Genomic DNA, 288,358 nt, shown 5'->3' with positions numbered 1-288,358 from the left:
TAGGTACCAGAAAAAGAGGGGAGTAAAATCCTCTCCCTTCCTGCCCTTTGGGCACATGGACCAATACTTTTCTGTCCAACAAGCTTAGAATCTCAACTTCCAGGGCCTGTTGTTGGATTGGGGAGTTGAGATATGTTATAATAACCGAGTTATGGGGGACATGATGGAACTCTATCTTTAGCCCATTTCTAACAATGTCCAGGACCCAAGAACTGGCTGTGATTTTTTCCCCATTCTCGGAGGAAAAATTTTAGTCTTCCTCCTATTGGAGGGACTAGCCCTTTAGTTTCTGTCTCTACGGAAGGAGGATCCCTTAAATACCTCTGCCGGATGGCCGTCTCCTAAACGCCCTTCTATAAAATGGGAGAGAGGGGTTAGGGAAGCCCTTTTTCCTTTCTTTCGCCTTGGTGAGGATCTCATTAAGGTTTTCCCAAACAGAAACTCACCCTCACAAGGGATGGCACAAAGCTTTGCCTTGGATTGGGTATCGCCTCTCCAGTTTTTAAGCCATAGACTACGCCTGGCGTTATTAAGTAAGCCTGCTGTCCTGGCTGCCAAGCGTAATGAGTCAGCAGAAGCGTCTGCTATAAACGCAGCCGCACCAGCAGCTCGTAATCTGTCTCTGGAGGCCTTTTGGTCTATTTGCTGGTCTAGTTGATCAATCCAGACCAGCATAGAATGGGACGTGCAAGTGCTGGCTATTGACAGCTTAAATGTGCCTGTAGCTGCCTCCCATGCCCTTTTCAGTGAGGCATCGGCCTTACGGTCGAGTGGATCTTTTAGTACGTCTGCGTCCTCTACCGGGAAGGCTGATTGTTTTGAGGTAGAGGCGTCCGCAGCGTCCACTTTCGGGACTTTAGACCACGTTACCAACTCCTCGTCACTGAAGGGGTACCTTCTCTTTGAGGCCGAGGGAGATAACCTTTCTGGTCCTGTTTCTCCCATTCTTTCTTAACCAGGGCTTTTATGGCTGGTATAACAGGGAAGGCTCTCCTCTTCCTATCGGTTAGTCCTGCAAACATTATTTCTTGCGTTGTTTGCGGCTCCCTTGTGTCTGTGCACCCCATGGTGTTTTCCACGGACTTAACTAAGTTGTCCATGTTCTCTAAGTGGAAGCACGAATGCCCCTCCATATCTGAGGAGGATGACAATGTGGATGCGTAAGAGCTATCAGAGATCACAGCCTCGTCAGAGTCTGAGCTGGCCACAGTCTGTTTCTTAGTCTTAGTATGTGTAGGTGTACTACTAGACTGGGTTAGGGCCCGTAACTTCTGTGGCTGACGCAGATGCCTGTTTCGCAGACTCATTAATGCATTTTTTACATAGCCTTTTTTTTTTTTAAGCCTGAGGAGGAGACGTAGCGAAGAGGAGAAGAGGGAGAGAGGTATTTGTCAGCTTGATAGGCAGAGAGTCGTCCACTCACCCAGAGAAGCTGTAGGTACCGGATCAGGAGGCTTGTTGGCGTGGCTTCTGTCTGAGGAATCTCTGCCAGAGTGGTCCTTGGATGCCACCGTGTCACCTGCCGGGGGATGCGTGCTCTGTCCTGGGGAAGACATGCTTGCACGCTGAACCCTCTGCTGCAGGGTTTTTTTTTGCTCCACCATTTTGCCGGCACCTCCCCCCCCGTGAGCGCCTCCTCAGGGTAGGCGTGGCTAATTTGCACATGTTCGGCCTGGTATACAGCCGCCGAGCTGCGCCACTGAATATCGTCCCTTTTTTTTTCTTCCTTGCAGCATCTGTGGGGAGGGGGCGGGGAGCGCTTTACATGCTTATGCACGGTCTCACGATGCTCCTGAGACCACGCGTGCACCCTGCCGCTGGAGATTCTCCTGTGACCCAGAAGTTCCCCCTTATCACTTCCGGTATCGGCGCTGCATGTGCGCCGTCCCTCTGGGACTGAAGCCATGGGAAACGGAGGCTGCATCTGTTCCCTCCGGTTCCGCGCTCCCACACAGACCGGGACGGCCATCTCCGGACCCCGGTGGCGTGTGTATATGCAGGAGAACCCCGGGCGGCCTCACCCGGACCCGTTGTTTCTGCCATCGCTGCTGCGGCTGCTCAGACGAGGAGGGAGCCAGATTTCTGCACTCCCCTGTCGCTGCTTCTGGATCGGAACCCCTGCCGTTCCCACAGAGACTGCACAGGCGGTTCCTTGGCCCAGGTATGTCTGTAGAGGAACCCTACTGTTTCCCACAGGAACAAGAAACCAACTGAGGAGGAGAGGCGGACTGCCCTCTTATCTCTGTAGGTTTCCTGTTCCTATGGGCGGATCCCTCTCTCCAGTGGGTGCTGTCGTGGCAAAGGGTAAAAGTTAGAATATAGTAACAAAGGAAACTTTCTCTCGATAGTTGAGCTTTTGTCAAAATATGACCCAGTACTACAAGAATTGCTTGAGCGTCCGCAAGGGACTGTGAAATACCTCAGTCCTAAAATTCAGAATGAGCTTATTAATCTATTAGCCTTACAAATCAAAGATGAAATTGTAGTTGAGTTTCAAAATTCCTTGTTTTTTTCATTGATCCTAGATACCACCCAGGATATAGCTAAAATTGATCATATGAGTGAAGTTTACCGGTATGTCAAAATAGTTAATGATGAAGAGGGGAAACCTATTGAAATCAAAATATGTGAAACTTTTGTATCCTTTAGAGAGAAAAAAGATCAGTCAGCGCAAGGTCTTGCAGAAGAAATAATACCTTCATTGAAAGAGAAAAACACCAAGGTTACTTACCAGTAGCCGTTTTTTCCGGAGCCCATGACGGCACACATGAGAGAGGGGATCCGCCCAGTCAGGACAGGAACCCTACTGAAGATAAAAGGGCGGTACCTCTCCCTCGCTTCAGTTGGTTTACAGAGCATGAGAGGCCCCCGGGTTAGTACACATGGTAAAACTATCACCACATTATATCTAACTAAAAAAACACCCAAACTATAGTGCACACCAAAGGAGTGAAAGGGGGGGAATATACAGGTGCCGTCATGGGCTCCGGAAAAACCGGCTACCGGTAAGTAACCTTGGTGTTTTCCCGTCTCCCATGACGGCACACATGAGAGACTTTGTAGAATAAGACACCTTGCAGCACCCTTCTACCAAAGGTTAGGTCAGTAGAGGAAGACAGATCAACTCGGTAGTGCTTAAAAAAGGTGGAAGGTGAGGACCAAGTAGCGGCTTTACAAATTTGTTCAATTGATACCTCAGCCTTCTCTGCCCAGGAGGTAGCCACGGCTCTGGTGGAGTGAGCCTTGATGCCTTCTGGAACCGGAGCGCCACTTGCGGAGTAGGATAACATAATGGCCTCCCTGATCCATCTGGCAATGGTACTCTTAGCTACCCCGTTCCCTTTTCTACTACCCTGAAAGGCTACAAAAAGGGACTAATCTTTACTGACATATATTGTAATATGGCTCTTCTTACATCTAATGTATGGAACTTTTGCTCCCCAGGGTTTCTAGGATTGTTACAGAACGATGGCAAGGAGATCTCCTGAGTCCTATGAAACTTTTGGACTACCTTGGGGAGATAGGCCGGGTCTGGTCTTAGAACCACTCGGTCATCCAAGATCTGTGTATATGGAGGACATATAGACAGAGTTTGAAGGTCGCTGACTCTTCGGGCTGATGTTAAGGCTACCAGTAAGACAGTTTTAAGTGTAAGTAGCTTTGGTGACAGTTCTAGTAGTGGTTCAAAGGGGTCTTTGGTTAAGGCCTCTAAGACTAGGTTGAGGTCCCAGGGTGGTATCTTTGGGATAATGACCGGCCTTGACCTGCCACAGGACTTTATTTTTCGGGACACCCACCTATTGGCTGCTAAGTTGCAGTTATATAGGGCCACCAAAGCTGAGACTTGAACTTTGAGTGTGTTAGTGGCTAAACCCAGTTGTAGCCCCGACTGTAAGAACTCTAGGATAGGTCCCACTGGCACTACATCCCCCAAGGGTTCCCCCAGGAAGTCTAGGAACTTTTTCCACGTTCTACCGTAGATTTGGAATGTTATAGGTTTCCTACGTTTCAACAGGGTGGAGACTAACCCTGGAGAGAATCCCTGGCGACTCAGTAGCGCCCTCTCAAATTCCAGGCTGCTAGATGGAAGCCCTTCACCTGAGAGTGGACCACTGGTCCCTGGGAGAGCAGGTCTTGGAATCTCCGGTAGTATCCATGGATCTGTCACTGACATAAGCCTCAGAAGGGAGAACCAAGACCTTCTCGGCCAAAACGGAGCTATAAGAATTATTCTCGCTAGATCCTCCCTGATTTTCCTGACCACTACTGGGATCATTGTTATCGGGGGTAATGCGTAGGCCAGGATGAACTTCCAGGGTATTTGTAGGGCATCTACCGCGAAGGGGTTTTCCCTTGGGTTTAGTGAGCAGAACTTCCTGACCTTCCGGTTGTGTGCGGTAGCGAACAGGTCTATTTCTGGTTTGCCCCAGGCCTGAACTATTTGTTGGAAGACTTGGGGGTTTAGGGACCATTCCCCTTGTCTTAGGTGCCTGCGACTCAGGAAGTCTGCCTGTATATTTTCTGCCCCCTTTATGTGCAGTGCTGTGATGGATAACAGATGTTCTGCTAGCTGGAAGAGTAGATCTGATATTTGCATAAGGCCCCGAGATCTCGTTCCCCCCTGGTGATTGATGTAGGCTACTACTGCTTGATTGTCCGTCATGACCCGGGTGTGGCGGCCCCGAAGTAAGGGAAGGATATGTTTCACGGCTTTTTCCACTGCCCATAGTTCTTTTACATTTGAGCCGTGATCCCTTTCTAGCGAGGACCAGGTCCCCTGTATTGAGTGGGATCTCAGGTGTGCTTCCCATCCTGTGGCACTCGCGTCTGTTGTAATGATGTCTTCGACTGGTTTTTGCCACGGGACACCGGCTGTTAGATTCTTTTCTACAGTCCACCAGAGCAGGGAATCTCTCTTACAGCCACTGAGAGACATAGTTTGCCTTCTAAATGCCCTTTTAATTGTTTCTGTGCTGACAGAACTTCCCACTGTAGTTGCCTTAAGTGGTACTGCGCCCATGCTACTGCAGGTATGCATGATGTCAACGAGCCTAAAAGGGACATTGCGTTCCTCAGTGTCATATTTGGCCTTTGTATTGCTGTGCGAGCTAGGCCCCTTATCTTGTTATCTTGGTCACTTTGCTCTCTGGTAGGAGGCAGCGTTGTTGCTCGGAGTCCAATATCAACCCAAGGAAGGATTGCTCTTTTACTGGGGTTATCCTTGACTTGGGGATGTTTACTATCCATCCTAGTCCTACTAGAATTGCTATCACTTCCTTCACTTGATGTGTGCAGTGAGACTCCGACCTCCCTGTTACCAGAAAGTCGTCTAGGTATGGGACAATCACTATGTCCCTGGAACGCAGAAAAGACATTACTTCGGCTATCACTTTGGTGAATACTCTGGGGGCTGTAGACAGGCCAAATGGAAGGGCTGCGTACTGGTAGTGTTTCACCTGCCCCTGGACATAGAGCGCTACTCTCAAATATTTTTGATACTCCCGATGAATTGGGATGTGATAATAGGCATCTTTTAAGTCTATCAGTGCCATGAGGCAATGCTGGAACAGAATCTTTGTGGCCGTGTTGATTGACTCCATTCTGAAGGAGCAATTGTCTACCCACTGATTGAGTCCTCAGGTTGACAATGGTTCTCCAAGAGCCGTCTGGTTTTTGTATTAAGAAGAGGGGGGAGTAGAACCCCCTTCCTTCTTCTTGCAGTGGGACTTCCCGTAGGACTTGTTTTTTCACTAGTCCCAAGACTTCCGTCTCCAGGGCCAGCTGTTGCTCTTGGGCTTTCCTTCTGGGTGTCATTATGAAGGTATGCCTGGGAGGATGGATGAATTTTATTTTTAAGCCGTCCTTGATTATATTTAGGACCCATGTACTGGGGGAGATATTTGCCCAGGCGGAAAGGAAGAGAGAAAGCCTACCTCCGGCCCAATGTCATGGGGGAGATTTTTTGGAGGAAGTGGAGGGCCCTTTAAACATATAGCCCGATCCTCTTCTTTCTTTAAAGTCCCAGCTTTTTCTATCTCCCGGGGGACGACCCCTGTTAAATCGCCTCCTCCGAAAGGGCTGCTTTTTAGGTTCTCCCGGAAATCGGGGAAAGCTTTTCTTCCTATCCCCCGCATGTTCCAAAATCTCTTCTAGTTTTTTCCCGAAGAGGAATTGGCCATTGCATGGAATGGAACATAACCTATGCTTTGATAGTAAATATCCGGGACACCCTTTAAGCCACAGGGCTCGTCTTGCCGCGTTTGACAGGCTTGCTGCCCTAGCTGTCAATCTTGCGGAGTCTGCAGAGGAATCTGCTAGGAAAGCCGCTGCTCCGAGCACCAGTGTCAAATTAGCCAGAATTTCGTCCCTAGGAACTCTATCCTTGATCTGGTCCTCTATTTGTTGCAGCCAGACCATGAGGGCACGAGCGGTACAGGTACCAGCTATCGCTGGTTTCAATCCACCTGCTGAAGCTTCCCAGATGTGCTTCAGGAAACCGTCTGCTTTTTTGTCAAGCGGGTCTTTCAACACGCCAGAGTCTTCTAATGGTAGGGATACCTTTTTTGAGGATCTGGCTATGGCCCCATCAATTTTTGGGACTTTTTCCCAGGCTTCTGAATCCTTCTGCTCAAAAGGCTACCTCCTCTTTGATGCGGAAGGTAAGCCCCCTGACCGCTCCGGTTTTTTCAATTCCCTGTCAATTAGCGCTTTTCTTTTATCATTTTATCATTTGTGCAATTGTATACTGGGCAGTCACCCCCTCCAGGAATGGGTATGTGGAGAGTGGCTGTTAATCTGGTATTTTGCACCTGTGTTGCTAACATCTTGCTTTATGGGCTGGCTGCACCCTGCAGTGCATTTGTTCTAGACCTGGGCAGGTAAGTGTTGCTGCCTTTTTGCTTGTTGTTATAAATTAATTTTTGAAGACCTGAGTCTTCTTCAGTGGCTTTGCCATTTACAGGGAAGGTACGTTTTCGTTTTTCCTCCAGTCCTCCAAACATTACATCCTCTAATGATTTGGGAGCTTTTTTCCTCTTTAAGGCCCATTGTAGCCCTAATCGCTCTGACCAGTTTTTCCACATCCTCTGTTGGGAAACATGGTCGGCCGCCTATATCGCTGTCCGAGGAGGATTCTGAGGACTGAGTAGAGGAAGAGGAGGTGGAGGGGGACAAGGATATATCCCGCCCCTTCTGCGTTGGCGAGGCCTCTGAATCAGAGCTTCTTCTACGATCTCTTTTATCTTTCTTTTTAAGGGCTGCCTTTAGGGAACCTTTCACCTCCTGTTGAATTAACTGTTTAAGGCTAGTAACCAAATCAGGGGTCTCCTCCTGTATAGTTTTATTTATACAGTCAGCGCAGAGGTCTTTCTGACACTGATCTGCCAGCGGGTGTTTACATAGGGCGCATTCTCTATTTTTGGTTTTGCTGCTGGCCTTCCTCGACCCCTAGTGATCAAACAGAGAAAATGGAACCCTGTTACCATAAGGGTGACATTCACGTAGACCACTCACCACCGCTGTCAATCAGGGGTACCGATCTCGGAGGCTCCTCAGATGCACTTGTGACGTTCCTCCTGGACGTCTCAGAGTCATGCCGGTCGCGTTTACGACTGCCGCTTCCACCACTCGAGCGACTGCTCCTGGTATGTTGGCGGCTCGGCCTGGCATCTGGCGAGAGGTCTTGCTGCTGACGCTGCTCGTCTTGCCCCACTTCCATCATGAAGTCTTGGGCACGAGTGTGTCTTCTGTGGTCACCCCCCTTTTGTAAAGGGGATCCACTGCCCTCTCCGCCTCCTCCGGTTACCCCACAGCCCCTCCCCCCCGCCATGCCGCCGGGATCTCCTTTCGCCGGCCGGCGTTATTTGCTATGGGCGCCGCCATCTTGGATTGCCGGCGCCGCCTCCCGACATTACGCAGGCACGCCCCCTCCCAGCGTGCCCTGCGTGTGACATCAGGGGAGCGCGACCCAGAAGTGGCCGTTCCCTGATGCTCCTGGATGCGGCAGAGGGGGAGAGGGCGGCGCGGCAGCCATGGCAGAGCCCCAGGACCCCAGGCCATGCTGCTCCTGTGCCCGCTCGGATGCTGAGCCCCCGGGGGACCCGCGGACGGCGCTTCCCTCCCCCGACGCACAGGACCCTGCCTGTTCTTCCATGCCGGCACGAGAGAGGGGCAGGTACATGTCTTCAGTACACGGGTCCCTGTCAGGACAGGAAACCCAACTGAAGCGAGGGAGAGGTACCGCCCTTTTATCTTCAGTAGGGTTCCTGTCCTGACTGGGCGAATCCCCTCTCTCATGTGTGCCGTCATGGGAGACGGGAAAACTTGGATTTGGCCAAATGTCGGGGACAAGGCTATGAAAGTGCTGCAGTCATGAGTGGGGTATACAATGGAGTGCAGCAGCATATTAAAGAAAAAGCCCCACACGCATACTTTGTGCACTGCTCATAACCTTAATTTAGTGTTGAAGGATGCTGTGGAAGAGAACTGAGTGGTGAGCCAGTTTTTTGAAACAATTCAAAGTGTATATTGCTTTTTTGGTAATAGTATTGTTCACTGGCAAGATTTGAAATCAGTGTACTGCATCAAAGCTCAGCCCGATTCACTGAATTCGAAATAGAAAGTAACACTGAAAACTCTTAAGGGCCTGTCACACTAAGAGATATCGCTAGCAATATCGCTATAACTAGTGACATTATAGTGATATTGCTAGCGATATCGCTGTGTCTGATACTTACCTACGACTGGCTCCCCCGCTGGTTATCGCTGATCGCGCGAGAACGTTCAGGACTGTTTCTCGTCGTCAGCTTCCTGCGGCGCTTCCTGCTGTGACGACGAGCGACGCGTGGAGCGGGGCGGGAGGACGCAGGATCGCCTGGTGTGACAGGTAAGTAGCGATCCCCGTCCCCAGCGATGTCGCTAATGAGATCTGCCTGTGTGGCAGCTCACTAGCGACCACTTAGCGATGTACCAGCGATCCTGACAACGTCATATCGCTGGTCGGGATCGCTGGTACATCACTAAGTGTGACAGTACCTTTAATCCAACTCGTTGGTCTCGCAGACATGATGCAGTGTATGCACTGAAACAGGTTTTGTTACGTGATGAAAAGTCTTACTCGCATAACTTTGACTTCCAAAAAAAAGCAAGGAAAGAAATGAAGCACAGCAGCTAAAGAACAAACTTGAAAGTACTGATTTTGTATTACTTTTGGTTGTGCAGTGTGAAGTCTTAGAGACTCTCAACCTCATATCGAAATCCTTACAATCTGAAACCATGGATGTTATGATGAATCATAACATCCATGAATCCATGAATCATAACATCCATAACATCCAAAACCAGGGGAAGAGTCTTGAGGAGATCATTTGCATATTCCCAGTGCCTTCTGGGATAAGTGAAGAGTCTCCGCGAGCTCAACGATCACTGGGTTTTGGTGGTTGCAGCTGAAAAGAGGAAATCGGAAAACCAGGGGAAATTTGGCTCATCTTTCATCGTTTTTAAGAAATCTCAAGATGGAAGAGGCCAGGAGCCATTTGGTGAGCTGCATTTCTTGCTACATGTTCACAGATTTACCAGTGGAAAAGCCAAACTTCACATGCCACAAATGCAAGCTTGTGTCCCTGTTGGAGGAAAAGTTGCAAAATCTCGAAGAGAGGTTAGCTACGTTGAAGATCATTAAGGAAGGTGAAGAGTTCTTGGACAGAGCAGAATTATCTCTTCATGTTACAGAAAGAGAAGAAATTCGAAGTGCACCTGAAGAAACAGAGGAATGGAGACATGTGACCCAGAGAAGCAGGAGGATCAGGAGGCAGTCAGCACCCATACTGCTCAGAAACCAGTACCAGGCTCTCACGCAGGAAAACGATGAAGAAATACATCAGGATAAGACTTTGCCAACAAACAACAACCTTGTACGCCCTCAGAGTCCTCCTGGATGGAGAAAGAAAAATGTTGTGAAGAAGAAACGGAGAGTGGTGGTCATGGGGGATTCCCTGCTGAGAGGAACAGAGGCCGCTATCTGCAGACCGGATATAACTACAAGAGAAATGTGCTGTCTTCCAGGTGCAAAAATTAAAGATGTGTCTGACAGGATATCAGGACTCTTCAGACCTACAGATGACTACCCATTCCTGCTACTACATGTGGGGACAAATGACACCGCAAGAAACGACCTGGAAATCATCTGCAGAGACTTTGAAGACTTAGGCAAGAAAGTGAAAGAACTGGGAGCGCAGGTGGTCTTCTCTTCCATCCTCCCAGTGGATGGCCATGGAACAAGGAGGTGGAATAAGATTCTGCAGGTGAACAACTGGCTACGTCGATGGTGCCGTCAGCAACGATTTGGATTTCTGGATCACGGAGTGAACTACTTATACGATGGACTACTTGCTAGAGATGGGGTGCACCTTACGAAGACTGGAAAGCATGTATTTGGAAGTCGCCTTGCTACACTTGTAAGGAGAGCTTTAAACTAGAACAACATGGGAAGGGAAGCAAAAGACCAGAAAAAGCCATACACCTGACAAATGCTATTGAGAACTCTGCTATTAGAAGTGGAAAGGAAGAACAAAGACGAAAGAATCTAATTAATAAAAATATTGGAGAAAGAGAAACCAATCACAAACTAAAATGTTTCTATACTAATGCACAAAGCATGGGCAACAAACAAGGAGAATTGGAACTACTAACACAGGAAAAGAAATATGATGTAATTGGAATCACTGAAACTTGGTGGGACAATACACATGATTGGAATACAAGACTAGAAGGATACAACTTATTTGCAAGAAACAGACTTGATAAACGAGGAGGGGGTGTCGCATTGTATGTTCGAAACGCGTATATCTGCACAGAGATTGAAGCTTCAGAGACTGGGAGTTCTGTGGAAACTGTTTGGGTAAGAATACAAGGACAGAACAATGGAAAGGACACCATTGTAGGCATTTACTACAGGCCGCCTGTGCAAGCCGAAGATATAGATGAACTCTTTATGCATCAGATGGCCAAGTTCTCCAAAAAATATGACATAGTTGTCATGGGAGATTTCAACTATCCAGACATTTGTTGGGAATCTCTCTCAGGCAAAACTAACAGGTCAAGGAAATTCTTATCCTCTCTTGCTGACAACTTTATCTTCCAAAAGGTAAGGGAGAAAACAAGGGGAACTGCTACCTTGGATCTAATCCTTATAAACAGGGAGGAAATGGTTGAGGAGGTAAAAGTGGCTGGGACCCTAGGAGGTAGCGACCATGCTATTTTAGAATTTTGGATAACTAGAGGTGGAAGACCTGTGAAGACTCAGACGTCAAGGTTAGATTTCAGAAAGGCAGATTTTAAGGGATTCAGAAAGAGAATTGGAGGGATCCAATGGCTGGATATCCTTAAAGACAAAAATGTCCAGGAAGGATGGGAAATCTTGAAAAATGAAATGAAATTCTCAAAGCACAGTTGTTAACAATTCCGAAAAGAGGGAAGAATAGGAAGCATTTAAGGAAACCAGGATGGATGAACACAGAACTTAAGCACATGCTAAAAAGGAAGAAAAAAATGTTTATAAAATGGAAAGAGGGAGGCATATCTAAAGAAGAATATAATGCTGTCTGCAGAACCTGCAGGGCACAAATCAGATTATCTAAAGCTGAAAATGAACTGAGGCTTGCAAGAGATGTCAAAAGCAATAATAAAGGATTTTGGGGATATGTCAAAAGTAAAAGAAAAGTCAAAGATGCTATAGGATTTTTACAGGATGAAAATGATGAAATGGTAAGACAGGATGTTGAGAAGGCTGAACTTTTAAATTCCTATTTTGCATCTGTTTTCTTTCAGAAAGGAAATGCAACATCAACTGTTATTCACTGTCCTATTAAGGGAATAGAAGAATCCAGGATATCTATAAACAGAAAGATAGTGAGGAAACACTTAGCTAACCTAAATGAATTCAAGTCTCCAGGTCCAGATGAATTACACCCCAGAGTACTGAAGGAGATAGCAGAAGAAATTTTTGAACCCCTCTCCATAATCTTTGAAAATTCTTGGAGAACAGGAGAAGTGCCAGAAGACTGGAGAAGAGCAAATGTTGTTCCTATCTTCAAAAAGGGGAAGAAGGTGGACCCAGGCAACTATAGGCCGGTGAGTCTGACTTCTATACCAGGAAAGATCTTTGAACAAATTATTAAACAACATGTATGTCGATACCTGGATAAGAATGAAGTGATTAAACAGAGTCAGCATGGGTTTCTAACTAATAAGTCATGTCAGACTAACTTAATTTCCTTCTATGACGGTATCACTGATTGGGTGGATCAAGGAAATGCTGTAGATATAGTATATCTTGACTTCAGCAAAGCATTTGACAAAGTCTCTCATACAATCCTTATTGAAAAAATGACTAAGTATGGAATGGACAAGGCAACTGTTAGGTGGATTCATAACTGGCTTAGTGATCGGACCCAAAGAGTGGTCGTAAATGGCTGCACATCCAGTTGGAAGAATGTCTCAAGTGGGGTACCACAGGGCTCTGTCCTGGGCCCTGTATTGTTCAACATCTTTATCAACGATTTAGATGAAGGAATTGAGGGTAAACTGATTAAATTTGCTGATGACACAAAGCTAGGAGGGATAGCTAATACTAGAGAAGAGAGAGGATTCAAAAAGATTTAAATAAACTGGAGAAGTGGGCAGCAACTAACAGAATGGTTTTTAACAGGGAGAAATGCAAAGTACTACATCTGGGCAATAAAAATGAAAAAAGCATATATAGAATGGGAGGAATAGGGCTAAGTGACAGCACATGTGAAAAAGACTTGGGTATACTAATAGATCACAGACTGAATATGAGTCAACAGTGTGATGCAGCAGCAAAAAAGGCAAATGCAATTCTAGGATGTATTAACAGAAGCATACAGTCTAGATCACGTGAAGTCATTATTTCCCTCTACTCCTCTTTGGTCAGACCTCATCTGGAATATTGTGTCCAGTTTTGGGCACCACATTTTAAAAAAGACATCAACAAACTGGAGCAAGTTCAGAAAAGAGCGACCAGAATGGTGACCGGTCTGCAAACCCTGTCTTATGAGGAAAGGTTGCAGGATTTGGGAATGTTTAGTTTGCAAAAGAGAAGACTGAGAGGAGACTTAATAGCTGTCTACAAATATCTAAAGGGCTGTCACTTTGTAGAAGGATCAACTTTATTCTCATTTGCACAAGGAAAGACTAGAAGCAATGGGATGAAACTGAATGGGAAGAGACACAGATTAGATATTAGAAAAAACTTTTTGACAGTTAGAGTGATCAATGAGTGGAACAGGCTGCCACGAGAAGTGGTGAGTTCTCCTTCAATGGAAGTCTTCAAACAGAGGCTGGACAGACATCTGACTGGGATGATTTAGCGAATCCTGCTTTGAGCAGGGGGTTGGACCAGATGGCCCAGGAGGTCCCTTCCAACTCTACGATTCTATGATTCTATGATTCTATGAATCACCGAAGGAGGAAAAAACAAAATACTAGCTAAGTCCAGAAAAACCAGAGAGGTTGGCAGCTATCGGATTGCAGACCCCTGAACCTATCCACAACAACTAGCAGTAGCCGTGGGGGGTTCCTACGGTGCCCTAGACCTCTCGATCACAGCCGGAGAACTACATAGCCTAAAGACAGAAAGGGGAAAAACTAAACTGCCCCAGAGCAGACCCCAAAGCAATAGGCAGCCCCCAACATATAATGACGGTGAAGCAAGATGAAAACATTAACACAGATCGAAAGATAGGTTGAGCAAATGATGGGGCCCAAGCAAACTAAAATAGGACAGGATAGGAAAGCTGCTGTCTGCCATCCGCAAAAACCCTATCCAAAAAGTGCCAACCGACTGATAGGAAAAACAGGCCCTGAAGTCGCTAGGCTTCAAAAGACTAAATCAGCACTCAGGTATATTCTGAAGACAGAGCAAAAGATCAACAGATCAGAGACAAAAATGGAATTCAGCTCACCCCCGGCCGGGGATGGCAGAACTCCCAAAAAACAAGGCAAAACAAAAACAAAACTGAAGTGTACAAAGCAGAGCAGAAAAACTTAGCTTTGAGACGCAGGAATCAGACTGGTCTCCAAGAATCCAGCAGGATCACCAGCAAGGCAGAAGGGCGTTGACTGCCTTATATCCAGTCCTCAATTCCAACCACCCAGTCATCATCTAGCTGCCCAGGTGTTTGGTAATCAGCCTCACTACCTTCCTTCACCAGAGGAGGGAGTACATCAGACCTCAACGGTGAAGGGAAAAATGAACTCACAACAGTACCTCCCCCTTGAGGAGGGGTCACCGAACCCTCATCCATGCCAACAGGGCGATCCGGGTGAGTCCGATGAAAGGCACGCACCAATCTTTCGGCATGAATATCAGAGGCAGAGACCCAGGAATTATCCTCCTGACCATAACCCTTCCACTTAACCAAATACTGGAGTCTCCGTCTAGCCAGACGGGAATCCAGTATCTTCTCTACCTCATATTACATGTTACCTTCAACCAATACAGGGTCAGGAGATGCCACCACAGGAACTACTGGTTCAACAAACCTCTTCAACAAGGACTTATGAAACACATTATGAATTTTAAATGTGAAAGGAAGAGCCAACCGAAAAGAGACCGGATTAATAATCTCCAAAATCTTGTAAGGTCCAATAAATCTAGCCTTAAACTTAGGAGAAGCCACCTTCATAGCGATATTTTTTGATGACAACCAAACCATATCACCCACCTTAAACTGGTGACCCACGGTCCTACGCCGGTTGGAAAACCGCTGGGCCTTTTCCTGGGAGAGAGACAACTTATCCACTACTTGGTCCCAGATCTGGTGCATTCTCTCCACCAAAGTGTCAACACCTGGGCAGGCAGAAGGCTCCACCTGCCCTGAAGAAAATCGAGGGTGAAACCCAAAGTTACAAAAAAAAGGTGACATCAAAGTGGCGGAACTAGCTCTGTTATTTAAAGCAAATTCGGCCAAGGGCAAAAATGAAACCCAATCATCCTGATCAGCAGAAATAAAACATCTCAAATACGACTCCAAAGTCTGGTTTGTTCTCTCCGTCTGCCCATTGGTCTGAGGGTGAAACGCAGAGGAGAAGGACAACTGAATTCCCAGCTTGGAATAAAAGGCTTTCCTGAATCTGCAATCAAACCACCTGTTGCAAAAACAAGGGCACCAACTCAGAGGAAGATGGCAACTTAGGGAGTGGTACAAGATGGACCATCTTAGAGTATCTATCACAAATCACCCAAATAACAGTCAGTCATTCTCTGAGAGACAGGCATATCAGAGATAAAATCCATTAAATATGGGTCCATGGCCTCCTGGGCACCGGCAAAGGCATCAACAAGCCACTAGAGCGAGAACAAGGTTTAGACTGGGAGCAAGTCCCACAGGACTGCACAAAATTCCTGACATCATGAGACAAGGCGGGCCACCAAAAAGACCGACTCACCAGATCTCTAGTACCAAAAATACCTGGATGACCAGCCAATGCAGAGCAATGAACTTCAGACATCACTCTCTTCCTCCACTGGTCAGGAACATACAATTTTCCAATGGGACAACGCTCAGGTTTGTCCTCCTGAAACTCTTCCAGAGCACGTCTCAAATCGGGCGAGATGGCAGAAAGAACTACCCCTTCGCCTAAGATGGTAGCAGGCTTAGTCACAACAGGAGAATCAGCAAGTAAACTCCTAGAGAGGGCGTCTGCCTTGACATTCTTAGTGCCCGGAAGAAAAGAGACCACAAAATCAAAACGTGTGAAAAACAAGGCCCACCTAGCCTGTCTAGGATTCAAGTGCTTGGCCGACTCCAGGTAAATCAAATTCTTGTGGTCAGTAAGGACCGCTCCTCAAATGCCCATTTCATGGCCAACAGTTCCCGATTCCTCACATCATAGTTACGTTCGGATGAGGAGAACTTTCGGGAAAAGAAAGCACAAGGATTCATTTTAGATGTCACAGGATCTTTTTGGGACAACACCGCTCCTGCACCAATCTCAGAAGCGTCCACCTCCACCTGAAACGGGAGTGAGACATCAGGTTGCCGCAAAACCGGAGCAGAAGTGAATCTTCGCTTCAGCTCCTGAAAGGAAGAAACAGCCTCCGGAGACCAATTCAGCACATCAGCACCCTTCCTGGTCAAATCAGTCAATGGCTTGGCAATGCCAGAAAAATTAGCTATAAATTTCTGATAAAAATTAGCAAAAGCCAAAAACTTCTGGAGGGCCTTCAAAGAAGTGGGCTGAACCCAATCATAAATGGCCTGTACCTTGGCCGGGTCCATTTCAATAGTTGACGGAGACAAAATAAATCCCAAAAATGAAATCCTCTGTACCCCAAAAAGGCATTTCGATCCCTTGACATACAGGGAATTCTCCCTCAAAATCCGGAACACAGTCCGAACATGTTCCACATGAGAGTCCCAATTCTTGGAAAAGATCAAAATATCATCCAGATAGATAATCAAAAATTTATCCACAAAGTCTCAGAATATATCGTTCATGAAGCACTGGAAGACAGAAGGGGCATTAGTGAGCCCAAAAGGCATCACCAGGTACTCAAAATGTCCCTCCGGAGTATTAAACGCCGTCTTCCATTCATCCCCATGCTTAATGTGAATAAGATTATACGCCCCCCTGAGGTCAAGCTTGGTAAACCAGCAAGCACCTTTAACTCTGGAGAATAGATCAGAAATCAGGGGTAACGGATACTGATATTTAACAGTAATTTTGTTGAGGGCACGGTAGTCAATTCAAGGCCTTAATGAACCATCCTTTTTAGCCACGAAAAAAAACCCAGCACCTAAGGGTGAAGAGGATGATCTAGTATGACCCTTCTCCAACGCCTCCTTAACATAGGATCGCATAGCCTCGTGCTCGGGTACAGATAAATTGAAGAGCCAATCCTTAGGAAATTTACACCCTGGGCTCAGTTCAATTGCACAGTCATAACTCCTATGAGGAGGCAAAGACGCAGACTCATTCTCACTAAATACATCATAAAAGTCAGCCAAATAGTCAGGAACATCATGCGACTGGGGAGAGGTGGAGAAAACAGGAGCATCACTAAGGGCACACCGACATCCCCAGCTCACCACAGACAAAGATTTCCAATCCAGAACTGGATTATGGATTTGCAACCAGGGAAACCCCAGAACGATGGTATCATGCAAATTATGCAACACCAAAACTCTACAATTTTCTTGATGGTCTGGGGCGACCCGCATTACCACCTGGGTCCAAAACTGAGGTTTATTCTTCGCCAAAGGAGTAGCACCAATACCCCTCAAAGGGATAGGCGTCCGCAGAGGTGTCATAGGAAATCCACAACGTTTAGCAAAATCCAAGTCCATCAGGTTCAGAGCTGCTCCCGAATCCACAAAAGCCTTGGCGGAAAATGTGGACAGGGAGCAGATCAGAGTAATTGCCAGAAGAAACTTAGGTTGAACACCACCCACAGAAAACGTGTGTGCACAACGTTTCTCTCGTTTAGGGCAGGCAGAAATAATATGCGAGGCATCTCCACAAAAAAAACACAGCTTATTACGCCTTCTGAACTCCTGACGTTGCGCCCTAGGCAAAACTCTATCACATTGCATAGGTTCAGACATTTGTTCAACAGGTGGCAACATCTCTCGTGTAGTTTTGCATTCATGTAAACGCAGATCCACCTGTATGGCTAATGACATAGAATCGTCAAGACCAGAGGGAGCAGGAAATCCCACCATAGTATCCTTTACAGTTTCTGACAAACCCTTCCGAAAGAGGGCTGCCAAGGCACCATCATTCCAGGTAGTAAGGACCGCCCACTTTCGGAATTTTTGACAGTACAACTCTGCCGAATCCCGATCCTGGCTTAATGCCAACAGGGTCTTTTCAGCCTGATCAATAGCATTAGGTTCATCATACAACAACCCCAAGGCTTGAAAAAATGTGTTCACATTATTCAGAATAGGATCATCAGGTTTCAAAGAAAACGCCCAATCCTGGGGATCGCCGCGCAGCAAAGAGATGACAATTTTAACCTGCTGCGCGGAGTTCCCCGACGAGTTAGGCTTCAAGGCAAAAAATAATTTACAATTATTCTTGAAATTCAAGAATTTAGACCGATCCCCAAAAAACACATCAGGAGTAGGAATCTTTGGTTCAGCAGCATGTGAATGAGCAAGATAGGCGGAAATTCCCCGCACTTCAGCAGCGAGCTGCTCCACACGATCAGACAATTGCTTCATCTCCATTGAGAGAAAAATTCCCCCTACGGCCTCAGAGATAGAGGAAAAAATATGCACAAAAAAAAATTGACACTTTTTTTTTCCCTTCCTACAATTCTCTCCTGCTATTGAGTACCCTAGGATCTGCGATATGGCTGGTGATTCTGTTATGATGAGTCACCGAAGGAGGAAAAAACAAAATACTAGCTAAGTCCAGAAAAACCAGAGAGGTTGGCAGCTATCGGATTGCAGACCCCTGAACCTATCCACAACAACTAGCAGTAGCCGTGGGGGGTTCCTACGGTGCCCTAGACCCCTCGATCACAGCTGGAGAACTACATAGCCTAAAGACAGAAAGGGGAAAAACTAAACTGCCCCAGAGCAGACCCCAAAGCAATAGGCAGCCCCCAACATATAATGACGGTGAAGCAAGATGAAAACACTAACACAGATCGAAAGATAGGTTGAGAAAATGATGGGGCCCAAGCTAACTAAAATAGGACAGGATAGGAAAGCTGCTGTCTGCCATCCGCAAAAACCCTATCCAAAAAGTGCCAACCGACTGATAGGAAAAACAGGCCCTGAAGTCGCTAGGCTTCAAAAGACTAAATCAGCACTCAGGTATATTCTGAAGACAGAGCAAAAGATCAACAGATCACAGACAAAAATGGAATTCAGCTCACCCCCGGCCAGGGATGGCAGAACTCCCAAGAAACAAGGCAAAACAAAAACAAAACTGAAGTGTACAGAGCAGAGCAGAAAAACTTAGCTTTGAGATGCAGGAATCAGACTGGTCTCCAAGAATCCAGCAGGATCACCAGCAAGGCAGAAGGGTGTTGACTGCCTTATATCCAGTCCTCAATTCCAGCCACCCAGTCATCATCTAGCTGCCCAGGTGTTTGGTAATCAGCCTCACTACCTTCCTTCACCAGAGGAGGGAGTTCATCAGACCTCAACGGTGAAGGGAAAAATGAACTCACAACACATGGACCTCTTGTCAGCATATGAGTTATTGGGTAATGCATTGTTAAAGATATCCCAAATGCGAGAAGTTCCAAGCACTTGTTTCTGAAGCATCAGATGTGTGTAGTCGATGGGGGAATAAAAAAAAATGAATTTCACCAGAACAGAGTAAGGAAAGTGAAGAAACACTTTGAGTTGTGTGAAGAAAAGAGATTAGCAGACCCAAAAACTTGTTTCCGAGTTACTGTGTTCTACCCAATGGCAGACACACTTTGTACTCAACTTCTTCGCTGCTTTGAAGGGATGAAAGCTTTTCTTGACTCTTATGAAGTAATACAACCTGATTTTTTGGCAAGTGCAAGTGAAATATTCACAAAAAAGCTGTTTTGTTAATAAGTTTGCAGATGATGTAACTGCAGCCTTTCCTTCACAGTTATGTTCAGTAAAAAATTTGTTTCAAAAGCAACGGGAAAATAAAAAAAAAAAAGAAAAGTGTTAAGGAATTTGCTGATTTCCTAATAGTCAAGCATTCTTCACTTTCATCAAGCTATCCAGACGTTTTCACAGCGTGCATGATGTATTTGCCTGTTCCTGTGACTGTGTCTAAGGCCTCTTTCACACTTCAGTTTTTTACAATCAGTCACAATCCGCCAGGTTTTGAAAAAAAAGGATCCACAATTTTCTTTTGAGATCCGTTTTTTTCCCCATTGACTTCCATTATTGGCAGATTGTGACGGATTGGCGTCCGTTGCATCCTTTTTTTTGCGGATCCGCCAAAAGTTGCTGTCCGTCACCATCCTCAAAGATTTCAAAACGGAGCTTGCAACGTTTTTTTCTCTGGCGGATCCTCCAAACACTGATTTAACCCGAAATTCTTTCTGTGTGCCGGACAAAAATCCCCTCTCCCCCTCTCTCTCCTTTTCCAGGCTGCGATTCCTTTAAAATTCTTCATTTGTCGGATCCGTCAAAAAAACGGACGGGTGGCATCCGTTGTCATCAGTACTAAAACGGATCCGCCATCTGTCCTTTTGGCGGATTTTGACTGATGCAAAAAACTGAAGTGTGAAAGAGGCCTAAGGCTGAATGATCCTTCTCTAAGCTTAAACTCAAAAAACTTAAGTACTATGGCTCAAGAAAGACTCTGCAGCTTAGCTTTACTTTCAATTGAGAATGTCAAAGTTGATCTGTTGAGCTCGATCAAAGTAATTGATGAATTCGCTTCTCTGAAAGTTAGGAAACAAATGTTTAAGTAGCTGTTTAAAACAGAACAAATTGGTTATGTTTATCCCCTTCACCCCCAAGGGTGGTTTGCACGTTCATGACCGGGCCAATTTTTACAATTCTGACCACTGTACCTTTGAGGTCATAACTCTGGAACGCTTCCATGGATCCCGGTGATTCTGACATTCTTTTCTCGTGACATATTGTACTTCATGTTAGTGGTAAAATTTCATTCAAATAACTTGCGTTTATTTGTGTGAAAAACAGAAATTTGGCGAAATTTTCGCAATTTTCCAACTTTGAATTTTTATGCCCTTAAATCACAGAGATATGGCACCCAAAAAACTTGATAACTAACATTTCCCACATGTTTACTTTACATCAGCACAATTTTGGAACCAAAATTTTTTTTTGTTAGGAAGTTATAAGGGTTAAAAGTTGACCAGCGATCTCATTTTTACAACACCATTTTATTTTTACAGACCACATCACATTTGAAGCCACTTTGAGGGGTCTATGATAGAAAATACCCAAAAGTGACACCATTCTAAAAACTGCACCACTTAAGGTACTCAAAACCACATTCAAGAAGTTTATTAACCCTTTAGGTGCGTCACAGGAATTTTTTTGAATATTTAAAAAAAAAATGAACATCTAACTTTTTTTCACGAAAAAAGTACTTCAGGTTCAATTTTTTTTATTTTACCAAGGGTAACAGGAGAAATTGGACTGCAAAAGTTATTGTGCAATTTGTCCTGAGTACGCTGATACCTGATATGTGGGGGGGAACGACTGTTTCGGCGCATGGCAGAGCTCAGAATGGAAGGAGCGCCATTTGACTTTTTCAATGCAAAATTGTCTGGAATTCAGATCGGACGCCATGTCACGTTTGGAGAGTCCCTGATGTACCTAAACAGTGGAAACCCCCTACAAGTGACCCCATTTTGGAAACTAGACCCCCCAAGGAACTTATCTAGATATGTGGTGAGAACTTTGAACCGACAAGGGCTTTACAGAAGTTTATAACGTACAGCAGTACAATTAAAAAAATCATATTTTTTCAACAAAAACCACCATGGTTACTTACCGGTAGCCGGTTTTTCCGGAACCCATGACAGCACCACATGAGAGAGGGATCCGCCCCGCCAGGACAGGAACCTACTGAAATATAAGGGGCGGCACCTCTCCCCCGCTTCAGTTGGATTACAGAGCATTGAGAGGACTTCCCGGTTAGTTACATGTTTATCCAACACCACATCACACAAATACACCCGACTATTGTGCACACCCATACGGTGAAAAAAAGGGGGGGAATATACGGGTGCTGTCATGGGTTCCGGAAAAACCGGCTACCGGTAAGTAACCATGGTGGTTTTCCCTTCACCCATGACAGCACCACATGAGAGATTTTTGGAGACTTCGAAACACCTTAGGGAGGGACCACCGCTTGCAGCACCCTTCTACCAAAGGTCAAGTCAGCCGAGGAGGATAGATTTAATCTATAGTGCTTAAAAAAGGTTGAGGGTGAGGCCCAGGTAGTGGCCTTACAAATTTTCTCAATTGATACCTCTGCCTTTTCAGCCCAGGAGGTCGCCACGGCTCTGGTGGAATGAGCCTTGATGCCATCAGGAATCGGAACACCACTAGCTGAGTAGGCTACACTAATGGCCTCCCTAATCCATCTGGCAATAGTCCCTTTCGATACTCCATAACCCTTCCTGACACCCTGGAAGGCTACAAATAGGGACTGGGACCTCCTCCACTGGCTGGTTACTGATATATACTCTAAGAGGGCTCTTTTCACATCTAGATTATGGAATTTCTCCTCTCCTGGGTTTTTCGGATTTTCACAGAAGGAGGGGAGGACGATTTCCTGGCTACGGTGAAAATCCGACACTACTTTCGGTAAATAAGCAGGGTCTGTTTTTAGGACAATTCTGTCCTGGTATACCTGGGTATATGGTGGACCAACTGATAGGGCCTGCAGGTCACTTACATCGGCACGTAGGGTAAGGGCCACTAGAATAATGGTTTTTAGGGTAAGATATTTCACTGATAGTTGTTGTACTGGTTCAAATGGTTCCTTTGTGAGAGCTTCTAACACAAGGTTTAAATCCCAGGGAGCCATTTTTTGCGATGGGACTTGTCTAGACCTGTGGCAGGATTTAATAAATCTAGCTATCCATCTGTTTGCCGCTATGTTACAATTATATAGAGCGCCTAGCGCTGAAACTTGTACTTTGAGTGTATTTACCGCTAGGCCTAGCTGTAGACCTGCCTGTAAGAACTCTAAGATAGTCTTGATCGGGGGTTCTTGGTCTAATGGTTTCCCCAGAAACTGCAGAAACTTATTCCATATTCTACCGTATATATTAGTTGTTACTGGCTTCCTACTTTTCATCAGTGTAGCCACCAACCCAGGGGAGAATCCTCTATTACTTAAAAGTGACCTTTCAAATTCCACGCCGTCAGATGGAACCCCTTGACTTGCGAGTGGAATACCGGACCCTGAGCTAGCAGGTCTGGAATCTCTGGCAGTACCCACGGATCTGAGAGGGACATTATCTGTAGTAGTGAGAACCATGGCCTTTTTGACCAGAACGGGGCTATTAAGATCACTCTGGCCTGATCTTCCCTTATCTTTTTCACTACTACTGGGATTAGAGCTACCGGAGGAAAGGCATAACTTAGCTTGAAATCCCACGGAATTTGCAAAGCGTCCACTGCCCATGGCTCTTCCTTTGGGTTCAGTGAACAGAATCTTTTTACCTGCCTGTTGCTTCTGTTGGCAAAGAGGTCTATTATTGGCTCTCCCCAAAGATGTACTATCTTTTGGAACACTACCCGATTCAGGGTCCATTCCCCCTGTTTTAGTGTGTTGCGGCTTAGGAAATCGGCTTGTGTGTTTTCTACCCTTCTGATGTGTAGGGCTGATAGGGAGTGTAGGTGTCTCTCTGCCCTGTGAAAGATCTCGTTGGTTTCGAGCATTAGGGAGCGTGACCTTGTCCCTCCCTGGTGGTTGATGTAGGCTACTGTTGTGCTGTTGTCCGACATAATCCGGACATTGCGGCCTTCTAGAGTGGGCATGAATATCCTTAGGGCTCTGTTTACTGCCCGTAGCTCTCTTAGGTTGGAGGATGCGTTTTGCTCTAGGTGTCCCCAGGGTCCCTGGGCTACCTGTCCCCTTAGGTGCGCTCCCCACCCCGAGGAGCTTGCGTCTGTCATTATCACGTCGGACACTGGCTTCTGCCACGATGTCCCTGTTAGTAGGTTTGCTCTGTCTAGCCACCATCTGAGAGAGCCTTTGGTTTTTACGGAAAGTTCCAGCCTTCCTTCTAAACAGCCTTTTAGCGACTTCTGTGCTGATAGAACCTCTGCTTGTAGTTGACGGGTATGAAATTGTGCCCATCTGACCGCTGGGATACAGGCTGTCAGAGTGCCTAACAAGGACATTGCCCCTCTCAGGGTCGTGTGAGGTTGATCTATTGTTGCTAAGATCATATCCCTTACCTTTTCCACCTTGGCGTCTGGTAAGAGACAAATTTGTTGATTTGAGTCCAAGATGAAACCTAAGAACATTTGCCTTTGTAAGGGTTGTAGCCTTGACTTCTTGACATTCACCATCCAGCCGAGATTCCGTAGGGTATCTATCACCCTTTCTACTTGCTCTGTGCAGTGACGTTCTGAGTTGCCCACAATTAGAAAATCGTCTAGGTAGGGTATTATAATTGTGTTGTGGATGCGGAGGAATGCTGTCATCTCTGCAACTACTTTTGTAAACACCCTCGGTGCTATGGATATGCCGAATGGAAGGGCTCTGAACTGAAAATGTTTGAGGTTGCCCCGAATGTAGAGCGCTACCCTTAAGTATTTTTGGTATTCTGAATGGATCGGGATGTGGTAGTAAGCATCCTTTAGATCGACTACCGCCATGAAACAGTTGTGGTGTAACAGCCTTATAGCTGAAGTCACTGACTCCATTTTGAAGGTTTGGTTCTGTATCCAACGGTTGAGGCCTCTCAGGTTTATAATCGTCCTGAACGAATGATCCGGTTTTTTTATTAGAAAGAGGGGCGAGTAGAAACCCCTTCTTTCCTGTCCTCTTGGGACCTCGATCAGGACATGTTTGTCCAGCAGGCTTAGGATCTCTGCCTCTAAGGCCAACTGTTCTTCTACCCCTCTCCTGACGGGGGTCACCACAAACGATGCTCTTGGCTGTTGAAAAAAGGGGAATTTTAAACCTTCCTTTATGATGTTTAAAATCCAAGTATTGGAAGATATATTTTCCCAGGCCTGACCAAACAGCATCAGTCTCCCCCCTACGGGGATGCCGGCGTCATTGAGGGGACTTTTTTGCGGATGAAGCGGCTCCCCCGAACATGAATCCAGACTCTTTCTTCCTCTTGTCTTCCCATCTTTTCCGATCTCCCGGAGGCCGGCCTCTATTGAATTTCCCCCTCCGAAAGGGCGGTCTTCTTTGATCTCCCTGAAACCTAGGGAAGCCCTTCTTCTTATCACCCGCTTTTTCTAGGATTTCGTCCAGATTTTTTCCAAAGAGAAATTGTCCATCACATGGAAGGGAGCATAATTTGGCTTTTGATTGTAGATCTCCCGGACACCCTTTAAGCCATAATGCACGCCTTGCAGCATTTGATAGTCCCGCTGCTCTCGCCGTCAACCTCATGGAATCGGCCGAGGTGTCGGCTAAAAAGGCGGCTGCTCCGTGTAGCAGATACATGTCTCCTAAAATTTTCTCCCTAGACATCTTGGAAGCAATTTTTTCTTCTAGCTGCTGTAGCCAGATCATTAAAGACCTGGCTGTGCAGGTACCGGCTATCGCAGGTTTTAGTCCCCCGCTGTTGCTTCCCAAGCATGCCTTAGGTAGGAGTCTGCTTTCTTATCTAGTGGATCTCTTAGTACTCCTGAGTCTTCTAGGGGCAGGGCCGACCTTTTGGATGACCTGGATACCGCCGCATCGATTTTTGGGACCTTGTCCCATATTTCCGTATCCTTAGGGTCAAAGGGATATCTCCTTTTTGAGGAAGGAAGGAAGGCTACCTGATTTTTCAGGCTTCTTCCACTCCCTTTCGATGAGCGCCTGGACTTTCATTAACTGGAAAGGTGCGTTTCTTCTTTTCCTGTAACCCACCAAACATTACATCTTCTAGGGATTTGGTCACTTTTTCCTCCTGAAGGCCCATAGTTGACCTAATGGCTTTAAGGAGACTATCAGTATCCTCAACCGGAAAACACGGTCTACCCCCAGTGTCACTATCCGAGGAGGAAGAGGACATGCGCTCAACCTGATATTCGGACGAGGAGGAGTCTGATGAAGAACTTGGGGAGTTTCTTCTACTTTTTTTCTTTTTCTTTAATAATTTAAGTGAACCTTCCACCTCTGATTTTATGACAGATCTGAGGTGAGTTGCTAGGCTCGGCACTTCCTCCGCCACTGTTTGCTGTATACAGCTAGCGCAAAGGTTTTTTTGCCAATCTTTCGCTAGGGGGTTCTGGCATATTGCACACTCCCTATTATTTCTTTTGCTCCCTGCTTTTTTGCCTTTCACCTAAGGAAGCAAATAACACACAAAAAGGACCCTATTAATAATGGTCTAACATTCACGAAGATCCACTCACCACCCACAAAAACGGGTACCGGGCTGGAAGGCTGCGCTGGAGCATGTGGTCTGTGTTCTCTCGATCTCGAGGAATCATTTGATCTGTGGCTCGGACGGCTGCTGCTCTTACGGCTCGAACGGCTACCGTGCTTCCATGCCGAGGTCTGGGACGGGGGTAGAGACAGTGGGGACGGTGAGCGTTCCTGTTGTGACCCCATTGTAACAGCCCGGCCGTTCTGCTCCTTGCCTCCTTTAAATAGGCCCCGGTGAGCGATCCCTTTGACCCTCACCCCTGCGACCGCCGGCCATTTTTTTTTTTTTCTCCTTTTGTGGCCGGCGCCGCACTAGGCACCATGTCCGTCGCGTCCGTGACGTCAGCCGGCGCATACCCAAGCTGCACCGCGCCGCTGAAGTCAGGCGCCGGAAGTCACGCCCGGCTTCCCCTGTCCCAGGGAGAAGGAGCGAGCGAGCGGGCGCACGCGCGCAGGGGGAGGGAGGCACGGGGGAGCGCCCCGAATGGAGGCCGCCTTACCGCACCCGCACGAACCCAGGGCCTGCTGGAGGAACCCCAGGGACTGCGCTTCCAGGCACCGACGGCCAGCACTGCAGGTAAGCTGACCTGCTCTTCCCACGCTGGGACGGCCCTGGGTCCATGTCTTCATCCATGGCAGGCACTGCCGCTGTCAGCCTGGGATCCCGCTCCAGGACAGGAACCCAACTGAAGCAGGGGAGAGGTGCCGCCCCTTATATTTCAGTAGGTTCCTGTCCTGGCGGGGCGGATCCCTCTCTCATGTGGTGCTGTCATGGGTGAAGGGAAAATGATCTTTTCACCCCAATTTTTATTTTCCCAAGGGTAACAGGACCCTAAAAGTTATTGTCCAATTTGTCCTGAGTACGCTGATACCCCTCATGTGGGGGTAAACCACTATTTGGGCACATGGCAGAGCTCGGAAGGGAAGCAGCGCCATTTGACTGGAATTGAGATCGGACACCATGTCGCGATTGGAAAACCCCTGATGTACCAAAACAGTGGAAACCCCCCACAAATGACACCATTTTGGAAACTAGACCCCCTAAGGAACTTAGCTAGATGTGTGGTGAGAACTTTGAACCCCCCAGTGCTTCACAGAAGTTTATAACGCCCGGGCATGAAGATAAAAAATTCATATTTTTTCCACAAACATGATCTTTTAGTCACCATTTTTTTTTATTTTCCCAAGGGTACAAGGAGAAATTAAACCCCAAAAGTTGTTGTCCAATTTGTCCTGAGTATGCCGATACCCCATATGTGGGAGAAAACTACTGTATGGGCACACGTCGGGGCTCGGAAGGGAAGTAGTGACGTTTTGGAATGCAGACTTTGATGGAATGGTCTGCGGGTGTCATGTTGCCTTTGGAGAGCCCCTAGTGTACCTAAACAGTGGAAACCCCCCACAAATGACACCATTTTGGAAACTAGACCCCCTAAGGAACTTATCTACATGCGTGGTGAGCACTTTGAACCTCCAAGTGCTTCACAGAATTTTATAGCGCTCAGACGTGAAAATAAAAAAAAAAATCATTTTTTCCACAAAAATGATATTTTGCCCCCAATTTTTTATTTTCCTAAGGGTAACAGGAGAAATTGGACCCCAAAAATTGTTTTGCAATTTGTCCTGAGTAGGCTGATACCCTACATGTGGGGGTAAAACACTGTTTGGGCGCATGGCAGAGCTTGGAAGGGAAGGAGCACCATTTGACTTTTTCAACTCAGAATTGGCTGGAATTGAAATCAGACGCCATGTTGCATTTGGAGAGCCCCTGATGTGCCCAAACAGTGGAAACCCCCGATTCTAACTCCAACCCAAACCCCAACACCCCCAACCCTAATCTCAGCCGTAACGGAAAAATGGAAATAAAATAAAGTGTATTATTTTTCCCCCTAACAAAGGGGGTGATAACAGGGGGTTTGATTTACTATTTATGGCGGTTTTTATGTTTGGCGGCTGTTGCACGCTAAAAGACGCTTTTTATTGTAAAAATAGTTTTTGCATCACCACATATTGAGAGCTATAATTTTGATCCACCGAGTCACGTGAGGTCTTATTTTTTGCGGGACGAGTTGATGTTTTTATTGGTACCATTTTTGGTCACGTCACATTTTTTGATAGTTTTATTCTGATTTTTGGGACGCAGAAAGAAGAACCAGTGTTTCATGAATTTCTTTTGGGGGGGGTGCGTTTACACCGTTCCGCGTGTGGTAAAATTGATAAAGTGGTTTTATTCTTCGGGTCAGTACGGTTAGAGCGATACCTTATTTAGGTCTTTTTTTGTGTTTTGTCGGTTTTATGCATTGAAAACCATTTTAGATAAAAAAAATGGTTTTTGCATCGCTTTATTCTGCGAGCTATAACTTTATTTTTTTGCTGATGCTGTGTGGCAGCTCGTTTTTTTGCGGGACAAGATGACGTTTTCAGCGGTACCATGGATATTTATATGCGTCTTTTTGATCACGCGTTATTACACTTTGTTTGGCGGTAGTTATTTTTTGCTTCGTTTATTTTTGTTTAAGGGGTTCGCTACAGATGTGGTGATACCTAATGTGTACTTTTTTTTATTTATTTTTTATTTTCAAAATGGATTGGGGGGAATATTTTTGTAATTTGGCGATTTTTTTTAAATTTTAAACACTTTTATTTTTTTTTACTTTATTAAATAGTCCCAGTTGGACATCACTGTTCTGTGACAGATCGCTGATCTGTCACATCACAGATTACTGTGACAGATCAGCGATCTGTCACAGGCAGTGCACAAGGCTTCCTCATGCCTGTGCTTTGCAGGCACTGAGGAAGCAGCTTCCTGCAGGCCCCTGTCGCCATCTTGGATTTGGGGGCCTGCAGGAAAGGAGCCCCTGCAGCAGCGCTGCACATTGTGCTGCCGTGGGGGGCTCAGGGAAGCACGGAGGGAGCCCCCTCCCTGACGATGCTTCCCTTTAACCCCTGCTACACCGCGATCATGTTTGATCGCGGTGTGCAAGGGGTTAACGTGTCGGGGCGGTCTGTAACTGCCCCTGACACATTGTGCCAGCTGTGATAATCAGCTGACACCCAGCCGCGATTAGCGGCGCTCACCACGTGGGCGCCGCTGATTGCGGTAGACTTACTATCCCATCCATGGGCATAGGGGCCCAGGTCCCATGGACGGGATAGTACGTTGGATGTCAGGAAGGGGTTAAGGAATGTTTAAGTGAACAAAGCTTAAATATATACTGTTTAAAACTTTAATAAACAGTTATTTGAAAATGCAATATTTGGAATTTTTCACCTTATTTTCCAAACATTCACTGAATTTAACTTCTAAAACTTGCATCATAAACAAAATCTATTAAAGGTCTTGCGGATCATGGTGAAGCCTGTGTGTTGTATACAACAGTGTAGCAGGCTTCACCATGTTCCACACAACCTCTAGTATTTGAAATGTTGAGGGGCCCCACTATGAAGTTTTGCCCCGGGGCCCCGAAGTGTAGTTACAGCACTGCTTTGTCCCACCAACTGATTATGTATGGGGCCAGGGTGGATGTGTAGGGAGAAACTGAGCCCAGTGTTAATCTAATGCATCTGGGCAATGTGGGACTTAATTTGAGAACATGCAGGTCTCAGTGCTTTCTGCTGGTTGATAAATGTGGTGAATCTTTAGACAGTAGTACACCTACTAGTTTGCCAGTTTTGCACAAAATATTGCCCCCCACCATACCTGTTAGATTAGAATGCAGTTTTTTTTATTTTTGCAGAAACATAGTACATGCAACATTGGTGCAGTAGGGAGTGAGTGCACAGTGCGGAATAATCTGCAGATTTTTCCATGTGGATTTGCAGGTAGAGTGACCTGTGGCTTTGCCTGTGGTTTGATACCTGGACAATGGAACAGGTGTCAAACCGCTGCAGAATCTGCAGAAAGATTTGACATGCTGCGGATTTAAAACTGCAGCAAATCCGTGTGGAAAAATCTGCAGCATGTGCACTGCAGTTTTAGAAGCCCATTGATTTGCATTGTACTGTACAATGACTGCGGATCTGCTGTGGAGCCGCAGGGCCAAATCTGCTGCAGATCTACAGCAGAATCTGCAACGTGTGCACATACCCTTACAGTTCTTAGTAAGATGGATGACTGCTTTATTTTAACACACCATTTATAAATATCATGCTTAGTTTCTTTTAAAAAATTTTATTGGCAGATTCAGGAATATTGCAGCAAGTCCTGTTCAGACATTACATAGTGCTTGAAGTGGATTGGACCTTAGAAGGTAACAGTTACAGCCACATGTTTGCCAAAAGTTGCTTTTATATGTTTAATGGAAGTCCAGAAACTAGTTACCACTTGCCATCCTTCAGAAAGTAAGTGTTCACACCACCCGACCATTTAAGAGGGGGCTACTTTCCCCACTCAAGGAACGTCCAAGGACATTTTGAATAAAGAGGCGAAGAGATGGACGATCAGGAAACCAGTTCACCGAGTGTTCTGTTCTGAGAGGTGTGTAGGTCTTCAAATGCCTAAAGAGGAAAAAAAAAAAAATAAATATAAAAAAAAAAAAAAGATTTAAGTGCATGGTTGTACAAGACAAGAGCTCCATATGCCACACATTTATTGCATGTACTCTTTGCAGTCTTGGGGACAATGGTTTAACAAGTTTATCCCTCCCTGAAGGAATACTACATCTCACCTGTATGTGTAAGCTACAGTAGCTACTGCCAGAGCAACCAATAGTACACCGACTGTAACAGCAATCCCACTCACTGAAGAGGCTGCACCTATACAGATACACATTTGGTAGTTTAGTATATATAGCAAATGTTTTGTTGCTACAAGACAGTTTCAGCAGAATTTAGCCAGATTTTATAGTTGGACACTATGGATCTGTTTGCAGGGGGCCTAGTACTATAATTAGTTTAGTTACATGTAAAGGGGGTTTTACACTAAGCGATATCGCTAGCAATATCGCTAAAACGTCACTGGTTTTGTGACGTTATAGCGATATTGCTAGCGATATCGCTATGTGTGATACTTACCAGCGACCGGCTCCCCCGCTGATCGCGCGAGAATGTCCAGCTCCATTTCTCGTCGGGCGCTTCCTGCTGAGACTTCCTGCTGTGACGGCGAGCGACGCTGGACGCGGGCGGGAGGACGCAGGATCGCTGTGTGTGAATGGTAAGTATCGTGCGCTGCGTTGCTGCTGCATCGCTGTGAGATCTTTCTGTATGAAAGCTCACTAGCGATCATTTAGCGATGCACCAGCGATCCTGACCGGGTCGGATCGCTGGTGCATTGCTAAATGTAAAAGGGCCTTAAGATATAAGCTATTCTGGCACAAGGTCATAAACTCACCTGATGACACACTAACTTGTGCACTGGCAACAGCTAAGCTGACATCATCGGTCAAGGACACATTTACACAGTAGACTCCGGTATCATTGAAGACTTGACGCAATACTAGCTGGCATTCAGATGAGGGCTCCACTGGGTTACATACAGTCTCTTGTGGATTCTCACAGTTCAGGTCAGAAATGACAGTACAAGCTTCTCTTGGTACACTAAGAAATACACAAATGAGTATAGGACAGGTAAACACACTGAGGAAACTAAAGTGGTCTCTGTATTGGGAGGGAAGAGCATAAACATGGTAATTCACTCAACTAGAGCTGATTATCCTTAATTTGGCACAAAGAATTTAAGGCCATGAGCTTTACACCCCTGCCCTTTTGATAGTTTGCCAAATGGAAACCTTATGAGGGGCTTTTGCTACCCATAGCTTTTGTATTGTACTCTTGAAAATGAGAAATTCCAGGTTGTAAGTGGAAACAAATCAAGATTATGAAATGCAGAATAGGAAGTCACTCCAGGACTGAAGCTTTACTGACACAAGAGCTAGTGTGGAGTCTGAGGACCATCACACCCATGGAAACAGGACATTCAATACTAACATCTGTGGAGCAAGGTGAGAAGATGTGCAGCTGATTGTAGAGTTTTGTAAGCATTTCAGGTGCCAAATTTGCAACCTTTAATGAGGGAATGACTTCACATGCAGAACTGGGAAGGAACTATATTGTTATTTTTACCTTCAACTCTGTACAAAGTATCTGTTGCCAGACATGATAACTGTTGCTTGGCAATGAACACCAAGTCAGCAGATGCCAAGTCCAGGACATCTATACATTGCCACATGAAATATGAGGCATTGACGTGTGTGCCTGTCCTTGCTGGATGCAGAGTGTGGACACTCAGGGAAAGATGGGTGACATCTTTGGGTATGTTTCCATGTGGCGTATTTGCTGTGGATTGGACACTGTACAGCTGCAGCATCCAGGAGTTACAGCATAGTGAAGGGGGTTTTATGAAACCCCATATCCACTATGCATATACAGTTGCAGGTGGCAAGCTTGCCTATATGCACATGCAGTGTGACTTTCTAGACCTCAGCATGTCTATTTGTCTTGGAGGGACACTCGAGTCTCTGCAAGATAAGTAGCACTGTTCTATGTATAGGATGCAGCAATTCTGCATGTGTTCAATGAACAAATGCAGAATCACTGCATGTACAGAAGGGGCAGTGCTTTGGGCAGGTATCCGCTGCGTTGAAAGCGCTGACAATCTGGAATGTGGAGACAAACAATGATCAAGTCACAAGGGCATCTTTGTACATTACATATTCTGAGTTCTGCTACAATAATTTGAAGACAAGCCAATAAAGTCTTTGTAATTATGGTGACATTTTCCTTGTAGTATTGCATCTGGTAAGAAGTCCATAATCATACATAAAGTCTGAATTTAATAGAACCAGACTGCATAACAAGGGGTCTAGAGTGAAAGATTACAGACAAGCTTGGTGCAGCATTCTGAAAGGTAACCACCAATATATGCAGTTACTGTCATTACCTTCCCTGGCAAGTAACCATGAGATCCACGGCATTCTCAAGCCCAGCGGCCACAATTGGCTCCACTTGCACAATCTGTACACTTTCAATACCAGCTGCAAATGTAAAGTTTAAAAGCCATTAGTTGGATTTGCTGAGAACATGTCTCAGTGGGTATAACTAGCATCAGAAAGGCTAATAGGGGGGGGGGGGGTCCACTTAAGTACTAGGTTTCCCTTTTTTGTAAAAGTGACATACCTAGCACTGCTGTATGGGTTCCCGTTATCCATACCTTTACTGCTTCTGCCATTTGGTGGTGGGGACTCCTTTTGTTACACAACCATATGAATTCCAACTAAATCCCTGTATGCCTCCCATTATACTAGTTACTTACAGACAATTTCCAGGTCACTAGCAAATGTTCCATATCTATACATTAGGCACCCAACATTTGGCCCCTCAGGAGCCTGCCGCTTGGCAAGCAATATGACTTCTCCGTTAGCTTCAGTGACTTGTACAGCTTCACTGGATGCAGCCAGATCAGTTACTGAAAAACAAATAGCATACTTGTCAGGTGCAGGCAATAAGACACAGTAAGGAGTATCTAAGCAATATTGCTAGAGGAAAGCCAGCTGTATGGAACAAGTCTTCCATTTGTTAGAGTGGAAAGGTAAAGGCAAGTACACAGGATCCAGTACTTTGTCATGTAGTAACAGATGCAATATACTGAGATAGAGTGCCATTATACATAACCACCAAGATGTATACATTGCGGCATGCGTTATGGCCATAGAAGCTCATGGTAGCCACGCCAAGAACTCTGCAGTAAATTTACCTTCAGCTGCTGCTATTGCAGAGGAACCTTCGTTTGTGGCACTTGGTGCAGCACTTTCCACAATGTCCTCAGCAAGCTGTGTTCCAGTTTCTGCAGCCTCTGTTGGCATGACTCCTGTTGCAGCTGCTGCATTACTTGCAATGACTTCCAGGGTAGTTGGCATGACCTCAGGCAAAGCTTCTGTTACAGTGTCTTCACCATTGACTACAGGAACTTGTGAAGTTTCAGCTTCAAGGATTGCATTTGGTACAGTTGCTTGATCTGTTCCCGATTCTACAGATGCAGGATCTATGGCCACCTCATTGTTAACAGAAGTCTCAATTACAGACAGATCAGCTTCATCAAGAGATAGCGTGGAGTTAATTGGAACCAATACTGTTGTGCCACTGGGAACCACTGCAAAAAGAAAAAAGTTATAGCCATATACATCTAGAGTATGAAATGACTTCTTCCCTAATAGCATTTAGGCATAAGTTGAGTAAAGGTAAATTAATCCGACTCCCTTAAAAATTGTCAATAAGGGTTTATGCATGTTGCTTTTTTGTATTGCATCTCTAAAATTATGGCAAACAGACCCAAGTACTATGCACATACTGAAATTTTACAATTTTTTGCTTATTACAGTGGTCACGGTGCTGCAAGTACATACCGGTCTGTTGTCCACCATTTGTTGTAGCTTCAGTTGTGGGTTCTGCTGGTTGAGTTGTGATAGCCTCCTGGGCAGTTGTCACCACAGGAGCAGCACTGCCACATGGAGAGATTGGAATAGCAGCCTGAACAACAACTTTTGCCTTGAATAGACCAGGTGAAACATATGTATGAGTAACGCCTGTGTTCCGAGTTATAAGTGTACCACTCTCATCTCCAAAATCCCAGGAGAAAGATATGTCAGATGTCTCAAGATAGTTGCTTGGGTCATGAACTGCTACAGAGAAGGACACTGCTCTGTTCTGGATGAAGCGCTTGTCCTCCTGGTCCAGATCAAGTACTTGCGATATGGTAACGGAGACTGGTATCTGATCTATAATAGACAAGAATTATGTCTAAACAAGTCACCAGGATAACTTAGGTTATCTGTACATAGTGGTCCTTGTTAAAAGGCATTCACCAGTTGAGAAGATAGATGAGAACTTGTTAATGTACTTAAGCATGCTGTAATAATGATTTATGTTCTAGAGCATAAAGGCCCCGTCACACAGCAAGATTGCTGAATTAGTGATGCAACAGCAATCTCACCAGCGATATCGCTGTGTGACAACAGCGACTGACACCCCCCACTAGGTATTGCCGATTGTGCTCTAATGTCCTGGGCCATTTTCTCATTGTGGATCTCCCGCTGGCCAGCACACATCGCTGCGTGTGGCAGCAGGAGAGCAACGATCAGCGAGCTCCCAGCACTGTAAGCAGACGCTGGGAGCTTGTATTCAAGGTAAATATTGGGCAACTAAGCAATGCACTTGCTTAGTTACCCGATATTTACCTTGGATACCAGCATCCTCGCTGATACTGATCGCTGGTGAAATCTGCCTGTTTGGCAGCTCACCAGCTATTGGGATCGCTGGTGCATAGTTTAGTGGGGCCTTAAGAGATGAATGAAGTTTATACAGAAAAGCCATTTCATACCAGTGATTGCAAACTGGGAGGATGTACTGCCAATGGGGATGAATTTCTGTCTCCCTCGATAATGGTATACAACAACATCCATTGTGTATGAGCCAAGTTGAATGCCGTCTGTCTCTACAGTTAGATTGGAAGAAGGACCATCTACCACTTGCCAGTACTTGCCTAGAAGAAAATTGTAACCATGTCATCTCTTCACTACAAAAAAAAAAAAAAAAATAAGATAAAATAAAAAAAAAAAAAGTTTAAGAAACCCACCCCAAGCTTGCCAGACATAAACGAATTTGCTGCGTTTCTTCTCTGCTTCACGTGGGAAGGGACGTCCATCGGGAAAGGTACATTTAGAACCTTCTGCTGACTCATCAGGGTATACTGGTTCACCTGCCGACACCCAGGTACCTACGTAAAAGATTAGAGACTAGTTTCTGCCAAAGAAAGCCCTTCAATCCAGTACAGGATTTTCTCAGCACCAAGTTTAACTTGAGGGCCACTTACTGTTGTCTGTGTAGTTTTGGCTCCATACAACCTGTCCATTAGGCAATATAGTCTGATTGGTGGGAAAATTCAGCTGTATAGAGAATGTAGTTTTAGCACCAGTCAATGTTGGGGCGTCATTTTGGATAGTAAAGGTCACCTGGCCTCCTGTGAAGCAGAAGATGGCAAGAACACTTGTATATAAATACTTCTATAAGCAGTATGCATTATACAAATGCTGATCCTCCTCAACAGTAACATGGCTACATTCAGTTTTGTTTTTATTTTGAGGCTGGAAAATCCAGCTAGATTTAAGATTAATTCACTTCAAGAACTGCTCCTCACAGAATTTCACAGCCTTTTGGGTATAAGGTTTAATGTGGTTTCCAACTCCAAATAGGGACTTGTCACCTTTTAACATGGCAAGGTTATCAACAAGCCTCAAAGTAGGGTGATGGAGCAATATTTAATTTGCCATATGAAAAGCAGTGTTGAATGGGAGCGCAAGAACATAGAATATCCTTTATTTGCACCTTGTACAAGACCAGTTTTCTGACCTGTCCAACAATCTCTTTTCTGGGCTTCACTTCCTTTCCAGACAGGGTACATCTGGCTGTTCCACGATTTGAATGGCAGACGTTTCTTACTTTGCACCTCTAAAGCATTCTGTTGGATCCTGTTTCGAGATCCTATAAAACAAGAGAAAAAATTGCCAATGAAGAAGTTTGTTTTAGATTTACATTTTAATATAGTGCTTGGTAGGGAACTTAACAATGTGACAGGAAGTCAAGAGTCACATGAGATAGGGGATTAAGCTGCATTTTTGATGTAGTGGTTCCTCTGCCGTCTGCTTAAGAATGTGTATAGTCAGACTTTTTGGCTTAGAAAGCCCCTTTGTACCAACCCAACATGTGATGCGTGATCTGGAGTCGTGCTGAGGGGCTCTAGGCAAAGTAGGTCACATGCAAGATTCCAAGGAGGATTGAGTTTCCATGTGACTCTCAGCTGAGGTGTCCAACCTGAGGCTTTATGGGACCATGGTTATTTGTCCAGCAATACTATGTGATAAGCCGTCGGTGTACACATTTATACTGGAGGCAAGAGAACCTTCATGAGAACTCCAGTAGCAGAGATACAAGGTTGTTTTAAGCTAGTTATCCTGATGCTCAGCGCTTCAAAAAAAAAAAAAAAAAAAAAAATCCACATTTTAATTATAGTATACATAGTACAACCCCTACCCACCCTTCAGGTTAAAAGCAGGCAGTGAGATACTGCAGAGGTTCCAAGTGTCTGTACACCCCTTTAGCGTGGTCCAGGATTTGATAAATTACCTCTCAGAAAATGAGTCACTTGACCATAAGCCATGTCTAGTATTACAATTCAACCCCATTTAAGTGGATGGAGCCAAACAACGTACAACTCATGGCCATGGGTGGTGTCATGTCTTAAAGACTCCTCTTCCTAATCCTGAGTATCCCCTTCAGCGCTTTAAACAAGTTTCCATATTTCAGATATGACAGGTAGCCTAGGCCAAATGACCCTCCAGAAACAATGGAAGCTACAGACCTCATCACAGGTCACCACAGATATTCCCCCCACCCCCAAAAAATCTGACTTGGCTTTGAGATCAGGGTTAGGAATGGCATATTCCTGACCTTCATGGAGTTATTCTACCTCAATCTAACCAGGGTCCATTCATATTGCAGGAGGGAGATTTACAATTAGAAGCGAGATGACACATTATGGGAGGTTCTTTACATGTACATAGTACACACCAGACAAATATAATTTTTTTATTTTTTTAATAAAATTGTTTACCCTTTGCCTCATTCTGCCATCATGAAAACAAGTTGACTGCAGGGGTTGGTTTTCTTTTTAATGCCATTTATTGTCTGGTGAAAGGGACCCAAGAACATGATTCAGAGCTAGTATAAAATGATACCAAATCTCCATTTATTTATTTATTTTTTTTTAATTTAAGTTGAGGTGTGAGTAGAACTTGATGGACCCTTCTCAATGAGGACAACTGAAGTTTTAATCTTGTGTGCCTTGTTGTAAGGCAGCCCTCGTACAAACAAAGAAAATAAAAAAATTCACATCTACACATGTGAGCTCAGCAGTAGTCATGAGCTACTGCAAAGAAAGCAGTAGAGAGCCAATATGGAATCAGGTGGAGATGTAAAATGCTGACATTTGTCTCTGGCATGCCAGTGTACAGCAGACTAAAAGAAACCCTTTAAGTGTCATCTATAATTACAGCCCTTTAAGATGCTTCTCTTAGGTACATAGAACATTATGACATGCAAAACTGCGAGGTGCCTTGGCCAGAGGAGACGTCTTAGGCCTGTTTCACACTTCCGTTTTTGACCATCAGTCAAAATCTGCCGTTTTAAAAAAAAAAAAAATCCGCCATTTATTGGCGGATCAAGTTTCTCCCCATTGAGATGCATTAGCGGCAGATCTTGACGGATGGCCATCCGTTTTTTTGCGGATCCACCAAATTTTGTGTCCGCCGACATGCCCGGACAATGCAGCTTTTTTTGCTGCAGGATCCGCATTTTAGAGTGTGCATGCCTGGAGGAAGGAGGTCAGCCGGCAATTTAACCCTGAAATAGTTTCTGGCAGATGGAAAAAAATGTTTGCTCTCTCCTCCCCGGGCTACGGTTCTTTTAAAATTCTTCATTCATCGGATCCATCAAGAAAAACGGTCCGGTGGCATACGTTCAAATCACTTTAGCAACGGATCCGCTTTCCACCATTGGCGGATTTTGACTGAAACAAAAAACTGAAGTGTGATACAGGCCTTAGGGGGATTTATAACAACGGTTTTGAAATATGGGAATCTTACCAGAGAGGACAGTCAGGCTACACTGGTGCCACTTGTGATTAATCCATCCCCAACTACTTACCTTATGTTCCCATGATAGACCCTTCAGAGGTCTTGTTCTAACAGTGTGAACAGAAGCTCTAACACTTTATTTTCTTTGCAGTCAAGTGAAACTGAAATTTTAAATCTTTAGGCTTCCGCACACCATATAATCTGTTTCACTTTTCTTGATAGTTGAGAATGATGGATTTAGTGTGAACCGCAGGTAAATAGATACAGGTGTAGAGCACAACAGACACGTTGTGGATATAGCAAACCTGCTTCAAACACTTAATGGGTGGGAAGGGGACTTTTTTGGCACCCTGTTAAGTTAAGGCATTACTACTTTAGCCACATAGTGTCCTTAAAAGGTTAAAACACATCAGAATAAAGGATAGCCAGTCTGTGTACTCACTGTTCTGCGCCTCTATCCCAGCACACAGCAGCCACAGGACAGACAGCTGCCAGATCACCCTCATCTCTGCTGTTGCCTTGATCCTCTAAGTCTCCAGCACAATGGAAGAGGAAAGTCAGGGAAACTTACTATAAAATACCCAACAAGTGGTCATTAGCATAGTCATACCTCCCCCTGTGACTTTACATGGATTAATACATTCCAGTTCATCTCACAAGCCTGCCTGCCCACAGAGGACAGACATTAGACCTCAGGCAAGGTATTTCATGTGATCGCCATCATAATCTATATATAAAAATAAGAACTTGAGAATCTGCCCAATTACAGCAACAGCAGAGGGGAAACAGTAGCTACAGTTTGCCCATTCAGTATCTTAGATGAAGTACATACAACATGACCTGGCAACACAGATTGCCAAGAACTGGGATGTAGTATGAAAGCTTAGCCAGGTCATACAAGCCTGTTCACACCAGTCACTTGGTGTACAGTCCATGCAGCTTGGAAGACAGAAATACTATATATTAACATGCTAATCCAGTCATCAACCAAAGTTTGGAAGAAGGTGTGCCATCCAGAAGGCTTCCACAGCTAGTCCAACTCCACATAGTCTTACCCTTATCCCAAACAAAACCAGCCACTCCAACCACCACCAAACCAGACACATCACTACACCACCATTACCTGCTCCTCACAACCACTCATCTCAGGCCATAAGGATCTTCTATGTGTTTCGCATTTATATCTAAACCCCTTAAGCTCAGCTGGCTTCACCTGCTCATTTACACCTCATTAACCTGACTTCTAATGAAAGACTTTTGCCCTGATTGGAGGTCATGTGATCCTTTGATGCCTCTGAACTGTGACAAGCTGCCTGGATAATCTCTATGATACATTCTTTTTTCTCTTTCAGAAAAGTTACGAAAACTAAAATACAAAGCATGCCTATGTGGCAATTAGCCACAAGGAGATCTCAGGCCCTCCAGGGGTCTATATGCACAAGATGCACCTCTATGTCACATGTAGGGGGGATTTTTCATTCCCTCTCCATCAGTTTTCTGGCTTCTAAAAGTCACAACACTTTTCACAGGTTCTAATAGTACAAAAATCTGCACGTTTCAGCTCTTTTGTGAAAAAAACTAGAACTTTTGTTTAGGCCTCTTTCACCCAGCCGTGTTTCCAGTACGTGTACTATCCACTTTTTTTCTAAATAACACACGTACCCATTATAACCTTTGGTGCTATGCACATGTTCATTTTTTTACATGCACTTTGCGTCCGTGCAAAATTCACTTAGACATATCTGCTTTTTACTGGCAGCATGGATGACAAGGGTCCGTGAAAAACACGTGCAGTGCCCGGATGGCATCCATGTACTGACCATGCTTAACATTGCAAAGTATAGGAGAAGCTTTGCCATTTATTTTTTATTTATCCATACAAGAAAAACACTGATGTCACACATTAACCCCTTAACCCCAGGCCATTTACGTTTTTTGCTCCCCTCTTCCCAGAGCCATAACCTTTTTATTTTACCATGTCATGCTGTAGAAAACGGAAAAAAAATCCAAGTGCGGTGAAATTGCAAAAAAAAAAGTGCTTTTTTTTTTTTTTTTTTTTTTTTTTTTTTACCATGTTCACGAAATGCTAAAACTGACCTGCCATTATGATTCTCCAGGTCATTACAAGTTCATAGACACCAAACATGTCTAGTTTCTTTTTTATTTAAGTGGTGGAAAAAAAAATCCAAAGTTTGGTGTAAAAAAAAAGCGCCATTTTCCGAGACCCGTAGCGTCTGCATTTTTTTTGATTTGGGGCTGAGTGAGGGCTTATATTTTGTGCACTGAGCTGACGTTTTTATTGATGCTATTTTGGTGTATATACAATCTTTTGATCACCCGTTATTGCATTTTATTGCAATCTACACAAAAAAATTCGGACTTACATATCAAAAGAGGTATAGCAATTATATAATGTATAGAAAATGTAAGAAAACTGCTAACAGCAATAATACAGGGTGGGCCATTTATATGGATACACCTAAATAAAATGGGAATGGTTGGTGATATCAACTTCCTGTTTGTGGCACATCAGTATATGGGAGGGAGGAAACTTTTCAAGATGGGTGGTGAGCGTGGCGGCCATTTTGAAGTTGGCCATTTTGGATCCAATTTTATTTTTTCCAATGAGAAGAGGGTCATGTGACAAATAAAACTTATTGAGAATTTCACAAGAAAAACATTAGTATGCTTGGTTTTAACGTAACTTTATTCTTTCATGAGTTATTTACAAGTTTATGACCACTTTTAAAATGTGTTCAAAGTGCTGCCCGTTGTGTTGGTTTGTCAATGCAACCCTTCTTCTCCCACTCTTGACACACTGATAGCATAAAGAATAAAGTTAAGTTAAAACCAAGCATGCTATTGTTTTTCTTGTGAAATTCTCAATAAGTTTGATGTGTCACATGACCCTCTTCCCATTGAAAAAAAATAAAGTTGGATCCAAAATGGCCGACTTCAAAATGGCTGCCATGGTCACCACCCATCTTGAAAAGTTTCCCCCCTCCCATATACTAATGTGCCACAAACAGGAAGTTGATATCACCAACCATTCCCATTTTATTTAGGTGTATCCATATAAATGGCCCACCCCGTAGATCAAAGAGACTGGATAACCCTTAATAAGGGATTTAAAATATATGAAAACTAATTAGGTAAGTAAATAATCATTAAATATCTCCCATATAGCCATAATCACTAAAGTACGTATAAAGTGACAAAGTGCAAGTGCAAATCACATAATAATACATAGCAACTATATAGTTGCACTAGTGGCAAGAAATCAATCAAAAATGCACAAGCATCAAATGATCAGGTATCATACCTAAGATTTAAAGTTGGCATGCTAGCAGTGGAGCAGGATAGTGCTTCCCCCTCACCCCAATGCATGTTTCGCTGTCGCTTCTTTTTTTTTTTGTGTAGATTCTGATGTGAAGTATTGGGTATTACTTTCGTGGGTATACATTTGATGAATTAATTTTATTGCAATGTAGCGGCAACCAAAAAACGTAATTCTGGTGTTTAGGCTTTTTTTCTCGTTACGCCGTTTAGCGATCGGGTTAATTCCTCTTTTATATTGATAGATCGGGTGAGTCTGAAGGCGGCGATATCAAATATGTGTATTTCAGCTCGTCCAGTTCACATTTAGGGACAGCACAAGATACTTCACAAGACACAACAGTTTCTGTCCCTGTGCTGTCCCTCACTTCTTCAGGAATATCGCAGGGTCGCACCGGTGTCCCCGGTATCGCAGCATTCTGTCTGACCAGTCCGACTAACTGTAGAAGTTCCTGGTCCATTTCACCCCAGACACACAGGCGTCTTTCTAAGTTGCTGACTGCTTCTCTGGCAAATGTTACTCCTAGGCCCTGGACAAGCTGGGCTCCTTTACTTGAACATAATGTTACGGGGCTCAACTGCCCTGTCCGGGCTCCCAGGCCCTACGACTCAAAACCAGGAAGCTTACTATCTTTTCCCAGCTGGCCCCTCCTATCTTAACTATTTCCTATTCTATTCTATGCAGGGGAGGCGCAACAAGCGCAACAAAACTTGGGGTAAATGGAAAAAAAAAATCAATGTTTCAACCATGACCCGCACCGGCCACAATACACCCGACTTTGTGGTGCTCCAGGGCCCCTTTCCCACAGGGACATGGAACAGTCTCATTCTCCATTTCTTTAGGTGCAACAAGCACAACTTTCCCTTTAAAGTTCAGGCATCACGCTTCCTTTGCCGCTGTATCCCACATCAGGCTCCATGCCTGTGTTCCAGATGATGACAACTCTGCACCCACAGGTGTCATGCATTGTAATGACAGAGCAGGGACAGAACTGGGCCGTACAGTGTCCAGAGAACAGAGGGCCGACTGGGCCTGTTCCGGTCCCCATAAAGTTCCAGGTCATCCTCCTGACATAAAGTGAGGGCTATCCTCTTTAAAGAAGGATACCCAATCTCCTTCCCTCAGGGGCCTTCCGTACGTAACTGAGGTGGCAGCCATGGTCGGTGCCCGTATAGACCAGCTGCCCCCTGGTGCGATATCCGGCTATAGCGCCCCCTCCTGGTCGGCGCAGCTTCGCCCAGATTTCCTTTTCCTGCTGTTATTTCCATTCTATGACCCCCGCAATCCAGGTGGCCTGCCGGACGGTGCGCCACTGGGCATGGGCCTACGTTCTGGGGTTTGGAACCAGAGCTCACTCACCAACTGTTCCGGCACCCCGTGATGGCTCCACGACCGTCGGATCCCTCTGCCACGGCAGCTGCGCACTCCAGAGCAGGCTTCTCCATTTCCCGCACGGGCTCCTCCGGGGCCGACTCTCATTCCGTTTCATCAGTCCTTTCCAGTTCCTGACGACGGTGTTCTATCTCCGGCAGCCGCACATTCTCCTCAGTAGGTCCGGGCAATCGGTCGGTCCAAAATTCATCAGCGACTCCCCTTAGCCTTCCGGGTCGAGTCTTTTCTTCCTCCTGCTGCCATCTCCACTAGATGTGGCCTACGCCACCGCAGGATCATGTGCAAGAGTGGTCCATCGCTGCCGCTGCTGTGTCTTGCAATGGCACTGCGCAGCGGCACAGGGGGTCTTCTTCTGTTTCTCTGAGGTCTGTTGCAAGGGGTGAGGTCTTCTTCTCCTTCATCATGCCCACCATGGGTGGGCACTAATCACTGGGGCATGCATCCACAGTTTAGGCCGCCGACTCTACCAGCCATTTTCAATACAGGACGCCCACGCGGGGTGGGTTTAAAGTTGTCTTCCTTCTTTGTGTCATTGTACGCCAAGTGTAATGGGGACCAGGGAAGTAGTTGTGGCTGATGGTGGTTGCTCTGTAACATCCTGATCTTCCGCTACATACATACAATGTCTCAATGGTAGCGTACCATTTCGTCCACTTTCCTGTCCGTCTGGATCCTCTCTGGTCCACTGTGGGTTTCTTCCTTGGAGTTTCACATAAATAGAAACAAAGTCAAATTGCAGCTTAAAACAAGCGTTTTTACTTGATTCCTTTCTCAACTCGTCCAGTTCACATTTAGTGTAACGCTCACTCCCTGACTAATGGTCGTGAGCCAGGGGGGTTGTGGCCCCACTGTGCTACAAACCAGACTACCCTGGAAGGGGTGTGACTAAGACAGCTGCCTTGGTTTTCACTGGAGCCTCTGATGATGAGCTCAGGCTTATGTGACAGGCAGCTGCCAGGTGCCACTCCAGGGTGGTGCATGGCTGTAGCTGCTGATCGCACTTGGGGAGATGGTACAGGCGACAGGCACGAGTAGCAGACAGGCAGGTGAGCATGGTGGGCACGGCTGAGACACTGGCAGGCGGGCACGGCTGAGACACTGGCAGGCGGGCACGGCTGAGACACTGGCAGGCGGGCATAGCTGAGACAGTGGCAGGCGGGCATGCCTGAGACACTGGCAGGCGAGCACGGCTGAAACACTGGCAGGTGGGCACAGCTGAGGCACTGACAGGTGGGCACGGCTGAGACACTGGCAGGCGGGCATAGCTGAGACAGTGGCAGGCGGGCATGCCTGAGACACTGGCAGGCGAGCACGGCTGAGACACTGGCAGGTGGGCACATCTGAGACACAGAGACAGGGATCAACTGGAAAGGCACAGGGACACGGGCAGAAAGGAGTGGTGTATGGAATAGGTAGGGTCCTGTTCACACAGTGGGTGCAGGTACTAGTTCTGAAAGGAAGGAGTGGTGTATGGAGGAACAGGTTTGGACCTGTTCACACACGAAGGGGAGAGCTGCAAGGCTGCAGAGAAGAGCTGCAGAGCAGCAAGAGGTTCTGCAGCAGCAGAACCAGAACAAAGCAGAACCACAAGAGTACGGAGCACAGGCAGAGCCACAAGAGTACAGAGCAGGCAGAGCCGCAAGAGTGCGGAGTACAGGCAGAGCTGCAAGAGTATGGAGCAGGCAGAGACGCAAGAGTGCGAGGCACAGGCAGAGCCGCAAGAGTGCGGAGCACAAGCAGAGCCGCAAGAGTGTGGAGCACAAGCAGACAGAGAGGACACAAGGAAAGACACAGCAAGGAAAGGAGTCACAGACAAGGAGCAAGGAGACTGAAGGACAGAGGCAGGACAGAGTTCAGACAAGGTAACGGTGCGAGACAAGGTACAGGGCCAAGGACACAGGGACCAGGATATACTGCCTCCTGGTGGGCAGAGAGGATAGCTACGAGACAAGGCAGGGAGCAATAGCACAGGGACGAGGATATTCTGCCTCCTGGAGCGTGGACGGAGAGGTACAAGGCAAGGTAGGAACAAAGACACAGAGACTAGGATATTCTGCCTCCTAGAGGGTGGACAGACAGGTACAAGGTAAAGCTAGGAATCAAGACTCCAGAGAAGGCGAAACACAGAACAGGACCTGGTCACTCAGTAGCAAGACACTAACTAATTTAAGACATTTACACAGTCAAGTTCCACTGGATGGAGCTGCCCTAAATACTAGAGGGCTCTTGGTAATTGGTCAGGGACACATTAGACAGGTGCACCCTAATTCCATAAGAACCAGAGAGTTCTGGTGTCGCCCCCAATGCACACAACCAGGAAGCATGCAGAGAGCAGGCAGGAAGCAAGAGGTACACAACATGGAGCTGGCAGCAGACAGAAGTCACAGCATGGCCTGGAGCAGTGAGTAAGTTGGTGTGTGGGGGATGGGAGGCCATGCAATGATGCCAGCAGGGTTGTTACAGTGCCCCCCCCTTTACGCCCCCTCTTCTTCAAGCCCGCCAGAATGACTTGTAGAAGAAGGATAGGAGCACACACAGTCTGAGCCATCATGACATCTCTTAGGTAGAATGAGGTGGGTGTGACATCAAAGATCCCAGACCACCAAGTCTCTTTGTGCCCAGTGAGGTCAGCTCCCAACACAGAGGGTACAAGGACTTGGATCTCTTCCTCCTGATTAGCTGAAAGCAGGGACTTGGAAGCTTCAGATTTGACTTCTACATCAGCTGGCCCCTTGAAAACTGAAGACACCCTCACTGGGTCCAAGTTCAGTCCATTATCCCGAGAAAACTGGGGCTGCTCCTTTGGATCAGAGGGAAGCACCACCACCTGGGTATCTTCACCAACTGGCCACATGGAAGCTGAGGGTACCCACATAGGATCCATCTTCTGCCCGTTGTCTTAAGAAAATTGGACCTCTTCCTCCGGGTTGGTGAAAAACAGAGATACAAAGGCTTCTGCTCCAACTTCTTCATCCACCTGCCACATGGAATCTGATGGCATTCTCACAAGATCCATCTTCTGCCCATGGTCTAGAGAAAAATTTTCAAGTGACAGGGATGTTCCTGGGAACTGGTCACAGGTATAGTCACAGGAGGTATGTGGAGAGGGTGTCACTGCTTCCTTTTTCCTCAGTGGCGTCAGCACACCATGACTTAATAACCAGCAGATCAGGTGGAGAAGGTGACAACACTGTGGATTGACCATGCAATATTGGGACTAGATACCTCTGGTGACAAGGTAGCTCCAAATGCAGCACTACGCTGGGTCTTTGGACCGATATGGGCAGTAGAGTACCCGGCTCAGAACGACCGATGGGCAAACTGGTCAGCGAGTGGAAAACAAACTTCTCCGTGTATAACGCTCCGATTAGGAGCTGTAGTTGTCTCTTCAACACTGCACTGTTTATAAGTAGAGCTCGGCCATCACCAAACACCCTCACTAGATTCTGGAGCTGTGGAACAGGAACCACACACAGACTCCGTGTAGCTTGCAGCTTGAATACTGTACATCTGCAGGGCTGAAGTTCCCACAAGGCACCGGAACAGTCACAGACTTTAGTGGAGAAGGTACTCTCACCAAGGGCAGTCTCTCATACTTGCCCATGGTTCTAGAGTCTTAGATCCTTTGGGCAGAGGCCGTCCGGGTGTTCCTCACAACTGCAGCAATACAGTATGCCCTTCTTATGACTGGTTTTAGGCTGCTGCTTTGCCAGTCCACTCTTATCAGTCTTCTTGTGTTCTACTCGAGTAGCTGCTTTAACAGGTAGAGGAACAGGAGGGATTCGGACGGTCGTGGTCTGACGTGGTGGCTTCCTCACTGGTTTCACTCGTCTGGAGCGCCTCTCGGATCTGGAAAGGGAAGACTTAATAGGAGTAGCTGGACTAGGTACATCAAAGGCTTTACAGAAGGCCACCAGGGAGGCCTCTAGGTCCGTGATGATACAATCCCCTCCTTCCCAGAGGGGAGTAATCCATATCAAAGCATCTGTGATGACTCCTGGAGTGGACCCTCTGGGTCGTGGCACCAACCCTCCCAAGGTGAGCTGACCTAGTGAGGACTGTTGTGAACTCAATTTCTGGTCTGCCTCTGGTTTCTGGTGAGGGAGATGGTTGTGCTGACCGAGGAGTTGTGAGTTCTCGTTCCGGGCTCCTTCTGGTGGTGGCAGACTGGATTTAAGACAGCCGACTCCCTATTCCCATGCTGGTGATTTTTTCCTGCCTCCTGAGGTCTTAGTTTCCAGCTCAGTTCTTGCCATCTCAAGCTAAGTTGTTTTTGCTAATGTTCACATTTGATTATTCAGTTTTTTGTGTGGTCAGCCAGCCCCGGCTGGGGCTGTGCTGAATTTCCACTCTTATGTCACTGTATGTGCCAGTTTGCTTTTTGTCCCTTATTAGATTGGCCTCTTTTTGCTCTGTTCTCAGAATATGAAAGAGTGCTGATATAGTGGGTGAAGTCTAGTGACTTCAGGGTATTTTTTGCTATCAGAAGTGTTGGACATTTTTGCAGTGTTTTTTGGCGTGATTGCAGACAGTATCTTTCCTTTCCTGTCCTTTCTAGCTAGTGTAGGCCCCATCGTTTGCTCAGCCTATTTTCCTACCTGTGTTTGTGCTTTCTTCTTATCTCACTGTCAATATATGTGTGGGGGCTGTCTATTCCTTTGGGGTCTGCTCAGGGGCAGTTTTAGATTTCCCTTTTTCTTGCTTTAGGCTTATTTAGTCGTCCGGCTGTGACGAGGCATCTAGAATCATCATAGGTACACTCCACGGCTTCTGTTAGTTGTGTGGTTAGGATCAGGGGTCTGCAATCCGCGTAGTTACCAACCTCTCTGGTTTTCTGTGACTTGGCTTGGTCTTGTTTTCCTCCTTCGTGACCCATTCATAACAGAATCACCAGCCATACCACAGATTCTAAGGTACTCAAAAGCGGGGAAAAATTGTTAAAAAAAAAGTGTCAGAATTTTTTTTTTATATGTATTTTTTCGCAAATCAGCAATAGAGAAATAACATAAAACATAACTTTTAATAATAAATGTAAAAGCTACCAAAGATAGTAGTGCAAGTAAATCACTAGATCAAATGCCACAGATCATAATGGGGATAACTGTATAAGTCTCTGTAACAGATTACTACCAATATATACATGTGGCTATTCCAAGTCCAAAAATTTGAAGAGATTGGACCAAAAAGGTACTTGGACTAAATCAATGAAAAAAAGGCCAAGTAAAAAATGAACAGTTTCCTTATCAGAGGAACTAAAAAGACCTCTACCCTGTAAAGGTTATCAAGGAATATGCCTATTCATGTATATAACAAAGACATCAAAATAATAAGGCCATCAACATAATGTGAAAAGGAAAGATCTCACCACATGAAGATGGATTTTTTCCTCTTTTTCTCTGGGGCCGTAGGAGGATTTTTTCTCTAATGAAGATTAAGCAATTGTCTGATCGTGTGGAGCAACTCACTGCTGAAATGCGGGGAATTTCCACCTATCTCGCTCAGTCACATGCTGTTGAACCAAAGATCCCTACTCCTTACGTGTTTTCTGGGGATCGGTCTAAATTTTTTAATTTTAAGAATAATTGTAAATTATTTCTTGCCTTGAAGCCTAACTCATCAGGGAGCTCTGTGCAGCAGGTTAAAATTGTCATCTCCTTGCTGCGCGGCGATCCTCAGGATTGGGCTTTTTCTCTGACACCTGAAAATCCTATTCTGACTAATGTGGATGCATTTTTTCAAGCCTTGGGGTTGTTTTATGATGAACCTAATGCTATTGATCAAGCTGAGAAAACCCTATTGGCATTGAACCAGGGTCAGGATTCTACAGAGTTTTACTGTCAAAAATTCCAAAAGTGGGCAGTCCTTACTACATGGAATGAAGGTGCATTGGCAGCTCTCTTTCGGAAGGGTTTATCAGAGACCGTAAAAGATATGATGGTGGGATTTCCTGTTCCCTCTGGTCTTGATGATTCTATGTCATTAGCTATTCAAGTTGATCGGCGTTTACGTGAACGTAAAACTACATGAGAGGCGTTGCCATCTTTTGAACAAACGTCTGAACCTATGCAAAGTGATAGGGTTTTGTCTAGGGCGCAATGTCAGGAGTTTAGAAGGCGTAATAAGCTGTGTTTTTTCTGTGGAGACGCCTCTCATACTATTTCTGTTTGCCCTAAACGAGAGAAACGATTTGCACACACATTTGCTGTGGGCCGTGTGCAACCTTAGTTTCTTTAGGCAATTACTCTAATCTGCTCCTTATCCACATTTTCCTCTAAGACTTTTGTACATTCAGGAGCAGCTGATGGATTTGGACTTTGCTAAACGTTGTGGTTTTCCTATGATACCTCTGCGGACGCCTATTCCTTTGAGGGGTATTGATGCTACTCCTTTGGCGGAGAATAAACCTCAGTTTTGGACCCAGGTGATACTGCGAGTTGCCCCAGACCGCCAAGAAAATTGTAAATTTTTGGTGCTGCACAATTTGCATGATACTATTGTTCTGGGTTTTCCCTGGTTGCAAACTCATAATCCAGTTTTGGATTGGAAATCTGTGTCTGTGGTGAGTTGGGGTTGTCAGTGTGTTCTTAGGGACACTCCTGTTTTCTCCACCTCTCCTCAGTCTCATGATATTCCTGATTATTTGGCTGATTTTTCTGATGTATTTAGTGAGAGTAAGTCTGCGTCTTTGCCTCCTCAAAGGAGTTATGACTGTGCAATTGAGTTGATGCCTGGGTGTAAATTTCCCAAGGGTCGGCTTTTCAACTTATCAGCACGCGAACATGATGCTATGCGATCCTATATTAAGGAGTCGTTGGAGAAGGGTCATATTAGACCATCCTCTTCACCCTTAGGTGCTGGGGGTTTTTTTGTGGCCAAAAAAGATGGTTCATTAAGACCTTGTATTGACTATCGTTCCCTTAACAAGATGACGGTTAAATATCAGTACCCGCTACCTCTGATGTCTGATCTATTCTCCAGAGTTAAAAGTGCCTGCTGGTTTACTAAACTTGACCTCAAGGGGGCATATAATCTTATTCGCATCAAGCACGGGGATGAATGGAAGACGGCGTTTAATACTCCGGAGGGACATTTTGAGTACCTGGTGATGCCTTTTGGGCTCACTAATGACCCTTCTGTCTTCCAATCCTTTATGAATGATATTTTCCGGGACTTTGTGAATAAGTTTTTGATCATCTATCTGGATGATATTTTGATCTTTTCCAGTGATTGGAATTCTCATGTGGAACATGTCCGGACTGTGTTCCGGATTTTGAGGGAGAATTCCCTGTTAGTTAAGGGATCGAAATGCCTCTTTGGTTTACAGAGGATTTCATTTTTGGGATTTATTTTGTCTCTGTCGACTATTGAAATGGAACCAGCCAAGGTATAGGCCATTTATGATTGGGTTCAGCCCACTTCTTTGAAGGCTCTCCAGAAGTTTTTGGGTTTTGCTAATTTCTATCGTAAATTTATAGGTAATTTTTCTGGTATTGTAAAACCACTGACTGATCTGACCAAGAAGGGCGCTGATGTGCTGAATTGGTCTCCAGAGGCTGTCTCGGCATTTCAGGAGCTTAAGCGGAGATTCACTTCTGCTCTGGTTTTACGGCAACCTGATGTGTCACTTCCATTTCAGGTGGAGGTAGATGCTTCTGAGATTGGTGCAGGAGCTGTTTTGTCACAAAAAGATCCTGTGACTTCTAAAATGAATCCCTGTGCCTTCTTTTCTCGAAAGTTCTCCCCATCTGAACGCAACTATGATGTGAGGAATCGGGAATTGTTGGCCATGAATTTGGCATTTGAAGAGTGGAGACATTGGTTGGAGGGAGCTAGACATCAAGTTGTGGTCCTCACCGACCACAAGAATTTGATTTATCTGGAGTCGGCCAAATGCTTGAATCCTAGACAGGCTAGGTGGGCCTTGTTTTTCACGCGTTTTAATTTTAATTTTTCTTCCTGGCACTTAGAATGTTAAGGCAGACGCCCTTTCTAGGAGTTTCTTTGCTGATTCTCTTATTGTGACCAAGCCTACTACCATCCTAGGTGAGGGGGTAGTTCTTTCTGCCATTTCGCCCGATTTGAGACGCGCCCTGGAGGAATTTCAGGAGGATAAACCTGAGCGTTGTCCTATGGGAAAATTGTATGTTCCTGACCAGTGGAGGAAGAGAGTGATGTCTGAAGTTCATTGCTCCGCATTGGCTGGTCATCCAGGTATTTTTGGTACCAGAGATTTGGTGAGTCGGTCTTTTGGGTGGCCTGCCTTATCTCGTGATGTCAGGAATTTTGTGCAGTCCTGTGGGACTTGTTCTCAGTCTAAACCCCGTTCTCGTTCTAGTGGGTTGTTGATGCCCCTGCCGGTGCCAAGAGACCATGGACCCATATCTCAATGGATTTTATTTCTCATCTTCCTGTCTCTCAGAGAATGACTGTTATCTGGGTGATTTGTGATAGATTTTCTAAGATGGTCCATCTTGTACCACTCCCAAAGTTGCCGTCTTCCTCAGAGTTGGTACCCTTGTTTTTACAACAGGTGGTTCGGTTGCATGGGATTCCTGAGAACATTGTGTCAGACAGATGAGTCCAGTTTGTTTCCAGATTCTGGAAAGCCTTTTGTTCCAATCTGGGAATTCAGTTATCTTTCTCCTCTGCGTTTCATCCTCAGACCAATGGGCAGACTGAGAGAACAAACCAGACTTTGGAGTCCTATTTAAGATGTTTTATATCTGCTGATCAGGATGACTGGGTCTCATTTTTACCCTTCAATCATAGAATCATAGAATCGTAGAGTTGGAAGGGACCTCCTGGGCCATCTGGTCCAACCCCCTGCTCAAAGCAGGATTCGCTAAATCATCCCAGTCAGATGTCTGTCCAGCCTCTATTTGAAGACTTCCATTGAAGGAGTACTCACCACTTCTCGTGGCAGCTTGTTCCACTCATTGATCACTCTAACTGTCAAAAAGTTTTTTCTAATATCTAATCTGTGTCTCCTCCCATTCAGTTTCATCCCATTGCTTCTAGTCTTTCCTTGTGCGAATGAGAATAAAGTTGATCCTTCTACAATGTGACAGCCCTTTAGATATTTGTAGACAGCTATTAAGTCTCCTCTCAGTCTTCTCTTTTGCAAACTAAACATTCCCAAATCCTGCAACCTTTCCTCATAAGACAGGGTTTGCAGACCGGTCACCATTCTGGTCGCTCTTTTCTGAACTTGCTCCAGTTTGTTGATGTCTTTTTTAAAATGTGGTGCCCAAAACTGGACACAATATTCCAGATGAGGTCTGACCAAAGAGGAGTAGAGGGAAATAATGACTTCACGTGATCTAGACTGTATGCTTCTGTTAATACATCCTAGAATTGCATTTGCCTTTTTTGCTGCTGCATCACACTGTTGACTCATATTCAGTCTGTGATCTATTAGTATGCCCAAGTCTTTTTCACATGTGCTGTTGCTTAACCCTATTCCTCCCATTCTGTATATGCTTTTTTCATTTTTATTGCCCAGATGTAGTACTTTGCATTTTTCCCTGTTAAAAACCATTCTGTTTGTTGCTGCCCACTTCTCCAGTTTATTTATATCTTTTTGAATCCTCTCTCTCTCTTCTCTAGTATTAGCTATCCCTCCTAGCTTTGTGTCATCAGCAAATTTAATCAGTTTACCCTCAATTCCTTCATCTAAATCGTTGATAAAGATGTTGAACAATACAGGGCCCAGGACAGAGCCCTGTGGTACCCCACTTGAGACATTCTTCCAACTGGATGTGCAGCCATTTACGACCACTCTTTGGGTCCGATCACTAAGCCAATTATGAATCCACCTAACAGTTGCCTTGTCCATTGCATACTTAGACATTTTTTCAATAAGGATTGTATGAGATACTTTGTCAAATGCTTTGCTGAAGTCAAGATATACTATATCTACAGCATTTCCTTGATCCACCCAATCAGTGATTCCATCATAGAAGGAAATTAAGCTAGTCTGACATGACTTATTATTTACAAACCCATGCTGACTCTGTTTAATCACTTCATTCTTATCCAGGTACTGACATACATGTTGTTTAATAATTTGTTCAAAGATCTTTCCTGGTATAGAAGTCAGACTCACCGGCCTATAGTTGCCTGGGTCCACCTTCTTCCCCTTTTTGAAGATAGGAACAACATTTGCTCTTCTCCAGTCTTCTGGGACTTCTCCTGTTCTCCAAGAATTTTCAAAGATTATGGAGAGGGGTTCAGAAATTTCTTCTGCTATCTCCTTCAGTACTCTGGGGTGTAATTCATCTGGACCTGGTGACTTGAATTCATTTAGGTTAGCTAAGTGTTTCCTCACTATCTTTCTGGTTATAGATATCCTGGGTTCTTCTATTCCCTTAATAGGACAGTGAAGAACAGTTGATGTTACATTTCCTTTCTGAGAGAAAACAGATGCAAAATAGGAATTTAAAAGTTCGGCCTTCTCAACATCCTGTCTTACCATTTCATCATTTTCATCCTGTAAAAATCCTATAGCATCTTTGACTTTTCTTTTACTTTTGACATATCCCCAAAATCCTTTATTATTGCTTTTGACATCTCTTGCAAGCCTCAATTCATTGTCAGCTTTAGATAATCTGATTTGTTCCCTGCAGGTTCTGCAGACAGCATTATATTCTTCTTTAGATATGCCTCCCTCTTTCCATTTTATAAACATTTTTTTCTTCCTTTTTAGCATGTGCTTAAGTTCTGTGTTCATCCATCCTGGCCTCCTTAAATGCTTCCTATTCTTCCCTCTTTTTGGAATTGTTAACAATTGTGCTTTGAGAATTTCATTTTTCAAGATTTCCCATCCTTCCTGGACATTTTTGTCTTTAAGGATATCCAGCCATTGGATCCCTCCAGTTCTCTTTCTGAATCCCTTAAAATCTGCCTTTCTGAAATCTAACCTTGACGTCTGAGTCTTCACATGTCTTCTTCCTCTAGTTATCCAAAATTCTAAAATAGCATGGTCGCTACCTCCTAGGGTCCCAGCCACTTTTACCTCCTCAACCATTTCCTCCCTGTTTGTAAGGATTAGATCCAAGGTAGCAGTTCCCCTTGTTTTCTCCCCTACCTTTTGGAAGATAAAGTTGTCAGCAAGAGAGGATAAGAATTTCCTTGACCTGTTAGTTTTGCCTGAGAGAGATTCCCAACAAATGTCTGGATAGTTGAAATCTCCCATGACAACTATGTCATATTTTTTGGAGAACTTGGCCATTTGATGCATAAAGAGTTCATCCATATCTTCAGCTTGCACAGGCGGCCTGTAGTAAATGCCTACAATGGTGTCCTTTCCATTGTTCTGTCCTTGTATTCTTACCCAAACAGTTTCCACAGAACTCCCAGTCTCTGAAGCTTCAATCTCTGTGCAGATATACGCGTTTCTAACATACAATGCGACACCTCCTCCTCGTTTATCAAGTCTGTTTCTTGAAAATAAGTTGTATCCTTCTAGTCTTGTATTCCAATCATGTGTATTGTCCCACCAAGTTTCAGTGATTCCAATGACATCATATTTCTTTTCCTGTGTTAGTAGTTCCAATTCTCCTTGTTTGTTGCCCATGCTTTGTGCATTAGTATAGAAACATTTTAGTTTGTGATTGGTTTCTCTTTCTCCAATATTTTTATTATTTAGATTCTTTTGTCTTTGTTCTTCCTTTCCACTTCTAATAGCAGAGTTCTCAATAGCATTTTTCAGATGTATGACTTTTTCTGGTCTTTTGCTTCCCTTCCCATGTTGTTCTAGTATAAAGCTCCCCTTACAAGTGTAGCAAGGCGACTTCCAAATACATGTTTTCCAGTCTTCGTAAGGTGCACCCCATCTCTAGCAAGTAGTCCATCGTAAAAGTAATTCACTCCGTGATCCATAAATCCAAATCGTTGCTGACGGCACCATCGACGTAGCCAGTTGTTCACCTGCAGAATCTTATTCCACCTCCTTGTTCCATGGCCATCCACTGGGAGGATAGAAGAGAAGACCACCTGCGCTCCCAGTTCTTTCACTTTCTTGCCTAAGTCTTCAAAGTCTCTGCAGATGGTTTCCAGGTCGTTTCTTGCAGTGTCATTTGTCCCCACATGTAGTAGCAGGAATGGGTAGTCATCTGTAGGTCTGAGGAGTCCTGATATCCTGTCAGTCACATCTTTAATTTTTGCACCTGGAAGACAGCACATTTCTCTTGAAGTTATATCCGGTCTGCAGATAGCAGCCTCTGTTCCTCTCAACAGGGAATCCCCCATGACCACCACTCTCCGTTTCTTCTTCACAACATTTTTCTTTCTCCATCCAGGAGGACTCTGAAGGCGTACAAGGTTGCTGTTTGTGGGCAAAGTCTTATCCTGATGTATTTCTTCATCGCTCTCCTGCGTGAGAGCCTGGTATTGGTTTCTGAGCAGTATGGGTGCTGACTGCCTCCTGATCCTCCTGCTTCTCTGGGTCTCATGTCTCCATTCCTCTGTTTCTTCAGGTGTACTTCGAATTTCTTCTCTTCCTGTAACATGAAGAGATAATTCTGCTCTGTCTAAGAACTCTTCACCTTCCTTAATGGTCTTCAACGTAGCTAACCTCTCTTCGAGATTTTGCAACTTTTCCTCCAACAGGGACACAAGCTTGCATTTGTGGCATGAGAAGTTTGGCTTTTCCACTGGTAAGTCTGTGAACATGTAGCAAGAAATGCAGCTCACCAAATGGCTCCTGGCCTCTTCCATATTGAGATTTCTTAAAAACGATGAAAGATGAGCCAAAATTCGGCGCGCGGCCAAATTCGCGCTAAACAATAGAGCTAGTTCTGCCACTTTGATATCGCCCTTTTTCTGTAACTTTGGGTTTCATCCTCGATTTTTCTTCAGGGCAAGTGGAGTCTTCGGCCTGCCCAGGTGTGGACACTGTGGCAGAGAGAATGCAGCAGATTTGGGACCAAGTGGTGGATAAGTTGTCACTCTCTCAGGAAAAGGCCCAGCGGTTTTCCAACCGGCATAGGACCATTGGTCCCCGGTTTAAAGTGGGTGATATGGTTTGGTTGTCGTCAAAGAATATCTGTTGTGAGTTCATTTTCCCCTTCAATACTGAGGCCCGAGGAACTCCCTCTTCTGGTAAAGAAAGGTAGTGAGCCTGATTATCAAACACCTGAGGCTGATGATGATGACTGGCTGAGTGGAGTTACTGACTGGATATAAGGCTGCCGACGCCCTTCTGCCCTGCGGGTGATTTCTCTGTGGGATCCTTGGAGACCAGTCTGAATTCCTGCTCCTCTAAAGCTAAGTTTGCTGCTCGGCTTTTTGCATTTGCACTTTGACTTTGTTTGCTTTGTTTTTCTGGATTTCTGCCATTCCCTGCTGGGGTGTGCTGAATTCCTTTAGCTCTGTCTTCTGAAAATACCTGAGTGCTGATTTAGTTTTTGAAACCTAGCTGCTTCAGGGTCTTTTTCATATCAGCTTGTTGGCTTATGTCTTTGATAGGGTTTTGGCAGATTGCAGACAGCAGCCTTCCTGTCCTTTCCTATCTAGGTAGTTTTGGCCCTGGCTTTGCTCAGTCTATCTTTCTGTCTGTGTTAGTGTTTTCATCTTGCTTCACCGTCATTATATGTTGGGGGCTGCCTATTGCTTTGGGGTCTGCTCTGGGGCAGTTTAGATTTCCCCTTTCTTTCTTTAGGCCTATTTAATTCTCCGGCTGTGTTCGAGGGGTCTAGGGCATCGTAGGAACCCCCCACGGCTACTGCTACTTGTGTTGATAGGTTCAGGGGTCTGCAATCTGATAGTTGCCAACTTCTCTGGTTTTCTGGATTTAGCTTGTATTTCTGTTTTTGCCTCCTACGGTGACTCAATCATAACAGAATCACCCGCCATACCGTAGATCCTAGGGTACTCAATAGCAGGAAAGAATTGTAAAAAAAAAAAAAAGTGTGTATATTTTTTCCTCTATATCTCTGAGGCCGTAGGGGGAATTTTTTTTTCTCTCAATGGAGATAAAGCAATTGTCTGATCGTGTGGAGCAGCTCGCTGCGGAAGTGCGGGGAATTTCCGCCTACCTTGCTCATTCACATGCTGCTGAACCAAAGATTCCTACACCTGATGTATTTTTTGGGGATCGGTCTAAATTTTTGAATTTCAAAAATAATTGTAAATTTTTTGCCTTGAAGCCTAACTCGTCAGGGAGCTCCGTGCAGCAGGTTAAAATTGTCATCTCTTTGCTGCGTGGCGATCCCCAGGATTGGGCGTTTTCTTTGAAACCCGATGATCCTATTCTGACTAATGTGAACGCATTTTTTCAGGCCTTGGGGTTGTTGTATGACGAACCTAATGCCAATGATCAGGCTGAAAAGACCCTGCTGGCATTGAACCAGGGTCGTGATTCTGCAGAATTGTACTGTCAAAAATTCCGAAAGTGGATAGTACTTACTACCTGGAATGATAATGCCTTGGCTGCTCTCTTTCGGAAGGGGTTGTCAGAAGCCGTAAAAGATACTATGGTGGGATTTCCTGTTCCCTCTGGTCTTGACGATTCTATGTCATTAGCCATTCAGGTTGATCGGCGTTTGCGCGAACGCAAAGCTGCACGAGAGGTGTTGCCACCTGTTGAACAAATGTCTGAACCTATGCAATGTGATAGAGTTTTTTCCAGAGAGCAGCGTCAGGAGTTCAGAAGGCGTAATAAGTTGTGTTTTTTCTGTGGAGATGCCTCGCATATTATTTCTGTCTGTCCTAAACGAGAGAAACGCTTTGCACACACGTTTTCTGTTGGGGGTGTTCAAGCTAAGTTTCTTCTGGCTATTACTCTGATCTGCTCCCTGTCCACATTTTCCGCCAAGGCTTTTGTGGATTCGGGAGCAGCCCTTAACCTAATGGACTTGGATTTTGCTAAACGTTGTGGATTTCCGATGACACCTCTGCAGACGCCTATCCCTTTGAGGGGGATTGATGCTACTCCTTTGGCTAAAAATAAACCTCAGTTTTGGACCCAGGTGGTAATGCGGGTCGCCCCAGACCATCAAGAAAATTGCAGATTTTTGGTGTTGCATAATCTGCATGATACTATTGTTCTGGGGTTTCCCTGGTTACAAATTCATAATCCAGTTTTGGATTGGAAATCTGTGTCTGTGGTGAGTTGGGGTTGTCGGTGTGCCTTTAGTGAGGCTCCGGTGTTTTCCACCTTTCCTCAGTCGCATGATGTTCCTGATTATTTGGCGGACTTTTATGATGTATTTAGTGAGAATGAGTCTGCGTCTCTGCCTCCTCATAGGAGTTATGACTGTGCAATTGAACTGAGCCCGGGGTGTAAATTTCCCAAGGGTCGGCTCTTCAATTTATCTGTACCCGAGCACGAGGCTATGCGATCCTATATTAAGGAGGCGTTGGAGAAGGGTCATATTAGACCATCCTCGTCACCTTTAGGTGCCGTTTTTTTTTTGTAGCCAAAAAGGATGGATCATTAAGACCTTGTATTGATTATCGTGCCCTCAACAAAATTACTGTTAAATATCAGAATCCGTTACCCCTGATTTCTGATCTATTCTCCAGAGTTAAAGGTGCTTGCTGGTTTACCAAGCTTGACCTCAGGGGGGCGTATAATCTTATTCGCATTAAGCATGGGGATGAATGGAAGATGGCGTTTAATACTCCGGAGGGACATTTTGAGTACCTGGTGATGCCTTTTGGGCTCACTAATGCCCCTTCTGTCTTCCAGTGCTTCCTGAACGATATTTTCGGAGATTTTGTCCATAAATTTTTGATCTATCTGGATGATATTTTGATCTTCTCCAAGGATTGGGATTCTCATGTGGAACATATTCGGACTGTGTTCCGGATCTTGAGGGAGAATTCCCTGTATGTCAAAGGATCTAAATGCCATTTTGGAGTACAGATGATTTCTTTTTTGGGATTTATTTTGTCCCCATCAACTATTGAAATGGACCCGGCCAAGGTACAGGCCATTTACGATTGGGTTCAGCCCACTTCTTTGAAGGCCCTCCAGAAGTTTTTGGGTTTTGCTAATTTTTATCGGAAATTTATAGCAAAATTTTCTAGTATTGCCAAGCCATTGACTGATTTTACTAAGAAGGGTGCTGATGTGTTAAATTGGTCTCCGGAGGCTGTTTCTTCCTTTCAGGAGCTGAAGCGAAGATTCACCTCCTCCCCGGTTTTGCGGCAACCTGATGTCTCACTTCCATTCCAGGTAGAGGTGGATGCTTCTGAGATTGGTGCAGGAGCTGTTTTGTCCCAAAAGGATCCTGTAACATCTAAAATGAATCCCTGTGCTTTCTTTTCCCGAAAGTTCTCTCCATCTGAACGTAACTATGATGTGGGGAATAGGGAACTGTTGGCCATGAAATGGGCATTTGAGGAGTGGAGACATTGGTTGGAGGGAGCTAAGCATCAAGTCGTGGTCCTCACTGACCACAAGAATTTGATTTACCTAGAGTCGGCTAAGCGCTTGAACCTTAGACAGGCTAGGTGGGCCTTGTTTTTTTACACGTTTTGATTTTGTGGTTTCTTTTCTTCCTGGAACGAAGAATGTCAAGGCAGACGCCCTCTCTAGGAGCTTCTTTGCTGATTCTCCTGTGGTGACCAAGCCTGCTACCATCTTAGGCGAAGGGGTAGTTCTTTCTGCCATCTCGCCCGATTTGAGACGTGCTCCGGAAGAGTTCCAGGAGGACAAACCTGAGCGTTGTCCCAGTGGAAAGTTGTATGCTCCTGACCAATGGAAGAAGAGAGTGATGTCTGAAGTTCATTGCTCTGCTTTGGCTGGTCATCCAGGTATTTTTGGTACTAGAGATCTGGTGAGTCGGTTTTTTTGGTGGCCCGCCTTGTCTCGTGATGTCAGGAATTTTGTGCAGTCCTGTGGGACGTGCTCCCTGTCTAAATCGTGTTCCCGCTCTAGTGGGTTGTTGATGCCTTTGCCTGTCCCCAAGAGGCCATGGACCCATATTTCAATGGATTTCATCTCTGATATGCCTGTCTCTCAAAGGATGACTGTTATTTGGGTGATTTGTGATAGGTTCTCTAAGATGGTTCATCTTGTACCTCTCCCTAAGTTGCCGTCTTCCTCTGAGTTGGTGCCCCTGTTTTTACAACAGGTGGTTCGTTTGCACGGGATTCCTGAGAACATTGTATCTGACAGAGGAGTCCAGTTTGTGTCTAGATTTTGGAGAATTTTCTGTTCCAGGCTGGGAATTCAGTTGTCCTTCTCCTCTGCTTTTCACCCTCAGACTAATGGGCAGACAGAGAGAACAAACCAGACCTTGGAGTCATATTTGAGATGTTTTATTTCTGCTGATCAGGATGATTGGGTTTCATTTTTGCCCTTGGCCGAATTTGCTTTAAATAATAGAGCTAGTTCTGCCACCTTGATGTCACCTTTTTTTTGTAACTTTGGGTTTCATCCTCGATTTTCTTCAGGGCAGGTGGAGCCCTCTGCCTGCCCAGGTGTTGACACTGTGGTGGAGAGAATGCACCAGATCTGGGACCAAGTGGTGGATAAGTAGTCTCTCTCCCAGGAAAAGGCCCAGCGGTTTTCCAACCGACATAGGACCATTGGTCCCCAGTTTAAGGTTGGTGATATGGTGTGGTTATCATCAAAAAATATTGCTATGAAGGTGGCTTCTCCTAAGTTTAAGCCTAGATTTATTGGACCTTATAAGATTGTGGAGATTATTAATCCGGTCTCTTTTCGTTTGGCTCTTCCTGTCACATTTAAAATCCATAATGTGTTCCATAAATCTTTGTTGAAGGGGTTTGTTGAACCTGTTGTTCCGGGGGTGGCACCTCCAGACCCTGTATTGGTTGAAGGTAACATGGAATATGAGGTAGAGAAAGTACTGGATTCCCGTCTGGCTAGACGGAGACTCCAGTATTTGGTTAAGTGGAAGGGTTATGGTCAGGAGGATAATTCCTGGGTCTCTGCCTCTGATATTCATGCCAAAAGATTGGTGCGTGCCTTTCATCGGGCTCACCCTGATCGCCCTGGTGGCGTGGTTGAGGGTTCGGTGACCCCTCCTCAAGGGGGAGGTACTGTTGTGAGTTCATTTTCCCCTTCAATACTGATGCCCGAGGAACTCCCTCTTCTGGTAAAGAAAGGTAGTGAGCCTGATTATCAAACACCTGAGGCTGATGATGATGACTGGCTGAGTGGAGTTACTGACTGGATATAAGGCTGCCGACGCCCTTCTGCCCTGCGGGTGATTTCTCTGTGGGATCCTTGGAGACCAGTCTGAATTCCTGCTCCTCTAAAGCTAAGTTTGCTGCTCGGCTTTTTGCATTTGCGCTTTGACTTTGTTTGCTTTGTTTTTCTGGATTTCTGCCATTCCCTGCTGGGGTGTGCTGAATTCCTTTAGCTCTGTCTTCTGAAAATACCTGAGTGCTGATTTAGTTTTTGAAGCCTAGCTGCTTCAGGGTCTTTTTCATATCAGCTTGTTGACTTATGTCTTTGATATGGTTTTGGCAGATTGCAGACAGCAGCCTTCCTGTCCCTTCCTATCTAGGTAGTTTTGGCCCCGGCTTTGCTCAGTCTATCTTTCTGTCTGTGTTAGTGTTTTCATCTTGCTTCACCGTCATTATATGTTGGGGGCTGCCTATTGCTTTGGGGTCTGCTCTGGGGCAGTTTAGATTTCCCCTTTCTTTCTTTAGGCCTATTTAATTCTCCGGCTGTGTTCGAGGGGTCTAGGGCATCGTAGGAACCCCCCACGGCTACTGCTAGTTGTGTTGATAGGTTCAGGGGTCTGCAATCTAATAGTTGCCAACTTCTCTGGTTTTCTGGACTTAGCTTGTATTTCTGTTTTTGCCTCCTACGGTGACTCAATCATAACAAATATCTCTATGAAGGTTGCGTCCCAAAGTTCAAGCCAAGATTTATTGGACCTTATAAGATCTTGGAGATTCTTAATCCTGTTTCTTTTCGATTGGCTCTTCCAGTTACATTTAAGATCCATAACGTATTTCACAAATCTCTGTTGAAGAGGTTTGTTGAGCCAGTAGTTCCTGTGGCGGCGCCTCCTGACCCTGTATTGGTTGAAGGCAATGTGGAATATGAGGTAGAGAAAATATTGGATTCTCGTTTGGTTAGACGGAGATGCCAGTATTTGGTCAAATGGAAGGGTTATGGCCAGGCGGATAATTCTTGGGTCTCTGCCTCTGACATTCATGCCATTAGATTGGTTCGTGCTTTTCACCGGGCCCATCCTGATTGGCCTGGTGGCGTGGATGAGAGTTCGGTCACCTCTCCTCAAGGGGGGGTACTGTTGTGAACTCATTTTCTGGTCTGTCTCTGGTTTCTGGTGAGGGAGCTGGTTGTGCTGACAGAGGAGTTGTGAGTTCTCTTTCCGGGCTCCCTCTGGTGGTGGCAGGAGGTAGTGGAGCTGATCTAATTAACAGAGACCTGCCACCTGATAATGAGGAAGAGGAGTGGACATCTGGAGTCTCAGACTGGATTTAAGACAGCTGACTCCCTATTCCCATGCTGGTGATTTTTTCCTGCCTCCTGAGGTCTTAGTTTCCAGCTCAGTTCCTGCCATCTCAAGCTAAGTTGTCTTTGCTAATGTTCACATTTGATTTGGTTTGGTCTATTCAGTTTTTTGTGTGGTCAGCCAGCCCCGGCTGGGGCTGTGCTGAATTTCCACTCTTATGTCACTGTATGTGCCAGTTTGCTTTTCGTCCCTTATTAGATTGGCCACTTTTTGCTCTGTTCTCAGAATATGCCAGAGAGCTGATATAGTGGGTGAAGTCTAGTGACTTCAGGGTATTTTTTGCTATCAGAAGTGTTGGACATTTTTGCAGTGTTTTTTGGCGTGATTGCAGACAGTATCTTTCCTTTCCTGTCCTTTCTAGCAAGTGTGGGCCCCATCGTTTGCTCAGCCTATTTTCCTACCTGTGTTTGTGCTTTCTTCTTATCTCACTGTCAATATATGTGTGGGGGCTGTCTATTCCTTTGGGGTCTGCTCAGGGGCAGTTTTAGATTTCCCTTTTTCTTGCTTTAGGCTTATTTAGTCGTCCGGCTGTGACGAGGCATCTAGAATCATCATAGGTACACTCCACGGCTTCTGTTAGTTGTGTGGTTAGGATCAGGGGTCTGCAATCCGCGTAGTTACCAACCTCTCTGGTTTTCTGTGACTTGGCTTGGTCTTGTTTTCCTCCTTCGTGACCCATTCATAACAGAATCACCAGCCATACCACAGATTCTAAGAAAAGCGGGGAAAAATTGTTAAAAAAAAGTGTCAGAATTTTTTTTTTATATGTATTTTTTCGCAAATCAGCAATAGAGAAATAACATAAAACATAACTTTTAATAATAAATGTAAAAGCTACCAAAGATAGTAGTGCAAGTAAATCACTATATCAAATGCCACAGATCATAATGGGGGTAACTGTATAAGTCTCTGTAACAGATTACTACCAATATATACATGTGGCTATTCCAAGTCCAAAAATTTGAAGAGATTGGACCAAAAAGGTACTTGGACTAAATCAATGAAAAAAAGGCCAAGTAAAAAATGAACAGTTTCCTTATCAGAGGAACTAAAAAGACCTCTACCCTGTAAAGGTTATCAAGGAATATGCCTATTCATGTATATAACAAAGCCTATTTTCCTACCTGTGTTTATGCTTTCATCTTGTCTCACCGTCAATACATGTGCGGGGGCTGTCTATTCCTTTGGGGTCTGCTCTGGGGCAGTTTTAGATTTCCCCTTTTCTTGCTTTAGGCTTATTTAGTCCTCCAGCTGTGACAAGGCATCTAGAATCATCGTAGGTACGCTCCACGGCTGCTGCTAGTTGTGTGGTTAGGATCAGGGGTCTGCAATCCGCGTAGTCACCAACCTCTCTGGTTTTCTGTGACTTGGCTTGGTCTTGTTTTCCTCCTTGGTGACCCATTCACAACAGAGGACCACCCCCTATACAGTGAGTGTCAGGGGCAAGCCCAAGTGGGTAAGGTACCATGACTGCTGGCACCAGGTGGCCGGCTCACAGGAGACACGGGTGAGTGTGTCTAGCACATGGAATGTGCAGAGTACAAGAGTGTGCAAATCGTGGACACAGGGACACACAGGTTATAGGACAATACAGGATGAGTATACGGGAGCACAGAGAGTACAGGACAATACAAGGCGTGTACACGGGAATGCACTATATGCAGGATAGTGCAAGGCGGGTACCCGAGAGCACGTATGGTGTACACAGACAAACACGCCCGGGTGCGAGCAAAGCAGGGCGCATGCAAAGGAGCACCCCTGAGTACAGAGTTAGACAGAGCATGTTCAGAGAGCACTCCAGAGTGCAAGTTTAGACAGAGTATATGCAGAGCTTGTGCAGTGAAGCACGATAGAACACAGAGCAGAGTGTATGCACGGAGCATGTGCTGGGAAGCATGGCAAGGCAGAGTACAGGAACAGAGCACAAGGCAGAGATCAGGAACAGAGCACAAGGCAGAGCACAGGAACAGAGCACAAGGCAGAGGACCCGAATACAGCGCACAGCCAGGCAAGGAACAAGCAGACCAAGCCAGGAAGCACAACAATAATCAGGCACCTCCCATAAGAAGAGGTCGCCTGAAATAGGGAAGGAGCACAGGGACTTCTGGGTCAGGTCCTCCAGGACCATAGAGAGGACAAGACTGCAGCTAGAAGCGAGAAGAGCGCATATGCGCACTAGCAATGTTGTGTAGCCATGGAACTAAGTACGAGAGGTGCGCGTGCGCACCCAACGGGAACCCTGGAGCAGCCGCGGTGCCGGAAGTGGTGATGCCAGGTGCGGGGTCCTGCCTCCAGGTGAGAGCGGTGTGACAGCATCTTCGGCCAGGTAGGACAAGATTTATCTCACCTTGACCCAGTCAGAGGGGAAACAGGCTGCATTCCCCTGGATGTCGCGAAAGCACTGCTCTAGGAACCCTTGGCACTCTTTAGGATTCCCATAGAACGTAGGCGGGTCTGCTGGGTTGAGCTTATCATAAGCCAGGAGTTGATTGTAGATAGCATTAGAGACTATGATGGGGTCTGGTGTCTCAACAATCTGAACTACCCTGGGTGGAACAAATTCTTCCGGTTGCTCATACACGCAAAGAAAAAGTTCATCATGCTCTGCGAGCGGAAGGACATGGGATACAGCAGTGACCATGGCCTGTGCAAACTATCATGCTCACGCCCTGACTGGTGGGCATGAGCCAGGGGGGTTCTGGCCCCACTGTGCCACAAACCAGACTACCCTGAAAGGGGCGTGACTAAGACAGCTGCCTTGGTTTTCACGGAGCCTCTGATGGTGAGATCAGGCTTGTGCGGCAGGCAGCTGCCAGGTGCCACTCCAGGGTGGAGTCTGGCTGTGGCTGCTGATCCCACTTGGGGAGATGGTACGGGCGACAGGCACGAGTAGCAGACAGGCAGGTGAGCACGGCGGGCACGGACTTGTTCACACAAGAGGAGAACTGCCCGGCTGCAGAGAAGAGCAGCAGAGCAACAAGAGGTTCTCCAGCAGCAGAATCAGAACAAATCAGAACCGCAAGAGTACAGAGCACAGGCAGAGCCGCAAGAGTACAGAGCAGGCAGAGTCGCAAGAGTGCGGCGCACAGGCAGAGCCGCAAGAGTGCAAAGCACAGCAAGAGCCGCATGAGTGCGGAGCACAAGCAGAGCCGAAAGAGTACAGAGCAGGCAGAGCCGCAAAAGTGCGGAGCAAAGGCAGAGCCACAAGAGTACGGAGCACAAGCAGAGAAGCAAGAGTATGGAGCACAGGCAGAGCCAGAGCCACAAGAGTGTGGAGCACAAGCAGAACCGCAAGAGTACGGAGCACAAGCAGAGCCACAAGAGTGCGGAGCACAAGCAGAGCTGCAAGAGTGCGGAGGACAAGCAGACAGAGAGGACACAAGGAAAGACACAGCAGGGAAAGGAGTCACAGACAAGGAGACTGATGGACAGAGGTAGGACAGAGTTTAGACATGGTAACGGTTCAAGACAAGGTACAGGGCCAAGGACCCCGGGAACTGCATATACTGCCTCCTAGTGGGCAGAGAGGATAGGTATGAGCCAAGGCAGGAAGCAATAGCACAGGGACGAGGATAGTCTGCCTCCTGGAGGGCGGACGGAGAGGTACAAGGCAAGGTAGGAACAAAGACACAGAAACTAGGATGTTCTGTCTCCTAGAGGGTGGACAGACAGGTCAAGGCAAAGCTAGGAATCAAGCCTCCTGAGAAGGCGAAACACAGGAGAGGACCTGGCCTGTTGTGAGCTCATTTTCGGGTTTGCCTCTGGCTTCTGGTGAGGGTTATGGAGCTGGCTGTGCTGACAGAGGAGTAGTGAGTTCTCTATCTGGACTCCCTCTGTTGGTGAAGGTAGGTAATGAAGCTGATCTAAATGGCAGAGACCGGCCACCTGAGGAAGAGGACTGCGATTGGACATCAGGAGTTTCTGATTGGATTTAAGGCAGCCGACTCCCTAGTTTCTTGCTGGTGATTTTTCCTGACTGTGGCTCCTGGTTTCCAGTTTGGTTCCTGCCTTCCTAAAGCTGTTTTCTCTGCTATTGTTCATATCAGTTTTTGTCTGTTTACTTAGTTTTTGTGTTCAGCCAGCCCTGGCTGGGACTGGGCTGAATCCCTATTTTGTCTCTGATCAGTTGATCTCTTTTGCTCTGTCTTCAGAATATACCGGAGTGCTGATATAGTGATTTGAAGTCTAGCGACTTCAGAGCCTTTTTCTATCAGACGTGTTGGACATTCTTTTTTGGCAGGGTTTTTTGCGTGATTGCAGACAGCAGCTTTTCTTTCCTGTCCTTTCTAGTTAGCGAGGGCCCCATCATTTGCTCAGCCTATCTTTCTACCTGTGTCTGTGTTTTCATCTTGTTTCACCGACAATACATGTTGGGGGCTGTCTATTGCTTTGGGGTCTGCTCTGGGGTAGTTTAGATTTTCCCTTTCTTTCTTTAGGCTTATTTAGTTCTCCGGCCGTGAGGAGGTGTCAAGGACCACCGTAGGCACGCTCCACGGCTACTGCTAGTTGTTGTGGATAGGATCAGGGGTCTGCAATCCGCTAGTTACCAACCTCTCCGGTTTTCTGGGCTTAGCTTGCTTTTTGTTTTTTCCTCCTCGGTGACTCATTCATAACACTGGCCACTCAGTAGCAAGACACTGAGTTAAGACATTTGCACAGGCAAGTTCCACTGGGTGGAGCTGCCCTAAGTACTAGAGGGCTCTGGGTAATTGGTCAGGGACACAATAGACATGTGCACCCTGATTCCATAAGAACCAGAGAGTTCTGTTGCCGCCCCCTATGCACACAACCAGGAAGCATGCAGAGAGCAGGCAGGAAGCAAGAGGCACACAACATGGAGCAGGCAGCAGACAGAAGTCACAGCATGGCCTGGAGCAGTGAGTAAGTTGTTGTGTGGGGGATGGGAGGCCATGCAGTGATGCCAGCAGGGTTGTTACAATTAGGTACAGCACAAGATACTTCACAAGACACAATAGTTTCTATCCCTGTGCTGTCCCTCACTTCTTCAGGAATATCGCAGAGTCGCACCATTGTCCCCGGTACCGCAGCATTCTGTCTGACCAGTCTGACTAACTGTAAGAGTTCCCAGTCTGTTTCGCCCCAGACACACAGGCGTCTTCCTAAGTAGCTGACCGCCATCATGACAAAGCGGCCCTGTGTTCCTTGGCTTCTCCGGCAAATGTTACTCCTAGGCCCTGTTACGGGGCTCAACTGCCCTGTCCGGGTTCCCAGGTCCTACTGACTAAAAACCAGGAAGCTTACTATCTTATCCCAGCTGGCTCCTCCTATCTTAACTAATTCCTATTCTATTCTAAGTGTCTATTCCTATTGCTGTCCTACAATGCCCCTCTCTAGTGGGCTATTCCTATCACTACACTTTCCCTATCTACACAATACAATATATATATATATATCCGTATACATTGCACTATACAGCAGTAGAGTTGAGCGAAACGGGTCGAAAAATTTCAAAAGTCGCCGACTTTTGGCAAAGTCGGGTTTCATGAAACGAAACCCGACCCTAGGATGAGGTCGGCCACGAGGTCGGCGACTTACGCGCCAAAGTCCCGTTTCAAAAGTTTGTTTTGCGCTCTTTTTCAGCCAATCAGGATCCACGGACACTGTGGGCAACGTGATGACATAGGCACGGGTCACCACCATCTTTCAGAAGGGCATGCAAGTGATTGGCTTGCTTTGGTGGGCGTCACAGGGGGTATAAAAGGGCGTGCACTCCGACCGCCATCTTACTTCTGCCGATCTTAGCATAGGGAGAGGTTGCTGCTGATTCTGTAGGGAGAGTGTTAGGCAGGGAAGAAGAAAAAAAAACTGCTTCTGCTGCTAGCGATTGTGCCTGTACAACACACCAGTCACTGTGTGTGCAGTGCAAGGGGAGGCTATATTGTGGTGTATCAGTGGTGTTGGTTGTTGGGCTGCCTTCTAAGGCTTCCTGACAGCTGCATTGCTGTTTACCCACTGCTCTGCAAACTGCTTTTTTAAAAGCAATCCCAATTTTTTTTTTTGTCCTGCTGAGGTACTGAGCTGCAAACTGCTTTTTTAAAGGCAATCCCAATTTTTTTTTTTTGTCCTGCTGAGGTACTGAACGTGCATTTTTTCACACCATACAGCGGTGTACGCTCCTCACACAGTACCGTGTAACGGCTGTTATCACAGCCACAGTGAAGCTATCTGTGTCACTCTGTGAGAATAAGTCGAGGACATGTTCCGTTCTTACAGACCTGCACTCTAGGGAGATTGCTACTCTGCCCAATTCTACATACACCTTGTAGTTTGTGATACACTAGCCAATTTCTGCCTGTGACATAGCGCTGTGATATTCAGTGGGCCTCACACAATCCAAAAGTGTCCAGTGTCCACAAGTGTCTGCAGAAATTCAAAATCTCCCTTATCCTCTAGTCACTTTGGTCACAGCTGTGCCATCGAGCCTGTGACATAGCGCTCAGATATTCAGTGGGCCTCACACAATCCAAAAGTGTCCAGTGTCCACTAGTGTGAGCAGAAATTCAAAATCTCACTTATCCTCTAGTCACTTTGGTCACAGCTGTGCCATCGAGCCTGTGACATAAGGCTCAGATATTCAGTGGGCCTCACACAATCCAAAAGTGTCCAGTGTCCACAAGTGTCTGCAGAAATTCAAAATCTCACTTATCCTCTAGTCACTTTGGTCACAGCTGTGCCATCGAGCCTGTGACATAGCGCTCAGATATTCAGTGGGCCTCACACAATCCAAAAGTGTCCAGTGTCCACAAGTGTCTGCAGAAATTCAAACTCTCACTTATCCTCTAGTCACTTTGGTCACAGCTGTGCCATCGAGCCTGTGACATAGCGCTCAGATATTCAGTGGGCCTCACACAATCCAAAAGTGTCCAGTGTCCACAAGTGTCTGCAGAAATTCAAAATCTCACTTATCCTCTAGTCACTTTGGTCACAGATGTGCCATCGAGCCTGTGACATAGCGCTCAGATATTCAGTGGGCCTCACACAATCCAAAAGTGTCCAGTGTCCACTAGTGTGAGCAGAAATTCAAAATCTCACTTATCCTCTAGTCACTTTGGTCACAGCTGTGCCATCGAGCCTGTGACATAGCGCTCAGATATTCAGTGGGCCTCACACAATCCAAAAGTGTCCAGTGTCCACTAGTGTGAGCAGAAATTCAAAATCTCACTTATCCTCTAGTCACTATGGTCACAGCTGTGCCATCGAGCCAGTGACATAGCGCTCAGATATTTAGTGGGCCTCACACAATCCAAAAGTGTCCAGTGTCCACTAGTGTGAGCAGAAATTCAAAATCTCACTTATCCTCTAGTCACTTTGGACACAGCTGTGCCATCGAGCCTGTGACATAGCGCTCAGATATTCAGTGGGCCTCACACAATCCAAAAGTGTCCTGTGTCCACAAGTGTCTGCAGAAATTCAAAATCTCACTTATCCTCTAGTCACTTTGGTCACAGCTGTGCCATCGAGCCTGTGACATAGCGCTCAGCTATTCAGTGGGCCTCACACAATCCAAAAGTGTCCAGTGTCCACTAGTGTGAGCAGAAATTCAAAATCTCCCCTGTCCTATAGACACCTTGTACCTTGTTTTACATTACTATATAGTTTGTTGGATTTTGTCTACATTTCTACCAAAAATGAGGAAGGCTGGTGGAAGAGGCCGTGGAATTGGGCGGGGGTTGGCAGCTGGTAATGATGGTGTTGGTGGTGGATCTGATGGTAGTGGCAAGAGCAAAATAGGACCGAATGCAGGAGGTGTTGAGCCTGCGTCATCGTCTGGCTCCATAAGGCTTCGAAGGCTTAGTTTTCTAGGAGTTGGCAAACCGCTTTTAAAGCCAGAGCATCAGGAAAAAGTTTTGTCTTACATTGCTGACTCAGCCTCTAGCTCTATCGCCTCCTCTTCTTCAGTTGTAAAAAGTAAAAGCACTGAGTCGTCATTGGAGGCTCATGTTCATGAACAACACCTTTCCTTGTGTCCTTCACCCCAACCAAGATTGAAGGATGACGCAGGCCATACTACTGATTACTCCATGGAGCTGTTTTCACATACCATGCCTGGATTATCAAGTCAAATGGTGAATTACCCAGGCCAAGATGAATCTGACATGGAGTGCACTGATGCACAGCCGCTGATGGATGATTCTGCTGGTACATTCACTCAGAGCACTACATTGTCCTCGCAGTGTACAGAGCCAGATTCTGACCCTGATGAGACTCAGGTGCCCCTTCCCGCACACTATACCACCATACACGGTGACACAGAGGAAGGTGCACATGACATTGAAGAGGAGGTGATGGATGACCCAGTTGTTGACCCAGATTGGCATCCATTGGGGGAAGAGGGTGCTGCTTCCAATAGCTCAGATGAGGAGCATCCACAGCAGACATCGACATCGCAACAGCTGTTATCTGGCAGGCCCGGAGCACTCCAAAGACAGGTTCCAAAAATCAAAAGAGTTGCTGGACAGGGTCAAAAGATCACAGCGTGCTAGGCCACAAAATGTCTGCCAAAGTAGGAAGAGTGCAGTGTGGCACTTTTTTGAACAAAATCCTCATGATCAGGCCAAGGTTATCTGTAAGAAGTGAGCAAAGACCTTTAGCCGAGGGAAAAATCTGAAAAATTTGAATACCAGTTGCATGCTTAGACATTTAAACACCATGCACTTGCAAGCGTGGACACAACACCAAACCTCAAGTGCCACATGTGCAACTGATCACAACGAAGGTAGTCAGCAACGCTACATTGTTTCCGCCACTGTAAGCCCACCGGTTAGAACAGCAGCAAATGTTGAGGTGTCGTTGCAAGGCCACAGCAGTCAGGGAATCCCACTGTTATATCAACGAAAGACTGATTCTAGGCCATCAGAAAGAACACCAACTCCATCACCATCATCAACCCTCTCTCAGTCCACCCTGTCCACCGCTACTTCCACCATATGCAGCTCTCAAGTCCAGCTCACCCTCCCAGACACTATGAGTAGGTCAAGAAAGTACTCAGTCTCTCATCCGCGTACACTGGGTTTGAACGCCCACATTGCCAAACTAATCTCGTTTGAGATGATGCCCTTTCGGTTGGTGGAAAGCGCAGCTTTCCGCGAACTCATGGCCTATGCAGTACCACGCTATGACCTACCCAGTCGCCACTTCTTCTCTCGCAAAGCCTTCCCAGCCCTCCACCATCATGTGAAAGAACGCATTGTCCATGCACTCAAGCAGTCAGTGAGCGGAAAGGTGCACCTCACAACTGATGCATGGTCCAGTCGGCATGGCCAGGGCCGTTACGTGTCCATCACTGCGCACTGGGTTAATGTGGTGGATGCAGGGTCCACAGGGGACAGCGGTGGTGGGACAGTGCTGCCTAGCCCACGGTATAGGAAACAGTTGGCTGTAGGCGTTCGACCCTCCTCCTCCTCCTCCAGAAGCGAAAGCTCGTCCACAGAGCACAGTCGTACGAGCACTCCATCTGCAGCTGCCACTGTTGCACACGAGGTGTCCCCCTATCGAGCAGCTAGTGGAAAGCGTCAGCAGGCTCTGTTGCAGATGATGTGTTTGGGCGACAGACACACCGCCGAGGTGCTGGCCGAGTACTTGAAGCGACAAACTGAGTCATGGCTGGGCAGTGTACATCTTGAGGCAGGCAAGGTAGTTAGTGATAACGGCCGTAATTTTGTGGCAGCCATAGCCCTTTCAAAACTCAGCCACATACCTTGCTTGGCTCACACCTTGAACCTGGTGGTGCAGTGCTTCCTCAAAAATTATCCGGAGTTAACAGCCCTGCTCCAGAAGGTGCGAAGACTGTGCGCGCACATCCGCCGGTCGCCTGTACACTCCGTTCGTATGCAGAAGCTGCAGCGATTGCTCCACCTTCCCAACCACCGCCTCATTATCGACATTGCAACAAGGTGGAACTCCACCCTGCACATGGTGGAGCGGCTGTGCGAGCAGAGGCAGGCCATAATGCATTTGTGGGAGGATACACGGCCAGGCACTTTGAGAGCAGACATGGAGTTGACAGGTGTGCAGTGGTCGAAGCTGAAAGACCTCTGTAAAGTCCTTCAGTGTTTTGAGGAATGCACACGGCTGGTAAGAGCAGACGACGCCATCCTAAGCATGAGCATCCCACTTATGCGTCTGCTCATGCAAACTTTGACGCACCTTAAGGAGCAGGCTTCTGCAGCCAATGTTGATGAGGAGGAAGAGGAGGAGGGAATCCTTGATGACATTCAGCCATTGTCTGCTCAGGGACCTCTCCTGGACGAGGTGGAGGAAGAAGAGGAGGAGGAGGATGATGGGGATGATTACTTAGGGGAGGAGGATGCATCTCGTGGGGCCAGTGAAAATGTTGGCGTGGCAAGGTCTGGTAAAGGGTTTGTGCGTGACTGGAGGGATGTGGATTTGCCAGAAAGTGCTCCTCCAACCAGCACTCGCAGTGCATCATTGACACCGGGAACATTGGCCCACATGTCAGATTATGCCTTGCAGATCCTAAAAAGGGACCCCCGTATTGCCAAAATGATGAACGATGACGACTACTGGTTGGCCAGCATCCTGGATCCACGCTATAAAGGCAAATTACAAAACATCATGCCACAGGAGAACCTTGACCTAATATTGGCTAATAAACAAGCAACTCTGGTAAATCGGTTTCTTGAGGCATTCCCAGCACACAGCAGCGGTGATGGTTCTCACGCGAGCCGTACGGGCCGGGGTCAGCTTGGCAGAGGTGTTCGTGGTGCACACAGCAGAAGTGGCGTTGGAGACAGGGGTTTCATGACAATGTTGTGGACTGATTTTTCAAGTACCGCTCACACAACTGGTAATACTGCATCGATGGAAAGTGACAGGAGACAGCAGTTGTCAACTATGGTTACAAACTACTTTTCCTCCCATATCGATGTTCTCCCACACAAGTCATTCCCCTTTGACTATTGGGCCGCTAAACTGGACACCTGGCCTGAATTGGCACAATATGCCTTACAGGAGCTCGCTTGCCCAGCTGCAAGTGTGCTATCGGAAAGAGTCTTCAGTGCAGCTGGATCAATCCTGACAGAAAAAAGGACCCGTCTGTCAACCCAAAATGTGGATGATCTAACCTTCATTAAAATGAACCACGCATGGGTTTCCAAGGATTTTGTCCCACCTTCCCCTGATGACACATAGGGTGACAGAAAAATGGCTTGCTTTGGTCCACCTCTTCCTGGGACTTGACCTATTTCACCTTTTGCATCAGCTGAATGTCCAACATCAACATATGCCACTTTCTAAAACTCCCTAACTGTGCTGCCTCCCCCCCCCCATGGCCGGGGTCACCACCTAGCGCACGACACCGTGCGAGTGCCGTTGCCCTGGACAGGTGGGTAGGCCAACTCTTGGGCGCAGGCACTGGCACAGGGTCCCTCATAGTGCAATCAAGTGTCTCTGACGGTGGTGGTGCACACCCGCCGTCAGACACACCGCCGTACTATGAGGGGCCCAGTGCCAGTACCGACGCCCACGAGTGGGCCCCCCTTGCTTGGGCAGGGCCACAGCATTTACAATCTTTACCTCTCCCTGCTCCTCCGCTGTGTAGTCTGGGCCGTCAAATCCATACTGTGCCTGACACCGTTTGAGCCTGCCTCCTGATGTATAGACATATATTTTGAATGTGTACGCTATCCATACATGTTATCTGGGGATACGGTACCCTTTCTCACCTTTGTGCAATCACGTGCAATCCATACTGGGCCTAACACCGTCTGAGCCTGCCTCCTGATGTATAGACATATATTTTTAATGTGTACACTATCCATACATGTTACCTGGGGATACGGTACCCTTTCTCACCTTTGTGCAATCACGTGCAATCCATACTGGGCCTAACACCGTCTGAGCCTGCCTCCTGATGTATAGACATATATTTTGAATGTGTACGCTATCCATACATGTTATCTGGGGATACGGTACCCTTTCTAACCTTTGTGCAATCACGTGCAATCCATACTGGGCCTAACACCGTCTGAGCCTGCCTCCTGATGTATAGACATATATTTTGAATGTGTGCGCTATCCATACATGTTATCTGGGGATACGGTACCCTTTCTAACCTTTGTGCAATCACGTGCAATCCATACTGGGCCTAACACCGTCTGAGCCTGCCTCCTGATGTATAGACATATATTTTGAATGTGTACGCTATCCATACATGTTATCTGGGGATACGGTACCCTTTCTAACCTTTGTGCAATCACGTGCAATCCATACTGGGCCTAACACCGTCTGAGCCTGCCTCCTGATGTATAGACATATATTTTGAATGTGTACGCTATCCATACATGTTATCTGGGGATACGGTACCCTTTCTCACCTTTGTGCAATCTCGTGCAATCCATACTGGGCCTAACACCGTCTGAGCCTGCCTCCTGATGTATAGACATATATTTTGAATGTGTACGCTATCCATACATGTTATTTGGGGATACGGTACCCTTTCTAACCTTTGTGCAATCACGTGCAATCCATACTGGGCCTAACACCGTCTGAGCCTGCCTCCTGATGTATAGACATATATTTTGAATGTGTACGCTATCCATACATGTTATCTGGGGATACGGTACCCTTTCTAACCTTTGTGCAATCACGTGCAATCCATACTGGGCCTAACACCGTCTGAGCCTGCCTCCTGATGTATAGACATATCTTTTGAATGTGTACGCTATCCATACATGTTATCTGGGGATACGGTACCCTTTCTAACCTTTGTGCAATCACGTGCAATCCATACTGGGCCTAACACCGTCTGAGCCTGCCTCCTGATGTATAGACATATATTTTGAATGTGTACGCTATCCATACATGTTATCTGGGGATACAGTACCCTTTCTAACCTTTGTGCAATCACGTGCAATCCATACTGGGCCTAACACCGTCTGAGCCTGCCTCCTGATGTATAGACATATATTTTGAATGTGTACGCTATCCATACATGTTATCTGGGGATACGGTACCCTTTCTAACCTTTGTGCAATCACTTGCAATCCATACTGGGCCTAACACCGTCTGAGCCTGCCTCCTGATGTATAGACATATATTTTGAATGTGTACGCTATCCATACATGTTATCTGGGGATACGGTACCCTTTCTCACCTTTGTGCAATCACGTGTAATCCATACTGGGCGTGAGAACGGCTGGGGAGCTGTTAAGCAAGCTACAGCACCTGTGGTTTGCATACGTAAGTTTTTCATTTTTTCAGGAATGACGGTTAGGCCTAATTCCGGAACTGCGGTTGACCTGCACTTACTGGGAAATCATTGTTCGCAGGTAATAATTGTAATCAGTGATCCCCATCACTAACGTTGTTCAGCGGGTTATCTGCACCTGTAAGCGACAAACGCTGGCCTTTTCAGTGTAGCGCATATGCAGCCACGGACATGTAATGGCATGACACACCAGTTATTGGCCAATCTCATGTGCCAGAGCCTCACGTGTCCCTCTAGTAAGCCGGACTCGGACCGCGGGGCATGACGGAGTCTCGTTCGTTAACGGAATTAAGCTTGCAATGTGTGCATCTGTTCTGTAGCTGGCATGGTTGAGGTTTCCCAGGTGGAGTCGAATTTAACCGTAGGCTCCACTCCTGGTGGTGCCCTTCTGGCAGTGGCGTAGCAACTGTTTGTGGCGCCCGGGGCGGTCGAAAAATTTGCCGCCCCTTTGGTCGTTGATAATTCGGAAGCATCCGAAGAGCCCACACTACACTCAAAGATCTAATTTTTAGTCTGCTACTAACTCTGCTATTATTTCTAAATTTCTAGACTTTCAACTTCTTGCAGTTCTCTATATATATGTATGTATTAGCTTGATGATGCTGGATGAAGACCTAATGGCTTTTTTTAATAATAATTTTTAATAATGTGACAGAAAAAAAATCAGAAAGTACAAATTATTTTGGCGGACAGGGGGCGGACACTGACAGCTTGGGGTCCCTGTGCAAGAAATGTGTCCGGGCCCCCCTCCTTTTATGGCGTCAAAGCTACGTGTGTGTGTGTATATATATATATAGATAGATAGATTATTGATATTATATAGCCACACACACACATACAGGTATATATTACATAGTCTCCTTTATTATGTATATTGCTGTCCCATACACAGTGCCTTCTCTTGTTATGTACAGTTCTGTCCCTTACATATTGGATTATATAGAGCCCTGTTTTTTATTACATACCGTCCTGTCTTGTTAGCTGTATAATGCAATGATGGCTGATGGAGCATGGGAAAGCTTCCTTTCTAATGGAGGAGCTGATGGACTGGTCGTCTGGTCACCGGCTCCTCGATCAGCAGTCATTTTATATCTAACAAGAGAGGGGACCATGTAATAAAAGAGGGCGCTGTGAATAACAAAAATAACAAAAATACACTATGTAAGAGACAGCACTATACATAACAGCAGAGGAAGCTATATAATAAGGGACGGCACCATATATAACTAGAGAGGATGGTAGGTAATAAGGGGCGGTGTTATACATAATAAAAGAGGAAACTATGTAACTAAGGATGGTGTTATACAGAATTAGTGAGTACACTATATACTAAGGGACTGTGTTAGACATAATAAACGATAATGTCTTCCTCCACCTCCCCCTGTTCCTAAGGCCATTATAAGTCCCCCTTCCTCCCATCCCAATCCCCCACACCCCTCATTGTCCTCCTCCCCTCGCATCCCATTATTGTCCTCTCCCCCACCTCCATCATTTTCTTCTCCACCACTATCTTTGCTTTCTCCCCCACCACTCCCATCATTGCCCATTCCACCACCTCCATCATTTCCTCCTCCTCCACCACCCCCATTTATTGCCCTTTCCACCACCACCATCATTGCATTCTCACCCACCACCCCATCATTGCCCTCTCGACCATCACCCCATCATTGTCTTCTCCCCATCACTGCCTTCTCCATCACCCCATCACTGTGCCTTCTCCCCATCACTCCCATCATTGCCTGCTCCATCACCCCATCACTCCCATCATTGTCTGCTCCATCACCCCATCATTGCCTGCTTCATCACCCCCATCATTGCCTGCTCCATCACCCCATCACTGCCTTCTCCATCACCCCATCACTGCCTGCTTCATCACCCCATCACTCCCATCATTGTCTGCTCCATCACCCCATCACTGCCTGCTCCATCACTCCCATAATTGTCTGCTCCATCACCCCCATCATTGCCTGCTCCATCACCCCCATCACTCCCCTCATTGCCTGCTCCATCACCCCATCATTGCCTGCTCCATCACCCCCATCATTGCCTGCTCCATCACCCTATCACTGCCTTCTCCATCACCCCATCACTGCCTGCTCCATCACCCCCATCACTCCCCTCATTGCCTGCTCCATCACCCCATCATTGCCTGCTCCATCACCCCCATCATTGCCTGCTCCATCACCCCCATCACTCCCCTCATTGCCTGCTTCATCACCCCATCATTGCCTGCTCCATCACCCCATCACTGCCTGCTCCATCACCCCCATCACTCCCCTCATTGCCTGCTCCATCACCCCATCACTGCCTGCTCCATCACCCCCATCATTGTCTGCTCCATCACCCCATAATTGCCTGCTCCATCACCCCATCATTGTCTGCTCCATCACTCCCCTCATTGCCTGCTCCATCACCCCATCATTGCCTGCTCCATCACCCCATCATTGCCTGCTTCATCACCCCATCATTGCCTGCTCCATCACCCCCATCATTGCCTGCTCCATCACCCCCATCACTCCCCTCATTGCCTGCTTCATCACCCCATCATTGCCTGCTCCATCACCCCATCACTGCCTGCTCCATCACCCCCATCACTCCCCTCATTGCCTGCTCCATCACCCCATCACTGCCTGCTCCATCACCCCCATCATTGTCTGCTCCATCACCCCATAATTGCCTGCTCCATCACCCCATCATTGTCTGCTCCATCACTCCCCTCATTGCCTGCTCCATCACCCCATCATTGCCTGCTCCATCACCCCATCATTGCCTGCTCCATCACCCCATCATTGCCTGCTCCATCACCCCCATCATTGCCTGCTCCATCACTGCCTGCTCCATCACCCCATCATTGCCAGCTCCATCACCCCATCATTGCCTGCTCCATCACCCCATCATTGTCTGCTCCATCACCCCATCATTGCCTGCTCCATCACCCCATCATTGCCTGCTCCATCACCCCATCATTGTCTGCTCCATCACCCCATCATTGCCTTCTAGACCATCACTCCCATCATTGCCTGCTCCATCATACACACAGACACACACACAGACATACATACATACATACACACAAGACACCACCTCTCTCCTCTCACCTGTCCGCAGCATCGCCCGCGCTTCCTCCCTCACACAGCAGCGGCCGCTGAATGATGACGTCACTCAGCGGCGCTCCTCTGTGTGAAACAGGAAGCGCGGCCTCCGGGCAGGAAGCAGGACGGACCATTGCCGCTCCGCTCCTGCTATTCACTCTTGCAGGCAGCGGAGCTGCCGTGATCGCATCGCTCCCTGCCCGCCGCTGCACTGCACTGCAGGGTGGAATTGCTGCTGCCGCGCCGCCCCCACACACATGCCGCCTGGGGCGGACCGCCCCCCCGCCCCCCCCACGCTACGCCAGTGCCTTCTGGTCATTCCTTTAAGGTTCAGCTTTGCAACCATACTGCCCACGTAAAACAAACACTTTGCCTTCATGAACGCTGTTTGGAGGGTCATGACTCGTGGGAATAACGCCGCCCAATCAGTTAACCTGCTAGAGAGATCGTTCGTTGCTCCCAAGCATGACATCACACTCCCTAGGAAGAAGGTAATGCCACTGTGGCGACCGTACTCCTGGGGGCGACACAAGTGCACTGATGCCCAGCCACTGCTCGATGAATCTGCTGGTACATTGACCCAGACCACTACATTCCCCTCGCACGCTACACGGCCTGAATCTGACCCTGATGAAACTCAGGTTACCCTTCCCATATACAGTTCCATCTTACACGGTGACAAAGAGGAAGCTGCAGATGAAAGTGCAGGTTCGGCCCACCCGCCATCAGACACACCACCGTACTATCAGGGGCCCTGTGCCAGTGCCGTCGCCAACGAGTGGGCCCCCCCTGCTTGCTCAGGATCACAGCACTTGCAAAGTTGAAATACTGTGCAGTGAGATGGAAGATGGGGACGACGAGGAGTCCAGACAAGTACAGGGATTCCCTAGCGAGGAGACTTATTTGATTGTTTTCAATGTTGGGACAGCAATTTTTGGGGAGCACTATACTCTGGAGAATGATAGATGGGGCCCACCATACACTGGAACATTCCAAAGGTGGACATCAGACACTGGAGCAGCATTTACAGGGCCCATTATACACTAGAGCATTAGAAATGGGGCCCATTATGTTTGGAGCATTATTTGGGCCCATAAGACAGTGGAGCTTCATCCATGGGGACCAACATATACTGTAGCATTATGTGGAGCTCATCATATACTGTTTCAAACATTATATGGGACCAATGATTCTGCATGGAGAAATAGATGGGCCTCGTCATGAGATGTAAAAAGTGAAGTATTTTTCATTGTACTATACCGCTATTTCTCTGCTGTATCGGAGCATGATGAGTTGTGGTATGTGTTAAAGGGGCGCTCTTTCGCCCAGGGCACATGAAAACCTGGAGCCAGCCCTCCCCCCCAACAACTGTAGCCAAATAACCCCCATTTTTCAGTGCGTAACTTGTATTATGAAGTTAATTAAGGTTGACAAGCTTAAGTAAGAAGAATTGATGCTTTTGGCATTCAAATGGGCACTGTTGGTGTGTTTCCTGTCCTCCTCTCACTGCCGACTTTTATTCCCCATTGACTTACATTGGGTTTCATGTTTCGGTACGACCCCGACTTTTCCCTATAATCGGACGATCTTGCTCGACCCGACTTTTGGAAAAGTCGGGTTTCACGAAACGAAACGCGACCCTAAAAAAACAAAAGTCGCTCAACTCTATACAGCAGTATTATGATATACATTACATTATCAAATGTAGCAGCATTACAGGGAAGTTCAGGAAGGGTGGGGAACGAATCAGTCTCTGTACCCCCTTACACCGGTACTGGGTTTTTCACATATATGTTTTATACGGACGTGTGAAGGACACCTAAAGGTGGGTGAGGAATAGCAGATGGTATTGTGTTAAGCCACGCAATAAATTTACTAGAAAAGTATGTGCACACAGCATCTTTTAGGCCGTGATCACACATGCGAGAAACTCGGACGAGTCTCGCATCTTAATACCCGGCACTGCCGCCGGCACTCAGGATCGGAGCATGCGGCTGCATGTATTTCTATGCGGCCGCACGCTCCAATCCGAGTGCCGGCGGTAGTGTCGCGTTTTAAGATGAGAGACTCGTCCAAGTCTCTCACATGTGTGATCCCGGCCTTAGACACTGAGATTTCCTAGGTGAAGCCGCTTCTGATAAACGATGATGGCAGTTCCCTAAAGTGGCTTCACCGAATGTTTTGCCATCATAAATGCAGCATATTTCACTCTATACGTTCAAGCAGGTGGCTTCTATTAGGCTAAGGTCACACCAGCATATATTCTCTCATCCGAGAAAATCGGTCTGATTATGCTAATCACAGATTCTGATTGGAGTTTGATCAGAGGGTGATCAGAATGTGATCCGATTAGCAAGTCGTTCATGTTGCTATTTTTTTCCTCAAACGACTTCGCCGTGGCCTCATTAAATAAAAAGGGAGTGCTATTCATCCATGTTCTACAGTTGTTTGCACAATCACTTAGGAGAGAAGAAAAAAGTCACTTCTTTTAATGGCTTCACGGTTTCAGAACCCTGAAGATGTCAAAGGGAACCAGTCAGCAGTTTTGGCCGATATAAGATACGGACACTGCCTTTCGGGGCTTATCTACAGCATTCTATAATGCTGTAGATAAGCCCCCGATCCGACCTGAAAGATAAGAAAAATAAGTTTTATTATACTCACCCGGGGGGCAGTCCAATTCGATGGGTGTCGCAGGTCCGGGTCCGGAGCCTCCCATCTTCTTATAATCGCCTTCCTCCTGCTTGCTTCGTGTGGATGACACATCCCTTCATCATCCACACAGCAGTCTCCTCAGCAGCGTGCTACTGCGCAGGCGTACTTCTTTGCCCTGTTGAGGGCAGAGGTAAGTACTGCAGTGCGCAGGCACCAGGGAAGGTCAGAGAGGCCCAGCGCATGCGCACTGCAGTACTTTCCTCTGCCCTCAACAAGGCATTTAAGTACGCCTGCGTAGGAGCGCGATGCCAGGGAGCCATGAAGCAAGCAGGAGAACGGCAATCATAAGATGGGAGGAGCCGGACCTGGGCCTGTGACACCCATCGGACTGGACCGCCCCCGGATGAGTATAATAAAAGTTATTTTTCTTCTCTTGCAGGTCGGATGGGGGGCTTATCTACAGCATTATAGAATGCTGTAGATTAGCCCCGAAAGGCAGTGGCCGCATCTTATATCGGCCAAAACTACTGACTGGTTCCCTTTGACATCTTCAGGGTTCTGTTTCTATTATACTTTTCCTCTCATTGTTCCACTCCTGGTTTTGGCTTACACATGCTGAGGTAAAAAACTCACCAAATACTAAACGTATGCACATAGCCCTAGGCTTTATTCACACAGTGGGGGCGGTGGGGACCTGTCTCATCATTTTTATATATGTAAGTGTTGCCATCCTGCTTGTTTTTACTATTTATGCCTATTATATGTGGAAAAGTGATATTTAAATTTTTATGATATGTAGTTGTTGGTTAGAACGTGCTAGATTAGGCTTAAAAACACTACTGAATACTATGCATGATGTTGGTCCCCCTCACTTTGTATAATGCCCAGTAGTGTTGATGCACTGTAAAAAAATTATTTTAAATATTTAAATAATAATACAATATTTTTATGGGTTATATTTTTTAGTGGTTATTGTATTTATAACCAATTGTTGTTTTCTAAGTTCTTTTGAGTTAATACTCATTTATATTTCTTTTGGGCTTATTGTGTGTTTATTCACACATCAGTATTTTTTATTAGTACTTTGTCAATTTTTACATACCAAAACCAGTAATGTCTCAAAACACAGAACAGGTGTAAGGTATCATGCACACATTGAGTATTTGGTGAGTTTTTTATCACAGTATTTATAAGGCAAAACCAGGGGTGGAACAATCAGTGGAAAAGTATAATACAAAAAACGTCACCACTTCTGAATTTATCACCCACTCCTTTTATTAGTTACAAATACTGATGTTGGTTCAGTCACCATAGAGGTACTGCACCTCAGCCAGAGGTGTAGTATTCCACTATCTAGGTAAGATGGCGACACCTGACCACACTCACACACCTGCCTCCCACACACACTTAGAACTGCAGGGCACCCTATATGACCCCTGCTTGGTTCATGAAGGGTGTTTGGAGATGGGTGGAGCTTAGGTTCAGAGCGGGAGAACTGTAGGAAGTTAGGACAGTTCCCCTTAGGGGGAGGAAGTGAGAGGACGTGTCTGGAGCAGCTCCTAGTCAGGAGGAGCTGCTGGACGGAGAAGCTTTGAAAAGAAGTTGCCTGAAGGGGAAAGGGGTTCTCCCAGAGGCATGGGTGGAGAGTGCTCCCCGTGGGGCTCATTCCATGCTGACACATGTCAGGTGGGGGAGAATCCAGATCGCAGAAGGGTCTCGGCCCCTAGCCTAGTGGTGTGGACATCAGGACTCAGCTTGAAAGCTGACAGCTGTAGCAACTTTAGGGGCCACAGCCAACAATCACAGTTATCTTCTCTGGAAAGGCAGCCAGAAGGGATCAAGGAAACGTAGTGGGTCATGTTGTCCGACAGGATCCGCGGCAGCTGGCCTGGGACACTGACTGTGAGGTGCTGGAAGGGAAGGCAAGTGGATATCAGCACTGTGGAGACGGCCAGGGAAGGCACATACTGAAGGGAGTGCTGGAAAAGTATGCTTCTTTTGCCTGGAAGATGACTGAGCCACTCACCTCAAGAACACGGCACTGAAGTGGGCATCTGTGTGCACCAGAAACTGTGAGTAAAGCTTTGGAACTGCACCCCACTGTGTCCTTTGAATTCTTGCCTCAACACTCACTCAGCACTGCTACATCTACCATCAGCAACCATTTAATCTTTAACCAACCACCGCTCCCCTGGGACAACAGCTCTGCCTGTGGAGAGCTATTCCAACACTGCTGCATCACACCATCAGTCCCAGAGGATCTGCACTGCAGCGCTGGTCACTAATGATCAGATACCACAGGTGGCGTCATGAACACTTAATACAAAAACTCTTTATTTTTCATTCCGTTGTAAATACACCCCTTTTATTGGACGCCCAGGGTCACCGCCGCTGTGAAACATCCCTTTAAGAAGCATCCCAGTACCGAGTATTCCCCCACAGCCCTGGTGGGCGCTCCATTGTAAAATACTGAACGTGTGAACATGGCCTAAATCTTTACATTACACTTTTTCTCTGTAAATTTCACTCCTGGTTTTAGTGTATAAACACTGATGCAAAATACTGACCAAATACTGACGTGTGAATAAGTCCTTAGGTGAAGTTCCCACGATGAGTTTTTGATGCTGCATATTTTCACTGTGCAAAAAAGCAACGCCTTAGTGCCAACACAGAGGGTGGGATTTATAGAGATCTCCTGCACACTGTGCTTTTACTTAACGTTACATAAACTGACCTGAATGCGTGTTTCAAATCTGCAACATGTAAATTTTCCTTTAAATTACACTGAGGATTATGTTGAACAAGAGAAAAAAAGGAGTAATGGATTCAATATTTAATAAAAATATATATAACAATTTTATTTAATCGTAATCACATATAAATACATATACAGCATAAAAGCAAGATTTTACAAGACAGACAGAAAATGGGGAGGTAAAATTACCCAAACATGATAACCCATACCCACAAATTATAGCCAAAGTAAGTATACCCTGAATAAGGTTGTCTATCTAGGTGTGATATGGTAAGCCATAAGTATAAAGCTCTATGAAAAGAATGCCAAAATGGGGCAAATGACAAAGCCAATGTTACCGCGACAGAACAGAACCAGAGAACCACAGCGTCTTCTGGCTCCTGCATTGCCGCTGAGAAGAAGCACTTCTCCGGCGTATTAATGGAGTTTGTTTCTTTCAGCAGGACAGGGGTTAATCGGTCATGTGGAAATCCCTGCTTTCAGCTGTGCTTAGTTAACCACTCCTCTCTCCTATAAAAACTAGGTCCACAGGCCAGATCTTTGTCTGAGATAGCATTTGCTTCAAGGATCTGGAGAGAGAGAAAGGAGCTGGTGTTAGGAGTGCTGGAGGAGTTTATTGTGCGAAGACTGTGTGGTTTGTACGCTTGGAGATTCCTCATCCATTCCTGCTTTGTTTTCTTCCCCCATCCTTCACACCCTGGTGTATACCTCTGTTGCTTGTGTGAGTATTATTTGTGAGTGGAATTTTCTTTTACCCTTGTCTCATTCCCCTGTCTGTCGGGTTGGTGTACTTCAGTACACGGTAGCGCCTCTCTTCCCCGGGAGGGGGACAGACGCAGGGCTAAGCTAGGAGACAGGACAAGGGCGGAGGCCCCGGCATCCTCGCCATCTGAGGTATCCCGGGGAACAGGGCGAGTTAGGGTGCCCCCTAGTGTCAGGGCCAGGAAAGGTGTCCCTGGTCTCAGTTTACTCGCCAGCCCAATCGTGACAGCCAAATGGCAATAGGAGGCTTACCAGAGAGGGTAAATCATGCAGGAGCACCAGGGTGCGGGGTGAAAAGCCCCGACATGCGTTTAGCGATGGTAATGGTCGCTTTCTCAAGGGGATTGAGGTGTGGACACAGACAAGGACCTTTTGTAACCCAGGTAACGTGTCACATGACTATAACCGGCCAATGCTTACGGCAATGCCGGCGCATGCGCCCTGCCACCGCCAGGTCCTCCGTGAGCCAGCAGACGTCAGGCGTCCCACGGCACGCACGGGGGAAATCCACGCGCGCGCAGTGAGACAAAGACACCCGGACCCACAGGAGGAAACGAGTGGGACAACGCGCATGCGCACTGCCGGGGGAATAGAAAACAATGAATATGCAAGCCAATACATATAGTCTTATGACATAAGTGTAACGTGCAGCTTTATTGAGTAAACAAGCAGCATAACAAAGACATATATGCAAAGGAGAAAAGCAGAGCATATAAATAAATAAGCAACAATAACACAAAAATAGATTATATAATGCTCAAGAAATCCCTCTCCTTTTTCTTAACTAATTATTAATGAGACACTGGTCAAAAAGCCGCAGATGATTGCATTGTAGAAATGACGTCTTTAAAGGGACTTGATCCAAAACCCCACAAGGTAGAAAAACACATAATAAAACCTAAAAGGAAAAAATTAAAAAGTTAAAAACAATGAAAAACCCCCCTACCACCGCGGAAATTATATATGATGGGTTTAGACAAGAAGTCATCAAATCATAGAAAAGAGGTGAAATTTAAGGACTCATTCAAGCCATTGGGAACCATAGTCCCCAGAGAAAAAATCCATTTGGCCTCCCGTTGGGCCAACAGTTTCTTATAGTCCCCTCTGCCTTGGCTGCGCGAAAGTCCCGCACATGCTCATGCACCCTCACTCGTAACTCCCTGGATGTGAGTCCAACGTATATCATGGGGCATCCGCAGGTAGCGTAATAGATCACATTGCTGCTCCAACATGATATACATTGCCTTATCTGGAAACTTCTAGAACCATCAGAGGAGTTGAAGGTTGAGCATCACAGGACATTTGGGGAGGCAACACAGTGACCGCATGAGAAAGATCCTGGGGTTGGTCCCCTTGAACTGAAGGGATTAGTAAAATCTGGGACATAGTGGCTCTTGACCAATAGGTCCTTCAGGTTTTTTGACCTCCTAGAGGTCATTTGCGGATAATCACCAATGGCTGAATTTAGAGAAGGCTCGGCACCAAGAACAGCCCAGTGCCGTGTAAGAATCTCCCTCATATGGTCCCACTCATGGTTGAAGGTGGAAATGAAACGAATTGTCTCATTACCCAACTTTCCCCTCCCACCTATGCCAGCCCGGGGATAAAGTAAATCGTTCCTAGGTGTATTTCTGGCCCTTTCATAACCCCTCTCTATACACCTGTTGCTATATCCGCGTTTCTGGAAGCGCGTCCTGATATCCAAGCTGCATCTCTCGAAGTTAGCATTGGTGGAGCAGATCCGTCTCATCCTGAGGAACTGCCCGACCGGCCCTGATGGTAGATGGATTGTGCGAGGATTGTGCATGGAGGAGTGAGTTGAAGGATGTTGGTTTTTTGTATACATCCGTTTGGATGCGACGATTATTGTCAAGACCCAGAGTTATATTCAGAAAATCAATGGTGTGAAAATCAAATTTATACGTCAACTTAATATTCAGATCGTTGGTATTCAATCATACCATGAACTCCCTGAGCTGCTGCACTGTCCCATCCCAAAGAAATAAAATATCATAAATATAGCGATGCCAGCCCATACATGGGAGGCTGCCGTCGCGCCCCCGTCGCCCAGGATGGATCTCTCCCAGTGACCCAGAAAGTGATTGGCATATGAGGGCGCACAGGCCGCGCCCATGGCCATGCCGCATCGCTGTAGATAGCAGTGAACTTTAAACACAAAAAAATTTTGTGTAAGTGGGTCTCCCTCCCAGGGCCGTGGGGTACCCGGTACCAGGCCGGTAACTCAGAGGGGAAGGCAGGCCCGGATTGACAATATAACCAACCGGGCATTTTCCCGCTGGGCCGCTGTCACGTGGGCCGCGGGCGGCAGCGCCCGATCATCTGGCCGCTTGCCAGCTGCTGCGGCCACTGTTGCTCCTGCCGCCGGCCCTCTGCGGGCATGGCGGTGATAGTTTCAAGTTCCTCCTGCACTGCAGGGAGATAAGCCGCCACGCCCCCCCCACGCACCCCATCCTCGCCTTAGCATGAGACCCCCTCCCCCCCGCAGCCACTCACAGCGTCGCACTCGCTTGCCTGCTCGCTCTGTTCGCAGGACCTGTGATGAGGTCACAGGAGGGGAGGAGTCAGGGGGTCACATGATCAGGAGCCTTTGTCCAGACCCCCGATCATGTCACCCCTGACTCCGCCCCTCCTGTGACCTCATCACAGGTCCTGTGCGCTCAGCCTTGCCTCTACCGTCTGCAAGACTCTGCTTTGCTGTTGTCATGGTGCTGGTTGAGGTAAGTATGTGTGGGGTCAGGATTTACAGTGTGGATGTAGCAGAGCTGTGTGTGTATGAGGTGTACGGAGCGGAGCCGTGTGTACGAGGTGTACGGAGCGGAGCCGTGTGTACGAGGTGTACGAAGAGGAGCCGTGTGTACGAGGTGTACGGAGCGGAGCAGTGTGTACGAGGTGTAAGGAGAGGAGCCGCGCGTGTACGAGGTGTACGGAGAGGAGCCACGCGTGTACGAGGTGTACGGAGAGGAGCCACGCGTGTACGAGATGGACGGAGTGGAGCCGTGTGTGTATGGAGTGGAGCCATATGTGTACGGGATGTACGGAGCGGAGCCAAGTGTGTACAAAGCATACAAAGCGGGCTTTTCCCACGGACACAGGAGTACACGGCGGAGCCCCGAGGAGCATTTTAAAACACACACATGACGTTCCACCTGAAGTGATGTGCTGGAAGCTGACCGGAAATGAGATAATTTCTTGAGGAGATTGTGACGGAACCAGGAATGCTTCAGATCCATCACCGTGTCCTCCTCCGACAGCGCAGACAGCAGGATCGCCTTGGAATCGGGGATGTCGGCCATGTGAGCGGATCATGATAGGTCCTGCACCGGGAGGCTCAGGTGGGCACTACAATGGGAGCCGGGCTGCTATAGTATCTTTGTAGAATCTTTCTTTATTTCTTTCTCTCTTTTTCTTTCTTTCTCTGTTCTTTCATTCTCTGTTCTGTCTTTCCCTCATTTTCTTTCTCTCTCTGTTCTTTCTTTCTCTCTCTGTTCTTTCTTTCTCTCTCTAATCTTTCTTTCTTTCTCTCTCTGTTCTTTCTTCCCTCTCTTTCTCTCTGTTCTTTCTTTCTTTTCTTTACTTCTTTCTTTCTCTCTGTTCTTTCTCTGTCTCTCTCTGTTCTTTCTTTCTTTCCCCTTTCTTTCTCGCTCTCTGTTTTCTTTTTTCTCTCTCTCTCTGTTTTCTCTCTTCCTTAGTGCCAGTCAGTGTGCCCATAATGCCAGCCACTGTGCCCTCAGTACCAGTCAGTGTGATCAGCAGTGCTAAATGGGTGCGATTAGGTGTGGACATGGGTGTGACTAGTTGTGAAATGGGTGTGGCTGGGCGTGGCCAAAAATTTGCCATCTTTCCCTTCTTCAAAAGTTGGGAGGTATGATAGGGGCAGCTATGACCAGGGGGTCTGGTTGCCCAATAGAGAGCAGTTCTGCCAGGAATTCTGTAATCATGCATACAAAAGGGGACAAAGATTTGGGAGGAGTACTGTACCTAAAAGCAATGAATAGGACTGAGCTGAAATACTGGGCACAGCTGTGACTACATGTTATATAGTCGTGTTAATCTCCTCTCACTTCTTGTAAACTACAAGTGTACAAAGATATTATATAGTCACCATGTGACTAGTGGGCCTGTGTAACTTCAAATGCCAGGGCTGAATTTTAGTCCCAGTCCGGCCCTGGGGGAAGGTGTCACAGCAGTGGTGACCCGGTCCGTGGCCCTGGGCGCCCAATGTAAAAAGGTGGTTGAATGGTGGAATGTAGTTGATTTGATGAATAGTTCGTGACGCCACCTGTGGTGTTCGGCAAGGGAGTTTTTAAGCCGACGCTGCATGCAGCTTCTCTGGGACTGATTGTGTGGTGCAGCAAAGATGTTAAAGCTCCCCACAGGTGAAGCTGTAGTCCCAGGGCAGTGTAGATGTGCGTTGCAGGAAGGGTGCAGTGGTAGGCACAGGGATGTAGCAGTTCCGGGGAAGTAGCAGAAAGGAGGCAAGGACAGGGTGCAGTTTCTTTACCTTTACTTGGCAAATGCAGTCCAGGGTCCTGATTACAGATGGTACAAGGGCAGGCTAGCCTGGAAGCAATTCAGAGCTCTCTCCCTCAGCAGATAGGTTGTGCAGTCTCCTTCCTAGCGCTCACTTGAGGTGCATCCAGTACTGAGTTACACTCGAGTTCCTCCTTATTATCGTCTCTCAGAATTCCTCGTATGGCAGACAGCTGTAGCCACTATTTCTCTCTTGGCTCACACTGTGCTGTTGTGCCTCCGAGTCTTAGGTGGGACTCGAGTATTTACAACTTCCTACTCCTCTGGTGTCTGCTGCAGGACCATTAGTATCCATACAACAATGGAGACCAGGCTCCAGATCATGCGCTGTCACTGGAGATGAGCCTTTCCTCTCTGCTCGATCTCCCAGCTCCTTCTCCACATCTGCACACTTCACCCTCCTCACACTAACTAACTTGTTCCCTTCCTGGCCCTCAGAAAGTACTCCTCCCCCAATCCTGGTTCAGAGCTCCCTCTGTTGGCCTGGAATGGGAACGGTGTTGCATGTACAGATAAACTGCTGGAGAGACCCTTCCTTGCTTACAAGCATGACATCACCCTCCCTGGAGGAAGGCAATGCCATTGTGGCGACCATACCCCTGGGGGCGCCACATAAGGACGAACTGCAGCAGCTCAAGGAGTAACTCGCACAATGGGCCATCAAGGTCGGACATCCCCAGGAAGAAACGGACCGCCTCCAATCCCTGAGTGTGATCAATACAGGTGTATAGGGATTCGACGTCGGCCGTAACGAAAAAGGCATGGTCGTCCACAAGGACGCCGTCAGCCCAGGTAAGGACGTCTGTTGTGTCTCTATTATGTCATGGTAATAATTCGACCAATGGTTTTAAATAATAGTCCAAAAATTTACAAATAGGGTCACACAATCCCTCAATACCGGACACAATTGAACGCCCAGGGGGGTCGGCGGCATCCTTTTGGACGTTGGTTAGGAGGTAGGAAGTTGGGGTCTTGGGTGATCTCACCATCAACCCATCAAAAACATCCCTCGTTATAATATTGTCATCAAGCACACAAATCAGAATCTGCTGAAGCTCGAGCGAATAGGAGGATGTGGGATTATAGGACAGCTTTTGATATGTATGAAAATCTCTCAGCTGTCGAAATGCCTCCTGTTCATATAGTGTTGTAGGCCAGATGATGATGTTTCCCCCCTTGTCTGCCGGCTTAAAGACCACCCCAGGGAGTAATTGTAACTCAGAGATAGCCTTACACTGTCTATGAGTAAGATTGTCATGTATACGTTTAGTCGATAGTGTTTTGAGATCCCTGGTGACAAGCTTAATCGATCTGGGTAGCACACTGGAGGGAAACTTACCCCGAGATGTAGGGGATTGTTCCTCCAAGAAGGTCCTCCAAAACACGGAGCCCTCCCGCTCGCTGTCGCTCAGCAATTCATCAGACTGATTCTTATTGTGCAGTTTGCGTAACAAGAGTTTTCTTGAGAAAAGATGGAGAGCCTTCACTTCTGAGAAATAATCGAAGGAGTCAGTGGGTGAGGTGAGACCCCTATCCAAGACATTAAGTTGTGCATCAGTGAGAACATGCGAGGAAAAATTAAGCACCTGAAGGCTTCTCTGTGAACCGCCTGGGGTGGTGCGTCCTGCCGTATTTTTGGATTTGGTGGATTGGAGTGTAACAATGAGTTTAGATAATATATCAAAATATGGATTTCCACCAAAATTTGAGGATTGAGAAGAGGCGTCTTCATCATGGGATACATTAGATTTAGATGAAGCGGATCTGGACCTAGATCTGGACGTATTTCTATGTTGCTGGCAAGAGCGATTAATAGGGTTACACCACCTATATACCCTAGGTCAGAGGTCTCACTCAGCCCGTTGGCCACATGCGGCCACTGAGGCAGGCATCTGCGGCCCACAGTGCATCACATTTCTCACTCCCTGAGGCAGGGGGAAGGCGCGCATTCGGGAGCGGCGATGGCATTGGCTGTTCTGTGTGCACACACTGCACAGGGCCTGTGATAAGGTCACAGAAGGGGGAGGAGTCGGGTCACATGATCAGGGGCCTCAGTGTATGCAAGACTGCTGTGATGGTTGTCATGGTGCTGGATGAAGGTAAGTTTATGCGTGGGGTCAGGAGGAGTTTACAGGGTGGAAGGAGCAGAGCCCTGTGTGTTCGAGGTGTGAGGAGCCCTGTGTGTATGAGGTGTATGGAGCGGAGCCCTGTGCGTACGAGGTGTATGGAGCGGAGCCCTGTGTGTACAAGGTGTATGGAGCGGAGGGAGCCCTGTGTGTACAAGGTGTGCGGAGCCCTGTATGTACGAAGTGTATGGAGCGGAGCCGTGTGTGTATGAGGTGTATGGAGCCCTGTGTGTATGAGGTGTATGGAACGGAGCCCTGTGTGTTCGAGGTGTGCGGAGCCCTGTGTGTACGAGGTGTACGGAGCGGAGCCCTGTGTGTACGAGGTGTACGGAGCGGAGCCCTGTATGTACGAGGTGTACGGAGCGGAGCCCTGTGTGTACGAGGTGTAAGGAGCGGAGCCCTGTATGTACGAGGTGTACGAACAGAGCTGCGTGTGTACGGGGTGTATTAAGTGTGAAAGGAATGCGGCCCCCCAGCTCAAATTTTTTTTTATGTGCGGCCCATTTACTCTGCCGAGTTTGAGACCCCTGCCCTAGATGTTGCTTTGTCCTGTATATCTCTTTTAAATTTTTTGGTTTTCATTGCCTGGATGCCCTGGGCCCATTTCTGAAGTTCAATGTCCACTTCATCATTGAATCTCTTTAAGGCATCACCTGTGAGGTCTTTCTGAAGCCTCACCTGCAGAGTCTCAATCTCACTTTCAAGGGCGTCGAGTGATTTCTGATTATGCAATTTGAGTAACTCTAAAAAACCCTTTGAACAGGTATTTGTTAGTTCCTCCCATTTGTCTTTAAAGACGTCATCCTCTATGGGGAAGGATGGAAATACCTGGATCCTAAGGCCCTTAGGTATCAAATTTTTTTGGATGTATTTATCTAAAAAAGCATGGTTCCACCAAATACGCATTCGCTTCTTCAATAAATCCTTAAATTGTAACATTGCCTCATGTGAATCCTGACTGCACCCATCAGTGTCCCCATCAGTACTGTCCTGAAAAACATCATTGGAGTGCGCACGCCATGTGCGGTCGCGTGCACGAAAGTCCATATTCAGGCACAAGAAATCTGTGAAGAACACAGAGAAAACAATTAGAAACAACACAGTGCCACATATCCTAATGAGGATAAAAGGCAGATATATTTTCAGGTAAACCACCATATCAATAAGTATTCCATTCCAAATGCATATTGAACAAGAGAAAAAAAGGAGTACTGGATTCAATATTTAACAAAAATATACATAACAATTTTATTTAATCGTACTGACATATAAATACATATACAGCATAATAGCAATAGTCTCACTGCGCAGAGACAGGCGCAGTCCGGCCGCGAATTGGCGCGGCATTCGAACGACGCACGCCACCGCTACCGTTGGGAGATCTGCGGTGCTAGCCGCTGATCTCCCGATGGTTGCAGCGGGTCATCTCCTGCTGCATGGAGGTCAGCGGCGACACAGCCGGGGGATGACCGGCGCAGCGCTCAATGTGCGGATGGTACCCAGGGTCTGGAGGAGAGAAAACTCTCCTCCAGGCCCTGGATACCATAAACCTGTAAAAAACAGAATTAAAATAAAAAATAGTGATATACTCACCCTTCCTACGGCCCCCGGACTCTTTTCCTCCTCTCACCACGCACACGACATCTTCCGGTCCCAGTAATGCTTTGCACAAAAGACCGCTGATGACGTCGCACTTCGTGATGCGATTCCGCCGCGGAAAAATATGCATTAGCACAGCATGTGCGGAATGCTATTGAATTCAATGGGTTGCTTATTTTATGCGTTTTTGCAGCGTTTTTGTGACGAAAAAACGTGGCAAAAATGCATAAAATCCGCAGGAATTCCAGACGTGTGCACAGGGGTGGATTAAGGGTAGCCAGGGCCCGGGGCAGTTCAGACTCTGTGGGCCCCCCTCGTCACGTGACGGGGGTCACAAATCGTAGAGCCACACTCTACATAGAGAATAATGGGGCCTCCAGCACCGACCTCCACCCGCAGAGCCGCACTCCACATAGAGAATAATGGAGCCTCCAGCACCGACCTCCACCCGCAGAGCCGCACTCCACATAGAGAATAATGGAGCCTCCAGCACCGACCTCCACCCGCACTCCACATAGAGAATAATGGAGCCTCCAGCACCGACCTCCACCTGCAGAGCCGCACTCCACATAGAGAATAATGGAGCCTCCAGCACCGACCTCCACCCGCAGAGCCGCACTCCACATACATGGCTGCTCTCAGTGCTCTGTGCTGTGCGCACAGGACCTGTGATGAGGTCACAGGAGGGGAGGAGACAGGGGTCACATGATCGGGGGCCCTGACACCTTAGCTCCTGTGATCTCATCACAAGCCTTTGCACGCTACCAGCAGCATCAGCGTTCACGCTACTTGTAGATGCTGCTGGTAGCAGAGCACATAATGCCGCCCCCACGGTCACTCACTTTTAGGTGGGGAGAAGATGGAGTGCCATTGCAGCAGCCAGCAGGAATGTGGTGGGGGCCCCCTTAGAAGCTCTTGTGGTGGGGGCCCCCGGGCTGAAGCCCCGCCTGCCCTGCCTATAATCCGGCCCTGCGCGGTGGCGGATTATAATGGGGCAATTTACTGGCCTGGGCTGTGGGCCCCTTAACCCCACTGGGCCCGGGGCAACTGCCCAAATTGACCTCATTATAATCCGCCACTGCGTGTGCACATAGCCTTATAGTCCTGCTCCTTTTGGGGCTGTTAGTCCAACTTCCTTCCTTTAACCTTTTACTGACCCTATTCTAACATTGCACAGCCAACATAGGCAACACAGGAGATGTACAATGCATTACACATTATATATGACAATAGACACTATACAGAGGAATCATGACATTAACATACAGGTAAACAGAAAGGAACCTGCTGGTGGTCACATGGGTTCCGAGTGAAGGAGGGGGAGAGCAAGAGAGGGTCCCTGCCACCTCCTTACACCCTGACCCCTCCCTCCTAAAAACACGATCATCACCGACCGTGAGGGTGCCTGCAAGGGCAACGCAATGTGGCCTTTTAAAACGCACAGTCTCTGTTACTGCAGGCGAACCAAACGTGGCTAGATTAACACATTCCTGTTAAAACAGTCCATAAAACATCACAGTCCTTAAGTCGAGCTTAGTCTCTGAAAGGAGCCCGATGGCCATTTAACACAGGTGCACCTGATCAAGACCCAGCTCACTCCTTGGGTCTCCTGCATACAGCTTTCCCCTACTTTTCCTACTTTTAGTGGACCACGAGCCTCTAGACGGTGGTGGGCTGCATATGACAGGAGGTTAGAATAGGCCAATATCCAAGGATAAAACAGTCCAGTTCTCTAGGTAGCCATGCACATAGTTCACCGTTATCAAGCGTCTTAGGGTTACAGCCCCATGATCCAGCAGGGGAGGCGAAACTGAAAACTGGGAGGAGGGGAAAGACAACTTTGGTTCACTGTGACTGCATTCAGACGTTCAGACGGAAACGTCCTACTCACCGCTGCTGCGTCCGGTGACAGTCCTCCTGGGCTGGGCGGCCGAGGGGACCAGTGATTGCAGCTGCAACGATTCCCCTCAGTGCAGCTTCTAATACCCTCCGGGCTCCTTCCAGTTCCGGCTCCTCCAGTTCCGCAGTGTAAGGATTCCGGATGTTTCCATGGAGCCTGTTTTGCCCTTGTTCAAGATGGAGTCTGGTACTTCACCTGTCCTGGAACTTCCTGTCTGCCCTCCTATTTAAGTCCAGTTCGGGAGATCCTCCTTGCCTGAGTATTTTGTTGCTGCTTGCTTCTGAGCTTCCTCCTGGCTTGCCTCTGGAGTTCCTGCTGCTGCTCATTACTCAGTGCTCTGCCTCACCACTTCCAGTTGCCTTCAGTCTTCTAAGCTTCTTCTGGATCCTGTCAGAATCAGAGACCCAAGAATTATCCTCCTGGCTATAACCCTTCCATTTGACCAAGTACTGGAGTCTCCGTCTAGCCAACGAGAATCCAATATTTTCTCTACCTCATATTCCAAATTGCCTTTAACCAATACAGGGTCAGGAGGTGCCGCCATAGGAACTACTGGCTCTACAAACCTCTTCAACAGAGATTTATGAAACATGTTATGGATCTTAAATGTAACTGGAAGAGCCAATCGAAAAGAAACAGGATTAAGAATCTCCAAAATCTTATAAGGTCCAATGAATCTTGGCTTGAACTTTGGAGACACAACCTTCATAGGAATATTCTTTGACGACAACCAAACCATATCAACCACTTAAAACCGGGGACCAATGGTCCTATGCTGGTTGGAAAACCGTTGGGCTTTTTCCTGAGAGAGGGACAACTTATCCACCACTTGGTCCCAAATCTGCTGCATTCTCTCTACCACAGTGTCCACACTTTGGCAGGTCGAAGATTACACTTGCCCTGAAGAAAATTGAGGATGAAACCCAAAGTTACAGAAAAAGGGCGACATCAAAGTGGCAGAACTAGCTCTATAGTTTAGCGCGAATTCGGCCAAGGGCAAAAATGAGACCCAGTCATCCTGATCAGCAGATATAAAACATCTCAAATAGGACTCCAAAGTCTGGTTTGTTCTCTCAGTCTGCCCATTGGTCTGAGGATGAAACGCAGAGGAGAAAGATAACTGAATTCCCAGTTTGGAACAAAAAGTTCTCCAAAATCTGGAAACAAACTGGACAAACTGGACAAACAATGTTCTCAGGAATCCCATGCAACCGAACCACCTGTTGTAAAAACAAGGGCACCAACTCTGAAGATGATGGCAACTTTGGGAGTGGTACAAGATGGATCATCTTAGAAAATCTATCACAAATCACCCAGATAACAGTCATTCTCTGAGAGACAGGAAGATCAGAAATAAAATCCATTGAGATATGGGTCCATGGCCTCTTGGGCACCGGCAGGGGCATCAACAACCCACTAGAATGAGAACAGAGTTTAGACAGAGAACAAGTCCCACAGGACTGCACAAAATTCCTGATATCACGAGATAAGGCAGGCCACCAAAAAGACCGACTCACCAAATCTCTGGTACCAAAAATACCTGGATGACCAGCCAACGCGGAGCAATGAATTTCAGACATTACTCTCTTCCTCCACTGGTCAGGAACATGCAATTTTCCCATAGGGCAACGTTCAGGTTTGTCCTCCTGAAACAGGAACACCGGAGGCAGGACTGGAGTAGGATGGAAGGACTGGAGCAGGATGGAACAGGAACACCGGAGGAAGAACGGACTGCGGAGTACAGCAGTGGACACGGATAGCAGGGCTGCGAGGCTGCTGCAGGGAGCACACGAGAATGGGACTGTGAGACTGCAGAGAGCACACGAAGAAGCGAGGCCCAGTGTGCTAGGAAACACAATGATCAGGCGCCTCCCTCAGGGGGAAGCGGCCTGATATGCCCCTGTCTGGTCTGCCATTGGTCAGGGGGTGCTTCCGGGTCAGGGCATAGCCGAAGCACAAGAAGCAGAAGGGAGGAGTGGCCGCGGCCTATGGCGCATGCGCATTGCATGCAGAGACGCTGTCGGCCGCACGACTGTCAGAGGTGACCGCCGTGGCTGTCGGGCGGCGAGGGGCTGCGGCGTGGGAGCGATGGCCGGGTGAGTATGCAGAGACGGCGTGGGAACGGAGGCCGGGTGAGTATGTCGGAACGGTGTGACAGTAGCCCCTCCCCTAAGCCGCCCTCCCCGGAGATTAGCAAGAAATCTCTTGAGGATACGGGGAACATTGATATTCTCCTGAGGTTCCCAGGTTCTCTCCTCAGGACCAAAGCCCTTCCAGTCAACAAGAAAAATGTCCTACCTCTAACCTTCTTCATGGCGATAATGTCCTCAACTTCAATGACATCATCGGCACCCACCAGCTGAGGACCGGAATCAGGGAAGGAATGGAAGCGATTCAGCACCACAGGTTTCAGGAGAGACATGGAAGGTGTTTGGGACCCAGAGCGAAGCAGGCAACCTCAATTTGTAGGCGACTTCGTTGATACGTCCAAGAATTTCAAACAACTGATGTAGCGTGGCCCCAACTTGTAGGAGGGCAGTTTCAACTGGATGAATTTGGATGAGAGCCAGACCTTGTCCCCAACACGATAGGGTGGAGGATCCAATCTCTTCTTGTCGGCATAATTCTTCATCCGATCAGCGGACCTCTTGAGTGACGTGTTGGTCTCGGCCCAAATCTTGGAAAATTCGGAGGACAAAGCGTTGGTCGCAGGTACCTCGGAGGCAGGGGTTATCGGAAGGGGACCACCAGGATGTCTGCCGAACTCAATGAAAAATGGAGACTTGGCTGAGGACTCACCAGCATGGTTGTTGTAAGCGAACTCTGCCCAGTGAAGTAAGTCAACCCAATCGTTCTGGTGGGCGTTGGAGAAATGACATAGGTACCCAGTCAACATCTGGTTGGTACGCTCTACCTGCCCACTGGACTGTGGATGATAGGCCGAGGAGAAGTCAAGGGAAACGTTCATGAGCTTACAAAGTGATCGCCAGAACTTGGAGGTGAACTGAACCCCTCGGTCAGACACAATGCGTTGAGGTAGTCCATGGAGTCTGAAGATTTGGTGGATGAAGACTTTTGCCAGCTCCAGAGCCGAGGGGAGACCGGGCAGAGGGACGAAGTGGGCTATCTGGGAAAAACGATCCACCACCACCAAGATGACTGTGCAGCCAGAAGAACAGGGTAGGTCGGTGATGAAATCCATGACTGTGTTTTCCCAAGGGACCGCAGGGATGGGCAACGGCAGCAACAAGCTGGACAGAGGTCTTCGTGGCACTTTGTTTTTTGCACAGGATGGACAAGAAGCCACAAAATCGAGTACATCTTGGTGAAGCGTGGGCCACCAGTAGTGACGCGCGATAAGATCCAGGGTCTTCTTAGTCCCGGCATGGCCGGCCAGTTTGGAGGAGTGCCCCCATAGGAGGACTTTTCGCTTGAGGTTCTCAGGCACAAGCGTTTTGCCAGGAGGAGGAGCAAGCCAGTTCACTGGAGCCACTGTGATGATCCTAGTGGGGTCAATGATATGCGAGGGTTCCTCCGTGGTTTCGTGTGGCTGGAAGACCCTGGACAGAGCGTCGGCTTTGGTATTTCTGGACGGAAACAGAGCTCGAAGTCAAATCGGGCGAAAAATAAGGACCATCTGGCCTGACGAGGGTTGAGTCTCTGAGCAGACTGGAGATAGGCCAGATTCTTGTGATCCGAGAAGATGACAAAGTGATGGACAGCTCCCTCCAGGAGGTGACGCCACTCCTCCAAGGCCAACTTGATGGCCAGAAGTTCCTGGTCGCCGATCGAGTAGTTACACTCGGATGGAGAAAAGGCCTTCGAGAAGAAGCCACAAGGCTGCAGACTACTAGAGGCAGATTTCTGGGACAATAGTGCCCCGGCACCTGTCGAGGAAGCGTCCACCTCGAGTACAAAAGGTCGGTTGCTCTCCGGGCGATGCAGGACCGGAGCCGTGGAGAAAGCCCGTTTTAGGGTCAGAAAGGCGTCTTCAGCCTCCGGAGGCCAATCTTTGGGAGTAGTCCCTTTACGGGTGAGAGCAGAAATAGGTCTTGTGATTGCGGAAAAGTGAGAGATGAATTGCCGTAATAATTGGCGAATCCGAGAAATCGTTGTATCGCCCTTACTCCAACGGGGCGAGGCCACTTGAGAATGGCAGATAACTTCTCGGGGTCCATCATCAGTCCAGCGTCGGAGATAATGTATCCCAGAAACGGCAGAGAGGTCTGTTCGAAGAGACATTTCTCTATCTTCGCATACAGGCAGTTCTCCCGAAGACGCTGTAACACCGAGCGGACACTCTTTCTATGGGACGAGAGATCCGGCGAGAAGACGAGGATGTCGTTCAAGTACACGACCACACAGGAGTACAAGAGGTCCCGGAAGATCTTGTTGATGAACTCTTGAAACACCGCAGGAGCATTGCAGAGACCAAAGAGCATGACCAGGTACTCGTAATGGCAGTCTCGAGTGTTGAAAGCCGTCTTCCACTCGTCTCCAGCGCGGATATGGACTAGATTATAGGCTCCTCAGAGGTCCAGCTTGGAGAAGACCCGAGCCCTTCTGATATGGTCAAACAACTCCGGAATGAGTGGAAGAGGGTACCTGTTCTTGTTGGTAATCTCATTCAAGCCCCTATAGTCAGTGCAAGGCCGTAGAGTTCCGTCCTTCTTTCTGACAAAGAAAAACCAGGCTCCCGTGGGCGAAGAGGATTTCCGTATAAAGCCTTTGGTGAGGTTCTCCCGGACGTATTCGGACATGGCTGTGGTCTCAGCGGGAGACAGGGGGAAGATTCTGCCCCTTGGGGGGGTTGAACCGGGAACAAGTTCAATTGGGCAGTCAAAAGGCCGGTGTGGAGGAAGGACCTCCGCTTCCTTCTTATCAAAGACATCGGCGTAGGAACTGTAGGCTGAAGGGAGACCCGGAAGGTCCGGGCGTGGCCGAGGAGCGGCCGCCAGGCGGACAGGAGTCAGACGGCTATCTTGGCATGGGTGCCCCCAGCGGAGTATCTCCCCAGAAGACCAGTTGAGAACAGGCTGATGAGTCCTTAACCATGGGAGACCGAGTAGAATGGCGTGGGAGCGCTTAGGCAAAACGTAAAAGGCTATCTTCTCTCGATGTAAGGCACCGACTAGCAACTTCACTTCTTCAGTGACCAAGGTGACGGTCACCTGTAGCAGTTTGCCATCCACCGCGGCAATCTGGAGAGGGTTAGATAGAGCAACCACGGGAATTTGGTATTTGTCCACTTCTTCAGGCCGAATGAAGTTACCTGCCGAGCCCGAATTCACGTAGGCCACCTCGGACCCGCGTCTCTCCCCTGAAAGCAAAAGAACAGATATAGTAAGAGGTTGAGAGGGATCATCATCACCTAGGAAGGCCTCTCTTACCTGACCTAGGCGAGGAGTTTCCCTGTCTCTTAGGACAGGTGCGGATATAGTGTGAAGAACCTCCGCAATAAAGGCACAGACCTTGTGCCCGCCTCTCTTGCTGACGCAACTCGGCCAACTTGAGGCGGTCTATCTGCATGGACTCGACTGAGGAGGAAGAAGGGGACCCGGCTGAACAAGGACTGGCAGAACGGGTGAGAAGGGGAGCTGGCCTGGTGGACTTCCTGTCTCTTGCTGACTCCCGAGCACACTCCTGGAAGCGTAGGTCAATGCGGGTAGCCAGCGAGATAAGGTCCTCTAAGGTGGTCGGGGTATCTCGACCTGCGAGTTCATCTTCTATTCTGCCTGAAAGACCGCGCTAGAACGCCCCTACCAAAGCCGTGTTTTTCCAGCCGAGCTCGGAGGAGATGCGAAAGCGGATAGCATACTGTCCGACCATGAGAGAACCCTGATGTAGGTTAAAGAGTGACTCGGTGAGAGCGGCTAACCGACCCGGCTCATCGAAGACCCTGCGAAAAGTATCCAAGAACACCGGAAGACTTGAGACAACGGGATCGTCACGTTCCCAGAGAGGATTCAACCAGGACAGGGCCTCTCCCTCCAGATGGGACATAATAAAGGCTACTTTGGCCCGGTCAGTAGGATACTGCTGCGGCAACCATTCAAAGTGGAGGCTACACTGATTTAAGAACCCTTTGCAGAGCTTGGGATCGCCATTGAAGCGAGGCGGTTTGGCGAGGCGGGTGTCGGGAGAGGTGTAGGAGCGGAGGGAGGAGTCGGGGTTGCGGCTGCAGACTGGAGGACCGACAAGCGGCTATCAAAGGAGGCCATGTAAGACAAAATATGGGCTTGAGTATCTTGTTGGTGGCCCAGCTCCTGTTGAAGACTGGCCAGTAGATTGGCAGTTCCAGGATCGGCCACCTGCAGGGCCGACAAACGGGTGTCCATAGACTTCATGACAGACATAATGTGTCCCTGATTCTCCGGCAGGAAGAGTAACTCTTTCTGGGTAACAGCAGTAGTACCAGCGGAGTCCATGGCCTGATCATATTGCTAGCGTGGCTGGTCTGGAGCCGGAATCTCCAGGAGAGGGGCCCCGGGCGAGCTGCCAGGTGGAACCGACCCCTATACAGGGCCCTTAGGAGCAGGCCCAGGGGTTCGAGTACCACAGTAGCTTGTACCGAGAGGGGCGGCTCAGGATGGATTGGAGTAGGAGTGTGAGACTGAAGTGTAGATGACAGGACAGAGCTGGAACACAGGAAACAGGAGTGGAGTAAGACTGTAGACTGGAACGTAGAGGGATGGCTGGAGTAGGACGGAAGGACTGGAGCAAGATGGAACAGGAACACCGGAGGCAGGACTGGAGTAGGACGGAAGGACTGGAGCAGGATGGAACAGGAACACCGGAGGCAGGACTGAAGTAGGACGGAAGGACTGGAGCAGGATGGAACAGGAACACCGGAGGCAGGACTGGAGTAGGATGGAAGGACTGGAGCAGGATGGAACAGGAACACCGGAGGAAGGACGGACTGCGGAGTACAACAGGGAACATGGATAGCAGGGCTGCGAGGCTGCTGCAGGGAGCACACGAGAACGGGACTGTGAGACTGCAGAGAGCACACGAAGAAGCGAGGCCCAGTGTGCTAGGAAACACAACGATCAGGCGCCTCTCTCAGGGGGAAGCGGCCTGATGTGCCCCTGTCTGGTCTGCCATTGGTCAGGGGGTGCTTCCGGGTCAGGGCATAGCAGGAGCACAAGAAGCAGAAGGGAGGCGCGGCCGCGGCCTATGGCGCATGCGCATTGCATGCAGAGACGCCGTAGGCCGCACGCCTGTCAGAGGTGACCGCCGTGGCTGCCGGGCGGCGAGGGGCTGCAGCGTGGGAGTGATGGCCAGGTGAGTATGCAGAGACGGAGTGGGAACGGAGGCCGGGTGAGTATGTCGGAATGGCGTGACAACCATAAAATTAAAACGCGTGAAAAACAAGGCCCACCTAGCCTGTCTAGGATTCAAGAGTCTGGCTGATTCAAGAGTCTGGCTGATTCAAGATAAATCACATTCTTGTGGTCGGTGAGGACCACAACTTGATGTCTAGCTCCCTCCAACCAATGTCTCCACTCTTCAAATGCCCATTTCATGGCAAACAATTCCCGACTCCCCAAGTCATAGTTACGTTCAGATGGGGAGGATTTTCGAGAAAAGAAGGCACAGGGATTCATTTTAGAAGTCAACGGATCTTTTTGGGACAAAACGGCTCCTGCACCAATCTCAGAAGCATCTACCTCCACCTGAAATGGAAGTGAGACATCAGGTTGCCATAGAATCGGGGCAGAAGTGAATCTCCGCTTAAGCTCCTGAAATGCCGAGACTGCCTCTGGAGACCAATTCTCCACATCAGTGCCCTTCTTGGTCAGATCAGTCAGTCGTTTGACAATACCAGAAAAATTACCTATAAATTTACGATAGAAATTAGCAAAACCCAAAAACTTCTGGAGAGCCTTCAAAGAAGTGGGCTGAACCCAATCATAAATGGCCTGTACCTTGGCCGGGTCCATTTCAATAGCCGACGGAGCCAAAATAAATCCCAAAAATGAAATCCTCTGTACACCAAAGAGGCATTTCGATCCCTTAACATACAGGGAATTTTCCTTCAAAATCCGGAACACAGTCCGGACATGTTCTACATGAGAATCCCAATCACTGGAAAAGATCAAAATATCATCAAGATAAATGATCAAAAACTTATCCACAAAGTCCCGGAAAATATCGTTCATAAAAGATTGGAAGACAGAAGGGGCAATAGTGAGCCCAAAAGGCATCACCAGGTACTCAAAATGTCCCTCCGGAGTATTAAACGCCGTCTTCCATTCATCCCCGTGCTTGATGCGAATAAGATTATACACCCCCTGAAGTCAAGCTTGATAAACCACAGGCACTTTTAACTCTGGAAAATAAATCAGAAATCAGGGGTAACGGGTATTGATATTTAACAGTGATTTTGTTAAGGGAACGATAGTCAATACAAGGCCTTAATGAACCATCTTTCTTGGCCACAAAAAAAACCCAGCACCTAAGGGTGAAGAGAATGGTCTAATATGACGCTTCTCCAATGACTCCTTGATATAAGATCGCATAGCATCATGTTCGGGTACCGATGAGTTGAAAAGCCGACCCTTGAGAAATTTACACCCAGGCATCAACTCAATTGCACAGTCATAACTCCTATGAGGAGGCAAAGACACAGACTTACTCTCACTAAATACATCAGAAAAATCAGCCAAATAATCAGGAATATCATGAGACTGAGGAGAGGTGGAGAAAAAAGGAGTGTCCCTAAGAACACACTGACAACCCCAACTCACCACAGACACAGATTTCAAATCCAAAACAGGATTATGAGTTTGCAACCAGGGAAAACACAGAACAATAGTATCATGCAAATTGTGCAGCACCAAAAATTTACATTTTTTTTGGTGGTCCGGGGCGACCCGCATTATTACCTGGGTCCAAAACTGGGGTTTATTCTCCGCCAAAGGAGTAGCATCAATACCCCTCAAAGGGATAGGAGTCCGCAGGGGTATCATAGGAAAGCCACAATGTTTAGCAAAGTCTAAATCCATCAGATTCAAAGCTGCTCCTGAATCTACAAAAGCCTTAGCGGAAAATGTAGACAAGGAGCAGATCAGAGTAATTGCCAAAAGGAACTTAGGTTGTACACTGCCCACAGCAAATGTGTGCGGAAAACATTTTTCTCGTTTAGGGCAGACAGAAATAGTATGAGTATGAGAGGCTTCTCCACAGAAAAAACACAGCTTCTAAACTCCTGACGTTGTGCCCTAGACAAAACCCTATCACATTGCATGGGTTCAGATGTTTGTTCAAAAGGCGACAATGCCTCTCGTGTAGTTTTATGTTCACGTAAACGCCGATCAACTTGAATGGCTAATGACATAGAATCATCAAGACCAGAGGGAACCGGAAATCTCAACATAACATCTTTTACGGTTTGTGCCAAACTCTTCTGAAAGAGCACTGCTAAGGCACCGTCATTCCATGTAGTAAGGACCGCCCACTTTCAGAATTTTTTACACTATAACTCTGCGGAATCCTGACCCTGGTTCAATGCCAATAGGGTTTTCTCAGCTTGATCAGTAGCATTAGGTTCATCATACAACAACCCCAAGGATTGAAAAAATGCATCCACATTAATCAGAATAGGGTCTCCAGGTGTCAGAGAAAAAGCCCAATCCTGGGGATCGCCGCGCAGCAAGGAGATGACAATTTTAACCTGCTGCACAGAGCTCCCCGATGAGTTAGGCTTCAAGGCAAGAAATAGTTTACAATTATTCTTAAAATGCAAAAATTTAGACCGATCCCCAGAAACACAACAGGAGTAGGGATTTTTGGTTCAACAGTAGATGATTGAGCGAGATAGGCGGCGAGCTGCTCAACACGATCAGACAATTGCTTAATCTCCATTAAAGAAAAAATCCTCCTACGGCCCCAGAGAAAAAATATATATAAAAAAAATGTTGACACTTTTTTTTTTTACAATTCTCTCCTGCTTTTGAGTACCCTAGAATCTGCGGTTTAGGCTGGTGATTCTGTTATGATTGGGTCACCGAGGAGGAAAGCAAGACCAAGCTAAGCCACAGAAAACCAGAGAGGTTGGTAACTAAGCGGATTGCAGATCCCTGATCCTATCCACACAACTAGCAGTAGCCGTGGAGCGTACCTACAATTATTCTAGATGCCTCGACACAGCCGGAGAACTAAATAAGCCTAAAGCAAGAAAGGGGAAATCTAAACTGCCCAAGAGCAGACCCCAAAGGAATAGATAGCCCCCAAACATATATTGTCGGTGAGACAAGATGAAAACACAAACGCAGGTAGGAAAATAGACTGAGCAAATGATGGGGCCCACACTAACTAGACAGGACAGGAAAGGAAAGACTCTGTCTGCAATCACGCAAAAAACCCTGCAAAAAATGCCCAACACGTCTGATAGAAAAAATACTGAAGTCACTAGACTTCGCCCACTATATCAGCACTCTGGTATATTCTGAAAGCAGAGCAAAAAAGAGGCCAATCTAATAAGGGACAAAAACAAACTGGCACAAACAGTAACATAACGATGGAAATTCAGCACAGCCCCAGCAGGGGCTGGCTGACCACACAAAACTGAAATAGACAAAACCAAATCAAATGTGAACAATAGCAAAAGAACACTTAGCTTGAGCATGCAGGGACTGAGCTGGAAATTAAGACCTCAGAAGGCAGGAAAAAAAAATCACCAGCAGGGATAGAGGGAGTCGGCTGTCTTAAATCCAGTCAGAAACTCTAGATCTCCAGTCATCCTCCTCATTATCAGGTGGCAGGCCTCTGTTAATTAGATCAGCTCCATTACCTCCAGTAACCACCAGAGGGAGCCCGGGAAGAGAACTCACAACCCCTCTATAACCAGCTCCACTATTTCACTAGTAAACAGAGATAGGCCAGAAAGCGAATTCACAACACCAGGCCTTGTCTGGTGCTGTTGTCTCCCATTCAGGCTCAGTCGTTGGGATGACTGCTCAGCACAGATTCCGGCCCCAGCGCCTTGCCCAGGCTCATGCTGCACGTGTAGTTGCTGCTGGCTCTCCAGCTAAGCCTTTGGTGACTACTGGTTTACACATGCAGCGCTGTACTCTGGAGCCTAAGATGACAAGACGAGGAAGAGAGACACCATTGCCAAGTGAGTTACCTGTCCGTGTGCAGCAGCCGGCGAGGAAGATGGTCGGGAGCGGAGCGCTGCAGATGTGGAGGACCCTGAGCCAGAAGGAGCAGTCGAGAAAGCGGAAGCGGTGGAAAGAGAGACTGCCGCGGCTGTGATCCTGATGAGTTTGCGTGGCCGCAGTGGAGGACCGTCGCAGCTGGATGCAGTCACCGTGAGTGCAACGTTTACCCTCACCCCTTTCCCCGCATCTCTTTTTGCCCCGAGGACCCCGAGGATGCTGTGGCGGGCACAGTGGTCTCCGATATACACTGTGTTCCAAATTATTATGCAAATTGGATTTAAGTGTCATAAAGATGTAATTTTTTGTTTTTCAAATAAACTCATAGATGGTATTGTGTATCAGGGCTCTTTGGATCACTGAAATCAATCTCCAATGCCTGTGATAATTAGTTTACCAGGTGAGCCCAATTAAAGGAAAACTACTTAAGAATGATGTTCCACATTATTAAGCAGGGCACAGGTTTCAAGGAATTTAGGAAAGAAAAAGGATCTCTCTGCTGCTGAAAAGCATCAAATAGTGCAATGCCTTGGTCAAGAGATGAAAACATTAGATATTTCCCAAAAATTTAAACGTGATCATCGTACTGTTAAGAGATTGTGGTTGATTCTGAGCACAGACATGTTTGTGCTGATAAAGGCAGAATGAGGAAGGTTTCTGCCAGGCAAGTTCATCAGATTAAGAGAGCGGCTGCTAAAAAGCCATTACAAACCAGCAAACAGATATTTAAAGCTGCTGGTGCCTCTGGAGTCCCTCGAACCTCAAGGTGTAGGATCCTTCAAAGGCTTGCTGTGGTGCATAAACCTACTATTCTGCCACCCCTAAACAGTGCTCACAAGCAGAAACGATTGCAGTGGGCCCAGACATACATGAAGACTAATTTTCATACAGTCTTGTTTACTGGTGAGTGTCGAGCAACCCTGGATGGTCCAGATGGATGGTTGGTGGATGGCCACTATGTCCCAACAAGGCTGCAACATCAGCAAGGAGGTGGAGGAGTCATGTTTTGGGCCGGAATCATGGGGAAACAGCTGGTAGGGCTCTTTAAGGTTCCTGAAGGTGTGAAAATGACCTCTGCAAAGTATATCGAGTTTCTGACTGACAGCTGTCTTCTATGTTATAAAATGCAGAAACGTGCCTTCAGGAGCAAAATCATTTTCATGCATGACAATGCACCATCTCATGCTGCAAAGAATACCTCTGAGTCATTGACTGCTATAGGCATAAAAGGAGATAAACTCATGGTGTGGCCACCATCTTCCCCTGACCTCAACCCTATAGAGAACCTTTGGAGTATCATCAAGCAAAAGATCTATGAGGGTGGGAGGCAGTTCACATCAAAACAGCAGCTCTGGGGCTATTCTGACTTCATGCAAAGAAATACAAGCAGAAACTCTCCAAAAACTCACAAGTTCAATGGATGCAAGAATTGTGAAGGTGATATCAAAGAAGGGTTCCTATGTTAACATATAACTTGGCCTGTTAGGATGTTTTAGAGTTAAATAGCTTTTTTGTTCAGTGAATGTGACCTCCTAATGCTGCAAATTCCACAAATATACATTTTCAGTTCTTTAAAACATGTCAAATGTTTAGAAATTCTACTGTGCCTAATAATTTGGAACAGTGCAATTTGAGTTTTTATTCATTTTGGAGATTATACTGTTATCATTGGGAGGTTTCTTCAATAAAATTTGATGTATACTCTAACAGGTGATGACTTTTATTAGACTGACTGTCATTTGCACCGACTATTTAGGAAAATCACAGAAAAATATCATTTGCATAATAATTTGGAACACAGTGTAGAGGAGAGACAGACACAGGAGGTGCAGTGTGCCCAGCGATCGCTTGCAACGACAGCAGGTCCTGCAGTGAGACAGAGGCCAGCGGCACCGTTAAAGAAATTGGTGGCCACAGTTGGGTCACGGGAGTGGTAGGCTCGAAGTTTGCTGAGCCGGCCGTTGCCAGAGGAAAGAAGATATTCGGCCCATTCTGCTATGCAGTGGCCATGTATTGACTGATGTGGCCCATTTAAGAGTTGTGCCGGTTGCACTAAATGAGAGGCTGTTCCGTGTCTCCTGAAGGGCTGGGAGCCCTGGATGACACCAGGACTGAGTGTTGGTGGTGACCTGAATGGTCACGAATAAGAGACTGTGTGTTTTTGTTTTCCCCTTTCCTCATCCAAGTTTCATTTGCGCATCCCCAGCTGGATTACAGGACTGAAGCCTTGAAAGGGTTAATCTCTGTGGACTGTGTGCATGGTGGCTTTGAGGACTGTGTTGTTTTAACCCTGGACTGTACCCTGATGCAACCGCCTATGTGTATTTGAGGACCCGTGATCTGCTAAAAGGAGGGAGGGGGAGAAATCTGTGCAGGAGGACCCGAGGAACAAGCCGGGTCAGGACTAAACGGACTGTCGCTGAGTTGGCCACTGGGCCATGTGTTAAAAGTGACATCCTGTGTTTGGCTATCCGGAGCAGGAAAGGACTGGCCCGTAAGCCTGATTGGTCGTTGTTTGACACCGTATGTGTCCGGGTCCGAGGAACCAGGGGACCGGGATCAGGCGGACCCACATTGAAAGAACTGAACTCTGTTGTTCCGGGGCTCTAACCAAGTAGAGCCGAGGTCACGGTTGACCCACCAGAAGTGTTAAAGTGAGACTGCATTGACCTTTATTATGTTTTATATGCAGTTGTCAGGTGCTGCCATAGTTGGGGATGACCATAATTCAAGGAGGAAGGAATGTAAGGACATGGTAAGGAACCTCACGTGCCTTCCTGTATACCAGGCACATATAACCCGTATGACACCTCAGTAGTTGTCTTATGTTTTATATTGTTTTGCCTTAATATGTAATGTACTGTCTATTGTCATGTGTAATTCTCTGTACATCCCATGTTCTTGCTATGTAATTAGGTTAGGAATCAAAGAAGTTAATTAAGGGGGCTGAGTTACCAGCCTAAAAGAAGCAAGAAGTTCCTGCTTCAGGAGCAGACCCCAGGCAGGACAACCTGAGGCAGGGTGTGTGTCTCCGCTTGGGACAGGAGTCCCCGTCTGGGGTATAAGTGTTAGGCGTCGGTTTCCTGCAGCGGTTCAACAGGAATCCAGAGCCTCACATTCTGCAGTCTCCAATTGTCTTTCGACTGCAGAGGAGATTGCTCAGCAATCCGGCTTCCCAGACGCTCTGCCCAGACCTGCTCTTTGGGTCTGGCTATTGCTGCCATCTTTGGGTCAGCAATGGCAATGCAGGCTGCTCAGCAGCAAATCGCTCCAGAGGCTAAGTCCTTCTGTCGCTCCACTGAGCATGCTCACGAGACGATCTCCCATTAGAGATCGGGAGCCACAGGTCCATGTCCTTCTCCAGATCTGATTGGTCCATCTCAGGGATCTGGAAGCTTCCGGAAGGTCCTGGCTATAAAAGGTTCGCATGGCCACTCGGCCATGCGCTAGTATAGTCTCTAGTTGCTACTGTGTGAATGATGGATGGATGATGATGGATACTGTGTGAATGGTGATGGATGCATGTACCTGCGAATGACTCATTAAGATCCCCTCCCTCTGATATTACGAGTGTGTATAGGGACTTAGCTATAGAGTCAGCATCAGCCAGTGGCAAGCTACAAGCCACTACAGCATCCCCCATAGTGCTAGCGTCCGACAGTGCGCCTGCTTCCGGGCATTGTCGACTAGCGGCAGTGTCTGTCGCCGCGCTGCAGTCTGCAGCTCCTCTTGGCATCCGCAGTTGCGACGCCGCACTTCTCTGAGACCTGTGATGCTAACAGGCTCAGCCTTTTCGTGTTTTTCACTTAAGGCATCTCTGTGATTAAACGGAGATCGCTCAGCGCACCTGGGTGACGTTCAACCCGCGTGCGTAATACCGCCATATTGTACAGTACGTCCGCCATTAGCTAGCAGCAGTGTTAACACCTTCTGCATGGAGGACCCCGGACGGCGAACGCACTTTACGTTATTTTATATTTAGTGCATTCCGCCGTCCCTAACATTAAGTATACTCACGTCTAGAACAGTGAAGACCCCTGTTTGGGGTATATGTGGATCTCCGTCTGAGACAGAAGGAATCCCCGGCTGGGGACTTCAAGCTGCCAAAGACTGCCAGGCAGTGGAAGAGGGCATGGGAACCGTGATAGTGCCCTTCAGGTGACTGTGAGCTTCCAGGAGCAGTTCGTAGCTTATGTTTGTGCTGCCGCTGCTGAAGGACTCACAGTTTCTCTTGTAACTCTGTTAAAAATTCAAACTTTATTACAAAAATACCAAACACTTAATAACCAAAAATATATCGTTGCATCATACCAAACAGAAATGAACACCACTGGGAGGTGCCTACCCCTGCACTGTATATGTGATATGTCAAGAGATCAATTTTCAATATATTGTAAGGTAGCGCTGTCATTCAAGTAGGGGATACTCGCTCAACAGCCACAAAATCAGATCCGGCACAGGTTTTCAATAACCATAACATAGTCCATGCGATTTATCCAGCAGCATAAACCCATAACAGCAACATAAAGTTCACTTAACAGCATAGTGTCCGTGACAGAGTTCAGCTCTGTTACTCTGTGGTCATACAGGTTATGCATACACAGGCTTTCTAGCCTCGGTTATCTCACCCACGTCAGGGTAACCTCATGGTTCCTTCACCATCATGCGGCAGACGTCCATTCCCTCCAGGGAATTCTCAGGCACGTTCAGCTATTAACACAGCGTTCCCTTGCTGTCAGAAGGCAGCCCCATCTAACTCAGACGGGACCTTCCACACTGGACCAACCAGGTCCCAGCATTCAACCCCATGTGACCTACCCTGGCCACATTTTATGGTCCATAGCCATGCCCACCGGGTCACATGACTATGACCTCATCACAGGTCCTTCAACCACTCACACTCTTTACAACAGTGTTCTTTAAACACCCCCCCCCCGGGTGGGTTTGTAGGTAACTGGCCCCCCCATCTCCCTAGTTACCTGGAGACTTCTCCCTGTCACATTAAAGCAGCACCTCAGCAGCATCACTGCTGATCAACACATAAGTCTCCATCTCAAAGCCACCCACTTTGAGATACATAATGGCCATTCAGTATTCTGCCATTTATCCTTTCTCCTTGGACATCCACACAGCGCCCCCTAGCGGACACAGTGGTTACTACACCACAATATCCATACCAAAAATTGTTTCATCCCTAAAGATAGCCCTTGTTATATGGAGCTTAATGGATACTAAAGAACATATATGTGATATGTCAAGAGATCAATTTTCAATATATCCATACCCAAAATTATTTCAGCCAAAATAAACAGACCAAAAAAAGAAAAGCATATCACAAACCGGCAAGTCCATATACAATTATGGACCTGAAATCCAGAAACCCCAGTTCATAAATTACATAAAACACTGCAAGCCACACAGTATATACAAATTTCTGCACCCAATCGCGCAGCTTCTATCACAGACAGTTAGATAACTTTATAGTGTGCAGATTGCAATGGCAAATACATAAATCAATAAAAATATCTGATAAAGATGGCACCCATTCAGATAACTTGTATGACAAATGGCCAAAATACCCCTATGTTACATGACTGAAAACAGCCCAGATCTGGCCAATAAGACTCCAATTAGAAAACCAGCTCGACGCGTTTCCCCTCTTTCAGAGGTTCATCAGGAGCAAGATGGAGCAGAGTACTTAGCTTATATGATGTATGAGATGCCTATTTGAATCAGGTACAGTCCCCCATGGTATGATGCTTGAAGTTAGTGACGCTGGAACCGCCCTTTATAGAAAATGAACAGCTGACACAGCGTGCGTGTCAGCTGATTGCATGCCATGGCAGGATATGTCCGGGTTCCCCATGAATGTCGTCATATAGAGCAAAGTGCGCAGATCCGGACATAAGTTATTATGCGGCTGTGCCCAGTCGCCAGAGCGCGCATGCCTGATGTCCGATACCGCAAGTATCGGGTATCGGCCGATATTAGCGGTATCGGAATTCCGATACTTAATTCCGATACTTTTTTCATATCGGATTCCGGGATCGGAATCGGAATAGGAAGTTCCCATCATGCTATGAGCCTGCTTGCTTTGATTAAGCCAATGGGAATCCTCCGAAGTGTGGGCACATCCTGTTAGGCATGTAGGCATGTTAACTATTGGCATGGCTGTGATTGGCTGCCGAAATGATGTCATGATGCACTATAAAAGCCACCGCAGCCGCCATTTCTGGTCACTCTGCTGTGAATTCAGTTAGGGACAGGCTGCTGTAGAAGACTGTGAGGGACAGTTAGAAATAGCGATTCCACCAAACATCTAGTGCTTTACCCAGGCTACATAAACCACCACTGTAGCCTTCTTTGCCCTAGCAGCAGTGTTCACAGCAGTCTGCAAGGGCTGTGCGAGTGCAGCTCACGCTGTGGAGTGGGTCCTGCAGCCACGTCAGGCTGTAGGCCACCCAGTGTGATCACTGCTGCCTCATACATCTTTTATTTTTTGAGCTGCATTTTTTAAATAATTTCAATCTAGTGTGCTTCCATCCGTATCCATATACGTTGGTTGCAAACACTAGTAGTAGTCAGCGGAGCCTTTCTGCAGCCTTTCAGTGCTAGTGTCCACTTTGCTGCACTGTTCACGGCTGTCTGAGAGGTCTCTGACTGTGTGTGAGTGCAGCTCACGCTGAGTAGTGTGTCCTGCAGCTACGTCTGGCTGTAGGACGCTCAGCGTGCGTCACTGCCTCACACATATTTTTATTTGAGTGCAGCTCATTTTTTCTTCTATTAGTGTGCATCCATCCGTCTCCATCTACGGTGGTTGCAAACACTATATAGGAGTACACAGCGGAGCCTTTCTGCAGCCTGTCAGTGCCAGTGCCCACTTAGCTGCACTGTTGACGGCTGTCTGAGAGGTCTCTGACTGTGTGTGAGTGCAGCTCACGCTGAGTAGAGTGTCCTGCAGCTACGTCTGGTTGTAGGACGCTCAACGTGCGTCACTGCCTCACACATATTTGTCTTTGAGTGCAGCTCATTTTTTCTTCTCCTATTAGTGTGCATCCATCCGTATCCATCAACATTGGTTGGTTGCAAACACTATATAGGAGTAGATAGAGGAGCCTTTTTTTCTGGCTTGTGCCCTGCCGGCGCAGCCAGATTAGTATTACCCAATTTTTTGGGAGCCTCATCTTTTGCATTGTAGGTTACCTGCCTGCATTGTAATAGCTCCAAAAAGTTGGTGATACTATCAGTTTCAATTCTTTGTTCTCATACTTTGAGTTTGTTTCAAACAAAGAAACCACATAAAAAGTTCACCAAACACTACATTTTGAACTTGTGTAGGCCACATCAGCTCCTATTAAAGTCTAGTCCACACACACACACTTCATAAAATTAGTGTTTCTTGTACCTGTAACCAGCTGTTCAGGAATAAGCACACTAAGGCCCCCCTTTGTACTTTTTTGCCTATCTTAAGCAGTCTTGCAAGATGAAGAAGGCAGGGAGTAAGGCGCGGGGGCGTGGGCGTGGAGTTTCAGCAGGGAGAGGACGTGGGGATTCTGCAGGGAGAGGACGTGGGGATTCTACAGGTAGAGGACGTGGGGATTCTGGGCCTGCTGCGGGCACCAGTGGATCAGCATCCCCCAGTTTTAGCAGGCAACAGTCCTTTATGCGCAGCTTTGTAGGACCTCAACGTACCCCACTGCTGCGGGAGGAACAAATTGAAGCCGTTGTCGGATGGATGGCAGCTAACGCATCGACTTCAATTACTTCCGCATCCTCTCAGGGTCAGAGCACCGAAGAGCAACCATCTGTCTCTTCACCACCTGCCAAAGTGCCCAGGCAGTCAGAGAGACATGGACAGGAGCCATCACAGTCTCTACTTCTGTTCTCGGAATCTGTTGGCTTGGAAAGAGGGGGCCAGCCAAGCAGCATTCCTGAATGTGAAGAAGAGGGAGTATGCAGTGATGCGCAACTTCTTTGTCCCTCTGAATCTGAAGAGGCGAGTGGGCCAGTGCCTATGGTCAGCACACCTCAGTACGCATCAGATGATGACGAGACTCAGTTGCCACTTTCTGGTGCGTACGGTGCTGGCGAGACAACCCCGGAGAAGCAGCTGTTTGAAGAGGGGAGGGAAGATGATGAGGTCCTTGACCCATCATGGCGTGAGCAACAGGAAGGTGGTGGGAGCAGCTCAGAGGAAGAGATTCCCCTACCGGCCAAAACAGGAGGCAGAGGGAGGGGGAAGACTTGGTTGCCTGTACCCTCCACTTCGGCACCCGTTAGGAGCATTCCTCCTTCCAAAGGCAAACCGGGCGCTCACAAGAGTTGCAGTGCGTGGTCCTTTTTTGACACAGTTGCAGATGACATTTGCTTTGTCAAATGCAAGCTGTGTCATCAGAGAGTCAAAAGAGGGAGAAATGTCAGCAACCTCAATACCACAAATATGTGGAAACATGTGCGCACCAAGCACGAGTTGGAGTTGCAGAGACACCCTGAAGACGTAGGCCAACGTACAGCACCACCTACCACCTCTTCAGTTCGTGTTGGGCCCTCTTCCTCCAGCTCACACACTGCTGGTTCGGCTTCCTCACAGGATCGCCAAGGAAGAACCTCTGCCACTGTTGTCCGGAGACCCTGTCAGATTCCACACATAACAGCACGTTCCCATCCATCACAGCCATCGGTAGCACAGGCATGGGATAAAAGGCGCCCTTACTCGGCAAACCATCCCCGAGCACAGTCTCTGAATGCTGGCATTGCCAAACTTCTGGCAGTTGAAATGCTGTCATTCAGGCTGGTGGACACTGACACCTTCCGGGACTTAATGGCATTGGCAGTCCCCCAATACAACGTGCCCAGCCGCTTTTATTTCAGCAGGCGAGCCGTCCCTGCCCTGCAGAAACATGTTGAGGGCAAAATAAAACATGCGCTACTAAACGCCGTTAGTAGCAAGGTCCACCTGACCACCGATGCGTGGACCAGTAACCATGGACAGGGACGATACCTTTCCCTCACTGCCCACTGGGTCAATGTTGTGGAGCCGGGTACGGATCTGGAGAGTGGCGCTGTACGTGTTCTTCCAACGCCACGGATTGCAGGACTCCAGTCTGTACACATAGACTCCTCCTCCTACTCAAGTTCCTCAGAAACAGCAGAGCAGGAGCCTGTTACGACCGATATGAGCACAGCCGTGGCCAAACGTCAACAGGCTGTACTCAAATTAATTTCTTTGGGGAATCGAAGCCACACAGCGCAGGAGCTCTGGAATGCTATCAAGCTGGAGAGCGATGTGTGGTTTGGGCCAGCGAATCTCCAGCCGGGCTTGGTAGTGTGTGACAATGGCCGAAATCTGGTGGCAGCTCTTGGCCTAGGCAACCTCACACACATCCCATGTCTGGCACATGTTCTTAACTTGGTCGTGCAGAGCTTTCTGAGGGACTATCCGGATCTTGATGCACTGTTGCACAAGGTCCGCATAGAGTGCGCTCACTTGCGACGTTCCAGCACGGCAAGATCGCGCCTCGCTGCTCTGCAGCGACGATTTGGCCTTCCGGAACATCGCATCATATGTGACCTACCCACCCGGTGGAATTCAACGTTACATATGTTGGAGCGGTTGTGTGAGCAGCAGGCAGCAGTCATGGAGTACCAGCTGCATCAGGCGCAAACAAGTCGCACTGTGCGCCGTTCACACTTCAGCACCATTGAGTGGGCCTCTATGAAGGACATCTGCCTCGTTTTGCGTGCCTTCGATGAATCCACGCGGATGGCGAGTGCAGATGATGCACTAGTCAGCATGACTGTCCCCCTTATCTGCCTGCTTCAACAAACACTGCAAGCACTAAGGGATGAGGTTTCAGAAGAGGTGGAGGATGAGGAGTCCCAAATGCCATCTGCTTCTGGACAGTCTGCGCTACGTGTTTCCTCACAAAGGCCTAGGCAGGGGACACTTTGTGAGGAGGATGAGGAGGAGTCGATGGAGGAGGAAGACATCTCTCCAGAGGAGGGAGGTACACAAACCTCTACTCAGTATGTACAGCGAGGGTGGGGTGATGCAGAGCAGGTCGAGGTCACGCCTCAAACAGGGGACAGCGGTTCTTTGGCAGTTGGGAGTCTGCAGCACATGGTTGATTTCATGCTGCAGTGCCTGAGAAACGACCGCCGCATCGCCCACATTCTCGTCTCGGCTGATTATTGGGTGTACACCCTCCTAGATCCTCGCTACCGGGACAGCGTACAAAGGCTCATACCAACGTTGAACCGGGAGCGTAAAATGCGGGAGTACGAAGAGTCACTGGTGCAGTCCATAATGTTTTCCATTCCACCCGACAGCATTGTTGCTAGTGCTTTACAAAGCAGTTCTGTGCGTCGAGGCAGTGGAGGAAACTCTGCACAAAGAGGGAGCAGAGGCAGTGCCGCAGCACAAGGCAAGACCACTATGGCCCAAATGTGGCAAAGTTTTGTGTGTCCACCACAATTGTCTACACCATCAGCGACGCCTCGAGTCAGCAGGAGGCAACGCTTCCGTCAGATGGTGTCAGACTACATGTCTTGCCCTGTCGCTGTACTCCCAGATGGCTCTTCCCCCTTCAAGTTTTGGGTCTCTAAGCTGGATACATGGCCAGAGCTTAGCCAGTATGCATTGGAGGTGCTGGCTTGCCCTGCTGCCAGTGTATTATGGGAACGTGTCTTTAGTGCCGCAGGTGGTGTACTAACAGACCGTCGCACGCGACTATCTTCCGATAATGTTGACCGGCTGACTTTTCTGAAAATGAACAAGGCCTGGATCTCCAAAGACTTTGCCATTCCTCTTACAGACTAAATTAGTGGTTGGCAATTGTATCCAGGTCTGCTGGTGTGTTCATTTTTCTACCACCTGAACTATAATCCCTGTGCTTCAACACAGCCAGTTGTCGCTCAGATGTGTCGTCTGCACAGAGAAACACACTAGCTCCTGTGTTACTGGGGTTCAGTAATGCCAGCTGATCCCCTGCTGTGTGGACGGCAGAGTCACCAGCTCCATCAACATTCAAACCACTACTGATTTTTAACCGTGCCCAACTTAGGTCTCTGGCTCCACTGTCTCTACTATTTCCCCTGACCTCCAACCCCGCCATCTACATCTCTGAAGTGGCGTCAGCACAATCTACACTTGTTCCTGTGTTCCTGTGGCTCAGTCCCATCAGTTTATCCCCTGATGTGTGTCCGGCAAGGTCTCCTGCTCTGTCCACATTCCCATAACCAGTAGTGGGAATGAGGACAGAGCTGGCGAACTTGCCGGACAAACATCAGGGGATCAACTGATGGGACTGAGCACCAGTAACACAGGAACAAGTGTAGATTGTGCTGACGCCACTTCAGAGATGTAGCTGGCGGGGTTGGAGGCCAGTGTAAATAGTAGAGACAGTGGAGCCAGAGGCCTAAGTGGAGCATGGTTAGAATCAGTAGTAGTCCACAACCTCCATAAAAACCGATGCCCATTGGCCTCTGCATGCGGCATGCGTAATCCTGGGCTCCAACAGCGTCAGTTGGTGTTCAGAAGTGTCGTCTCCACAGAGCCAAACACATTCGTTCAAGTGTTAGTGGGGTTCAGCACTGTCAGCTGTTCCCCTGCTGTGGAGATGGCAAGTCTCCTGCTGCCTTCACCTGCCAAAATCCAGTAGGCCCCAGCCTGCTCCTCGCCTAATCCTGGGCTCCAACAGCGTCAGTTGGTGTTCAGAAGTGTCGTCTCCACAGAGCCAAACACATTCGTTCAAGTGTTAGTGGGGTTCAGCACTGTCAGCTGTTCCCCTGCTGTGGAGATGGCAAGTCTCCTGCTGCCTTCACCTGCCAAAATCCAGTAGGCCCCAGCCTGCTCCTCGCCTAATCCTGGGCTCCAACAGCGTCAGTTGGTGTTCAGAAGTGTCGTCTCCACAGAGCCAAACACATTCGTTCAAGTGTTAGTGGGGTTCAGCACTGTCAGCTGTTCCCCTGCTGTGGAGATGGCAAGTCTCCTGCTGCCTTCACCTGGCAAAATCCAGTAGGCCCCAGCCTGCTCCTCGCCTAATCCTGGGCTCCAACAGCGTCAGTTGGTGTTCAGAAGTGTCGTCTCCACAGAGCCAAACACATTCGTTCAAGTGTTAGTGGGGTTCAGCACTGTCAGCTGTTCCCCTGCTGTGGAGATGGCAAGTCTCCTGCTGCATTCACCTGCCAAAATCCAGTAGGCCCCAGCCTGCTCCTCGCCTAATCCTGGGCTCCAACAACGTCAGTTGGTGTTCAGAAGTGTCGTCTCCACAGAGCCAAACACATTCGTTCAAGTGTTAGTGGGGTTCAGCACTGTCAGCTGTTCCCCTGCTGTGGAGATGGCAAGTCTCCTGCTGCATTCACCTGCCAAAATCCAGTAGGCCCCAGCCTGCTCCTCGCCTAATCCTGGGCTCCAACAACGTCAGTTGGTGTTCAGAAGTGTCGTCTCCACAGAGCCAAACACATTCGTTCAAGTGTTAGTGGGGTTCAGCACTGTCAGCTGTTCCCCTGCTGTGGAGATGGCAAGTCTCCTGCTGCATTCACCTGCCAAAATCCAGTAGGCCCCAGCCTGCTCCTCGCCTAATCCTGGGCTCCAACAGCGTCAGTTGGTGTTCAGAAGTGTCGTCTCCACAGAGCCAAACACATTCGTTCAAGTGTTAGTGGGGTTCAGCACTGTCAGCTGTTCCCCTGCTGTGGAGATGGCAAGTCTCCTGCTGCATTCACCTGCCAAAATCAAGTAGGCCCCAGCCTGCTCCTCGCCTAATCCTGGGCTCCAACAACGTCAGTTGGTGTTCAGAAGTGTCGTCTCCACAGAGCCAAACACATTCGTTCAAGTGTTAGTGGGGTTCAGCACTGTCAGCTGTTCCCCTGCTGTGGAGATGGCAAGTCTCCTGCTGCATTCACCTGCCAAAATCCAGTAGGCCCCAGCCTGCTCCTCGCCTAATCCTGGGCTCCAACAACGTCAGTTGGTGTTCAGAAGTGTCGTCTCCACAGAGCCAAACACATTCGTTCAAGTGTTAGTGGGGTTCAGCACTGCCAGCTGTTCCCCTGCTGTGGAGATGGCAGTCTCTCCTGCTGTCTCCGCATTACAAAGACAGTAGGCCTCTGCCTACACCCTCCTATTTCCTGGGCTTCAACACAGCCAGTTGTAGCTCGGAAGTGCCGTCCACACGGAAAGAGACACTTGCTCCCGTGTCTCAGTGGGGTTCAGTAACGTCAGCTGATCCCCTGCTTTGTGGATGGCAGTCTCTCCTGCTGTCACCTCTTTCAAAATACAGTAGGCCTCTGCCTACACCCTCCTATTCCCTGGGCTTCAACACAGCCAGTTGTAGTTCGGAAGTGCCGTCCACACGGAAAGAGACACTTGCTCCCGTGTCTCAGTGGGGTTCAGTAACGTCAGCTGATCCCCTGCTGTGTGGATGGCAGTCTCTCCTGCTGTCACCTCATTCAAAATACAGTAGGCCTCTGCCTACACCATCCTATTTCCTGGGCTTCAACACAGCCAGTTGTAGTTCGGAAGTGCCGTCCACACGGAAAGAGACACTTGCTCCCGTGTCTCAGTGGGGTTCAGTAACGTCAGCTGATCCCCTGCTTTGTGGATGGCAGTCTCTCCTGCTGTCACCTCATTCAAAATACAGTAGGCCTCTGCCTACACCCTCCTATTTCCTGGGCTTCAACACAGCCAGTTGTAGTTCGGAAGTGCCGTCCACACGGAAAGAGACACTTGCTCCCGTGTCTCAGTGGGGTTCAGTAACGTCAGCTGATCCCCTGCTTTGTGGATGGCAGTCTCTCCTGCTGTCACCTCTTTCAAAATACAGTAGGCCTCTGCCTACACCCTCCTATTTCCTGGGCTTCAACACAGCCAGTTGTAGTTCGGAAGTGCCGTCCACACGGAAAGAGACACTTGCTCCCGTGTCTCAGTGGGGTTCAGTAACGTCAGCTGATCCCCTGCTTTGTGGATGGCAGTCTCTCCTGCTGTCACCTCATTCAAAATACAGTAGGCCTCTGCCTACACCCTCCTATTTCCTGGGCTTCAACACAGCCAGTTGTAGTTCGGAAGTGCCGTCCACACGGAAAGAGACACTTGCTCCCGTGCCTCAGTGGGGTTCAGTAACGTCAGCTGATCCCCTGCTTTGTGGATGGCAGTCTCTCCTGCTGTCACCTCTTTCAAAATACAGTAGGCCTCTGCCTACACCCTCCTATTTCCTGGGCTTCAACACAGCCAGTTGTAGTTCGGAAGTGCCGTCCACACGGAAAGAGACACTTGCTCCCGTGTCTCAGTGGGGTTCAGTAACGTCAGCTGATCCCCTGCTGTGTGGATGGCAGTCTCTCCTGCTGTCACCTCTTTCAAAATACAGTAGGCCTCTGCCTACACCCTCCTATTTCCTGGGCTTCAACACAGCCAGTTGTAGTTCGGAAGTGCCGTCCACACGGAAAGAGACACTTGCTCCCGTGTCTCAGTGGGGTTCAGTAACGTCAGCTGATCCCCTGCTGTGTGGATGGCAGTCTCTCCTGCTGTCACCTCATTCAAAATACAGTAGGCCTCTGCCTACACCATCCTATTTCCTGGGCTTCAACACAGCCAGTTGTAGTTCGGAAGTGCCGTCCACACGGAAAGAGACACTTGCTCCCGTGTCTCAGTGGGGTTCAGTAACGTCAGCTGATCCCCTGCTGTGTGGATGGCAGTCTCTCCTGCTGTCACCTCTTTCAAAATACAGTAGGCCTCTGCCTACACCCTCCTATTTCCTGGGCTTCAACACAGCCAGTTGTAGTTCGGAAGTGCCGTCCACACGGAAAGAGACACTTGCTCCCGTGTCTCAGTGGGGTTCAGTAACGTCAGCTGATCCCCTGCTGTGTGGATGGCAGTCTCTCCTGCTGTCACCTCATTCAAAATACAGTAGGCCTCTGCCTACACCATCCTATTTCCTGGGCTTCAACACAGCCAGTTGTAGTTCGGAAGTGCCGTCCACACGGAAAGAGACACTTGCTCCCGTGTCTCAGTGGGGTTCAGTAACGTCAGCTGATCCCCTGCTTTGTGGATGGCAGTCTCTCCTGCTGTCACCTCTTTCAAAATACAGTAGGCCTCTGCCTACACCCTCCTATTTCCTGGGCTTCAACACAGCCAGTTGTAGTTCGGAAGTGCCGTCCACACGGAAAGAGACACTTGCTCCCGTGTCTCAGTGGGGTTCAGTAACGTCAGCTGATCCCCTGCTGTGTGGATGGCAGTCTCTCCTGCTGTCACCTCTTTCAAAATACAGTAGGCCTCTGCCTACACCCTCCTATTTCCTGGGCTTCAACACAGCCAGTTGTAGTTCGGAAGTGCCGTCCACACGGAAAGAGACACTTGCTCCCGTGTCTCAGTGGGGTTCAGTAACGTCAGCTGATCCCCTGCTGTGTGGATGGCAGTCTCTCCTGCTGTCACCTCATTCAAAATACAGTAGGCCTCTGCCTACACCATCCTATTTCCTGGGCTTCAACACAGCCAGTTGTAGTTCGGAAGTGCCGTCCACACGGAAAGAGACACTTGCTCCCGTGTCTCAGTGGGGTTCAGTAACGTCAGCTGATCCCCTGCTGTGTGGATGGCAGTCTCTCCTGCTGTCACCTTATTCAAAATACAGTAGGCCTCTGCCTACACCCTCCTATTTCCTGGGCTTCAACACAGCCAGTTGTAGTTCGGAAGTGCCGTCCACACGGAAAGAGACACTTGCTCCCGTGTCTCAGTGGGGTTCAGTAACGTCAGCTGATCCCCTGCTGTGTGGATGGCAGTCTCTCCTGCTGTCACCTTATTCAAAATACAGTAGGCCTCTGCCTACACCCTCCTATTTCCTGGGCTTCAACACAGCCAGTTGTAGTTCGGAAGTGCCGTCCACACGGAAAGAGACACTTGCTCCCGTGTCTCAGTGGGGTTTAGTAACGTCAGCTGATCCCCTGCTGTGTAGATGGCAAAGTCTCCTGCTGCCTACACAGTCATACCACTACTGATTTTTAACCGTGCTCCAATTAGGCCTGTGGCTCCACTGTCTCTCGTATTTCCCCTGTCCTCCAACCCCGCCAGTTACAGCTCCGAAGTGGCGTCTGCACAATCCACACTTGTTCCTGTGTTACAGGTGTTCAGTCCGGTCAGTTAATCCCCTGATGTGTGTCCGGCAATGTCGCCTGCGGGTTGGAGGACAGGGGAAATACGAAAATCAGTGAAGCCACAGGCCTAAGTGGAGCTTGGTTCAAATTAGTAGTCTACAACCGATCTTAAAATTTCTTCAATGCAGCCTCAGCCAGCTCCGTGCTTGTCCCTGGGCTTCAACACAGCCAGTTGTTGCTCGGAAGTGCCGTCTTCACAGAGTAAAACACTAGCTCCTGTGTTTGTGGGGTTCAGTAACGTCAGCTGTTCCCCTGCTGTTTTGATGGCAATCTGTCCTGCTGCCTCCCAATTGACAGCACATCAGGCCTCAGCCTGCTAAGTGCTTGTCCTGGGCTCCAACATCGCCAGTTGCTGCTCATAACTGACTTTGGCACGGGTACTCCCTCCTGCCCAGCTTGGTTCCAGCCCTGCCTGCTGTTTCCGGGAAGTGTCAATGTCAGTTTGCCACCCCAAGTTGCCATGTCGTGTTGCGGTTGGGTTAGCCGAGGCTAGGGTGCCAGCAGTTTAGGTGCTTCCTATGTGGACTGCGGGTTCTGGTAAGAAAGGCTTGTTCCATAGTGCCAGTAGGACAAGCACCCCCTGTAGGACTGTGTGATTCGGTAACTGCGGCCAGCTTGCGGCATGCCAACTTTGCTTTTCAGGGGTAACTTCTGATACCCCTCCGTGTTCCAACACCGTCAGCTGGTTCTCGTCAGAGCCTTTGGCCTAGGTGCCTCCATCTCGGTATCCGAGTTCCGGCAACGTCTGCTGGTCCTTGGTAGTGCTTTGTAGCACAGGTACCTCCTGCTTAGTAACCGTGTTCCAGCACCGTCAGCTGGTCCTCGGTTGTGCCATTGGCTCTTATTCCTTCTGCTGCCCCTCCGGGTGCCAGCACTGTCAGCTGGTCCTCGCTATTTCCATTTGCTCTTGCAGCTTATGCTACCCCTCCGGGTTCCTGCACCGTCAGCTGGTTCTCGGCAGAGCCTTTGGCCTAGGTGCCTCCATCTCGGTATCCGAGTTCCGGCAACGTCTGCTGGTCCTTGGTAGTGCTTTGTAGCACAGGTACCTCCTGCTTAGTAACCGGGTTCCAGCACCGTCAGCTGGTCCTTGGTTGTGCCATTGGCTCTTATTCCTTCTGCTGCCCCTCCGGGTGCCAGCACTGTCAGCTGGTCCTCGCTATTTCCATTTGCTCTTGCAGCTTATGCTACCCCTCCGGGTTCCAGCACCGTCAGCTGGTTCTCGTCAGAGCCTTTGGCCTAGGTGCCTCCATCTCGGTATCCGAGTTCCGGCAACGTCTGCTGGTCCTTGGTAGTGCTTTGTAGCACAGGTACCTCCTGCTTAGTAACCGGGTTCCAGCACCGTCAGCTGGTCCTCGGTAGTGCCATTGGCTCTTGTTCCTTCTGCTGCCCCTCCCGGTGCCAGTACCGTCAGCTGGTTCAAGAGGACAAAGAACAGGAAGACAACCACCAAGATGCAGAACAACAAGAGAGAGAAGACCAAGAAGCATAAAAAAAACAAAGCAGAAGAACATTAAGCATAAGACTAATACTCTGAGCAAATGATATTATCTTATTTATAAGCAGAAGAAGACTAAGCAGTGTATGGGGGTGAGTCCGTTCCTCCTCGTGGTGCCCCTGGAAAAGGCCTGCTGCTGCAGGCCAAACTGAACGCGGACAAATCCTGTTGTAAATCTTTTGTGACAGGCAGAACGGAAGGTGTAAACTTCTAACTTTTCCAGATAACAACTACAGGAATGCCTGACACAAACAAGAATATGATGAAGAAGAATAGGAAGAAGATGAAGAAGTTGAATATGTAGAATAATAATTGTTGAATAAGAAGAATATGAAGAATGTAAGAAAAGGAAGAAGAAGAAGAAGAAGAATGTAAAAAAAGGAAGTAGAAGAATTTAAAAAAGGAAGAAGAAGAAGAATGTAAAAAAAGGAATAAGAAGAAGAATGTAAAAAAAGGAAGAAGAAGAATGTAAAAAAAGGAAGTAGAAGAATGTAAAAAAAGGAGGAAGAAGAAGAAGAAGAATGTAAAAAAAGGAATAAGAAGAAGAAGAAGGTAAAAAAAAGGAAGAAGAATAAGAAAGAAGAAGAAAGAAGAAGAAGACATACATGTCTGGCAAAATATAAATGAGGCTAACATAGTCAATATCTTTGTAACTCCTAACATCTTTAAAAAAAAAGTTTAATTCCTGCTATTCCATTTGATTGGGCTAAACCTCTATGGCTTTAATGTCTCCTCCACCTCCCACAATACATTCTACATTATTCTTAGTTGTTTTTCTTCATGTAGAATTAACCTACAAGGAAAGAAAGGTTTTTTTTTAATTCCGATATTTTGGCCCCATTGACTTGCATTGGTTCCCGGTATCGGAATCGGCGATACCGATACTTTTTTTTAAGATCGGCCGATCCATTCCGATCCGATATTTTCAAGTATCGGCTGGTATCGCTCAACTCTAGTCACGGGTTCTATGCCAGGAGTGCACAGGACTGGATATGGCCCTGCATGCGAATCATGTACTGTGCATGCCCGGCATCCCCGTGCACTCCAGGACTTCTTAATGGTGGAATCAGACGCTCCACATCACGTCATACAAAATGCCCCACGTGCGAACCATGTGCACTGCGCATGCCCAGCATCCCAGGACTTCTTAATAGTGGAATTAGACGCTCCACATAACGTCATATAAAATGCCCATATATTCTGCAATGCGCAGGTCCGAATATAGCAGAACGCGCATGCTCAATGTATTTATGCATATAATGATAGTATATTAATAGAACATTGATAGTATAAGGGTGCAGAGAGCGCATACTAGATGTATGTATGCATATAATAATGGTGCACTGAGGAAGAATGCATCGATCCTGATATAATTTCATATATACGCAAATTTATATACATCACACATACCGGACATTAAGTATTACAGATCTGCTTTACCATAGCAACCCGCATCCTTGATAGTATTTTCATAAAAAATAGTTGCTATATGCCAAAGCACTCATTCAAATCTGTTCCCATATTATAAAGTGTCCATAGTCTATCACAGCATGCAGCCATGGAAACAAAATAATCAAAATAGATCACCACATTAATATAACTATAATGATAATTAAAATGATCTAAATAAACATATCACATTTCGATGGCATAGTAGATGCATTCATTCATCAATCTATGTTCATATGGCACAATGGATGTATATAGACACTTCAGGAACCCAATTAAACCTATTGAGCAGTAAATCACTGGTTGTACTCCTGCACAAAATATTCTCGCCATATATTTGGGGAGATGAAAAGATACAATGCTCTAGATGGAGACAAATATAACCATGCAAGGCCCATTTGGGCCGATAAACATGGGGCAGGAAAGAGTAACCTCAGGTCCACCAAAAAGGGAGATCATAAAGCACCAAAAAGAAAGGGGAAAGGGGTAAAGGAAAAACGGGGGTAATGTCAGACAAATATATACGTTATAGAAAACTTTATAGAAAACAATTAAATTGCATTTGTTCGTTCAAACCCTTTGGAGATACCGTATCCAATCTATATATCCATTTTAGTTCCTTTTGTAGGATCTTTTTATTCCAGTCACCTCGACGTACTGATGGTGCAATAACCTCGATGACACAAAAAGAGAAGGAATTCAGATCTCCCTGATGTACCTCCCTAATATACCTGGAGATCGGGGTGTCTCTGGCATGGCGAATATCGCCCAGGTGATCACCAATCCGTCTCCTCAATTCCCTTTTAGTTTTGCCAACATAATTTAATGGACAGGAACATTTAAAAAGTTAAACAACCCCACTACTTTTACAGTTGGCAAAATGTCGACTTTGATACAAATTACCCGTCGAGGCGCTGGAAAAATCTTTCCCAACTTTAATGAATCCACAAAAAGAACAACCTCCACATTTGAAAGTGCCCATTGCTCTCTTATCCAACCACGTGTTCTTTTTGGGTGGTGGGTGTAGAAGCTGTGTACCAATTGATCACCAACGGATCTACCTCTCCTATAGGTGATAGCAGGAGTGTCTGGTAGAAAATCACAGATTTCGCTATCGGCCTTCAAAATGTCCCAATGTTTTTTAATTATATTTCGTACTTCATGAGAACACCCATCAAAATTTCCAATAATACGCATATTTTTATCGGTTACTTTCTCTTTAGGATATAAAAGACTACTTCTGGTACAAGCTTCGGCCTCCTGAAATGCATTAACAAGAACTTTCTCTGGATAACCCCTATCAAGAAACCTGTTTTTAAGCTCCTTTGCTTGTTTATAAAAGCCAGATGGCTTGGAGCAGTTCCTCTTGACCCTAAAATATTGTCCCTTAGGGATGTGTGGTGCCCCTGAGGCTCAGTCGCCACAGAGGTACTGCACCTTCTCCTAAGGTGTGGTGCCCCACCATCTAGGTAAGTTGGAGGCTCCTGACCACGCTCCAACACTCGCACCCCACAGTTCAGCAAAGCCACATTGCGGCTCCTTGCTTAGAGAGAAGCAGAGCACCTTTGGTGGTTGCCTGCTTAGAACACTAGACGTGCTGGGAGGTGGGTAGAGTTTAGAATACATAAAAGAGCGGGATGGTTTAGGATTACAGGTCAGTCTGAGGGAGGAAGTCACTCCGAGAGGAGTGAGGAAAGGAGATCCCTGGAAGAGGGATGGTGGAAGGAGTGCTGCAGCTGCCTCAGTGATCTGAGCCAGCTGGCACGGGAAAGGAAAGAAGGAGAAAGACATTGAACTGAAGCCTGAGCTTCCATAGAAGGGAAAGATAAGTAAGGAACGTAGGGGTAAAAGGGAACACAGAGGATGTGGGTTGGAGGAAGAACCCTGCCTAGAAGTTCTAAGCGCAAGGCCGGGGCCCGGTCCCCGAGGTTGTATGGACACTAATGGTTCTACAGCAGACACCGGTGGAGAAGTGGGCTGTAAATGCACTACTCCCATCTAAGACTTGAGGGCACAACAGCAACACGGATAGAGAGCCGAGATTCAGGAGTAGAGAGTCCCGGAAGCAGGCTACAGCTGTCTGCCGTGCAAGTAGAGTTCTTGGGAACATCTGTCAGGAGGAACTCCAGTGTAACTCAGTACTAGGAGATCTTCACACTTAAAGGTGCTATAGAGGAGACGTTCAGAAAAGGCACATAAGTTGGCGGAGTGTGGAAGGGAGCATTCCATCTTGCCTGGAGGTTGACTGAATCCCTGGCCCGGAGGACACGGCACAGAAGCGGGCACTACGGACTGTGAGTAAAGCTTTGGAACTACATGTGTTGTGAGTTCATTTTCCCCTTCAGCATTGAGGTCTGATGAACTCCCTCTTCTGGTGAAGGAAGGTAGAGAGGCTGATTACCAAGTACCTGTGCAGGATGATGATGACTGGGTGACTGGGATTGCTGACTGGATATAAGGCAGCCGACGCCCTTCTGCCTTGCTGGTGATCTCTCTGAGGGATTCTAGGAGACCAGTCTGATTCCTGCTCCTCAAAAGCTAAGTTTTCTGCTCTGCTTTTTGCATTTGTGTTTTGGTTTTGTTTTGCCTTGTTTTTCTGGATTTCTGCCATTCCCTGCTGGGGTGAGCTTAATTCCTTTTTGCTCTGTCTTCAGAAAATACCTGAGTACTGATATAGTCTTTTTGAAGCCTAGCGTCTTCAGGGCTTTTTTCCCTATCAGTCTGTTGGCTCTTGTATAGATAGGGTTTTGGCGGATTGCAGACAGCAGCTTTTCTATCCTTTCCTATTTAGTTAGCTTAGGCCCCATCATTTGCTCAGCCTATCTTTCTATCTGTGTGAGTGTTTTTTCATCTTGCTTCACCGTCATTATATGTTGGGGGCTGCCTATTGCTTTGGGGTCTGCTCTGGGGCAGTTTAGATTTCCCTTTCTGTCTTTAGGCTATTTAGTTCTCCGGCTGTGATCGAGGGGTCTAGGGCACCGTAGGAACCCCCCACGGCTACTGCTAGTTGTTGTTGATAGGTTCAGGGGTCTGCAATCCGATAGCTGCCAACTTCTCTGGTTTTCTGGACTTAGCTAGTATTTCTGTTTTTGCCTCCTACGGTGACTCATTCATAACATACATGCCCGGGTGTCCTCCATTCCTTCCTGCGTCCGTTCGCCTGGCACTGCTACATCCCCTGTGCCAAACACTACACCATCTAAGTGTCCCCACATCTACACTGCCCTGGGACAACAGCCCTGCCTGTGGAGGGCTATACCATCATTGCTGCATCACACCATCTGTCCCGGAGGATCTGTTTGCTGCGTCGGCTTAACACCTCCCTTGCCGAACACCACAGGTGGCGTCACGAACTATTCATTTAACTACATTCCACCATTCACTTCTATCTTCCTATTACTTGGGCGCCCAGGGCCACGGTCCGGGTCACCGCTGCTGTGACACATTCCGCTGATACCGGCCCAGTACCGAGTACCCCGCGGCCCTGGGAGGGCGACCCAGATGCCTTTATGTAAGCTCAGGGGGTGATTACTCCCCCAATCAAGTAAATTGTTAGTTGAAGATGACTTCCTGAATATTTTAGTTTCCAAAGAGCCATCCGCCCCCTTCTGAATATTAATGTCCAGGAAGTTTATGTATTTCAGATTCACCTCAGAGGTGAACTTGAGGCCTATATCATTGACATTCAGTTCTTGAACAAATTTGTTAAAAGAGAAGGCATCTCCTGACCAGAAAATCAAAATATCATCAATGTAGCGCCCCCAGAAAATGATCTGGGGGCACCACCATGCTGTCCTGTCATCACCAAAGATGACCGTGTCTTCCCACCAGCCCAGGAGCAGGTTGGCATACGTAGGCGCACAAGGGCTGCCCATTGCAGTGCCCCTGAGCTGGGGGCAGTACACGCCATCAAACAAAAAATAGTTATGTGTCAACAAAAAATGTAATAAGGTGCAAATGAATTCACTATGCGCATTACAATGCACCCCTTTCGTTTTCCAAAAGAACTCCACTGCTTTTATTCCCATGTCATGAGGGATGCTACTATATAGAGCTTCAACATCAATTGAGGCCAACAATACATTGTCCTCCAGTTTTGAGATATGGAATCATTGCCCGAAACAATAGGGCGTCCCTTCAGAGGGGACAGCCCCTTGTGCACTTTTGGTAAGACATAAAAAATTGGGACAGTAGGAGTTTTTTGAAACATGAATGTTTTTTCATTCTTTGAAATTATGCCTGATTCCAGAGCATCATTAAGTATTAGTTTCAATTGACCATTGAATTCATCAGTGGGATCCTTCCGCAGCCTACCATGGGTAGATTTATCATGAAGTATTTTATTGCACATGCCCTTATAAACATCATGATTCAAAATGACTATATTGCCCCCTTTATCGGAAGACTTAAAAATCAATTCCTTATTCATTGAAAGGTTATCTAGGGCTTTCCTTTCCATAGTCAATAGATTACTACATCTTTTCTGCCTATTTTCTCCAAGGGCCTTCAAATCAGCTGTAACAAGTTTAGTAAAAATATCAATACTATTATTATCTGACGGAGGAGGCATCTTAGTACTTCTTGGCCTAAGGTCCGTGAAGGGTCTCAGTCCTTCCGGCCTCTGGCCCTCCTCATAAAGGTCAGCCAATAGTCTCACATCAGACAATTCATCCGTATTAATTCCAAGAGCCAAACATTGGGCTCGATCATGAACCTTGAGAAACCTTTTCCATTTCAAATTTCTACTAAAAAGATTAATTTCTTTAATCCAAGAAAAATCATCAAACTTACTAGTAGGGACTAAAGAAAAGCCTTTTATCAGGACTGATTTCTCCCATTCAGTCAATACATGAGAGATCAGATTTATGATCCTATTATCATCAACCTGTCTTTTCAATATCTGGGGTTCCCGATACGTTCTCTCAGATGGTATGAGGTCCCAAAACTTCTCTTGTCCAAAAAATGTTGTTGCCCAGCAGAGGGACCAATAGAAGAAGAACCAGAGGGTACATTGTCTGATGCATAAAAGTTGGCACCCCCCCTTCCATACCGTCTTTTGCCTGATTTTCCCCATCTTTCTCATGGTGGCCTGTTGTTTCTACTGAAATTTCTACTGGGTTCACCCCTCTCACTATCTGAGATGTCTGAAGATGATATATCTGTACTCTCAACTGATCTAGTAGCCGTATCCTCCAATAGATGTGTATATACTGTACCTTATTATTTTTGAAATCCCAGCTATCCCTATTAAATTGTTTCTGCTTCCTTTCTTTGATTTCTACCTGGTAACGTCCAATATTAGTTTTTAAAATAGACTCTCCTGTTAAAATCAGGGTAGGTCTTGAACTTTGAAATGTTACCTATCAATTCTGTCTAATGGAGCTCTCCACGAGTTCTTTTCGCCACGATTGAACAAGTTCAGGAGTCCTACTTCTTCATGCTGTTAAAATATTAATTCTTAGTCCTTTTGGTATTATTCTATTTTTTATATAATTCTCAAAGGATTGGACCTCCCACCAAGATTTAATATTATCTCTGTAGCAGCCAGTCAACTCGTGGAAGAGCTCACCTAGATCAAGTGGTTTAGAGGACCCACTATTACCCGTACGTTCAGAAAATACATCCCTAGCATGCAGTGCCCATGTCTCCCTATTAATGGGACCTGTAAGGAAGCCTGCCATAGGTTTATGAAAACAAACGAAATCACAGTCTCAAAAAATAAATAACAAAAGACTAATTCATATGGGGCTCACAGTTTCTCTTGTAACTCTGTTAAAAATTCAAACTTTATTACAAAAATACCAAACACTTAATAACCAAAAATATATCCTTGCATCATACCAAACAGAAAGGAACACCACTGGGAGGTGCCTACCCCTGCACTGGCTAATCTCTCCCTATCTATCAGTGGAGATTGGAGCCCTAGGACCTGCGCAATTGGCCCCTCACTCAAGTTATTATGCGGCCGTGGCCAATCGCCAGAGCGCGCTTACCCGATGTCGTCACGGGTTGTAGGCCAGGAGTGCACAGGACCGGATATGGCCCTGCGTGCGAATCATGTACTGTGCATGCCCGGCATCCCCGTGCGCTCCAGGACTTCTTAATGGTGGAATCAGACGCTCCACATCACGTCATACAAAATGCCCCGCGTGCGAACCATGTGCACTGCGCATGCCCAGCATCCCAGGACTTCTTAATAATCCATTAAGCTCCATATAACATAAAAAGGGCTAGCTTTAGTGCTGAAACAATTTTGGGTATGGATATATTGAAAATTGATCTCTTGACATATCACACATATGTTCTTTAGTATCTATTAAGCTCGGTATAATAAAAAGGAATTCTTTCTGCAGGAGTAAATTAGGTTAGTCAGGGGACCAGAGTTTATTATATATCTCTTTGAAGAAAAGGGCTATTTAGCTATAATATAAGCCATCTGAAGAAGAAAGAAGAACATTGACCATCTACAATTCAAGCCAAGAAACAGAATTTATACCTCTTTTTCGTTCTCACCTACCTATTTCATCTCTTTATCACATCCCTGCCACTATAGGGCCCTATAGGGGTAGCAGGGTGAGCCGTCGTTGAGTGGGGGGCCAATTGTGCAGGTCCTAGGGCTCCAACCTCCGCTGATAGGTAGGGAGAGATTAGCCAGTGCAGGGGTAGGCACCTCCCAGTGGGTGCTCAGAGTGTGACCTAGTGGACTCTGCTATGATTACCACCCCGTGCCACCTTGTTACATGAGATGTGGGTTGCACCTCTTATTCCTACAGGCCACTCAGTAACACTGGTGTATGAAGTACAGGACACTGAGATGTGGGGTGCGCCTCTTATTCCTGCAGGCCCCTCAGTAAGGGTATCTGCACAAGACCAGCAAATGTTGCGTGTTGGATGCTGTTTATTGAGGTGTAGTACCCCACTTCCCAGGTAAGATAGTAAGATAATAATAATACATTTTATTTCTATAGCGCTGACATATTCCGCAGCACTTTACATTTCAGAGGGGACTTCTAAGATGGTAACACCTGACCAGACTCCAGCACCTACATCCCGCACAGACACCTTAGAACAGCAGAGCACCCTTTATGGCAGTTGCTTTGGTTCATGAAGGGTGCTGGGTGGACCTTAGAAACACTAGAGGGGAAAGCTGACAGGAAGCTTCGGGGGAAGGATGGAGAGGACGCGTTTGCGGCAGCTCCCTGTGAGCTGGAGCTGTTGGCAAGGAAAAAGAAAGAAGGATCAGTTGTTCAGAAGGAAGATAGTTAAGAACGGAACGTGAGGAGGAGAGAGACTGGGGACTAGGGCTAGTGCAGAGCACTTTCGTAAGATTAATGCGCCAAGGCCGGGCGCCGGTATCCAAGGCTTTGTGTGATACTAATGATCCTACAGCAGAAACCGGAGGAATAGAAATTGTGACCACTTTATTCTCACCTAAGACTCGAAGACACAGCGGCACCGTGTGTGAGCCGGGACATGATTGTATGGAGTCCCCGAAGCAGGCTACAGCTGCCCGTCATACGAGTGGAGTTATACGTAACATCAAGAAGGAGGAACTTGAGTGTAATTCTGAACTACAAGTACTTCAGATTAACGCTAGAAAGGAGACGTTCAGAACAGGCACACGAAAGGGAGTGCTGGAGGGGTTAATTCCATCTGCCTGAGAGTTGGCTGAGTCCCTGACCTGGAGGCTGCGGCACTGAAGCGGGCATCTGTCTGTGCCAAAAACGTGAGTAAACGCATTGGAACTGCACTCAGCTGTGTCATTGCCTTCTTCCTGCGCCAACCCCTTAGGCACTGCTACATCTCTGTTCCTAACACTACACCATATACCTCAACTGTATCCCACTGCCCTGGGGGTGATCCATTTTGGCATCACAAACAGGATTACGAAGCCCGGTGCCACCGGGTCCTGTGTGCCGAAGATTTGACTGATTTGGGAAATGCTAAACCTGAAATCTGTAAAGGAATTGATTTATTGAACTGTGACTTTGACTATAAAGATGGCCGCCATGGCGGTGAAGTAAGGTGTGCCTTCGTGGGCGGCACCCAAGAAAGAGCGCGAAATGACATGAACCTCCCCTGCCTGTACTTCTATGCTACTGCGTCATGGCCGACCCAGAGAGGGGTCTGGATCTTAGCCTGGTATGGCGGCAAAGGAAAAAGACGCCGCCCCTCTGGGGTGGAGAGAAGCTCCACGGTGGGAAAAGGAGCGGAAGAGAAGGAGAAGCCACAGAACCAGTAGGCCATGATGGAGAGCAGCAGGAGGCCTGTGGAGCACAGTGGAGAAATGTCAGCGTCTCCCGGCTCCGGGAAATCAGGCTCTGGACGCTCAAGACCGCTCAGCCTGTTGCAGCTGGAGGAGGAAATAGCGGAGCTGCACAGAAAACTTCAGGACAAGCAGGCTCTGTTGGAACAATGCCAGGCTGCCCAGGAGGAGTCCACCATCTTGGTACCCTCACCACCGGTACCTACAGTCACCCCTCAGGTACCTCACCATCAGTAGCCACCTGCACTTCCCCGGTACCAACACCGGTACCCGCTGCCCCGCCAGTCTCCCCGTTACTGGAGGCTGATGAAGACAACCGCGGCCCTGGAGGAGCAGGTACGTCTGACGCCCCTGGGACATGGGAGGCCCCCATGCCCCAGTGCAACGCCATCAACCCCGAAGTCTGGTCAAACCATATTAGATGTCACATGAGACCGGAGGATGGCGCCCGGGGGGGGGAGTACTAGAACCCGCTCCCATCGTCAGCCCCATACGACTGGGGGTAGCAAGCCGGAAGTCCGCAAAAAGGCAGTACAAGGAGCTGAAGCTGGAGTGTTCCCCTTGACGACGGAGGAGTTCTGCAGGCAGCATATCCTCAAGTTTGAACAGGATGAGAGGGAGCGTTATCGGCAGAAGCAGGTCTTGGCGGAGCAGGACCTCTTCCACAAGCAACAGGTCAGGAGGGGGCAGCTCGAGCACCGCAACCCTATGGGGTGGGGACTGGTCCTCAGGTTTGACAACGACCGAGAATTTGGATTTATCCATGACTCCAGGAGGGGTCCTAATCTGTTTGTAAACCGGCGGGACGTGGAGGCCCATCTGGTCCACGGACACCCGGAGCATGATTTGTATGAGGGGGACTATGTATCCTTTACACGCCATCTTGGAGACAGAGGATGGTATGCTCTCAACGTCCGCAGGATCCCCGCCGAGTTATTAGCCTAGCAGGTGACGCATGAAACCCAAGAACCTGCCACAGCGCCACTACCGGACGTGACAAAACCCCAATTCTCGTCTGCCCACCAGGGGGCATTAAAGCAACGCCTGGAACCAATCTTGTCCAAGCAGCAGGGGGCAACAGCGGTAACCCCAGTACAGGCTGCAATTCCACCAGTTGCTTCTGTAGAACCAAGGTCAGCAACCTTCACTACATATCATTTGTCAGAGGCCCTAAAACAGCTTGTAGCAGACAATATTGGTCTTTTCCACCCTGCCAAGAATGGTACTCAAGTAATGCCCTGGAAGCGACCAAAACCTGATGCTTAAGGCAATGCTGATCAGGAGAACTGAATTGAACTGATTCTCCAGTGAATCTCTTGTTGTATATAAGTTACCCAGGAGGGTTTTACAAGTTCCATAATGTTATTTCTATCAAAGTGAACAGTACACTTTTGAAAATCTTGAAAATAGTTAACCCCAGGTGGGTTTTGTCAAAATGTTCCTTTTATATAGAACTGTAGAGATCATGAACATTGAGTGATCCGGACACTTTGCATATACTTAGCGCCTATTAAGGTGATCCCTCTTGGGAGAATATCTGTCATTTTTCATTGACCATTGCAGTATATGTACAAATAAAAGTGTTATTATAATTGTAAAATATGCTAAGTATAGAATGTTTAATAAGTGTAGGATTTTTGATAACTTTTGATAACAAATACCTTTACTGGAGGACAAAAGAAACATAAGCACTTTTTGATAGATGTATAGATAAAAATGGTTAATTAGGAACTAAGTATGTTGATAGTAGTGGCAAACCTTAGTTTGGCGGTTGTCACTAGAGAATTTAAATAGCACTTTATTGATGTCTTATAGGTAAGATAAGAATGTTTTGACTACTGTATTGCATTAGGCTGTTATAAGGTATATAATATTATATAAAATTTTTGAAGTGCCTTTTCGTAGGAAGTAACAAAGAAGGGTATTGGTACAGGGACTAAGAATGTCCAGACCTGGTGGCGAACCTGATAGGCAAAAGCGGTTGCCCCAGTAGCACTTTAAGAATGTCAAGACTTTGGTAGCACTTAGGACATAATATAAGATAGTATTAGGATATAGGCTGTTATTAAAATGTTATGTAACGTTCAAGCAATAGTCCTCTCCTAATGAAAAGATGTTTTCTACTGTTAAATTTAAAAAGCAAAATTTGTATGTTCCAGTAACATCTTGTATTCTCATTTGTTTACAGCCCACAGACGTGCTGCGGTTAACGGGGGGGTATGTGGCGCCCCTGAGGGTTCAGTCGCCACAGAGGTACTGCACCTCCTCTGAGTTAGTGCTAGTGCAGAGCCCTTTCGTAGGATTAATGCGCCAAGGCCGGGCGCCGGTATCTGAGGCTGTGTGTGATACTAATGATCCTACAGCAGAAACCGGAGGAATAGAAGTTGTGACCACTTTATTCCCACCTAAGACGCGAAGACGCAGCAGCAATGCGTGTGTGAGCCGGGACATGATTGTATGGAGTCCCCGAAGCAGGCTACAGCTGCCCGTCATACGAGTGGAGTTATAAGTAACATCAAGAAGGAGAAACTTGAGTGTAATTCAGAACTGCAGGTACTTCAGATTAGTGCTAGAAAGGAGATGTTAAGAACAGGCACACGAAAGGGAGTGCTGGAGGGGTTAATTCCAGCTGCCTGGGAGTTGGCTGAGTCCCTGACCTGGAGGCTGCGGCACTGAAGCGGGCACCTGTCTGTGCCAGAAACGTGAGTAAAAGCACCGGAACTGCACTCAGATGTGTCATTGCCTTCTTCCTGCGCCAACCCCTTCAGCACTGCTACATCTCTGTGCCTAACACTACACCATCTACTACTGCCCTGGGACTCCAGCTCTACCTGTGGAGAACTATTCCATCTTTGCTGCCTTATACCATCTGTCCCAGAGGATCTGCGTCGGCTTAACACCTTCATTGCCGAGTACCACAGGTGGCGTTACGAATCATCTACCTATAAACTTTATTCAGCTTCATTCCACCTATTTTACATGGACACCCAGGGCCACGGACCGGGTCACCGCCACTATGACACATCCCTATAAGACACCGGCCTAGCACCGAGTATCCCACTGCCCTGGGGGGGGGGGATGATCCATTACAGCATAGTGGATGGGATTTTAAGAACAAGAAGAAGAAAAAAAAAAAAAAAAAGTGATCCAGCTGGAGACGGAGGCGGCTGCAATTTACAAAGCTTTATTGGACAACTTAAAAATATGTTGGTTCTTTAAAAATTTCTTATAGCAAACACCAAGCACACCAGTGAGGAGGATCAACGCGTTTCAACTAAAAAATAGTCTTAGTCATGATAGTGAATGGCGGCCTCAGACTGGTGTATATATATATATAGACCCACTTCCTGCTACACTGCTCCAAGTACTCAGCAGTGAGGGACACTCACTTCAGGAGACTCTCACATCTCTTCCCGGATTTCACCACCATGAAGGAGGAAGAGAAAACATACATCCTGCTGGGGGAAGAAGAGAGAGCAGTGGATATAGCAGCGCAATATGTGAGCGAATGCCATAGACTGCGAGAAAGAGAACTATGATATGCCATGGACTTCTATAGCCTCATCCTGGATATGCCCCAATCCCCCATCCACCTTCCCTTTGCCATGGACTTTTATAGCCCCATCCTGGATCTGCCCCATCCACCTTCCCTACAGTCCCTATCCCAATTCCCTTCTGTACACCTGCTTTGGCAAAACTAATGTATATTTAGTCCTGCCAATAAAGCTTCTTTGAATCTTGAATCTTGAATCTAGTGAATTGCGGCCTCAGACTGGTGTATATATATATATATATATATATATATATATATATAGTGAATGACGGCCTCAGACTGGTGTGTATATATATATATATATATATATATAGTGAATGGCGGCCTCAGACTGGTGTATATATATATATAGTGAATGGCGGCCTCAGACTGGTGTGTATATATATATATATATATATATATATATATATATATAGTGAATGGCGGCCTCAGACTGGTGTATATATATATATAGTGAATTGCGGCCTCAGACTGGTGTATATATATACACTCACTGGCCACTTTATTAGGTACACCATGCTAGTAACGGGTTGGACCCCCTTTTGCCTTCAGAACTGCCTCAATTCTTCGTGGCAGAGATTCAACAAGGTGCTGGAAGCATTCCTCAGAGATTTTGGACCATATTGACATGATGGCATCACACAGTTGGCGCAGATTTGTCGGCTGCACATCCCTGATGCGAATCTCCCGTTCCACCACATCCCAAAGATGCTCTATTGGATTGAGATCTGGTGACTGAGGAGGCCATTTGAGTACAGTAAACTCATTGTCATGTTCAAGAAACCAATCTGAGATGATTCGAGCTTTATGACATGGCGCATTATCCTGCTGAAAGTAGCCATCAGATGTTGGGTACATTGTGGTCATAAAGGGATGGACATGGTCAGCAACAATACTCAGGTAGGCTGTGGCGTTGCAACGATGCTCAATTGGTACCAAGGGGCCCAAAGAGTGCCAAGAAAAAATTCCCCACACCATGACACCACCACCACCAGCCTGAACCGTTGATACAAGGCAGGATGGATCCATGCTTTCATGTTGTTTACGCCAAATTCTGACCCTACCATCCGAATGTCGCAGCAGAAATCGAGACTCATCAGACCAGGCAACGTTTTTCCAATCTTCTACTGTCCAATTTCGATGAGCTTGTGCAAATTGTAGCCTCAGTTTCCTGTTCTTAGCTGAGAGGAGTGGTACCCGGTGTGGTCTTCTGCTGCTGTAGCCCATCTGCCTCAAAGTTCGACGCACTGTGCGTTCAGAGATGCTCTTCTGCCTACCTTGGTTGTAACGGGTGGCAATTTGAGTCACTGTTGCCTTTCAATCAGCTCGAACCAGTTTGCCCATTCTCCTCTGACCTCTGGCATCAACAAGGCATTTCCGGCCACAGAACTGCCGCTCACTGGATTTTTTTTCTTTTTCGGACCATTCTCTGTAAACCCTAGAGATGGTTGTGCGTGAAAATCCCAGTAGATCAGCAGTTTCTGAAATACTCAGACCAGCCCTTCTGGCACCAACAATCATGCCACGTTCAAAGGCACTCAAATCACCTTTCTTCCCCATACTGATGCTCGGTTTGAACTGCAGGAGATTGTCTTGACCATGTCTACATGCCTAAATGCACTGAGTTGCCGCCATGTGATTGGCTGATTAGAAATTAAGTCTTAACACACAGTTGGACAGGTGTACCTAATAAAGTGGCCAGTGAGTGTATATATAGTGAATGGCGGCCTCACACTGGTGTATATATATATATATATATATATATATATATAGTGAATGGCAGCCTCACACTGGTGTATATATATATATATATATATATAGTGAATGGCGGCCTCACACTGGTGTATATATATATATATATAGTGAATGGCGGCCTCACACTGGTGTATATATATATATATAGTGAATGGCGGCCTCAGACTGGTGTATATACATATATATAGTGAATGGTGGCCTCACACTGGTGTATATATATATATATATATAGTGAATGGCGGCCTCAGACTGGTGTGTATATATATATATATATATATAGTGAATGGCGGCCTCAGACTGGTGTATATATATATATATATAGTGAATGGCGGCCTCAGACTGGTGTGTATATATATATATAGTGAATGACGGCCTCAGACTGGTGTATATATATATATATATATATATAGTGAATGGCGGCCTCAGACTGGTGTATATATATATATATAGTGAATGGTGGCCTCACACTGGTGTATATATATATATAGTGAATGGTGGCCTCACACTGGTGTATATATATATAGTGAATGGCGGCCTCAGACTGGTGTATATATATATAGTGAATGGCGGCCTCAGACTGGTGTATATATATATATATAGTGAATGGCGGCCTCAGACTGGTGTATATATATATAGTGAATGGCGGCCTCAGACTGGTGTATATATATATAGTGAATGGCGGCCTCAGACTGGTGTATATATATATATATAGTGAATGACGGCCTCAGACTGGTGTGTATATATATATATATATATATAGTGAATGGCGGCCTCAGACTGGTGTATATATATATATATATAGTGAATGGTGGCCTCACACTGGTGTATATACACTCACTGGCCACTTTATTAGGTACACCATGCTAGTAAGGGGTTGGACCCCCTTTTGCCTTCAGAACTGCCTCAATTCTTCGTGGCAGAGATTCAACAAGGTGCTGGAAGCATTCCTCAGAGATTTTGGACCATATTGACATGATGGCATCACACAGTTGGCGCAGATTTGTCGGCTGCACATCCCTGATGCGAATCTCCCGTTCCACCACATCCCAAAGATGCTCTATTGGATTGAGATCTGGTGACTGAGGAGGCCATTTGAGTACAGTAAACTCATTGTCATGTTCAAGAAACCAATCTGAGATGATTCGAGCTTTATGACATGGCGCATTATCCTGCTGAAAGTAGCCATCAGATGTTGGGTACATTGTGGTCATAAAGGGATGGACATGGTCAGCAACAATACTCAGGTAGGCTGTGGCGTTGCAACGATGCTCAATTGGTACCAAGGGGCCCAAAGAGTGCCAAGAAAAAATTCCCCACACCATGACACCACCACCACCAGCCTGAACCGTTGATACAAGGCAGGATGGATCCATGCTTTCATGTTGTTTACGCCAAATTCTGACCCTACCATCCGAATGTCGCAGCAGAAATCGAGACTCATCAGACCAGGCAACGTTTTTCCAATCTTCTACTGTCCAATTTCGATGAGCTTGTGCAAATTTTAGCCTCAGTTTCCTGTTCTTAGCTGAGAGGAGTGGTACCCAGTGTGGTCTTCTGCTGCTGTAGCCCATCTGCCTCAAAGTTCGACGCACTGTGCGTTCAGAGATGCTCTTCTGCCTACCTTGGTTGTAACGGGTGGCAATTTGAGTCACTGTTGCCTTTCTATCAGCTCGAACCAGTCTGCCCATTCTCCTCTGACCTCTGGCATCAACATGGCATTTCCGGCCACAGAACTGCCGCTCACTGGATTTTTTTTCTTTTTCGGACCATTCTCTGTAAACCCTAGAGATGGTTGTGCGTGAAAATCACCGTAGATCAGCAGTTTCTGAAATTCTCAGACCAGCCCTTCTGGCACCAACAATCATGCCACGTTCAAAGGCATTCAAATCACCTTTCTTCCCCATACTGATGCTCGGTTTGAACTGCAGGAGATTGTCTTGACCATGTCTACATGCCTAAATGCACTGAGTTGCCGCCATGTGATTGGCTGATTAGAAATTAAGTCTTAACACACAGTTGGACAGGTGTACCTAATAAAGTGGCCAGTGAGTGTATATATATATAGTGAATGGCGGCCTCAGACTGGTGTATATATATATATATATAGTGAATGGCGGCCTCAGACTGGTGTATATATATATAGTGAATGGCGGCCTCAGACTGGTGTATATATATATAGTGAATGGCGGCCTCAGACTGGTGTATATATATATAGTGAATGGCGGCCTCAGACTGGTGTATATATATATATATAGTGAATGGCGGCCTCAGACTGGTGTATATATATATATATATAGTGAATGGCGGCCTCAGACTGGTGTATATATATATATATATAGTGAATGGCGGCCTCAGACTGGTGTGTATATATATATATAGTGAATGACGGCCTCAGACTGGTGTATATATATATATATATATATATATATAGTGAATGGCGGCCTCAGACTGGTGTATATATATATATATATATAGTGAATGGTGGCCTCACACTGGTGTATATATATATATATATAGTGAATGGTGGCCTCACACTGGTGTATATATATATAGTGAATGGCGGCCTCAGACTGGTGTATATATATATATATATAGTGAATGGCGGCCTCAGACTGGTGTGTATATATATATATAGTGAATGACGGCCTCAGACTGGTGTATATATATATATATATATATATATATAGTGAATGGCGGCCTCAGACTGGTGTATATATATATATATATAGTGAATGGTGGCCTCACACTGGTGTATATATATATATATATATAGTGAATGGTGGCCTCACACTGGTGTATATATATATAGTGAATGGCGGCCTCAGACTGGTGTATATATATATATATATAGTGAATGGCGGCCTCAGACTGGTGTATATATATATAGTGAATGGCGGCCTCAGACTGGTGTATATATATATAGTGAATGGCGGCCTCAGACTGGTGTATATATATATAGTGAATGGCGGCCTCAGACTGGTGTATATATATATATATAGTGAATGGCGGCCTCAGACTGGTGTATATATATATATATATATAGTGAATGGCGGCCTCAGACTGGTGTATATATATATATATATATAGTGAATGGCGGCCTCAGACTGGTGTGTATATATATATAGTGAATGACGGCCTCAGACTGGTGTATATATATATATATATATATATATATATATATATAGTGAATGGCGGCCTCAGACTGGTGTATATATATATATATATATAGTGAATGGCGGCCTCAGACTGGTGTGTATATATATATATAGTGAATGACGGCCTCAGACTGGTGTATATATATATATATATATATATATATATATATATATATAGTGAATGGCGGCCTCACACTGGTGTATATATATATATATATAGTGAATGGTGGCCTCACACTGGTGTATATATATATAGTGAATGGCGGCCTCAGACTGGTGTATATATATATATATATAGTGAATGGCGGCCTCAGACTGGTGTATATATATATATATATATATATATATATATATATATATAGTGAATGGCGGCCTCAGACTGGTGTATATATATATAGTGAATGGCGGCCTCAGACTGGTGTATATATATATATAGTGAATGGCGGCCTCAGACTGGTGTATATATATATATATATATATAGTGAATGGTGGCCTCAGACTGGTGTATATATATATAGTGAATGGCGGTCTCAGACTGGTGTATATATATATATAGTGAATGGCGGCCTCAGACTGGTGTATATATATATATAGTGAATGGCGGCCTCAGACTGGTGTATATATATATATATAGTGAATGGCGGCCTCAGACTGGTGTATATATATATATAGTGAATGGCGGCCTCAGACTGGTGTATATATATATATATAGTGAATGGCGGCCTCAGACTGGTGTATATATATATATAGTGAATGGCGGCCTCAGACTGGTATATATATATATAGTGAATGGCGGCCTCAGACTGGTGTGTATATATATATATAGTGAATGGCGGCCTCAGACTGGTATATATATATATAGTGAATGGCGGCCTCAGACTGGTGTATATATATATATATATAGTGAATGGCGGCCTCAGACTGGTGTATATATAGTGAATGGCGGCCTCAGACTGGTGTATATATATATATATATATAGTGAATGGCGGCCTCAGACTGGTATATATATATATATATATATAGTGAATGGCGGCCTCAGACTGGTATATATATATATAGTGAATGGCGGCCTCCGTGTGAACAGAGCCTTAGGCACATGCGGATTTTGCAGCTTTTTGAGCAGATCAGCTTCACAATCCAACTCCTATTCATGTCTATGGGATTTCCACTTTGCTGTTAATGATTGTTTACGTGTTTGAGACGCTGGGGTCCCTTCTGTGGAGATGATCCTGATGGAAGCCGTTCTCCAGACACAAACCTATCGGGAAAAACCGCTTCTGTACAAGACAAACTTCACACAGGAGAGCGGAGCGGTTTCCACTTCAAACGTAATAGTGTAATATGTGAGCGCTGGGTGCCGGCGGCGTGTGGCCGCTCCTGGCTCCCGCTCCCCGGCGTCACAGACACAGAACCTCCAGTATAAAGTCTTCGCTCATTCTGGCGGAATTACTGCGCGCGCGATGTAAAGGCGCCATTCAGAGCCTGACGTCACCGCAGGGGCTCCTGCTCCACCAATCGGAAGTTGCCAGGGCGTGGCCGACCGGTGGCGGGAAGTTTTCGGGGTTTGCATTATAGGGATTCCGGAAGGCTTCGTTACCGATTCCAGACGAGGTTTCCGGTCAGGCCCGGGTCCAACTGTACGGTCCTTGGCCTTAGCTGCCATGGATAACTTCCAGAAGGTGGAGAAGATTGGGGAGGGCACGTACGGGGTCGTGTACAAAGCTCGGAACCGGGAGACCGGGGAGGTGGTGGCGCTTAAGAAGATCCGCCTGGACACGTAAGCAGAGACGTGGGGGGCTGGTCATCAGTGCAGGTGCAGGGGAACTACAAGTAGCAGCATGCTCTACTTCATGGTAGGGGCTGTATCCTGCCCCTTGTTTACCTGCTGTAGTAATAAGCTTTCTAAATCCTACAAAGACACATGGTTTTTCCCCATTCCCCCTACCTTTCACTATGCAGTAGTGTCCCCCATCCTTATGTATACTCGCATATCACACATCTTGGGCCCTCCCTGGTATATATGTCCTACCATTGTGCATAAAAACAAAAAACATTCTGCTAACCTTCCTCCACTCGTTGACGTGTGGCGTCCTCTTCTGGGCCCATGCAGTAGGAGGGCCCCCCAGCTCCTACAGCTGGATGTGTGTCCGAGTACGCACATTCAGCTGAAGTGTATTACAGGGATGGGACGCTTAGGCTGAGTTCACACGTGGCGTTTTTTTCGCGTTTCCGCGGCTGTTTTAACCGCGCGATTTTGCCGAGAAAACGCGAAAAATAAGCATCCCATGCATTCCTATGGGATTCCGCAATGCTGTGCTAATGCTGCGGTTTTTACCGCGGCGGAATCGCTTCGCGGTAAAAACCGCAGCATGCTCATTAATTTGCGGTAATTTAAAATAAAAAATATTGTTATTCTCACCCTCCGACGTCTCGCGCAGCATTCCCGCCTCTCTCCACGCATCCGTTCCCAGTAATCCTTTGCGAAAATGCCCGCGATGATGTCCGTTCTCGCGGTAATTCACACGACGTCATCGCGAATTACCGCGAGACATCGCGATCCCGCGAGAACGGACGTCATCGCGGGCTTTTTCGCAAAGGATTACTGGGAACGGATGCGCGGGACGTCGGAAGGTAAGAATAACAGTATTTTTTTTTTTTTTACATTCTATCTTTTACTACTGAGGCCGCATAGGCGGCCTCAATAGTAAAAAGTTGGTCACACTCGTCAAACACTATGTTTGACGAGTGTGACCAACCTGTCAATCAGTTCTCCAAGCGATGCTACAGATCGCTTGGAAAACGCTAGCATTTTGCAAGCTAAATACGCTTGCAAAATGCTAGTTTTTTGCGCGGGAAAATCGCGGGAATTTAAAATGCGATTTTCCCGCGAAATGGAATTCCGGAACGCTCGCGGTAATTTCCGCAAGAGTTCCGGTACGTGTGCACTTAGCCTAAAATTCGCAACATGGGCACAGCAACTGCGGCATCCCATAGGATTGCATGGGAATGCGTTTTATTAGCATTTTTTTAAGCGTTTCCGCTGCGGCAAAAATGCGGCGGAAACGCATAAAAAATGCAACGTGGGCACACAGCCTCAGGGTGTATGCTATGCAGGTTAGATTCCCTAAACTTGGCTATAAACATTGTGATTAAGAGTTGGAGGTTTGGCTTACTGACTCCAGAGGCCAACAGCTGACCTCAGGGTGCCAGGCATTGGCACCTCACGGCAGTGACTTCATACATCGCCACAGCAGGCACGCCGATGTCACCAGCCAGCCTTTGATTGGCCAGCGGGGTGTATAAGGCTGTGTTCATACACAGCGTTTTTTTAGCGGTTTTTACCGCGGTTTTCACTATAAAACCGCTAAAAATAAGCTGCACAGTTATTTCTATGCATTTTGCACTTTGTGTGCACATTGATGCGTTTTTTCCCGCGAAAAAAACGCATCGCGGTAAAAACCGCAGCATGCTCATTAATTTTGCGTTTTTTTCCGCGGTTTAGGCTTCTCCCATGCTTTTAGAAACCGCTGCGGTAAAAAAACGCATCAAAACCGCAGCGGAAAAATAGGTGCGGTTTCTGGGAAGGGATTCAGGTTTTTGTGCAGAAATTTTACCCTAAGGCTAAGTGCACACGTACCGGAACTCTCGCGGAAATTACCGCGAGAATTCCGGAATTCCAGTCCGCGGGAAAATCGCATTTTAAATTCCCGCGATTTTCCCGCGGAAAAACTAGCATTTTGCAAGTGTATTTAGCTTGCAAAATGCTAGCGTTCTCCAAGCGATCTGTAGCATCGCTTGGAGAACTGATTGACAGGTTGGTCACACTCGTCAAACATAGTGTTTGACGAGTGTGACCAACTTTTTACTACTGAGGCTGCCTATGCAGCATCAGTAGTAAAAGATAAAATGTAAAAAAAAAAAAAAACGGTGTTATTCTTACCCTCCGACGTCCCGCGCAACCGTTCCCAGTAATCCTTTGCGAAAATGCCCGCGATGACGTCAGTTCTCGCGGGATCGCGACGTCTCGCGGTTATTCGCGATGACGTCGCGCGAATGACCGCGAGACTTCGCGATCCCGCGAGATCGGACGCCATCGCGGGCATTTTCGCAAAGGATTACTGGGAACGGGAGCATGGAGAGAAGCGGAAAGACTGCGCGGGACGTCGGAGGGTGAGAATAACAATATTTTTTATTTTTAAATTCTTTTTTTTACAGGGATATGGTACCCAAAGCCCGGAGGACAGTCTCCTCTCCTCCGGACCGTGGGTACCATCCGCAATTGTTCTGCTTACTTTCCGCATGGTGTGCACAGGCACATGCGGGAAGTAAGCGGAACAATGCATTCCTATGGGTGCGGGATTGCCGCGATTCCGCAAATTAATGAGCATGCTGCGTTTTTTACCGCGAAGCGATTCCGCCGCGGTAAAAACCGCAGCATTAGCACAGCATTGCGGAATCCCATAGGAATGCATGGAAAGCTTATTTTTCGCGTTTTCAAGGCAAAATCGCGTGGTTAAAACCGCCGCGGAAACGCGAAAAAAACGCTACGTGTGAACTCAGCCTTACAGCTGCAGAATCGCATAGCGGTAAAATCCGCAGCATGTTGATTATTTCTGCGGAATTGCGGCGATTCCGCGGCCATAGGATTGCATTGAAACACTCGCTTTACGCATGTGGCTATGCCCACCATGCGTAAAGTGAGCGCTTCATCTGCGGATGGTACCCAGGGCTACTTCATCAGAGGTCATTCGTGCAATGCATACCTGGGAATGGAAGTTGCTGGCAGCACCAATGAGGGGCGGGAGGATTATGGGAGCCGACAGAGGGTAAGTATATCTCTATTTTTTTATTTTTTTTAATTATTTTTAACAGCCTATCTTTTACTATTGATGCTGCATAGGCAGCATCAATAGTAAAAAGTTAGTCCCACTTGTCAAGCACTATGTGTGACCAGCCTGTCAATCACTTTTCCAAGTGATGCTTCAAATCGCTTGGAAAAGCGCAAGCATTCTGCAAGCTAAAAACGCTTGTGTTTTGCGGGAAAACGCATGCGAATCCCTCATGCGTTTTACCCGCGGCAGGAAGTTGCGGGAATGCTGCAGACATTTCCGCAGCATTTCTGCAACGTGGGAACATGGCACATCCACCCGAGTTATGAAGACAAAATTAGTAACACTCCTAATGATGAATGCCTGTGTATACTGCCAAGCAGACTTTAAACAAAAAAATAAGAGGTTGGCCCCCTATTTCTTGACGACCATGGCGCCCCCATTCCACGGCGGCTGCCCCTCAATGACTCTGACTCTGCAGGTCCCCAACCATGAGACCTATGCACCAAAGGTTAGGCAGTCTATCCACACTAGTATACATACATTTATCTGATCACCAGAAAAGGAGTGTCCTAAATAACTAGACTTGACAACATGCAAAAAAAAATTACAAAAACGTGATCAAGTTCCTTATATTACTATTTGAAAGCTAGAACCGGCTCAAATCTGCTAAAAGCTGATTACCTGCCTGACATCAGAGGTTGGCACCCTATTTAACCTCTTTATGACCGGAGCTTTTTTCGATTTTCGTTCCCATTCTTCCCAGAGCCATAACTTTTTTTATTTTTCTGTCAATATGGCCATGTGAGGGCTTGTTTTTTGTGGGACGAGATGTACTTTTGAACGACACCATTGGTTTTACCTTGTCGTTTACGAGAAAATGGGGGGAAAAAAATTCCAAGTGCTGTGAAATTGCAAAAAAAGGGCAATCCCACACTTGTTTTTTGTTTGGCTTTTTTGCTAGGTTCACTAAATGCTAAAACTGACCTGCAATTATGATTCTCCATTGCGAGTTCATAGAAACCAAACATGTCTAGTTTCTAAGTAGTGAAAAAAAAATTCCAAACTGTGCTTTAAAAAAGAAAAAAAAAAATTGCGCCATTTTCCGATACCCGTAGTGTCTCCATTTTTCATGATCTGGGGTTGGTTGAGGGCTTATTCTTTGCGTGCCGAGCTGACGTTTTTAATGCTGCCACTTTTGTGCAGATGCATTCTTTTGATCGCCCGTTATTGCATTTTAATTCAATTTTGTGGCGACCAAAAAAACGTAATTCTGGCATTTTGATTTTTTTTTTTGCCCGCTACGCCATCTAGCGATCAGGTTAAATTTTTAATTTTTTTTTTTTTTTTTTTTTTTAATATTGATCGGGCGATTCTGAAGACGGCAATTCCAAATGTGTATGTTTGAGAGAGATTATATATATATATATATATATATATATATATATATATATATATATATAGTCAGTTGTGGCCAAAAGTATTGACACCCCTGTAATTCTGTCAGATAATACTCAGTTTCTTCCTGAAAATGATTGCAAACACAAATTCTTTGGTATCATTATCTTCATTTAATTTGTCTTAAATGAAAAAACACAAAAGAGAATGAAGCGAAAAGCAAAACATTGATCATTTCACACAAAACAGCCTAATACTTGGTTGCACAACCTTTAGCCAGAATAACTGCGACCAACCGCTTCCGGTAACCATCAATGAGTTTCTTACAATGCTCTGCTGGAATTTTAGACCATTCTTCTTTGGCAAACTGCTCCAGGTCCCTGATATTTGAAGGGTGCCTTCTCCAAACTGCCATTTTTAGATCTCTCCACAGGTGTTCTGTGGGATTCAGGTCTGGACTCATTGCTGGCCACCTTAGAAGTCTCCAGTGCTTTCTCTCAAACCATTTTCTAGTGCTTTTTGAAGTGTGTTTTGGGTCATTGTCCTGCTGGAAGACCCATGACCTCTGAGGGAGATCCAGCTTTCTCACACTGGGCCCTACATTATGCTGCAAAATTTGTTGGTAGTCTTCTGAATTCATAATGCCATGCACACGGTCAAGCAGTCCAGTGCCAGAGGCAGCAAAGCAACCCCAAAACATCAGGGAACCTCCGCCATGTTTGACTGTAGGGACCGTGTTCTTTTCTTTGAATGCCTCTTTTTTTTTTCTCCTGCAAAACCTATGTTGATGCCTTTGCCCAAAAAGCTCTACTTTTGCCTCATCTGACCAGAAAACGTTCTTCCAAAAAGTTTTAGGCTTTTTCAGGTAAGTTTTGGCAAACTCCAGCCTGGCTTTTTTATGTCTCTGGGTAAGAAGTGGGTCTTCCTGGGTCTCCTACCATACAGTCCCTTTTCATTCAGACGCCGACGGATAGTACGGGTTGACACTGTTGTACCCTCGGACTGCAGGGCAGCTTGAACTTGTTTGGATGTTAGTCGAGGTTCTTTATCCAACATCCGCACAATCTTGCGTTGAAATCTCTTGTCAATTTTCTTTTCCGTCCACATCTAGGGAGGTTAGCCACAGTGCCATGGGCTTTAAACTTCTTGATGATACTGCGCACGGTAGACACAGGAATATTCAGGTCTTTGGAGATGGACTTGTAGCCTTGAGATTGCTCATGCTTCCTCACAATTTGGTTTCTCAAGTCCTCAGACAGTTCTTTGGTCTTCTTTCTTTTCTCCATGCTCAATGTGGTACACACAAGGACACAGGACAGAGGTTGAGTCAACTTTAATCTATGTCAACTGGCTGCAAGTGTGATTTAGTTATTGCCAACACCTGTTAGGTGCCACAGGTAAGTTACAGGTGCTGTTAATTACACAAATTAGAGAAGCATCACATGATTTTTCGAACAGTGCCAATACTTTTGTCCACCCTCTTTTTTATGTTTGGTGTGGAATTATATCCAATTTGGCTTTAGGACAATTCTTTCTGTGTTTTTTAATTTAAGACAAATTAAATGAAGATAATAATACCAAAGAATTTGTGTTTGCAATCATTTTCAGGAAGAAACTGAGTATTATCTGACAGAATTGCAGGGGTGTCAATACTTTTGGCCACAACTGTGTGTGTATGTATATATATATATATATATATATATATATATATATATATGTATGTAATAAAAAAATTTTTATTTTGAATTGGGCGAAAGGGGGGTGATTTAAACTTTTATATTTTTAAAAACTATTTCTTTAACTTTTGGCATGCTTCAATATAGCCTCCATGGGAGACTAGAAGCTGCCATAGCCCGACCGGCTCTGCTACATAGAGGCGATGCTCAGATCGCCTCTATGTAGCAGAATTAGACTTGCTATGAGCGCCGACCTCTGGGTGGGGCTCATAGCACTCCGACATCAACAACCATAGCGGTCTCAAGAAGACCTGGTTGTCATGCCGACGCATTGGTGACCCGCGATCACGTGACGCGGGTCACCGGTGAGCGTATTTCCGGCCCGATGGCCGGAAGCACTTGTTAAATGCCGCTGTCAGTTTGACAGCGGCACTTATCTAGTTAATAGCCACAGGTGGAACACGATTCCTCCCGCGGCTAGTGCGAGCACATGTCATCTGTTCAAAACGGCTGGCATGTCTCGGCTTTGAGGTGGGCTCACCGCTGGAGCCCACATCAAAGCAGGGGATACTGACATCGGACGTACTATACCGTCCGATGTCAGTAATGGGTTAATTGCTGCAAGGATCTCAGTATGCTAGATTTCTTTATACAAGTGCTTCTCTCTAAATTAGAATATCATCAAAAAGTTAATTTATTGAGAACGAAGAATAGATATGTTTAGTGTTCCATATATATTGTCCGTATTACTAATGAGAGAATATACTTTAGGAAGCATTAATGGAAACTTACACTTGTTTTCTAAGGTGTTTTCTCATTTCTAAATATGTAAAAAAGTTCTATTTCTGGAAGGTCGTATTTTATTTTGCCGTATTGAAAGGTCATAAAAGACTTCCCTATAAAATTAATTTGAAGAAAGTTACTGTATTTTGAGGATTATAAAACGCACCCCAAATTTTGAGAAAAATAGGGGAAAAAAATTATTTCTTAATGGTGGTGCCTCTTATAATCCATGCGTCTTGCTTACCAGGGGTGGTGGCTGCGGTCAAGCGGGGTCTCAGGTTCGCTGCTGGAGGAGGCAAGAGTGGCAAGTTGCCGCAAACTGGGATGAGGGGATTTTCTGATGTGCGCCGCTGCGTGTGCAAATGACGGCGGTGCGGAAGGCTCCTCCAGCATTTTGTGAAAGCCCAGAGCACCCCTGCACATCCTTTATAGTGATGTGGTGGCCTCCAGGAAAATGGACCGCCGGGGGCAGCGCATGCTTAGATTGAGATCTCGTTCTGAGCATGTGCCGCCCCTGGCATCCATTTTACCAGAGGCCACCGCATTGCAGTAATGGATATGCAGGGGGCTCCGGGCTTTCACAAAATGCCGGTGGAGCTTCCCCCGCTTACAGAGCCCGCAGCCGTTTTCACCCACAGCAGCAGCGCACATCGGAACACCCCCTCATCCCAGCCTGCGACCTGCAGCAACGCGCCACTCTTGCCTCCTCCAGCAGGGACCCTGCTCCACCGCGGCCAGTAAGGTATATCTGCATTATAAGACGCACCCCCATTTCCCCCCCCCCCCTAAATTTGGGGGATATAAAAGTGCGTCTTATAATCCATAAAATACGGTAACTTATTCAGTTCTTCAATACAAAAAGTGAAACTAGTATTATATAGTCTTTACAAACAGTGATCTATTTTGTGTTTTTCTGTTAATGTTGATGATTATGGCTTACAGCCAATGAAAACCCAAAAACAATTATATCAGTAAGTTACAATAATTAACAAAAAAACACCTGCAAAGGCTTCCTAAGCGTTTAAAAAGGTCCCTTAGTCTGTTTCAGTAGGCTCCACAATCATGGGGTAGACTGCTGACTTGACAGATGGCCATAAGACAGTCATTGACACAACACAAGGAGGTAAGCCACAAAAGGTCACTGCTAAAGAAGCTGGCTGTTCAGAGTGCTGTATCCAAGCATATTAATGGAAATTTGAGTGGAAGGAAAGTGTGGTAGAAAAAGGTGCACAAGCAACCGGGATAACTACAGTCTTGAAAGGATTGTTAAGAAAAAGGCCATTCAAAAACTTGGGAGATTCACAAGTAGTGGACTGCTGCTGGAGTCATTGCTTCGAGAGCCGCCACACACAGATGTATATAGGACATGGGCTACAAGTGTCACATTCCTTGGGTCAAGCCACTCATGACCAATAGAAAACGCCAGAAGTGTTTTACCTGGGCCAAGGAGAAAAAGAATTGGACTGTTGCTCAATGGTCCAAGGTTTTGTTTTCAGATGAAAGTAAATTTTGTATTTCATTTGGAAATCGAGGTCCTAGAGTCTGGAGGAAGAGTGGAGAGGCACATAATTCATGCTGCTTGAGGTCCAGTGTGAAGTTTCCACAATCAGTGATGGTTTGGGGAGCCATGTAATCTGCTGGTGTAGGTCCACTGTTTTTTTTTATCAAGACCAATGTCAGCGCAGCCGTCTACCTTGAAATTTTAGAGAACTTCATGCTTCCCTCTGCCGACAAGCTTCTTGGAGATATAAATTTATTCTCCAGCAAGACTTGGCACCTGTTCACACTGCCAAAAGTACCAATACCTGGTTTATACACAACAGTATCACTGTGCTTGATTGGCCAGCAAAATCGACTGACCTTAACCCCATAGAGAATCAAGAGAAAGTTGAGACACCAGACCAAACAATGCAGACAAGCTGAAGCCTGCTATCAAAGCAACCTGGGCTTCTATAACACCTCAGCAGTGCCACAGGCTGATCGCCTCCATGCAACGCCGCATTGATGCAGTAATTGGTGCAAAAGGAGCCCCAACCAAGTATTGTGTGTATTCTAATTTACTGAGATAATAACTTTTGAGTTTTCATTGGCTGTAAGCCATAATCATCAACAGTAACAGAAATAAACATCACTGTTTGTAATGACTCTGTATAATGAGTTTCGCTTTTTGTGTTGAAGAACTGAGCTAAATTAACTTTTTGATATTCTAATTTTGTGAGAAGCACCTGTACCATTTAATAGCTAGTTGCATTTATGATTATTTTGTAGTGACCAGAGTTATAGCTGCCAGTTTGGTGCTGTCACCTGATGTCTGTCTAATTTTTTTTTTTTCCCTTTTAGGCTGCAATTTCTACCCCTCTTGATTCTATGGGGTTTTTTTGGTTTGCATTGGGATTATTTTTCTGTTCAATTGATAGGTTTATTTTTTTGGGGGTCACTTATATTAATGGTTTGGTATTGTAATTTTGTATAATCATTTGTCATATACTTTTTTTTTTTCTGTAGCATTAACTGGTAGTGGAAATTGGTCTGATAAAGGATTTGTTTTTTGTGTATGCCATAAATCTGTTTTATAATTTATGCAATGGACGTGTCTAAATGTCTAAATTTTGTTTTGGCTTGTACTTTCTAATAAAATATTCCTGCAAGAGGAGAAATATCGTAGAAAAGCTTTCCCTAATATTGTTTATACTGCAACATGTTACTGGTCACACTATACCCAGTCTTCAGACAATGCAGCTGCGGTGCAGGTTGTTACCCTGTAATTTTGCTAATTTTTTTTCCATCACCAAAAACTTCAGTTGCTCCAAAACATATGATTGGCTATACAGTAACATAACTCTGCTAGACTTTTACCAAAACATGCACAAAATATATTTTCTCCATCGCCTCATTGGGGGACAGACCATGGGTGTAATGCTGCTGCTTCTAGGATGCTGACACTAAGTTGAGACAAAAAAGTTAGCGCCTCCTCCGCAGTATACTCTCTCCTGCTGGCTCCAAGTGAACCAGTTCTTGCTTAGTGCCCGTAGGAGGCACACTGGTCTGGTATTCAGACCATTTATTATTTTACTTTTTTCATTTTTCACATGGATGACAGGGGCAACTAACAGGAAAGCACGTGCGAGAGTCCCTCCACGTATCCTCTCCAGCAACATGGAATGCCATGCCTGAGCTGACTTATGGGCGAACGGGTCCTTCAAAGGGCACCGATCTCCCTGCATCGACATACGGACGAGCACATGGAGTGCCGCCTTCATGTATCCTCTGCCGCAGCCAGGCCTATGCTGGACAACCAAGCCTGTCTCCATTATAAAGGATTGAACCCATATGATGCACAGAGGCTCTCTCTATGGCATCCGAGCAGCTCCACTGCATCACCACTGTTAAAGCGGATGATTCAAGAAGGCGGACGGTTCTTCTCCATTTCCCTGTCAAAGGGATTGTGGATAGAGTGCCCTGCACCTTCCAAGTAATGCCGCAGCTCACCTCAACAGAGAAGTCTTCGATACGGATCGAACAGGCGACTGTGTAATGAGTCCGAAACCCACAGTTCCGGGCTCTGGAATCCCATAGGACGTGGTACCCCGGATCCGGTAACAGCTGCAAGGATCCGGTAAGAATCGGGGGTTTTGTGGCAGGAGGGCCCGATAGCGGCGCTTGGTAGGTCGCGCTAACAGCGGGGACCAGAGAGGATTGTAGAGGCTCCGCCGCATTTTTTCTCAGACCTCCAGGTGCGTGCCGGTCCAAACCGAAAATTTAACTCCCGGCTTTCAACCTTGCGTAGGCCGCATCCCGGAAAGCTCCGCCCCCTTCGTTGTTTCCCCTGGGGCACCGCCTACGTAGGCCCCTCTCGTTTGGGACGAGAAGCGCTCATCAAGCTCTTGGTGGCCATTTTCTTCTCTAGGCTGCATCCATACAGGATCCACCCCCATGCGTCGTCAGTCCACAGTCCCGTATCCGGCGCTTCTCATTTGGAACAAGAAGTGCTCATCAAGCTCTTGGCGGCCATATTTCTGGAGACTCTGGCCGCCTCTGGACTTGTCGGGGGACTCCGGATGCAGCTCCTGGCCAGGAAACCGTGCCCTGGGGGGGATAGGCACCCGGCCCACTCTTCAATGCTTCATTACCGCGCACCTGCCTCTCAAGCTCCCCCTGCCTCTCAGCCTGACCACGGCTGTCTCAAGCCGCCGCCGTCCTCACTGCTGGCCGCAACCGTCTCCAGCTGCCGCCGTCCAGACTGCGACCCTCTCCCCCCGCCGCGGCTACGGTCGTCTCCATAAAACTGCAACAGCTGATCCAGTGCAGCACAGAGGACCTAGGTAATGGAGTTTATTTCTTTGCAGTATCTCTGCTTTTGCCCATGGCAAGGATAGCTTTCCTTCCTTCTTCCCTTCCCTTATCCAGTGACTATTCCGCTGACCAGTCAGAGTGGAGCCGCACCAGATCGCAGGCTAATACGACCGGCCAGTCTGTTACCATCGAGCACAGAATTATTAATTCTGCACAATCCCCAACGCAGTCTTAGGCCCTCCGCCGCTACTGAACTGACTCAGCAGAGAACCCCTTTCATGGAGCTTCTGCACTGGGGTAAGACCTGGATGGCGCTATATATAATAAATATATTAGTCCTTCCCTACATGGGCTCTGCTACATACTATCCTCTGCTGTTACTGACCCATACATGCCTATCCCTAAAGCATTCAGAATGGATAGTGGCCTCAGGGATAGAGTTCTTGCCTCAGCAGCACATACACTAAAAATGGTCATTGCACAGGGATGGCATGCAGCATTCCACTAGCCAGTAGAGCTGTTGGCTGAGTGGTTAAGCTACTGGCCGCAAGCAATCTAGAAACGTACAGGCGTCTAGATATCGGATTCGTAGTATGTTACCCAATCATTCAAGTGTTTTTTGCTCCAGTGAGTTTAGTCTCTTGCTCCACAAGTTTGCTGCTTATTTTGGGTATAAATCAAAGGTTTCTCTGGATCAGAGTTCCGGAAAGTACCGAATTTGTTTCCTAAGGAAGTCAACCAGAGACTGGTGGTTGAAAAAGATTCCGGTCCTGTACCGAATCACTCAGCGTCCTACAGTGGACATTATGCCCTTAAAGAGCGTTTATCATTCATCCAGAGATTCGTGTTGTAGTCAATTGTCTCAGGAATCGACGGGTCACATGACTCGCAGTAAAAAGCCTCTAGAAGTGAGGCCTCCCCCTTGAGCTGAACCTCCTGTCGTAGCCCACCAGCACTTCGACTGGCATCTAGAATCCTTTTATCCTGGCTGGATGGATCATCGATTAAAAGCCCTCGGACGTCAGATGGAGTATCTGTGTCTCCGTCCTGTAGACTTCGGAACATCATTCTTCCCTTTTTGCATACAGCTAGCTGCGCTGTACTATCAGCCATGTCACCATCATCAGTAGGGCATTATGGTTCAGACAATGGGAAAGTGGACTGCGCCCAAAAGGGTCCCTGACCTTTTCCTTCCTATAGGCCCAAGTAGAAATGTAAGGATCCTATAGAATTTTCGGATCTGTGGGACCTAGGTCTCTCACATTTTCCGCTCAGTGATTCTTAGCGTTATCCTCTGGTACTTCCAATGTAGATGGCCGCCTATGTCGGGGTCCTCGGGCTGCTCTTCAGCCATTCGCATCGAGCGGGCATGAGACCGGGTGTCATCTAGATACAAAATTGTTTGCTTGCCCCCTCGTCCTTTAACAGGGTGCTTTCCTTTACGTCCTCCAAAATTTAGGCGCCAGGACAAAGTCTTCTTTCCGATTCATAGACCCACCCCATCAAGATGGTGTCGTTGGTCCGTTTCTATAGGCTATTCAAGGAGTTTGGGCTAAAATCCCTTTCCTTTCGGCCGCCAGTGCTGCCTGTCCCCGTGGGTCTGATAGCCCCTCAGGAGAGGTCATTGAGATCCTTCTCTCAAAACAAGGAAAATCTTTCTCCCTAGCCAATGACTAGTGGTTGACTGCTGACACCAGCCTCCCTGGCGGGGCACCAGTCTCTCTTGCCATCTTTTTCTTCAGAGACGCAGGTCAGCCCGGGAGTCAAGTCTTCAGGTTGATGTTCTATTAATCCGAGCATTCCCGTTAGCCTGGCAGCAGTTCCATTGTCTCCTGTTATGAATAGGTCACCAAGGAGGATGGCAGGAATAGGCTAGGCCCCCCAAGAAACCAGAAAGGTTGGTAACTTAGCGGAATGCAGACCCCTGATCCTAACACAAATAGCAGTAGCCGTGAGGCATACCTACGATGCCCTAGACGCCTCGGCACAGCCGGAGAGCTAACTAAGCTTAAAGCAAGAAAGGTGAAAGCTAAACTGCCCCGGAGTAGAACCCCAAAGAAATGGCCCCCAAACATATAATGTCGGTGAGACAAGATGAGGCACAAACGCAGGCAGATAATAGACTGAGAAAATGATGGGGCCCAAACTGTCTAGATAGGATAGGAAAGACACTCTGCAATCATGCAAAAACCCTTAAAAAAATCCAACACGTCTGATGTACAAAAAACACTGAGGTCTAACGACCTCTCCCCCACTAAATCAGAACTCTGGTGTGAACTGGCAGCAAAGTAAGAGACTAATATAACAGGGGACTGAACAAACTGACACAATCTGTAACATATGGAGTTGGGTCCAGCACTGCCCCAGCAGGGAGCACGCTGAGCCCTCACAGCAAAGCAGAAAGAGGCAAAACCAGATCAGATGCAAAGGATTAGCAAATGAACAACATAACTGAAAAAAATGCAGGATCAGGCAGGAGACTGCATACCTCAAAATGCACAGGAAGAAACTAATCACCAGCAGCAACTGAGGGAATCCTGCTCACTTATATCCTCCCAGTTAGTAACCCCTGATTTCCAATCATTGTCGTCAGGTGGCAGACTTCTTTCAACCCGGCCAGCTCCACTACCCACAGTAACCATCAGAGGGAGCCCCGACTCAGAAGTCAGATCAAGAGAATTCACAACAGTCTCCCTCCGGGTCTCCCCATCCAAATTCAATAGGATTACACCAAAGTTACGGCGTAAGACATGCTTCAGACAGTTGCCCGCAGCGGGACGGCCTTGCGTGACGTGGCCCCCCCACCCGTCTTCCGATGGACCTCTCGGTTATTCCGTGCCTTTAGTTTTTGTCTTCCTTCACTTCTGTCGGTCATCAGAAAGACGAAGGTGAAGGTTTTTTTTTTTTCCCAGTAATCCCAGTTGTGTTCGCTTACCTCGCGGACGTGGTGGACAAAGTTTCTACTGGTCGTCGTCGTCGCCGCCATCTTCAGGCGTCTGTCAGATATGCTTTACTGTTCTCCGAATTGTCACCAGAACACAGGGGTCTGGTGTTTATCTGGTAACCTGAGCTCTATTTTCGCTCTTCTCCAGTGTGTCTTCCACTATGATGGTGCTCCGAAGCCTTAGGTCGCACCCATCACCGCACCTGAACTCCTTGCACATAGTGCAGGGACCGCGGACGACGTCTTTGTATCTTTCCCGTCCTTTTTTTTTCTCATTTTAAGTTGTCCCCACACTGTCTTGGAATTTAGTTTTTGGCGCTCAGCTCCTTCAAAGGACAGAGTTTGACTCTTATTTGTCTCTATTCCAGCGAAGAATTGCTCCTAAGATGTAAGTTAGGACTCTGGTTTATAGGTCTTCGCAGGGGTAACCCCCCCCCCCCCCCCCCCCAACAGAAGGCCGTTAGAAGCCCGGGATGTTAAATCGGGCCTATGTGCGCTTTAACAGACGACTTTCAGTTGTCACGGGACGCCTAGCTGTGAGTTCTGTCTTAGAAGGTCGCCCTTCTTGTCTGAGCTGACAGCTCCATGCTGGTAAGCTCTTTTGGTTGTCGTGTTTTTTGTTTTTTTTAATTTTATTTTTTTTTTCTTTTCCTTTTCTGCCTTTCCGCCAGAACACGATGATCTCCAGACCGCTGTTTCATCTTCCTATTTTGGCGATGAATTTTTCTTTCCTTCTTTTGGGCTCGACACTTGTACATTGGGTACATAAACCTATACACGACCTGCATGCACTAATGGCTCTCAAGACGTATGTCCTGTAGTCGGCTCTCCCCTGTAGGCCACTTTAGAGACACAATAGCTAGGGAAATCCCCTCGCTTACTCAGGAGTAATTCACGCCAGAAGCATGTCCATCCCAGTAGGTTTTACGGCATATCGGAGCATGGTCTACGAGATCTGCTCTGCATGCACTAAGGGCTCTCAGAATGTATGTCCTGAGGTCGACTGTCTCCTGAAGGCCATTTCAGGGCCACAATATCCAGGGAAACTTGCTCGGCTATTCCGAAGTTATACCACATCAAAAGCGTGCCCATCACAGCAGGGAATGGGGCATATTCTACATAGCTGATGTCTGCCTTCTGAGTTATCTGGTTTCGGATGCAGACAGAACATGTTTGCAGGGCTGCAAGGCCGTGATTTAGTTCAGCCTGTACGCATCTTCGAAGCAATAGTCACACTCTGACTTCCGCGAGCACGGGTCTTTGCAGATGTACTCTGCAAGAGACGGTAGTACATCTTTACACAGTCAGTACATTAGATTCTATCTGTTATATTGTTTGCCACCCATGGACTTCTTTGGGATGTCCCATGGTCTGCGTCCCCCAATGAGGCGCTGGAGAAACAAGGATTTTTGTATACTCACCGTAAAATCCTTTTCTCTGAGACGCTCATTGGGGAACACAGACCATGGGTGTTATGCTGCTGCCACTAAAAGTGTTAGCTCCTCCTCTGCAGTATACACCCTCCTGCTGGCTCCAAGTGAACCAGTTGGTGCAAAAGCAGTAGATAACATATCAGAGTATGAGCATTCACATAGTATTAGTGAGCACCACATCGAGTAAAAGAGACAAGCAGAAGTCGATAGCACCCACCCTGTTGGTCGATCGACTTCTGCTTGTCTCTTTCACTCGATGTGGTTCTCAGGGCTGTGGAGTTGGTATAAAATGGACCGACTCCTAAAATATATAATAAATTGGGTACAGTAGTTCAATGCAGCATGTGCTGAATATGTTTTCATAGGAATTTGGGAAAGTTATGAAATGTCCTATAAATTGCTGATCTATTCTTGATGTAAGGCTACATTCACTCAAGAACAGGTTCTTGCTATTGTAACGGAAAATGCTTCAAACATAAGTACAATTAAACTGATGAATGAGAGTAATGAACAACAGCTAGAAGAAAATTTAGGATTCAGTATGTTTGAGATGGAAGGCCACAGTGCTTTTCATGTAACTGAGGAACAAACAGATGTTACAACAGAAGAACAGCAAAACTATGCTGTAGAAATAGATGATCTTGTTGAAGGTGCTTCAAAACACTTTCATATTCATCACATGCCCTGTGTTGTGCACATGCTGCAGCTGGCAATAAGAGTCTGCAAGAGGGACATGCTGGAAATCTGATTGGAAAAGTGAGGAAATTGGTTATTGCCGCCAGAACCCCTAAAATTGATTCCATCTTGGAGAGACGTGCTGGGAAAGGGGCAATTGTCGATCAAGCCACTCGGTGTGGCAGCACTTATTTAATGATTGAGCGATTGCTTGAACTAAAACCATTTCTTATAGATATGGCGAACCCTCAGGTAACCCTAAATGAAGGTCAATGGACACGTGTCTGAATTGAAGGAATTGCTTAATCACCTATTTACCATGACTAAAAAATTACAAGCTGAGGATTTAACTCCTGGCATTTTCATAAGGGAGTGGAAGAACTTGCTATTTTGCCTGTCCCAAAGAGGAAGTTTAATCGCAGATGGCATTGCTGCTTCAATGAAACGGAGAGAGACAGCTATTGGAAAATAAAATTTTTCTGGCAGCTGTTTGTGGATCCAAGTCGTCTTATACTGCTTGATGATCAACAGCTTACTAAAGGAAAAGAAGCTCTGGCTGAGGTAGCAGTTAGGATGAGTGGCCTACAGGAGGACTGCCAGGTGCAAGAGGACTTGGGTCCTGACAGTGCTACTGCTGCCATATCTTCATCCTCATCAGATGAGGCGTTTGACTTTGCCTGCTCCATGTCATCCAAATAATTGTCAAAGCATTGCCGCAAGGAAAAAGACTTCACTCCGTCTCCTATTGCAAGCAGATTGACCATATTTCAGCAAAATGTTTCACTTGCTCTCAAAGAAATAGAAAACTTCAACCGTTCATCAAAACTGACTGTGCATGAGGCAATTCCTTTATACCCGGAAATTGTTAGAGATGTTGCCCATGTGGTTACGGCTTTGCCTCCAACCCAAGTTTAGTGTAGAGAGGTTGTTCTCTGGCCTTAAAATTATTAGGTCAGATTTGAGGTCATCCTATGAAGGAGGATCTGATGGAGGCAATTCTATTTCTTAGAACAAATTCACAGACTGCACAAATGTTATTTAGTATGGTTTTTGTTGAAAACTGTTTTTTGCCACTTACATAGTTTATTACATAGTGATATATATATTACATATACTGTGTATGTATGTGTGTATATATATGTAATCGATATTACATTATGTAATACATATTTACAATTTATTAGTTTTTTTGTTCTAAAGTTGTATTCCAATAAATATATTATGTTCTATCTAAATATCTAGATTATTGTATCATAAAAATGATTAAATGTCTGTTCACATTGTACTACAATAAATTTTTCACTTGACAATATATGTGGGAGTCGGTGTAAGGGAAATTGAGGAGTTGGAGTCGCAGGTTCGGCTTACCGACTCCACAGCGCTGGTGGTGCTCGCTAATACTATGTGAATGATCGTTGGAGGATATGATGTTAATTATCTACTGCTTTTGCACTGAACTGGTTCACTTGGAGCCAGCAGGAGGGTGTATACTGCAGAGGAGGAGCTAACTCTTTTTGTCTCAACTTAGTGTCAACCTCCTAATGGCAGCAGCATAACACCCATGGTCTGTCCCCCAATGAGCGTCTCGGAGAAAAGGATTTTACGGTGAGTACACAAAAATCCCTATATGCAACTGGATGGTGTCGCCTCGGGCAGTCGCCAGTATTGGTAAAATCGACAATGAAAATCCTAACTTGTGGATCCCCACATGATGGATACTTGTAAAAAAAATCAAACACCGATGGTACTTTCCCTTCACAGGTCGTTGTGCTTTGGGTGAAGTGGTGACATCATGATTACAGTACACATCACTGCAACATATTGCGGAGCTTGGCCATGTATATCAACAGACGTCGAGCTCGATGATTGGCTGCAGCGTTGATGGGGCTGTAGTTGTTACCTCACTACTGCAGCCAAAATAGAGACACTGATGCAGCAGCTGGGAACCAGTGTCCAATTGGGGGAGGATGAGTAAGGGTATGTGCACACACCGTCTTTTTAAAGCAGCGTCTGGATATAAAAGCACTCAAACACTGAAATAAACGTGCATTTCTATGTAAAACGACTTGCCGTTCATATGTTCAAGCATTTGAGCGTTATTTTACTGCTTCAGTTTTCAAAAGAAAAGATGCCAAGTGGCTAAAATAAGTCACCTTGGCAATAGTTTTGTAATTTTCCACTTGGAAGGCTATACTTTACAAACAAGTGAATGGGAAAGCTCAAAAGAAACCCAGCATCTGTTTTTACAGCTCCACACAACTTTTGTGTACAAAACCATATGTTAGAAAGCATAGTATTCTTTGGGACACTATTGTACCTTCCTTTTAATTAGAGCTTCTAATTTCAGAGAGGTTACTTGTGCCAAAAATGTGGCTAAGGCCAAATTCAGAAGTTCGTGAAATCTGATCTGTGTGAATACTGTGATGTAGAAGACAGGCTGCTGGTCTGTTATCTTGAATGGCTTACAAGACGGAGTTTAAGGCTGTGTGCCCACTTTGCGGGGTTTTTTTTACGCGTTTTTGCCGCTGCGGAAACGCTTACAAAACGCATTCCCATGCAATCCTATGGGAATCCGCAATTGCTGTACCCATGCTGCGGATCTTTCTGCCGCAGAATCGCATCGCGGTAAAATCCGCAGCATGTCCATTAATTTTGCGTAATCGCAAGGATTTCACCACCATAGGATTGCATTGAAATGCTCACTTTACGCATGTGACCATGGGAAAAGTGAGCGTTTCATGTGCGGATGGTACCCAGGGTCTGGAGGAGAGGAAGACTCTCCTCCATGCACTGGGTACCATGTTCCTGTAAAAATTAGAATGATCAGAATTAAAATAAAAAATCCAGATATACTTACCCTCTGTCGGCCCCCGGAGTCCTCCTGGTCCTTAGCGGCGCTGCCAGCAGCTTCCGTTCCCAGGGATGCATTGCGCGAATGACCTCTGATGACCTAGCGGTTGTGTGACCGCTTCGTCATCAGAGGTCATTCGCGCAATACATTCCTGGGAACGGAAGTTGCTGGCAGCGCCATGAGGGCCGGGAGGATTCCGGGGGCCGGCAGAGGGTAAGTATATCCGGATTTTATTTATTTATTTTTTTTTTTTATTATTAACATTCTATCTTGATGCTGCATAGGAAGCATCAATAGTAAAAAGTTGGTCACATTTGTCAAGCACTATGCTTGACAAGTGTGACCAACCTGTCAATCAGGTTTTCATCGATGCTTCAAATCGCTTGGAAAGCGCTAGCATTCTGCAAGCTAAAAACGCTTGTATTTTGCAGGAAAACGCATGTGAATTCCGCATGCGTTTTACCCGCTGCGAGGAGTTGTGGAAATGCTGAGGACAATTCCGCAGCATTTCTGCAACATGGGCACATGGCATAAGTCAGGAAGCTAGCTCTCAGTACATACATCCCTGACCGGTTTGTATGGACGTCTGAATTTGAGGGGGACTTTGGGCGAGGTCGTCTTTAATTTATTTAAAAAAAATTTTTGTGGGCATGGCAAATTCATAACTGGCAGCGGCATTCCTTAAAATAAATAGTGAGGTGCACAGTCACCAATCACTTTTCAGATACATCAAATTCATTAACAGGTATACATCTCTTAATGAATCAGGAGTGTCTGACTCCAGCTTGCCCCTTCATCCAGATCGGGATGAACAATGCTGAATCGGGACCTTAGACTAGACACTCCACAGATGTGCCAGTTTTTTCAGCCATCATGAGCCACTTTGGTGAATTTGGTGCATTTTAAGTCTGCGTAGTCTAACGTAGCAGTAACTAAAAGTTAAGATGATTTTAGTAAATGAGCCCCAGAGGGAGTTTATTTTTTGTTGGCAGAAAGAAAATGATGGCATGATCTATTGGATGCTACATTATGGAGCTTACAGTATTGTCCCCTAGAAAGAAGCTCTGCCCAGCAACTCCTATGCTAGCTTTTTTTTTTTTTTTGGTTTCTTGCTATGAAGAGGAGACAGGGGCGACGGATCCTATTGAAAGGGTCTGATCTCCCCAAACCATCAACGGGCAAGCACGCTTTGAGTATCGCCTCCGCGTAACCTTTCCCGCACCGAGGGACATCTCTGGGACTTTTCCCCAGACATCTATTTTTCTTTTTTATTTTAAAAAGATAAGACAGGGGCAGCGCATCCTATTGAAAGGATCCGATTTCCCCAAACCAGCAACGGGCGAGCACGTGCGAGTGTCCCTCCACGTATCCTTTCCCGCGACGTGGGACATTATGCCAGACATAGCCCTGTCCACCACTAGATATTGAAACCATGGGCTGGCACAGAGGCACAAGACTAGTCTGTGTGGCCCTCTCTGCTCCACCAACGCAAGACGTCGGTGCTGCATGGCGGCGGACGGTCCCTCTCCTCGCCCGTTAGGCGGATGGAGTTAGGGTACCTGCACCATCCTAAAATGAAATGCCCCAGGTGCGCTACCAGTGGTAAGTATGGAGCTGGGGAGGGCCCTGGGCAGCGTTTTTTGGAGCTCACACCATGAGGTCCCCTGAGGGTTTTCCATTGTGTATAATGAGGTAGGGCTGTGATCTGCAGACGCCATTACCCCCCCACCTTCCCCCCGTCTCTCTCCCTCACCTCTCTCCCTCCTCGCCTCTTCGCCTCCCCTCCTCCCTCCTGGTACCTGCGCGTGGCTGTGTCCGGCAGGAAGCTCAGCAGGGCCGCAGACCTGCACCACCAGCGGAGTGATGAGAGCGGCATGACGGACCGGATCGCCGGGGTAGCGGGGCCGCCAGCGCACGTGCGGGTGGACGGTGTCTAATTTAGCCCGCGGCTTCGGCCTAGGCCGCGGGCGGAAGTTCTGACGTCATATCTGGCGCCGCCCCCCGTGACTAGGGCGGGCGCCGGATAAAATTGAGGCCCCGGCTTCAGTGCAGGGTAGGCTGCAATCGGGAGAGCATTCGCAGCCTACCCAGAGGTGAAGGAGCGCATTGGAGGCAGACCAGGAGCGCGGGGGACACACACAAGAGCAGGGTAAGTGCGACCCCGTCCCGGAGCCACACTACGTGCACTAAAGGGTTACCCTCCTCCTTTCCCCTCGAACTTTCATAAATTTGGCTTAATCAGCAATATGTCTGGGAAAGGAAAAACGGCACACGTTCCTTTATGCCGCATGCGTATCCTGTGGGGTTATGTTCCCACGAGCGCAGACTAATAAATTATGTGAGGCCTGTGACTCCGAATGTGCCCAGGGGTCTGGATCCCCCGGAATGGGCGTTATCACTCTCTCTCGGTCCATGGTTTCGCTTACGAAGGCGATTGAGACCCTTCAGGCCCCGGATAGGGGTAGAGACGATGGCTCGCCTGTTTGGGAGGGTTCATCCACCTCACAAGAGCCTCCGGCCTGCAGGGGCCGCACTCTCTCTAGACAGACGCATAGGAAGAAAACCCACTCTGCGTCTCCGGGCCCCTCCGGTGCTTCGGCATCCGTGAGTGCGGCGTCTCGCTCACCGTCACCTTTTTCCGGGAGCGAGCAGAGTTCAGGTTATGATGTGGAGGAATCCTTGGACCTGGATACTCCGGGGTGTCGGGAGACGGTAGACAGTCTCATTGAGGCTGTCAATCAAACTTTGGGTATTGAGGAGGACGTCTCCCTAACCGCAGGTCATAAGGTATCCTTTAAGAAGGCCAGACGACCGCATAGTGTTTAGCACACATCCAGAGTTCGATGACATAGCGCAGCAGCACAGGGAACGTCCAGACAAGCGTTTTTCGGGACAAAAAACGCTAGAAATGAGATCCGTTTGCACCAGAGCTCTCTAAGGGATGGGTGGAATCTCCGGTTGTGGATCCCCCAGTGTCACGCCTGGCCTCAAGAACCTTGATGTCGGTGCCTAGTATTTCTTCCATTAAAGACCCCCACGGATCGGCTCAAAGAGAGTTTAGCCCGCTCGTTGTATGCGGCATCAGGATCAGCACTCTTTCATTTGCGGCAACATGGGTAGCCAAGGCCATGATGTCATGGTCAGATTCTTTAAATAAGGTCCTGCAGGATAGAGACCTGCCGACTGAGATAGCGGGTCAGATCACGATGGCAGGTGACTATTTAATCAATGCGTCCTTGGATGTGGCTACTTGCGCAGCACTGGCGGCGGCGAATGCAATCGCCATTAGGAGAGCCCTGTGGTTAAGGCTATGGCGGGCTGATTCAATTTCCAAGAAATCCTTGACTTACCTGCCTTATCAGGGTAGCCGCCTATTTGGGGAAAAAATAGACAAACTTATCTCAGATGCTACGGGGGGAAAAAGCAGCTTTCTCCCACAGCAGAAAAGTAAACTTTCATTTCGTCAGCCTCAGGCACGCTTTCAAGCATTTCGCAGCCCCGGGTAGCTGACAGCGGCCAGTTCTTCCGCCCCAGCTCGCTACAGCCAGTACAAGGAGCGTCAGGTCACGTATAGAGCCAACCCGCTGGGCAGGATGTGAGGTTGCCCGCCCAGGTCAAGAGGGGCAAGGTCCCAGAGGCCCTCAGCGAAATGACTCGGGGCATCCGGTACCCGAAGACGGCAGAGTGGGCGGACGTCTACTCAGGTTCTGCCACGTCTGGGTCGCGGTGGCACGCGACGCTTGGGTGGCGGAATTGGTGTCGTCTGGGTACAAAATAGAATTTGTCAGAGATCCTCCAAGACGATTTTTTCTTTCCCGGCTTCCCAAAGCAGAGTCCTGGGCAGAGGCATTGCTAGGGGCCATCAAGGTACTGCAGCGCAACGGGGTCATTGTCCCTGTACCAGAGTGCGAAAGAACGCAAGGTTTTTATATCAACCTGTTCGCGGTCCCCAAGAAGGACGGGTCGGTAAGGCCGGCTTTGGACCTAAAGCTCCTGAACAGGTTCATCAGAATCAGGCACTTTCGAATGGAATCTCTCCGTTCAGTCATATCGACCATGGAGCAGGGAGAGTACTTGGCCTCGATCGATGTCCAGGGTGCTTATCTACACGTCCCTATTTTTCCCCCGCATCAAAGATTCCTACATTTTGCAATCGATGGTCAGCATTTCCAATTTGTGGCTCTGCCTTTCGGGTTGGCCACCGCCCCCAGAGTGTTCACGAAGGTCATGGTGGTCGTCATGGCCATTCTACATTCTCGGGGCATAGTGGTTTTACCGTATTTAGACTACCTCTTAGTGAAGGGTCCGTCCTTTCGGGCATGCGAGGAAAATGTCAGCATCACGCTGGATACCCCATCTCGCCTAGGATGGTTGGTCAACAGGAAAAAGTCATCCCTTGTCCCAGCTCAGAGGATTTCATTCCTAGGGATGATTTTCGACACCTCCCGAGGGTTGGTAATTCTCCCTCAGGACAAGGCTCGAACACTCTGGCAGGGAGTTCGGAATCTTCAGCAACCATGCCCTCAAACCATTCGGTTCGGGATAAGGGTGCTAGGGAGGATGGTGGCGGCAACGGAAGCGATTCCGTTTGCCCAATTTCATCTTCGTCCCCTGCAGCATGCTCTCTTGACTTCTTGGGACAAGAGTCCATTCACGCTCGATCATCAGTGCAGGTTGTCCTCTCGAGTCAGACGGTCACTTCAGTGGTGGACGCGCGACTCCTCTCTCTGCTTCTGGGGAAGCTCTTTCCCCCAGATCAATGGTTGGTGATTACAACCGATGCGAGTCTTCTCGGTTGGGGAGCAGTTTTCCGCCATCACACAGCTCAGGGGCAATGGTCGCATCAGGAGGCACGACTCCCGATCAACTTGTTGGAGATTCGAGCGGTGCGGTTGGCACTGCAACATTTCCAGTACTTTCTAGCAGGGCATCCGGTCCAGGTTCAATCGGACAACGCCACGACGGTGGCGTACGTGAATCACCAGGGAGGCACGCACAGCAGGGCAACCATGCGAGAGAGAGCATGTGCTACGCTGGGCCGAGGGGAACCACTCGGTAATCTCAGTAGTCCACATTCCAGGCGTGGAAAATTGGGCAGCAGATTTCCTAAGCCGGCAGGGTGTCACGGCCGGGGAATGGTCCCTGCACCCCGAGGTCTTCCAGCAGATTTGCCAACGGTGGGGGACTCCAGGGAAAACGCCAAAGTGGCCGTGTTAGTCGCTTGTTCTCAAGACCCGCGAGCAATCGCAGTGGATGCGTTGGTCCTACCATGGAACCAGTTTCGGCTCCCATACCTGTTTCCCCCCGCTCCCACTACTTCCGAGGGTCATCAGGAAAATCAAGACAGAGGGGGTTCCGGCAATTCTGCTGGCCCCGTCGGGCATGGTATGCGGATCTAGTGCAACTCCTCGCAGACGTTCCTTGGCGTCTGCCGGAACGACCAGACTTGCTGTCTCAGGGGCCGATCTGCCACCCGAACTCAGGGGCCCTGTGTTTGACGGCATAGCCGTTGTATCTTGGACTCTGACCCAGGCGGGGTTTGGGCGTGAAGCGGTTGCTACAATGGTTAGCGCCCGGAAGCCTACCTCGGCGAGAATTTACCATAACACTTGGAAGGTTTTCCTTCGTTGGTGTCGAGAACACGGGGTTGCGCCACTGTCCTTCTCGGTTCCCAAAACATCCTGGCTTTTCTTCAGTCAGGCCTAGACGCAGGATTGGCCCCGAGTTCCCTTAGGAGGCAGATATCGGCCTTGTCTGTCCTCTTCCAGCGAAGGATCGCTACTAATATGCAGGTCAAGACGTTCGTTCAGGGGGTCTCTCATTTGGTGCCCCCCTTTAGAGCGCCCATAGACGCCTGGGACCTTAACCTGGTCCTGAGTGTCCTGCAGGAGGCTCCTTTTGAACCGTTGCAAGAAATTACATTATCATATCTTTCCAGGAAGGTCGTATTCTTGGTAGCCATAACTTCCATTAGGCAGGTCTCGGAGTTGGCAGCCCTATCTTGTAGAGCACCGTTTCTGACTTTTTACAAGGATAAGGTAGTCCTTAGACCAGCTCCTCCCTTACTACCGAAGGTCGTGTCCTCTTTCCACATTAATGAGGACATTGTTCTGCCTTCATTTTGTCCAGCGCCAGTGCATAGGGTGGAAAGGGCGCTCCACACGTTGGACCTAGTGAGAGCGCTCAGGAGGTATGTGTCGAGGACGGCACCTTTTCGCCAGTCAGACTCGCTGTTTGTGATCCCCGAAGGGCGCAGGAAGGGGCTCGCAGCCTCAAGGTCGGCCATAGCCAGATGGATTCGTCTAACTATTCAAGAGGCTTACCGTATTAGAGGCACACCGATTCCAACAGGGATAGGTGCGCACTCTACTCGGGCACCAGGCTTCGGCAGAGCAGGTATGCAAGGCGGCAACCTGGTCCAGCCTGCACACTTTTTCTAAGCATTACAATGTGCATACTCAGGCTTCATCAGATGCGAGCCTGGGTAGAAAAATTCTCCAAGCAGCAGTGGCGCACCTTTAGACAGAAGGGCATGCGGCTTGGATCGGTGAGTTGACTTCCCACCCAGGGACTGCTTTAGGACGTCCCACAGTATCTGTGTCCCCCAATGAGACGAAGGAGAAACATGGATTTTTGTGAGTACTCACCGTAAAATCCTTTTCTCCGAGATGCTCATTGGAGGACACAGCACCCACCCTATGAGCCAGTTGGCTCTTGTTTGTTTAATTAGTATAATTCCTTTTTAAGAGTAGGGTGGTCCTTTTTCACACATATGGTATTCTGCGTTAAGGCTAATTTGTTCTGTGTTCTCCTACTGCTGTTGCACTATTGGTTTCCGTCCGCAATCGGGGCGAGGGTGTATGCGGAGGAGGAGCTAACTTTTTTTGTATACTTAGTGTCAGCCTCCAGATGGCAGTAGCATACACCCAATGAGCAGTACCTGTGTACCTGTGTCCCCCAATGAGCATCTCTGAGAAAAGGATTTTACGGTGTGTTATCACAAAAAATCCATATTTATTTTTTTTGTGCAGAAGAAAATACAAGGTTTTACTGAGAAGAAAATATTCACTTTTGATTTCTCTCCTTCTAGGGAGACAGAAGGCGTACCAAGCACGGCCATCAGAGAGATTTCGCTCCTCAAGGAACTTAACCATCCCAACATAGTCAAGTTAGTGGCTCTTCAACGTATCTGTGAACTTGTGTGCATTATTTGTTTCTAGGTTTTATTCACGTGTGTCTACTCTCTTAGGCTGCTGGATGTCATTCACACCGAGAACAAGCTGTATCTAGTCTTTGAGTTTCTTAACCAGGATCTGAAGAAGTTTATGGACAGCTCTAATATAACAGGGATCCCATTGGCGCTTGTTAAAGTGAGTTCAAGTATTGTCAGCTACACGGAACTTTAGACTGCTTGGCAAGTGGTTATTTTTTGGATAAGTTTTGTGATGTGATTGTTTTTGTTTTTTAATACTGAGATTCTGTAATAAAATGACCATTCTTTGAAACTTTTAAGATTTTTCTTGAGATTCCTTTTATTTAGTGGTTTATCTTCTTGCTTTCTCAAACTTCTGACTTTCTAAAACTGTTTTTGCAGTGATGCATCGCAAGCTCTAACGATGCTTCATAAAGTGAATCAGACACACAATTTCATTGCTGCTCGAACCACAGCAAGCATTCACCTGACGTGTGTGTGTGTGTATAGGAAGAAAAAAAGGGTTTGGTACTGTTAGCCAGTTGAGAAAAGTGACCTCTAACTCAATGGTTGCGTGGGGGGAGGAAGCCATCCTCTTGGACAACTCTCCAGCTGCATAGTGCCCAGCTGGCTTTTAAACGTATGCCCTCTTTGAAATAACAGAACAAGTGTCTGATTCTTGCTGCCTGTGGTTCGAAAGCATAAATCGGCTGTCTGGTACACTGAACTCTGCATAAGAAAGTGAATTTGTGTGCATTTCTGTATGTTTCTAGGTTTTATTCATGTTTACTCACTAGGCTACTGGAAGTCATTTCACACTGAGAACAAGCTGGGTGTAGTAGGTGACAGCCAATTTCTTAAGGGTTGGGCAACTAATTCACTTTAGTTGGGTTACAGGAAATAGGCTCATAATTTGTAGTCAAGTGGTTTTAAAGGTTGTCCAGGCATACCCTCTCCGACAGAAGTTATGTCGCTTATCCATGTTATGTAAATAAAAGCTGATAACCTGACATTAAATTCATCCATTGGTTGTATAAATTCTTTTAAAGCTGAAACTCTCCGAAATGTGGTTTAGGTTAAGAAAATATATTGGCATCAATGCAGAAATATTGATCATTTAATGGACACAGAATGGTCAGATTTTGGCAAGACAAAAGTTTTGTCGGCCACAGAAAGTAATGTGATATTCAAACAAATAACTTAAAATACAAATATATGTTGCATAACATTGGCGAATGAAGTTGTGGTGCTATTAGAGTCACATTTAATATTTTGTGTGACTTCCATGAGCTTGAAGGACTGCATCCATTCAGTTCAACAATGATTCATACAATTTATTAATGAAATCATCAAGAATAGCAAAGAATGCAATTTTACATGCCTCCCAGAGTTCATCTAGATTCTTTGGTTTTGTCTTCCAAGTTTCCTCTTTTATCCTACCCCAAACATTCTCAATGATCATGTCTGGTGACTGGGCTTGCCAGTCCTTGATCTTTTTTTGTCTGGAGGAACTTGGTTGTAGAGACGGATGTATGAGATGGAGCACCATCCTGCTGCAGAATTTGACTCCTTTTATGATTTGGGATATAAAAGGTCGCTAATACTTCTTTATATTTTAGGCTATTGATATTTCCTTCCATATTTCAAATGTTTTGCACACCCCCATACTGAATGTAACCCCAGACCATGATCTTTCCACCACCAAATTTAACTGTTTTCTGGGTGTATTTTGGATCCATACGGGCTCCAGTAGGTCTCCTGCAGTATCTGCGGCGGCTGTGGTGTAATTCTACTGAAGATTCATTGGAGAATTCCACCTTCTGCCACTCTTCCAGCGTCCATCTGTTTAGCAGGCTGTGGGACTTTGCAAATGCCACACGGTTTTTTTATTTGCCTTTTGTTTAGTGCTGGCTTCTGGGCACTGATTCGACCATGGAGGCCATTTCGAGACAGAACCCTACAAACTGTTCTAGTTGACACAGGGACATGAGGTGACCAGGCCTGTTGGAGCTCTGCTGCAGTGGAAGAGGGGCTTGTTTAGGATTTTCTAACCAACAAACGTTCCTCCTGAGCAGTTGTCTTGCGGGGTCTGCTGGACCTGTGCTTGTCAAACACATCTCCAGTCTTTTCTAATCTTTTTTTTAATTCTTTGTACTTGACGCTGAGATACATTAAAGGTGCCAGCCACCTCTGCAGTGGATCTGGTGTTCAGCCTCTTGATTATACAGGCTTTGGTCGCAGGGTGGATTTTTGGCATGTTATCAGAGCTCAAGTTGCAGCTCAAGTGAAGGTCTGGGGTACTGGGTTTCTGTTTATGCACACACACTAATTAAGCGATCATTTACTGAGCACAGGTGAGGATGTAAACTAGGATTGGGTGCATTATATGACCAGGCGACACAACTTTAGTCTTGCCAAAAATCTGACCATTCTGTGTCCATTAAATGATCAATATTTCTGCATTGATGCCAATTTATTTTCTTAACCTAAACCACATTTCGGAGGGTTTCAGATTTCATAAGAATAATTTATACAAGCAATGGATGAATTTAACGTCAGGTTATAAGCTTTTATTTACATAACATGGATAAGCGACACAACTTCTGTCAGGGAGTGTACACTCCCATCCAATCTGAGATCGGGCAGAGTGTTGCCTCTCTATGCACCATGTCAGGTTGGATAGAAGAGAGTATGACCAAACAAATTATGATATTGATTAGGCTATCAATTTTCAAAACGTGATATACTGTTATATTCAATAGCATGTTTAAGTATGACTCTTGGTTGTAGATTATATTGTTTTTGAATGAGAAGTAAATCTGTCCTTTGTACATTTCCAGAGTTACATGTTCCAGCTTTTACAAGGTTTAGCCTTCTGCCATTCACATCGCATCTTGCACCGTGATCTAAAGCCACAAAATTTACTTATTAACTCAGATGGAGCGATCAAACTTGCAGACTTTGGGCTGGCTCGAGCATTTGGTGTGCCAGTCAGAACCTATACACATGAGGTGAGCAGAGTCCATATTTATCTCCACTAGCAAATAGTTATGTTTTACTTTTTTCTAAGTTTCAACCTGTCTTGTCCAATGCTCCATGTTTTTCTTTTATTAGGTGGTGACCCTGTGGTACAGAGCTCCAGAAATTCTTCTTGGCTGTAAGTACTACTCCACAGCGGTGGATATTTGGAGCCTTGGATGCATCTTTGCAGAAATGGTATGCATATGTTATCAAGTTGCGTAAACTTATAGCTTAGTTGACTACAGCGCTGTTCAAGTCACCTCTTCTGTCACTTCTTTATGAAATTTTCCATTAATGAAAGTCTTTCTGTATAGTTTTGCCTCTTTTGTGTATATGAATAATGCAATAATTGGCTTAATATTTTCCTTCATCAGGGAATAAACAAATGAGGAAATGCATGCAATAATGTTTTTTTTTGTTTTTTTTCTAAAAATTTGCAAGGAAGAATACAGCTGCTACTATAATATCTCGGGCCTACAGATTATAGGTTTCCTGCACAAAATTAATGCAATAGCCAATTCTTTGTCATGACCAAATACTATACAAGATGCAAAAAAAAAAAAAAAATCAAATAGAGGGATGCTTCTGTGGACCAGTGTTCTGACTTATAAGTGGGCTGCAGTGACATTTTGTTCACAATGGTTCCTGGAACCCCAACTTTGCTCCCTTTTAAAAACTGGGTTTGCAAATGCTGCTCATAGACTTCATGACATATTTGAAATCCTGTGTTCCCAAAGACACATCTTTCTACAGATCGAGCCACTGTTGGCAGTGAGGTAGCCATCCATGCCTGTGTCACACATGGGACAACCCCTCCTGGGGAATGTCTTAGGAAATACTATGAACACGTACTTTCTTGAGTGATTCTCCCACCCCAATAACTCCTTCAGTCCTTAACTCCTTATCTCAGTCCCCTATAGCTGGCCATCATAAGTACAGTGGGGGGAAAAAAAGTATTTAGTCAGCCACTAGTTGTGCAAGTTCTCCCACTTAAAAAGATGAGGCCTGTAATTGACTTCATGGGTAGACCACAACTATGAGAGTCAAAATGAGAAAACAAATCCAGAAAATCACCTTGTCTGATTAACAAGATTTATTTTGCTAATTATGGCGGAAAATAAGTATTTGGTCGCCTAAAAACATGCAAGATTTCTGGCTCTCACAGACCTGTAACTTATTTAAGAGGCTCCTCTGTCCTCTACTCATTACCTGTAGTAATGGCACCTGTTTTGAACTTGTTATCAGTAGAAAAGACACCTGTCCACAGCGTCAAACAGTCGCACTCCAACTCCACTATGGTGAAGACCAAAGAGCGGTCGAGGGACACCAGAAATGATGCAGGAGGAGAGGTGGGAAGACAGTTCATAATGGTCGTGTTCCAGTAGTTTGGAGGAAAAGAGGAGAAGAGATGTGGGGCGATGGCTAGACAAAGAGGATGGGTCAAGGGAGGGCTTTCTGCGGATGAGTGTGATCGAGACGTGGGAAGAAAGAGGGGAAGACACCAGTTGTTTGTGACAGGTTCAAGAGATGTTAGGGTTGAGATGAAGACTGGGATGAGGCGGGACTGGATCGGGTCAAGTGCACAGGTGGTGAGATGTGATCTGGACAGTAGAGAGGTAAGTTGATATTCTGTAATGATGGAGAAGCTGGTTTTGGTGGAGGAGCGCTGGGTACTTATGAGTAGGGGCTGTGGGGTCTGCAGGCCTAAGGCTAGTTTCACACTAGCGTTTTTGAGCGCAGCGACGGCCGGCGCATGGCCGGCGCTAAGCCCCGCCCCCTGCCGCGCCTCTGCCGGTAGCTCCACCTACCGGCGCAGGATGCTGCATGCGTCCTGCGTCCCCTATCTTTATCATTGGGGGCGCAGGCCGTGCGCAGTATGCGTTTGGCGGCGCATGCGCCTTTTTGACGGTGCACCGGCACAACCAAACTGCAGCAGGTTGCGTTTGGCGCAGGTCGGCGCACCGTCAAAAGGACGCATGCGCCACCAAACGCATACTGCGCACGGCCTGCGCCCCCAGTGATAAAGATAGAGGGCGCATGCAGCGTCATGCGCCGGTAGGCGGAGCTACCGGTGGGGGCGTGGCATGGGGCGGGGCTTAGCGGCGGCCGTGCGCAGGCCGTCGCTGCGCTCAAACGCTAGTGTGAAACTAGCCTATGTTTTTCTGATATCAATCTTCTGCTCGAAAATGAGGAAAAGTCTTCAGCTGAGATAAGAGGGAGGAGGTGTTGAAGGACAGATTAGAGAATTGAAAGTGTTGAATTGTTCATGGTTGAGACAGGTAGGAGAGGGCATGAGGTGCCTGTCTGTTTGGAGACACAGGATTTTTTGTTTAGGAACAGATCTAAGGGGGTGAGATAGAGGGAGAGAGAGAATCCGTTTAATGGTGAGCGAACGTGCTCGGATAACGTCTTATCCGAGCATCTGGGCATGGTTGTATATTATGTTAGAATCCCTGCCACAAGTCACGCAGCCGCTGTTGGCCTCAACACGTGGGGGTTCCCTAACAAACAGGCAATCTCCACATGTGTTGAAGCTGTCTAACCGTCGCAAATCATGCAGCTGCAGGGACTCTAACATAATATACGAGCACGCCTACATGCTTGGCTAACACGTTCTCCAAGCACATTCGCTCATTACTAAACCAGTTCATTACTAGGTGGGGAGATTATGGGGGGTTAGTAGGAAGTGAAGGGCTATGGTGGTGAGTGGAAACAAACATTGTTTACTGTGACTATTTATCCAGTTAACTTCAGTTCCCTTCTTGTCTAATTTAGTGCAGCACACTTACATGTTGCACTGGACAGACATTGGCTATAATATAGCCAGCATCGATTGCTTGTTTGTGTTGCCTGACTCCTTTGCTTCCTACACCTTGGTATCCTCTGTAATCATGTACTTGTATGTGATATTACATTAAGTGGGTAAACACAGCATACACTATAAAGGTACTGTCACATTTAGCGATATACCAGCGATCCCGACCAGCGATATGACGCGGTCAGGATCGCTGGTACATCGCTAAGTGGTCGCTAGTGAGCTGCCACACAGGCAGATCTCACCAGCGACATCGCTGGGGACGGGGGTCGCTACTTACCTGTCACACTAGGCGACCCTGCGTCCTCCCGCCCGGCTCCACGCTCGTCTCTCCACAGGAAGCTGACGACGAGAAACAGTCCTGGACGTTCTCGCACGATCAGCGATAACCAGCGGGGGAGCGGTCGGAGGTAAGTATCGCACACAGCGATACCGCTTGCAATATCGCTATAACGTCACAAGTTATAGCGATATCGCTTAGTGTGACAGTACCTTAAGGCTATGTGCCCACATTGCAGAAATGCTACGGAAATGTCCGCAGTATTTCCGTAACTCCCTGCCGCAGGTAAAACGCATGTGGAATTCGCATGCGTTTTGCAAGTGTTGGCTAGCAGAATGCTAGCGCTTTTCCAAGCGATTTGTAGCATCGCTTGGAAAAGTGATTGACAGGTTGGTCACACTTGTCAAGCATAGTGCTTGACAAGTGTGACCAACTTTTTACTATTGATGCTGCCTATGCAGCATCAATAGTAAAGATGGCATGTTTAAAAAAAAAAAAAAAAAGTGATATACTTACCCTCTGACGGCCCCCGGAGTCCTCAGCGATGCTCCCAGTACGTTCTGTTCCCAGGGATGCATTGCGAGAAGGGTCTTTGTGACATCACGGAGAGAGGGGATCCGCCCCACGGGGACAGGAAACCTACAGATTAAAAAGGAAGTACCTCTCTCCCGCATCAGTTGGTTTCCTGTCCCCATAGGGAACCTACGGATTCACCAATCGTCGTTGGATGCTGGGGCAGACCAGTTCGGAGGATGACAGCGGGGGGGGGTTCCCTGTCCCGGCTGGGGTGGTGACCTGAGGCGCTGGAGATCAGCATGCCTCCAGGGTGTGCGGGGGGGGAGAGGCGGCAGAAGCCACTCCAGAAGACCGCCTTTCCCAAGAGTACGTGGCATGCAGCGCGCACCGGGTTCCCCGTAGGCTCCGACAGGTGTGTGAGGGGCGCCAGGTGGACCGGCCACAAGGTATTCCTGGGACAGCGGCGCAGCAGGAAGTGTCCAGTGGCGCCGGCCGCCGCAATGTATCCCTGGGAGCTGCAGAGTGTGCACAAGTCCAGTGACGTTGCCAAAGCATCCCTGGGAACGGCAGCAGCAGGGCGCACGCACTGGGGAATGGGGCGCCACACCTTCATCTGATGCTGCCCCCTTCCCCAGCATCTCTGGGAGCCTGGTGGGCCGGGATAGAGATACAATGTCGGCGCACACCCGGAAGAAAAAAAAAAAATCGCTCCCCCATGTGGCAGTGGCTGGAAGGGGAGCGACAATATTATAAAAAATCACCAGGCAAAAGATCGCTGTATCTCCTGGAAGCATGAGTGAGTCTCCAGAGGAGTAACCGCAGCTGGACATGCCCTCTGACACAGGGCACCAGAGGCAACCGCGGCAATCACCGCAACAGCAGAAACGCCGTAAGAAGGATCCCAAGGACCAGTCACAGCGACGCAGCAGCAGCCGCTCTGGATCCCGACGCAGCAAGGAGTCCAGTGGGGCAGTGGCCCCAAAAGACAAGGCTTCTGCAGATCCGGTGGTCCCTCCAGATTCGGTATCCTTCTTAGGCCTGGTGGGTAAGTGGACTATGTGAATGTAACTAGGGGAAGAAGTGCACACAAAAGGCCAACCACAAGACTTGCCCACTTTGTAAAGAGGAGCTACCCACGGGGTGGGGGAAAAGGCTCTGCCAAGCGTGCATTCAGCACACGATTTGCAAAGAATCTCCAAGTTTTGCTTCTGACCTTAGGGCCCTAATCAAAAATCAGGTAGAAAACACCTTCAAATCCCTTCAGGGAGAAAGCAAAAAGCATAGGAAGACTAAGAGCAGGGACCCAGAGTCAGGCCACAGTGATGGGGAGAGCGAACCTTCAACATCAGACACACAGTTCGGCATCCAACTCCTCGTCCTCTGAAGAGGGATGTCGCAGCTGTTTCCCTATAGAGGAAACGGATAACTTAATAAAGGCAATTAGAACCACTCTGGGGCTGGTAGACACCAGATCCAAAAGAACTGTTCAGGATGCCATGTTCAGTGGGTTAGAACAAAAAAAGAGAAGATCATTCCCCATGAACAAAAAAATTCAAATGCTAATACAGAGGGAATGGAAAAGGCTGGAAAAAAAGGGCCTCCTAGCTCCTAAAAGAAAATATCCCATTGAAGACCCAAGCTGTTCATATTGGGAGAAAGCACCAAAGTTTGATGTAGCCATAGCAAAAGCTTCAAAAATTGCTCTGCAGTTTGAGGATATGGGAACATTAAAGGATCCCATGGACAAAAAAGCGGAAACATTCCTAAAAGGTTCCTGGGAGGCAGCAGGAGGAGGACTGAGACCCGCCTTAGCCGCCACATGCACAGCTAGAGCCCTAATGGTGTGGTTAGATCAGTTGGAGGACCAATTGAAGAACAAAATCCCAAGAGACGCAATTCTAGACTCCATCCCATTGATTAGAGAAGCGGTGGCCTTTCTGGCAGACGCATCCGCTGATTCAATCCGACTGACAGCTAGAGCAGCTTCATTTTCGAACGCTGCAAGGAGAGCACTCTAGCTCAAATGCTGGACAGGGGACCTGCAGATGAAATCCAAACTCTGTTCTATTCCCTGTGAAGGCGAATTCCTTTTTGGCCCCACACTGGACGATATCCTTGACAAAGCAGGGGATAAAAAGTCTTTCCCCCAACCAGTACAATTTTCCCTTCAAACGTTTTCGGAGCAGGAAATTTTATCCAGAGAAAGCTGCCTAAAACCTCCCAGGATAAGTGGGAGGACAGGAGAGGAAAAGAGTTCATGTTTGGGAAACAAGCAGGCAAAAAAACAGCCCCAATGAAGGTGTCTCCCAGGTAGGAGGAAGATTGGGCCACTTCTTCCCAGCCTGGGAAAAGATATCAAACAGTTCCTGGATCTTAAATATCATAAAAACAGGCCTCAAATTAAGCTTCCACACCTCACCCAAACCGTCTTTCGTAGTGACCCTGCAGAGGCAGTCAGTGGAAGAGCAAGATGCGGTTTAACAGGAGATTCAGACCCTGGTGGAGAAATCAGTGCTACAAGAGGTCCCTCATTGAGAAAAAGGCGAAGGCTTCTATTCCCCCATCTTCCTAAGGAGGAAGCCAGACGGGACATTCAGGACAATAGTAAACCTGAAAAGGTTAAACAAGTGCCTGATAATCCATCCATTCAAAATGGAAACCATAAAATCTGCAGTGAAAATGTTGTTTCCAGCCTGTTACATGACTGTACTCGACTTAAAAGACGCGTACTACCACGTCCCCATACACATGGACTACCGCTGGTATCTCAGGATAGCAGTCACTATAAGGGGAGAAATAAGGCACTACCAAATCAATGCTCTCCCATTCGGGCTGGCCATCGCCCCGAGAGTCGTCACAAAAATCATAGCTGAAGTCATGACATTTGAGGGAGCAGGACATACTTATAGTTCCGTACTTGGCCGACTTTCTAGTGATGGGCAACTCCCCTTCTCACTGCAGGGATCAGCTGAACAGGACTATGGAGGCACTGATCAGCCTAGGTTGGCTGCTAAATCTGCCAAAATCACGGATGGTTCCGAGCCAAGTACAAGAGTACCTGGGCATTACCATAGACTCTCGCAGACAAGAGTGTCGTCTCCCGGAAGGGAAAGTGATACACATGAAACAGATGGCGACAGGGGTAAAAACTGACACAGCAACAACACTGAGGAAGGCCATGTCCCTGCTCGGCTCAATGACAGCCTGTATACCAGCTGTGCAGTGGTCCCAAGCCCATACAAGGAATCTCCAGTGGGAGATACTAGCCGCAGAGATTTCTCTTCACGGAAATTTAGAAGGGCGGTTAGACATCTCACCCAAAACAGCTCACTCGCTGCAGTGGTGGACGGAGCCATCCAACCTATCCCGAGGGGGTCCCCTGGGTATTACCGATCTCTCGAGTCCTTACCACAGATGCAAACCCCAGGGGGTGAGGGGCTCACTTGGACAATCAGGTAGCACAAGGGGTCTGGACAGAAAACGAAGATGCAGCCTCCTCAAATATGAAGGAGCTCTTAGCGGTAAAGCTCGCCCTCCTGTATTTTCTGAGCTCCCTCAAGTCCCACCACGTAAGGGTGTTTTCGGACAACCGCACGGTAGTCGCATACTTGAACCATCAGGGGGGTACAAGTTCCCGCGCACTAAGGGAAGTGACAAAATCAATTTTCCAGTTGGCAGAGGGAAATCTAAGCTCACTGACCGCACTACACATAAAAGGGGCAGACAATGTGACGGCAGACTTCCTAAGTCACACCGCTAAGACAGGGAGAGTGGGAGTTAAACCAGGAAATTTTCACTCAGATCACGAAACTATGGGGGAAACCCAGTATCGATCTATTGGCCAACAGGACAAACCGGAAGGTGAAAACCTTCTGCTCCATAGACCCCTCTGGGAACCCAGTAGCCCTGGATGCCCTCATGATCCCCTGGCACTTTCCCCTTGCTTATGCGTTTCCTCCATTAGCCTTAATTCCATCAGTTCTGAGGAAGATTTGGGAGGACAAAGCAAGGGTAATATTAATAGCCCCCTTCTGGCCGAGAAGGACGTGGTTCTCTTGGTAGAGGAGAATGTCCATCTCCGACCCTTGGGTCCTCCCCGGATATCCTGAACTTACTCTCTCAGGGCCCAGTACTGCACCCTCAGGTGGAGAACCTACATATGATGGCCTTGAATTTGAAAAGGACTGAGCAACAGAGGCTTCTCCCAAAATTTAGTGTCCACATTGCTACGGAGTAGAAAACCGGAGAAAGTTCTTTTCAGTATCAAGGGCCAGCCCAAGTGGGAATGTACCCCTACCAAAGATCTTAGAGTTCCTGCAGAAGGGCTTAGAGCAAGGTATAGCTACCAGCACATTAAAGGTTCAGGTGGTGGCCCTAGGGGCACTATAGAACTATGACTTGGCAGGGAACCGTTGGGTGTTCAGGTTCATTAAGGCAACCACTAGATCCAGGCCTATGTTTTCCCTAAACACTCCTCCCTGGGATCTAAACTTGGTGTTCTCATCCCTGACAAAGCCTCCCTTTGAACCTTTACCAGAAGCACCGCTAAAATTAAATTACTATCACTTAAGACCTCCCTCTTGATAGCCCTGACCTTGGCCCGCAGAATCAGTGATATTCAGGCCTTGTCGGCCTTCCCACCATTTACACAAATTCTGGATGACAGAGTAGTGCTTGGGACACACCCAGCCTACCTGCCAAAGGTGTCATCCTGATTCCACAGAACCCAAGAAATATCCCTCCCCTCCTTTTGCCCCAATCCCAAAAACAAGGGAGAAAGTGTTGCACACATTAGATAGTAGGAGATGCCTAATTGAATACCTATCTGCTACCAGGGAGTGTAGGAAGGATAGGACTCTTTTTGTCTGCTTCCAGGGGCGGAAAGCATCAAAGAGCACAGTGGCGAGGTGGATAAGGGACGCCATCACCTTGTCATACTAATCACAGGGTGCGGACATTCCGGAGAGAGTGACCGTTCCTGGGCGGAGAGAGCGGGCGTCTCAATTGAGCAGATATGTAGAGCCACTACTTGGTCCTCTCCTTCAACTTTCTTCAACCGCTATCTGCTGGATTTAGCCACCTCCTCAGATCTAACCTTTGGTAGAAGGGTGCTGAAGGCAACGCAACGTGGGCACATAGCCTAAAATGTACACTGCTGAAAGAAATAAAGGGAACACAAGCAGCCTGTTAATTGATTTTCTACTTTTATTTGATGTATCATTCCGAATCCAAAACTCCATGGGATATTATTTTTTATTTACATTGCTCATTTTTATGTTTTATTGTTCTCAACACATTCCACTATGTAATGAATAGAAATTTGCAACTGGAATAGTGTTCCCTTTATTTTTTTTGAGCAGTATATTAGTTTTCTCATGTTGCCACCATTTTTTTTTTTTTTTTTTTTTTTTTTTAATTTGCCCTTAAGAGAAATCCTAGAAAAAGCAGTAAAACGTCAGACATGAATTTACCTCACTTATAACAGTAATTGTTTTATAGTGCTGTACCATGTTTGCCGTTGTAATTTCGGCATTGCATTTCTGGTTGTGTGACGGTATATCATACAGTGTTGGAAGTTTTTACCCAGGGACAAAAAATGTAAAATCTGAATTACTTAAAAAGTGCAGTCATCTGAGATATAAAAACAAAAGGGAGCTTTTGTGTATTCATGTGGTGTGACTTGAATGTGGCTTCCACCAGTCATGACCCCCTGCTTCTGTTCCCCTGGGGTAGGGATGGCATTCATGATTGTGAATAGCCCATCATATTAGGCGCTGCTGATAAAAGAATGCTCCTCACGGCACAATTCCCTGAACTTGAGATAGCATGTGATTGGTGTAGTCAGAATCTGAGACACTAAAAGAGTGGGCAGTTTTTGTTATATATTATATCCTTGAAAGGTCTACGTGGCAAAATGCGTGCCCATAGTTCAAAACCATAGTCAGCGTCCATCCAGCTAGTCACCTCTGCATGACCCTGTATTGAAGGGGCAAAAAAGTAGTAATATTTTATATTCAGAAATTTCAATCAGATGGCTGTACAGACTGTTCCCATAGCACTATGTTGTATCTCTTGTGGTATATTTTGTACCAGGCAATGGGCTAATACAGTGGTGTGGATGACCATCAAGACAGCAGACTGTGACTCTGTGTACCACATAAAAAGGGAGAACTTGTCAAAAGGAGGTTGAATGTGGTCCAGTCGTTGATTCTTGTTCTCTGTTTACTGGATACCATTTTCTGATAGATGTAAACCCCTCCCCTGCTCAGTGTGGACACCTTCTGTAATGTGAACTCTGGAGCACTCTCTTAGAATGCGAGATGACAATGAAGTGGAGGTAATATTTTCCAGGGATTTAAAATGTTGCCTTAAACCTCTTCACAACCTTAGACTTACCCATACGTCGAAGTTAGTAAGTACTTCCTGACCTTGGATGTATGGATACGTCATGGCGATTTTGCGCACACAGAAGCTGTGCATGCTAGTTCTCGCTGCCAGGTGGGGCAGATCTTTTATCATGGTGACCTGATGTCATCATGCCGACATCCGGGTCACCAGGGTTAGTAAGTTTGATCATGAGCAGTGCATGATCCAACTCACTTGTCATCTTACAAAGCGGACATACTTTACTGGGTGTAGGCCGCAGACATCTCCGGGTGCCCGGCGGTGCTGTGGGTGTCTCCAGGTGCCCAGCACTTTCTCGGTTCCCTCTGTGTAATGGACTCCGACAATATGGCCGCCGCCGAGGTTTGATTGGGCATCTCGGCTACAGACTGGTGGAATGGCTCCTACCCACTGGCTGAGTATAAACTTATTTATCTTTTAAAGATGCAACCTTGGGAAGTTCTGAAACGTATGCCAGAGAGAGGTATGGTGAATGAGTCCGTTAGGCATAGATTTATTGCATCTTCCAAGTTGCAATTGTATAATTGTCTGCTGCTTTTGATGTAGACTGACACTAAGACTCAAGTCTCTATTTCCTGACTGTCAGCGGTATTACTGCCATTTTTTACACTCGGCAGTGAGACAAAGATTTGTATTACCTATATAGATGCTTTTAGATTTTGCACTGTGTGTGAAAATTCTGGAGATATATATATTTGGTACACTTGGTTAAAAAATGGTATAAGATTAATCTGGTCTGTAAATAAATCCGTGTGTGTATAGATACATACACTAGATATAGCTAGCTAAATAGTGTTTGTGGTGAATGCATGTCACTTTATGAATAGCTTCTCTTGAATATAAGTTGGACTGTGACAGGTCATATTAATCCAGGTTAGTCCCATTTTGCATTTTCATAAGCCGATGGTAAAAGGCGGATAAGGGACATGATACTAGGCTCAATTTGGGCATATAGGCAGGATACCGCTGCGTTTCTTTTTATTGCACTGACTTGGTTGGTTTTTTTGAGCATTAGTGCAATTTGCATTTCTAGTTTTGAGTTTTTAGAATCCTTCAATAAATGTTATGTTATTTTATTCTCTATTCCCAAACGGCTACTAGTATAAATATTTTTGGGTATAACATATCCCCCCACTTGTCCATGTCACTTATGGGGATATCAACTCTTTAGACACATCAGGGGCTCGGCAAACGCGATATGGTGTCTGCTAACGATTCCAGCAAAATTTGCGTTCAAAAAGTCAAATGGCGCTCCTCTGAGAACTGCTGTGCATTCAAACAGTAGTTTTCCACCACATGAGGTATTGGCATACTTAGGAGAAAATGGACCCCAAAAATTGTTGTGCAATTTTTTTTGTTACCCTTGTGAAAATAAAAATGGGGCTAAAAGAAAATTTCTTGCAAAAGTTAGTTTACTTTTTTTTTTCCCCCTTCTACATTGCTTCAGTTCATGTGAAGCACCTAAAAGTTTAATAAACATCTAGAGGCTGTGTGCCCACGATGCGATTTTTAAGCGTTTTTGCAGCGATTTTCAGCACATGCTGTGCTAATGCTGCGCTTTTTTCCGCGGCGGAATCACATCGCGGAAAAAATCGCAGCATGCTCATTCTTTTGTGCGGAATCGCAAAGAATTGCCTCGATTCCGCACCCATAGGAATGCATGAGAACCGCTTACTTCCCGCATGTGGCTATTCCCACCATGCGCAAAGTTAAGCGTCTCGTGCGGTTGGTACCCACGGTGTGGAGGAGAGGAGACTGTCCTCCAGGCCCTGGGTACCATACCCCTGTAAAAAAAAATAAAAAAAAATCGGGGTATATTTACCTTCCGACGTCCCGCGCTGCCTTCCCGGGCCACAGCGTTCCCAGTAATGCCTTGCGGCAAGGTCCTGTGATGAAGTAGTCTCACATGACTCTAGCGGTCTCGTGAGATCGCTATAGCAACGCGAGACCCAACGGCATCGCTGGGAACGGGAGCGTCTGAGACTGCGTGGGACGTCGGAAGGTAAATATACCCCGATTTTGTTTTTGTTTTTTTAATTTTTTACATTCTTTCTTTTACTATTGAGGCCGCATAGGCGGCCTCAATAGTAAAAACCTAGTCACACTTGTCAAACACTATGTTTGACGAGTGTGGCCAACCTGTCAATCACATTCCAAGCGATGCTTCAAATTGCTTGGAAAGTGCTTGAATATCGCACGTGAAAATCGCAGTAAAATCGCGTGGAAAAAACGCGCGATTTCTGGGAAGGAGTCCGGTTTTCAGTGTCCGGATTTAAATGCAACGTGGGCACATAGCCTGAAATGTGGTTTTGAGCACCTTGAGGGGTGCGGTTTTTAGAATAGTGTCAATTTTGGTTACTTTCTTATATAGGCCCCTCTAATTCACTAAAAATGTCATGTGGTCCCTAAAGAAGAAAAAAAAATTAATGGTTTTGTTGGAAAAATGAGAAATCGCCGGTAAACTTTTAACCCTTATAACTAATTAAAAAAAAAAAAAATTCAAAAATTGTCCTGCTGTAAAGTAGACATATGGGAAATGTTTAACTATTTTGTGTGACCTATCTCTCTGATTTAAGGGTATAAAAATTAAGTTTAAAAATTTCAAAACTTCAGATCCCCCCCCCACAACTAAACACAAGTCATATTTAATAAATTGTACCAATATGTCAGTAGAAGAAAAATCTCAGAATCGGTGGTGTCCGTTTAAGTATGCAGTGACACTGGTCAGAATTGTAAAATTTGGCCTGGTCGTGAAGGTGCAAACAGCCATGGGGCGTAAAGGGGTTAAAACTTAAAAGAAAACTACAGTGAACATGTACATTGACGCAGTCATCCTTTCCATTATTATTCATGTTTTCTGCATCCTTTTCATCTACTACCCATTCCTTTTCTCACGCCTTCCTTTTGGTTTGATAATACTGTTATTCAATTCAAACCCAATTATTGTACTCACAGAATGTGGACCATTAACGTTAAGGGTGTGTGTACACGCTGCGGATTCTGCTTCGGATCCGCAGCGGTTTTGATCCTGTGGATCCGCAGCAGTTTCTGCTGCGGTGTACAGTCCAACTAAAATAAATGAAAAATGAACACCGCTGTGCGGATTTGCTGTGGTTTCAAATCCGCAGAATGTTAATTCTTTGTGCGGATTCCGCTGCGGTTTGACACCTGCTCCATGGCAGGTGTCAAACCGCAGGGGAAACCCGCAGATAAACGTGCTGTGATCATCTGATTGCTTGTGCTATGTCAGATAAAAAAAAATCTCAGATACAGATACCATAATACAGTAGCCATATACAAACCAACCAGGACTACTGAGGGTTATACACTGTGAGCTCCCCAAATATCAGTGATGTACAGGAGACTGGAGCGTATCAACCATCAAGAATTGCGTAATGATTAAAAAGATATAATTTTAATAACCCAGGATAAATGACAATCACATATAATCACAAAACAGTTGTCTAAACATAACTATTTGAATACGGTTACAGGTGCACCAAACATGGTGTCGCATCAGACATAAGAATTGGGAAAGGATAATCCTAGAGCCAAAATAACCCCTTTACTAAACTATATGTGTATATAAAGTGACAGTGCATCAATCTATATCAAGAGGTGGCAAGTTCCCTACTACCACATAGGTATAGTCATTCAGATATCCCAATGTGGTGGTAGGGACACTATTATTGGTGCACTTATAACCGTATTCAAATTGCTCTGTTTAGACAAATGTTCTGTGATATGTGATTGTCATTATTCATACTTGGTTATTAAAATTACTAGATGGAGGCCCGATGCTATTGCATTGAGGGTGGTGCTGTCACGATGGGGCAGCGTTGAGAATCTCCTCCTCCCACTTATCCACTCTCTTTCCCCATGTGTTGACTTCTCCCGTCTGTGCTCTCTTTTTTGACCTGTCTATACCACAGCTACTGGGATACATTTTGTGAGGTGAAATATTGTCTAAAAACAGTCAGTGGAATATTTTACCTCACAGAATGAATCCTCTGCTGTAATGTCAGTATTGTCTTTTGCTTCCTCCCCTGCCCAGGAGATGTGGTATGCTCCGTACATGGTCAGAAAGACAATTCTTAAAATGAACTTTCGTTCTTGGGAAAATCCCTTTAATGTGACCGGCTTCCTCTGCCTGTAGACATATTTTGCATCTGCCGCCGGGATCAGCTAAATCAGACTGCCGCCATCTTTGTGCAGACAGCAGCGATCACATTACAACTGCACATGCACTCCTGCTGTACAAAGATGGCGGCGGTCAGTGAATCATTCGGCTGATCCCGGCGGCGACGTGTTAGCGACGGTGTTCCACTGGTGGTACCACACAAGAGGCTGCATACGGCGTATACAGTGTGTGTGGTGTGACTGTGTTCTGCTGGTGGTACCGTGCCAGAGGCTGGTACCACCAGCAGTTTCTATATTGAGACACCCATCACTTGGGTGTCCCAATATGGCAATCGGTGAACTTCTGCCGCTTGGGATTCTGGGATCCGGAGACATCTGGATGGACCAGGATGTGAAGACATTACAAAGCAAGTATATATTAGATATCTTTTTAATCATTATGCAATTCTTGGTGGTTGATACGCTCCAGTTTCCTGTACTTCAATTGCTGGTACTATATGTAGTTAGAATAGCTAAAATCACGATCTCCTATGAACGCCAGCTAAAAGCTTGCTTTCACAGGAGATTTGTAATGACAGGCTCAGGGGTCATCAGCAGACTCCCAGGTGTCATGACAAACCATCGCGCCCCCCCCCCCCCCCGCAACCAAGTCACGGGTGCTCCATTGGGCAGGTGGCATGACACTGCCCACTGCTGGCACGTATGAAGTGCTACTGTTACTTATTGAGATGGCAACTAACAGTTCTGCTCTACCCATGGCTGATTAAGGCACATGTTGGCTGATTAAACGAATAATCATCTGCTGGGAACAATGTGGGATCGGCGTGCAAGCCCGCATCAAAGGCATGAACATGACTTCTGACATACTTGTACATCAAAGATAGAACATGAAGAAGGAGCAGCATCCGTTTCAGGTGAAGAAACCTTATAGCTTTACTCTGCCATCAATAGATACGTTTCGACCAAAACATGATCTTTATCAAGTACAACAAATAGAACATGGAGCGGCCATATATGGTGTGGACAAACCAACAACCATTAAGGAAACGCCCCTCAGTCAAAAGTACATATAATTCATCATATAGAACATCAGATATATAAAGTAGACCGTGCATTATACAAAACACAAAGTTCAATTATACAAATATAAAAAATCACATCAGTAAAAGGCAAAATTATTTGCAAACAGAGCCCAAAAGATGATCACCTAATCACCATATAGCACAGTGGTTGCTATGGTGATAAAACACCAATCACTGTCCCTCTAACATGGCCTACTTTTTCAGACCAATAGAAGCGCTGTATAGCGTTAGCGCCAAAAATCTGGCCAATTGCTGCGATCCATACAAAGTAAAGCGGAATAGCTACCATAAATACCTGTGTAGTGGCCGACAAATGGCTTGCGGTGGCGCCGCGCAGCCGCAGCAAAGACCGAGACAGGGCAAAATCTCGCTATGCATCCACGTCAGGACACCGCGCAAGCGCGATGTCACAGACAGGACGCCATCAGCAAGAGCCTTCCCCGCTCCGCCCACCTACAACTGCGCGTGCACACAGGCTCCCATCATGTCAATAAGCCATATCCATGGCACAAACACGGCGGCTCAGTTCAGGGCGTCAATCAGAGAAAGGAGGATGTCACATGGTCTGCCATGTAAACAAATCCTCCGTCACCGACAGAACACCCACAAACTCCGGCAAACTAATGGGTCAAACGCCAATATAGCCAAATCCATGGCAATATATTGGCAACAATCACATATAATGACAATATACAAGTGTTAAATATTATTAGTTATGGATTTATATATTAGTTATGGAGTTGTATTCTTATTACACTCAGTTCTGTACATTGCTTTAGCTGACATGACACAGGCTATTTTTGTAAGCTTGGCTCATGGTAGAGGACAACTCCATTTATAGAGACCACGTGCTTTAAGAGACGTATATAATTCATGGCTCACTGTAGAGGTGGCTGCCTCCCTCCCCATCATGAGACACAGACGCGAGGATGTCATCTCTGCACGGACATAGCATTGAATGGACAGACAGCTGATATGTAACTTTACTACGTAAGAAGCCTAAGAGAGACAGACGCAATTTGACATGTGGGATCCCAGAGAAAGAAGTTTACAAACTTTGCTATGAGCAAATGGACAATCTCTTTATAATCGTGCACCTATTTTTATGTTTTTCTGTAATAATCTTTTCTTTGATGGAAGAATCCAAATAAACCACTACATTTTTATCTGGTAACTAGTCCTAAGTATTTTACAAGAATACGCATTATTTTACAACAAGCAAATTTTATGAATGGAACGCTTAACAATCTTTATTGCATAGCAATGACAATAACAGTAGCAAATAGGGAAGGACAGAGGGCACAGGGATCGGACAGCAAAACACAACAGAAATGAACAATGGTGCCTTCAGGACTGTTCAGTCCCCATGTCCTCCAATCGTTCCCCAGACGCCACCTAAAGCACAAAAAGCATACAAGATTAAAATCAATAAAAATGTTTTCGATGTACACACTTGCCAAAAGAGAAAGATGTCAATATAACTAGAGGGTCAGGGTTTTTTTTTTTTTGTTTTTTTTTTTCTTGCCGGGTACAAATATGTAAATTATAATTCACATTCAAACCCCTCGGTTGTAGTGTATCTAAGATGGATATCCACCTTAACGCTTTCTTCTTCAAAAGTTTAACCCTATCCCCTCTACGCCTCAACAATGGGACTCGATCAATCACTCTAAAACGTAATTGGTTGACAGAATGTTTGCAATCAAAAAAATGCTTAGGTACAGATAGATCTAAAAGTTTAGTTCGAATGGTGCTTTTGTGTTTGCTAATCCTTGCCCTGATCTCCATGGATGTCTCACCCACATACATGAGCCCACAGGGACAAGTGATCAAATAGATGACAAAACTTGAAGAGCATGTGTATCTCTCTTTTATGAAAAACCTTTTGCCCGACCGTGGGTGACTAAAGCTATCCCCCTTAATCATTTTCCCACAGCTAGCACATCCTAAACATGGGAAATTTCCAGGTCTTGGTGGGCACAATGTTAACTGTGAGGAGACCAAGAGAACCAAATGGTTCCGGGATGCGGAGGATTATAAATCTGGCCATGTTTTTTCATGGCATGCTGGTATACAGAACTATACATATAACGGAAGGGACAGATTTGCCAAATCTGGAAGGAAGAGGAAACAGATAAAGGATCAAAATAAATTTGGTATCACAACAGCGGAGTCAGATTCCACGGATGACTCTAGTGTGAGTGCACCTTCAACTTCTACTTTTTTAGGGAAAGAAAAGATGGACAAATATACAACATAAGGAAATTCCGTCGCGGAGGGAGGAAACATAGGAGGAAGAGGCACACAGGGGTCTGTACGCAACAGCCCAGTGAGGACACGCAATATGGAGGTGAAGAAGAAGGGTTTGTGAGACATCAAGTCTGGTGGTAAATATATCCTCATATGTATTATCTGATATTGAGGTAAATCTGTTGTCTAAAGGTCTGAGGTTTTGCCCTACGAATTCACCAGACTGGTTGGAAATTGAATGTGATCTTTTTTTTCTTTAGGAGACTGAGATTGACTACCTATTTTTCTGATAAACATGGGACACTTTCCACGTCTGATGTGGTCTGTGGTGGTTTCACCTTACAAGGTGTTGGTTTGTATAATAAAAGTAATTTTCAGCCTCCTGTGAAAAACAATTTTGTTGAAGCCTATATTCAATTGGTGGAAAAGGATTTTTTTCAGTTGAAGAAGGATTCTTGGAAATCTAGAGGGGGAAACCTCAATAGTGCTGAAAGAAAGGCTTTAACACAATTGTCTAAAAATTCTGCTATTACTATCAAGAGTGCAGACAAAGGTGGGGCTGTAGTGATAATGGATACCATCAAATATAAGGCAGATATTTTATGCCAGCTAACAGATGCAGCCGTGTATACCAAATTACCTTGTGACCCTACTATGCAATTCTCGAATGAGCTTTGGCTCTTGATCAGTGAGCCCCTGTATAATGGACTCATTGATCAGAAACTTTTTTATTTTCTGATGATTGAAAACCCTGTGACACCACTTCTATATACCTTGCCAAAGATCCACAAGGATTTATTGAACCCTCCTGGATGCCCTATAGTGTCGGGGAGGGGTTCAATTTTTAGTAATACTTCCATCTTTTTGGATAAGGTCCTGAGACATTTTGCTACATCTGCAAAATCATACATTGTGGATACTAATGATTTTTTGAGTAAAATCAGTGATTGTAAAGTGACTTCTGATACGGTATTGGCCTCTTTTGATGTGGTCTCCCTATACACATCCATTGAATATGATAGGGGATTACATGCCGTCGATGTGGTCCTGTCAGGCTCTGACATGGCCTCTGGTTGTGCACAGCTGGTCCTCTGCCTGCTAGGTTTCATCCTCAGGAAGAATTATTTTCTTTTGGGGATGATTTTTACCTGCATGTAAGGGGTACCACCATGGGGTCCAATGTGGCCCCCACTTATGCTAAAATCTACATGGCGGTATTTGAGGACCAGCATGTGTACTGTTCCAGCTACTGGCACCATGTCTGAGCCTGATGGTGATACTACATCGACATTTTTTGTATCTGGGATAGCAGTTGTGGTGATTTGCTGAAATTTCAGGAAGAGTTAAATAGCATAATCCCTGAATTGAAATTTACTCTGACGCATTCTACTGATCGAGTTCAATTTCTTGATACCATGGTGTATAAGCAAGATGGAGTTCTGTGCACTGATCTTTTTGCGAAAGAAACAGATAGGAATAGCCTTCTCCTTTACAACAGCAATCATCCAAGGAAGATGGTTGAATCATTACCTTGGAGTCAGATGTTGCGAGTTAGGAGAATTGTGAAGGATGAGGCTTTAATGGATTCCAGACTTGAGGAGATGTGTGATAAATTTGTTGAGAGGTTATCCGGTTGAGGATGTCAAATGTTACAAAGAAAAAGCTTTGGTTTTGACTCCTGACGATATGGGTCATAAACGAGGCATGAGGACTTTTAAACGTGTACCATTTGTATCTACCTTTTGCCCAGTGAGTAATAGAATTGGGGGGATCTTAAATAGACACTGGAGCCTTCTACAGAAGGGTTTACCACAGATTAGTGAATTTACCAGTAGACTAATTCTCTCTTAGACGGGGCCATAATTTGAAAGATAAACTTGTAAAGGTGGATGTAGGCCCTACAAAAAATTCACTTCAGTTAACATTGTGCCCACCAAGACCTGGAAATTTCCCATGTTTAGGATGTGCTAGCTGTGGGAATATGATTAAGTGGGATAGCTTTAGTCACCCACGGGCGGGCATAAGGTTTTTCATAAAAGAGAGATACACATGATCTTCAAGTTTTGTCATCTATTTGATCACTTGTCCCTGTGGGCTCATGTATGTGAGTGAGACGTCCATGGAGATCAGGGCAAGGATTAGCAAACAAAAGCACCATTCAAACTAAACTTTTAGAAGTACCTAAGCATTTTTTTTATTGCAAACATTCTGTCAACCAATTACGTTTTAGAGTGATTGATGGAGTCCCATTGTTGAGGCGTGGTGGGGATAGGGTTAAAGTTTTGAAGAAGGAGTTCAGGTGGATATTGAAAATATTTTTATTGATTTTAATCTTGTATGTTTTTTGTGCTTTAGGTGGCGTCTGGGGAACGACTGAAGGACATAGGGACTGAGCAGTCCTGAAGGCACCATTGTTCATTTCTGTTGTGTTTTGCTGTCCGATCCCTGTGCCCTCTGTCCTTCCCTATTTGCTACGGTTATTGTTATTGCTATGCAATAAAGATTGTTAAGCGTTCCATTCATAAAATTTGCTTGTATATTGTCATTATATGTGATTGTTGCCAATATATTGCCATGGATTTGGCTATATTGGCGTTTGACCCATTAGTTTGCCGGAGTTTGTGGGTGTTCTGTCGGTGACGGAGGATTTGTTTACATGGCAGGCCATGTGGCCTGTCATGTGACATCCTCCTTTCTTTGATTGACGCCCTGAACTGAGCCGCCGTGTTTGTGGCATGGATATGGCTTATTGACATGATGGGAGCCTGTGCGCACGCGCGGCTGTAGGTGGGCGGTGCGGGCTCTTGCTGATGGCGTCCTGTCTGTGACATCGCGCTCGCGCGGTGTCCTGACGTGGATGCATCGCGAGATATCGCCCTGTCTGTTTTTCCTGTGGCTGCGCGGCGCCACCGCAAGCTATTTGTCGGCCACTACACAGGTATTTATGGCAGCTATTCCGCTTTACTTTGTATGGATCGCAGCAATTGGCCAGATTTTTGGCGCTAACGCTATACAGCGCTACTATTGGTCTGAATAAGTAGGCCATGTTAGAGGGACAGTGATTGGTGTTTTATCACCATAGCAACCACTGTGCTATATGGTGATTGGGTGATCGTCTTTTGGGCTCTGTTTACAAATAATTTTGCCTTTTACTGATGTGATTTTTTTATATTTGTATAATTGTACATTGTGTTTTGTATAATGCACAGTCTACTTTATATATCTGATGTTCTATATGATGAATTATATGTACTTTTGACTGAGGGGCGTTTCCTTAATGGTTGTTGGTTTGTCCACACTATATATGGCCGCTCCATGCTCTATTTGTTGTACTTGATAAAGACCATGTTTTGGTCGAAACGTATCTATTGATGGCAGAATAAAGCTATAAGGTTTCTTCACCTGGAACGGATGCTGCTCCTTCATGTTCTATGTATGCTGTTGATCCTACCAGGTCCTGGGATCCTTGGAGCGTGCATTCTATAAGTCCGTGTGCTGTCGGCTGTATTCTCTATTATACTTGTACGTCAAAGGTCTTGAAGGCTTTAACGTGTAATGTAAGTGTACAGTACTTTGGCAAATGTATCCTTATAATTTTTTTATTTTTTCTACTCTTAGATAACACGACGAGCTCTATTTCCTGGGGACTCTGAAATTGATCAACTGTTCCGTATTTTCCGAACATTGGGAACTCCTGATGAGAATACATGGCCAGGAGTGACTACTATGCCAGACTACAAGTCCACATTCCCCAAATGGGCTCGGCAAGAATTTAGTAAAGTGGTACCACCGCTGGATGACAATGGTAGAGAGCTTTTTTCTGTAAGTGTCATCAGTTTTCTGTGTTTTTTTTTTTTTTTTTTTTTTTTGGGTATCAAAATTCTGCTTTATACAACCTGTACAATGTCAGATGCCAGACAGTGTAGCTTTTTTATATTGTAACTTTTATATTGGCTATTTACACTTTTCTTAAAAGCCTTGCTTTTTCTGTTCCAGTCTGCGTACACAATGTCCAATACTATGTTTCAATTGCTGCAGTATTTTCTAGCTTCTTTGAAACATGAACAGCAATGTGTTTTGCCTACATGGTACAATACCTTATATGTTTTCAGATCTGTAACGCTTCACATTATATAGCCGCTTGGGAGACTAGTCACACAGGCAAGTCTTCGGTGACTTGTCACTGACAATGGGTGGGGAGAAGATGCCGAGGACCCGTCTGTCTGACTACTCTCCTGTGCTGCTTGGTCCTTTGCAGCTATTAAACTGTGCGAATTGTAAATGGCGTTAAAGTTCCCCAGTACTGAAAGTGTGGCTACCGGGAGAAAATGAACCTTATTCCACCTGGTAGTCACCAGCTTTCAGTCGCAGAGGCTGTGGCCAAGGCGCCTTCAGTCACTGCTCACAGCACTGTAACCGGCAGCTGTAAGCATGTCCCGGGGTTTGAATGACAGCCAGATCTGCACTGTGATAGACTCCATACACGGTATACTAGTGACTGTAGCAGCTCTGTCGTCTCAGTCATGTGGACTATAGTGTGAAAAGTCTAGTTAACGTCAGATCTAGCTACATAATTGTTCCATATCCCACACATGGGATGAATTTCTGCTACGTACAGTTTGCACAATGAAAGAGATGAGCTCTAAGGCTACTTTGAGACTAGTGTTACCGGGTGCAGCGCACGGCTGGCGCTAAGCGCCGCCCCCGGATGCGCCCCCTCCGGTCAGCTTTTCTAATCGCATGACGCTGCATGCGATAGCTTACCCTATATTTAGCGTTGGGTACGCTGGTCATGCGCTGGTACACTTTCACTTTTATGGCGCTTGCGCCCTTTTGGCGCTGCGCCGAGCGCACAAAAATGCAACACTGTGCGTTTTTGTGCCCTCGGCGCAGCACCAAAAGGGCGCAAGCGCCGTCAAAATCATACCAGCGCACAGTCAGCGTATCCAACGCTAAATATAGGGTACTCTGATCACATGCAGCGTCATGCGATCAGAGGAGAAGGTGACTGGAGGGGCGCGGCCAGGGGTGGAGCTTAGCGGCGGCCGTGCTCTGCGCCCGGTAAAATTAGACTGAAACTAGCCTAATATTGGTGCCATTGACGCTTTGTAGTTGGTGTTGTACTCTGCTTCTGATCTCCTAATCAGCATCATCTTCTTTCCAGCTAATGCTCCAATATGATTCCAGCAAGAGGATCTCTGCAAAGGCCGCCCTAACACACGTGTTCTTCCGTGATGTCAGCAGACCAACTCCACATCTTAACTAACCTGGTTGTGAGAGGAGATTGTCCATTGAATGAGTAATGTCACAGCAATGTAAAATAAGACTTTCTGCTTCAAGAATAGTGCATGTATAATACCTTACTATTTATTACCATGGCATGCACTGTGCCATTCTTTTTTTTTTTTTTTTTTTTTTTTTTTTTTTTTTTTTTTAAGAGAATTGTCCTTTTACAAATGACTGTCCAGATTTTATATCCTGGTTTGATTCTGCAGTGTAGTTTGTTTTGAGATTGAGAAATAACACTTTTTAATGTTTGTAAAGCCTGGAGAGAATGTCTTTGCATTGTTTTCGTGTTTTTTGTAAGATCTGTGCAGAAAACCATTAGATTGTGAGAATGCCTCCAGTATCCACAGAAGGTTTCATGAATTGAGGCTGAACCGAACTTGACAGGAACTGCTGAGATGAATCTTCTTGGACTCTGCCCTTTTGGCGCTATAAAGCTGGACATCAGCAGAAATCTTCCCTTCCGTATGAACCTGCTAAAGGCCTAAGTGGCTTTCACATCTCTCCATATTTCTATACAAGTCTGAGCTGGAACCTAGCTGTACAGTGTGACTTTTCTCATTTTAATACATCAAGAACATGCCAGCAATTTTAATATATGCAGAATTTTCCTTCCCAAGTTTCTTGTTGCACAGATTTAAAAAAAAAAAAAAAAAATTGTTTAATACTAATGCCTGCACCTTGCCTCTGATATGGATACCACAGTTTTCATGTATTACGTTTTAATATAGATGGTTTATTTTAGTGTATTTGCTTGTTCAGTTAGTTAATTAAAATATTTTATTTAACCTTTGTCTTTATCACAAGCACATAAGGCCTCACTTTATTGTATTGCTTTCCTGGGTCTGTGTACAGTTTTATGTTTGTGTGAGAAATTTCCGTGTAAATTATAAGATTGATGATTATCTATTGGTATGTCTCCATAGATTACTCGTAATTTATATCCCCAACACAAGGAATTATTACTGCACTTGTGTATTTGAGCTTTACACAAAACATCTTGACTCTCATTATTAGAAAACTGTTATTTGCAATAGTTGGATATCTGCAATTGAAATTAATACCAGTGCTTGTAATGCATATTCTGTGCTGGGATGCCGCGTTAATAATCATGTCCATGTTTCACAACTGCAGTACAAGGCTCTGTTCACACTTACGCGCCCCCCCCCCCCCCCCTTACATATCTTTGCAGAGTATGCTCTGAAAACAAAACCTTACAAATTTCCCAATATACCGTAACTTTAATCTCATTTATCTTCTAAATTAAAAAGGCCACATTCAAATGTCCATGTTCGTATTTAACCCCTTCACGACATATTGCCGTACATGGACTGCGCATGTCGTGGCTCCAGCTTTGAGCCCACATCTTTACTGGCCCATGTCAGCTAACAGCTTTGGGTGGAATCGCAATCCACCTGTTTAAATGCCGCTGTCAATCTCTGACAGCGGCATTTAACTCGCACTTCGGGAAACGGCATCGGAAACCCCGGCCATCGGAGACCCCGCCACGGGTCAGCATGACAACCAGAGGTCTCCAGCAGACCTCTATGATTGTCACTGCCGGATTGCTATGAGCGCCACCCGGTGGTCGGCGCTCATAGCAAGTGAGCATTTCTGCTACATACAGGCGATCTGATCATTGCCTGTTTGTAGCAGAGCTGATCTGACAAGTGCAGCTTTTAGCCTCCCATGGAGACTATTGAAGCATGCAAAAAGTAAAAAATATTTAAGAAATGTAAAACTTCAAATCCACCCCCCTATCGCCCCATTCAAAATTAAACAGTAAAAAAAAAATCAAACATTCATACTTGGAACAGCCTGATCTATCAAGCTATTAAAAAATCGATCAGTAAACGGCATAGCAGAGAAATGTAAAAACTCCAGAAGGGTTTTTTTTTTTTTTTTTTTGGTCGCCGCAACACTGCATTAAAATGCAGGCATGGACACTCAAAAGATCATATACACACCAAAATAGCATAATTTAAAAAAAGCTCAGCACACACAAAAAAAAAGCCGACAGCCGGCTCCAGATCCTGAAAAATGGGGACACTACGGGTCTCGAGAAAAATGACGCATTTTTTTTTAACGATCTGGATTTTTTTTTTCCACCACTTAAATTAAAAAAAAAAAAAAACACCTAGCCATGCTTTTGTGTCTATGAACTCGTAATGACCAGGAGAATCCTAGTGGAAGGTCAGTTTTAGCATTTGGTGAAACATGGTAAAAAAAAAATCGTTTTGGAATTGCACTTTTTTTTGCAATTTCACCGCACTTGATATTTTCCCCCCCCCCGTTTTGAGTACACAATATGGTAAAACCAATGGTGTCGTTCAAAAGTACAACTCGTCCTGCAAAAAACAAGCCCTCACATGGCCATATTAATGGAAAAATAAAATTATGGCTCTGGGACGAAGGGGAGCGAAAAACGAGTGCAAAAACGAAAAAGGGCTTCAGCATGAATGGGTTAAATACCCAGCCTGACCAGCAGGTTTCCGGACCTGAATTAACTGCCTTGTAGGTTGTAAAAGACGATTACCATGTTTGCCTTACTTGGGGAATGAAGTCATAGGGTATGTGCACATGTTGTGGATTTGCTGTGGATCCACAGTGGATTTGATGCTGCAGATTTGCTAGTGATTTAATGTACAATGTAAATCAATGGGGAAAAGCAACTTTGTGCATATGCTGCTAAAAAATCCACGCGGAAACGCAGTGGTTTATTTTCCACAGCATGTCAATTCTTTGTGCGGATCCCGCAGCGGTTTTACACCCTTTCCATTATAGCAATTCGTAGGTGTAAAAACGCATGCCAAATCTGCAGGAAAAACACGCAGATTCCACGTGGAAAAATCCGCACAGCAATCTGCAATGTGTGCACTAGTGTAATGACAAAAAAATTTTTTTTATGAAACCATGTGCAATGGAGGAACTTTTATGGGTTATTTAAGAATAAGTATTGTTTTTTTTTTGTTTTTTTAAAAAAGTTCCCCCTTTCATTCAAATGAAATAAGGCAAAAATGGTATTTTTCCGCCAAAAAAGGACATGCAATTTTGCATTATTATCTTTTATGTTGACAATAGGAGGGCAGATTCCTCGTCCAGATAGACCTGTTTGCTTTTACACTGTTACTGGAATTTCTAGAAGACATTTTCTGAATGCACTTCTTGATCGTAAAACTTGAAGCTTTGCACTGAAAATGAAAAGATAATAAGTTCCAAAATGTTTTAAAATATTCCAGAATGTTATAGATGTGAATAAAATACCACTTTTTGTTACAACTTAGAAAGATATTTTCTTTAAAGATTAAAATTAAAAGATGAAAAATCTTTTGAAAAAGAGGGGGAACTTTTTTGAATATTTTACAAATTTGATGATACTAATGTCATTTGAATGCAATTGTTCCTCCAATGTAAGGGGTTTCATTTTCGTTTTGCAAAATTTTTAAAATTGTCATCACCCTAGTGTGCACATACCCTTAGTGTGCTAATTTATATGGGAGTTGAGGTGGCACTGTAGTGCGGCTGATCCCATCACTAAACCTCCAGTGGTCAGTTGGACAGAGTTCTTCCAGTCTCCTCCCTGACATTCTGAGATGGGATTACGGTAATTCTTATAGCACCAGTTGGCATTGGCAGGATTCTATTTGGCATGTTTGAGGATAGCCATAAGGAACCTATTACTCAAGGAGGGACTTTGTTGTGTAATTCATCAGATTTCGACAACATTTTGGTGTAAAACTGAAATGACGCAGAAATATTCCATAATTCAGTTACATACAAGAGTTTGGCTTTACCCATTCTGTGCCTGTTCTACTCACTCTTGCAAATGGATGCTTATCACCTTACAGTGGGTAGGAGTGATGTGTAAATTAAGACAGAAATATAGCCAATCCTTGCCTCCAGTCTACTCTTCATGAAGCCAGTCTTTACAAGTCAGGCCGTTGTGTTGGAAGCTATGTAGCCCCACTACTTGTACTTGCAAGTTCAAGTGATCCTTTCTCTGTCACTTTGTCCCACATGGCTGCTTGATATCTTGGTGCATCAGCTCTCATCAAGACGTTCTGCCTTGTCCCTGCTTTTCTGTAGACCACAGGCTTAAATTGACTTGCAGTCTACAGAATGTGGAGTGGTAGTGCAGACCTGCTCCAATGCAGTGTTTAGCTGAGTGCTGCGCAGCAGGCCGATAGTTTAGTGTGGCGGTAGCTCTGGATGGGTCCCTCTGACTAGCCATCCACCCCGACCGCCCTTGGTTTCATGGGTTTTTGCATAGGGAATGACCTGTCAGTCTAGGGCCTCAGGGCAGGAAGAAGCAACAGGGGCCCAGCCTTGGTCTTTGTGATACCTCAGAAATGACACAATACATGCAGCCACGGCGACTCAAACGTAGTATTCGAGAACGCCGAAGATACTCTATTAGCACACGAGCGTGCTCAGATAACCTTATCCGAGCACATTCAGATGCATTTATATACAACGGTGACAAGGAATGTCTCAAGTTGTCACGCTACGGCCAGAGAGGGTATGATTTCTGTGCAGAAGACTGTGTTCTCTACCGAAGGACTATTAACACTCCCAATGATGGCATGTGACTGGCTAATTGGGGGGGGGGAAGTGTAAACCCCATTCTCTAGAGCACTGGGGCTCCCAATGGACAGACCAGAGATCCACCATAGTTTTGCTCCTCTAAAACGATCGTCATCCTCCACTTCATAGTCCTTGCCCCACAGATACTCCAGGGCACAAATTTATGGGAGGCAAGTGTATTGTTTAACTAGAATACCTCCCAACTGCCATGGATCTTAGGGCTCATACTCATTTGCGAGAAAAACGGATCAGTGCATCTGAGATCTTTCAGATCAAATCGGACCGAGAAAAAATTCTTATCTCAGCATGCTGCGATTGTCCTCGCATCTCAGGTGAGACGCGCCAATGCAAGTCGAATGGTGGGAGAATAAAATCCCGGATGGTACACAGACCATCTGTGTGCTGTCTGATATTTACAGATACATTACCATTCTGTAGCAGAGCACTGTAAATTCTCCCATAAATGATTGTAGTGTAATAGTGTCAGAGAAAAAGCCCTCATGGATGTCATACGGATGATGCGTGAGAAAAATCGCATGACACTAGTCCCACTTTTCTGGACCGATATCGGACTGTTTGAGGTTTTTTTTTTACGGTGATGGGTAAGAGCCATAACTTTCAAAGTTGGGAGCCATGATACAGCCATGTCCTTGCGGCAACATACCTACTCTGCATTTGTCAATTAACGCCCCATGATAAATGCATCTGTCTCGCAGAGGGTCTGGTTGTGTGGAAGGGGCTCAGGGCACTGTTACATAGCCAGCATCTGTCGCTAAGGCTGAGATCACATGGCCGGACATTCAGCGCTAATGTCACTTGGATTAAACTTATCACAGTTGGTGCAGAGTGTCATCTTAGGCCTGTTTCACACTTCAGTTTTTCACAATCAGTCAAGATCCGCCGATTTGCCAAAAAAACGGATCTGCCATTTTTATTGGTGGAGCTGTTTTTTTTCCCCATTGACTTTCATTATCGGCGGATTTTGACTGATGATCGTCCGTATTTGTGCGGATCCGCCTAATTTTGGCGTCCGCTGAGATCACCGAACTGACCATGCAACATTTTTTTGCTGTCCGGATCCGCATTTTCCCCTTTTAACCCTGAATCAAGTCTCGCTGCTGGATGAAAATTCTCTCCTCCATTTCTCACCCGATCTCCAACCCCATCTTCCATGTCTCTCATTGCGCGATCTCCTCTCTCATTGCGCGATCTCCTCTCTCATCGCGCGATCTCCTCTCTCATCGCGCGATCTCCTCTCTCATCGCGCAATCTCCTCTCTCATCGCGCGATCTTCCACGTCTCACATCGCGCGATCGCTGCTCACCCACATCCCGCGTGATGATCGCTCTCTTCCGGATACCACTACATCCGCCGGTATTAATTTTTTTTTTTTTCCCCCAGGCGCGGTTCCTTTAAATTTTTAACATCGGCGGATCCGTACATCCGCTGACCCCCGTTTCTGTCAGTCCGTCTGCGGATCTGTTTTCCGCTATTTTAGCGGATATAGACTGACAGAAAAAACTGAAGTGTGAAACGGGCCGAAGTGTGAAAACAGGTGCAGAGAAGATGCAGAACTTACTGTTAACGATAGCTATAACTTTGTATGTAATCCCCCTCCCATGCACAGCACCATGGAATTAATGGCGCTATATAATTTCTCCATTGTCTCTGGGTGTACATCGGACTGTACCGGGATTACATCTGAGTGCAGTCTGATGTTTAATACGCACCTATAGACTTGTATGAGTGCAGGTGATCTGATCATCAGAGGCACCCGCGGCATGCTGCCATTGCTTCCTCATGTAGAAGCAGGAGAAAATGACAGCTCTGCATTTCCCCATGGTATAACATTGGGTAGAGTGCTAGCTGATAAAACATTGGCGAGCCCTCGGCCGTGCCATACACAGCGAGCCCCAGAGAGAAACACACAGCTTGTTACCATTTAAATGCCTCCGTCACTCTGACAGCGTCATTTCAGTAGCGTGGTTGCCAGAGCTCACTCGCACAGACTTCCTCCATCAGCTCACCCTGATCCGATCGAGTGGGACTGGTGGGTCGCTCCCATCGGTCCTCCTGTGACGCTCATTAAAGTGACCATATCTGGTATGGTCTGCAGAGAAGACCCTCCCCCCATACCTGTCATTGTGAATCTCCTGTGGAAGCCGGCTCGTGGCTGGCGTTCAGAGGAGATCGTGATTTCTGCTATACATAGAGCTAAAGCCCCTCTGTGAAATCAGCCGATCGCCTGTGCTAAAGCCTCCCGAGATCACTATTGGAGCCGGTACAAAATGGAAAAAAAAGGTTTATAAAAATAAGTCACCCCCCTTTTGCCCCATTGAAAAACAAAGAAGAAAAAAAATACACATTTGGTATCACCGAGGTCAGAAATGTTTGACCTCTCAAAATATAAAATAATCTCATCAGCAAATGTCGTAAAAATCACCAGAATTACTTTTTTTTTTTTTTTGTTAGCGCAACACTGTAATAACAGGCAATCAAATCGTATCTACATGGTAAAATCAATAGTGTCCTTCAAAACTACTACTTGTCCCGCAAAAAAAACAAGCCCTCACATGGCCATATCGACAGAAAAAGAAAAAAGGTATGGCTCTGGGAAGGAGGGGAGCGGAAAACCAAAAATCGCCAGGGGGTGAAAGAGTTAAACTTGCGTCAATTGAAACTGTGGCGCTCCCCACACTGTATGCTCCACCAATGAGAGCTCAGATTTCATGTTCTCATCGGCGATGTCACCACGGCGCTGATTGGGTGCACAACTCGTGGACATGACTGCAGCTCCAAGCTCGCGCCGACATAGGGCGCTGCATCCCGCGTCCCCGACTACTCAACGTGTCGTCACTGCTCTAGCCCCCCCACAAGTCACGTGGTGCAATGACGTCATTTGTTCCCGGTCACATGACGGTGATGTCAAGGAAGGTCCTTTAGGCCCCCGGAATCTACACGTCCCGTTCGGCAGGGCGGAGCAGGAGCGGTGACCCGCGGGTCTTGGACTCGGTCGCCTCCGTGATAAGGTAATTTCCGCCGGAGAGTCGGATTCTTCCGTGGCTTCTTTATGAGCAGAGCATTCCGCACAAGGCCCTGCCGCCATGGCTGTGGAGATGTGACCGAGTCCTCGCCGTGGGCAAGTCCGGTGCTCGCTAAGCCTGTGCCCGAGGAAGGCAGGCTGCCTGCACAGGCCATCACTGCGACCAGCACGGAGGACAACAACCCTCATCCGGCAGAGCCACTGCGGCCACAGCCAGTGCACACTGGGCCTACAGCTTGCCCTGCGGCCCCCCATGTGGTTTCCCCCTTTTTGCAGCCATTGCTGGCACCTTGGCTTCCCATGGAGGGCTCTGATCTGATAAGTGAGGGTGGGATCAGGTACGGACTGGGGCTGAAATTCAGCCCTGGCATTTGTAATCACTCAGGCCCATGCTGTCCCCGAGCACCAGATGGGATATATTACTACTATTACCCCGGATAGAGGAAAGCAAGATTTACTACAAGACCAAGATTTCTAATGATACCCGTGGCCTGCTGGAGTCAGTGACTTTGTGCTACGTCACAACACTTAACAGTATGAGGGTCTTGAGAACACCCATTCTGTTAACAACGTAGCAGACAAGGCAGCCCACGACCAGACAGGCCCTTCTGGCAGTTGCCAGATGGCCAGTCCGGCCCTGCGTGGGCTATAAAACTGTGCCACGTTTCTGCAGCCTTCAGTCCTTGTACCAGATGCTTCTACTCCTGGGGATAGCGCTGCGTTACTTCACCATAGACTGAGCCTACGGATGCGTTCACATGTGTGATCAGCACAAGGCGTGAGCGCAGGCCTGTGTATGGCGGGCTCCTCTGTTAGGTGTTCCTGGCAGCCACTCGCAGGGGCCCCCACCTCCCTGTCTCTGTGCAGGCAGTGATATGCCATAACTGAGCTGGTCTGTCCTCTCCATACAATCCCCAGTATCTGCTGACTCCTGCAGACTGACACTATATACCGGGACGTTTGGCGTTATAACCGCTGCCGAGATGAGGCCAGTGATTGCAGTGGTAGATGGCACAAGGACTGAACTATCTGGCAGCAGAGCATGATGGGAGATGTAGTTGTCAACAAAGTGGCGACTCTGTTGGCTATTTACGGTTTAGTCACAGTCTTGTCTGTAATTACTGCTGCTGAGCTCTTTCTGAAATGAAGAGGAGCAAATCTGCAGCCAGTTGTGGTTCTGTACGCTGACTACATCCAGCCAGAGGGGATAACAGCAGTTTGGGGGAGCTGGGTGTCAGCCTAGCAGACAATCCCCGCATGTGTTGCGGCTGTCTAACAGCTGAGAGTCATGTAGCCGCAGGGACTCGGACATATAATCCAAGCGCCCCCGCGCATGCTCAGATAGCACCTTATCTGACCTTCACTCATCACTATTGTGCACCTCTCAATGCAGCTCACCGCAAACCCTACTCCAGTTACTGTGGGACTAAGATTTGTGACAAAGAATTTGACCAGCGGTGCTCGCTCCACCCCCATCAATTTTGCTAGAGTTGGGAGGTCGTTGTAAAGACCAGGCACAATTTTAGGTAGACAGCGTACCTCTCACTCAGTATGGAAAATGGGTGCTGCAATTTAGCAAAGAGCCTGTATAGCAACAGGTGGAATATAAGAGGTAGCTGTACAGAGAGGGTCCTGCTGAGTATTGGGTAATATAGATTATTTCTGAGCACTTGGGAGCAGCTTTTGCTCTTGCTTTGTTCCTTCTCCCCTGATTATTTGGTTGTTTTGTAAAGAGTCAAAGACACCGGCGAAGGAATCGTGTCAAGAACGACGGCAAAACCTCAGGAAAATTCAGCTGGTGCACCGGCGCCTAAAAGACACCATGTGCACATAGCCTTCCATTAGCACCCAGTTGCATCCTTACTCCTAGACACCACAAGACATGTTTGGCTAGTAAGTGAGTATGTGCGAACCTAGTAAAGGAAATGCCTGGGTAGTGAGGACTTTTCAGACTGTCAGTAAGAGGCCAGCTTTGTATATCTTAATAACACTTTGAATAAGTTTAATCAAACTATGAATGGTACAAATTCTATTACAGGCCTGACAAACCCCAGGAGATGGGCAGCCCGTGCCCCACCGTTCCTTTTACATACAGTATGTAATAAGGTTTTCTCAAATGTACTGATAAGAATAGTTCTTTTTCTATTGAAAAACCACAGAACAATAGTTTTGTTCTTTCTGTAATCTGAATCCTGGTCCAGCTTGCTGATAGTATCAGTGCCAGTCCTGTCCTCTGTAATGAACGAGCAGTGCACTCTCACAAGATGACATTAGAGGGACAGTAAAAAGACAGAGTGCAGGGAAGAAGGAAGGATGGATAGGGGACTGCCTGGGATAGAATAACAGCTCCCCATGACACGCCATACCTCTTGAGGGTAGGTCCCATTTTAGAGATGCCTACATATAGAGCCGTGGTCCTGCCATTCCTGTACCCCTATTTACAAATCAACCATCGTTTTTTTTTTTTCTAATGACTAGTACACATGAAAATAAGCAACTTTGTAATATATATTATAGAATTCTTCTTTCTCCTCTAGCACTGATCTTTCATTCTGTAAACTCTTTATTCCGTGGTAAAATCTGTCTTCAGTGAGCATAGATTTTCCCATTATTGAAATGGATAACAGTTGGTGCTTATGAAGTTCTATGGAGGGGGATGAGCTGGAGGCTGACAGAGACATTCTGCTGAAATGACAGTTGGGGCTTGTGCAGATGACCGTATTTTTGGTCTGAGTGTGATCCAACAAAAAAATCAGATCACATTCACACCAATGTTATTTTTATGGAGCTATGCACATGTGCAATTATTTTCCTCCGGACCAAGAACAGCATGCAAATAACCAAGTTTGCAATTAACTTGCTCTTTCTGTCTGCTGATATTCTACAACAATAAGAGCTTTTATCTTTTATAGTGTACAGTAGGTTTCCATGGAGCCCGACATCTAGTAGCTGGCTAAGGGCCCCGTCACACAGAGCGACGCACCAGCGATCCCGACAACGATATGACCTTGTCAGGATCACTGGTGTGTCGCTACATGATCGCTGGTGAGCTGCCAAACAGGCAGCTTCACCAGCGATCAGCACCAGCGACACGCGGGTAACAAGCGACACACATCTTAGTTACCCACTGTGTACCTTAGTTACCAGCACGCTGGTGCAGGGAGCTGGTAACCAAGGTACACATCGGGTTTCTAAGCGGCGCCTAGAAACCTGATGTGTACCTTGGTTACCAGCTCTCGTTACCAGCGCCAGCTCGCTGATCGCTGGTCTTCCACCTGCCACAAGCAGTGATGCGTGCTGGCCAGTGGGAGACCAGCTATCAAAAAAATGTCCTGGCCATTCCAGGACGATCAGAGATACCCGGCTGGGGGGCCGGTCGCTGGTAAGTGTCACACACAGCGATCTCGCTGGTGAGATCGCTGTTGCATCACAAAACTAAAGTGTCAGTAAAGTGCAGAGTGCATACTGAAATCATACAACCTTATTGGGCACGATTCCCCAATAAGGTTGTATGATTTCAGTATGCACTCTGCACTTTTTTTCACAGGTATTTTATAGGTACATCTTGCCCATAGTGATCTAATGTATGCTCCTCTGTGATGCCTGCCTGTCATGAGGCAACACATATATTACCTTATCGGGTGTAGACTCGTATCTCCTTTTTTAGTGTTTTTATGTGTACATGATTGTGGTTTAACAAAGGTTACTTTTTTATGGCATAACTTCTTTTTGTCGTGTTGGATATATTTCATTATGAAGTGCCATTGATGTAGGCCGAATTTTTGTGGATTTTTTGTCTGCTTGTTGAATTGCCTTGTTATCTCTGTCTAAATACAGTAATAACACTGTAGACTGGAGAACAAAGTACTGATGGCTAGACGTGTTACAGCAGATCTTGTGCTGGGCTTTGCAGCACTACAGTTCTATTAAGCAGAGCTGTCACTCAGGGAGGAGAGCCCAGCTTGCTGGAAACCATGAAGTATGGAGATTGCCTTGTTGTGAACTGATCAAGAGACAGCTTGAGAATACCCCTTTATTGAATTTGGTGTGCAGCTCATCCCCGTCCTACTAAGCGCTTTCCACTCTTCAAAACGTTGATGGCTCAAATATGCCGAAGGCTCCAAATTTTTTTGCAGAACTATTAGTTGCACAAAAAGTGTGACCTTTCAAGTAGTTTTATATCCGTATTCTGGTGAATCGGGGCCATTGTGTAATGATTGATTCATCTGAAAGACTTCTTACATTCAGTGCCGGGCACTCCTGACCGGATGAAATATTTTTTTCGGCAGTCTTTGCGTTCCTGTGCTCTGGACCGTGCATGATGGGCTTAAACCTCAGTGGCAGGAATATATTATGTCCAGTAGTCTTTTCATTGTTTCTTGCTTATTCTTGGACGTCTCTTCAGTCATTTATTTTATTTTGGCTGATTTAGTGCTGGAATGGTTTATTCATAATGTATTTCATGGCACTTTGCTCACATTCATAGAAACAAGGTCTAGAAACGTCAAAATATCGTGTCCACATACGTAATGCTGCACTTTTCCTGCGTTGGCCATTTTGGGGCAAACCTGTGATTGGCTACAACCAGGGCTGTGGAGTCGGTAAGCCAAACCTCCGACTCCAACTTCTCAATTTCCATGACTCCCGACTCCACCAAAATGGGCTCCAACTCTGACTCCACAGCCCTGGCTGCAACTTCCCCAGCTGTAACTGCTGATCACTTTGGATTTCACAAGCTTAACCAGCCTTATTATAAATACCGTAGGTTATAGCTCAGTCGTCACTTTGTTTCAATAACAATGTCTTGTCTGTGCTTTCTAGTACATTTAAGGGAACGGTGTGTCACATATAGATGCCAAATCAGAGTTTATTTGCTAATTGAAGTACTGTGTAAGGGCACTTTGGACATGTCTGTAACTTTACAGGTAAGGGCAGACCGGATTGTAGGGGTATGTGCATAAGGAAGAATTAAAAACAAAAAAAGCCTGAAAAATGGGTTCAAAAAACTCTCAAAAGAGTTATTCATTTCTATTGTAAAACTACTCTGCTGTTCATATATTCAGTCTTTTGTTTTCCACTTCAGGTTTTGAAAAATACCTGTCGGGAAAAGACGAAAGTACGTCACTTTTATGAGGCAACTCTGATGGAATCTGTCCACTCAAAAGGCTGCTAAAAATGCTTTACTGGGGAAAAAAACAATGCAAAGACGGAGCATTTCCTGAAGCGGTTTTCCCTGGAAAATTTGACATTTTTGTCCACCTCAAAAAAAAAAAAAATCACTGTACACATGGCCTAATGCTATTTACAAACAATGTCTTTTTTAAGGTACTGTCACACTAAGCGATATCGCTAGCAATATCGCTATGTCTGATACTTACCTACAACCCGCTCCCCCGCTGGTTATCGCTGATCGCGTGAGAACGTCCAGGACTGTTTCTCGTCGTCAGCTTCCTGTGGAGAGACGAGCGTGGAGCCGGGCGGGAGGACGCAGGATCGCCGCGTCTGACAGGTAAGTAGCGACCCCCGTCCCCAGCGATGTCGCTGGTGAGATCTGCCTGTGTGGCAGCTCACTAACGACCACTTAGCGATGCACCAGCGATCCTGACCGCGTCATATCGCTGGTCGGGATCGCTGGTACATCGCTAAGTGTGACAGGACCTTTAGGCAGATTCCTTCGACAATCCACCTGAAAAAGCACCCCATAAAATGAACATAGTGCACAGCAGTGTCGAAACCTGCAAGTGGTTAAAAGAAATGACCTGCTCATTCTTCGGGCAGCTTCAGCTCAGAAGCCACCCGCGCTCTCTACTTCACAGTATGGAGTAACAGATGCTGGTGGCAGAGCCGTAGCTGGAATGACTGTGAAACTGCTGGAGTTTTCCTGAAGCAACGTCACCCGGGAGAACTCGGCGGCTGCGCCGGTGTCTAAGTGTGTGTGCACACGCTGCGGATTGTCCTGCGGATTTGTCAAAAGACCTGCAGTTTTTCTGCGGTTTGACACCTAGCATGGAGCAGGTGCCAAACCGCAGCGGAATCCGCACAAAGAATTGACATGCTGCGGTTTTGAAAGCGCGCTGGAAAAATCTGCACTGCGGTTTTCATTGATTATAATGGCAACCGCTGTGGAGCTGCAGCGTGTGCACACACCCTTAACCTGGCTACAACTTGAGGAAGGATGATTAATTCTGTGTTGTGAGATGTCACACCTCCAGTAATCTTCACTAAGTGTGATAATACAATAATTGGGGCTTAGCTCTGGGGGTTTATATACCATCATTCTGGTTTATTAACTGCTTTCCAACTCCAATCTGCATTTCTACGACATCCAGACATTTCCCATAGACAGCAGCTCTTAGGCCACATTCACACATTCAGTATTTGGTCAGTTTTTTACCTCAGTATTTGTAAGCCAAAACCAGGAGTGGGTGATAAATCCAGAAGTGGTGACGTGTTTCTATTATACTTTTCCTCTGAGTGTCCCACTTCTGGTTTTGGCTTACAGATACTGGGGTAAAAAAAAATCAAATGCTCATTGTGTGAATGTGGCCTTAGGGTGTGTGCACATGCTGCGGATTGCTCTGCGGTTTTGCCCTGCGGTTTATCACCTCTACAATGGAAGAGATGGTAAACCGCAGCGGAATCCGCAGAAAAGAATGACATGTCAATTCTTTCTGCGGATTAGAAACTGCAGCAAATCCGCGTGGAAAAATCTGCACTTTCCATTTCCCATAGGATATTATGGTACTGTACACCGCAGCAGCGGATCCGCAGCATGTGCACACAGCCTTAGTGTCTGTACATGGAGTTTCTTACGTGAATTCTGGCCCCAGTTCTGCTCCCAAATCCACATAAATTGCTTCAAATACCTTTGAATTAGCGCCTTACTGCGCTCAGGGAGAAATCACGCCTCTAGTGTACATCGTGCGGTTTTATTTTTCAACGCCATTTGAGTCATTGCTGCTTAAAAAAAGGTTCTAAGTTTATTATATTGATTGTGGTTTTTGAACAGATATCTTACAGCCAGAACAAGTCCACGTAGATGAAAACTGCCTGTGAACACACCTTAAAGCCCTGTTACACCGCTGAGCTGTAGTCTGATGAGCAATGATTCAGTAGAATGCTTGATCCTAATCAATGGCCGCTTATTCATCTGCTTACTTTCATTGCCCATAAAATATTGGTTTTGATCATGTTGTAAATCTATACAAATTGTTATACTCGCGTACGTCCACCTGTCCGGTCACCGCAGTTGACACAAGTCAGAACGGTGAATCGGGACTCTCGTTCCGGAAACTAGTAGCTTTTATCCCAAAGATGAGACCTGTATTTATATGGGCTTGTTCACACTCTGGGTTTTCTACCATGACAAAAATGCAGCATGTGAACAAGCCCTTAGACGTTTCTAGACTAGCCTGATGATTTTCCATAAATGTCTCTTATGAGACATCCCATTTAACTATCATCTGGTTGCAGAATAAATAAATGAGAGGCTCCGCTAACTGTTCCATGGGAACCCGGCCTCGGGAGGACACGTTCAGGTTGGCTGCTTATATATGGATTGTCACAAAAATGCAGCTTTATAGGAATAAAATATTCCGGCCATGTGATGTCGACCTGCCTGCAGCAGTCACAGGACAAGAAGGATTAACTTTTCCAATTGTTCTTTGTTTTTGTGGGGTTTTTTGGCACTGGTGAAGGGAATTAAGTGTCCATCATGCGCGCCTGGCTATAAAATGAGGCGTGTGTCTGATTGGGGGATAATCCAGTCCTGGTGTTGGTTTTGCAGTTATGCATCAAGCAATGTGCAGAGTTTATCCAAATCGTGTAAAGGAAAAGTTGTCTGTGTAGAGCAACACATCAGACTGCAACCTTCACTTGTTCCAAGGAAATCTGCAAAGTGTCGGATGTGATAAAGCGCTCCACCCTATTACCTAATATCCATCTCTTCCCTGGAGCGGTGCAGAGCAACATTGCACGTGCTGTACGGTCTCTGCATAAAAACTCTTGTACTCCAAGGGGATTGAGTTCTAGTGTAAGCCACGTTCACATGGTCAGTATTTGGTCACTATTTTACATCAGTATGTGTAAGCCAAAACAAGGAGAGAAACAGAGGAAAAGTATAAGGCTATGTGCACACGCTGCGGATCCGCAGCAGTTCCGCAGACAGTGTACTGTACCATGTAAGTCTATGGGATTTACAATCCGCTGTGCACATGCTGCGTTACTTTTCACTGCGGAAAAGCTGCGGTTTTAAATCCACAGAAAGAATTGACTTGTCACTTCTTTCTGCGGATTCCGCTGCGGTTTGACACCTATTCCATTGTCCAGGTGTAAAACCGCAGGCCAATTCACAGCTCACTTTACCTGCGGATCCGCAAGGAAAAATCCGCTGGTGAATCCTCAGCGTGTGCACATAGTCTTATAGAGACCCGTCACCACTTCTGCATTTATCACCCACTCCTGGTTTTAGCTTACAAATACTGATGTCAAATCTAAAACCAAATACTCATGGTGTGAATGTGGTCTAAAGGGGATATTCTTGCCAGCTAAGGCTACTTTCACACTTCAGGTTTTCGGCGTCAGGCGCGATACGGCGTCGTGCCGGAACGCCGGATCCGGCAAATGTTTAGTAAAACCGGATGTGACGGATCCGGTTTTCTGCCGGATCCGTCTTTTTCTTGACAGACAAAACCGGATCCGTCTCATCCGGTTCATCCGTTTTTCTATCCGTTTTTCGACGGATTACGCCGGATCCGGTTTTTAAAATTGACCCTTGTGGCCTTCCGAACGGGATTGGCTACTGGAAAACTATATATAGCATGTTCCTACAGCCCTTCTTTGACAGGTTGTAGAGGAGAAAGTGCAGGTTGGAGAGAAGAGCAAGTTACTGGCGAAGATGGATGTTGTCATTGGAAATATTTTGAAGAATTTGGCGGATTTTATAGCGGAGGCGAATCGTTTGAGGGTGATCTGGAGAAGGAGAGAGCGAGACAGCAGCGCATCAGGCATCGTAGACGACGTTTGTGGATCCACCCCATCACAGCCAAGAGAATGACGCGTGGGGTCTATTCTACACTCTGCATGGACCTTCGACGAAACCCGGATACATTTTTTGGATATGTTAGGATGAAAATGGAGAATTTTGATTACTTGGTGGAGCGCATTGCACACCTCATAAGAAAAGCGGACACCTATTGCCGCTTCTCTGTTTCACCCACAGAGCGTCTGATGGTGACTTTAAGGTAAGCCACATTTATTGGATGTGATCGCATCAGAGCACACTTTCACTGCAATCTTGTTGGTGGTAGTTTGTATCTCCAAGTGTTATAGCTCAGTTTTGGTATGTAATGCTGTGATTTAAAACTAATTTATTGGTTTTTAATTCCCCACAGATTTCTTGCAACTGGAGAATCCCTTTCGTCACTGCATTTCCAGTACAGACTCGGGATTTCCACCATATCTGGAATAGTGAAGTACACATGCCGTGCACTGTGGGACTCCTTAGCTGAAGAGTTTTTACCAGAGCCCACAACAGAGAGGTGGATTGAAATTGCTGACAAGTTTCAACAGATATGTCAGTTTCCCAACTGCTTGGGCGCTGTGGACGGGAAACATATCCGCATTGTAAAGCCAGCTGGATCGGGATCGGAATATTTCAATTACAAGAAATATTTTTCAATTGTCCTCATGGCCATCGTTGACGCGGAATACAAATTTATTGCGGTTGATATTGGGGCCTATGGCCGCTCCAATGACTCTCAAGTTTTCAAACTGTCTGCCATGGGGCGTAAACTGTATGGAAACACCTTCCAGTTCCCACCACCTAGACCGCTGCCGCAAACATCTGGTCCACCTATGCCATTTGTCTGTGTAGGGGATGAAGCCTTCCAGCTGTCAGAACACCTTTTGAAACCGTACTCTAGCAGAGGATTGACAAGACCAAAACGCATTTTTAATTACCGCCTCACAAGAGCAAGAAGAATGGTTGAATGTACCTTTGGTATTCTGACAGCCAAATGGCGGGTCCTATTGACTGCGATCAACCTCAAGACAGAAACTGTGGACGAGGTGATCAAAGCGTGCGTGGTACTCCACAATTTTGTTATCTGCAAGGAACCCATTTCCATTTAGGACACCTCTGAAGAAACCACCTTGCAAGATTACCATGACATTACCACTAGAAGTTCTGTGACGGTTTCAGTAATGAGGGACAATTTTGCACTATACTTTGTCACCTCAAGGCAGAGTACACTGGCAGGACGACAGAGTGTGAAAGATTTGTGCCCTAACCAAACTTGTGTACCTTCTGGACCAACAGTATATACCTTTGCCAACCAAAGTTGGCTATCTTGTCATGGTCTCTATTTTTAGCTTTAGGCCACAGGTGTGTACCTGGTTGTGTTTTATGCAAAGTATTTCACCTTTTAACAAAAGTTGTGTACATTGTTAGGAAATCACCAACAATAAACACAACTTTTTAGGTGAAATACTTTGCTTCAAACACAACCAGGAACACAACTGTGGCAAAAAGCTAAAATTTACCCACCGTTATATACCTAGTTTTGAATACCATTTCACCTTTTAAATACCCTGTATTTAACCTTTTTCGCCGCAGAAAGAAATGACAGACAACCAGTGTAAAATAATTTAACTTTTATTGAAAAATGTTTTTTTTAGTAAACTTTTTTAAAATTTTAATAAACTTGTTTAATAAAGCTTTGAAACCATAAAACTGGTCATTTTTATTTAAATACACACATTATAAATCTGTGTAGTGTGTGGTGGAAATACTGCTGTAGGGGCTGCGGGACACTTCGACACTGGGAGTGTGGAGAGAGGACTGGGATCGTGGTGGGGAAGGAACAGTTAGAGGTGAAGGTGTGGAAAAAACTACAGAATGGGTGGACATGTGGGAAGCAGAAGAGGTGGTGGGTGGTGGAGTGGAGGGTTGGGCAGGGACTGTAGGAGCAGATGATGTTGATGGCAAGTTGTATGGGGAAGGAGTTTGGTACGGGGCAGGTTGCTGGAAGTGGGGAGATGTCTGGTACGGGGCAGGTTGCTGGAAGTGGGGAGATGTCTGGTACGGGGCAGGTTGCTGGAAGTGGGGAGATGTCTGGTACGGGGCAGGTTGCTGGAAGTGGGGAGATGTCTGGTACGGGGCAGGTTGCTGGAAGTGGGGAGGTTGCTGGTATGTAATAGGAGGGGGAGGATGGAAAGTGGCTGGAGGGGGTGCAGGTGGAGGAACTACTGTGGTGGGAGGAGGAGGTTGGGAGGTAACTTGCTGGAGAGCAGCGTGGCATGAATGCATTACATGCATCTGCTGGGCAGGAGAGAGCGTTTCCATGCGCTCCACAACAGACCTGAAAAAGGTGTGGTTTGGCGAAGATCTTGCTTCTGAATGCATGGTTTGCAGAAGTGTCTTCACCTCCAGAATGCTGGAGTTGATCTGCTGATAGCCTGCGGAGATTTGCTCTGACAAGACTTTTAGACAGTTCTGGAAAGATGCATTCAGATGCAAGAACTCTGGCGCATAAGTCTTTTCCTGACCCCTCTGCCGCTGCCGCCCAGTACCCGCAGGTGTACTAGAGGTGGCAGGGGCAGAAGGGTGGGGTAAAGGGAAAGCGATCTCCTCACCAGCAGCTTCATGTAATGTAGGCGGCCACGATGCTCCTGTGCTGGTGGATGGGACAGATGGGTCGAATGTGTGGGAAGGCTGGGAAGGTGCAGATGTACCGGGGCGGTCGAAGTGTCCCTCGGTGCCGGTCTCCTCAGGGATCGCCTCAGAAGGGTCCAATCGTGCAGGCTCCCGAGTGCTGCTCACCGTGCTGTGGAATAAAGAGAAAAAAAAACAATTAAAATAGTGACATGGTATGGCCCTGGCTGAAAAAAAAAAGTTACATCTAAACATTTTTTTGTCACATGTGGTGTGTAATATTTACCTTCTGGTGAGCATTGTCTCCCGGAGGAACGACAGGGCTCGTGCGTACTTGTACTTGCTCCTGCGTCCTCCAGATCCACTCGGGGCCCGCATCTCTTTATTGAACTCCTTCTTGAAACGATCCCTCACAGACCGCCATCGCTTCACAATTCTCTCCCCTGAAACGAGAAAGGACAAAGTGGTTAGTATACAACATCAGTGTTTCCCAAACTCCAGTCCTCATGGTCCCCAGGGGTCATGTTTTCAGGATTTCCAAAGTAAATAGAAATCCTGAACACATGATCCGTGAGGACCACGAGGACTGGAGTTCGGGAAACACTGGTTTAAATCAAGCAACCGGTACTGTATATACTTACGCTCTTTAATCTGGGCCCGAGCTTCGAGGTCCTCCCAGCGGTCCACAAGGAGCGAACAGATATCCTCCCAGAGTCGTCGGGTAACGATCAGGTCAGCGTGGCGTCGGTCAGCCATATTCCAGAGCAGCTCCCTTTCTCTGACGAGATCGATGAGGCGGTCCACATCAATCCCTCCATCCTCACTGTCAGTCGGGAGCACGCTGTGAAGGCTGTTAAAGAAAAAGACAAAAATAACATAATTAGCCTCCACAAAAGAAATGAAATAAAAAGTGCAAAAAAAACAAAGCAAAAATATTTATACTTACACGCTGGTGACCGCCGCGTTGCTGTCGCCGACGACCCTGGGAGGCACTGCGAGGACCTCTTGGCCGAGCACCAGATTGGGAAGACTAGAGAAGAAAACAAAAAATGTTATGTCTTTGGATGTAGGCATTTGTTTGCTGTGTGTGGTCTGCAGAACATTGTTTTCTATGTGTTGTGTGTAGTGTGATGTTGTGTTTCTGCGTTTGATGCAAAAAACTTACCAATTGTGAGCCCACTCCAAGTGTCTGTCCACCCCTTCCTTCTTCTTCTGGGAGCTCCTCTTCATCTTGTGATTCCTGTTTTGAAATAAAAGGCAATGAATACACATATATTACAGAGATGATGGATTTTGGAAATAAAAACTTACCGTCAAACGCTGACGATGCGAGGGAGGGCTCCCAGAAGATGTGCTGTCTTCCTCATGGCCAGACTCCATGGCTGTGGGTGGTGTTTCTGCTGCTGCCATTGCTGCTGCTGCTGCTGCATCTATTGGGCGGCTGTTGAATAAAGAGAAACAAAGGGCCAATGAATATCTTGATATTCCATAGCCCTAGTTTGGAGGAATGGGGGATTTGATAATTACCGTCTCTCATCTGCTGCTGGACTCCCCTCCCGTTGTTCAGCATGCTGCTCCATTTGGGGTGGTGCTGATGGTGCTGCTGCTGCAGATGTCTGCTGCCTTCTCCTGCTCCTGGTTCTTGGCTTGGGTGGCATGTTGGGTGTGGCTGAGGGTCCCATTGTCTTGCTTTTATATATGTCCTGTGGGCAGAGCTACTGAGCATGCTCAGACCAAAGAAACCGGAACCGGCGCATGGCGGCGCACATAGGCTTTCATTGTATGAAAAAGCCGGACACGCCGGATCCGGCGTGTCCGGCTTTTTCGACGGATACAAAAAACGTTAGTCACCGTTTTTTCCAGACGCCGGATCGCGTCACATTGCCGGATCCGGCGAAAATCGGATGAAACACATGGCCATCCGGCTTGATCCGGCTCTAATGCAAGTCAGTGGGGGGGAAACCGGATCCGGCATTGCATTTCGACGGATCCGGTTTTAGTCAAAAGCGCCGGATCGCGCCTGAAGCAGAAAACCTGATGTGTGAAAGAGGCCTAATACTTTTTATAGTTCACATTTATACAGCGTTCTCCGATGGGTTTTCTTGGCCTAAAATGAAATGTTTGACAAGTGATGATTTTAAAGGGGATTAGCACAGCCCCCAGCAACCAACAGATAGTGATGTATACTCACCTGTTTAGTCCACACCAATCCAGCACCATATTTCTGGGCTTCAATTTACCTGGCTGCAGTGGTGACATCACATACACCCCAGTTCTGCTAGTTATTTACCTTGGTGGCCAAATATGCAATAGAGACCAGTGATTGGCTGTCACAGATGTGTCCTAGGCGGCAGACCGTTGCACTGCATCTGTCTGCACAGGGTCTCTGTTCTTTGCTTTGCAAACTAATGGCCATCTCCCCCGATGCTATTGACCACACCCGGATCTGGGTGTTTATATTGCCCTACTTCCTGTTGGGAGGTGTGGGTGTTATAGCCATTCCTCCCTTGTGAAGGCTTGGAGCTTTAGCAGTCAGCTAACTTCCTTTCTGTTGTGAGGACGTCTGGTGTTTCCTCTCTGAGTCTGCTCAAAGATAAGTGTCCCCCCCCCCCCCTGTTTGCGTATCCCAGTTGTCTCTGTTAGTGGAAGTGACTAGCGCTCATCCTGTCCTTCCCAGTGCAGTGCTTACCGCCAGGGTCACACAGGGATTAGGTATCCTGTCTGACGATGGGTGCGGAACCTATATAAGGATGGTAGGACAGACAGGGTGACGTTAGATCAGTCTAGGGGGTCTCCACTTCCCCCATCCCTAGTGTTTGGTTTTCGTTCCCTTATCCCAGTGATTGTGAACCTTTCTGAGACCGAGTGCCCAAACTGCAACCTAAAACCCAATTGCCAACACGTGCCAAATGCCCCATCATGATCCCCCCCCTTCATACAGAAATATGCCCCATCATGATCCCCCTTCATGCAGAAATATGCCCATTCCACCTCCACCATTTCCTCTTCCCCCATCACTGGCCCTCTCCCCAGTACTCCCATCACTGGCATCATTGACACACCCACACCACAGCAGCTTCACTGGCGCACGCGCACACACCCTCTCACTGGCACAGCGGCCGCAGAGCTGAGTGATGTCATCCGGCCGCACTGCTCAATGTGTGAGGCAGGAAGCTGCAGCTCTGGAGCAAGGATGAGGCGATGCCGTGTGCCAGCTGAGCGGGCTCTGCGTGCCCTCTCTGGCATGCGTGCCATAGGTTCGCCAGCAGTGCCTTATCCCTTTGTGTTGCACTTAGTCTGTCCTACACTGTGCATGACACACGAGGGGTACGTGTGATGTCAATTCTGCGTTCCGGTAATGTAATGTAGGGGACTGGACCGAGTGCAGGAATGGTGTAGATGAACTAGGACTGCGCATTTTTATGCTATATATCAATGGTTCTGGTTGCGTAGGTGGTGTAACACATGGTGGGAAGGATTTCTAGCTTTTCTTACTGGCCTTAAATAAGGATTAATAATAAAAATATTTCTATAGCACCAACATATTCCGCAGCCCTTTACATTTCAGAGGGGACTTGTACAGACAGTAAAAGACTTGTACAGAGGATAAAAGGAATCGGGTGTTCATGTTAAGCTGTATGAACCAGTTATCATAACTTGCTAAAAGGTGGAACACAACTCTGTAGAGACCAATATATATGCGGAAACAAAACCTAAGTGAAGGTTCTTAGCGCATAAATTGGCCAATTCATGTGAGCCCATCAACCATGACAAGGTGACACTTCTCTGATGGGTCCTATCATCTAATAAATGCCTCTCTTGTGCTATAAAAGTCTACAGTGTGAATGGTCAAACATGCCTCTCCTGGGTTACTAACTTGCACATTTAAAGTAAGCTGGTAGGAAGCAGAGTTAATTATAAACACCCTTGGGCTGATGGGTGGGGTGCAGTCAGAAAGTAGGAGGTAACAACCTCCAATGGATAACTGCATAGAAAAACATGCAAATAAAGATATAAAGCCAGCTCGCCGACTCAATAGGAGCGCGGAACACCATCCTGCAGTGGTCGATTTCCATGAAGAGAAAGAGAAAAAAATCCAGCTCCAAGCGAAATTCAAGTTAAAATTTATTCCAACATGGACAATAGACAGATCAGCTTCAGGACTGCATCAGCTCACACAGGAGCGATAAAGCGACGTGTTTCGATCGCTACATGCGATCTTTATCAAAGCTGGCATGTCAAGATCACACACAAGTATAAAAAGAGACAGGAACCAATCATCTAACTAATACATGTCACATGACCAGAAGGTCCTGTTCTAAAAAATGCAATTCACCAAATAACGAGATCATAAGAATTACATCACATTTATATAGAAAAAGCATTTAAGATGTATCCACATAAATGTAAAAAAAAAATTGTTGATGTAAAATGTCACAATTTAATCAAAAATTCATATGATTTCGTTAAATACTAAAAAATCATGCGACCAAAAGGTTCTCTTACTGATGTTACATATATCAATTAACGGAATGATATAAAATTCACATGATTCAACAAGAAAACGTGTGGTGAAGAACATACGAATATAAAAAACATTATTCGAATGAAGAATACTTTGAAAATTCAATAGTGGAACATGATTTCGGGCTTTTTATTTAATCCATCAGGAAATCTGGTTCCTAAATTGAAAATCCAGAAAGCCTCCCGGGTGAGAAGTGTCCGTCTGGTATCACCACCCCTAGAAGATTTCCTGATTTTTTTTTTTTTTTTTTTTTTTTTTTTTTTTCAGTGCCTGTTACCTGAAAAGAAACGACATTTATGAGAATGGAAATTAATAAAATGCGTGGCAGCGGAAGAAACATTGCGGACCCCATCTGACACATTAGTTATATCATACAAATGTTCAACTATCCTAGTATTCAACTTCCTAGATGTACAACCTACGTAGGATTTATTACACAAGGTGCAATCATTTTTATACACCACAAAATCCGAATTACAGTTAATACCAAATCGTATAGAATAAATAGTTTTATTATCATTATTATAAAAAAATGTTAGATTTCACCATGTGTTTGCAAGTCCTGCAATTATTCCCTCCAATTTATACATTTTTACCATTGTTATATGAAGATCTTGTATTGGCAACAGTCTTAGAAAATGGTTGCAATGTGGTAGCACGTAGAGTCCCCACTTTAGGCAACATTTTATCTCCCAGTTTGTTTTCATCACGAAAAAATATTGGTATGTGGTTAGACAATAAAGGGATGGATTGGCTGGAGAAATTTGGCGGTTTTTCTGTGTTTTTAAAAAGCCCTGCACTGGCAGTTTTTAGCTCGGACAACATTTTCCTGAAGAAAGAAGATTCCCCCTCCCTCCCTAATTTTCAGATTATCTGTCGTGATGTTTTATTGTGGGAAAATCGCCCGTTAAGGGGTGGATTGTTTCTCTGGTATGGTAATATTGGATAATTTTATGGAATTATTTATTAAACGGCTTGGTTATTTATTATTAACCCAAAATAAACTCATGGCCACTTTTCTTCCATTTATTAACCCCTTCACCCCCAAGGGTGGTTTGCACGTTCATGACCGGGCCAATTTTTACAATTCTGACCACTGTACCTTTATGAGGTCATAACTCTGGAACGCTTCTATGGATCCCGGTGATTCTGACAGTGTTTTCTCGTGACATATTGTACTTCATGTTAGTGGTAAAATTTCATTCAAATAACTTGCGTTTATTTGTGAAAAAAATGGAAATTTGGGAAAAATTTTGAAAATTTCGCAATTTTCCAACTTTGAATTTTTATGCCCTTAAATCACGGAGATACGGCACACAAAAAACTTGATAACATTTCCCACATGTTTACTTTACATCAGCACAATTTTGGAACCAAAATTTTTTTTTTGTTAGGAAGTTATAAGGGTTAAAAGTTGACCAGCGATTTCTCATTTTTACAACACCATTTTATTTTTAGGACCACATCACATTTGAAGCCACTTTGAGGGGTCTATATGATAGAAAATACCCAAAGTGACACCATTCTAAAAACTGCACCCCTTAAGGTGCTCAAAACCACATTCAAGAAGTTTATTAACCCTTTAGGTGCGTCACAGGAATTTTTTTGAATATTTTAAAAAAAAAAATGAACATCTAACTTTTTTTCACAAAAAAAATACTTCAGGTTCAATTTTTTTTATTTTACCAAGGGTAACAGGAGAAATTGGACTGCAAAAGTTATTGTGCAATTTGTCCTGAGTGCGCTGATACCTGATTTGTGGGGGGGAACGACTGTTTCGGCGCATGGCAGAGCTCAGAATGGAAGGAGCGCCGTTTGACTTTTTCAATGCAAAATTGTCTGGAATTCAGATTGGACACCATGTCACGTTTGGAGAGTCCCTGATGTACCTAAACAGTGGAAACCCCCTACAAGTGACCACATTTTGGAAACTAGACCCCCCCAAGGAACTTATCTAGATATGTGGTGAGAACTTTGAACCCACAAGGGCTTTATAGAAGTTTATAACGTACAGCGGTACAATTAAAAAATCATATTTTTTTCCACAAAAATGATCTTTTCACCCCAATTTTTATTTTCCCAAGGGTAACAGGACCCTAAAAGTTATTGTGCAATTTGTCCTGAGTATGCTGATACCCCACATGTGGGGGTAAACCACTATTTGGGCGCATGGCAGAGCTCGGAAGGGAAGCAGCGCCATTTGACGTTTTTGGCTGGAATTGAGATCGGACATCATGTCGCGATTGGAAAACCCCTGATGTACCAAAACAGTGGAAACCCCCCACAAATGACACCATTTTGGAAACTAGACCCCCTAAGGAACTTATCTAGATGTGTGGTGAGCACCTTGAACCCCCCAGTGCTTCACAGAAGCTTATAACACCCAGGCGTGAAAATAAAAAATTCGTATTTTTTCCACAAACATGATCTTTTAGTCACCATTTTTTTTATTTTCCCAAGGGTAACAGGAGAAATTGGACCCCAAAAGTTGTTGTCCAATTTGTCCTGAGTATGCTGATACCCCATATGTGGGAGAAAACTACTGTATGGGCACACGTCGGGGATCGGAAGGGAAGTAGTGACGTTTTGGAATGCAGACATTGATGGAATGGTCTGAGGGTGTCATGTTGCCTTTGGAGAGCCCCTAATGTACCTAAACAGTGGAAACCCCACACAAATGACCCCATTTTGAAAACTAGACCCCCTAAGGAACTTATCTAGATGTGAGGTGAGCACTTTGAACCCCCAAGGGCTTCACAGAAGTTTATAATGCCAGGGCATGAAAATAAAAAAATCGTATTTTTTCCACAAACATGATCAATTAGTCCCCAATTTTTTCATTTTCCCAAGGGTAACAGGATAAATTGGACCGCAAAAGTTGTTGTCCAATTTGTCCTGAGTACGCTGACACCCCATATGTGGGAGAAAACTACTGTATGGACACACGTCGGGGCTCGGAAGGGAAGCAGTGCCATTTTGGAATGCAGACTTTGATGGAATGGTCTGCGGGTGTCATGTGCGTTTGGAGAGCCCCTGATGTACCTAAACTATTGAAACTCCCCACAAGTGACCCCATTTTGGACACTAGACCCCCCCACGGAACTTATCTAGATGTGTGGTGAGCACTTTGAACCCCCAAGTGCTTCACAGAAGTTTATAACGCTCGGACGTGAAAATAAAAAAATCATTTTTTTCCACAAATGATATTTTTGCCCCCAATTTTTTATTTTCCAAAGGGTAACAGGAGAAATTGGACCCCAAAAATTGTTTTGCAATTTGTCCTGAGTAGGCTGATACCCTACATGTGGGGGTAAAACACTGTTTGGGCGCATGGCAGAGCTTGGAAGGGAAGGAGCACCATTTGACTTTTTCAACTCAGAATTGGCTGGAATTGAGATCAGACGCAATGTTGCATTTGGAGAGCCCCCTGATGTGCCCAAACAGTGGAAACCCCCAATTCTAACTCCAACCCGAACCCCAACACACCCCTAACCCAAGCCCTAACCCTAGCCCTAATGGAAAATAATACATTTTTTTAATTTCATTATTTTTCCCTAACTAAGGGGGTGATAACGGGCGTTTGATTTACTATTTATGGCGGTTTTTATTTTTGGCAGCTGTCGCACGCTAAAAGACGCTTTTTATTGTAAAAATAGTTTTTGCATCACCACATATTGAGAGCTATAATTTTTCCGTATTTTGACCCACCGAGTCATGTGAGGTCTTATTTTTTGCGGGACGAGTTGACGTTTTTATTGGTACCATTTTCGGGCACGTGACATTTTTTGATCGCTTTTTATTCCGATTTTTGGGACGCAGAATGAACAAAAACCAGCGTTTCATGAATTTCTTTTGGGGGAGTGCGTTTACACCGTTCCGCGTGCGGTAAAATTGATAAAGCGGTTTTATTCTTCGGGTCAGTACGGTTACAGCGATACCTCATTTAGGTCGTTTTTTTTATGTTTTGTCGGTTTTATGCAATGAAAACTTTTATATAAAAAATTTATTTTTGCATCGCTTTATTCTGCGAGCTATAACTTTTTTATTTTTTCGCTGATGATGCTGTATGGCGGCTCGTTTTTTGCGGGACAAGATGACGTTTTCAGCGGTACCATGGATATTTATATGCGTCTTTTTGATCGCGCGTTATTACACTTTTTGTTTGGCGGTATGATAATAAATCATTATTTTTTTTGCTTCGTTTTTTATTTTTATTTTTTAAGGGGTTCGCTAAAGGGGTTAACTAATGGGACAGTTTTATAGGGCGGGTTGTTACGGACGCGGCGATACCTAATATGTGTACTTTATTGTTTTGGGGGTTTTTTTATTTTCAAAAAATTTATTGGGGAATTTTTTTTTTTATTTTTTTTTAATTTATTTGTCGATTTTTTTTTAAATTATTTTTACAGTTTTTTTTATTTATTTTTTTTTTTACTTTATTACATAGTCCCAGGTGGGACATCACTGTCCTGTGACAGATCGCTGATCTGTCACATTACAGATCACTGTGACAGATCAGCAATCTGTCACAGGCATTGAAGAAGACTTCCTCTTGCCTGCGCTTTGCAGGCACTGAGGAAGCCAGCTTCCTCAAGGCCCCCGTCGCCATCTTGGATTCGGGGGCCTGGAGGAAAGGAGTCCCCCGCAGCAGCGCTGCACATTGCGCTGCCGTGGGGGGCTCAGGGAAGCACGGAGGGAGCCCCCTCCCTGCCGATGCTTCCCTTTAACTCCCGGTACACCGCGATCATGTTTGATCGCGGTGTGCAAGGGGTTAACGTGTCGGGGGCGGTCCGTGACGCCCCTGACACATTGTGCCGGGTGTCAGCTGTGATAATCAGCTGACACCTGGCCGCGATCAGCGGCGCTCACCACGTGGGCGCCGCTGATCGCGGTAGACGTACTATCCCGTCCATGGGCATAGGGGCCCGGGTCCCATGGACGGGATAGTACGTCGGATGTCAGGAAGGGGTTAAAGTGTGTGGTGTGATTTATTTACTGATATCGGGTCCTGTAGGGCCATGTACAGACCCCCTTCTGTGCTGAAACTTTTATGTTGAGAAGAAGCTGAGAAAGTTTTTAACTAGAGAAACTGTTATAAAAAGCAAACCCTTTTCTTCTAACCTCCGAGATGCCTGTTAAGTTCTTTTCTGGCCGTTCCTAATTATGTGCACTCATTCTCGTAGTTTGCATGTCAGAGCGGCCATCTTCGGTGTATGCTCCTTCTCCTCAGTGTCATGCAGAAATATATTCTGTAGAATTAAGCGTGTAATGATTTTTTTTTTTTTCATGTTTTGTAGACTCTGCCCTTGTCTGGACCTGCTCCCTCACATTATCACAAGCCCAGGAAAGTCGCTTACAGTTCTCCATCCTCTGGAGCATTCCTTGTAATTTTGTTTTGAGGAAATGGCCGGGAGAGGAGCAGCGAGGCCGAACGGCCAGTCTCAGGCCAGTAAGATCTGCCAGTTTAAGTTGGTGTTACTGGGTGAATCTGCAGTCGGCAAGTCCAGTCTGGTGTTGCGTTTTGTCAAAGGACAGTTTCATGAATTCCAGGAGAGCACAATTGGAGGTAGGTGGCTCAATACACGGCAAAAGAGGCAGAATGGTGTCCTCCTTCCTGTTCCCAATCTTTTCCTAATCCCTTGTTGTTCCTCTATTTCCAGCTGCATTTCTTACACAATCTGTCTGTTTGGATGACACAACGGTAAAATTTGAGATCTGGGATACTGCAGGACAAGAGCGATACCATAGCCTGGCACCGATGTACTATCGGGGAGCGCAAGCTGCCATCGTAGTGTATGACATCACCAACCAGGTACAGATGACGTCATGCCCCAAAGGGGCGGCAGGAATGCCGTGTGACACCATTTTTGCTTTGTGCAATCTCGTGTTTATTCATACTTTTGTTTGTGCAATGCCCACGTGATGAGACAACCTCAAAATGCACAGTCTACTAGCTGTCACCATTTCTTTTATGATGGAGGCAAAAGTTGTTGTGCTGTTGATCACCTCAGCTGCCGCCAGTTTGTAGACATTTATGTAGTGTTTTTCTGCATGGTATGGCGTTTTGTGCCATTTTTGTCACGACTCGGTGAGGAGAGCAGTGGTGTCAACCAAGATAACCCCGGCTACCAAACTCTACAGTGTCTATACGTTTCTTCCTTGTGTGTCTTAGGCCAAGTTCACACATCATAGATTTGTGGTGCATTGCAAATCTGCCACAGTTTACAGCACAATACAAGTAAAGAGATTTTTCAAAATCCCATTCACGCATTGCGGAAAATCTATGGACAAATAAAAGCATAGCCCGGATTTGAAATAGGTAGGGCGAAATCCAGAATGAAGTCTGCAACAAACACACGCAGGTTTTGTCTGCAGAGGTTTTTGTTGTGGATTTAACACCAAATCCATAGCGGAATTTTTCCTCCGTGTGTGAACATGGCCTTACATTGTCACTACAGCAGGCTATAAAGTGTCTCTTTATTAGTCTGTAGTAAATGCTGTTCGGCCACTAGATGTCAGCACACGTGAATACTATAATGTATCATTTACTTATTTACACTACTCTCTTACATAGCGCCATTAATTCCACAGAGCATTACACACATTATCATCTCTGTCCCCATTGGGGCTCACAATCTAAATTCCCTATCAGTATGTCTTTGGAGTGTGGGAGGAAACGGGAGAACCCGGAGGAAACCCACCCATGCACGGGAAGGACATACAAACTCCTTGCAGATGTTGTTCTGGATATACAAAGACTGATCAAAAATAAACAAATGAGAAATAGATTGACAGTGACATTGTTGCCACTTTCTAAAGATGGCATCCCTTTGGTTTCCCCTTACTCAGCGGTTTCTCATTGCAGGAGACGTTTGCAAGAGCGAAGACATGGGTTAAAGAGCTGCAGAGACAAGCTAGTCCCAACATTGTCATAGCCCTCGCCGGCAACAAGGCTGACCTCACTAACAAACGCATGGTTGAGTATGAAGTGAGTCCAAAATGACTGAAGTTTTATGTATTTACCTTGGTAGTGATATATGTGTGTATGCAACATTTGGCATTATCACTTTTATATGTAAATTTCTTTTCAAGCAACTTGTATATCGGCTCTGTTCACATCCTGTTTGTACTGTACACTCGCATATAGCTACTAGACTTCTATGACCTTGCTAGATTTGTATTTTGGGAGCTTTACTAGAGTGCTTTCCATTCCAAAAAATAAGACCTACCCAGAAAATAAGCCCTAGCATGTGTTTACTGGATTTTTTGAGTTTGCTTGAACTATAAGACCAAAATAACTCCAAAAATAATCCCTAGTTACAGTCAGAGCCGGCTTTGGGATGGGGTAGGGGTGCAAACTAGGCAATTGTCCAGGGCCTCCAGTCTCTTGGGTGCCCCAGTGTTTTTTTTTTTTTCTGAGGTTACCATGATGTCGCCAAAGGTCCTTTTAACTGTAGGAGTTTAGAGGAACTGAAGCGGAGACAAGCTGATATGTACAGGAAAAACCGTCTTCAACCTGGACAGTGCCAAGATGCGACTGTCAAGGCTGAGAACCACTGGTGAATGAGTTGCTGCGAATGCAATATCAGTGAGCAGCGGTGACATCATTGAGGTTACCACTGGTCACTGAGGCTGTGTCCCCAGTTGGGCTCCTGAACTGCCGTGAGCTCAACCCCATGAGAAAGTCTGGGAGTTCACACTATCACTGGTTGTGAAAAACAGGGAGGACCCCACAGCTTTTTTTTTTTTTTAAATAATTTAAAAATACGGAGTGGGGACCCCTCTATTCTTGATAGGCATTCTTGCTGGAGCTGACAACTGAGGGTTTCAGCCCTGGGCTGTCAGTTTTGCCTAGCATGGAGTACTGTGTACAGTTTTGGATACCGATGCTTAAGAAGGATATAATGGAACTAGAACAAGTAAAAAGGAGGGCAACAAAACTAATAAAGGGGATGGGGTAACCACAATACCCAGAGAGATTAGCAAAATTAGGATTATTTAGTCTAGAAAAAAGATGACTGAAGGGCGATCTAATAACCATGTATAAGTATTTATGGGGACAATACAAATATCTCTCCAAGGATCTGTTTATACCAAGGAAGGTGACGGTCACAATGGGGCATTCTCTGCGTCTGGGGGAGAGAAGGTTTTTCCACCAGCATAGAAGAGGATTCTTAACTGTTAGGGCAGTGAGAATCTGGAATTCCTTGCCTGAGGAGGTGGTGAATGCTAACTTAGTCGAGGGGTTCAAGAGAGGCCTGGATGTCTTACTGGAGTGTAACAATATTGTATCTTACAGTTATTAGGTTCTTTAGAAGGACGTAGGTCTGGGGATTTACCCTGACGGAATATAGGCTAAACTGCATGGACAAATGTCTTTCTTTTTGTCCTTGCTAACTATGTTACTATGACGTAGGTGAGGAATATTGTTTACTATTTTACTTCGGTTACTGGAAACTATGGCTTCTGTGATTACTGGAGACCATGGCTTCTGTGGTGATGACGGGAGTATGGTTTAAGTTAGAGTCATTAAAGGAGTCTGTGGAATTCTTTCAATTAACGGACCTTATTCTGGGTGTGTGTTGATCTACAGTATAACTATAGGATTAGTAATTGGAGAGGCTTCTATAAGACACTTGTCATTACAAACCCATGGGCTTGATGTCACCGGACACTACAAAGATGACATGAACCCTACTTGCCACCGCCACTAGGGAAAAGGGAAGAGTCTGCAAAGCGCCAGAATTGGCACATCTAGTAGCTGTCTTTTCTGGAGCGGGTGCTATTTTTAGGTTGGGGGGGGGGGGGGGGGCAATATCCATGGCCCCTTACCAGCCTCAGAATACCAGCCCCCAGATGTCTGCTTTAGCTAGGCTGATTGTCAAAAATGGGGGGACCCACGCAACTTTTTTTTAAAAATACAGCATGGGGACACCTCTGTTCTTCATAAACAGCCTTGCTGAAGCTGACAGTTGAGGATTGCAGCCTGCAGCTGTCAGCTTTACCTGGCTGTTATCAAAAATACAGAGGAACCCCATGTTCGTGTTTTTTTTTTTTTTTTTTGTTTTTTTTTATATATCGTAGCGCAGGCTGCGGCTGCTATCGCTGTTAACAGTTGATTACAACTATCAACATTGTCCCTTGCTAGCGCTGATCACAGCACAAGCAGGTGACAGTGATGTGACCGGTCGTCTTCAGCACCTGGCGCCAGGGAGCAGCACGAACAGTACTGCTTATTCCAAGGCACTGGTACATGTCACATGGATGACACACGGATGTCATCAGTGTGTACGTGTGTGGGACGTCTTGCTGCCCGTGCTGCTACTGCAAACGCTGACATCTGAAAGAGCCCTGGGGGTGTGTGCACACGTTGCGGAAATTGCTGCGGATTTTTCCGCGCAGATTTTGCAAAGTCCGCAGGTCAAAAGACCTGCGTTTTATCTGCGGATTAGCCTGCGGTTTGACACCTGTACAATGGAGCAGATGTCAAACCGCTGCGGATTCCGCACAAAGAAGTGACATGCTGCGGATTTAAAACCGCAGCAAATTCGCACAGAAAAGTCCGCAGCATGTGCACTGCGGTTTTTACTTTCCATAGAAAGTAAAGGTACTGTAAAACGCAGCAGAAACTGCTGCGGATCCGCAGTGCCAAATCCGCTGCGGATCCGCAGCAGAATCTGCAACGTGTGCACATACTCTTAGTGAACTTGATCATTTACCGAACTTTAGTTGACTTTTGCCGATATTTAGGGAAAAAGCTCGGGAATCACGAATCTGAATGTGCAACGCTCATGCCGAATTTGAGATTGGCGAACATTTTCCGAACAAGTTCGCTCATCTCTACTACTGAATACATATTTTGGAGACCTCTATGTATGAGAGTTATATCATTTTGGTATTTAGAAGAGTAATATTCTTAGTGACTCCAGCTTTATCTATAGTCCTCTTACTCTTCTCTTCCCCTTTTTTTTTTTTTCTTTTTTTTGCCTAACATTCACTTTTAATTTTTTTGAAGTACTGTATATACTCGTGTATAAGCCGACCCCCCCCCCCCCTAATTTTGCTGCTGCACAAGGGTTAATGCTGCCCCATAAGATGCTCCATAAATAACCCCCATAATATGCTGCACAAGGGTTAATGATGCTCCATAAATACCCCCATATGCTGCTGCACAAGGGTTAATGTTGCCCCATAAGATGCTCCATAAATACCCCCATAATATACTGCTGCACAAGGGTTAATGCTGGCCCATAAGATGCTCCATAAATAACCCCCATAATATGCTGCACAAGGGTTAATGATGCTCCATAAATACCCCCATATGCTGCTGCACAAGGGTTAATGTTGCCCCATAAGATGCTCCATAAATACCCCCCATAATATACTGCTGCACAAGGGTTAATGCTGGCCCATAAGATGCTCCATAAATACCCCCATAATATACTGCTGCACAAGGGTTAATGCTGGCCCATAAGATGCTCCATAAATACCCCCCATAATATACTGCTGCACAAGGGTTAATGCTGGCCCATAAGATGCTCCATAAATACCCCCATAATATACTGCTGCACAAGGGTTAATGCTGGCCCATAAGATGCTCCGTAAATACCCCATATAATATACTGCTGCACAAGGGTTAATGCTGGCCCATAAGATGCTCCATAAATACCCCCCATAATATACTGCTGCACAAGGGTTAATGCTGGCCCATAAGATGCTCCATAAATACCCCCTATAATATACTGCTGCACAAGGGTTAATGCTGGCCCATAAGATGCTCCATAAATACCCCCCATAATATACTGCTGCACAAGGGTTAATGCTGCCCCATAAGAATCATAGAATCGTAGAGTTGGAAGGGACCTCCTGGGCCATCTGGTCCAACCCCCTGCTCAAAGCAGGATTCGCTAAATCATCCCAGTCAGATGTCTGTCCAGCCTCTGTTTGAAGACTTCCATTGAAGGAGAACTCGCCACTTCTCGTGGCAGCCTGTTCCACTCATTGATCACTCTAACTGTCAAAAAGTTTTTTCTAATATCTAATCTGTGTCTCCTCCCATTCAGTTTCATCCCATTGCTTCTAGTCTTTCCTTGTGCAAATGAGAATAAAGTTGATCCTTCTACAATGTGACAGCCCTTTAGATATTTGTAGACAGCTATTAAGTCTCCTCTCAGTCTTCTCTTTTGCAAACTAAACATTCCCAAATCCTGCAACCTTTCCTCATAAGACAGGGTTTGCAGACCGGTCACCATTCTGGTCGCTCTTTTCTGAACTTGCTCCAGTTTGTTAATGTTTTTTTTAAAATGTGGTGCCCAAAACTGGACACAATATTCCAGATGAGGTCTGACCAAAGAGGAGTAGAGGGAAATAATGACTTCACGTGATCTAGACTGTATGCTTCTGTTAAAACATCCTAGAATTGCATTTGCCTTTTTTGCTGCTGCATCACACTGTTGACTCATATTCAGTCTGTGATCTATTAGTATACCCAAGTCTTTTTCACATGTGCTGTCACTTAGCCCTATTCCTCCCATTCTATAAATGCTTTTTTCATTTTTATTGCCCAGATGTAGTACTTTGCATTTCTCCCTGTTAAAAACCATTCTGTTAGTTGCTGCCCACTTCTCCAGTTTATTTAAATCTTTTTGAATCCTCTCTCTCTCTTCTCTAGTATTAGCTATCCCTCCTAGCTTTGTGTCATCAGCAAATTGAATCAGTTTACCCTCAATTCCTTCATCTAAATCGTTGATAAAGATGTTGAACAATACAGGGCCCAGGACAGAGCCCTGTGGTACCCCACTTGAGACATTCTTCCAACTGGATGTGCAGCCATTTACGACCACTCTTTGGGTCCGATCACTAAGCCAGTTATGAATCCACCTAACAGTTACCTTGTCCATTCCATACTTAGTCATTTTTTCAATAAGGATTGTACGAGAGACTTTGTCAAATGCTTTGCTGAAGTCAAGATATACTATATCTACAGCATTTCCTTGATCCACCCAATCAGTGATACCGTCATAGAAGGAAATTAAGTTAGTCTGACATGACTTATTAGTTACAAACCCATGCTGACTCTGTTTAATCACTTCATTCTTATCCAGGTACTGACTTACATGTTTAATAATTTGTTCAAAGATCTTTCCTGGTATAGAAGTCAGACTCACCGGCCTATAGTTGCCTGGGTCCACCTTCTTCCCCTTTTTGAAGATAGGAACAACATTTGCTCTTCTCCAGTCTTCTGGCACTTCTCCTGTTCTCCAAGAATTTTCAAAGATTATGGAGAGGGGTTCAAAAATTTCTTCTGCTATCTCCTTCAGTACTCTGGGGTGTAATTCATCTGGACCTGGAGACTTGAATTTATTTAGGTTAGCTAAGTGTTTCCTCACTATCTTTCTGTTTATAGATATCCTGGATTCTTCTATTCCCTTAATAGGACAGTGAATAACAGTTGATGTTACATTTCCTTTCTGAGAGAAAACAGATGCAAAATAGGAATTTAAACGTTCAGCCTTCTCAACATCCTGTCTTAACATTTCATCATTTTCATCCTGTAAAAATCCTATAGCATCTTTGACTTTTCTTTTACATTTGACATATCCCCAAAATCCTTTATTATTGCTTTTGACATCTCTTGCAAGCCTCAATTCATTTTCAGCTTTAGATAATCTGATTTGTGCCCTGCAGGTTCTGCAGACAGCATTATATTCTTCTTTAGATATGCCTCCCTCTTTCCATTTTATAAACATTTTTTTTCTTCCTTTTTAGCATGTGCTTAAGTTCTGTGTTCATCCATCCTGGTTTCCTTAAATGCTTCCTATTCTTCCCTCTTTTCGGAATTGTTAACAACTGTGCTTTGAGAATTTCATTTTTCAAGATTTCCCATCCTTCCTGGACATTTTTGTCTTTAAGGATATCCAGCCATTGGATCCCTCCAATTCTCTTTCTGAATCTAAAATCTGCCTTTCTGAAATCTAACCTTGATGTCTGAGTCTTCACAGGTCTTCCGCCTCTAGTTATCCAAAATTCTAAAATAGCATGGTCGCTACCTCCTAGGGTCCCAGCCACTTTTACCTCCTCAACCATTTCCTCCCTGTTTATAAGGATTAGATCCAAGGTAGCAGTTCCCCTTGTTTTCTCCCTTACCTTTTGGAAGATAAAGTTGTCAGCAAGAGAGGATAAGAATTTCCTTGACCTGTTAGTTTTGCCTGAGAGAGATTCCCAACAAATGTCTGGATAGTTGAAATCTCCCATGACAACTATGTCATATTTTTTGGAGAACTTGGCCATTTGTTGCATAAAGAGTTCATCCATATCTTCAGCTTGCACAGGCGGCCTGTAGTAAATGCCTACAATGGTGTCCTTTCCATTGTTCTGTCCTTGTATTCTTACCCAAACAGTTTCCACAGTACTCCCAGTCTCTGAAGCTTTAATCTCTGTGCAGATATACGCGTTTCTAACATACAATGCGACACCTCCTCCTCGTTTATCAAGTCTGTTTCTTGCAAATAAGTTGTATCCTTCTAGTCTTGTATTCCAATCATGTGTATTGTCCCACCAAGTTTCAGTGATTCCAATGACATCATATTTCTTTTCCTGTGTTAGTAGTTCCAATTCTCCTTGTTTGTTGCCCATGCTTTGTGCATTAGTATAGAAACATTTTAGTTTGTGATTGGTTTCTCTTTCTCCAATATTTTTATTAATTAGATTCTTTTGTCTTTGTTCTTCCTTTCCACTTCTAATTACAGAGTTCTCAATAGCATTTGTCAGGTGTATGGCTTTTTCTGGTCTTTTGCTTCCCTTCCCATGTTGTTCTAGTTTAAAGATGCTAGTTTTTAAGATGCTCAGTAAATACCCCCCATAATATACTGCTGCACAAGGGTTAATGCTGGCCCATAAGATGCTTCATAAATACCCCCCATAATATACTGCTGCACAAGGGTTAATGCTGCCCCATAAGATGCTCAGTAAATACCCCCCATAATATACTGCTGCACAAGGGTTAATGCTGGCCCATAAGATGCTTCATAAATACCCCCCATAGGCTGCTGCACAAGGGTTAATGCTGACCCATAAGATGCTCCATAATTACTCCCAATATGCTGCTGCACAAGGGTTAATGCTGCCCCTTAATTACCCCTTATTTGCTGCTGCAATAAAAAAAAAGACATACTCGCCTCTCCGTCGCTGGAGGCCTTGTGCCGGTGTCCTGAGGCACCGGCAATATTTACCAGCCCCTGTTCCATCGCCGTCCACCGCTGTGTCTTCCGGGTCTCTGCAGTGACAGCAGAGGGCACACACTGACTACGTCATCACACCTCTCAGCAGGAGGACCTGGAGACACAGCGGTGCACGGCGATGGAGCCGGGACAGGTGAATATTATTCTGCCCCTGTCTTACCCCCCTCCTGGCGCACGGTCTTCTCTGCAGCGACAGCCCCTGCTTCTCCCTGTCTCTGCTTCCTGCATTCAGCTGGTCACGTGGTACCACTCATTAAACTCATAAATATGCGCATATTCATGAGTTTAATGAGCGGTACCACGTGGCAGCTGAATGCAGGAAGCAGACAGCAGAGGGAGAAGTGGGCTGCAGGGATGTGCCAGGAGTTGAGTATGGTCTCTGACCCCCTCCCCCGCCCACCCCACGGTATATGACTCGCGTATAAGCCGAGAGGGGGACTTTCAGCCCAAAAAAATGGGCTGAAAATCTCAGCTAATACACGAGTATATACGTTATATGCTGGAAAAACTTGTACTATCTCAAGGGAATGCCAGTTAGTAAGTGCTACCAACAATTCTAATGTGTTCCCTTTCTACAAAGATCCTTTTTCAGATAGGCCTAGCAAGCAGGGCTCTGGAGTCAGTAAGCCAAACCTGCGACTCCGGCTCCTCAATTTCCCTTACACAGACTCCGACTCCCACATATATTGCTTATATTTAAGTGAAAAATTCATTGTAGTACAATGTGAACATCAGACATTTAATCATTTTTATAATACAATAATCAAGATATTTAGATAGAACATAAGATATATTTATTGGAATACAACTTTAGAACACAAACTGTAATAAAATGTAAATGTCATACACTGTGTAATATCGATTACATATATACAGTACAGACCAAAAGTTTGGACACACCTTCTCATTCAAAGAGTTTTCTTTATTTTCATGACTATGAAAATTGTAGATTCACTCTGGAGGCATCAAAACTATGAATTAACACATATGGAGTTAAATAATTAACAAAAAAAGTGTGAAACAACTGAAAATATGTCTTACATTGTAGGTTCTTCAAAGTAGCCACCTCTTGCTTTGATTACTGCTTTGCACACTCTTGGCATTCTCTTGATGAGCTTCAAGAGGTAGTCACCGGAAATTGTTTTCCAACAGTCTTGAAGGAGTTCCAAGAGATGCTTAGCACTTGTTGGCCCTTTTGCCTTCACTCTGCGGTCCAGCTCACCCCAAACCATCTCAATTGGGTTCAGGTCTGGTGACTGTGGAGGCCAGGTCATCTGGCGTAGCACCCCATGACTCTCCTTCTTGGTCAAATAGCCCTTACACAGCCTGGAGGTGTGTTTGGGGGTCATTGTCCTGTTGAAAAATAAATGATGGTCCAACTAAACGCAAACCGGATGGAATAGCATGCCGCTGCAAGATGCTGTGGTAGCCATGCTGGTTCAACATGCCTTCAGTTTAGAATAAATCCCCAACAGTGTCACCAGCAAAGCACCCCCACACCATCACACCTCCTCCTCTTCCATGCTTCACGGTGGGAACCAGGCATGTAGAGTCCATCCGTTCACCTTTTCTGCGTCGCACAAAAACACGGTGGTTGGAACCAAAGGTCTCAAATTTGGACTCATCAGACCAAAGTACAGATTTCCACTGGTCTAATGTCCATTCCTTGTGTTCTTTAGCCCAAACAAGTCTCTTCTCCTTGTTGCCTGTCCTTAGCAGTGGTTTTCTAGCAGCTATTTTACCATGAAGGCCTGCTGCACAAAGTCTCCTCTTAACAGTTGTGGTAGAGATGTGTCTGCTGCTAGAACTCTGTGTGGCATTGACCTGGTCTCTAATCTGAGCTGCTGTTAACCTGCGATTTCTGAGGCTGGTGACTCGGATGAACTTATCCTCTGCAGTAGAGGTGACTCTTGGTCTTCCTTTCCTGGGGCGGTCTTCATGTGAGCCAGTTTCTTTGTAGCGCTTGATGGTTTTTGCCACTGTACTTGGGGACACTTTCAAAGCTTTCCCAAATTTTCAGACTGACGTTCATTTCTTAAAGTAATGATGGCCACTCGTTTTTCTTTACTCAGCTGCTTTTTTTTCTTGCCATAATACAAATTTTAACAGTCTATTCAGTAGGACTATCAGCTGTGTATCCACCAGACTTCTGCACAACACAACTGATGGTCCCAACCCCATTTATAAGGCAAGAAATCCCACTTATTAAACCTGACAGGGCACACCTGTGAAGTGAAAACCATTTCTGGTGACTACCTCTTGAAGCTCATCAAGAGAATGCCAAGAGTGTGCAAAGCAGTAATCAAAGCAAGAGGTGGCTACTTTGAAGAACCTACAATGTAAGACATATTTTCAGTTGCTTCACACTTTTTTTGTTAATTATTTAACTCCATATGTGTTAATTCATAGTTTTGATGCCTCCAGAGTGAATCTACAATTTTCATAGTCATGAAAATAAAGAAAACTCTATGAATGAGTATATATATTATATACAAAAGCCTAGATCCTCAGGCTACATTCACACCATGGGCGAAGCCAGAATCAAACCTGGGGGGGCAGGACCTCATACTGTTCCGCAGAACCTCATACTGCACACCTCAGCTGCTGCAGAACCTCATACTGCACACCCCTACACTTGAAAATAAAGCCTGCACCTTAAGAAGATGTGGTGATGAATGCAGTCTATTTATTCCAACTATCAATTGATGTTGATGTTACTGAAGACAAGCAATGCCTGTCCTGGGCGTCCTTTGGGTAGCTATGAGGTGTACCTGACTGGTGCTGAAAAAAAGGAGTGTTAGTCTGTGTGCTACCTGGCTTTCATTCTTTTTGGTAGAGATAAGATATGGATAAATGGATAGAGCAGATTTCTAATCTGCTTTTGCTATTGAAAACATTATCTATGAGATCAAAAACCTTTCAGGTGATGCGGGTTTTTTAAAAAGCTGATCTGCTTTTGCAGCTGAAAAACGTATCCTCAAAAAACGCAGGAAAAATGCTGTGTGTGAATGTAGCCTTAGATCAGGAATAGAACAGCCATTTACAGGACATTTCATAACTTTCCCAAATTCCTATGAAAAATATTCTGCATTGAATTACTGTACCCAATTTATTATATATTTTAGGAGTCGGTCCATTTTATGCCAACTCCACCAAAATGAGCACCGACTCCACAGCCCTGCTAGCAAGAATAAAATCTGTGTAAAGTCTAATATTCTCGTTTCCTAGGCTGATATAATATACTTGCATCTGGGCATCACAAAAGTAAATGCTATGAAGGTTATAACTATACTTTCAGTACTCGACTGAATGGTGGTTAGGGGATGGAGCTTTGTTTTAGCACACTATTTCTTCAGCTGCTTAAGTTTTCTAGCTCTTATTGGAAATCTATCAAGAAAAAAAAGTGTGAACCTCACCCTCATTCTGCAAAATAGGAGCCCTAAACATGTCCTTCAGAGGGTGCTGAATCCATCTGCTGCACCACAGACAAAATGCAGAGACAAGGGAAAGTCGGCGGCACAACCATCCGATTAAAAACCGTCTTCTTTATTTAGATTTTAGGGTTAAGGGTTGTCGTTGTGCCAGAAATGCATCAAGTTTTAATTTTTCATATGGATCCATCTTTTTAATGGAAATCTAAATAAAGAGAATTGTTGTCATCTGATGGTTGTGCCTCTGACTTTGCCAATATGCAGAATGACAAGGGAATCTTGTATCGACCCTTGTAACAGGTCAGCGTACAGCTACTTGTAAGTTCAATGTTTTCTCACGTTACCTCGGTCATTGATCTGAGATCTTGACCTGCTCTTTGTTCTGCGCTGATTTTCAGGAAGCCCAAGCGTACGCAGATGACAACAGTCTGTTATTTATGGAAACCTCCGCCAAGACAGCCATGAATGTCAATGACCTGTTTCTTGCAATAGGTAAGGCTGAACTGCTATCTGGAACAATTTGTGTCTAATAATTACTGCTATCTCTTACCTAATATCAGAATGCATTTGCGTGACTGATAAGTTCCTATCTAAAAAGTTATTAACAAGTTAAGTTTAAAAACCTGTCTCCTTTTCAAGACTCCGTGCAACTTCTGCATCTCATCCCCACACTGAAACCGGGGAAAATCCCTGAGTACCCAGACTCGTATAGTCTAATATTCCTACTTTCTGTAGATATTAAAATATTAGCCAAAGTACCGTATATACTCATGTATAAGCCGAGTTTTTCAGCACATTTTTTTTGTGCTGAAAACTCCCCCCTCGGCTTACCCACGAGTGAATTGTCCCAGAAAGACGGAGGGGGAGCAGCGGGTCACAGAGACAGGAGCCAGCGGCTGTGGCTAAAGCTTGTGCTGCTGCTAAAGAGAAATGAATATTCGCTTCACTTCTGCACAGTGATGCCGCAGCCACCGGCTTCCAGCACATATCCTACTTGCCTCTTCTGGCCGAGCGATCACGTGTCCCCGCTCATTAAGGTAATGAATATTCACGCCTCTCCACTCCTATTGGTGTGGAGTGAATATTCATTAACTTAATGATCGGGGCCACATGATCACTTGGCCGGAAGAGCTACTGGCGCCAGGATAAGATGCAGGGAGGGTAGGTAGGAGGTTTTTCCTTTTTTTTTTTTTTTTTTTTTTTTTTTTTTTTTTTTTTTTAGGAACCATGCATACAAGGATAAGGGCCAGGGGAGCTATGCTTACCAGGATGGGGATGAGGGGACAATGCATACCCGGCTTATACTCAAGTCAATAAGTTTGCCCAGTTTTTCGTGGCAAAATTAGGTGCCTCGGCTTATACTTGGGTCGACTTATACTCGAGTATATACGTTACATGTCAATAGGTTAAATAAGTTAACGGAAGTGATCCATGAAGACCAAACAGGATTTATGCCTAGCAAATCTCTATGGCCATCAACGTTAGACAGTTAACATCTTAATAGGCAAATGAGTAATAAAGACACTGGAAATGGAGCAATGATATCCCTTGAAGCTGCAAAATCTTTCAACAGCATCAAGCGGAATTATTTATGAAAAGTATTAAGCAAAATGGGATTGGGTCAACGTTCTCTATGGGTCACCGTCTGCTAGACTGAGTAGATGGTCTACTGTTAAGGCCATATTGAGTTGGGCAAGAGAACACGACAGGGGTGCCTGCTCTCACCTCTCCTATTTGCATTAGCAATTGAGCCGCTGCCATGTAAAGTATGAAATTTGAAGGACATCATTGGTTTTAAGTGTAATAACGTAATAGAAAAGGGGAGTCTATACGCAGATGGCATGCATATATATATCAAATATCTGCTTTGAGTGAAATTTTGCGTAGCCCGTCTTTAACACCCGACTAACAATACTGGGAACGTTATCCCCTTAACCGCCAACTTTTAAGCCCTTTCCCACCCGGACATATTCATACTTCTCTGGGACTTACTGACCTGTGCCTTATGGGTGCGTCTCGGCGATCACGCGTGCAATCACTGCCAAATACCAGCTGACACCCGGCACTCAGTGCCAGGGGCGGTCGTGCACCACTCCAAGCACTTTCACACCTAAATGCTGCGATCGAACTCGATTGCAGCATTTCAGGAGCAAGCAGAGTGAAGACAGCCCCTCTGACCTTGGATTGAAGACCCTGCAACATCATCTTCATTTTATGCAAGCGATCAGCCTGCAAAAATTGAAAGTCCCGTAGTGGAACAATGTAAAAAAAATAAATTAAAAAAAATATAAAACAAAAATCAAAAAATAATGAAAAAATCAAAATATATTGTACCCATAAATAAAATAAAAATATAAGCAATAAAAGTACGCATTTGGTATCTCTGCATTCAGAACGACCCAGCTTATGAAACTGTTCCACCCCCTTCAGTGAACACAATAAAAAACAAGGCAAAAAACAATGCTTCATCATCATACCGCCGAACAGTAAGACGCAATCAAATAGACTAGTATAAACATGGTACCGCTGAAAGTGTCATCTTGTTCCACAAAAAACAGCCATCATACAGCTCCATCAGCAGAAAAATAGAAAAAAGTTATAGCTCTCAGAATAAAGTGATGCAAAAATAATTTTTTTTCTATAAAATAGTTTGTGTAAAAGCACCAAAACATTAAAAAAAAAATATAAATGAGGTATTGCGGTGATTGTACTGACCTGAAGAATAAAGTTGGCTTATCAATTTTACCACAAGTGTAACAACATGCAGAAATCCTGAATGGATGGTTTTTGTTCATTCTGCCTCCCAAAAATTGAGATAGAAAGCGATTAAAAAATGTCATGTGCCCGAAAATGGTAACAATAAAAATGTCAGCTCGTCCCACAAAAAACAATCCATCACATGACTCTGTGGGCTAAAATATGGAAAAATTATAGCTCTCAAAATATAGTGATGCAAAGACTAGTTTTCCAATAAAAAGTCTTTTAGTGTGTGACAGCTGCCAAACATATAAACCCGATATAAATCTGGTATCGCTGTAATCACACCGACCCGAAGAATGAAGTCGCCTAATCACTTATACCGCCCGAGGAACGGCATAAAATATAAATAAAACCAATTCTTCACCTGCTGTTTTGTTCATTCTGCCTACCAAAGATCACAGTAAGGCTCGGCGCACATTTATCCTACGCTCTGTGCTGATCGTTTACATCTGGGTTTCCGTGTAAATCTCTGAAGTACGTGATTCAGACGGAGCCTCTGTCGGAAGATTCCCTATAATGAGGCAGATGGAGGCACTGTGGATACCATAGGACCTGTGATCTAGTAGTGGTGCCTGTCTTTTCAGGATTGCATAAAAGTGCCGTCGGCCATAGTTTTGTGCTTTTCTGAAAAGGACACCGCTGAGCAGAGGCCAGACGGAGTCCAGAGTAACTCTGCTGCCTCATTATAGTGAATGGATCCCTCGGGGGTTTCATCTGAATCACGTCACTGAGAGATTTAGATGGAAACCTCAAAGTAAGTGCTCAGCGTAGAGGGCCGGATAAATGTGATCCGAAATGTTTTGTAAAATGTTCCCAATAAAAGCTTCAACTAGATCCACAAAAAAGCAAGTCCCCTCTCAAGTTCATCATCTGCTAATGGAAATATGGGCTTCTATGTTACTGGTAGTACAAAAGCTCTGGAAAAGCAATATGGCTCCCGCCCCTCAAAAGAAATTCGGCAAATTCTGCACTTCCAAATCAAAATGCCCCCTCCCTTCTGATCTCCACATTATACCTAAACCACATATAGCATTTGCATGTTTATTTCTGAAGCGATGATAGCCCACCTAACTTACAGGTGCATGTCTCCAGAAGCATGAGAAGGGCATATTGTACTGGTCACTACAACGTATTGGTCACTACAACAGCAGTTTGCATTTTTCCCTTGGCAACATTCATTGCTGCTTGTTTCTGGAAAACACCAATTGATTCAAAATCATCACTACACCTGTAGATAAATTCCCAAAGGGGTATAATTTCCAAAATGGGGTCACTTGAGGGGAGATTCTGCTTTTTAGCAATTAGGTGCTCTGTATATGAAGTCCGCAAACTATTCTAGGAAAATCTGCGCTCCGGGAGGAAAATATCTCTCCGTCCTGAGTCTCTCAGTATGGCTAAGCAGTACTGTACAGCCACAGATGGGGTATTGCAATGTTCAGTATACATTGTGTGACAAATTATGGTGCCATTTTTACCCTTCTGTGTGAAAATGTAAAATCTGGGGCTAAAACAAATTTTTGGTGGTAAAAATGTATTTTTGTTTTTTCTTCACTGCCCATTGGTATAAAATTCTGTGACGCACCTGTGGTGTCAATATGATCATTGCACCCCTAGATGAATTTGAGAGGTGTAGTTTGTAAAATGTGGTTACTTACGGGGGGTTCTGCTGTTCTGGCAACTGGGGGGGTTACCCCAGTTGGTCATGGCACCCACAAACCATAAGGGTATGTGCACACGTTGCAGAATTTTCTGAACAAAATCTGCATCTCTTGCCAGAAAACACAGCTAAAAATCCACGCGTTTTTGATGCAGATTTTCAATCGGTTTTCCTGCAGATTTGTCTGCATTTTTGTAAGCTAAATAAAGATATTTAACAAAAAAAGTTGTGATGTCATTTCTTTGTCCATTATTTTGTATACTCCATTACACACACATAGATCTATAGGCGGATAGATCTATAGATAGATATATAATAGCAAGGCCGATGTTTATTAATGAACAATATGTGTAATTTTGAAAAAAACGGGAAAAAATGGTGTGGGCTCCTGCGCAATTTTCTACGCCAGAGAGGGAAAGCTGAGGACTGGGGGCAGATATTCATAGCCTAGGAAGGGACTATGATTATTGCCCCCCCACCCCCCCGGCTACAAACATCTGCCCCAGAAATGGCACATCTGTAAGATGCGCCAATTCTGACACTTAGCCTCTTTCTTCCCACTGCCCTGTAGCCATGGCATATGGGGTAATAAGTGGTTAATGTCACCTTTGTATTGTAAGGTGACATTAAGCCTGGTTAGTAATGGAGAGGTGTCAAGACAGCTATCCATTACTAATCCTATAGTTTCTAAGGTTTAAATAAAAACACACAGCGCCAGAAAGTCTTTTAATGAAATAAAACACTACACATATTTCCCATTTTATTGTATGCCTAATCCATGCAACGCCCTTTATCTCCTCAAAAAATAAACAAACAAATACGCCCTGTTCCGACGTAGTCCATTTAATAACGAGTGTCCCACGAAGATCTCCCCTATAGAGATGTCACATCAGGAGATGGACCTCTCTACAGGGCCATCAGAGACACACTGACAGAAGTCAATGGCTCCTGCAGTGCATCACTGAGGTTACCAGAGTTCAGGCTCTCACTTTACAGCAATGCTGCGTGAGAATTAGGGTTACGGGACCTCTTTCTCGGCGGCAGAGGGATTCACAGCGGAGGGATTACCTCCGCCTGTCAGTTCATCCCGGGAGCCCCTGTAGAGCACGGACATCACCCGTTGTCAGTGTTGTACACGAGAGATCGTCATGGGACACTAGTTATTGACTAGACTACGGTGGAAAGGTAAGTATAGGTTGGTTTATTTTCATTAGGAGATCGAAGGCTTCGGGGACTAGGTGATTTGTGAGCATGTACTCTGTTATATGTTGAATGTACTGTGTGTAATGTATGTGCATACGTTCTGTGTGTTGGTTTTTTTTTTACACTTGACATGCATTGTCTCATGGGACTACTTTCCCATCATCGGCAGTGCAGTAGTCCCATCAGACAATGGCTGCACAGCAGACACGTGCGCACACACAGTGATACACAGACGCGCACGCACACAGCCTCGCAGACCCCCGCACACACACTTCTCTCCTCCCGATCTGCAGCATTTCCAGCACCCAAATCCACAGATCTTTTTACGTCTGCGGTTTTGCTGCGGATGTGCGTGACTCAATGGAAGTCAATGGGTGCAGAAACGCTGCAGATCTGCAAAAAGAATTGACGTGCTGCGGAAAAAAAACACTGTTTCTGCACGGATTTTTCCATAGCATGTGCACAACAAATCTCCCATTTTCCATAGGTTTACATTGGCTGCGCACTACACTGCGGATTTGATGCGAATCTGTGTGGCCAAAAACGCTGCGGATCCGCAACATGTTCATAGCCTAACAGTAAAATCTGCACAATAATCTGGCGCTCCTTGCCTTCTGAGCTTTGCACTGTACCTGAAAAATATTTCCTCATTACATGTAGGGTAATGGCGCACTCAGGAAAAAATGGACCTCAGTTTGTTGTAAAAAAAAAAAATTCCTATTTAACCTTTAGAAAAATTAAAAACTTAGGGCTAAAACAACATTTTAGTGGTAAAAATGTAATTTATTCTTTCTCTAGCAACCTTCCATGACAGCATAGGAGGTTGTCTCCACGCCCTAATAGGGGACAGGAAGTACAAAGAGGTTAAATGGCACCTCCCTCTCACCAGTGTCTTTCCTGTCCTCCATGGGGCATGGAGAGGTTAGAGGTATGCTGCGTGGCCGGCCGCTGCAGTGTACCTGACGGATTTCTAAATGGCCGGGCAGTGGTGGTCGGTGGCTCTGCCTTCCCTCCTCCGTGTTGCTTCCGTCTTCTTTGAATTCGGGGCCTTCCTGGCCCACCTTTGCTCCCTCGGGGGTAAAGCGAGCCAGTGATCCCTGACCGGAGGCCTCCCGCAGCTCTCCGGTCTCTCCTCCTTGAAGGAAAAATTGAAGGAAAAAATGGGGTCAACGCTCTGTACTAATATCCTGGTATGCATGGGCCCCCATCTCCATCCTGGTATGCATGGTCCCCATCAGAAAAACATTAAAAAACATAAACTAGTATACTTACCTTCTTGTGCTCCCTCGCAGTGTCCTGTTCTGATGCCAGCACCTGATTTATGTTTGTAAGCAGCACATGGCAGGGACATGGCATGGCTGCTTACAAGCCGAGGACAGCTGCCAGAGTACTCACTGCTCTCCACGTCAAGACTGCGTGCATGGAGAGCAGTGAATATTCATTGCTCTTTAATAGCGGACACAGTGTTAGCCGCAGTCGCCAGCTTCCTGTATCTGCCGTGCATTCACGTGTGCCCGCTACTAGTTTATGAATATTCAATGCATTCCACACCTATGGGAGTGGAGAGCAGTGAATTTTCATTGCCTTAAGTAACGGGCACACGTGAATGCACGACAGCTGCATGAAGCCGGCTGCTGCGGCTAACAGAGTGTCCGCTATTAAAGAGAAATGAATATCCACTGTCCTCCATTCTCTCCTCACTCACTCCTATGCTGCCCGCTTTTCACACAATGTTCCTCCTTATACTGGCCAGTCTACTGTTCCCCTCTTCACACTGTACCCCTTCTATATACTGTTTCCCTGTACTGCACAGTCTATATACTGTATCCTGTTTTCCCACTTTCACTCCCCTGCATGTTGTTAACAATGCTGTCCCAATCCCCCCCCATACTACCTACCCAGACTCTACAATGTTCGCCCTTCTCACATTTCCCTCTTACAGACTGGCCCCTCTCTCTATATTGTGCCCCATACTGTCACCTCACACTGTGTTTTACCTATACTGTTGAAATTATATACTGTGGTCCCTCTTTGCCCCTCTGCATATTGTTCCCTCCATATTGTCTTCTGTCTATACTGTACCCCCCCCAGTCCCACTCCTATGAGTGGCAGAGTGCCGTCCCTTGGAGACATCGATGAGAACCACGCTCCTACAGCTATGCTCGGTGGTCTTCGCTCTGTCTCTGAGCTAGGATGTGTCTTCTCATTACTACTAATATACAGGTTTGTTGTCTCCATGATGAGATACTTTTAGCATTTTATATTCCATTCAGATGACCTCTAGCGTACGTACATGTGTCAGTGACCCTCTCCAGTACAATCGTTTGGCTGCATTGACAAAGATTAATTTATTGAAAGGTTTCTTTATTATGTGGTTTATCAGATTGGCTGTAATTGATAGTGACACTTAAGGGTTTATAACGCTATTGCTCTACTTGTTCTTGTTAATAATTTAACTTCCAAGCCAATGACCTCTTCATCATTTAACTTTATCATGATGCAAGCAATTCTTCAGACGCAGTACTGCTATGTTACTTTTCTGCAAAAACTGAAAATATACTTTTCAATTCTGACTGTCCCCTTTGTTGTGAGTTTACTTAGTTGGTGTAGTAGAGGGAAGGTGATCAGTTCATCTTTCTTCCTCCAGCAAAGCCAAAGTGTCTGCCATCAGTCTACTCCATGGATGACAAGCTCAAATACACAGCGGGCCAACATTTTTCTTAGAATAAAAATGTAACATTGAACTTTTTCACATGAAAACAAACTAAAAGGGGTTGTCCCATGAACAAAGTATATTTTAATTAATCAATCTTGGAATAAATTATTGAAATAATATGTTATATAAGAACAGTAAAAAGCATATGGCTCAGTGGCCTAATTTTTAAATATGTAATAACAATGGATAAAAAACCTTGAATACAGATAATAAAGTATGATGCAAACAAGTGTCCCCAAAAACAGTGTGATACCCCCACAGTGAATTCCTCCACACGCACGATATGATGACCCTACTGTATTTCCTCCAATCCCCCCCCCCCCAACAAATGGTGACACCCCCCCCTGCATAGAGTATATTGGCCACAAAAAGTGCATCATGTATTAGAATGGGACCCGCATAGACATCCGTACAGTATAACAGGGCCCTGCATTGCCTTTCATAAGGTATAATGGCACCACGTAGTGCCCCATACTGTATAATGGCCCCACATAGTGCTTTATACAGTATAATTTGCCCCACAGTGTTCCATACAGTATAATGGGGCCCACATTAAAACAAAATAAATACCTCTGCCTGTTCCCCCACTGGTCCAGTCTCTTCATGGTTTCTTAGATCGTCTGCACATCTTGGTACAGTGGGCACGTTGTAATGACACCATCACGCCTGCTGCACTGAGACTTCAGATTCAGAGGGTAATTGAGAGAGGGATCATCAGCTGACGCTCACTCCTCCATCATTGCTTTCAACTGTATCTGCATCTAGGACTGCAATATAGTTGAAAGTGTGATGCCAGATGGGGGACCTGCCTGATGTCGCCGGCAAAATATACTCTAGTGACCGACCCCGGTATCCAGGGCTGTGGAATCGGTAAGCCAAACCTCCGACGACTCAATTTCCATGACACCGACTCCCTCATACATGGCTCATGTTTAAGTGATAAAGTAACTGTATTGAAATGGTAACATCAGGCTTTTAATCATTATTATGATACAATAATCAAGCCATTTAGATAGAACATAAAATATATTTATTGGAATACAAGTTTAGAACAAAAAACTTTTGCGTATTTACAATTTATTATACACTACGCAGTAAGTGGGGGGGGGACAGTTTTCAACAAAAACTTACAGAAATAAAATGTGTGTAGTCTATGAATTTCTTCTGAGAAATAGTATCTCCTCCATCAGATCCTCCTTCATAGATGACATCACATCTGACCTAATTTTAAGGCCAGAGAACAACCTCTCTACACTAACTTGGGTTGATAATATCTGTGTCCCAAAAATTATTAGTTGCTAGACACTTCAATATACATCAAAGGGGTGTCTGTTGAGGTACCATTGCCACCAGACAAAAAGTGATGCCAACCAAAGTAAAGCTAAAAAAATAACAATTTTTATTAGTAATTAAAAATAAGTGGATTTAAAAATAAACAGGGCTAGAGACCTCCAATTAGAGGGAAAGAGAGCACAAATTCCCAACATTAATAGGTAAGTAGTAACAAAACAAATTGGACACCGTGTCTCAAGAAATGAATAATATAAATTCACTATTGATCTGTGAATCTCATTTACAATATATAGTCTCAATGGAAATTGCAGAAGTACTCAAAGATCAAATAAAGGTAATGAATGGGTTAATATTTAACAGGGGTATATAAAAAGTGAAAGTTGTTCAATGGGAAAAGAAAGTTCATGCAGTACGTAAATCCATACGCTAGTTCCCCAAATAGATTATCCCATCATTTAAGGGAATCTGTCACCTCATTTTTACCCCTTCAGATGCGGCCACCTCCATCAGGGGCTTCATCTACAGCATTCTGTAATGCTGTAGATAAGCCCCTGATGTAACCTGAAAGATAAGAAAAACAACTTAGATTATACTCACCCCGGGGTTCGGTCTGATGGGTGTAGCGGTCCGGTCCGGCGCCTTCCATCTTCTAGCGATCACGTCCTCCTCCTTACTTCTGCCGCGGCTCCTGCGCAGGCGTACTGTGTCTGACCTGTTGAGGGCAGAGTAAAGTACTGCAGTGCGCAGGCACCGGACCTCTCTGACCTTTCCCGGCGCCTGCGCACTACAGTACTCTGCTCTGCCCTCAAGAGGGCAGATAAAATATGCCTGTGCAGGAGCCACGACAGAAGCAAGTAAGATGACATCACATGAAGATGGGAGGCACTGGACCGGACCTCGACACCCATCGGACTCGTTTTTCTTATCTTTCAGGTTACGTTGGGGGCTTATCTACAGCATTACAGAATACTGTAGCTAAGCCCATGATGGCGGTGGCTGCATCTCATAGGCCAAAAATGAGGTGACAGATTCCCTTTTAAATAACCATAAACACACTGCGGTATATAGTAAATATGCAGTCTATATATTGTAGCTGAAAGCTGGAATAGAAAAAATATCTCCTATATGGCATTCATTACCTCATTAGGGCCGGTATAAGGGTTGTAGCGCTGTAAGTGCTGACCACGGGTGCCAACGTAAGTGCTCTGCTCTCGCCTCCCTCCCTGGGCATGTTGATGTGGTATTTCCTGAAGGAGTCATATAGACTCTGAAACGCATTGAATAAACCAACTTTAATCTCTTCACTATGTCTGGCTTTGAATTGGTTGACAGCTCTGACACAATCCACAAATCTTTCTTTATAACATTCCTGTTATGGTCGCGTGTCGACTCGTGGATCTGTGGCAGCTGGCATATACAAGCTTTCATTACACTACGATCAGGTGAGCAGCTCTTTGTTAATACGACACATGTAAATCATGAGATAAGACCCTATCTGCGCTCTTCTTTTTCCTGCAAGTTTTTATTCCCTCTAATTGGAGGTTTTTAGCCTTGTTTATTTTTAAATCCACTTATTTTTACTTACGGTACTAATAAAAACTATTTAACTTTACTTTGGTTGGCATCACTTCTTGTCTGGTGGCAATGGTACCTCAACAGACACCCATTTGATGTGTGTAACTTGGGTTGGTGGCAAAGCCGTAACCACATGGGCAACATCTCGAACAATTTCAGGGTATAAAGGAATTGCCTCGTGCACAGTCTCTACTTCTTTGAGAGCAAGTGAAAAATGTTGCTAAAATATGGTCAATCTATTTTCTATAGGAGTGGAATCTTTTTTTTTTCCCTGCGGCAATGCTTTGCCTGCTCAATGTCGTCCAAATACTTTTCGAAATCAAACTCCTCATCTGATGAGGATGAAGAAACGGCAGCAGCAGCACTGGTAGGACCCGAGTGCTCTTGCTCTTGGCCGTCCTGTAGCCTACCCATCCTAACTGCTACCTCAATCAGAGCTTCTTTTCCTTTAGTAAGCTCTTGATCGTCCTGCAATATACGATGACTCGGGTCCACATAAACAGCTGCCATTAACAAAAATGATGAAGTCCAAAAGCGGAGCATATTCAAACACATCTTGTACTAAACACAATTTGTAAGCCCCTTACTAAATGATGGACTCATCCCTGAGTTCACAAAGTTAGATATATCCGAAAGAAACATATGAACCCAATTTAGCCAAAAAAAAAACAAAAAAAAACAATCTTTATTCAATAGAAAAATTACATACATCACATAGAAATTTAAAAGGTGGAAAACCCAAAGAGGACACCACCCCCCACATGCCTGCTAGTAAGAGGTTGCACAGGCTAAGGAACCCCACTAATTGCTTTTCAACAACAAGTTGTGGTAACAAACGGACACCAAGACTCCAATACAGTATCCGTAAAATCGCCGGTCATTTGTAAATAGTACCTAAGTGCAAAATCAGCTTTACCTCCTGTGGGTGGTGATATCTGCCCCTGCGCACATTTCGGCATTCAGCCTTCCCCCGGGAAGAAGACCTGCGGATTGCTCTGCGGTTTTGCCCTGCGGTTTTTTCATCTCCACAATGGCGGAGTTGGCAAACCGCAGCGGAATCCGCAGAAAAAATTGACATGTCAATTCTTTCTGCAGTTTCAAAACCGCGGAAAAATCCGCACCGTCTGCACTGCGGTTTTTTATTCCCATAGGGAATAATGGTACTGTACACCGCAGCAAAAACTGTTGCGGACCCGCAGCTGCCAAATCATCTGCGGAACCGCCGCAGAATCCGCAGCGTGTGCACACACCCTAAATGAGTGATGAAGCAAGTCTTTCAATTCAGCCACCTGTGTCCATTGACCTTCATGTAGTGTTACCTGAAGGTTAGCCATATCTACAAGGAAGGGCTTCAGCTCAAGCAATCGCTCAATCATTAAATAGGTGCTGCCCCACCGAGTGCCTTGAACCACAATTGCCCCTTTTCCAGCACGTCTCTTCAAGATGGAATCAATTTTAGGGGTTCTGGTGGCAATAGCCAATTTCCTCACTTTGCTAATCGGAGTTCCAGCATGTCCCTGTTATAGACTGTCTCTTATTGCCTGCTGCAGCGCGTGCACAACACAGCACATGTGATGAATAGGAAAGAGGTGTGAAGCAGCTTCAACAAGATCATCTAATTGTAAAGAATCATTTTGCTGTTCTTCTGTAGTAATATCTGTTTATTCCTCCGTAATGGGAACAGGACTGTGGCCTTTCATCTCCAACATACTGAATGTGAAATGTTCTTCTAGCTGCTGTTCACCTTCCTTATTCTCATTCATCTGTTTAATTGTACTTATGTTCGAAGCATTATCAGTTACAATAGCAAGAACCTGTTTTTTTTGTAAGTTCATAATCTTGCAGAACTTTTTCCACTAAAGTCTGGAGAAACTGGCTGCTGTGATGAGCTTCAGTATCTTTTACTGCCAGCATCTTGGTAACAATTTTTTTGTTGTCACAAACATATCGAACGTTGATAGCAAAATAGTTCACTGTGAGGTGTGCAGGCATCCTTTTTAAGAAACAAAGTGTCTCTTGAGAGTCTTTTTAATATCTTCCTTTTGGTTAAGGGCTTCTTCAATCACTAATTTTCTAATACTTTCTCTTTCCAGAGAAACACCAAGTATGCGGGCCATTTCTCCATTAAGAGCTGTAAAAGCTGGTCATGCAAATAATGATAATGGTACACTGTCCTTCACAAGTTCGATGAGCTGTCTTTTAAACACATCTACTGCCGTTGTTACAGTAACTTTGTCACTTACGAAATATCTTGTAACTGATGTTTGAGATGCTTTTTCCTCCTTGTTTGCCTGGCAGGAAGTGCTGGGCTCTGGTTTCTTGGTGCTGCTGTGATCTTTTTCAATCACAGGTTTGTAACCTTCTAGGTGGCAGCATTGTAAATGTCTTTTTAGATTGGAAGCTCTTGAAGGAGCATTTTATCATTGCCTGAGTATGCAGTGATTTTGGCATCACAGCATTTGTTTTCATCTGGGTCACTTATACACTGACACACAAAATGTTTTTTATCTTGAATCACTGTGAAATGCTCAAATACAGGTGACTTCAGAAGATGCTTCTTAGACATTTTGTAATTATGTAAATTCGCTCTATAAATGATTTTGTCCTGTAAAAAAAAAAAAATAAGATATTGAAATTCTTGCAAGAATAGGGAATCATTCACTGTATAATTTAGGATAGAAATAAAACAATCTTTGCATGAATAAATAGAACAGATGAGTATAAAGTTTGTAAAATATGTTGTTAGACAGCTTTACTCTGAACTTTCAATGTCAGGCTTGTCTCAGGGTACAGCTCACTAAATGCTTCACATCATATTTCTTCAGTCTATGAAGAGGGGGGGGGGGGGGAGGTTGGGAGCATGTTTGTGCTGAATCATATTCCAGAACATACACAGAAATATACACAGGGGTTGGACAAAATAATGGAAACATCAACAAAAGTTAGTTTAATATGGTGTAGGTCCACCTTTTGCGGCGATTACAGCCTCAATTATCTGAGGTATGGCTTCATACAAGGTGTGAGTTGTTTCCAAAGGAATTTTAGCCCATTCTTCAGTTAAATCACCCTCCAGTTCTTTGAGCGACAATGGCGGCGGAAATCGACGTCTAACTTGAATCTCTAAAATCGGCCATATATGCTCAATAATGTTGAGGTCTGGGGATTGTGGGGGCCAGATGAGATGCTCAACTTCATTTCAATGTTCCTCGTGCCATGCTTTAACGATTCTAGCTGTTTGAATTGGTGCATTATCATCCTGAAAGATGGCATTCCCCTCCGGGAACAGTGCTTGAACCATAGGATGCACTTGGTCGCCCAAAATGCCTAAATAATCTCGGCTGTTAATTCTTCCATGAAGGGATATCATTGGCCCGACGGATCTCCACGAAATAGCACCCCAGATGATCTCCGAACCTCCGCCATGTTTTACGGTTGGGAGAAGGCAGTCTGGATGGAATGCTTCTTTCGGCTGTCTCCAAACGTACACTCGGTCGGAAATAGGGTAAACGACGATTCGTCTGAGAATATCACGTTTCCACTGCTCAAGGGACCAATTCTGGAGGTTTCTACACCACTCTAAACGCTTGGAAACATTTGTCATTGAAAGCAGCGGTTTTCAAATTGCAGCTCTTCCGTGGAATCCAGATTTGTGCAGCTCCCTACTAACAGTTTTCGTGGAAACTGGGTTCTGTAGGTGTTTATTGAGCTCAGCAGTGATTTTCGGAGCCGTGGTCTTGCGATCCTCTCTCACAATTCGCTTTAGAGTCCGACGGTCTCTCTGTCAACTTCGACTTTCGGCCAGACCTGTATTTTGCTGCGGACGGTTTTCCTTCTCTTTCAAACGCAGTCATTACTTTGGAGACAGTACCTCTTGACACGGCAAGCATTCGGGCACTTTCTGTTACACTAGCGCCTGCCATACGAGCACCAACAATTTGGCCTCTTTGAAAATCCCAGAGGTCTGCCATTGGTATCAGGTTCTCATCAATGTTCTTACAATTCTGCAAAACAAACAATTTACATACACATATCACAAATAATCAACTACAAAACATTACCATATGTCACGGTTTGCATGTTTATAACATGTTCGAAGATTATGATGCCAATACGTTAAGTGTTTCCATTATTTTGTCCAACCCCTGTATGTCCTCACCAATCCTGTTACTGTATTTCCGAATTTGAGATTTTAGAAAACAGTTTTTTTCCCCTTATATTCTATGTATAGTGTATATAAGTCATCAGAGCAGCTAATTTCTCCACACAGGAGCTAAGAGGAAAAAAAACAAAAACATCAATCATACAGAGACAATATATACTGGACTATTGATTTCTGCACACTTTATTGAAAGCTTAGATATGCATTAACCGCTTCCCGACCGCCAACTGTAGACAAACATCGGCGCTTGCTGGGCTTTGTGCAGCGCCGACGTTTAGCTACTGTCGGCGGTTCCCCCCCCCCTCCGAACCCCCCACATGCCTTATAACGCGGGGATCCCGGTGCACAATGCATGCTAGGACCCCCGATGTCATCGAGACCTGATTGGTTCAGGTCCTGATGACGTCAGTGTCACAGCAGACAATGAGAGAGTTCGCTGTGAAGGCTGCTTGTTTCCCGGCGATCTCGCTCATTGTAACGCCACTTCTCCTCTGATCTCACACTGACAGATGATCAAAGGAGAAGCAGCGTTACTGTGTGACAAGATCGCTGCCTGGCACAGCTATGCCAGGCAGCCATCTTGTCACACATTAACGCTGCTTCTCCTCTGATCATCTGTCAGTGTGAGATCAAAGGAGAAGTGGCGTTACTATGTGCCAGGCAACGATCTTGTCACATAGTAACACTGCTTCTCCTCTGATCTCCTGTCAGTGTGAGATCAGAGAAGAAGTGGCGTTACTATGAGTCAGATCGCAGAGCAGAGATCTTGTCACATAAAAAAAAAAAAAAAAAAAAAAAAAGCGGGTCAGGGCTGGGATTAGGGTTGTTGGTGTTAGGTTTGTGGTTAGGGTTATGGTTAGGGGTGTGTTGGGGATAGGGTTGGAATTAGGATTGGGGGTTTCCACTGTTTAGGTACATCAGGGGCTCTGCAAACGCAACATGACGCGCGCAGACCATTCCATCAAAGTCTGCATTCCAGAACGTCACTACTTCCCTTCTGAGCCCCACCGTGTGCCCAAACAGTAGTTTTCTCCCACATATGGGGTACCAGCATACTCAGGACAAATTGGACTACAACTCTTAGGGTCCAATTTCTCCTGATACCCTTGTGAAAATAAAAATTGGGGGCTAAAAGATCATTCTTGTGGGAAAAAAATGATTTTTTTATTTTCACGGCTCTACATTATAAACTTTAGTGAAACACTTGGGGGATCAAAGTTCTCACCACACATCTAGATAAGTTCCTGGGGGGGGGTCTAGGTTCCAAAATGGGGTCACTTGTGGGGGGTTTCTACTGTTTAGGCACATCAGGGGCTCTGCAAACGCAACATGACGCTCGCAGACCATTCCATCGAAGTCTGCATTCCAGAACGTCACTACTTCCCTTCCGAGCCCCACCGTGTGCCCAAACGATAGTTTGCTCCCACATATGGGGTACCAGTGTACTCAGGACAAATTGGACAACAACTTTTGGGGTCCAATTTCTCCTGCTACTCTTGTGAAAATAAAAAATTGGGTGATTATTTTTGTGGAGAAAATTTTTTTTTTATTTTCATGGCTCCACGTTATAAACTTCTGTGCAGCGCTTGAGGGATCAAAGTGCTTTCGACATATCTAGATAAGTTCCTTAAGGGGTCTAGTCTTCAAAATGGGGTCACTTATGGGGGGTTTCCACTGTTTAGGTATATCAGGGGTTCTCCAAATGCGACATGGCGTCCGATCTCAATTCCAGCCAATTCTGCATTGAAAAAGTCAAACGGCGCTCCTTCCTTTCTGAGCTCTGCCATGTGCCCAAACAGTGGTTTAGCCCCTCATATGGGGTATCGGCGTATTCGGGAGAAATTGCACAAAAAGTTTTGTGGTTCATTTTCTCTTTTTACACTTGTGAAAGTTAAAAAAAAAAAAAAAAAAAAAGTTCTGAAGTAAAATGTTTGTGGAAAAAAAAGTTAAATGTTTATTTTTTCCTTCCACATTCCATTCATTCATGTGAAGCACCTGAAGTGTTAATAAACTTCTTGAATGTGGTTTTGAGCACCTTGAGGGGTGCAGTTATTAGAATGGTGTCACTTTTGGGTATTTTCTATTATATTGACCCCCCCAAACTCACTTCAAATGTGAGGTGGTCCCTAAAAAAAAATGGTGTTGTAAATTTTGTTGTAAAAATGAGAAATCGCTGGTCAACTTTTAACCCTTATAACGTCCTAACAAAAAAAAATTGTTTCAAAAATTGAGCAGATGTAAAGTAGACATACGGGAAATGTTATTTATTAACTATTTTGTGCGATATCACTCTCTGATTTAAGGGCATAAAAATTAAAAGTTTGAAAATTGCAAAATCTTCTAAATTTTTGCCAAATTTCTATTTTTTATTTATTTTTTTTTTTTTTTAACAAATAAGCGCAGTTCATATCTAAGAAATTTTACCACTGTCATGAAGTACAATATGTCACGAGAAAACAGTATCAGAATCAGCAAGATCCGTTCTATAGTTATGACCTCATAAAGTGACAGTGGTCAGAATTGAAATAATTGGCCCGGTCATAAGGCAAAAACAGGCTCTGGTGCGAAGGGGTTAAGAAGTACTTACCGTAATCCTGCTTTCCTGTTCACTCCAGAAGTTCTGAAATGAATTCAGGCATTAATTTCCTGTGTGTTTTATATTTCCCCTTATGAACATAAACTGCAGCACAGATTCATCTCAGCTAAAAGTCTAGAGACCTTAGATCAGGTATAGGACAGACATATACAGGACATTTCATAACTTTTCCAAACTCATATGAAAAAAATATTCCTCACAAACTGCATTGAACTACTGTACCCAATTTATTATATATTTTAGGAGTCGGTCCATTTTATACTGACTCCACCAAAATGGACTACGACTTTGACTCCACAGTCCTGCTGGTATCGTGGGCCAGAGTGTGACAAGTGGTCTGTCTGTGGTTGCTGGTAGAGCCTCTCAAGTCCAAGAGAAAATCAACATTGAATTCTAGTATTTATTTCTCTACTCCCTGATGAGTAGGTTGCTCGAGGTTTCTTGTAGTGATTCTGTTCTTAACTACGTAAAACTACTGTGGATTATGGTAGGTGTGTCCCATTGCTGAGCAACTTCTGGCAATCCGTTTTCTAATATATTGCATATTTGCTGTAAACCTTATGTGATATTGAAAAACTTCTTCTGCAGGAGATGCAGTCACAACATCCTTTCCTATTCTTTCGTCACAAGTTGGGCACAACTGTGCTCTGTAAATCGAGATCTTTATTCCATCAGTATTGGGGAGATGTTTGTCCATGTGTGGCCTTCTGAATGTAATGCAGTGCTTTAAAAGATTATGAAAATCAATTAAAAAGCTTTTCCACTTTCTGGAAAAAAATGCTCTAAAATAATAAACAGCAGGTAGTCTCCCTCCCAGGTTCAGCGCAGTGTTTGTCGTTGCCCGTGTCTGTGTTTTGGCTGTGGCTATAGCGTCATGTTGACCCTGCTCTTCACTGCTGTAGCCAGTCGCTGAGTTCATTGGCTTTTACTATCTACTTTGACACAGCCGCTGTGCTCCGTTACTTTCTACGGTGGTGATGCGCACTATTGATGTAACGTTGCAGCTCCCTCTAAAACTCTGATATCCAAGAAGTGGTGGGGATCTGCTGCTGGACCTAGAGGGAGTGAGTACCTGCTATACTTATTTAGATATTTTAAAGCATTTCTGGATCCACTTTCCTTTAAAATGGAAAATCCTCTTTTTAAAGGGAACTTGTCATATTGTTCATGCCGTCCTGTATGTGGGCAGGAGAAGCAGATCTGAATAATGGCTCATACAGACTTCCGTAGATCTTGGTCCGATCTTGGCAATGCACAACTGGCTGAGAGTCCTGACCCCAGCTTGACCGCTTCATGGAAATATATGAAGCGGTCATGCTTTGGTTGGGGGACCCACAGCTAGTCTGTTCATTAGCGGTCTCTGCCCAAAATTATTTGTACAGACATCTAAATGGGCCCTAATATATAGTGTTGTGGGAAAAAAATCAGCATAATTTTGTAATCCTTGATAATTCTGGGCTTTGGTTGACCATTGGTTGGTTGTTCTACAAGGAAAGCTGTTAATCTATCTAATAATGCTATATACTGGACATGTAAGCTATTCCTTCAAATGCCCAATCTCAAGACACATGCAACTTCCGTTCTGACGAGTGGGCAGTTAGCCCTGCCAGACAGCTGTTTTTTTTTCCATGCTCTGTATCTTTCTTTTATCTAATAGACCAGTTGAATCTCAGCAAACATTGAACACACATTAGATTGTTGGGCAGCGCTGTCTAAATTGGTGAGTTCATCTCACGTCTGTACCATTTACTCACGGGAAGATTTGATTGTCTACTATTGTACCGCCATTTGGTCCCCGAACACATTGGTCCGTTTGACGAATTCACCAATATCCTTGTTTGTAGGAGTCCGGAGAGATGGTTATGTGCATTGCTGAACTACTGTTCAAGCACCAGATTTCTGATCTGTAAGGGGCCTATAGTGAAGGTGCTGGCTGGTCACCGGTCAGTCTCGCAAACCTGTGCGACCCTGTTACACCATGCTACTTAGTCTGTGCTCTCACCCTGCAGAAAGCGAGGGCCTGCTTGGTGCAATGCCAATATTGCTGTAATAACATTATAGAATATATATATATATATATATAGAGAGAGAGAGATAGATATAAAGTTCAAAACAAATACTCTGAACTACACTACAGCCATGGCCAAAAGTTTTGAGAATGACACAAATATTAATTTTTACAAAGTCTACTGCTTCATTTTTTTTCTAATGGCAATTTGCATATACTCCAGAATGTTATAAAGAGTGATCAGCTTAACAGCAATTACTTGCAAAGTCAATATTTGCCTAGAAAATTAACTTTATCCCCCAAAACACATTTCAACATCATTGCAGCCCTGCCTTAAAAGGACCAGTTAACATCGTTTCAGTGATTGCTCCATTAACACAGATGTGGGTGTTGATGAGGACAGGGCTGGAGATCAATCTGTCATGATTAAGTAAGAATGACACCACTGGACACTTTAAAAGGAGGCTGGTGCTTGGCATCATTGTTTCCCTTCTGTTAACCATGGTTATCTCTAAAGAAACACGTGCAGTCATCATTGCACTGCACAAAAATGGCCTAACAGGGAAGAGTATCGCAGCTAGAAAGATTGCACCTCAGTCAACAATCTATCGCATCATCAAGAACTTCAAGGAGAGAGGTTCCCTTGTTGCCAAAAAGGCTCCAGGGCGCCCAAGAAAGACCAGCAAGCGCCAGGACCGTCTCTTAAAAGTTTCAGCTGCGGGATCGGGCTACCAGCAGTGCAGAGCTTGCTCAGGAATGGCAGCAGGCAGGTGTGAGTGCATCTGCACGCACTGTGAGGCGGAGACTCTTGGAGCAAGGCCTGGTCTCAAGGAGGGCAGCAAAGAAGCCACTTCTCTCCAGAAAAAACATCATGGACAGACTGATATTCTGCAAGAGGTACAGGGAGTGGACTGCTGAGGACTGGGGTAAAGTCATTTTCTCTGATGAATCCCCTTTTCGATTGTTTGGGACATCTGGAAAACGGCTTATTCGGAGAAGACGAGGTGAGCGCTACCACCAGTCTTGTCTCATGCCAACTGTCAAGCATCCTGAAACCATTCATGTGTGGGGTTGCTTCTCAGGCAAGGGAATGGGCTCTCTCTCAGTCTTGCCTAAAAACACAGCCATGAATAAAGACTGGTACCAGAATGTCCTCTGAGAGCAACTTCTCCCAACCGTCCAAGAGCAGTTTGGCGATCAACAATGCCTTTTTCAACATGATGGAGCATCTTGCCATAAAGCAAAGGTGATAACTAAATGGCTCAGGGAACAAAACATTGAGATTTTGGGACCATGGCCTGGAAACTCACCAGATCTTAATCCCATTGAGACCTTGTGGGCAATCATCAAGAGACGGGTGGACAAACAAAAACCTTCAAATTCTGACAAAATAAAAGCATTCATTTTGCAAGAATGGACTGCTATCAGTCAGGATTTGATCCAGAAGTTGATTGAGAGCATGCCAGGGAGAATTGCAGAGGTCCTGAAGAAGAAGGGTCAACACTGCAAATATTGACTTGCTGCATTAACTCATTCTAACTGTCAATATAACCTTTTGTTACTCATAATATGATTGCAATTATATTTCTGTATGTGATAAAAACATCTGACAAACACATAAAAACCAGAGGGCAGCAGATCATGTGAAAATATAATATTTGTGTCATTCTCAAAACTTTTGGCCATGACTATATACAAGTGCTTCTCACAAAATTAGAATATCGTCAAAAAGTTTTTCACTTCAATACAAAAAGTGAAACTCTTATAAAGTCATTACAGAGTGATCTATTTCACGTGTTTATTTCTGTTAATGATGATTATGGCTTACAGCCAATGAAAACACAGAAGTCATTATTTCAGTAAATTAGAATAATAAAAAAAAAACCTGCAAAGGCTTCCTAAGCATTTAAATAGGTCCCTTAGTCTGTTTCAGTAGGCTCCACAATCAAGGGGAAGACTGCTGACTTGACAGATGTCCAGAAGGCAGTCATTGACACACTCCACAAGGCGGAGGGTAAGTCACAAAAGTCATTGCTAAAGAAGCTAGCTGTTCCCAGAGTGCTGTATCTAAGCATATTAATGAAAAGTTCAATGGAAGGATAAAGTGTGCTAGAAGGTGCACAAGCAACCGGGATAACCGCAGCCTTGAAAGGATTAAGAAAAGGCCATTCAAAAATTTGGGGGAGATTCACAAGGAGTGGACTGCTCCTGGAGTCATTGCTTCAAGAGCCACCACATAAAGACCTATCCAGGACATGGACTACAAGTGTTGCATGCCTTGTGTCAAGCCACTCATGACCAATAGACAAAGCCAGAAGCATCTTACCTGGGCCAAGGAGAAAAAGAACTGGACTGTTGCTCAGTGGTCCAAGGTGTTGTCTTCAGATGAAAGTAAATTTTGCATTTCATTTGGAAATCAAGGTCCCAGAGTCAGCAGGAAGAGTGAAGAGGCACACAATCCAAGCTGCTTGAGGTCTAGTGTGAATTTTCCTCAATCAGTGATGGTTTGGGGAGCCATGTCATCTGTTGGCGTAGGTCCACTGTGTCTTATCAAGACCAAAGTCAGTGCAGCAATCTACCAGGAAATTTTAGAGCACTTCATGCTTCCCTCTGCCGACAAGCTTTTTGGAAATGGAAATTTCATTCTCCAGCAGGACTTGGCACCTGTTCACACTGCCAAAAGTACCAATACCTGGTTTACAAACAGTATCGCTGTGATTGATTGGCCAGCAAACTCGCCTGACTTAAACCCCATAGAGAATCTATGGGGTAGGAAGATGAGAAACATCAGACCCAACAATGCAGACGAGCTGAAGGCTGCTATCAAAGCAACCTGGGCTTCCATAACACCTCAGCAGTGCCACAGGCTGATCTCCGCCATGCCACGCCGCATTGATGCAGTAATTGATGCAAAAGGAGCCCCGACCAAGTATTGAGTGCATTTACTGAACATACATTTTACCCTTCGCCACGACAGCACCCACTGGAGGTATCTGATCCGCCCCATCTGGAACAGGAAACCCTACAGAAAGATAAAAGGGGGTGGTCCGCCTCTCCTCCTCAGTTTTGGTTTCCTGTTCCCAGGGAACCTCAGGACGATCCTTCAGAAAGAACATACCTGGGCCAGATGCATGCCGCCTGCGCGGTGTCCTTGAGAACGGCAGGGGCTGCGGTCCGGAAGCAGCGACGGGGGAGACTCCGTTAGACGGCTCCCCCCTCTTCTGACAGCAGGATGTGATGACCGGGTCCGGGAGGAGCCGCCCGGTCTCACCTAGGAGCGCGCCAGGGGGCACCAAGCGGGAGCCGCCGCTGCGGACGGTGAGTGCGCCAGTGGCGCGAAGAAGAGAGAAAAAAAGTGAAGCAGTGGTGGCGGCAGCGTGGGGAGAGGCGCGGGCCGCATACAAAAGCGGTGGTGCGGTAGCCAGCCGGCGCAGAGGCTCCTATGCCCCGGAAGTAATGAGTGAACTTCCGGGGCAGGATGGCTGAGCAGCGCGACGGCGCACACGCGGGAACCCGGGCAGGAGGAGCGACTTCCGGGACGAGAAAAAAAAAAAAATCTATTTAAACAGGCGCCTCAGTTCAGCGGCAGGAAGCCATGTCGTCCCCAGCGGAAGTGCACGCTCCAGCAGGAGACTGCGGGGGGGGCAGCTCCTCCAGGGATTGCACTACCAGGATGGACACCACCCGCAGGAGCGAGGTGGGAGAATCAAGGCCTAGGACAGGGTCTCAGCCATCTGATCCGGTAAAAAATGCTACACTGGGTGAGTGTGCAATATATATACTGTCCTTTAAGCTGACCTCTCCTCTCCCCCCCCCCCCCCTCTTCGCCATGTCACCCCTGTTCCAGGCGAAGAAAAAACAAAAATCCAAACACAAGGAATGCGCTTTATGCGCGGAGTCTCTCCCTGACTCCTACCCCAAAAAGCTCTGTAAACAATGCATCAGAGAGACCAGACAAGGGTCGGCAGTATCGTCAAAGGACATCCGGGCCATAATTAGGGAGGAAATACAGGCTATTACACGTTCCAGTATTCCCTCAGAAACTAGGAGCAAAAGACAAGTGACCCTCAGCTCAGAATCAGAGCAAGAGCAGGGGGAGATCTGATTCCTCAGTCACATCATCATCATCAGACATTGGGGGACGTTCATGTTTTCCCCTAGATAGTGTGGATATCCTAGTCAAGTTCGTGAGGAACACTATGGGGTGTGAGGAGACAAAGGGTGTCCAAACCGCACAAGAAATAATGTTTGCGGGGTTGGCGGAAAAGAAAAAGAGCGCTTCCGGTAATACCGGCAGTTAAGGCCCTAATAAAAAGAGTGGGAAAAACACGATCAAAGAAGCAGGGCTGTGGAGTCGGTAAGCCACAGTTGCGACTCCGACTCCTGGATTTTATCAGGCTCCGACTCCGACTCCTTCATAAATGGCCAATTCATAACAACAAATTTACTGTTGTAAAATATTAAACATCGTGCTTATTCAGTTTCTCACCATCATATAAGTAATCAGACCACTTAGAGCAAAAACTACATTTATTAGAATACAATTAGAATATAGCAAATAACTTTTATAAACTTTTCTAAACTGTAAGTAAATATGCAATAAACACTTATGCAGTTAATAAGAAGAAATCTATAAATTTGTCCTCAGAAAAAGTATTGTCAGATCCTCCTTCATGGATGCCCTCAAATCTGATCTAATTATTTTGAGAGCAGAGAACAACCTCTCTACACTAACTTGTGTTGGTGGCAAAGCAGTAACCACTCGGGCAACATCTCTGACAATGTCAGGATACAGAGGAATCGCTTGTTGCACTGTTATTTTTTGATGAACGGTCAAATTTCTCAATTTCTTTTAGTGCACATGAAAAATTCTGCTGAAATGTACTGGCTGTGTTCCTTGATGGGGATGACTCTTCTATGCGGGAACGCTTTGCACGGTCCTTGTGATCCAAATATTTTTCGAAATTAAATTCTTCATCAGTTGATGATGAGGGTGAAGATGTGGCAGGACGACCAAATTCTTCTTGTTCCTCCTGACTGTTCTGCAACCCTTTCATCCTTACTGCTATTTCAAACAGAGCTTCTTTTCCTTTACTTAGCTGTTGATCATCTAGAAGAATCCGATGCATTGGGTCTACATAAACAGCTGCCAAAAGAATGTTATTTTGTAATAGTAGCTCCTCTCTCCGTTTCATTGATGTAGCAATGCCACTTGCAATTAACCCTCCTCTTTGGGACAGGCAAAACATCAGGTTCTTCCACTCCTTTAAGAAAATACCTGGAGTTAAGTCCTCTGCTTGTAATTTTTTAGTCACTGTAAATGGGTGCTCTAGCAATTTTTCCAGCTCAGTCACCTGATTTCACTGACTTTCATTTAGCGTCAGTTGAGGGTTAGCCATGTCTACAAGAAAGGTTTTTAGTTCAACCAAGCGCTGAATCATTAAGTAAGTACTGCCCCATCGTGTGGCTTGATCAATAATTGCCCCTTTTCCAGCACGTCTCTTCAAAATTGAGTCAACTTTAGGGGTTCTGGCAACAGTAGCCAATTTTCTCACCTTGCCAATCAGTGCAGCAGCATGTCCTTCTTGCAGACTGTCTTATAGCCAGCTGTAGCATATGCACAACACAGCGCATGTGATGAATGAAAGAACATATTGACACAGTTTCAACAACATCATCTAAACTATCATGTTGCTGTTCATCTGAAGCAACTTCAGTTTGCTCCTCAGTTACAATACTGTGTTCCTCTATTTCAAACATTTCTGTGTCTGTGGACCCAGAATGTTCTTCTAGCTGCTGGTCACCATCATTACTCTCATTCATTAGCTTAATAGTACTTATCATATTTGAAGCATTGTCAGTTACGACAGAAAGAACTTGCTCTTTTTTAAGTTCATAGTCTTGCAGAACCTTTTCCACCAAGACCTGGAGAAACTCACTGGTGTGATGAGCTTTGGTGTCTTTTACTGCCAATGTCTTGGTAACTATTTCATTTTTGTCACAAACAAATCGGACATTGATGGCAAAATAGTTCACTCTGTGACGTGTGCAGGCATCCATTTTAAGAAACAGAAAGCGTCCCTTGAGAGTTTTTTTTTTAAGTTCTTCCTTTTGTTTAAAAGCTTCTTCGATTACTAATTTTCTAATACTCTCTCTCTCCAGAGAAACACCAAGCTTGCGGGCCATTTCCCCATTCAGACACAAAAGCTGGTCGTGAAAATAATGAAATAGGCACAATATCCTTTACAACAAGCTCTATGATCTGTTTTTTAAATGTATCTACTGTCATTGTCACAGTAACTTTGTCACTGACAAAATATCTTGCAACTGATGGCTGCAAAGTTCTCTACTCCTTTGTTTGGCTGGAAGAGCTGGGCACTGGTTCATTGGTTTGGATGCAGTCTTTCTCATCCACTGCTTTCAGTACTTCTGGATGAAAGCGCTGTAAATGTCTCTTTAGATTAGAAGCTCTGGTAGGAGCATTTTTATCTTTGCCTGAATATGTACTCATCTTGGCTTCACAGCATTTGTTTTCGTCTGGATCATTTGTCATACACTGACAGACATAATGTTTTCTATCTTGAGTGATGGTGAAATGTTCAAATACAGCTGATTTAATGTGATGCTTCTTTGACATTCTCAGGTTTTTAATTCTGCATTCACAATCCAAATGACAATTGTTTTTCCTAAAAACAATTGTACAAAATTATTGCCAGGTCGTACAACTGATATAGTGGTCAGTAATACTGTTATTATTCCTCATGTACTCACAGTTAACTGATGCAAAGTTTGTTGAAAGGATAATACTTCTTACAGTCTTCCTCTTCTGAGTAGCAGGCAGCTGTGAGATGCTTGGAAGACGCACACCTAGTATGATCTAGTCTAGAGGAGGAGCTTTACTACTAAGAATTTGCAACACATTTTCACTTTCAGTTTCATACATTGTAAGTAGGGGAGTTGGGGCAGCATGAGGTTAACCAAGTATAAGATTAGATAAGGGCAGTGGAGAACAGTGACACACATGAAGTAAGAAATGTCTCTATCTCCATCAGAACTGCTTATCACTGTTGTTCATAGTTTGATAGAACATATATATTTGAGTAACATTTATAAAATTCATATGAAAGTTCAATTATGAAATATTAATACATTTTTTTTAAAGCTGGAGTCGGTACATTTCTACCGACTCCAACCAAAACTAACTCCGACTCCACGACTCCGACTCCACAGCCCTGCAAAGAAGTTTTCTACCATCGGCCTCAAAAAGGAAGTATCCATTTAGCGATGACGAGCTATTAAAATGGACCAAGGTGCCAAAGGTTGATGCTGTTGTAGCCTCCACCTAAAAGCAGTCTACTATTCCGGTAGAGGACGCAGGCTTATTGGCGGACCCGCTAGCCCGTAAAGCGGAGTCATCATTTAAAAAGGTCTTGGGAGTCTACCACAGGCATTTTTAAGCCAGCACATGCACCGCCAGATCTATGATCGTATGGTTGGACCAATTGGATCAACAAATCGAGCAGAAGGTGTCTAGGGAAAAACTACGGGCCGCTATTCCATTAATTAGAGGGGCGGCAGCCTTCATGGCCGATGCATCGGCAGACACTCTGCGGCTGGCAGTGAGATCGGGTGGTCTTGTAAACAACGCCAGGAGGGCACTATGGATGAAGAGCTGGAATGGAGACGCGCAAGGAGGGCACTATGGATGAAGAGCTGGAAGGGAGATGCGCAATCGAAATCTTTGATTTGCGCAACCCCGTGTGAGGGTGAGTTCCTCTTTGGGAAAGCACTAGATGATATACTCGCCAAAGCGAAAGAAAGGAAGAAGGCCTTCCCTGATTCTTCTATCCCTTTCTACAGGAGAACCTTTAAAAGGCGACCATTTGGAAGGAGACAAGCGGATAGATCAAATAGATGGATCGCAAAGGAAGAAAAGCAGAAGGGTAGCATGTTTAAGGGTTCAGCATTCTGAAAGGAAAATAAATACTGAACAATCAGTCCTCCCAGTAGGGGGTAGATTAAAACTTTTTTCTTCAAAATGGGAACAAATAACTTTGAGTCCATGGATTCTAAGTATCATTAAAGAGGGAATGAAAATAGAATTCCTTCAAATCCCTTATGATTTCTTTATCATAACCCGCCTTAACTCTATAGTTCAACAAGAGGCCCTCAAAGTAGAAATTCGGAGCCTACTATCCAAGCGGGTTTTAGTAGAGGTCCCAGAGGGACAGGAAGGTAGAAGGTTCTACTCTCCTTTATTTTTAATTTCCAAATCAGATGGTACGTTTAGGACAATTATAAATTTAAGGAAGCTTAATACGTTTATAAAAAATTATAAGTTTAAAATGGAATCAATCAGGTCTACCATAAAGCTTCTATTTCTGGACTGTGTAATGGCGGGGATTGACTTGAAGGATGCTTACTATCATCTTCCTATTCATGATGGATGCCAAAGGTACCTAAGAGTCGCGGTGGTATTCGAAGGCAAGATCCGTCTTTTCCAGTATACGGCCATGCCTTTCGGCCTATCTACGGCACCGAGAATCTTCACCAAAGTGATGGCAGAGGTGATGGCCTATTTCCGTCAGAAAGACACTCTAATCGTACCTTACCTAGATGACTTCCTAATCATCGGTAACTCGGTCACCCAATGTGCTAGGCGTGTGGCTGACGCGATCTCATCTTTGCAGGATCTAGGCTGGATCATCAACTTCCAGAAGTCCAGACTCGTCCCGCTTTGCATTCAGATGTTCTTAGGGTTCCAGTTAGACTCCACAACCTAGAGATGTCTACTCCCTCAGGTAAAGATTACACTCACAAAAGAGAAGGTGAAGGCAGCCATAAGAAGACAACGCATGTCTCTGAGAGGGACAGTGTCGCTATTGGGGTCACTCAATTCTTACACCCCGGCAGTCCAGTGGGCCCAGTATCATACCCGCACACTGCAGCATCAAATCTTCCAAGAGGATAGGCGACATGGCGGTCACCTCGAGAGCAAGATAACCTTGTCACAGGAAGTCTTGGCTTCTCTAGAATGGTGGCAAAATGATGACCATCTGTCCTCAGGAGTTCCATGGGTTATAGTACCATCCCGTATCCTAACCACCGACGCTAGCCCCCACGGCTGGGGAGCCCATATGGGGAATAGCTTTTGTCAAGGAAGGTGGAATAGAGAGGAAAGGGGCTACTCGTCTAATTTAAAGGAATTAACGGTGGTATATTATGCTCTACACCATTTTCTTCCACAGCTCCAACAGAAGCATGTCAGGATCTTGTCGGACAACACCACTACAGTGGCCTACATAAACGGACAGGGAGGTACTCGATCAGAGACTCTGATGTATTCTGCAGCAAAAACCTTAAACTTAGCCGAAAATTATTTGTTGTCCATCTCGGCCCTTCATATCAGGGGGGAGAACAACCAAAAGGCAGATTTCTTAAGCCGACACACACTTCGGCAAGGGGAGTGGTGCCTCAATCGCCGAATCTTCAAGGACATAGTAGCTTTAAGGGGGCGACCTCAGGTGGACCTTTTTGCCACGAAAGAGAACAGACAGATAAAGGTGTTTGCTTCCCTGTCTCCGTCAGACCATCCAGACATACTGGATGCCCTCCAGGCTTCATGGAAATTCAACCTGGCATATGCCTTTCCTCCGATAATTCTCCTACCACAGGTCATTCGGAAAATCAGAGAACCGGGCGAGAGTAATTTTGATAGCACCATTCTGGCCCAAGAGACCGTGGTTCTCATGGCTACGAATCATGTCGGTAACAGATCCTTGGGTCCTCCTTTCGATTCCCAACCTACTCTCCCAAGGCCCTTTTTTCCACCCCCAAGTGGACAGCTTACACTTGACGGCGTGGAATTTGAAAGGCAGCTACTAAGATCAAGAGGGTTTTCTGAAACACTAATTGCTACGCTACTACAAAGCAGGAAGCAGTCCACTACCCAGATTTATACAAGGATATGGAAAAAATTCCTGCAGTTCCATACAGCGCCCCATACTACAGAAGTTCGAATAGTTCCTATCTTGGAATTTCTACAGAAAGGGAAGGACTTGGGCCTGGCAGTAAACACACTAAAAGTCCAAGTGTCCGTATTAGGGGCACTGTACGGCCATGATATAGCAGGAAATAAGTGGATCTCACGATTTATTACAGCTTGCGAACGTATAGCTCCGGTTCACATACCTGCAATCCCTGCATGGGACTTAAATCTGGTCTTAGACGCCCTGATGGAAGAACCCTTCGAGCTGATAGACCCGATATCCCTGAAATGCTCGTCACTCAAGACGGCCCTCTTAGTAGCACTAACGTCTGCTAGGAGAGTGAGTGATAGCCAAGCGCTATCCATAGACCCACCCTTTTTTCAGATATACCAGGATAGGTTAATATTAAAACCAGACCCCTCATACCTGCCCAAGGTATCAACAAAGTTCCATCGATCCCAAGAAATACTTCTCCCGATCTTTGGGAACCCCTCCACTCCGGAGGAGCAGAAATTCCACTCCTTGGATGTTAGAAGAACTGTCCTAAAATATATTGAGAGGTCCAGGAGCTGGAGGCAGTGTAGGGCTCTGTTCATATCTTTTCAGGGCTGTAAAAAAGGGTACGGAGTCAAGAAGAGCACCATTTCCCGATTGATCAGGGATGCCATTCGCTTAGCCTACTCCGGGAAAAATGAAGATCCTCCGGAGAGCTTCAGAGCACATTCCACCAGAGCAGTGGCAACCTCCTGGGCAGAGAGGGGAGACGTTCCAATTGAAACCGTATGTAAGGCAGCAATTTGGTCAACCCCTTCTTCCTTCTATAATCACTATAGACTCGACCTTTCTTCAACTTCTGACCTAAGCTTTGGCAGGACTGTCCTTGGCACGGTGGTCCCACCCAAGTGATGGTCTCTGGAATCTCTCCAGTGGGTGCTGTCATGGCGAACGGTAAAAAGCCGGATTACTTACCCGGTAATGCTCTTTTAATGAGTCCACGACAGCACCCGCTCACTTCCCTCCCTGCTAACATATCAATAGTAAAGGTGTATCTACTAAAGATGAAAAAGTAAAGTTTAAGAGATGCAAATACATTGCCTAACCCTTGGCGGTCCTCCTGGTACTCTGAAATACAAAACTGAGGAGAGGCGGACCGCCCCCTTATATCTTTCTGTAGGGTTTCCTGTTCCAGATGGGGCGGATCCGATACCTCCAGTGGGTGCTGTCGTGGACTCATTAAAAGAGCATTACCGGGAAGTAATCTGGCTTTTCAGTAGGCCAACATTTTGGATTTTAAGATCATTTTTCAAACTGGTGTTATAAAGTATTCTAATTTACTGAGATAATGACTTCAGCTTTCATTGGCTGTAAGCCATAATCATCAACATTAACAGAAATAAACACTTGAAATAGATCACTCTGTGTGTAATGACTATGAGTTTCATTTTTTTTTTTTTTTGATATTCTAATTTTGGGAGAAGCACCTGTATATTGCTAGTTATCAATTTCAGAGAGAAGTAAAGGACTGCTGTCCTTCAAGTGTCTTCCTATTTTTCATTTTCTGCAAGTGGAGTAAGGCAGACCTTTCACCAGTTTGAGCTTATTGCACTGGCCACATCATGAAATAGTGGCTGCAGAGATGAGTAAATTTTTCTTTAATTTCTTATCTCTGTTGTAGAGATATTAACATTGTAAAGATTATATACTAAATTCCACTATAACAAGGGGGCAAGAGCAGAGATTAGTTTCTGGACATGTTAAATTTTTCACCTGCATGATGTTACCGACCTATAAGCGGGCCGCAACATATAAGAAGAGCGAGGGGAAAAAAAAAAGATCAGAACAGTCTCTTTCTGTATGATATGGTAAGACTATTGTTCCTAACCAAGTCACACAGATCTCGCTGCCAGCACCTAATGTGACTACAAGCGGGGAGGGGAGCAAAGCGTTGTATCATTAGAAACACCTCCACATCTATTGCAGGATTTGGGCTGATAGCTGGCTCAGATCCAAAGTGGTGTATGTGACGCGCTTTAGCTCTTATTCCCACATACCTCATCCATTTGTAATAATAGTAGATGCTAACCGTGAGATCTGTGTCATTACATGTCTTGCCATATCACACAGAGAAAGTCGGGTCTGACTTTCTCTGAGGCTTTCTTTTTTCCCCTGCATGACATGACTGCTTATGATTGGTCAATATCTTGCAGGTGAATAGGAATCACACCCAGAGATGAATCTAACTCCTCCCTTTGTCTTAATTAAATTAGCATATAAACTTTACAAGCTAATATCTTCGAAACAGAGATGAGGAAATAACTACATTTTACTAGTTCAGTAGCCACTACTCCCATGAGGTGGACTGATTGACAAGCAAAATCTGAGGAAAGGTACTCCTGAAGTTAATAATCCACTTGAAGCAGAGGTGCACAACTTTTGGTCCAGAGGCACATGTAGCCCACTATGCTATTCTGTGCAGTCCCCAACCATCTGGTCATGGACATGCTTCTCTAGTGGCTTCAGACCTCTATTTGCTTTGTTAGAGAGAAGAGGTATGGTGTAGTTCCAAGCAAGGGTAGTTAAGTACATATAACTCACTATGTGCTCCTGGAAGCCACAAATATTAGGATAGAATATTTGAAATGGGTTCAGTCTGACAATGTGGCCCTTGGACTAGAAAAGGTTGTGTACCCGACTTGGAGGCTGTACTTTCCATAGCATGGAAACTATAATTCAGTTATGTATTAGAAATTCATATGTACACACCAACATGAATATTTTAAATGTGTTTTGTGTGGATCATTGGGAATGTGCTTTAATTACAATGTATGAACATAGCACTGAAAATATAGATATTTCAACTAAAGGGACTGTAAGTCCTGTATCTGCTAATACTGCATTTTTAGGAAATAATTTTGACCTGTGGGTCAGTATTTGTTTTTGGTCTCGCTGTTTGATGGTTTTAAAATTCTATGGGTATATACCTACAATGTCTTTTTCAGGCTGTTGCCACCTGAAAAAGCACCACGAAAACTGCAGAAAAAAACATATTGCACAGCAATGTAGAAATCGACAGCACTGTGCACATGTTCAGGCTTTTGTTACTTCTTGTAACCACTTCACGGTTTTGAAACCATTCAAAAAAGCAGCATGTTCATGTTCTGGATGGCTTCCACTATGAAGCCTACTAGTTTTGTTTCAGTTATAGAAGAAATATAGCTGTGGCCGTTTTTGAATAAAAATATTCAACCTCTCTCTCTTCCGGTATCTTTCCCTCCTCATTTAAGCATGCCATCATGCATCTATTGCTTAAAAAAACCATCCCTCGACCAAAACTGTGCTGCTAACTATAGACCTGTCTCTAATCCTCCCTTCATCTCTAAACTCCTGGAACGCTTGCTCCAATCCCATCTTATCCACTATCTCTCAGATAACTCTCTCTTCAGGGTTCCCCCAACTCCAGTCCTCAAGGCCCTCCAACAGATCATGTTTTCAGGATTTCCTTTGTATTGCACAGGTGAAGCAATTTATCACCTGAGCAATAAAAAGGAAATCCTGAAAACATGATCTGCTGGTGGGCCTTGAGGACTGGAGTTGGGGAACCCAGCTCTACCTGACCCTCCTCACTCCGATTTCCACTATTTACACTCTACTGAAACTTCCCTCAGGAAAGTCTCTAATGATCAACTAACAGCTAAATCTAATGGTCATTACTCCATGCTAATTCTCTTGGATCTCTCTGCAGCATTCGACACTGTGGATCATCAGCTCCTCCTCACTATGCTCCGCTCCATCGGCCTCAAGGACACCGTTCTCTCCTGGTTCTCCTATCTCTCTGACCGCTCCTTTACTGTATCTTTTGCTGGCTCCTCCTCCTCTCATCGTCCCCTTACTGTTGGGGTTCCTCAGGGATCAGTCCTAGGCCCCCTCCTCTTCTCTTTGTACACTGCCCCTATTGGACAAACAATCAGTAGATTTGGTTTTCAGTGCCATCTCTATGCTGATGACACTCAAATATACACCTCTACTCCTGACATCACGCCTGCATGATTGGAAAACAATAGTGATTGTATTACTGCTGTCTCTAACATCATGTTTCCTCCCTCTACTAACCTACCTATGCCCGACATTGCCATTTCCGTGTGTGGTTCTACCATTACTCCCCAGCAATATGCCCGCTGTCTTGGGGTCATACTTGATTCACCCCACACATACGATCACTGGCTCGCTCTTTTTATCTGCGCCTCAAAAACATTTCTAAAGTTCAACTTTTTCTTACTTTGGACTCTGCAAAAACTCTTACTGTTTCTCTTATTCATTCTCGTCTGGACTATTGTAACTCTCTACTCAACGGTCTCCCTCTTACCAAGCTCTCTCCTCTCCAATCTGCCTTGAATGCTGCAGCCAGGATCATATTCCTTACCAACCGTTACACCGATGCCTCTACCCTCTAAGTGTAAGTGCCACTTAAATAGTGGCCATACTCAAGTTAACTTTGTAGACTTTATTGTGTCTACATTTTATGGCATTTTGGTTGCAGGGCATTTTTGGGGACAGTTTCAGTTATAGATTGTGATTGTTCATTTTCATTACTTGTCGTCCATGCTCAGGATTTATTATTATTCCTCTATTTTTTGACAATTGCATGTTACAATCCAGGGGCCCTTTGTTTATTGCATTTATTGCCTGTGATTATTATATCATGCATGGGGGGAACACTGCTTTGGTTTTAAGTATTTTAAACAGTCATTGTTAATAAAGTTTTGCCTTTTTATATATAGCATTGTGGTGTGCGTACCCTACAGTGGTATTTTTTCTTTTGTTGTCTATTTGGCCTGCCACTGGCATTGCAACCCTCCATTAGTAGTGCGCCTAGGCTCCACTATTGTCCTAAATGAATCCTGCGCCTCTGACACCAGCACACCCCCCTCATCAAGATTGGAGAGAACAACACCAGACTTGATGAATCTGAGCCATAAGCTTTTACTCTGCTCAGCAAGAGGACAGCCATAATCAAGAAAGTAGGATAAGTAGGATCAGACAACTAAGTAAGCTTTCTTTTTGTCTGTAACCATGAAAGGCTGCATCAACCATGTGCACATAGGTCTGCTTAGGAACCATGTACGCACAAGTTATAAAACATTTTTACGTTTATTGGAGCAATAAAATTGCTACAAAAATGTGGCCACAAAACTTTTTATGACTCAAGTAAGTTGACACAGTGGCTCAGTGATTAGCAGCGCTGGAGTCCTGGATTCAAGTCCCACCAAGGCCAACATCTGCAAGGAGTTTGTATGTTCTCCCCATGTTTGCGTGGGTTTTCTCTGGTTTCCTCCCACACTCCAAACACATACAGATAGGGAATTTAGATTGTGATCCCAAGTGGGGACAGTGATAATAAATGTAAAGCGCTGCAGATTACGCAGGCTTTTTTTTTTTTTTTTTTTTTTTTTGTCCCCCACCCCCCCCCACCCCCACCCCCACCCACCCATAGTGTTTGCATACATAAAAATGATATACCTTACTGAAATCCTGTCTTTCTTTTACAGCTAAGAAGCTGCCAAAAAATGAGCCCCAGAACACAAGTGGGGCAGCTGGGCGCAGCCGGGGTGTGGATCTCCATGAGCAGACGCAGCAGAACAGGAGCCAGTGCTGCAGCAATTAATACCGGAGAACAATGGGGATTCAAGATAAGATTATAACCTCTCTTCCTGCACCTGCCCTTCAGCCTTCCAGAAATACATCCTAACACCCTTCCAGAACCTCACTCTTCTGCCAAGACTTTCCCTTCTGCACCCCTTACCCCCTCACTGTGGATATCAGCACACACATGGAAGCAAAGCGAGCAGCTCGAAACTTCCCTTACCAACCTCTCCCACCCCCCACACCACTGCAGCCCTCAGCAACCTCCCTGCTAACTGCACTATTGTGGGTTTTAATTTCTGTTTATTCCTTTCACTGCTTCCAACAAACACACACAGACTACTCCTGTGACACTGCAAAGGATCGCATCTTCTGGGGACCACGCCTTCTCAACAGAGCCAACAAGAAGCAAAAAAAAAAACTGATTCTACTTTGTATTATAGCTGCATATAGTGACTTTAATATTGGTTTTCGTTTGATTTCTTGTAGACTCCCCTCCACCCACCTACTACTTATCTTCTACCTACCATGTGCTTCTTTCTGTTTTGCAGTCTGTCCAGTGCCCTATAGATCTTCAGACTTTGAAGAAGCATCACGTTACTTACAAATCTTGCTACAGTACTTGTAAATGTTTAATTTCTTGTTTGCTTCTGTCAATGCATTATTTGTGCTCCTGGACAAGTGTAGCTGGTAAACGATCATTCACATTACTCTAGATTTAGCCTGAAAACATGAACTGTTTTATGGGTGGTGCACTGGTGTAAACGCAGGAGATTTCAGCTGAACACATGAGATTTTTCTATTACTGTGAAGCACTGCAAGGGATGAGCACACCTTCCATTGATGGCGACTGTGGGGTTGGTCCAGGCGGGAAATGCAGTAGAAATCCGATTGGTGTCTGGAATTTAAAGCACATAAAAAGGTTTACAGAAACCTGATGGAAAAATGTCAGCGCTCTATGCCGCAGTCATTAGAACTTTTTTGGCCATCTGGTTTTCAGGGATTTTATACAGCACTTGGTTTTTCCATCCATTTGTGCAGCAGATCCAGCTAGTGATGTAAGGATGTAGAACTGCTGTATGACCGTAGACAAAGCCCAACCGACATGTAGACTATGGACAGAGTGACAGATGATGGAATTCCAGTTTGGAGATATGTATTGTACCTACCAGTCTGCAAGTCCTGATGCCGCTTGGCAAGGGTTAGCTGAACCAGTCTCCTAGCAATCACTCCTTCACGTTATGTAACCGTAGAGAAGGCCATCAAGGCAGCCACTAAATGACCCTTTTCTCCTCGTCTAGTAGAGGCCCCATATAATAGTATTTCGGTTGGTAATCTGCAACTTCCATACAGACCTGTGTTGTTTAGTGTTACCTTCTGTAAGGGTTGCCACCAGCAGCGTGGACTTTTAGTCCTCAAGTGGTGGAAAGGTTGCTCTTCTGTCCTTTTTTACTTTTATTATATTAAGAAATTACATTTTTGGTATCATGTAGCAAACGGCTGATTATTACAGATCATCATCCTCCACTAGAATAGTGATTACGTTCTCGCATCACAACATACATTCGTACATTATTAACCACTCTTCACCCTACCAAGGAGTCTTCTCATTAAGGCAGATTGAAATCTGACTCGTGAGGTTCTCCTAAGTCTTACCTAGACACCAGTCGGCATGACGGGTTTGTGCCTTTCTGCGTGTGTTTAAGTGTTCTTACTAATTTTTTGATGGTGACTTAATGGATTGCCAGTTTTCTCTTGATATGTGCCTTCCTTCCATAGGTGGACAGGACTGTTGTTAAGGGCGCACTGCTCGTTACATTTTCTTACTCTTGATTCTGTTAGCGTCCCATTTGGGAGAGGGCTAGACAGCTCACGAAAGGTTTAGGAGTTATTATACGGATATATTCACAAGCAGCAGATTCGTTGCAGAAATTTTTGAGACTGTCCAAATTAATCTGAATGGGGCTAGAAGAAAATCTTTCAGTTGTGTTAAGCTGATTTTCTATCTAGCTGCATGGGAATGTATCCTACAGGTCCTCCTTGGTGCATGTTTTATGATACTCATTAGGATTTATTATCATGGCATTGGTGGTCGGTTAAAAGACATTATACCCCACTTTTATTGTATTTTCTGCCACTTTTGCTGTACTTTACTAAATTCTGCTATACAGATATTGCACATTTACTGAGAATCTGCACTGTTTGTGCAGTGTTAAAGGCATTAATGATGGTTTCCCAACACTACAATAATATATGAAGCTCTTGACTTCTCAAGTACTGAACACGTTCACATATCACTCTTTGGGCAACTTGGTAAAGTTATCTGATAGTCACATATATCCAATCTCCAGGGTTCATTTTTAGAGCATTTCTGCATGTACCTTGCCTATATGCATTTGACTGTACAAAATTTCCATGTCCCAGAAATTGATTGCATTGCCAGTCCTAGGGGGGGTTTTGTATGCGGTAAGAAAAGCTTATACGAAGATACCCTCCAACCATCTATATTGATGTGAACCTAAAATTTTTTCAGACAGAGAACACATCCTTTTTGGAGCTTTTATGTAAATTACCAAACTGGACACTAATTGGTCCATTCTTGGTTGCCGCTACAACTGACACACCTTCCTGCTGATGGAACAGTGAGCGTATGTAGCAGAGTTTATGTAGGACGTCCTTCTGCCTGTGGAAGATGTAAGTGGGCTATTGAGATTTTAAACCGTTTTATTAATCATTGCAGCTGATTGAAAAGTGATATTTATTTTTACTGTGATGTTGCAAGCAATGTATGCAGTTGATTTTACGGAAACGCTCATCCATCGTTTCTACAAATCTCAGCTCTAGATGAACATCAGTCATTGGCTCGTACTCACTACAATCCACTTTAGAGAAAATAAAATCACTGCTGAGATGTAGTTATGGGACAGCAGATAGCAATGTTGTGCTTGTCGTTTTTTTTTTTTTTTTCCAATGTCCAGATGAATTGACACATTGTATTGCCACATGCAACCATTGTTGTACTCAAAATACTAATGACACTGCCAACTTCACCTCGATTCCCTATTAGCACATGGGTGAAACCTGGACCAAGTTGGTATATCACAGCTCCGAGAGATTAGAATTTCTCTGTTTTAATCTGCTTTTTTTTTTTTTTCTTATTTGCATTAAGAAAAATCTAACTTCAGTTGTAACCATAATGAACATCTCCCCCCAATCTACCAATGTATTTAATGTAAGTAAAAAACAAAAGACTGTGTGTGTATATTAAATGAACTTAGCTTCTTAATGATTGTCCGATTCATTATTTTACATTTCTCTTGGTAAATGCCTTTTCATACCTGACAGTATTTGCGTGGTGGAGAACCACAGTACCAGCGCATGGAGGAAGAAGGGGACAATCCATCATCCCTGTGCCACTTACTGGGGAGCCAAAAGCGCTTCACTGCACTGTGACACTTAATTGTAAATGGGTTACACTGCTACCCGCCATTCAGACACGTTGAATATTAGGTATATGCCTCAAGTCGCGCTCAAATTTGCTACCACGAACCACAATGCAAGTGATGTGCATCTGCTACCTGTCTGTCATTTGTCCATTTGGGGTTTTATTTTTAGGAGTTTTTTTTTTTTTCATCATATAAAGTGAACCTGACCCTGGATTGACAGTTCTCTGCCTATACGCGTACACGGACAGAGAGGTATTGGTCATTGGTAGTGGGTGGGCTGAAGCCACAGGGGAGTCACCTGTAGAGTTGAGCAAATATCTTCGGTCCCCTGCTTATTCGGCAAGCTATAGCACTTTCTGAATAAGCTACAGCAGGAACCCGGCTTCCTGGATCGCGCCAGCTAAACAGCTGAAAGCCTGTGTGTTGGTCTCTCCATGCATGTACTGTGACACGGCGGCGATCAGCTGTACAGCTGGCGCGATCCAGAAAGCCGGGTTCCCGCTGTAGCTTATTCGGCAAGTGCTATAGCTTTCCGAATAAGAAGGGAACCAAATATATTCGCTCAACTCTAGTCACCTGACTAGTCTATAGCGTGGTGTCGGTCCACGGTGGCTATTAAAATGTTTTTCTCTGACATGCCACATCGTTTTGAGTCGAATCTACCTGACTGTGTTCATTGGGCCAGTGTGTGATGCATGTTGCCCACGGATTTAGCACCATGTGTCAGGTTCACTTTAAATACTGACATAGTAATTTCAATATCCTGGAAGTATCCCCCTGATACAAATAGTATGAAAAGCAATAAGTGGGGTAATTAAAACCTTAAAATGTAACCTTTAATAAATACCGTACTCTAAAAATAGCCTTGTCAAAATAAAGGCAACAAAATCACACACACCACCTACCGTGACAGAGTGTGAACTAAATAACAGTACCAGAAACATCACAACCTTACATCAGGTGCGATAAAAACAAAATGACAACCCCCCACTATACACCCTCCAACATGGTACACTTTGACGGTATACAGTTAGTAGAATAAGTCAAGGATTGCATATAGTGAAAAAGTTTCATCTTTATCACTGAGCCTATCGTGTAGCATCTCGTATAAGTCCTTCCATGGAGAGGCTACCATGTCACCACAGGTGCTGTCAGGGACTGGTGCTTACTATCAAGGGGTAATAGAAATACTAAATGTGTTTTCACGGACCGTGTGTCCGTGGGTAAAACAAATTGACGTCTGTTTTTTGCCATCACCAAGGATAGCAAAACGGCCCGCACACAGAGAACACACATTGATGACCTCCGCCGGGGAAGAAGCACAACTGTAAGCGCTGTTCCCCTGCGGCAGGTGCTGACGCCGGAAGTCATCATTCTCCCCCGCTCTACCGGCGAGCGGCGCGAGCAGAGGAGAATGAAAAACCTGACGTGTGTTCCCCTATGTTTTTGAACCAACCTGGCAAAACTCACAGGAGCGGGTTGCTATTCTCAGGCTGGTATGGGGCCATGGATATGGGGGGCCCCGCAGCTTAAAAACGGCAGCCTGTACCTGTGAGTTTTGCCGGATTGGTTCAAAAACGGGGAACCCACGTTGGGTTTTTCATTCATTCATTCATTCGTACTCCTCTGCTCTCTCCGATCGCCAACAGAGCAGGGGAGGATGACAGCCGGCTTCAGCACCAGCGAACAGCGCTTACTGTAGCACTTCTTCCCCGGCGGCTGTCCGTGTGGTACTGATGCGGCACACGGTTGCCACACCTAGTACACACACGGACATGGATATCTCCAGTACCGGTTTTTCCGGTACCAGAAATATACAGATGTGTGAAGGTGGCCTAATGTGGTTTCCTGTTCTTGGAGGGAGACCTACAGCCCAGAGTTACCTGGGAGAAGATTGCAATAGATGTTTTACCTGGGGAAAGTTTCCTCCTGTAGTCAGTGGAGTGAATGTCTTCTGAAGAAAGTGGTTGGTGCTGTATCTTGGTTCCCAGGCTTTGTATCCCTGTCATTCCCTGAGAAGATTCATAGGATCGAAGGAGGATGCCTGCCTCCAGAAACAGAATGGAAAACCGGAAGTGGCGTGACATCTTGTCCTTGTGTGCATCGAGATACAGGGTCACCTGTCTAAGCCAACTTCCAGGTGGGGTTGTGCTCATAAGACTGGCATTGATTCCCAGCACACTAGAAGTGTCTGCTTTATCTGAGGCTCTCCAGACCAGATGCAGGAAGAAGAACCTTCCAACTCCCTAAGGTGATTCTATCCCAGCTCTGAGCATTAGAAAACAAATGACCATTAACCAGAGAAAACAGAAAGCAAAAAACACAAATATCCTGAACTAAAAGTAAAAAATATACTGCAAATAATGCATAAAGGTAATAATAATAATAAGGGTATTTAGTAAACATAATTTTGATCAAAATAATGTACAAGCCATCCCGCCACGTCACGGCAACCCTTGTGGGACAGTCCCTACTCTAGTATTTAAAACCTTATCACTTGCCAAGTGGCGTGAATGTGAATAAGGGTCGAGCGGCTGAACCACTTGTAACAGCTTAGGCCAGACTGGATGGCTTTCCCAGCTCAGAAAAAGGGCGGTCACACCCATATATGCACTGAATGCACAATGAAATGAATAGAAAACAAATCTGAACTGAGACAAGTAAGTTAATGTGTATGCACAATGTAAGTGCATATTAACACATGACCATTAACCAGAGAAAACAAAAAGCAAAAAACACAAATATCCTGAACTAAAAGTAAAAAATATACTGCAAATACTTAACTTACTTGTCTCAGTTCAGATTTGTTTTCTATTCATTTCATTGTGCATTCAGTGCATATAGGGGTGTGACCGCCCTTTTTCTGAGCTGGGAAAGCCATCCAGTCTGGCCTAAGCTGTTACAAGTGGTTCAGCCGCTCGACCCTTATTCACATTCACGCCACTTGGCAAGTGATAAGGTTTTAAATACTAGAGTAGGGACTGTCCCACAAGGGTTGCCGTGACGTGGCGGGATGGCTTGTACATTATTTTGATCAAAATTATGTTTACTAAATACCCTTATTATTACCTTTATGTATTATTTGCAGTATATTTTTTACTTTTAGTTCAGGATATTTGTGTTTTTTGCTTTCTGTTTTCCCAGCTCTGAGCATTGTAGCTTTCATGATATAGGAGGGGATAAGTTGACAACCAGATTAGAATGTGCGGATTCTGTGTTTTATCTCTTTTATAGGACAGACCTAGAAAAGCTTGATCAAATAACAAGAATAAGCAAACTGCACAATGTGTAAGGGAAGATTTCCTAATTCTTAGGCCGGGGTCACACTGGTGTAGAATATGTACGAGTGCTATGTGAGAAAACATCGCATAGCACTTGACCATGTGTTCCTATATGGGGCTGATCATATCTGCGATTATTTTCTTATGCTGAATTGGCATGCGAGAACAATCACAGCATGCTGCGATTGGCACCGAGACTTGGCTGAGTCTCGGCTCAGTCGCACCCATATAAGTCTATGGGTGCGAGTGACATAGCGCACATCACTCAGATTTCATCCGAGTGCTGTGCGATGTACGCTGATCCCGATATTGGAAGAGATGGAGAAATTAGTTTCTCTGCCTCTTCCCACAGCTGTGCTCCGATTCTCTGTGCGAGAGGCTCGGAGTACAGTAGCATGACACTCAGCTCCTGCTCACAGCAGAGCAGGAGCCGAGAGCCATTAGCATATCGCATCCGATGTTCTTGCATCCGATGCCATACGCTAGTATGACCCCGGCCTTATAGTTAGACTGTCATTCTAGTCTCCATCTCTGTTTCAAGAGAGACCCTATCAGGGATGAAATTATGTTGAGAAAAATAAACCACCTACTTCAAGAAAATATAATTTATTTATCTGAGCCTAGCTCTGAGGATAAAGACAGGAAGTTTTTAATAGGTTCTTTTTCTGATGAAAGTTTGGGTCATCCTTGCTTTCTGGTGGAAGAATTGGTGCCTTTTCTGGGGTGGCTGTGGGCAGATTTTTTTTATCGGGGGAGGGGGGGCAATAAACATGGTCCCTCTCTAGGCTGTTAATATCTGCCCTCAGTCACTGGCTTTCCCTCTATGGCACAGAAAACTGTGCGGGAGCCCATGCCAGTTTTTTCCTTGAATACATTCTTTTACAAAATATACAGGTCCCAAATTTTGCACACACACATACTACTAATGGTATTACACTCTAACATATATAAATCTAACTGTTCTGCATGGGTTTACTGTATGAAAGCCATGTCTCCTATCCTGTCGAGTTCTACAATGATTTTACAGAAGTCGACAAATGAATTATCAGCTATTCTGCTATCTATCGCTCTATGAAATTTTATATATATATATATATATATACACGGTGGTCCAAAAGTAGGTGGGCAGTATGTGTAATAGGGTTATGAAGGGGGAGATTTATCAAACATGGTGTAAAGTGAAACTGATTCAGTTGCCCTTAGCAACCAATCAGATTCCACTTGTCATTCTTCACAGACTCTTTGGAAAATGAAAGGTGGAATCTGATTGGTTGTTAAGGGCAACTGAGTCAGTTTTACAGATCCAGTTTTCACAGATAAATCTCCCCCAAATCTGTTTTCTTTTCAGATAATTCTGATAACCCATAATGGCAAATAATTTAAATACAGATCAAAGAAAATGGATTTTAAAAGCGTATTGGAAATCTCAAAATGCTGAAACAGTTGGATCAAATTGGGTTGAAACATTTGGTACTCAAGCCCCAAAGAGACAAACCATTTACCGCATTCGTGACAAATTCGATGCCACTGGCACAATTCTTAATGCTCCAAAAACTGGTCGACCCAAAACAGCCTGTACAGAAAATAATAACTTGTTGCTGAAACATTTGTTCAGAGTCCAAAAAAGTCCACCAGAAGAGTCCTCTTTAGGATTGGGAATTTCACGAGCTTCCATCATGCGAATCCTGAAATCTATTGGGTGGAAAGCGTATCGTCCATGTCTAATTCATGGTTTATTGGAGGATGATCCAGACAGGAGGCTGCAATTTAGTGAGATTATGCCTAACGAAACTGAAGAAAATCCAGTAATTTTAGAAAACATTATGTGGAGTGATGATGCTTCTTTCAAATTATCTGGCCATATTAACAGACATAATTGTATTTACTGGTATAATGAGAACATGCATTTAACATTAGAGCAACAACTAAATGAGTCTGGTGTCAATGTTTGGGGTGGTATTTTTAAGTTTTGGTGTTTTTGGACCTTTTTTTTTTTTTTTTTTTTTGATGGAACAGTCACAGGAGATAAGTATCTCGAAATTCTAATGAATCAAGTTGTTCCCCAGTAACATCAACAGCCTAATTCAAATGACCTTTTTTCCCTTCACCCATGACAGCACACCTGAGAGAGGGATCCGCCCCGCCAGGACAGGAACCTACTGAGACATAAGGGGCGGCACCTCTCCCCCGCTTCAGTTGGGTTCCTGTCCTGGAAGGAATCCCACTGTGGCGGTGCCTGTCATGGGCGAAAAAAAAAAAAAAAAAAAAGAGACCCTGGTCCGTCCCGACGCGGGAAGAACAGGTATCTTACCTGTAGCGCCGGCCGTCGGGTCCTGGAAGCACAGTCCCCGGTGTTCCTCTGGGCTCCGGGTTCGCGTGGGCGCGGGTGGGATCCCGGTGGCTCTGGGGAGCCCCCACCGCGCCGCCCTCCCCTCGCGCGCACTGCGTCTCGATCCCCGTGGCAGGGGAGAGACGCAGGCTTCTTCCGGCCGCTGACATCAGCAGCGCTATGCATTGTGGGTGCGCAGGCTGACGTCAGCACAGGGCGACGTCATGGCGCCGGGTGCGACGCCAGCTGGCTTTTCTGAAGCGGTCGGCCGGCGGTCGCAGGGGGGAGGGGAGGAGCCACCCCTGGCAGAGGCTGCATATAATCAAGGACCGGGGCGGGGAGACGGTGGAAAATGGAGTCGGAGCAGGAGAGATCGCTGTCTCTGCCTCCCTCACAACCCTCAGGCAAACATGGAAGCCGCTCAAGCAGCAGCCGCCCCAGCCGCAGATTGGGAGAATCCTCAAGGTCCAGAGGGCACAGGTCACGTGCTCCGACGCAGCCTCCGAGTCCGGTACCCTTGATTACGGGCGGTGAGTGATCTTCGTGAATGCTAGCATTTATGTTAATAGGGATTCTCTGTTGTATGCTTTACCCTGTAGGAAAGGCCCAAAAAAGCAGGAAGCAAGAAGAATAATAGGGACTGTGCTATATGTAAAACTCCCCTAGCAAGAGACTGGCATAAAGATCTCTGCGCCTCTTGCATTCAGCGAACCATGGCGGAGGAAGCGCCTAGTTTCGCAGCCAATTTGATATCAGCCCTCAGGTCAGAAATGGAGGGTTCAATTAAGACCCTATTGAAAAAAGGGAAGAAAAGTAGGAAGAACCCCCCTAGTTCTCCCTCAGATTCCTCATCAGCCTCGTCTCATGCGGAACAGGCATCCTCCTCAGACTCCTCAGACAGTGACACAGGGGGTAAGCCATGTTTCCCTGTAGAAGACAGAGATGCTCTCCTAAAGGCCATTAGAACCACAATGGGCCTACAGGAAGAGAAGGCGGCTAAAACCCTAGAGGATGTCATGTTTGGGGGGCTTCAAGAGAGGAAAAAACAGACCTTTCCAGTGAACGAGAAGGTCAAAAAGAGTCGGGATTTATGTTTGGTGGAGGCACCTCCACCTCAAAGAAATCGCCACAATGACGCCAGTATTCCAGTGGGGGGGAGATTGGTACTCTTTTTCCTGGCCTGGGAAAAGATCTCCTCCAATACCTGGATCCTGGGCATCTTAAGAGAAGGCCTGAGAATCCCCTTTGTCCGCCAGCCAAAACCCATGGTCGTCATTACACCCATCAGGAAGGCGACCGAAGAACAGTTGGCCTTAGAAGCGGAGATCTTGAGCCTGATAGACAAGTGGGTACTTTACGAAGTCCAAAACACACAGGAAGGAATGGGGTTCTATTCACCTCTTTTTCTGATGAAAAAAAACAAAACAGATCAATTATTCAGGACGATTATAAACCTCAGACGGCTCAATCGGTGGATAAGAAACCAGACCTCCAAGATGGAGTCAGTGGCTACGGCCGTAAAGCTACTACATCAAGATTGTTTTATGGCCGTAGTCTATTTAAAGGATGCATATTATCACATCCCTATCCATCCAGATTACTATTTCCAATTCAGAGCTCTTCCATTTGGCATATCCATAGCCCCGAGGATTTTCACCAAGGTCATAGCGGAGGTGACAGCCTTTCTCCGGATTCACGATACGGTCATAATACCATACTTGGACGATTTCCTTATAGTGGGCAGCTCAGAGGACCACTGCACGGCACAGTTGAGCTGGGTGACCGACACCTTGCAAGAATTAGGGTGGATAATCCATTTCAAAAAATCAAAACTACAACCCCTAAAAAACAGACCTTCCTGGGATTTATACTAGATTCGGAACGGCAGGCGTGTCTGCTTCCAGAGACCAAAATAGAGAAGGTACAGAATCTGGACTTGGCGGCCCGAAATCAACCATGTATGACATTGAGAAAGGCGATGTCCCTACTAGGTACCCTAACGTCCTGTATTCAGGCGGTCAGGTGGGCTCAATTTCACTCCCGACAACTCCAAGGGGAGATATTATCAGCACAAAGATCGCTAAGAGGGCATTTAGAAGGAAAGCTGGAGCTTTCCTTAAAAACCAGAGACTCTCTCAACTGGTGGCTGGACGGTACAAATCTGACCTCAGGAATACCTTGGGACAGACAGACGACAGATGTGATTTTAACAGATGCAAACTCCTCGGGGTGGGGGGCACACCTAAGGGGCCACGTGGGCCAGGGCTCCTGGACACCTCAAGAAATGGGGGCATCTTCCAACCTAAGAGAACTGTGGGCAGTGAACAAGGCCCTAAGCCACTTCATTCCGCTACTCAAGGGTCGCAATGTACGCATCATGTCGGACAACAAGGTAACAGTGACGTACATCAACCACCAAGGAGGGATAAGATCACACTCCCTAATAAAAGCGGCAAGCGACATTCTGAGCAGAGCAGAGCAACACCTACACTCCTTGACAGCCTTACACATAAAAGGGGCAGAAAACATAGAAGCAGATTTTGTGAGCCGCAATGCCCTGAGGAAAGGAGAATGGGTGCTAAATCGGACCATTTTTCAAAAAATAACGCAGCTTTGGGGGAAACCAGTAATAGACCTCTTTGCCAACAAGCGCAACAGGCAAACAGGTTTTGCTCTCTAAACCCGAGGGAAAAGACATGGGCAGTGGACTCATTGCACATTCAGTGGAACTTCAGGCTAGCTTATGCGTTCCCCCCAGTGGCTCTGATCCCAACAGTTGTCAAGAAGATCAGAAACGATCGAGCCAGGGTGATTCTAATAGCCCCATTTTGGCCGAAAAGGCCCTGGTTTTCTCTACTGCAAAGAATGTCCCTCTTCGATCCATGGGTTCTGCCAGAAATTCCGGACCTACTAGCTCAAGGCCCAATATTCCATGCGCAGGTCAAAGGATTCCATCTGACGGCGTGGAATTTGAAAGGTTGCTTTTAATGGATAGAGGGTTCTCCCTCGGGTTGGTGGCCACCCTGCTAAAGAGTAGGAAACCGGTGATGACTAACATCTACGGCAGAACATGGAATAAGTTCCTACAGTTCCTAGGTAAGCCGTTAGAAAAAGAACCCCCGATTAGTGCCATCTTGGAGTTTTTACAATCAGGATTGCAACTGGGGTTAGTGGTGAACATGCTTAAAGTTCAGGTGTCTGCACTGGGGGTGCTCTACAACTGCAACTTGGCATCAAGTAGATGGGTAGCCAGATTCATTAAATCCTGCCATAGAGCTAGACCTATCCCAATACCCAGAATAGCCCCCTGGGATTTAAACCTAGTGCTAGAGGCCCTTAGAAAGGAACCATATGAGCCATTACACCAGCTACCCCTAAAGTTTCTGACCCTAAAGACGATCATTTTAGTGGCCCTTACGTCGGCCCGCAGAATAAGGGACTTACAGGCTCTCTCGGTAAATCCACCTTATAAACAAGTTTTTCAAGATAGGGTGGTGTTAAGAACAGGCCCCGCTTATCTACCTAAGGGAGCATCAGATTTGCATCGGGATCATGAGATTGTCCTCCCATCCTTCTGCGAGAATCCAAAAAATTTGGGGGAGGAAAAATTCCATAGTTTGGATGTTAACAGAGCTCTATTAGAATACATATCTGTCACTAGCCAGTGGAGGAGGTCCCAGTCCCTATTCGTAGCTTTTCAGGGTGCCAGGAAAGGCTATGGGGTTTTGAAAGGGACTATTGCTAGATGGATTAGGGAGGCCATTAGTGTAGCCTACTCAGCTAGTGGTATCCCGATTCCTGACGGCATCAAGGCTCATTCCACCAGAGCAGTGGCGACCTCCTGGGCTGAAAAGGCAGAGGTATCGATTGAACAGATTTGTAAGGCCGCTACCTGGGCCTCACCGTCAACCTTCTTTAAGCACTATAGATTAAATCTATCCTCCTCTGCTGACTTAACCTTTGGTAGAAGGGTGCTGCAAGCGGTGGTCCCTCCCTAAGGTGTTTCGAAGTCTCCAAAAATCTCTCAGGTGTGCTGTCATGGGTGAAGGGAAAACCACCATGGTTACTTACCGGTAGCCGTTTTTTCCGGAACCCATGACAGCACCCGTAAATTCCCCCCCCTTTTCACCGTATGGGTGTGCACAATTAGTAGGGTGCTTTTGAGTGATGTGGTGTTGGATTAAACATGTAACTAACCGGGAAGTCCTCTCAATGCTCTGTAACCCAACTGAAGCGGGGGAGAGGTGCCGCCCCTTATGTCTCAGTAGGTTCCTGTCCTGGCGGGGTGGATCCCTCTCTCAGGTGTGCTGTCATGGGTTCCGGAAAAACCGGCTGCCGGTAAGTAACCATGGTGGTATTTCCAACAAGGTCCGCCGCCCCCCCCCCCACATTATTCAAGAGTAGTCCGCGTGTTTCTTGATGAAACATTTCCTAATAAATGGATTGGCCGAAGAGGCCCACTTGATTGGCCGGCACGTTCACCAGACTTGACCCCAATGGATTTTTTCTTTTGGGGAGTACTCAAGGACAAAGTTTATAGTCGAAAACCAAAAAGTGTCAGTGATTTGAAAAAATGCATAAGAGATGCATTTCAAGAAATTAATACCCAAAGAGACTTGTGCAAAAATGTTTGTCGAAGTGTAAGAGGCAAACTTCAAAGCTGTGCAAATTGTGATGGAAAACAGTTTGAGCACCTGCGTTGATAAAATTTAAGGGCTTTTGTATTAATGTTCAGAATAAAATTTAATTGTCAATGTTATGCTTGTGTTAGTAAATATAATTTTATATGTAAATCAAAATAAATGTTATTTTCCGTCCAACTACTTTTGAACCACCCTGTATATATACACATATGGGCCATTTATGTGGATACACCTAAATTAAAATGGGAATGGTTGGTGATATAAACTTCATGTTTGTGGCACATTAGTATATGGGAGGGGGAAAACTTTTCAAGATGGGTGGTGACCATGGCAGCCATTTTGAAGTCAGCCATTTTGGATCCAACTTTATAAATGGCCCACCAAGGTGTATCCATATAAATGGCTATATATGTGTGTGTGTGTATATATATATATATATATATATATTGTAGGGATTCGACTCGCTCAGGTGCAGCGGGAGACAATCATGAGGCAGGTTCTTCCCAAAGTTCATGAGGTTTATTTGCTCCATAAACCATAAATCAGCATATCGCCAAAATAGCCTCTAGCTTAGGCACAAAAGAACATAAACGTCCGTGGCTTCAGACTCGGACCGAGAGTCTCAGCACATGCTGGGAGGTGTAGTCCTCCCCATATACAACTAATATACCCAGCTCAGGGCAATGTCCAGAGCAGCGCTATATCTGCAGCCGCAGACCCAGGAAGGCTTCTCCTTCCTTAGCACACAGGCCCCTCTCTGTAGTGTCCCACCTGGACACAGGGAAGTCTGTCCACACTCTCACAGACTCCCTCCACTTTCTCTCACATGTGCCAAACACCTCAATTACATAGCCCTGTAACCACACCCACAGGTGATCACATGGCTATGACATCACTAAAGGTTGTATAGACACACACAGGTTTCCCTGACACAGTGTAACAGAAAGATCAGCAGTACCTCTGCTGATCAATACACCCTGGAGCCTGCATCCCAAGGCCACCCACCTTGAGACCCATAATGGTCATTTAGGACCCTGCTCCTGTTACCACACTGAATGTGCCTGTACACCCGTCCTGGGACACCCACACAGCGCCCCCTAGCTGACATAGTGGTAACTACACCACATACCTCCCCCCTCTGTTCAAACTTGTGGGGTTGAACACATGACATCACCCA

At 45.8% G+C, this 288,358-nt stretch overlaps 3 protein-coding genes across 4 annotated transcripts; 2 read left to right on the top strand and 1 right to left on the bottom strand.

Annotated features, from left to right (window-relative positions):
* Positions 1-30,216: 30,216 nt before the first annotated feature.
* PMEL (premelanosome protein) lies at positions 30,217-39,846 on the bottom strand. The gene is made up of 13 exons (XM_073552207.1): positions 39,808-39,846; positions 39,127-39,254; positions 36,403-36,534; positions 35,867-36,013; positions 35,630-35,770; positions 35,375-35,536; positions 34,401-34,772; positions 33,752-34,147; positions 33,311-33,463; positions 32,939-33,032; positions 31,391-31,596; positions 30,729-30,816; positions 30,217-30,558 (listed from the first exon to the last, which is right to left on the bottom strand). The coding sequence occupies exons 2-13, from the start codon at positions 39,188-39,190 to the stop codon at positions 30,411-30,413; spliced, it is 2,103 nt and encodes a 700-aa protein (XP_073408308.1). The 5' UTR covers positions 39,191-39,254; positions 39,808-39,846; the 3' UTR covers positions 30,217-30,410.
* A 104,153-nt stretch (positions 39,847-143,999) lies between these two features.
* Positions 144,000-197,198, top strand: CDK2 (cyclin dependent kinase 2). Its single transcript, XM_073552206.1, has 7 exons — positions 144,000-144,318; positions 170,514-170,591; positions 170,673-170,793; positions 173,456-173,626; positions 173,730-173,831; positions 194,743-194,946; positions 196,289-197,198. The coding sequence occupies exons 1-7, from the start codon at positions 144,203-144,205 to the stop codon at positions 196,388-196,390; spliced, it is 894 nt and encodes a 297-aa protein (XP_073408307.1). The 5' UTR covers positions 144,000-144,202; the 3' UTR covers positions 196,391-197,198.
* Positions 197,199-203,792: 6,594 nt separating this feature from the next.
* RAB5B (RAB5B, member RAS oncogene family) lies at positions 203,793-276,768 on the top strand. 2 transcript variants are annotated; one of them, XM_073552204.1, is made up of 6 exons: positions 203,793-204,023; positions 225,513-225,781; positions 225,876-226,027; positions 227,081-227,203; positions 238,285-238,378; positions 273,389-276,768. In XM_073552204.1, the coding sequence occupies exons 2-6, from the start codon at positions 225,619-225,621 to the stop codon at positions 273,502-273,504; spliced, it is 648 nt and encodes a 215-aa protein (XP_073408305.1). In that variant the 5' UTR covers positions 203,793-204,023; positions 225,513-225,618; the 3' UTR covers positions 273,505-276,768. The 2 variants fall into 2 exon arrangements, with proteins under 2 accessions (XP_073408305.1, XP_073408306.1); XM_073552205.1 differs by lacking the exon at positions 203,793-204,023 and adding an exon at positions 204,088-204,375.
* Positions 276,769-288,358: the final 11,590 nt, after the last annotated feature.

The sequence above is a fragment of the Dendrobates tinctorius genome, unplaced genomic scaffold (assembly GCF_039654945.1).
Source record: "Dendrobates tinctorius isolate UK_male_01 unplaced genomic scaffold, ASM3965494v1 ptg000187l, whole genome shotgun sequence".
Lineage (NCBI taxonomy): Eukaryota > Metazoa > Chordata > Amphibia > Anura > Dendrobatidae > Dendrobates > Dendrobates tinctorius.
The sequence above is the reverse complement of the archived record's forward strand: the minus strand, read 5'-3'. Positions and strand labels throughout refer to the sequence as shown.

Coding starts and splice junctions, on each gene's coding strand:
- PMEL (XM_073552207.1), bottom strand. CDS start 39,190: ATGAGGGTGATCTGGCAGCTGTCTGTCCTGTGGCTGCTGTGTGCTGGG. Junction 35,771..35,866: donor CCAAAACTACACAGACAACA/GTAAGTGGCCCT, acceptor TCTTTTACGTAG/GTACCTGGGTGTCGGCAGGT. Junction 34,148..34,400: donor AAATGGTGGACAACAGACCG/GTATGTACTTGC, acceptor TTCTTTTTGCAG/TGGTTCCCAGTGGCACAACA.
- CDK2 (XM_073552206.1), top strand. CDS start 144,203: ATGGATAACTTCCAGAAGGTGGAGAAGATTGGGGAGGGCACGTACGGG. Junction 170,592..170,672: donor AACCATCCCAACATAGTCAA/GTTAGTGGCTCT, acceptor CTACTCTCTTAG/GCTGCTGGATGTCATTCACA. Junction 173,627..173,729: donor TCAGAACCTATACACATGAG/GTGAGCAGAGTC, acceptor TTCTTTTATTAG/GTGGTGACCCTGTGGTACAG.
- RAB5B (XM_073552204.1), top strand. CDS start 225,619: ATGGCCGGGAGAGGAGCAGCGAGGCCGAACGGCCAGTCTCAGGCCAGT. Junction 225,782..225,875: donor CCAGGAGAGCACAATTGGAG/GTAGGTGGCTCA, acceptor CTCTATTTCCAG/CTGCATTTCTTACACAATCT. Junction 238,379..273,388: donor TGACCTGTTTCTTGCAATAG/GTAAGGCTGAAC, acceptor TTTCTTTTACAG/CTAAGAAGCTGCCAAAAAAT.